General features: G+C 43.6%; 2 protein-coding genes across 16 annotated transcripts; both read left to right on the top strand.

Annotated features, from left to right (window-relative positions):
* The first annotated feature begins 14,327 nt into the window (after positions 1–14,327).
* Positions 14,328–139,931, top strand: pym1 (PYM homolog 1, exon junction complex associated factor). Of its 14 annotated transcripts, none has more exons than XR_010016506.1 (13): positions 14,403–14,442; positions 17,135–17,228; positions 65,381–65,482; positions 85,613–86,120; positions 86,602–87,100; positions 87,416–87,535; positions 87,677–87,852; positions 89,235–89,879; positions 90,319–90,966; positions 101,493–101,950; positions 117,644–119,546; positions 122,472–122,661; positions 125,926–139,931. XR_010016506.1 is itself a non-coding variant. In XM_063037329.1 (4 exons), the coding sequence occupies exons 3-4, from the start codon at positions 20,817–20,819 to the stop codon at positions 23,667–23,669; spliced, it is 513 nt and encodes a 170-aa protein (XP_062893399.1). In that variant the 5' UTR covers positions 14,380–14,442; positions 17,135–17,228; positions 20,684–20,816; the 3' UTR covers positions 23,670–28,431. The 14 variants fall into 14 exon arrangements, 2 of the variants coding, with proteins under 2 accessions (XP_062893398.1, XP_062893399.1); XR_010016512.1 differs by having other exon boundaries at positions 89,235–90,966; positions 117,644–117,698; positions 119,462–119,546; XR_010016510.1 differs by having other exon boundaries at positions 89,235–90,966; positions 117,644–117,698; positions 117,908–119,546.
* Positions 139,932–140,024: 93 nt separating this feature from the next.
* LOC134340238 (uncharacterized) lies at positions 140,025–202,630 on the top strand. 2 transcript variants are annotated; one of them, XM_063037238.1, is made up of 5 exons: positions 140,025–156,964; positions 168,695–168,880; positions 170,864–170,950; positions 180,713–183,606; positions 185,497–202,630. In XM_063037238.1, exon 5 carries the CDS (start codon positions 193,145–193,147, stop codon positions 194,423–194,425), a length of 1,281 nt encoding a protein of 426 aa, XP_062893308.1. In that variant the 5' UTR covers positions 140,025–156,964; positions 168,695–168,880; positions 170,864–170,950; positions 180,713–183,606; positions 185,497–193,144; the 3' UTR covers positions 194,426–202,630. Both variants share the same exon structure in this region, with proteins under 2 accessions (XP_062893308.1, XP_062893309.1).
* The last annotated feature ends 20,080 nt before the right edge of the window (positions 202,631–222,710 follow it).

The raw sequence follows: 222,710 nt of genomic DNA, 5'->3' as shown, positions 1-222,710 counted from the left end.
GAGAGAATATGCAAATCTGATTCAGCAGACCTTTGATGTTCTTCGCAGTTGGCTCTCGGGCGGACCCTTTTTTATGTCTTCTGTGGTCACTGACTGTGACCTCTCCGTTCCGGATATGACTGTTCTTCCACGGTGAACCCGGCACCCAGGCAAGGGCAGACACACACACCAGGTTCCCGCAGATCATACCCTTTCACCCTGTGCGTCTATGGTCGGTTTCCGCGACCAGACCTCCAAACTCCTACCAACTTGTGGGGGCACACCGCTCTTCCAGGGTCTCGTTATCTCGTGATCTCGTGGTGTGTCGTGCCTTAGCAAACCTCTTCTTTTTATCCCCCTGCTGGGGTATCGCCTGTCTATCAAACTTCAAACAGTTCAGGTTCAAAGCAACCAGTCTGTCAATATTCTGAAATGTGTCTTTCTCGTTAATCTCTCTCTTCTCTCTTATTAGCATTTTGAATGTTTCTCCATTGTCTCACTTATCTCTTTCATCAGCATCAATCTTCTGATAACTTGGTTTGTCGTCATAGGTGACAAAAACAGGAAAACAGATTATTATCTGAATGGTGGCCGATTAGGAAAAGGGGAGGTGCAATGAGACCTGGGTGTCATTACACGCCAATCATTGAAAGTGGGCATGCAGGGACAGCAGGCAGTGAAAAAGGGGAATGGTATGCTGGCATTTATAGCAAGAGGATTCGAGTGCAGGAGCAGGGAGGTACTACTGCAGTTGTACAAGGCCTTGGTGAGACCACACCTGGAGTATTGTGTGCAGTTTTGGTCCCCTAATCTGAGGAAAGACATCCTTGCCATAGAGGGAGTACAAAGAAGGTTCACCAGATTGATTCCTGGGATGGCAGGACTTTCATATGAGGAAAGACTGGATTGGCTAGGCTTATACTCTCTGGAATTTAGAAGATTGAGGAGGGATCTTATTGAAACGTATAAAATTCTAAAGGGATTGGATAGGCTAGATGCAGGAAGATTGTTCTCAATGTTGGGGAAGTCCAGAATGAGGGGTAAGGATAAGGAAGCCTATTAGGACCGAGATGAGGAAAAACTTCTTCACACAGAGAGTGGTGAATCTGTGGAATTCTCTGCCACAGGAAACAGTTGAGGCCAGTTCATTGGCTATATTTAAGAGCGAGTTAGATATGGCCCTTGTGGCTAAAGGGATCAGGGGGTATGGAGAGAAGGCAGGTACAGGGTTCTGAGTTGGATGTGAGGAGAGTGAACAAACTGAGCTGGAAATAACAACACAACTGGCAATGAATAAAATCTGAATAGTTGAAGGATTTGGCACATAGTACATTTTATTAATGCAAATCCACCTCCATAATGCGATGACCCAGCACAGAAAGAAAATGTCATGCCTGTAGCATCATCTAATCAGGCTAATCCTTCATACCACTGCTACACATACTCCCCACAGATATCTATGAAGGCAAATGAATAGCAAATATTTTGTGTCAAGACCTTGCATTTGCTCCAGATTCCAGCATTAATAGCCCCTTGTGTCATCTTTTCCTCCCAAATGTCCTTGAACATTGCTCTGGGTGTTTAAGCTCTCACCTAACGATCTGAATGACTACATCAGGGTTGTTACAGACTTTATTAAAACAGTTGTAGATGAATGTGACCCCACAAAATCGTTCAAGGTTTAACCCAATCAGAAGCCCTGGATGAACCATGAAATCCGTAATTTGCTGAGGGCCGGATCAGAGGCATTCAAGTCTGGAGATCAAGAATGCAACAAGATGTTCAGGTACGATCTCTGGAAAGCCATCTCATGGGCAAAGTGGAGATTCTGGACAAGAATGGAATCAACAAAGGATGCGGGGTTTGAATGCCATAACCCCCTACAAACTTAAGTCTAGCGACATGGGGGACAGCAGAGCTTAACTTCCAGATGAGCTCAATGCCTTCTGTGCTCATTTTGACCACCAGAACAGGGAGGAATCATCGCACACCCCCACGTCTCCCGATGATCCTTTGGTCTAAGTAACTGAAGATGATGTGCGGGCTGCCTTCAAAGAGTAAATCCAAGGAAAGCATCTGGTCCAGACAAGGTACCTGGCCGAGTACTGAAGACCTGTGCTGACCAACTGGCTGGTATGTTCACTGAGATTGTTAACTCCTCACCTTGGCAGTGTGCGGTACCCACCTGCTTCATGCAGGTTTCAATCATACTGGTGCCCAAGAAGAGCGTGGTAACTTGCCTGAATGACTATTGTCCAGTGGTAGTTACATCCACAGTGATGAAGTATTTTGAGTGGCTGGTGTTGAAATATATCAGCTCCTGTCTGATTGGTGGCTTGGATCTGCTCCAATTTGCCTACCAAAGCAACAGGTCCCAGCGGATGCCATCAAATTGGTTCTTCCCACAACCCTAGAACATCTGAGCAGCAAGGGTGCATACATCAGGATGCTCCTTATCGATTACAGCTCAGCATTTAAAACCATCATCCCCTCAAAACTAATTAGTGAACTCAAATACCTGGGCCTCAATACCCCCTTGTGCAATTGGATCCTGGATTTCCTCACTTGCAGACTCCAGTCAGTTCAGATTGGCAAAAACATCTCCCCCACAATCTCCATCAGCACAGGTACACCACAGGGATGTGTACTTAGCCCCCTGCTGTCCTTGCTTTACACCAAGACCGTGTGGCTGAGTACAGCTCCAACACCATGTACAAGTTTGCTGATGTCACCACTGTTGTGGGCCGTATCGGAGGTGGTGATGAACCAGTATACAGGAGAGAGATTGAAAATCTGGCTGAGTGGTGTCATAACAACTACCTCTCACTCAATGTCAGCAAGACCAAGGAACTGACTGTAGACTAGACTTCAGGAGAGGGAAACCAGAGACCCATGAGCCAGTACTCATCGGAGGATCAGAGGTGGAGAGGGTCAGTAACTTTAAATTCCTGAGTGTCACTATTTCAGAGGACCTGCCCTGGACACACCATATACTGTAAATGTAATTGCAAAGAAAGCACAACATCGCCTCTACTTCGTCAGGAGTCTGCAGAGATTTGGCATGTCATCAAAAACCTTGGCAAACTTCTATAGATGTGTGGTGGGAAGTGTGCTGACTGGCTGCATCACAGCCTGGTATGGGAACACCAATGCCCTTGAGTGGAAAACCCTATAAAGGGTAGTGGATTCAGCCCAGTACAACACGGGTAAAGCCCTTCCAATCATTAAGCATATCTACATGAAACGTTGCCAGAGAAAAGCAATGTCCAACATCAAAGATCCTCACCACCCAGGCCATGCTCTTTTCTCACTGCTGCCATCAGGTAGAAGGTACAACAGCCTCAGGACTTGCACCATCAGGTTCAAGAACAGTCGCTACCCCTCAACCACTGGGCTCTTGAACAAAAGGGGATAACTACACTCATCTGCCAATGATCTCACTTTAAGGACTCTTTATCTTGTTATTTCATGCTCTTGTTCATTTCTACTGTATTTATTTATATTTGCATTTGCACAGTTTGTTGTCTTCTCTGCTCTTGCTCTTTCATTGATCCTATTTACAGTTACTATTCTATAGATTTGCTGAGTATGTCTGCAGGAAAAATAATCTCAGGGTTGTACGTGATGAATATATGTACTCTGATAATAAGTTTTACTTTGAACTTTTATGGCAGCACTTCTTCCTCACATCTCCAGTAACCTGTGTTCAATCCTGACCTTAACTGAGGCTGTGCAAAGTTTGCATGTTCTCCCTGTGACTGTAAATGCTCTGGTTTCATCTCATCTGCCACCTCCCAGAGATATGCTGGTTGGTTAATTGACTGCTCATTGTAAATAAGTGGCAAAAGAATCATAACAGATGTGATGGTCATGTAAGAGCTGGCTACAGGGAAATAGGAAATTGGATCGATTGAATTGTTCTGCTGTTTGCTAGCATAGTCTGATGAGCTAATGTCTGCTTTCTGTATCAGAATAAGTAAATTGTCTTCCAAATCTGTCTCTATCCTGATTGAGAAGTTGCAGAGCTTGGGCCTCTGTACCTCCCTCTGCAATTGGATCCTCGAATTCATGACCGGAAGACCACAGTCTGTGCGGATTGGTGATAACATATCCTCCCCGCTGACGATCAACACTGACACACCTCAGGAGTGTTTGCTTAGCCCACTGCTCTACTCTCTATATATACATGACTGTGTGGCTCAAATACCATCTCTAAATTTGCTGATGATACAAGCATTGTTGGTAAAATCTCAGGTGGTGACGAGAGGGTGTACAGGAGTGAGATATGCCAACTAGTGGAATGGTGCCACAGCAACAACCTGGCACTCAACGTCAGTAAGACAAAAGAACTGATTGTGGAATTCAGGAAGGGTAAGACGAAGGAACACATACCAATCTTCATAGAGGGATCAGAAGTGGAGACAGTGAGCAGCTTCAAGTTCCTGGGTGTCAAGATCTCTGAGGATCTAACCTGGTCCCAACATATCGATGTAGTTATAAAGAAGGCAAAACAGCAGCTATACTTTATTAGGAGTTTGAAGAGATTTGGCATGTCAACAAATACACTCAAAAACTTCTATAGTTGTATGTGGAGAGCATTCTGACAGGCTGCATCACTGTCTGGTATGGAGGGGCTACTGCACAGGACCGAATGAAGCTGCAGAAGGTTGTAAATCTAGTCAGCTCCATCTTGGGTACTAACCTACAAAGTACCCAGGACACCTTCAGGGAGCGGTATCTCAGAAAGGCAGCATCCATTATTAAGGACCTCAAGCACCCAGGGCATGCCCTTTTCTCACTGTTACCATCAGGTAGGAGATACAGAAGCCTGAAGGCACACACTCAGCGATTCAGGAACAGCTTCTTCCCCTCTGCCATCCGATTCCTAAATGGACATTGAACTCTTGGACACTACCTCACTTTTTTTAATATACAGTATTTCTGTTTTTTGCATGTTTTTAAAATCTATTCAATATATGTATACTGTAATTGATTTACTTATTTATTTATTTTTCTCTTCGATATTAGGTATTGCATTAAACTACTGCTGCTAAGTTAACAAATTTCACGTCACATGCCGGTGATAATAAACGTGATTCTGATTCCTATCTTGCCAGAAACTTCATTTTTCCATCACAGCAGTTGCTTCCCTCTGCCTAGTCTGATGCCTGAATCCCTCAAATACTGAAATGCTCATATACACCAACTAAGAAGTATAATTACCTTTTTAAATTTGCCATACTGATAAGGATAGAAGTCAGCATTACATACAAACAAAACTAATCTCAAGTTCTGTTGGTCAGAGCACACAAGTTCTCCCTCGTGTCCAGGAGGCAATCTTAACCAAAATCTAAAACTCATATTGTTTCATCATTTATTATTTGCTGCATGTGGAAATTGGCTGCCCTCTTCTTTAGAATGGAACAGTCTATTATTTAAAAAAAGATTTACTTGGCAGGGTGTAGTTCAGGACACTGAGGTTGTGAAAGGCCTTGCAAGTTTATTCATTGATTTATATAAATACAAATTGATGTTGTTAATAGACAAATAGTACAGAGAAGGAAGTTAATGAGAGACAGCTCATATCTAACAGTGGACATGAATGGAGGAAGGATTGTTTGTTGTGTTCAATCACATGCAAATACACACAATCATGAGATAGTCTGCAGATGCTGGAAATCCAAGCAACACACACAAAATGTTGGAGGAACTCAGCAGGCCAGGCAGCGTCTATGGAAAAGAGGGTAGCCTCGGTTTGTACAAATAATTATAGATCTCCTTTTTTCCTCTTTTTCGTGGTACTAGGCAAGGTTGCCCTCTTAGTCCTTTACTATTTAATATTGCTCTTGAACCTTTAGCAATTGCTATTCGTGACTCGCCAAATATTGTTGGTATTACCCGTGGAAACAAAATACATGAATTATCATTATATGCAGATGATTTGTTGTTATACATCTCTAACCCGGAGAAGTCAATTCCTGCTATCCTAGATCTGTTAGCTCAATTTAGTAACTTCTCTGGTTACAAATTGAATCTTAGTAAGAGTGAATTATTCCCTTTAAATAAGCATGTACCTATTTATGGACGTTTACCATTTAAATTGGTTACTGATTCATTTATATATTTAGGGATAACAATTACGAAAAAGTATAAAGATTTATTTAAAGCTAATTTTTTACCTTTAATTGATCAGATTAAACTTTTATTTACCAAATGGTCCCCAATCTCTTTGTCTTTGATTGGTCGGATTAATGCTATTAAGATGATCATTTTGCCTAAATTTTTGTATATATTCCAATCGGTTCCAATTTTTATCCCAAAATCTTTTTTTGATAATGTAGATTCAAAAATTTCCTCTTATATTTGGCAGAATAAAAATCCTAGCTTAGGTAAAAGGTATCTACAGAAATCTAAAAAGGAGGGGGGGCTCGCCCTCCCGAATTTTAGATTCTATTATTGGGCAATTAATATTTGATATTTAAAATTTTGGTTACAAGATTTAGACGCATCTTTAAACCCTCATTGGGTAAATCTTGAATCTAATTCATTACAAGGGTTCTCCTTGGGTTCGATTTTAGGAACTTTACTTCCTTTTACTTCTTTTAAATCATATAAACAAATGAACAACCCAATAGTTAAGCATACTTACGTATATGGTTTCAATTCCGAAGATTTCTTGGGTTTAATCAATTTATTCTAGCAAGTCCTATTATATCAAATTTTCTGTTTCAACCTTCTACGATGGATCAAGCTTACTTTGATTGGAAAACCAAAGGTATAATATCTTTTCGCGATTTATTCTTGGATAACTGTTTTATGTCTTTTGATCAACTCTCTAATAAATATAACTTACCCAGATCTCACTTTTTTAGATATCTACAGATTAGAAACTTTTTAATTACTGACTCTCCTAATTTTCCACATCCATATCCAATGGACACTTTGGAAAAAATCTTAGATTTAAATCTCTCTCAGAAAAGTGTAGTAGCAATTATATATAATATAATTATGAATCTATGTCCTGATGCTTCTAATAAAATTAAAGCTGACTGGGAAAGAGAACTTGAGATTAATATACCGACTGAAAAATGGGAGAAAATTCTTCAGTTGGTGAATTCATCCTCTGTGTGTGCTAAGCATAGGTTGATACAGTTTAAAGTAGTGCACAGGCCTCATATGTCCAAAGATAAACTATCTCATTATTACTCTTATATTAATCCAATATGTGACAGATGTCATTCCGAGATAGCTTCTTTAACCCACATGTTTTGGTCATGTCCTCTGTTGGAGAAATATTGGAAAGATATTTTCGATATTATTTCAACGGTCCTAAACATAGACTTACAACCTCATCCAATTACTGCTGTCTTTGGACTACCAATGATAGATTTAAATAATTTAACCTCTTCATCACGAAGGATGATTGCATTTCTTACTTTAATAGCTAGAAGGTCCATTTTGTTGAATTGGAAAGAGATCAACCCTCCTACTGTATTTCATTGGTTTTCACAAACTATGGTGTGTTTGAATTTGGAGAAAATTAGAAGTGCAGTTTATGACCCTTCTATTAAGTTTGAAAAAACTTGGAGGCCATTCATTCAGCATTTTCATTTGATGTAATTTGATCATTTCCAAACTTGTTTTATCTCCCTGTACTGTTGTTGGAGGGGCTTGGAGTCGTCGACACTAAGGTTTTCTTCTTTTCCTTTTTTAAGTTGTTAGTTTTGCCCAAGTCTTTTAGGTTAGTTGATTAATTTTGTTTTTCTTTGGGGATGGGTTTTTTTTTGTTTTGTTTGTTTTTTCTTTTTCATTTTTTTTCCAGTTTTTTTTTATTTTGTATTATCCGTGGTTAGTTCTACATGTTTGGGAGCTTTGTTAATTTCCACTACTTGGTTTTGCAATTAATTTTTTTAAGTGTAACATTACATCTCCTTCTATTTGTATTATGGCGATGTTCTGTTTCTGTATTTTGAAATTAATAAAAAGATTGAAAAAGAAAGAAAGGAAAAGAGAACAGTCGGCGTTTCAGGCCCAGACCCTTCGGCAGGACTGGAGGAAAAGCGATGAGGAGTTAGAGTTAGAATGCAGGGGGAGGGGATAGGTAAACCAGGAGGAGAGGGGGCAGGAGTGAAGTAAAGAACTGGGAAGCTCATTGCTGAAGGAGATAAGAGCTGGAGAAGGGGGAATCTGAGAGGAGAGGACAGAAGACCATGGAAGAAAGGGAAGGGGGAGGAGCACCAGAGGGAGGTGATGGGCAGGTAAGGAGATGGGCTGAGAGAGGGAAATGGGAATGGGAATGGTGAAGGAGAAGTTGGGGGCAATTACTGGAAGTTCAAGAATATAAGGTGTTGCTCCTTCAGCCTGAGTGTGGTCTCATTGTCACAATAGAGGAGGCCATGGACTGACATGTCGGAATGGGAATGGGAAGTTGAAATGGGTGACCACCGGGAGATCCACTTTTTCTAGCGAATGGAACGTAGGTGCTCGGCGAAACAGTCTCCCAATCTACGCCGGGTCTCACCGATATACAGGAGACCACACTGGGAGCACCGGACACAGTATATGACCTCAACAGACTCACAGATGAGGTATCACCTCACCTGGAAGGACTGTCTGGGGCCCTGAATGGTAGTGAGGGAGGAGGTGTAGGGGCAGGTGCAGCACTTGTTCCACTTGCAAGGATAAGTGCCAGGAGAGAGATCAGTGGGGAGGGACGAATGGGCAAGGGAGTCGTGTAGGGAGCGAAAGCAGAAAGTGGTGGGGAGGGAAAGATGTGCTTGGCGGTGCGATCCCGTTGGAGATAGAGAGTTGATGTTTTGGGCCAAGACCTTTCTTCAGGACTGAGAAGGAAGGAGGAAGAAGCCAGAATAAAAAGGTGGGTGGAGGGGAAAGAGGCTAGCTGGAAGGTGATAGGTGAAGCCACGTGGTTGGGAAAGGTCAAGGGCTAGAGAAGAAGGAATCTGATAGGAGACGAGAGTGGACCATAGGAGAAAGGGAAGGAGGAGGGGACCCGGGGGGAAGTGATGGGCAGATGAGAAGAAGTAAAAGGTCAAAGTGGGGAATGGAGGAAGTGGGAGAGTGGGGGGGGGGTTGAATTTGTTTATCTGAAAGAGAAATCTATATTCACGTCATCAGGTTGGAGGGTACCCAGGCGGAAAAGAAGCTTTTGCTCCTCTGCCCTGATGGTGGCCTCATTGTGGCACAAGAGGAGCCCATAGATTGACACTTCGGAATAGGACTTAAATCGTTTGGCCACTGGGAAGTCCCACTTGCGACAGATGATGCGAAGGTGCTTGACCAAGTGGTCCCTCAATTTATGACATGTCTCACCAAAGTAGAGGAGGCCACATCAGGAGCACTGGACACAATAGATGACCCCAGCAGATTTGCAGGTGAAGTGTTGCCTCACCTGGAAGGAGTGTTTGGGGCCCTGAATGGAGGTGAGGGAGGAGGTGAATGGCCAGGTGTAGTACTTAGGCTGCTTGCAGGGATACGTGCCGGGAGGGAGATTTGAGGGGAGGGACAAATGGCCAAGGAAATCATGAAGGGGGTGATCCCTGCAAAAAGCAGAGGGAGGAGGGAAGGTAAAGATATGTTTAGTGGTAGGATTCCTTTGGAGAAGTGTAGATGGCGGGAGTTGCAGAGGATAATGTGTTGAATGCGGAGGCTGTTGGGGTGGTAGGTAAGGACAAGAGGGGACTCTATCAGTATTAAGGCGGTGGGAAGATGGGGTGAGCACAGATGTATGGAAAACGGAGGAGATGCAGGTGAAGGCAGCAACAATAGACACAATGCTCCTAAGAGTAGCCATCAGAAAAGTCAATAATATTACCCTAGGTTCTCTTGCATCACCAGGTAACCTTTGTTCACCTTCACAAGACCTTCTCATAAACATTCCCTTTGCTGACTGATAACAGCAGTGACAGATGCTATTGAGAAGAAAGCCCTAGAAATGGGTTCTTTCCCTCAATTCTCTCAGGCCATGTAGCTATGAATAACCGCCACTGTTCCACTTCCTGTCTCAAACTTTCTCCTTTCATCATGTGACCACAAAAGGAAGTCAACAGGCACAAATTACATATCCTGCACTCTCAGCAAAAGCTTATCTCTCCAGTAATCTCTCAGGGTAAAGAATAAGTTGCTTCTACTCTATTCTATAGATTTGATAGTGTCACACGAGGTGCAGTGGGTGCATCAGGGATGCTGTGAACTCCTGCTATTTGTGCATGATCTCTGCATACTCACGGCATTGACATTGAAGATTGTGCATTCACAGGTAAGGGTTTCCTATGAGTTATGGCAATTTTGAGAACATTTTGAAGTATTTTCTCTATCTGGAAGTCTCTCACCATAATGGAATTTGAAGTATGGTGCTTGTTTCAGGACTCCTCTGTTAGGCAGATGGATAATGTGGCCTATTGTAATTGGTTGAGTGTGATTGGCTAGGAATGTTCTGGGAGAGGATGGTGAACATTGGTTTGCAATTCCTACCGATGGATTTAGAGTACTTTGTACGGTATTGATGGTCCTCCTACACTGTTTTGAGATGCCTACTGTCAGCTGTCCATGTCTCAGATGCTTACAGGAAGACTGAAAACATGGAAAATCTACAGCACAATACAAGCCCTTCGGCCCACAAAGCTGTGCCGAACATGTCCTTACCTTGGAAATTACCTAGGCTTACCCATAGCCCTCTATTTTTCTAAGCTCCATGTACCTATCCAGGAGTCTCTTAAAAGACCCTATCATATCCACCTCCACCACTGCTGGCAGCCCACTCCACGCACTCACCTCTCTCTGCATAAAAAAAACTTACTCCTGACACCTCCTCTGTACCTACTTCCAAGCACCTTAAAACTGTGCCCTCTCGTGCTAGCCATTTCAGCCCTGGGAAAAAGCCTCTGACTATCCACACGATCAATGCCTCTCATCATCTTATACACTGCTGGATCACTGCTTCCTGGGAAACCATTAACTATGTGTCAGATAAACTGTATATAACCTACGGTACAAATACACAAACCTTTTAAATTATTTTTAATTGTGGTATTTCTTGTTTTGAGATTGTGTGTTTTTATTGTGATTGTTGTGTCTCTAATGCTATATTCCTGTGATGTTGCTGCAAGATTTTAATTGGACCTGTGCACACATGTACTTGAGCATATCACAATAAACTTGTCTTTGACTTTGACCAGGTCAAAGAAGAAACCAAAACTTGAATCATAGGAATGGTTCCTAACGCAATTTATTTATATATGTAGGCCACTTTGATTCATACAAAAAGGGAAAAATGCTTACTTATTCCAACACATATAATGTCAAGTCAGCCTCTGGCTGCAGGGAGCAATCCCATTACCCTTCTCTTTACTTACCTATAGTTCAGCAACTTATTCTGTCTCTCACATGCCCATCAACTCCTCTTTGTTTTTTTGGGCCACTTCTCTATCTTAAGGGACTATTTACAGCAGCCAATTTACCTGTCCATGGAACATGTGATGAAACCAGAATTACCTGGTGGGAATCCACTCAGTTACAGGAAGAATGTGCAGACTCTGCAGAAACAATGCCCGAGATCAGGATCAAACCCAAGCTGCTGGAGTTGTGAGGCAATGGTGCTACCTGCTATGCCACTGCGCAGTCCATTTAGATTATTCCTCCAAAAACAACACCTGTTAACGACAAGGGAAATATTTATAGACAATAGGTGAGAGGGAAAATATCATCTCTAGAGGGTGGGTCCACATTGCCTGTGGAGTGGTAATTGGACAGGTGGAAAGAGTAGCTTTGTCAACTGGGTAGCAGCTGACTCACAGTAAATGGACTTTTGAGTAAGTACCAAGCTGCTAGCAGAAGTGCATTGACCAGCTAGTATTAAGGTGACAGTTCAAGAGTATTCTCTCAGTTCCAAGCTGGTGGCAACATTTTCTGGTAGAACCTGCCAGGTTGCCATCCTCTCTTGCTTGTAGTTTGATGACATTAAGATTTTAGAGGCTCAGCTTCACATTAAAAGGTCAAGTGAGCCAACATTTAACAAAGTCTCCAAACAACATAATGCAGGTTGAAATTTTACAGCTTTATTATTGTAAATTGGACATATTGGAGGGCCTGCTTGATGTAATTAAGGCCTTTTGCCACACATGGGAAATGCAGGACGAAAGTCTTGTTCTATGGCTTTGTGAGTCCACTGACTTGGAAATTTATTTCAATTTCTTCAGTGCCAGTAGGTCAAAATCTTGGAATGCCTTCCCCAGCAGCACTGTGGGACTATCTTCACAGGAAGCACTGCAGTCATTCAATAAAGCAACTCATCTTCATTTTTTCAAGGGTAATTAGAGATGGGCAGTAAATACTGGTCTTGCCAGTGTTGCCCAAATCCTAATAAAATAAAATTATTCCAGTGTAACACACACAAAATTCTGGAGGAACTTAGCAGGTCAGGCAGCATCTATGCAGAGGAACAGAGCCGGTGTTTTGAGCCGAAGCCCTTCAGTACGACAGGAACGGGTGGGGGGGGGGTGAATCTAGAATAAGAAGGTGGGGGAGGCGAAGGAGTACAAGCTGGAAAGTGATAGGTGAATCTAGAAAAGGGAGAAGGAAGGTGAGTGGGGAGGGAGATAAGGTGAGAAACTGGGAGGTGATAGGTGGAAAAGGTAAAGGGCTGAAGAAGAAGGAATCTGATAGGAGAGAAGAGTGAACCATGGGAGAAAGGGAGGGAGAGGGGCACCAGTAGAAGGTGATGGGCAGGTGAGCAGAAGGGGTAAGAGAGGAGCCAGAATGGGGAATGAGACAGCAGAGAAGAGGAAAAGGGGATAAATGACCAGAAGTTGGAGAAATTGATGCTCATGCCATCACTTGGCTTCACCTATTACCCACCAGCATGTACTCCTTTCCCTCCTGCTACCTTCTTTTTCTGGCTTCTTCCCCTTTCCTTTCCAGTTCTGATTTAGTGTCTTGGCCTGGAACATTTCTGTTCCCCCTCCATGGTTACTGCCTGACCTGCTAAGTTGCTCCAGCATTTTGTGTGTGTTACTCTGGATTTTCAGCATTTGCAAAATCTCGTGTTTAAAATTATTCCAGTGCTCTCCTGAATAGACTCCCACCTTGCACTCTTCATTAATTTCAGGTCAATCAAAACTTTGCTGTCTGTAGCACAGTTCACACCAAGTTTCACGTACTCATCATTAACTCCAGGTCCTGCAATGGTTTACTTCTAAATTTCTTATGTTCTTATCTTTCTCTGATGATAGCATAACGGTCTTTATCAGATTTACCCAATATGGTATATACCATTGTTCATACTTACTATAAGCTTCCTCACAACCCTCTTCATCTATTGTCATACCTTTGTAACCTCACACAGCTCTGGAATCCTCTATCTTTACATTCTCCAACTGCCAAACATAGGCATTTAATGGTCAGTATAGGCATGGTGGTCTGAAGGGCCTGTTTTTGTGCTATATGACTCTATCACTCTCTGCTCAGAACCATACAGCACAGTACAGGCCCTTAGGCCCACAAATTTGTGCTGACCTTTTAATCTACCCCAAGATCAATCTAACCCTTCCCTCCCACATGACCCTCCATTTTTCTATCTAAGAAATCTTAAATGTCCCTAACGTATCAACTTCTACCACCACTGTGCAAAAATAAAACTTCAGTGAAGTTCAGTCACTGAAGGTTTAAGGAGACTGGCGAGATATGGTCTGGTTCAGACCTTTGAAACTACTCTCTTTGGCCGTTGTCCAAATAATTCCTTTATATGACTTATGGTTAAATTATGTGTCTACATTAGAAATGCAATATGGGGAAGCTGTATCACTTAATTTCTCAAGCTTGTTTTGCCACTGCTGAACTGTGACCTAGCTCCATACACTCATCCTTTCCTCAAATCCATCATACTGCTGTCTCTCGTCAGTCATAAAATTAACAAGGATCTGTTAAAATCAAATTTTAGAGTACAAAAGCAGGGAAGTTATGTTGAACCTGTATAAAACATAGGTTAGGCTAAAATTGGAATAATTTCTGCTAGAAAAAATGCAAAGGTGCGAAAGAGAGTGGAGGGAAAAATTACCATAATGGTTCAACAGTGAGGGTTAAAATGTAGATACAAATCTTTGAGTTTCTTCTCATTGGAGCACGCAGGATTAGGTGGAGTAACTGGAGATAATGACCCCACCAGCAGATAGTTTAAGAATTGGGCGGGGGCAATTTAAATATAGGGTTAAAGATATAGAAGGGATACAAGGTAATATATTTAAATATTAAAAAAAATAAAGGGACGCAATTAATAATTTCTAGTCATGTGACGCGCATTGAAACGGCGAAGTTTATGTTTGGGCACGCCTTTTGCCGTGTTGTGTTGTGTCGTGTCGTCCCCGAGCGCGGCCACACCTACTTTCGTGCTTCAATTCAAATCGTTACATCAGAAAATCGCCATGGAAGCTGTTCCCGTCGCTGATTCTGGTAGGGCTCGCTGTTTTGTCATTTTTACTCAAACAGGCGGCGACATTTTATTAAGGTTGAGAATTCCTTGTGTGTGAAGGTGTTCGAGCGAATGAGCGTAATGGAGGAAACAAGGTCACTTCTACCAAGTGAAAATTGAGGAAGGCTTGCGGGAGGGCGGCGGCAGCAGGGCCTTTAGCGCGAGCCCCCAACATGGCAGGAAATGGTGATTGGAGGGTGGGTGCAATGCGGTCTTGGGAGTGCGGCAGCCCTTTGTGGCTCACTCGGCACTGTAGTTCAATGCCCTTGACGAAACCCGAGACGGTTCGATCAGGGCTTTTGGTTCACTTTGAGTTTGTCGTCGTCATCGTTGCCCTCTCCGCCATGAGAGGTGAGTGGCGCAACTTCCGGCGCGTGCATCATGGCGGCTTTTTATATGACGGATGAGACGGGTGAGAGTGTGGGTTCTTTACCCCTTTTTGTCTACCCCATTGTCTCTCCGCTATCGTTGGTGGTGGAGGGGCCCTCTGGAAAGCAGCGTATTCTGGTCCTTGCTTTTCCTGCTCGCCATTGCGCTATGGATGTCGATCCCGGCTCTTAGGCCGCGTGAACTGTCCCCGCCTTGATGGCGGGCGGAAAGCTTTAAGAAAGTGCGTGGCGCCGATTGCGGCCTAATGCAAAAATTCTCCATCGGTACCTTGCCCAGTACCCGAACTTGAAATTGTGAATGTTTTCGAGGCACATTGCTTAGTGCAAACTTAGATGCAATTTTTTTTTTACTTGGGTTTGGGATATTTATAATATAAATATTAAATTCCGATGTTTTACGCTGATGCCGAGCTATTAATCCTAAAATACCTTTATCCACCATTTTTATCATTAAATATTTTGTTTAAAATTTAGATGTTATAAAATAACTTGGAAGTTTTACTGTGCCTGAGCTTGCACTCCAGAATGCAATTAATTGCGCAATTTCGTTATACGTTTTTAATGGTGATGTTTATAGTTTAATTTTAACACTTAGTCAATCCTTTTTAAGTGTGCAATTTTAACTATTTTAGTTTGATGTAATGAAGTGGGCAAACTTTGTTTTCGCTCTCGTTTGGATATCCTGATTTTTTTTCCCAATATGGGGAATCCTGAGTTAAAACCAAGTACTTATCGCGAAGGAAGGTGAAATTGGTGGTTCGTTATGCATCCTAGTAGAATGTTTCCTTAAAACGACTAAAATCTTCAAGCTATTGTAAATGGTGGCGAGGCCCTGGTAGAGACTTGTAAGCAAGCTTGTTCCTGTCTTCAATCGGAGGTGGTTGTGAATTTTAGGGTACAAAACAGGGAGATAATAGTAACTAATGAAAAAGAAATGTTCTTACTTTATGCCAATTTATAATATTTTTAAAAATTGACTGCATTCTATTGGGGTTTAAATTGTCATTTATTTGGTTAGTGCATGAGATACAGTTGTACCGGCACTTACGAGTTACTGTTACCTAGGGAATTGGAATCCTGTATTAACGTTTACTTGCCACCAGGAAGCCTTTGAAAACGTTGTTCAATGAAATTTGCTGCTTTTGTTTGAGTGCAAGTATTATAATGTAGATATCTGGTATTTTATCCACTTCTTTAACCCAGTCAGACTATTAGCTCTATCATGAAGCACAAATAGATCAAAGGCCATGTTGAATCTACCACACAATGGTTCAGCAGTACCTGGAGTTGTTAACCAATTTTGGCACTTCACCTGAAAGGGTGTAGAAAGGATGGTATATGGATGAGTAACCCTCATTCTCTGTCTCTCTGTCTCTCTGTCTCTCTGTCTCTCTGTCTCTCTGTCTCTCTGTCTCTCTGTCTCTCTGTCTCTCTGTCTCTCTGTCTCTCTGTCTCTCTGTCTCTCTGTCTCTCTGTCTCTCTGTCTCTCTGTCTCTCTGTCTCTCTGTCTCTCTGTCTCTCTGTCTCTCTGTCTCTCTGTCTCTCTGTCTCTCTGTCTCTCTGTCTCTCTGTCTCTCTGTCTCTCTGTCTCTCTGTCTCTCTGTCTCTCTGTCTCTCTGTCTCTCTGTCTCTCTGTCTCTCTTCCCCGCCCCCCCCCCCCAAACCAAGTTTAATCGCATCCTTCCAGTGTGTCAACTAGACTTTCCAGGTGCAGTCTCAGACCTGAGAGAAATTAGTGTAAATTCAAGTATAGAAAAGTGGAGCTGTTCTTCAGACCAGGGAAGAGGAGACTTGATAGAATGTTTGCAGTCATGATTACTAGCACAACATTGTTAATTGGAGAATGCAGATTTGAGGTGATTAGACAGCATGAGGAAAAAGCTCTTTCATGCAGTGAATGGTTGGGATTTAACATTCACTGTAAAAGTGTGCTGGAAGCAGATTCAATTGTGGCTTTCCAAAGGACATTGGAAAGTATTTGCAGTGGTAGAGACACTTTCAAGTATTGGACTAACTGGATTGTTCTTTAAAATTGTTCAAGTTCAATATGCTGTAACAATTCTGATTGTAACACCAGTGCCACCTTTTTTTAAAGTTGGCAGTATATAGGATGTTAATTTTTGAGCTTTACTTTTGTGCCAATTGCTGGAAGGTGAGGTGATTTTTTTTTGCCTGAAGTATTCCTTTTAAGTATGAATATTTTACTGTAAATGGAGTACCCTCTTAAATCACAGTGGACACCAAATGTATATATTCAAAACTTGTCTTTCCTCAACATTTGTAGGAAAATATATTCCAGCATCACAGCGTCCTGACGGGACTTGGCGAAAACCAAGGCGTGTGAGAGAAGGATATGTGCCTCAGGAGGAAGTGCCAGTGTAAGTAACATTTTGAGGAAACTGAATCTTTTGAAGTGAAATTGTTTCTCTTTTTTATAAAAAAAAAATTATGGTGAAGTGTGCACCTTTTCTCATTGTCTGTGTTCAGCCTTGGTTCACACCCAATGCCTCTGAACACCTGCCATCTTCAACAATGGCACCAATTGTCACACCAAATTAGTAACTTGTAGAATACCAAAGTGTTTCAGCTATCAAAAGTTTAGCTTTTTTATTTGACATGTTTATCTATAGTTCTGCAGTTAAATTTTAATAGTCAGTGAAATAGTACTTCGCTTTGGGGAGTGACTAGGTGCCCACAGAAATGACTGGCCTCAGTTGTCTACTGTTAACATCTGCAAGTACAACTGTTGCAGATTCATTTTGACTATTCCAACAAATCTTTGAAAAGTCTTGTATTTTTACAAGTAAAAATAGCTGAATTTCAGTATGATTCTCCAGCTTGTCCTCCTGTAGTGACATTTTCAATAAAAATACTTAATGATCATTTTAAGTACAGTGGTGCTAGAAAGTTTGTGAACTTTTAGAATTTTCACTTTTTCTGCGTAAATGTGAGCTAAAGTATGATCCGATCTTCATGCAAGTTCAAAAAAAATTTAACCCAATCAAATACAAACATTATACTTGTTCATTTATTTATTGGGGAAAAAAGATGCAATATGTATTTGTTGGAAAAAGTATGAACCTTCCTGCAACTGGTCTGCCCCCTGCCCCCACCATACAACAAAAACCCAAGTGTTTCCAGTGACCGTTGATCAGTCCTGAACATTGGCTTGGAGGAATTTTAGGCCATTCCTCCTTACAAAACTGCTTCAGCTCTGGGATGTTAGTGGGCTTTCTGCATGAACTACTTGCTTCAAGTCCTTCCACAACATTTCTGTAGGATTAAGGTCAGGACTTTGACTTGGCTATTCCAAAACACAAATTTCTTTTTAAGCCATTCTGTTGATTTACACTTGTGTTTTGGATCATTGTCTTGTTGCATTATACAACTTCTATTAAGCTTCAGGTGACTGACTGCTACGGTAACATTCTTCTGTAAAATGTCTTGATACAATTTTGAATTCATTGTTCCCTCAACGATTTCAAACTGTCCAGGTCCTGAGGCAGTAAAGCAGCCCCGATGCTCCTTCCACCATGCTTCACAGTTGGGATGAGGTTTGGTGTTGGTGTGCAGTGCTCTTTTTCCTCCAAACATAGCAATGTGCATTTCTGTGTGTATGTGTATATACATGTGTCTATATATAAATAAAACAAAACAATTTGGAGAACAGTGGTTTCCTCCATGGTATCCTTCCATGAATACGATTCTTGTTCAATGTCTTTCTTATAATAGTGGACACATGAACAGTGACTTTAGCGAGTTCTGGAGATTTCTGCAGGTTTTTTGCTGTTACCCTTGAGTTCTTTTTCACCTTCAGCATTGCACGTTGTGCTCTTGATATGATCTTTGCAGGATGACCACTCTTGAGAGTAGCAACAGTACTGAGTTTCCTCCATTTGTAGACAAATTTCTGTTACTGTGGACTGATCTCTAGAAACACTTGGGTCTTTAGAAATGTTTTTGTAGCCTTTTCCAGCTTTGTCCATCTGTATAATTATTCTAAGGTCCTCAAAGTTGTTTTGATCGAGGCATAGTGCACATAAACAGATCTTGAGAGCAGGCTCTGTTAGTAATCTGACTTTGTGTGTTTTTTTAGGCAGGGCACCTCTACAACCCACACCTCCAACCTCATCTCATTGATTGGAACACCTGACTCCAAATAGCTTTTGTAGAAGGCAATACCTCAGAGGTTCACATACTTTTTCCCCAATAAATGCATGTAATATTGGATTATTTTTCTCAAGCAAGTATAATGTTTTTATTAATTTGCTTCTCTTGATCTAGAGTTAGGAATTCGGTGACTCAGGAAGAAATATTTTCAATGCAGTTAATTTCCCACTGTTTTCATTTCAAAATGGTAATGTGTTGCATTTCAAACACATTTTATCTTTGGCTCATGAGCATCTAAAATAATTGGATTCCCAGCATCGCAGCAGTGTTTAGTTAAGGTCCAGGCCTCAGAATTTAGTACTTTTGAAAGGAATGGAAGGAAGTAAAATTGAGTTGTTCCCTGCAAGTGCCCAACACTTGTCTATTGCCCAAACCATCAAGTCAAAAACTGCTTTGCATATTGTTATGACTACTCTAGCCTTGTGAGTGAAGCCATTGTCCCATGTTTGCTTGAACATGCTGATTAATTTATCCGGATTTAATAACCACATCTGGGTTAAGTCCTAACCAATCTTAATGTTTGAAGCAATTTGGGTGCTGCAACTAATCTGTGTGCCAGAGTTTGGGAAGAGTAAGGCTGGCCAGCGTTCCTGGTATAAATCAATCCAGGTTGGGAAGAAAAAGAGATGGAGTTCCAGCAAGTTAATCAGAATAATGTTTATTATCGCTGATATACTTTGTCATGAAATTTGCTGTTTTGCGCAAGACAAATTGTTAAGACACAAAATTATATAAAACTAAAAATTACAATGTTAAAAATATACATTTAGAATTTTGAAGCATGAGGTAACTTATACTCTCCTGCCATGCTACCTGTTACGAGCCATGACACTTAGAGGATTTGAGGCCTGTTGATTTCCGAGAGGAAGTGAGCATTACCCTAGACATTCCCTTTGTCAGGCTCCAGATTAGTATTGAAAGATTGCAGGCAGGTTGCCAACTTTGTTTTACTGTGACAACTGAGCATAGTAAAGCTTCTCCTTTATCTCTCCCTTCTTCCTCCCCTTCATTTTCTGTTTCTCGAAAGAACTGACTTGAGGTTCCCTGCCCATGTACACTTTTTGTAGTTGCTGCTGGACAATGGTCTTTCTCCTCTTCCTGCCGTTGTCCCAATCAAGCCGAGAATGTGGTTTGTTATCTAATGCAGCAAATTGTTTATCTTAAACATCCAGAAGTTCAAAAGGATGTTTTATAAATGTTCCTGATTGGCCCTAAATGTGATTTTTTTTTCCTTTTTATAAACTACGGATAAAACTTACCGTGCAAAAGTGGGAAAATAGTTATTTTAAACTTGCTTAACTACTGCAGGCACAATTTTGAAATGTGCATTACATGCAAATGTTTGAGTTTTTAATGAAATTATATGAAATTATAATTTTAATGAAATTATAATTGGGGTATCATTCATTGTTTCTTGGTTAATAAGACACTTGGAAATATAGCATGTTTTCAATCCAGTTTATGACATATGCAATATTTATGCAAAATTGCTGTGTTAAAATTAAAATATTGCCTTTCTCAGGATGGATCTGCATTATAAAAGGAGTCGGACGTGAGTGTTTATATTTCTCATGAGAGCAAATGCACTCCCGATTCCATGCTTGTTCACTGCGCAAATTAGGTTTATTAACATTATGCTAAAAAATAAGGTTTGTTTTTATAGGAAAATTGCGTGATATTTCCATCCAGTGCAAGTCAACCTTTCCAAGTATTGCTGAATCAGTGCACCCACGCTCCCCTTCTGCTAGCATTTGGAGATCTTCATAAATGCACTTATTCTATGTGCACCTTTCGCAATGATGTGCAAAAGCCTTTTGTGCAAAGCTGTTATTAAAAGGTACTTCAAAAATAGAATTGGATTAATGTTTCTAATGAGATTTTGAATTCCAGTAAATCCACTTGGTACAGTGGATGTCAAAGCAAGCAAGAAATGCAAGAGTTCATTACAAAGCACAGCTTTCTTATAAATCTTCCCAAAATTTACATTCATAGTTAAAATGTTTTTGCACTTTTCTTTGGTAATACTTAAATTCTTTCACCTCTTATTGCATGTTGAGTAGGCAAGGAAAGGTAAAGGGACATGGTTAAGTAAAATAGGAAGGGAAAAAATAAAATGTTAGGAAGTTGGCATAAGGAAATAGTGTTCAATGGAATGGATCTCTGCCTCATTCCTCAATTCAATGTTGGTGTCGGCCTATCAATGAAGGAAAGTTTTAAACAGAGTGTGGGTGATTTTGTATATATAATTTTAAAAAAATTAAGTAATTGGATTTTGGTCTGCATTTGGGATGGATGCTTCTGTGCCATAAGAACATTGGAAATAGGGGCATGAATAGGTCATCTGGCCTGTTGAGCCTGCTCCACCATTCAATAAGATTATGGCTGATCTGGCCATGGACTCGTCTCCGCATACCTGCCTTTTTCCCTGTAACACTTAATTCCCCTACTGTGCCTAATGATGGTGGATGGTATAGTTGAAGATGGGAAAATTAAGCTGGATAAAACCTCAAAAGAGCTATGGGTAGGTTGATAGCCTGCAGGTGGGATGAAATGGGAAATGTAACTAAGGAAGAAATGGCTTTGAAAGAAAAGTGACATCATCTGGCAAAATTGGCAAGATTCTGCCATTTTCTGTCCTGTTAACTGTTCCCTGTTTAGTTTGCCGCATAAACTACATGTAATATGTTATAACTGGAGCAGCTTTGAAATCCTGACTTCATGTCATACTTGATTTGATTGCTTGAACTTGGTATTTGTTTCTTTTAACATTTGCTCAGCGCATTCTTTTACTGGTTTCTCAGCATAATTTGAATACCAGTGCTATAAATCCTCATAAAAGGATGAGATATTCAATTCATATGATTGAGCCTGATCAATCATCTTTGTTCTTCAAGCAATGGGCACTATCTTTTTTTCTCTAACAGCTCTTAATGTTCCTATTGCTCCCTACTCCTGTTCTTATTCCAGTTGCAAGATTGTTAAACTTAATTCGATTATTTAACTGGCCCTACCCCATGCACTTCAAGCTGTATTAACTTTCTATCACTACAAGCATTATCTAACTTGGTGTAGAATGTTTGCTTTTCAATTCAATGCTATGCAAGTTCAACCATCACGACCTTAGCCAATGGAAGTTATCCCAGTGAAAGCCAGCATTATGCAAAGTATACACCTAAAAGTTGGTGCAAAAACAGCTGCAATGATTTTCTGTAACTAAACTGGCAATTTCTCTAAGGGGCAGACATTAGCAGGTGTCTTGCTATTGTTGCTGTCATTGAGGAAGAAATTAATATGTTGTGAAAATAATTGCTTTAACCCTATTAACTATTTTGAAGGATTCTGTTTGTGAGGAGGAGTGAAGAGGAAGTGTCACTTGAATTCTAAAATTGACAAGTCTGTACCTCAATACCAACATTGACTGCAACAAGGCAGACTTTCATGAGGGAAACATCTTTCCAGGGCTAATTTGGTCAAAGTTTTAACTGCTCTTGTTAAAGGCCATCCCATTTCTGAATGATTTTACAGAAGGACTCTTGGGTTATTGATAGCAAATGTAGGTTTTTCTTTCTCTTTCGAACAGCTCATTTGTTGCAAAAAAAACCCTCAATTTTTCATTTCCCTGTTTTAGGATTAAATTCAGAAAGTCATCCACCCTTCTAGCATTTAACCCAAGTGGGCGCTTTTCCTGTCAATAATTGACGGCAAGCTATGTAGCTGAGGGGCATTGGAGCCAAACCTGGTCCTGTATTTATTCGAATGAGTTAGTACAACTGAAGGAAATGGGAGATGTTTTGTCAGGCATATTAAATAGCAAACCAGGAGCTTGTTTCGGGAAAACCTTTCAAATACATTGGCTTGCAGTCTTTGCTTCCAACACGTATTGAAAAGGTGGATCTTTCATTCCTTGGGGGACAACTTCTACTACAAAAGCTGGTCCTTGTAATCATGCAGCCCACAGGATCAGCTTTGGCTACAATTGTCCTCAGTTGGCTCATTTTCTAGGTCAGACAGAAAAGCATGGTCACTTAAATGAATTCAGTATATTGGTGCCAATGAGACTGTTGTCCAGCAAGAGGTGGGAGAGCAAGGGAGCAAGTAATGAGAAAAATTGTTATAACTCAATCTAATTGTATACTAGTTTGCATGGCCTGTTATTATCTATATTTATTGTGTGCAGGTACGAGAACAAGTTTGTGAAGTTTTTCAAAAGTAAACCAGAGCTGCCTCCAGGCCTTAACCCAGATGAATCCACCAAAAGCAAGCAGCAACAGTCAAAGCAGGACGGAGAGCTAGCTGGGTTATCCAAGTCAGCTAAACGCAACCTCAAGCGCAAAGAGAAGCGCAAACAGCAGCAAGAAAGTGACGGCACCACCGAGGCCGATGAGCTGAGTCAAACGTTGCAGAAAACCACCATTGTTGGTGGCAGTGGCAATCCAAACCTGCAGGCTGCTGCACTGCCAGGTGACCACGATGGAGCAGAGAAGGCCAGAAAGGTAAAAAATCTCAAAAAAAAACTGCGCCAAATCGATGAACTACAGCAAAAGCTAGACTCTGGCGAGATAAAGCAGGCGACAAAAGAGCAGCTGGAAAAGTTGAGCCGCCGAAAACAACTGATGGAGGAGTTGGAGGATTTGGAACTGGGTTTGTAGGGGAAAAACATGTATGCTTTCAAGGATACGGGGAGATTTATTATTCCATATCCATGCCAAGTAACTGTCAGACAATATTTGGGCACACATCCTAAAGAGACCAAGGGTCACACAATGGGACATCCTTGCCCATACTGGTCCTTGTAATCATGCAGCCCTCATTTTGGTTTTATCACAACTGATGGAACTATATTTTTTAAAATTACTTTCCAATGTGCGGGACTATATGGAATTAATGTGCTATTTAGTAGACTGAATCTTCGCTGTTACACTACGCGACTACAAATTGTGTTTCCATTGTTCCACTGCCTCTCATTGCGTGTTTAACCTGAACCAGGGGTTCGTCATGCTGAGAAGCCTGATCATCATCTCCAGTGCTTTCACATAATGGGGAAAATAAGAATCCACTGTTCAATTCACCAAAAATGGTTACGGCACTTGATTTTTGCCTTCCATCCAAGTCTCTCATCTTTCAGTTTTGTGTAATAAAGTTCAGATTGAGAAACAAATTTAATGATGAGGAATAAGATGTATTATCAACTGGGAACATTGACATTAAAATTACCCTCTTTGGGCTGCTGTTGCACTAAGTGATACCTGCCGATTATTTTGTTGAATTGTGCTTGCTCCCATTGTTGGGGGATTATTGAATTGATATTTGTATGTCTCCCATGTGGTGAACTCTTGTCTAAAGGTTTTAATAAAATAATTTTTCTGTGTGCCCTTAAAGTGCAGAGTGAGCATGCTCAAAATATTTATTTTGTATACAAGTGACAGCTGTGCTTCACTGGTATAAAGATACAGTGCATTAGTGATCTGAACTACTTGAATTCAGCATTATTGTGGGTCTGTTTTTATTTGCTCTGTTTCTTGTGTAATTGATTATCAATTTATAGTTGTACAATTTACCCCCCCAATGTGGACCACAAGCATCGCTAGCAGTTCTGAGTAATCAAAGCTGAAGCCTCTGCACTTTGAATGTATATGAAGTTCTTTGCAAAACTTCTCAGATAAGGCGCTAAGTTAGGCGCTAAGTTAATGCAAATCCCAAGCTGCCTATCTATTGAATGCAGAAATGAACGGAGTTAGGGTGGTACTGCCAAGTGGCACTTGTGGGAAAAGGAAATATTTCTCTAGCATGATTGATGCTATGTAAAACTGCTTTTTCTCACAAAAATACATATACAATATGTACTTGTGTTCATTGATGCTAAGGCTCCTGTGACAGTTCTTCAGGTAATGGAGGTGAGAGGAAGTGACATTACATTTTCTGGTTTCATTGCCATTCAACATATTGACTAAGGATTGGTACAGAAGTTTGTATTGGCTGCTTTGGTGCCAAAGGGCAACACTTTGAAATTGGCAAAAGAGACCTCTGAACTGCTGGAGTTGGTTCGTTCACTTTGGAGTGGATGTCTTCCCAATTATATGCAGGTAATGTATCTATCTGCGCACAATTTTATTAAGGTAATACAAGTAAACATTAAGGGTGGTTTTGCAGTGGTGAAATTCAATGAGAATGTCAGTTTAATGTATTGACTAATACTTGGAAAAAGGCAATGGCAAACCACTTCTGTAGAAATATTTGCCAAGAACAATCATGGTCATGCAAAGACCATGGTTGCCCATGTCATATGACGTGGCACATAATGAACAAACAATTACTTGAAAGCCATATTTTGTTAAATATGTCCATTCTAAAAGGAATACCAAAATCAATGTGCATTTTCTTTATTCATACAATTTATTTTGAGTTTTTTTTAAAAAAAACTAAAAACTTACAAAAACTGCCAATGCTGTTCAGGACTTGTCTATGACTTTTTAAATGTGTACTGTATTTTAGATGTAGAAGGAACTCATGGCTATGTGAAGGAAATAGTTAACATAGAACAATTAAGTGTGACTTAAAATGGCAGCTGATCTGTATATATATATATATATATATATATTATTTACAGATTTGTCTAACTTGAAATTTTTTTTTCTAACTGGATTCCTGTTTAAATGTAGTCCAGATTTTAATACACTTTTGAAAGTGGTCTGCTTGTACAACCAAGAAATTTTGAATGCAGGTTTGGAGTGAGCAGTGGGTTAGTTCATGTCATTTTGGGTAAGGGTTTCTGCAGAGGGTACAAGAAATAGTCATTCCAACTTGCTGTATTCAGTGTGGTTATTTTCTAGTTCCCGAGCAGTGGTGCTGCTGCTTGTTCTGGCTGTCGTTACTGACCCAACTGCAGAATAGTAATTTGTGGATTAAAGGAATCACTTAAATTGTTAGAAAATTCGTATAGCCTGTGGCTCTGCTCTGGTCACTATAAACTTAGGACTGAATAAGTCATAAAACTTACTGAAACAGTGTGCTGCTGCATTATGATGGGATGCAAGTTCATAATTTCTCATGTTGCTAGAGTGAATGGGAAATGTGTTCTCTTGAAGAAGGCTGGGTATATTAAATGTTGCAGTAAGTATGTGGTTTAGTTAGCTGCCTAACACCCAGACCTCCCACAACAGTTGGGAAATTTAAATTCAAGAAACTAAATCAGATTTAATAAAAGCTAACTTTAGCAAATGTAAACTTGAAAATAATGGATTCTTTTTAAAACTTTCACTGTACTTCAGGGAAAGAAATCTGCAGTTAATACCTCATCTAGACTGTATAACTACCAACCTATATAGGTTGACTTCAAACTGCAGCCTCTGTTCAGAGGCAATTAGGGGTGGATAAATCTTGGCATTGCCAGTGATATTTCACATCCTGCAAAAGAACAAAAATCAATCAGTATTCCAGCCTTTTTTTAAAAAAAAACACCTTGGTGTGCATAGAGTACCACTAGCAGAAGCTTTTATTTTCTATTTTAATGTTTTGAAGAACCTGATTACTAAGTTGCTAATTAATAGGAATCAGGAGCCTAAATACAAGCTAGTTTATCCCTATTGCAAACCCAGGAGCACTAGAGCCACTTAACTCAGCAACTGCCTGGATCAGTTATCTTGGGACAGGCTGCTGACTGCAGAGCAGTTCAACCCATTTGCGCAAATAAGTTGCACATCACTTGGTGAGTGGGTGACCTTTGGGATCAAGTTAAAATAGCTTGTTGCCAGCAACCCAGTCTTTAGCTAGAAAAATTGACAGTTGCATTGAGCTAGGAACCATCCTTTATATTATACCTCAGTAATTAAATTATGTATTAAAATTTCTTTACAGATTTAGTTTTTGGAAGGTTTGTACTGATCAGTGTTTAGATGTGAGTGGGGTCTGGTAAATGAGGTCAAAATGCCAATCTTTGGCAGTTTTAAAAATCAATTTGAGATGTGGAAGGGGATACTGTGGTGAAAACTTCTTAAATTTGTTCCTGAAAATGGTATCAGGATAGGGTAAGCAAATCTAAAATAGTTTTAGATCTTTCTCTTCTCAAGCCTTTGTTAGCTCTTCAGGTAGTTTGCCATTGTTTTAACCCCCTCTACCTCCCTCACCCCTACCCCATATGTTCTGATTCTCATTTGTGGTATGAATGGGAGAGGAGTCCAAAGCTACCTTTTTTTTTCCTAGTTGATAGTTGTGACTTCATTTGTAACAGCTCTACAGCTGACATGGGTGAGAGTAGCTAACTTGGCACATTCCAGAAATTGATTCTGATACTTTTTAGTGAGTACGGTTTAGCATTATACTACACTTGCAGTGCTGCATGGACAAAATCAGGTTTTCAATTCCAGCAGAGGAAGAACTGTTTGTATCTTTGTACCACCGATTGTATAATTAAACTTCTGACTTGCATTCAAGGGAGTTGTAAGTTATAGCAGTCACCTCCCAGTTCTTGGCACTGGAGTATTTGACTTTTAACCGGATTTTAACTTAAAAATGGAAATAAAATATTTTACTGTAAGTAACTATCAGAAATGTGTTGCTTGCTGTGTTATGTTGTGTGGTCTCAGTGACTGGTAAATACATTTCCAAAACTAGTGAATAAAAGTTGAAATGTCAATAAATGCTTGTGATTGCTTGCTTTTAATAAACTTTTTCCCCCCCCAAGAAAGTGTTTACATTTGTAATGGAACCCTAACTGTTTAAAAACTACAAGCCAAGTTTTGATCCATTATAAAATGGCTAGTCTAAAGAATCAAGGATGTAATAGAACTAATCTTGAACCACAAAGTACCTGGATTTCATGTCAAATTCAATTACCATACAAATATTATCAATAGGTAACACTAGGGTGTCAGTTTTGCTTCAGTGTTTTGAGAGTGTGGGTTTAAGCCCTATTTAGCGCGGAGTACAATCGAGTCTCCTGCCTTGCAGCATTGAGTTCTGTGCTTCAATAAATTGTACAATGGCACTATTTGAAAGAGTTGGGAGGTTCTTGGTATTGGGGAAAAATTATTTACCTCTAGATCAACATCTCATACATTTTTATCACTTTCATGGGAGGTTACCGCAAATTTTTATAGTGCAATAGCAAGAGTTTAACTATACTTTCTAAAGCATTCCAGTGTTTAGATGTGAAAGTTCTATGAAGCAGCATTACCTGGGGAAGATAGCTATTTGAGATGTATTTGCAGATTGAATGTCTAGTGATGAAGATCTTGTTCCATCTTTTATTCTGTATGAGTTGATCTCCGCAAGACAAGTAACATAGATACAATATACTTTGATACTTGTTTTTATATCAAAGTTGGGTAGCATTGAAAGGTAAAGGAATAAATGTTAAGCTTTTGAATCTAGCAAACAGAATACTACTATGTCCTATTGTAGAAGGGGGGAGGGGAGGAGAAAGCTCCCCTCAATGAAGGCAAGGGTCTTAAATAGCCTTAATGTTGAGTGACAGAAGGGTAGGATTCATAAGAAAGTGGGTGTGTGGGGAAAAATTACCAAATGGGAATGTGATAGTTTTTGTTTTAGTGAGATTAAGGGATAAATATTATCCAGTACACCAGTGTGAATTCTGCTGTTCAAAATAGTACATCTGAGAAACTAAATGAGGGCTTAGTTTGGCATTTTATCCAAAAAGCAGCATCTCTGACAACGTATAATTCCTTTGGTATTGCACTAGAATATTAGCCTGGGGCAATTTGTGCTCAAGGCTATAGAGTGGGCAATGAATTCACAGCCTTCTGCCTGGGGTAAGAGTGTTGCCTGTTGAGCACATTTACACAATTGATGGCATATCTTTCAAGCAGAACCCATTCTAAAGGATCCCTTGCTTTTTAACCAACTTGTAAGTGAATCTATAGCAAGTGTAATAGCTTGGTGTATTCTGTTCAATTCCTGCTTGAGCAGACTTGTATTTATTTTGGGAGGTCATGGCCTTTGTATGAGCTGCTTTTTGGGTGCAGCCATCTGCATCTTGGCCTATTGAGAAGGCAACATGGGTATGTAATGCCTGACTGCCATCTGGATCTTTTATAGTTAACTAGCAAGAGTCATGATGTGGTTTGTCTATATGCAAAAAAAGCCATAAATCTCAACACTTAGGAGCTGTAACAGTTATGTGTAAACCACAGGGATTTAAAATTTCTCTTTGGAAGCTTTGTCTCCTGCAGTGGTCCTATTATAAAGCAACTGGTAATTGAATCTCGGCCAGTTTCTCTCCATTTGCTGATGGTAGCCTTAGTTTGGTCACCTCCAATTAAACTATCCTTGCATCCCAGGCCAATGATGCTGTATAGATAGCTCTTTGGAATTGAGCTGCGCAAATCTGCATTATGCCATACTGCTGCATTCTTGATTATCAGTAGTCACCGGAAAGCAACTGGGAAAAAATAACCACACAGTGCTCGCATTTATCTAGCGCTCCTTAATTGCAAAGTTATAAATGATGGATTTGGATTTTTAAAAATATTTTGCTATTAGCGCAAAAATGTGAGTAACTTTTTTTTTCTTTTCATATAAATTTATGGTAAAGCTCTTTTACCAAAAATTGGCAGCCCAGGTTGGATGTAAAATTTTGGTCACGAGACAGTCATGCATTGGTTTGTATACCAGTTTTATATAAAACTAAAGTCTGGTTCTGAAGTAATCAGAAATTGTATCATGTTTCCTATTTGAGCACAATGCTGAAGTTATTAGAACACAGAATAGTACAGCACAGTACAGGCCCTTGTTGTGCCGACCCTCAAACCCTGGCTCCCATATAACCCCCCCACCTTAAATTCCTCCTCTAGTAGTCTATTAAATTTCACTAGTGTATCTGCCTCCACCACTGACTCAGGCAGGGTATTCCACACACAATACTGGAGTCTTTCACATTGAATGTCACAGCTGGATCCCACCTGCCTTTTCAGTTAGATGGAAATGATTGCAGAATTATTTTGTAGAGGAGCAGGAATGTTCTGCTTTATCCTTGCGTTCTCTACAAAACTCTTCTGTCTCTGTCAAGCTTGCTGCGCACAATTTGCTGCTGCATTTCCTACGTTATAAGAGAGACTAAACTTTAAGGGAGTATTTTGTTAAGTTTTGGGGCATGAAGGTGAAAGGTGTGAAAGATGCATCTCTGCCAAATGGTGTGATTCTGCTAATAGTTATGTGGATAGTTATGTGGAGACTTGAGGTGCAGTCAGTTTGAAGGTAGAATGATATAGGTTGAGCTTGAATAGCCAGGTGTTAAGTTCTGAGAATGAAATTCTAACAGTTGAGGGAATAAATTTAATATGCTGCGAATAAAGTAAAAGTATAGCAAAGGGAAGAAGAATTATTTTCCCATTCATTGCTCATGACATTGGATTCTGCTAGTTTTGCATCTGGTGGTCCTGAGATGTCAATATTTCTGAGGTGCATTTAGCCACGGTTGGATTTTTAAGAGAACTGAGCTCAGCAGACCATTAAGCTTGCAGATAGCATTTTCACCTTCATTATGCTGGCACGTAGTCCCAGCAGGAGAGGCACAGCGACTCTCTAGTTAACACCAATGTTACTGGGCTAGAAATAAGAATTGTGGTATAGTTCCTGTTCCTTATCCGATGATTCTTGCTAGGACATCGAGGGCAGGATTGGGTTCAGATGTAATTTTAATGTATAGTCTAGATTTTTAATATTTGCTGCCTAGGTTCCCCATGTCAACACTGCAATGTCAAAGTCAATGCCAACACTAGCAATTGGCTGTGGATGGTTACTGAAGACTGTAGTATTGACAGCCTTGCTACCAAATAGCAACACTTTGAGACCGGTTTTCCAAATGCTCATAAATTCTATTCCTAAGAATTCTCTCCACTAACTTCTCTACCACTGATGTGAGACTCACCAGTTTCCAAGATTATCCCTGGTTTCCTCCTTGAATAATGGAAAACTATCAGCTCCTCACCAGCCCTCTGAGACCTCACCTGTGGCTAGAGAGAACCTCGAGTATATCCCATCAAGCCCTGGGGACCTTAAGAGAACCAACCTCCTTTATCTTGAAGTGCCCTAGCGTATCAATATGCTCAGAAATAATTCCCTGTCATCCTTGGTAAATACTCAAGTAAAGTGCCCAGTAAGCACCTCATCCACATTCTTTGCATCCAAGCAAATGTTCCCCCTTTATCCTTAAGTGGTCCTACCTTCTCCCTAGTTATCTTCTTAATGTGTGTATAGAATGCCTTGGGATTCTCTTTAATCCTACTTACCAAGGACTTTTCATGGCCCTTCCTGGCTTTCCTAATTCCCTGGACTTCTGTCTTTATAATCCTCAAGGACTCTGTTTGATTCTAGCTTCCTAAGCTTTAAATACTTTCCTTTTTCTTGACTAAATTCATCATCTCCATGAGAGGTTCTCTTACCTTGCAGTCCTTGTCTTTCTTACTGGAACATGCCTGTCCTGTACTCTGCAGTTGGTCTTTAAACACCCTCTACATGGCAGATGTGGACTTGCCCAAGAATAGCTATTCCCAATAAACTCTCCCTAGTTCCTACCTAATACACTTGGAATTTTATATTCTCCCGCAAGATTTATACTTATCTATTCCTATCTTAAAAGTTAAGGAGTTGTGGTCACTGTTCCCTAACTCACCCACTGGAAGGGTCAGTTACCTCACTGGGCTCATTACCCAACACCAGGTCCAGTACAGCCTCTTGTTGGACTTTCTACATATTGAATTAAGAGCACCTCAATGCACCTAACAAATTCTGCCCCCCTAACCAAGTTTGACTAGTGGGAAGGATTTAAAAGAAGACGGCTTTTTCCTCAGCGATTTGATCGAGGCACGACTGTGCAAGCACGTAGACATCAGCCAGTTTGGTGGGAAATATTTAAAAGAAAGCTTCATAGAGCGGGTAACTGAGTAGAGGGAGATAGTGTAGGAGGGCTTTGGCGATAACGGGTTGAGGTGAGGTAAGGTACTTGTGAGGAATAGGAAGTATGTCTATATGTTCTGTACTGGGTGTCAGATATGGGATGTCTGGGAGACTCGGAGACTCCCAGCCTCCCAGACGGCCACATCTGCACCAGGTGCATCGAGCTGCAGCTCCTTGGGGACTGGGTTAGGGAACTGGAGATGCAGCTCTATCACCTTCGTCTGGTCAGGGAGAGTGAGGGGGTGATGGGAGCTATAGGCAAGTAGTCACACTGGGGCCTCGGGTAACAGGAGAGAGAAGGGAAAGAGTCAGATACTAGAGAGTACCCCTGTGGCTGTCCCCCTTAATAAGTACTCCTGTTCAAGTACTGTTGTGGGGGGGGGGGGGTGGACACCTACCTGGGGGAAGTAACAGTGGCCGGGCCTCTGGCCCTGTGGTTCAGAAGGGTAGGGAAAGGAAGAGGATGGCAGCAGTGATAAAGGACTATATCATTAGGGGGTCAGACAGGCGATTCTGTGGATGCAGGAAAGAAACACGGATGGTAATTTGCTTCCTAGGTGCCAGGGTCCAGGATGTTTCTGATTGTGTCCACGATATCCTGAAGTGGGAAGGTGAATGGCCAGAGGTCGTGGTACATATTGGTACAACGACGTGGGTAGGAAATGGGAGGAGGTTCTAATAATAGAAGGAAGTTGAGAAGCAGGACTTCAAAGGTAGTAATCTTGGGATTACTGCCTATGCTATGTGACAGTGGGTATAGGAGTAGAGTGAGGTATAATGCATAGCTGAGGGATTGGAGCAGGGGGTAGGAATTCAGATTTCTGGATCATTAGGACCTCTTTTGGGGCAGGCTTGACTTGTACAAAAAGGACGGGTTGCACTTGAATCCACAGGGGACCAATATCCTGGCAGGGAGGTTTGCTAAGGCTATTGGGGAGAGTTTAAACTAGAATTGCTGGGGGGTGGGGTGGGAACCGAACTGAAGAGATGGAGGAAAGAGTGGTTGGCTCACAAATAGAGAAAGTTTGTAGACAGTGTGAGAGGGAGGATAGGCAGGTGATAGAGAAGAGATGCGCTCAGACCGATGGTTTGAGATGTGTCTATTTTAATGCAAGGAGTATTATGAATAAAGTGGATGAGCTTAGAGAGTGGATCAGTGTCTTTTAAGAGATTCTTAGATAGGTACATGGAGCTTAGAAAAATAGAGGGCTATGGGTAACTCTAGGTAATTTCTAAAATAAGTACATGTTTGACACAGCATTGTGGGCTGAAGGTCCTGTATTTTGCTGTTGGTTTTCTATGTTTCTAAACCTTTTGCGCTAAGAAGGTCGCAGTTTATATCAGGGAAGTTGAAGTCCCCATGACAGCAGCCCTGTTGTTTTTACACCTCTTCTTAATCTTTCTGTATTTCTCTTCTTCAATGTCCCAGTGGCTCTCGGGATATCTGTAGTACGATCCCATCAGAGTGATTGCACCCTTCCTATTTTTGAGTTCTACCCATATAAACTCCATGGACGAGCCCTCCATTACGTCACCTCTGAGTGCAGCTGTGTATTGTCCCTGATTCATAGTACAACTCCTACCACCACCTTCCCCTCCCCCTCCCCCCATAATCTTCCTCTCTTTTCTAAAACACCAACATCCTGGGACTTTAGGCACCCATTCCTGTACCCCTCTTAACCAAATCTCTGTAATGACTAAAACATCATAGTTCCATGTATAGCTCCATTTATTGATCTATGCTTAAGTAGGTCCGTAATACTCCTAGCATTAAAACCTCCTAGCATTAAAACACACTTCAAGCTATCTGTCCCATTAGATCTGTTTGCTCAGGCCTGTTTTATTGGCCCTACCATAACTTTCCTCTCCATCCCTCCATTTCCTGACCTGGTACTCTGGCTCCCATTCCCCTGCCAAACTACTTTAACCTACACAAATGACACTAGCGAGGGTGCTGGTTCTCCTCCAGTTCTGGTGCAACTCTTCCCTCTTCTGTAGGTCATCCCTGCCCCAGAAGAGGTTCCAATTATCCAAGAACCTGAAACCCTGTCCCCTGCAGCAGTTCCTTTGCCATTCACTCACTCACTCACTCATGTGCTATCATCCTTTTCCTTCTGTTTACCACATGGCACTGTGAATAATCCAGTGCTCTTGACCCAAGACCATGATAATGCTTTGTTGAGATGTAATGGAAGGGCCTAGATTTTGATGCAATTGCTACATATTCATACCCCAGTGAAGTAATTGTAAAATGAAGAATGTTTTGCTCCAAGTGAGCTAGTAAAGTGTGAAATATTAGAAGTTGTTTTAAGATGCTCTGCGTGATTAATATTACCATGAATACTCCTCTAGTAGGAGGAATGTTCAGCAGTTAATTGCTTTGTCCTACATTACTAGCAGGAATTGCAAAAATGAGTCCATCACGTCCCTCCTCCTTCAAAGGAACATCTGACATCTAGAATTTTTCTTTGGAGCTCTCCAGTGACCCTTAGTAGTATGTGTAAGCCCCAATGTGTAAAGTCACATGTAAATTATGGCCACCTTGATAAAGTGCCAGAGTCTCTGCTTGGTTCGCAATAGCCTCCTCCCGCATATCCATCTTTAATTTTCAATTCATTATCTCTCTCAACTGCATGTAGTATTTCGTATTTATAATCACTTTTCTGTTGAGGATCCTTTGCCATGAGACTGCTAATTAGTGTTAGTTACAAAAGCTAGTCCAGCCTCTAGTACCCATTACATGTCTTTTCTTCCCAGAAAGCTAAACCAAATGCATTCTATAAACTTGTCTTCTAGCTGCTTGCATCATTTTGATTTGCTGGTCTTTGTGAAGATTAAGCAGTACCAATAATTATTGCATTACCTTTGGTGCAAGCTTTTGTTATTTCTTGGTTAACTATTTCCAGTTTTGCTGTTAATAGTCTGCAGTTTGAGACTCTAAATTGGAGAAAGGCAAATTTTGATGGTATATGAAAGGATCTGGCAAGTGCTGTTTTCTGGTAAAGTACTTGGTAAAAGTGAAATTTTGAGAGTACAAAGCTTGTATGTGCCTGTCAGAATAAAAGGTAAAGATTACAGGTTTGGGGAACCTTGTTTTGTCAAGAGATATTAAGGCCCTGTTTAAGAAAAGGGAGATATAACAGGTATAGACGGTAGTAACAAATGAGGTACAAAAAGCAAGAGAACACTTATGAAAGAAATCTAGAGGGCTAAAAGAAGGCACGAGTTTGCCCTAGCAGACAAGGTGAAGGAGAAATCTAAGATATGTTAAGAGGAGAAGTATTACTAGGGACAAAATTCTTCCTCTGGAAGATCAGAATGGTAATCTATGAACGGATCCAAAAGAGATAGGGAGATCTTAAATGGAATTTTTGCAGAGCTGGACACAGAGTCTATATAAATGAGGCGAAGCAGCATCAATTTCGTGGACCCTATACAGATTACAAAGGAGGAGGTGTTTGCCGTCTTGAGACAAATCAGAGTGAATAAATCCCCAGACCGCGACAATGTCTTCCCTCGAACCCTGTGGAAGACAAGTGCAGAAAATACAGGGGCCCTAGCAGAGATATTTAAGTCATCTTTAATGACTGGTGAGGTAATGGATGATTGGAGGACAGCTAATATTCTGCTGTTTAAGAAAGGTTCTAAAAATAAACTGGTGAGCCTGACATAAGTAGTGGGAAAGTTATTGGGGAGTATTCTAAGGGACCAGTTATGAGTAGTTGGATAGACATAGACTGATGGGGGATAGTCAGCATAGCTTCGTGCGTGGTAGGTTGTGTCTAACCAATTATAGAGTTTTTCACAGAAGTTACTAGGAAGGTTGATGGCAAGGCAGTGGATGTTGTTTACATGGACTTTAGCAAGGCATTTGACAAGGTCCCACATGGGAGGTTCGTCAAGAAAGTTCAGTTGCTCGGCATTCAAGACGAGGAAGTAAATTGGATTAGACATTGACTTTGTGGGAGAAGCTAGAAAGTGAAAGCTAGAAGCTAGATGGTTGCCTTTCTGAATAGAAGTCTGTGACTAGTGGAGTGCCATAGGGTTTGGTGCTGATGGCATTGTTGTTTGTCATCTATATTGATAATATGGTTCCCTGGATCAGCAAATTTGCGGATGACACCAAGGGTGGTGGTGTAGTGGACAGCTTGCAAGACTATCAGAGCTTGCAGTGGGATCTGGAACAGCTGGAAAAATAGGCTGAAAAATGGCAGATGGAATTTAATACAGACAAGTACAAGGTGTTGCACTTTGGTAGAACCAGTCAGGGTTGGTCATACACTGTGAACAATAGGGCACAGAGGAGTGAAGTAGAACAAAGAGATCTGGGTATGCTGGCCTATAATTCATTGTAAGTGACGGCACAAGTAAATAAGGTCGTAAGGAAAGCTTTTGGTGTATTGACCTTTATAAATCAGGAGATGAGATGTTATGTTGAAGTTGTATAATATGTTGGTGAGGCCTAATTTGGAGTATTTTGTGCAGTTTTAGTCACCCACCTACAGGAAAGATATAAATAAAGTTGAAAGAGTACAGAGAAAATTTAAAAGGATGTTGCTGGGACTAGAGGACCTGAGTTATAAGGAAAGATTGAGCAGTTTAGGACTTTATTCCTTGCAATGTAGAAGATGAGAGATGTACAAAATTATGAAGGGTATAAATAGGGTAAATACAAGCAGGCTTTTTCCACTAAGTTTAGGTGGGACTACAACTAGAGGTCATGGTTTAAGAAAAGTTTAAAGGGAACATAAGGGGAAGCTACTTCACTCAGAGGGTCATGAGAGCAAGGAATGAGCTGCCAGCACAAGTGGAGCATGCAAGTTTGATTTCAAAGTTTTAAGAGAAGTTTAAATAGGTACATGCGTGGTAGTGGTATGGAGGGCTGTGGTCTGGGTGAAGGTTGATGGGAGAGTAGGCTGTTTAATTGGTTTGGCATGGACTAGATGGGCCAAGGGGCCTGTTTCTGTGCTGTATTTTTCTATGACTCAATGACTACTTTTATTTCCCGTTAGTCACCTTACTCACAGCTTAGCAGTATGAACTTCTGGACCTACATTCAATCAATGTATATGTTATCTTGTGTATTTTTTATTTATTGTAATTTTTAAATTAGTATTATTGTGCTCTTTATCTTTTTTTTAGGTTTTTTTGTGCTGCATCAGATCCAGAGTAACAATTATTTCTTTCTCCTTACACTTGTGTAGAGGAAGAGACATTAAACAAGCTTAGATCTTGTGTAGGCTTTCCGGCTGCTTTAGCAGGCCTACTTGTTAAATAAGTAAGGCAGGGAGATTAGCGAGGGCTACTGAGGTGACTTTAAACTAGAATGGTTGGGGGGTGGGAATCAAATTAAAGAGGCTAGGCGTGAGGAGGTTAGTTCACAACAGGGGGATGGGAACCAGTGCAGAGAGACAGGGGGGTGTAAAGTGAGGGTAGAAGCAAAAAGTACTAAGGAGAAAAGTAAAAGTGGCAGGCCGACAAATCCAGGGCAAGCATTAAAAAGGGCCATTTTTCAACATAATTGTATAAGGGCTAAGAGAGTCGTAAAAGAGCGCCTGAAGGCTTTGTGTGTCAATGCAAGGAGCATTCATAATAAGGTGGATGAATTGAAAGTGCAGATTATTATTAATGATTATGATAGTTGGGATCACAGAGACATGGCTCCAGGGTGACCAAGGATGGGAGCTCAACGTTCAGGGATATTCAATATTCAGGAGGGATAGACATGAAGGAAGGGGAGGTGGGGTGGCGTTGCTGGTTAAAGAAGAGATTAACGCAATAGAAAGGAAGGACATAAGCCGGGAAGATGTGGAATCGATATGGGTAGAGCTGCGTAACACTAAGGGGCAGAAGACGCTGGTGGGAGTTGTGTACAGGCCACCTAACAGTAGTAGTGAGGTCGGAGATGGTATTAAACAGGAAATTAGAAATGTGTGCAATAAAGGAACAGCAGTTATAATGGGTGACTTCAATCTACATGTAGATTGGGTGAACCAAATTGGTAAAGGTGCTGAGGAAGAGGATTTCTTGGAATATATGAGGGATGGTTTTTTGAACCAACATGTCGAGGAACCAACTAGAGAGCAGGCTATTCTGGACTGGGTTTTGAGCAATGAGGAAGGGTTAATTAGCAATCTTGTTGTGAGAGGCCCCTTGGGTAAGAGTGACCATAATATGGTGGAATTCTTCATTAACATGGAGAGTGACATAGTTAATTCAGAAACAAAGGTTCTGAACTTAAGGAGGGGTAACTTTGAAGGTATGAGACGTGAATTAGCTAAGATAGACTGGCAAATGACACTTAAAGGATTGACGGTGGATATGAAATGGCAAGCATTTAAAGGTTGCATGGATGAACTACTACAATTGTTCATCCCAGTTTGGCAAAAGAATAAATCAAGGAAGGTAGTGCACCCGTGGCTGACAAGAGAAATTAGGGATAGTATCAATTCCAAAGAAGAAGCATACAAATTAGCCAGAGAAAGTGGCTCACCTGAGGACTGGGAGAAATTCAGAGTTCAGCAGAGGAGGACAAAGGGCTTAATTAGGAAGGGGAAAAAAGATTATGAGAGAAAACTGGCAGGGAACATAAAAACTGACTGTAAAAGCTTTTATAGATATGTAAAAAGGAAAAGACCGGTAAAGACAAATGTAGGTCCCCTACAGACAGAAACAGGTGAATTGATTATGGGGAGCAAGGACATGGCAGACCAATTGAATAATTACTTTAGTTCTGTCTTCACTAAGGAGGACATAAATAATCTTCCAGAAATAGTAGGGGACAGAGGGTCCAGTGAGATGGAGGAACTGAGCGAAATGCATGTTAGTAGGGAAGTGGTGTTAGGTAAATTGAAGGGATTGAAGGCAGATAAATCCCCAGGGCCAGATGGTCTGCATCCTAGAGTGCTTAAGGAAGTAGCCCAAGAAATAGTGGATGCATTAGTGATAATTTTTCAAAACTCGTTAGATTCTGGACTAGTTCCTGAGGATTGGAGGGTGGCTAATGTAACCCCACTTTTTCAAAAAGGAGGGAGAGAGAAACCAGGGAATTATAGACCGGTTAGCCTAACGTCGGTGGTGGGGAAACTGCTGGAGTCAGTTATCAAAGATGTGATAACAGCACATTTGGAAAGCGGTGAAATCATCGGACAAAGTCAGCATGGATTTGTGAAAGGAAAATCATGTCTGACGAATCTCATAGAATTTTTTGAGGATGTAACTAGTAGAGTGGATAGGGGAGAACCAGTGGATGTTGTATATTTGAATTTTCAAAAGGCTTTTGACAAGGTCCCACACAGGAGATTAGTGTGCAAACTTAAAGCACACGGTATTGGGGGTAAGGTATTGATATGGATGGAGAATTGGTTAGCAGACAGGAAGCAAAGAGTGGGAATAATCGGGACCTTTTCAGAATGGCAGGCGGTGACTAGTGGGGTACGTCAAGGCTCAGTGCTGGGACCCCAGTTGTTTACAATATATATTAATGACTTGGATGAGGGAATTAAATGCAGCATCTCCAAGTTTGCGGATGACACGAAGCTGGGTGGCAGTGTTAGCTGTGAGGAGGATGCTAAGAGGATGCAGAGTGACTTGGATAGGTTGGGTGAGTTAGCAAATTCATGGCAGATGCAATTTAATGTAGGTAAATGTGAAGTTATCCACTTTGGTGGCAAAAATAGGAAAACAGATTATTATCTGAATGGTGGCCGATTAGGAAAAGGGGAGGTGCAACGAGACCTGGGTGTCATTATACACCAGTCATCGAAAGTGGGCATGCAGGTACAGCAGGCGGTGAAAAAGGTGAATGGTATGCTGGCATTTATAGCGAGAGGATTCGAGTACAGGAGCAGGGAGGTACTACTGCAGTTGTACAAGGCCTTGGTGAGACCACACCTGGAGTATTGTGTGCAGTTTTGGTCCTCTAATCTGAGGAAAGACATCCTTGCCATAGAGGGAGTACAAAGAAGGTTCACCAGATTGATTCCTGGGATGGCAGGACTTTCATATGAAGAAAGACTGGATGAACTGGGCTTGTACTCGTTGGAATTTAGAAGATTGAGGGGGGATCTGATTGAAACGTATAAAATCCGAAAGGGACTGGACAGGCTAGATGCAGGAAGATTGTTCCCGATGTTGGGGAAGTCCAGAACAAGGGGTCACAGTTTGAGGATAAAGGGGAATCCTTTTAGTACTGAGATTAGGAAAAACTTCTTCACACAGAGAGTGGTGAATCTGTGGAATTCTCTGCCACAGGAAACAGTTGAGGCCAGTTCATTGGCTATATTTAAGAGGGAGTTAGATATGGCCCTTGTGGCTATGGGGATCAGGGGGTATGGAGGGAAGGCTGGGGCGGGGTTCTGAGTTGGATGGTCAGCCATGATCATAATAAATGGCGGTGCAGGCCCGAAGGGCCGAATGGCCTACTCCTGCACCTATTTTCTATTTCTATCTATTTTATTAAGCCTGATTTATACTTCTGTGTCAACGCGATGCTGTAAGTACTGCGTCGCCGCAAACCCTATGCAAAGCCGACGCGGATCCCTACGCGACAGCCTGCATTGCTGCGACGAGCACCGCTCCCAAAATGTAACCGTGCGTTGCGGCAACACAGACTGCAACAGCTGTGATTGGTCCGCTTGGTAGCATCACATTTCCTCCTACGCTACAATAGCTTCCCATTGGGCGACTGAAGGGCAGGGAAGGAACTCTGGCTGCAATGCTTTCCATAAAGCTTTACAGACCTCCGAAATTATGGAGGACACATTTCACTTTTACGAAAAAAGACGCTCGCTTGCTTCTTGTTTACCCCGAGAAAGACTACCATGACCATGAAGCCTTGCGTGGGCAGCTGTGTGCGCATGCGCGATGTGCCCGAATTGCAGAGCGACGCAGACACACCAACGCACAAGTATAAATGCTCACAACGTGCGTCGGTCACTTGCGTAGGTTATGGTGTGGAGTTAACGCACAAGTATAAATCAGGCTTTAGAATGCAGAAGTTCCTAGATTTATGAGTAAATTGATCTCAGCTAAATTAGTCCTCGGATTATTTGAGCTGTCTTTAGCAGCCCTGAGGTGAAGAGTGAAAACAATTAACTGGAGAATCCTGCTCCAGCAGTTCTTTCTTGGATTATCTGTGTATGCATACGTGGGGACAGTGGGCAATAAAAGTATTGGAATCCATTGTGAAAAGTAGTCTCTTGAGTGAGATCCAAGAGGTGCTGTGTATGAAACATTTTCCTGAAGGGAATCGACTCCAGTAGGAAAGTTGTGGCTGATACCTTCATGTTGGTTCACTCACTACCTGCATCAGACCCAGTCTGGCAACTCTATCTTTGCATTCATTCAGCTCAGACATTAGTAGTACCACCATGCTACATTTAGTGAAAGATATTAAAGACCTCCTTCATTACCAATTAACTGGACTTTGACAACTTGCATTTATTCCTCAGTCACACATTATTTACTTGTGCACATGGAAAACAGCTCTGCCCCTGTCATCAAACTGCTCTAAAGGTTGAACAAAGTAAAATACAATTTCAATTTTCATTCAGAAATTGTTCAGTTTGCAACAGATTTTAACCAACTGGTAATCTTGTTCTAATTCCTTATCTGCATTGGTCAGCAATCACACCACGACAATACAGGTATTAATACAATAGAATCCATGCTTTAAAGGACAATAATACTTCAGTATTAGTAAAATGACTATCCAATAGTAAATGTCACCCTAGAATCCTTTGTTTGCATCCTTACCTTGTCTCTGTATGACAAATGCCTCCAGTCCCCTGCTGCACAAAGGGAGCCATGCTCTTGGGTATTTTCCCCCCTCATCTCGATTGACTGCAGTAGCACAGTTGCAGATTGGCAGGTATGATAAAACCATAAGTCATAGGAGCAGAATTAGGCTATTTAGCCTATCGTGTCTGCTCAGCCATTTCATCATGGCTGATCCCAGATCCCACTCAACCCCGTACACCCGCCTTCTCGCCATATCCTTTGATGCCCCGACCGATCAGGAAACAAATCAATTTCTGCCTTAAATATACCTACGGACTTGGCCTCCACTGCACTCTGTGGCAGAGTATTCCAAAGATTTACTACTCTATGGCTAAAAAAAATTCCTCCTTACCCCTGTTTTAAAGGGTCACCCCTCAATTTTGAGGCCGTGCCCTCTAGTTCTGGATGCTCCCACCATAGGAAACATTCTGTCTACATCCACCCTATCTAGTCCTTTCAAGATTCAGTAGGTTTCAATGAGACCTCCCCAAGTATTCTTCCAAATTCCAGTGAGTGCAGGCCTGAAGCTGTAAAACGCTCCAAATATGTTAACCCCTTCATTCCTGGAACCATCCTCGTGAGCTTTCTCTGGACTCTCCAATGACAACACATCCTTTCTGAGATATGCGGGCCAAAGCTGTTGACAATACTCCAAGTGCGGTCTGATTAGTGTCTTATAAAGGCTCAGCATTATCTTATAGAAAGCCTACAGCACAATACAGGCCCTTTGGCCCAAGATGCTGTGCTGAACATGTACTTATTTTTGAAATTACCTAGGGTTACCCATAGCCCTCTATTCTAAGCTCCATGTAGCTATCCAGGAGTCTCTTAAAAGACCCTATCGTATCTGCCTCCACCACCGTCACCGGCAGCCCATTCCATGCACCAACCACCCTCTGCTTAAAAAACTTGCTCCTGACATCTCCTCTCTACCTACTTCCAAGCACCTTAAGATCATGCCCTCTCGTGTTAGCCATTTCAGCCCTGGGAAAAAACCTCTGACTAGCCACACGATCAATGGCTCTCATCATCTTATAAACCTCTATCAGGTCACTTCTCATCCTCCGTCACTCCAAGAAGAAAAGGCCAAGTTCATACAACCTATTCTCATAGGGCATGCTCCCCAATCCAGGCAACATCCTTGTAAATCTCCTCTGCAACCTTTCAATAGTTTCCACATCCTTCCTGTAGTGAGGTGAGCAGAACAGAGCACAGTACTCCAAGTGGGGTCTGACCAGGGTCCTATAAAGCTGTAATATTACCTCTTGGCTCTAAAACGCAATACCATGGTTGATGAAAGCCAATGCACCGTATGCCTTCTTAACAGGGATCCCAGAACAGATCTCTGAGGCACACCACTGGTCATCGACCTCCATGCAGAGTATGACCCATCTACAACCACACTTTGCCTTCTGTGGGCAAGCCAGTTCTGGATCCACAAAGCATGGTCCCCTTGGATCCCATGCCTCCTTACCTTCTCAATAAGCCTTGCATGGGGAACCTTATTAAATGCCTTGCTGAAGTCCATATACACTACATCTACTGCTCTACTTTCATCAATGTGTTTAGTCACTTCCTCAAAAAAATTCAATCAGTTCGTATGGCATGACCTGCCTTTGACAAAGCCATGCTGACTATTCCTAATCATGTTATGCCTCTCCAAATGCTCATAAATCCTGCCTCTCAGGATCTTCTCCATCAACTTACCAACCACTGAAGTAAGACTCACTGGTCTGTAATTTCCTGGGCTATCTCTACTCCCTTTCTTGAATAAGGGAACAACATCTGCAACCCTCCAATCCTCCAGAACCTCTCCTGTCCCCATTGATGATGCAAAGATCACATTGCCAGAGGCTCAGCAATCTTCTCCCTCGCCTTCCACAGTAGCCTGGGGTATATCTCGTCCGGTCCAGGGGACTTATCCAACTTGATGCTTTCCAAAAGCTCCAGCACATCCTCTTTCTTAATGTCTATAGGCTCAAGCTTTTCAGTCCACTGTAAGTCATCCCTACAATCACCAAGATCCTTTTCTGTAGTGAATATTGAAACAAAGTATTCATTAAGTATCTCTGCTACCTCTTTCGGTTCCATACACACTTTTCCACTGTCACACTTGATTGGTCCTTGCTTTTATATTCTATTCCCCTTGAAATAAATACCAACATTGCATTTGCCTTCTTTACCATAGACTCAACTTATAAATTAACTTTCTGGGAGTCTTGCACGAGGACTCCTAAGTCCCTCTGCACCTCTGATGTTTGAACCTTCTCCCCATTTAGATAATAGTCCGCACTATTGTTCCTTTTACCAAAATGTGTTATCATACATTTCCCAACACTATGTTCCATTTGCCACTTTTTTGCCAATTCTTCCAATTTGTCTAAGTCCTGCTACGATCGCCTACTTCTGCTCCTGCATCTTATGGTCTTAATAAAGGACTTGGGTTTGTCAAGCATTTTTTTGCCCTTCACAAATCCCTGCTAGCTGTTCTTCATTAACCTATGTTTCTCCAACTTGGAGGTAATTTTATCCTTGATAATGCTTGATAATGTTATCAATTAATTTTACTGAAATTGGTGGTGGTCTGTTGATATCCAGTTTTTCCCACTTCCCTAGGTTTTTGTAACATGGGATTAACACTTTCAGTTCTTTGTCTGCTGCTGCTACTACTATATCCAACATTAACTGAGAAAATAAGCAAAAAAATGATCTAGTGCTTTCCCAGCATATATGACAAATACAGGGGTATAAATACCATCGGGCTAGATGTGCTCAGGCATCATCCCTGAAGAAGATGGTAGAGTTTGTCATTGAAAAGTCGGTTATAATCAATACCTGTACTCGGCTTGAAGCCGGAGAAGAGTTTATTGATTAACTGATGGACTTTGAATCATCCTATCCGGACTGGTTGACTAGCTAAATTAGTGTGATGCTAGTCCATTTAGTGCTTTAAGTTAAATCACTGTTGCATTTGAAGGAATTGGACAGAAGGTCCCAGAAACAGCACCAATATAAATTTAAATTTAAATAATCATAGTAAGACATTACAAATTGGCATTGTATTGTATGAGAAGATATTAGGATAGATGACAAAAAGCTTGTCAAAGAAGTGGGCTTTAAAGTGTGTTTCAATAGGCAAAGGATAATTGAGGAAGGCATGGGTTTATTATTGTCACGTATACTGAAATACAGTGAAAAGCTTGTCTTGCATTCTGTCCTTACAGATCAATTTATTGCACAGTGCATTGAGATAGTATAAGGTAAAACAATAATAGCTGTCCTTGCTTACCACAAGGCTCAAGGACAGAGCATAGTAGTGTAGTGGTTAGCACAGTGTTTTACACTACCAGTGACCCAGGTTCAATTCCCACTGCTGCCTGTAGGAACTTTTACATTCTCCCTGTGACCACATGGGTTTTCTTCCACAGTCCAAAGACATGCTGGTTGGTAGATCAATTGGTCATTGTAAATTGTCCCATGATTAAAATTAGGGTTTGCTGGGAGGCATGGCTCAAAGAGCAGGAAGGGTCTATTTCATGCTGTATCTTAATAAAGTAATAAATAAATGCTTTCATGTTTTTATATCTTCTGCCAGATAGAAGGAGGCAGAAGAGAGAATGTCTGGGGTGGTTGGTGTCTTTGATTATGCTGACTGCTTTACTAAGGCAGTGAGAAGCATAGACAGAGTAATGGAGGGGAGGCTGGTTTCTGTGATGTGCTGAGCTGTGTCCACACTCTACAGTTTCTTGTGATCACATGCAGAGCAGTTGCTGCACCAAGCCATTATGCATCCAGATAGGATGTTTTCTATGGTGCATCAATAAATCATGGTAAGGATCGAAATTTCCAAAATGATGCCAAATTTCTTTAGCCTTCTGAGGAAGTAGACGCATTGGTGACCTTTCTTGGCCATGGTGTCTTTGTGGTTGGATCAGAACAGACTATCAGTGATGTTCACTCCAAGGAACTTGAAGCTCTCAACCTCAGCACCGCTGTGCACCCCTCCCCCTTCTGAAGTCAATGATTACGCTCTTTTGTTGACATTGAGGGAAGGGAAAGAATTCTAGAATTAAGGGCCTTGGCATCTGAAGGTAGGACCACCAGTGGTGAAGCAATGAAGACTGAGGATGGCTAAAAGACTAGAACTAGGTAATTACACGTTTGTGTGATATTGCAGAGAAAGGGAGGGGTGAAGTAATGGAGAGAATTTAAACAAAGAAGAGAAATTTAAGATTAAGGTGTGACTGGTGTTGAATGCTGATGTTTTTGATCCAGGGTTCTTCAGAAGTCAAGAATGAGACATAAAACTTGTTGCTCATGATCATTTATTAAGTGCTAGTACTAAGAAAACAGAGATTGGGAAAGGAGAGTTGCAAGAAAGAAGGTGATGGCAGGAAAAGAGAACAAAGAAAAGAGAGCTAGAGCCATCGTGCTCTGCTCTTATACCAGTTTGCTAAATCCTTTGAGTTTCCATTAAAAACAGACATTCCACTCAAATTTTGTAGATAGGAGTTATCAATAATGTGATACTCAAATAGTTTCCAGAATAATACAGAAGAACTGTAATTACTAGGTTGAGAGCTTCAAATTTTTATTTGCGATTAATTGGTAATTATATATAACATACAGTCAAGCATAAGAAAGTTAAACTGCAAAGGAAGTAGCAATTATACAATCTAATCCAACACTGGGCAAAGAACAGAAAGAATTGTGATGGAAAATGATCATGGGTGTGTATTAGGTTATGGGAATGCAGGGTTTTGGATGAGCTATAATTTATGAAGAATGAAAGATGGTTTTGCTTGAGAGATGCTTTTGGCCTAGTATGGAGACACCCAAGCCCAGGAATGGAAAAGTCTACAGAATGTGGTGGATACAGCCCAGTTCACAGACAAAGCCTTCTCCACCATTGAATACATTTACATGGAACACTTCCACAGGAGAGCAGCACCCATCAAAGACCTGCCACCATTCAAGTCATGCCCTCTTCTCGGCAGGAGACGCAGAAGTTTTAGGTCCCACACCACTAGGTTTAGGAATAGTTCTTACCCTACAACCATCAGGTTCCTGATCCAGTGTGGATAACTTCACTCACCACTACTATGACCTATAGACTCACTTTCAAGGATTCTTTACAATATATGTTCTCAATATTATGTTTATTTGCACAGTTTGTTTTCTTTTGCACCTTGTCTGTCAGTGTTCTCCCGTTTATATATAGTTTTGTAAAATTCTATTGGATTACTTCTTCCCTCTGAATGCTTGCTAGAAAATGAATCATAAAGTAATATATGATAACGTACGAGGGGTGATTGATAAGTTCGTGGCCTAAGGTAGATGGAGTCAAATTTAGAAAACCTAGCACATTCATTTTTCAACATAGTCCCCTCCTACATTTACACACTTAGCCCAGCGGTCGTGGAGCATATGGATCTTGGACCTCCAGAAAGTGTCCACAGCAGGGGTAATTGATAGGTTCATGGACTAAGGTAGAAGGAGATGAGTTATTAACTTCAAACTTTCTGCATAATCACTCAAAGAGTTGAACTGCATGTGCTTGTAACGAGAGCTGTATAACTTACCTCCCTCTACTGTAGGCCACAAACTTCTCAATCACCCCTTGTACAGTATATATACTTTGATAATAAATTTGCTTTCAGACAGAGCGAAATCGTAAGAGGTATCAAGGTGGCAGGGATTGAACAGAAAGTGGCGTTATTCGCAGATGATGTTTTAGTCTATCTGAGTGAACCAGAAAAATCATTTATAGGATTGTTTACACTGTTGGATGACTTTGGGAAAATATCAGGTTATAAAATAAATGTAAAGAAAATGCAGGTTATGTCCCTAAATTATACACCATCCAAAAAATTGCAGGATACATATGATCTTAAGTGGGAAGCTAAATCATTAAAATATTTAGGAATAACCCTGCCGAAGGATCTTTCAATGCTGTCACAGGTAAATTATGGGCCATTAATCCCAGCAATAAAAGCAGATATGCATAGATGGAATCTTATCCCCTTTTTAAGTTTAAATTCAAGGATAAATACTATAAAAATGAACATTCTTCCTCGGTTACTGTATCTTTTCCGTACTTTACCTGTGGAGGTGGATGATAATCAATTCAGGGAATGGGACAAATGGATTTCCCGCTTCATTTGGCAAGGAAAGAAACCTAGAATTCGATATAACACCTTACAGTTAGGGAAGGAAGGAGGAGGTATGGTTCTTCCTTGCCTGAGAAATTATTTTTATGCCTCACAGATAACCTCTCTGTTATATTGGTGTAATAGGGAATATAAGGCTAGATGGAAGGAAATAGAATTTGGATTGATTGACAGTTTTCCTCTTCAGGCCTCAATAGCTGACAAAGGATTGATGGCCCAATTGGAAAAATTTAAAAACAGTTGGATAAATCTTACATTAAAAGTATGGCAGAAGGTGGTTAATTCATGTGGAATTAATAACATGTTAAAACTCTTCAGATGGTGTGCATATGATACCGAATTCCTTCCCAACAGAGGAGATAAAAGATTTGAAGTATGGATAAAGAAAGGTCTTACAACCTACCTCTCATTTATAGATAAAAGAGTATTACAAAGTTTCCAAATCCTGCAGGACAAACATGGCCTAGAACACAATGACTTTTTTAGGTACCTTCAAGTATGAAATTATGTTAACCAGAGTTGTAGATATACAGACCTATCAACAGTAGAATTAGAATTTTTCAAGATTCTTAATTCGGCTTACGGTTCAATACCTAGTAAGTCAGTTTCTCAATTATATAATGCACTCTCCCGTGCTAAAAATGTAAACACATTGTATATTAAAGAGAAGTGGGAGAAAGAAGCGGGGTTGGTACTTTCAGAGGAGGCTTGGGGGAAAATATGCAGCTTTCAGTAGTCTTCGACTAATTCTTTGACTTGGAGAGAACATTGTTGGAAAAACATTATAAGATACTTCAAGACCCCATATCAGGAAAAATATAAAGATACAAATGTGATGTGTTGGAGAAGGTGCGGCTCCAAGGAGGCAAACCATTTCCATATTTTCTGGGATTGTCCTAAATTAAGTCTATATTGGGAAGGTATTCCTAGAACATTAGTTAAGGTACTTAGGACCCAGATATCTCTGAACTTTGAGACGCTCTATTTGGGGCATGTATTATTTCTTGAACAGAAGGAAGATATTATGTTGCTGCAGGCCCTTTTAGCGGCAAGTAAGAAATCAATCACTAGAAAATGGCTAAATCCAATACCACCTACATTAGAAGATTGGTACGAAATTATCTTGGAAATATTTGAAATGGAATAGTTGACTTACTCCCTGAGAATTCAAAAAGAAAAATTTTATCAAATCTGGAATAAATGGATTGAATATATAACCCCAATGCGAGCAGACTTTAGATGACTCTCCTAATGATTTATATTGCTCTTCTCATCAACACAGTAATATTGCTAACGTAAGCACCCCTAGTCTAAATGTTTACTGTTTTTGTTTTTTTTTGAAAATAGAGAATTAATACAAGTAAAGGAAAAGATTTGGGTAAGGGATAAAAAATGATAAAATTAAGTAAATAAGTACATAGGGATCGGATAATTATGTTTGGGGGCAGGAGCAAGCATGAACAAGTTAGGATATAAACACCTACAATGGTTGTTACATAGGCTTACATACAACATTTTGGACCAGAAGAAATGATCCAGAAGAGATATATGGAAACTATTACTAATCCACTATTATTACTATTTTTCTTAACAATTAATACCATTACTTAGCCTAATAGATTAGAATTTCCACTGTACATAATTATCTATTTAACTGTCTAATTTCTTTTTATATCATCTCAATGTGTACTTAAGAATGTATAAATAATTATAGTTTTATACATATAAAAAAATGGAAAAGGTTATACATGTGAAAAAAGTACATGATACTTGTGAATTCCTTATCCAAATAAAAATAAAATTTAAAAAAAAGAAAAAAAAAGATAATGAATTTGCTTTCAACTTTGATTAAGATTGGCCAGGATACAAGGAAGAACTCTCCTCTCGTGCAAAATAACGCCGTAGAGTTTTTAACCTGAAAGAACAATCTCACAGTTCCATTTCATTCCAAAGGATGCCATCTCTTACAGTGCAACTAAAGTATCAACTTAATTGGTGTTTGCAATAACCAGCTGCTGCTTTTACTCTTTCCTTCGCTAGCAGGGTGCCTCTCAAACACTCAACACTTTGACTCAAAGCTGTCGGTTTGGTTGCGATCATTGGATTTGTCCCTTCTGCACATTTGTTGCTGCTCATGAGGCAGGATAGGTAGGATATGCTGAAGAAGTAATAGTTTACTACACATCTCAGACCTAGCTAAAATTAAAAAAAATTCTGGTGATAAATAATACCATCTTGCACAAATGTATGATGAATAATGCAGAGGATTTTGAATTGTAATCACTTGAACTTGTGTCATGAAATATACAGTATTTTGACAGCTCTAAAGATAGGATACTTCCATTCCACAGTGGAGTTGGATTACAACTCAGAGAAAACCTAGTGGTGTTAATACTACCATGACTCTTCTGTATGTTATAACAACAGCACCAATTATATTTGTATAGAGCCTTTAATGAAGTAATGACAGTGCCATTACTAATTTAATTCATTAAAGAAAGTTTTAGGTAATTAAGAGGCTGAGTGGTGTCATTTTGTCAGTAATGGAAAGAAGGAACCAACATATGGATGACAGATCCCATGTTTAACATTGAAGAAAGTACCAAAGCATTTCACAGGAGTATGTGCAGACAAACTTAGACACCAACACAATCGTTAACCAGTCTACACTCAAGTGATGGAAAATGTTGCTAACAGTTATTAAAGGGCATGTTCTCTAACAACACTCTTCGCCAAGGCACACTTTGGGTCTCACCTAGGACCATGTCTCACCAGACCTCATCACAGCCTTGGTCCAAATGTGGAGCCAATGGGCCTCAAGAGAAAAATGCCTCATGCAAACAAAGATGTTTCTTGATATCCTGGAGCATTAAAGCTCAATGTAGCAATGTGATCATGGACTGACTTGACATCAGCATATGATATGGATTACTTAGGCTGTTACTAGTCCGTGTAGCTCAGTAACACACCATACACAGTGCTCATCTTTGGGATAGCCAGGTGTGGCCCTACTGAATGTCACTATGTATTAATGTCTTGAGCTATTATGCAAAGTAATAGTTTGATTGCTTGCTTCTGCTTCAACAAAATCTAAAATCTGCAGAGTTGGAGGGATTTACACCATTACTCTTCATTGTGACAAAGAAATGCTTTGCTGTGGGCATCAAGGTTAATACATAACACTGACAGACTGGATTAGAAGTTGATGTCCTGCAATTAAAAAAAACTGTTCTTTAATTTTCATACTCCTTCCAATTACAATGAACATTTGTCATTGACAATTTATTGACAGAAGAGTTTCCTGTAAAATGGCTACTGCAAAAATGTAAGTACAATAAGTATTTTGCCACTCATTCAGTCTAAGCCCTAAAGACCCTAAAACATCTGTTTCTAAAATTCATATAGTCATCAACAGAGAATAGTATTGTGGAAATTAACTGGGTTATAATGTATCCTGCCTTAATATGTCTGTCGGATTGTTCATTGTGCAGGCTGATGGAGTTTCTATTCATGTGGCAAGTCAAAGAGAAAATTTAACCCCAAATTTGTAATAGAAACAGGGGAAATGGGGAATTAAGATCAGCTGGGAGACTCATCAAGCAAGAACCTGAATCATTCTATCATAACAACCTCTTCTGAGCAGGCAGTAGGAATGCTTATATTCCTTGCCTGAAGACATGGGTCCCATGATAAGAACCACAGCCATGATTTTGCTTGGTAGCTGAAGTGAAAAGAAGCCCAAACATGTAGGCTTTTGAAACTACTTTCCCTCTGGTGGTGGTTAGAGGAGGAAGAGGGTGTGGATTGATGCTCACATTGGCTCTCTCAATCCCCTCCGTATGCCCCTACATGTGGGGTCCAATAACCTAGCTACCAGCAGCCCTCCCATACTTCACCTGAGAATCAACAATGCAAATTTTGGCAGTGGCTGTTAACAAGGGCATCAATTGCTCAGAACTGATCTGTTTGCATCCAATGTGTGAAATCCTCAGGCAGGATTCACCTTGAGAATGAGGATTGTGACCCATTCCTTCATCTGAGACACTAAGATCAATTTTATCATTGCACCACAGCCTTAATTGATGGCCTATGTGCCTCACATAGATATACATTGACAAAGTATAGTTATCTACTGAACTGATCTGGAGCTCCACACATAATTGTGTAGTAACCTGGATACCGGCAGTAACAGCAGTGAGACTCCATAGCTCGGGAAAAGATCTGTACTACTATAGAAAATGAGACCATACCTGGGTGTTCTCACATCTGGGTGTGAGAAGCCAAGTCAGACATGGTGTCACTGCTTGTTTGCCTAGTGAGTGTTTCTAAAAGAGAACTGAACCAAATGAGAAGCTTTTGAAGGTTTGCTGAACTGTGCCAAAACTTCCTTGCTCCTTTCCCCTTTCCCCTACACCACTTGCGATTTGTGCAAGTTCGCTCTACTTGATTGCTGCATTTTCCGTGCAAAGGGACATCCACTTGCAAAAGTTTCGTCACTTCAGTCACTGAGAATGATCACTTCCCAGAAAAGTCACAAATTTCATCTGAGACAGCAGGTAAGGACTGTCCTCTTGGTCTTTGGCATAGAAAAAGGCAAAATCAATCAGGACTCTTGCTGATGCCACAGAGTGCACGTGTGATTTAAGGACAAGAACAAGCTAAGCTCAAATGTCTCCCTCCCACCCCAGCCTCTACCCCTTCCCACAGTCAAATAGCTTACCAGCCCTCACTGGTCATTCTCATACATTAAAGAAGACCACAGAGGAAAATAAGAATGACAGCTGTAAAAGCATACTCCATTTGAGAAGAATTTGAGTTTGTTTTGATGCAGACTGTGATAATCAAACCATGAACTACCACTATGTCTTCTCAACGATGTTTCCATGAGATTACTGTGAAATTCCAAGTCTTGCTGAGCGGCAAGAGTACTGCAATGTATTGTGTTGATTATAATTTAATTTTCTTTAAATTGTGGGCTTAAACCTGACATCTTTAAAGTGTAACTGTGACGTGGTTCTCTGTCTAAATCGCGAATGCAATGTCAATTCTTAAACTGGTCCACTTTACAGAAAAGTGGAGAACACATCCCCAGTGACTCATGAACAGAATCAATCCTGAAGTTAAGTGGTCTACCAGCTCTGCCTCACTGCCACAGAACACATTCACCATTGCTCAGTTCAGCATATGCAAGTATTTCTTTGTGTACATAGATGCGCAAATATCTCTTAAGGAGCTTGAAAATTAGAGAACCATCCTTCTGAGAGTTTTTCAATGTATCAAGCTGAGGGTGTACTTGCATGGGAGTATATGGGCAGGGTTTATTAAGATGCTTTCTGCAACTGAATGGTTGCTGGCCATTCATAATTTGCCTCATGCATATAAAAAGGCCCATCAGAGGGCAGAAAAATGGATCCAATTAAGATGGAGGCGCAGACTCTAACTTTCAGAATCTCTGCTCTTATTTTCTTTGATTATCAGCTAGACCCTCTCATGTGAACCTGAGTGATAGGGCTGAGGATGGGGCAGATGGTATACAAATAGATGCAATGCGTAGTGAGACTGTGAGGAAACACAGGCAGATGATAGGGCAAAATGCAGCCAGTGGGATGAATTGAAATGTAACATGGGGGCAACATTGAAAAGGGTGATGAAAACAGGACTGAAGGTGTTATATTTGAATGCATACAGTACATAGAATATGGTAGATGATCTTGTAGCACAGTTAGAGATTGGCAGGTATGACATTGTGGGCATCACTGAGTCATGGCTGAGAAAAGATCCTAGTTGGGAACTTAACATCCAAGGATACATATTGTATCAAAAGAACAGGCAGGTAGGCAGAAGGGTTTGGTGGCTCTGTTGGTAAAAAATGGAATCAGGTCATTAGAAAGAGGTGACATAGGATTGTAAGATGTAGAATCTTCGCGGATAGAGTTAAGAAACTGTTAAGGTTAAAAAGACCCTGATAGGAATTATATAAAGGCCTCTGAACAGCAGCCAGGAATCGGGCTGCAAATTATAATGGGAGATGGAAAAAGCATGTTAAAAAGGGCAATGTTACAATAGTCATGGGGGATTTCAATATACAGGTAGATTGGGAAAATCAGGTTGGTTCTGTATCCCAGGAGAGGGAATTTGTAGAATGCCTGCCAGACAGCTTTTTAGAGCAGCTTGTGGTTGAGTGCACTAGGGGAAAGGCAATTCAGGATTCGGTGTTACAGGACATAGAACATAGAACATTACAGCACAATACAGGCCCTTCATCCCACAATGTTGTGCTGACCTTTTAACCTGCTCTAAGATCAATCTAAACCTCCTCTCCTGCATAGCCCTCTATTTTTCTACCACCTATATGCATATCTAACGTATCTGTCTCTACTACCACCTCTGGCAGTGCATTCCACGCACCCACCACTTTTTGTGTAGAAAATTTAATTATGACAACCACACTATACTTTCCTCCAATCAACTTAAAATTATGCCCTCTCATGTTAGCCATTTCTGCCCTGGGAAAAAGTTTATGCCTTTTACCATCTTGTACACCTCCATCAAGTCACCCCTCATCTTTCTTCACTCCAAAGTGAAAAGCTCTAGCTCACTCAACCTATCCTGATGCTATCCAATCCAGGCAGCATCCTGGTAAATCTCCTTTGCACCCTCTCTACAGCTTCTGCATCCTTCCAATAATGAAGCAACCAGAACTGGATATAAGTGTGATCTAACCAGGGTTTTATAGAGCTGCAACTTACTTCGTGGCTCTTGAACTCAATCCCCCAACTAATGAAGGCTAACACACCATGTGCCTTCTTAATAGCCCTATCAACTTGCACAGCAACTTTGATCTATGAACGTGGTCAAAATCCTGCCGTTGTACGTTCTCCCAATAGCCACGTGAGTTTTCTCCGGATGCTCCACTTCCCTCTCACAGTCCAAAGATGTACCGGTTGGTAGGTTAATAGGCCCTTCATGGAAAATTGCCCTGTGATTCCGCGAGGGTTAAATTGTGTTAGTTGGGTGGCACAGCTTGAAGGGCCTATTCCACTCTGTATCTCAATAAAATAAATAAATAAAATCCCTCTGTTCTTCCACACTGCTAAGAATCCCGTCATTAATTCTATAGTCTGTCTTCAAATTTGACTGTCCAAAGCGAATCACTTCACGCTTCTCCAGGCTGAACTCCATCTATCACTTCTCAGCCCAGCTCTGTATCCTATCAATTACCTTTGTAACTCTTAATGACCCTCTGCACTATCCACGACCCGCCTGCCTTTGTATCATTTGCAAACTTACTCATCTACCCTTCTACTTACTCATCCAAGTCATTAATAAAAATCACTAAGTGCTGACCATTTTGAAACACCTAAACCCTGGAATAGCCATCAGCCATCCCCACTCTTCTGACAGCTAAGCCTTGTAATGGCCACAACATCATAGTTCTGTGTATTAACCAATGCTCTGTTCATCGCCCTTGTTTCTGATACATTTTGCATTAAAATAGGCACACTTCAACCCATCTAGCTGCCTTTTTAAACAAAAGAAAATCTGCACATGCTGGAAATCCAAGCAACACACACAAATGCTGGAGGAATTCAGCAGGCCGGGCAGCACCCATGGAAAAGAACACAGACGACTTCCTGGGCCGAGACCCAAGGGTCTCAACAGATCCAAAGATCCTGGCCCAAAACGTCAACCACAGTCCTCTCCATAGACGCTGCCTGGCCCGCCGAGCTCCTGCAGCATTTGTGTGTGTAGCTGTTTGCAACTTTGACCTATTAACTGTCTATCTGTCCTCATAGTCTTTTTACGCACTACATCTACCTGTACAATAATTCCCCATCTTCTGACCTAGCAATCGGGTTACCATCCCCCTGCCAAACTAGTCCAAACCCTCCCCAACCCCTATAGTAAACCTGCCTGCAAGAATATTGGTCCACCTCAGGTTCGGGTGTAACCTGTCCTTTTTGAACAGGTCATACCTTCCCCAGAATAGATACCAATGATCCACAAATCTATAACCCTGCCCGCTACACTAATTCCTCAGCTACACATTCATCTGCCATATCAACCTATTCTTACCCTTACTGGCACGTGGCACCGGCAACAATTGAGAGATTACTAACCTTGAGGTCTTGCTTTTCAGTTTCCTATTTAGTTCCTTATGTTCTTCTTTTTTCTCTCCATGTCATTGGTTCCGATTTGTACCAGAACATTAGGCTGCTCACCCTCGCCCTTTAGAATGCTCTGAACCTAATCTGAGATGTCTGTGATCCTGGATCCTGAGAGGCAACATACCATCCGGGAGTCTCTCTCACATCCACACAATCTGCCATCTGTTACCCTAACTATTGATCACCCCTATCATCACCACTCTCCTCTTCTCCCACTTCCTTCAGTGCTGTATCTTTCCCCTGGTCTTGTTCCCCCATCCCCCCAACAGTATACCTGTTTTTGAGGGGAATGGCTACAGTAGTACTCCCTGCCTATTCCCTTCCCTCTCCTGACAGTCACCCCAGCTACCTGCCTCTTGCAGCTTCGGTATGACCACCTCCCTGTAGCTATCAATCACTTCCTCATTCTCCTGTATGGGAAGGTCATCCAACTGCCGCTCCAGTTCCCTAACATGGTCTATAAGGAGGTGTAGCTCTATGCACTTCACACAGATATAGCTATCAGGGTAACTAGAGGTCTCCCATTTCTCCCAGGTCTCCCATATCTGGCAAGAACACACTACCTACCTTGGAACCATTCCCACTTCTCTAGCTAATAATTCTGGAACAAATTATGTTTTAAAAGGAAGGGATATTAGTGACTTTAGTGGGATTAAAAGTGTGGCTAAATCCTTCGAGCTTCATGAGATGTATCCCATACTGTTGCGGAAGGTTGCTGGGGCCTTCATAGATGGTGTCAGTTAATGAAGGACAGCAAATCCTATACCTTTATTCAAGAAGCTCGGTAGGGTTTTGTGAAGGCAGTGAGTCTAACATCAATGGCAGGAATATAGCCTTCAGTAATCTGTGCACTGATTATAAGAGTAGGGAGATTGCAAATATACAATATATGAGTTAGCTCCTAGCTGGAGTAGTGAGTGTGGTCCTATAGGAAAAATATGATTTTACTGGAGAGAATACAGAGGAGGTTCACCAGGATGTTGACTACGATGGAGCAATTATGAGGAGAGACTAGATTTGTTTTTCTTGGGTACCTGACAGAGGCATACAAAATTATGACAGGCATTATTAGGGTAGATAGTGAGAAACTTTTCTACTTAACAGAGATATGAAATGATTAGAGGTTGTAGATTAAAATAAGTGGTCGGAGGGGAATTGACGATGAATTCTTTCATGTAGGCGGTGGTTGAAATCCAGGTGTTGGAGGTAGGTACTCTCATAACTTTTAATAACTATTTAAATGAACACTTGAGATGTTATGTCATAGTAAGCTATAGGCTGAACGCTGGAAATTGGAATTAGTACAGATGGGTACTTGATGGCCAACATAGACACAGTGGGCTGAAGGGCTTGCTTCTGCATTATTTTAACTCAATAATAAGGGTGACCCAATAATGACTGGAAATACTCAGCAGTTCAGGCAGCATCTAAGAAGAGATAAACAGGATTAATGCTTCAGATACATGTCCTTTCATCAGAACCGTGTACACTTAGAAATCAGGTTTGTTTTAAATTGCAGAGGGGTGGGGGGGTATTGAAGAGAACAAAAGGAGTGCCTTTGGAAGGCTGGAAGCCAAGAGAAAATGGATGACACAGATAGGTATCAGCTGAGGGAGTTTGAAAAGGGGCTTGGTAATGGCAGAAGGGAGAAGAAAGGAGAGGGAAACAAACACCAGAAAGGAAACACATTCCAACTGTGACAACATTGCAGCTACTGGAAGACAGGAAGACGCAGGGAAAGCTCAGTGGATCAGACGACACCTGTGGAGGGAGAAAAACATCAAGTTACATCACAACTAGTCAAGGATTGAAAAGTATAGTAAAGTGCAGGAGGTAATGGATGAGCTTGAACATACATTATTATTATCTGCCATCATCAGTTTGGTTGCAATAATTTAGAAACTAAAAGTTGATACATTTGCCTTTTTATTAAATAATTGAAAAGCCTAATTTTGCAAGATAACTGAGTAAACTGTGAAACACCAAAATAAAAAGCAAAGAATTCAAACCCTAGATATGATTGAGTGAATTTGTATCTATTATGAACCAGATGGCACATATTTAAGGTAATTGTAGAAGAACCAGTGGGAACTGGAAAAGAAAGAGTTGTAGGAGATGTGACAAGGGAGTTACTCTTTGAAAGAGCCATTTCAAACAAAATATCTGTATGACTTTCTTTTGTGCGCATTCTCTCCCAGTAAGATGCTGTGCCATGGGTGGTTTTATTGTGATTCTGTTATAGGGACAAGAGTTTAAAGAAATGGGGTTTTCTTTTTTTCTTTCATTTTGGGCCAATATCCTTCATCAGGACTCAATGTTCAATAGGTTTCAATGGGTTCCCCCCACCCCGGGTCTAAACTCCAGCAAGTACAGGTCCAGAGCCATCAAATGCTCATCATCACATTAACCCTTTTATCCCCAGATAATTCTTGTGATCCTCATCTGGAATTTTAAGGGATTTTACAGATATGTCAAGAGAAAAAGGATTGCAAGGAACAAAACTCAGTCCTCTGGAAGATCAGAATGGTAATCCATGCATGAAGCCAAAAGTGATGGGGAGATCTTTAATGAATTTTTTGCATCTGTATTTACTCAGGAGACAGACAGAGAGTCTGTAGAAGTGAGGCAGAGTAGCATCAACTTCATGGGCCCTATGCAGGTTATAGAGGAGGAGATGTTTGCTGTCTTGAGGCAAATTAGGGTGCATAAATCCCTAGGGCCTGACAAGGTGTTTCCTTGGACCCTGCAGAGGGCAAGTGCAGAAATTGCTGGGGCCCTAACAGAGATATTTAAACAAAACACATAAAATACTGGAAGAATTCAGCAGGCCAGGCAGCATCTATGGAAAAAAGTACAGTCAAAGTTTTGGGCCGAGACCTTTCGGCAGAGATACTTTAATCATCCCTAGCGATAAGAGAGGTACCAGAGAATTGGAGCATAGCCAATGTTGTCCCGCTGTTTAAAAAAAGGCTCTAAAAATGAACCAGGAATTTATAGGCCAGTGAGCCTGATATCAATAATGGGAGTTATTAGAAGGAACAGGTGTCCCCTGCTTTTCGAACGTTCGCTTTACGAAACCTCACTGTTACGAATGACCTACATTAGTTACCTGTTTTCGCTAACAGAAGATGTTTTCACTGTTACGAAGAAAGGCAGCGCACAAAAAAAGGCAGCGCGCCGCGCGCCCCGAGCAACCATTCCTCCCCTGGATTCGGAATGACATTCTCGCCGGCATTGCTTAAACACGTGCCTGTGAGCAGCCATTTGCAAGATGAGTTCTAAGGTATCGGAAAAGCCTGAAAGAGCTCGTAAGGGTGTTACACTTAGCATAAAACTAAACATAATTAAGCGTTTTGATCGTGGTGAACGAAGTAAGGACAAAGTGAGTTTGGCTTGTGGAAGTTGATGAAGGTGATGTTGAAGAGGTTTTGGCATCTCATGACCAAGAACTGATAGATGAAGAGCCGATGCAATTGGAAGAGGAAAGGATAACAATCAAAACCGAATGTAGTAGCGAATGGACTGAAAGTGAAGTCGTCCAAGAACTGAACGTGATGCAACTGCGTGAGATTTTCGCTGCAATGATAAAGTACAACTTTAATTTTGAAAGGGAATATCGGTTTAGGGCATATTTGCAAGATGGTTGAGTGTTTACAAAAAACTGTATGATAGAAAAATGCACGAAGCTCAGCAGTCAAGCAAGCCTTCCACATCAGCCACAGCAGACGACGAACCTCGACCTTCGACATTGAGGCAGGCAGACATCGGAGAACATGACCTGCCTGCCCTAATGGAAACAGACGACAATGAGATGACACCCCAGTGTCCCACCACCCCAACCCCCAGGCCACGGACAGATACCGATTCGCGGAGAATGCAGCGGTAGCTGGGAGGCACACAGCACATCTTTAAGAAAAAAGCCGAAATAAACAAGCTAATTAATTAGGTGCCGCCCAGCACGTAAATGTCGGCCCAGATCAGAGGTGATTGCTGATTGTGTCACCTCTGATCTGGGCCGACAATTACGTGCCGGGCGGCAGCTAATTAATTAGCACGTTTATTTCGGCTTTTTTCTTAAAGATGTGCTGTGTGCCTCCCGGCTACCGCTGCACCCCTGCATTCTTCGTGGATCAGTATTGGTCAGCAGCCCGAAGGATGGGGTCCACTGCACCACCCCAACCTGCGACGACTCAACCTAACACACCATCATCAGTGTGCTCGGCAAGCTGTCTTCCAGATTCCCGTAAATGATACTACACTGTACATACATTATTTCTACTTTATATAGGCTGTGTATTTTTACATGTTATTTGGTATGATTTGGCAGCTTCATAGCTTAAAGGTTACTGGAGAGAGTGTTTTTGCCACAGTGCTTGCGTGAGATTTTCTGCCGAGAGCGCTTGCGTGAGATTTTCGCTATGGAGAACAGTGCCGGCAATGATTGTAGAAAAGTATTTCTACTTTATATCGGCTGTGTATTTATCATATCATTCCTGCTTTTACTATATGTTACTGTTATTTTAGGTTTTATGTGTTATTTGGCATGATTTGGTAGGTTATTTTTGGGTCTGCGAACGCTCACAATTTTTTCCCATATCAATAAATAGTAATTGCTTCTTCGCTTTATGACATTCCGGCTTACGAACCATTTCATAGGAAGGCTCTACCTTCGGATGGCAGGGGAAACCTGTATTCTAAAGGACCAGATATATAAATATTTGGATAGACATTGACTGATTAAGGATAGTCAGCATTGGTGTGGTAGGTCATGTCTAATCAATCTTAGAGTTTTTTGAGGAAGTTACTAGTAAAGTTGATGAAACCAAGGCAGTGGATGTTGTGTACATGGACTTTGGCAAGGCATTTGACAAGATCCCATATGGGAGATTGGTCAAGAAGATCCAGTCACTTGGCATTCAAGATGAGGTAATAAATTGGATTAGATATTGGCTTTGTGGTAAAAGCCAGAGTGGTAGTAAGTGGTTGCCTCTCAGATTGGAAACCTGTGACTAGTGGAGGGATCAGTGCTGGGATTGTTTTTTGTCATTTATATCAATGATCTAGATGATAATATCGTTAACTGGATCAACAAATCTACAGATGACACCAAGATTGGGGTGTAACAGTGAGGAAGACGTCCATGACTTGCAGCGGAATCTGGGCCAGCTGGAAAAATGGCAGATGGAATTTAATGCAGACAAGTACAAGGTGTTGTACTTCTGTAGAACCAACCACGGTAGGTCTTATATAGTGAACAGTAGGACACTGAGGTGTGTGATAGAACAAAGGAATCTGGGATTACAGGTCCATATTTCATTGAAAGTAGTGACCAGATAGACAGGGTTGTAAAAAAAGCTTTTGGCACATTGGCCTTCATAAATCCAAGTATTGAGTACCGTAGATGGGATGCTACGTTCAAGTTGTATAAGGCATTGGTGAGGCGTAATTTGGAGTATTGTGTTCAGTTTTGGTCACTTATCTACAGGAAAGATGTAAATAAAGTTGAAAGAGTACAGAGAAAATTTACAAGGATGTTGCTGGGTCTGGAGGACCTGAGTTATGTGTTGTGTAATGAACCAGACTTAATGAGGGAGCTTAAGGTAAAGGAACCCTTAGAACAGGGGTCGGCAACCTTTTTGCCTCTGTGGGCCGGATCGTGATTTAATGAGCAGACGGTGGGCCAGATAAATGCCATAAAAAACTTGAAATATGGGAATTATCCATTTAAATACATCTAGTTAAGTTTTGCCTCAAATTAATGAATAATGCATGCTAGAAAATCATTTGTGCTTAACCAAGGATGCCAATTAGTAATTAAAGAACTCAGTGTAGTTGCAATTTATTTCAATCAAGGCATCTTTTGAATCTATTAAAAGGACACAAAGAATCTTTAAACATAAAACGTATGAACATGATGCATTGAATGGTGGTAAATTAAGTATAATAAAAAAGAAAATTTTGATGCAAACAGTTGATAAATCAATGTGAAACTTGACGCTGTTTGTTGCTTGAAAGCTTCTCAATATTGGGTGTCAGACTTGTTGATGCCAAGAGCAAGACATTATCCAGATGGGCATCAGTCAATCTTCTTCCCAATAGTTCTTGGTGTGCTTCATTTTTGAAAATAATTGCTCACACAGATTCGTGCTGCCAAACAATGATGCCATCTTTTTTGCATGGTCCACTAAGTCAGGATACTTCCCACTTGCATGAATATATTTTCTATAGAAGTCAAGCACTGACACATCTTCAGAATGAAAGTTCGATCTCAATATGTTGTCACACTGCATCTCAATCAATTCCATTTGAAAAATTTCTGGTGCAGTGTCCACGTCCACATCAAATGTAGTAGCAAACACGATCCCATCTGAAAACCTGCGCGTGCACGGAGAGTATCTAATACATATTAATAAGGTAGTCTGCCTTCCCGTCATTCGTATATACCAGTGTGTGGTTTGGAACAAAACGGAACCTGGGGCCAGTGTAACAAGATGCCATGCATGTCCATCAGTGTGGTCGTGTGAAACATTCAGAATAAGGAAAAATCACTTGCGGGCCGGATAAGCATAGTATCCCAATATTTGCTCGCGGGCCATAGGTCGCCTACCCCTGCCTTAGAAGATAGTGATTATAATATGATAGTGAAACCCTGCTGGTTTCCATGGCTGCATACGTCTAGGGAAGACACTCTCTGGTCCCGTCAAACCCATGAGATTGAGATGACTCTCCTACCCCAAATCCCGGTTTGTGTGGATACTGTGTAATTTGCTACCCTGTTACAACTCAGCGCAAAGAAACAACAGACAGCGCACTGCATACGACTAAAGGAATTATATTTATGAATCTTAACTTAACTTAAGGGTTAGTAAAGTAAAGAAAGAGGAAAAACAAAAGGGGCTCATTATAACTAAACAGTCAAATGTGCACAAGCTGGAGCTCAACCCTTCCCACAATTCATATTCACGGATCCTCAGTCAATCTCGCCGCCTGGCTCCAATGAATCACAGCCCCCCCACCAGGTCAAATCCTATGACCGGTTCTCTCCAGCGTCTTCTCTCTTCATCTCCCACCGAACAAAAAAACCTAAGACCAACCTTCCTAATTGGATAGCACATATTCCTCAGCATCCCTTATCTTCAACAATAACCCAAACAGGCTGAAAGCAGAACAGACTGCTCTTACAGAACTGCTAAAAATGTGAACCAGGGTGTTACAATAGAATTCATTCTGCAATTTAGAAGGGGAATCTAAAGTCAGATATATCAGTATTACAGTGGAGCAAACAGAATTACAGAGACAGGAGAGAGGAGCTGGCCAAAGTTGATTGGAAGGTGATACTAACAGAACAGCATTGCCTGGAGTTTCTGGGAGTAATTCAGAAGGCACAGGATAGATACATCCCTAAGATGAAGAAGTGTTCTAAAGAGTGAATGAGGCAACCATGACAAGGGAAATCAAAGACAGCATAAAAGCAAAAGAGAGAGCATTTAATATAGCAAAAATTAGTGGAAGGTTAGAGGATTCAGAAGCTTTTAAAAATCAGCAGATGGCAACCAAAAAGCCATAAGGAGAGAAAAGATGAAATATGAAGGTAAGCTAGCCAATAATATAAAAAAGAATACACCAAAAGTTTTTTTCAGATACATAAAGAGTAAAAAGGAGGGGAGAGTGGATATCGAAGCACTAGTAAATGATGCTAGAGAGGTAGTAATGTGGGACAGAGAAATAGCGGACAAACGTAATAAGTATTTTGCATCGGTCTTAACTGTTTTAGACATGAGCAGTATGCCAGAAATTCAAGCGTGTCAGGGAGCAGGTGTGAGTGTAGTTGCTATTACTAAGGAGAAGGTTGTTTGGAAACTGAAAGATCTGAAGGTAGATAAGTCACCTGGACTAGATGGTTCTGAAAGAGGTAGCAGAAGAAATTATGGAGGTATTTGTATTGATTTTTCAAGAATTACTAGATTTTGGAATGGTTCTGGGGGACTGGAAAATTGCAAATGACACTCCACTCTTTAATATAAGAGAGGCATAAGAAAGGAAATTATAGTCCATTTAGCCTGACTTCCGTGGTTCAAAAGATGTTGGATTCCATTATTAAGGATGAGGTTTTGGGATACTTGGAGGCACATGATAAAATAGGCTAAAGTCAGCATGGATTCCTTGAGGGAAAATCTTGCCTGACAAACCTGCTGGAATTCTTTTAGGAAATAACAGGCAGGAGAGACAAAGGAGAGTCAGTGGATGTTGTTTACTTGGATTTTTAGAAGGTCTTTGACAAGGTGCCACATATGAGGCTGCTTAACAAGATAAGAGCCCATGGTATTACAGGAAAGATACAGCATGAGTAGAAGTTTGGCTAACCGGCAGGAGGCAAAGAGCAGAAATAAAGGGGGCCTTTTCTGGTTGGCTTCCAATGATTAGTGGTGTTCCATAGAGGTTGGTATTGGCACCGCGTCTTTTTATGTTTTCTGTCAATAATTTGGGTGAAGGGATTGATGGCTTTGTGGCCAAGTTTGTGGATGATGTGAAGATAGGTGGAAGAGCAGGGAATGTTGAGGAAGCAGAGAGTCTGTGAAGGACTTAGATGGATTGGGAGAATGGGCAAAGAAATGGCAGATGGAATCTAGTGTAGGGAAACATATGGTCATGCACTTTGGTAGAAGGAATAAAGGTATAGACTAATTTCTTTTTTTTTAAATTTTATTTTTATTTGGATAAGGAATTCACAAATATCATGTACTTTTTTCACACATATAACCTTTTCCATTTTTTTATATGTATAAAACTATAATTATTTATACATTCTTAAGTACACATTGAGATGATATAAAAGGAAATTAGACTCTTAAATAGGTAATTATGTACTGTGGTAATTCTAATCTATTAAGCTAAGTAATGGTATTAGTTGTTAAGAAAAATGGTAATAATAGTTTCCATATAACACTTCTGGACCATTTCCACTGGTCCAAAATGTTGTATATAAACCTATGTATCAACCATTGTAGGTGTTTATAACCTAATTTGTTCATGCTTGCTCCTGCCCGCAGACATAATTATCCAATCCCTATGTACTTATTTACTTAATTTTTTCATTTTTTTATCCCTTTCCCAAATCTTTCCCTTTATTTGCGTTAATTCTCTGTTTTCCAAAAGAAAACAAAAAAAAAGACATTTAGACTAGGGGTGCTTACGTTAGCAATATTACTGTGTTGATGAGAAGAGCAGTATAAATCATTAGGATAGTCATCTAAAGTCTGCTCGCATTGGGGTTATATATTCAATCCATTTATTCCAAATTTGATAAAATTTTTCTTTTTGAATTCTCAGGGAGTGAGTCAACTTTTCCATTTTAAATATTTCCAAGGAGGGGACTTCCGGGTCATCAAGGGAATGGCGGCGTAAGGAAAAGGTCTCTCGACAAAAAAGAAGGTAAACTGCCCCAAAATCGAATTTAGACAAATACTTAATATTGCATAACTATATTAATAAAAGGGGCAAGGATGATGTCTAAGAACAAGAATAAAAAGTCCACTCCGAAGGCTGATAAACACAAAGGGACGCAGCAAGGCGAAGGGCCTAGCTCCCCCACGGCAAGCCAGGACGGAGATAATGAGGGGGAATCGGTGACTCTGTCTTTGATTCTCGGAGAGATTCACGAGTTCCAACAAGATAACAGCAAACAGCTGGAAGATATTAAAGGAGAAATAGTAAAAACTAACTCGCGGATAGATGAAGCCGAAGCGAGGATTGTTGGAATTGAAGAGAAGCTACAAAATGCCGAGGAAGTGATAGCAGAAATGCTGAAGCTACAAGACCAACTCCAGTGGAAACTAATAGATCAAGAAGGCCGCTCGAGAAGGGAAAATGTGAGGATCTACGGAGTTCCCGAAGGAACCGAAGGTAAACCCGGATTGATGATTCCCTTCGTGGAGAAGCTGCTTAGAGAGAACCTTGATATACCGGCCGCAAAAGACCTACAGATAGAAAGGGCTCACCGCGCGTTGGCACCACAGCCTCCGGCAGGCGCCCAGCCCAGATCGATTCTGATCAGATTTCTCAGTTACAGAACGAAGGAAGAGGTGCTTAAAAGAGCATGGCAAAAGAAAGGTTTCATGTGGAACAACTGTAAAATCAGTTTAGACCACGACTACGCACCGGGGATTCTTGCCAGACGGAAGGAATATACGGAAACACGGAGAGTCCTGAAGGAAAACAACATCAGATTCCAGACCCTGTATCCAGCTCGGCTGAGAGTCTTTTACGACGAAGGGACAAAAACTTACGCTACGGTGGAGGAGGCAACGTCGGACCTGGCGGACCGGGGACTACCTACTAAAGTTATCACCCAACCGGAGTCGCTACTGGAGAGGATTCGGCAGAAGTCGTGGCAGTTAGTGGGGCGAGGACGCTCCACTCGAAACAGAGTGTCAAACTACAAGGAAAAGCTGCAAAGATTCAGACGCAAATGTACAGAGAATACAGATTAATTAAGAGAAATGACTGAAAAGAGTAAATCGGACTTAAAAGTAAAATGAAAACTGGTAATTGAAAATAATCTAGGCGGAATAACTTGAATGATAGCAATATGGTCGAGACATAAATAGGAGAAAATTCTCTATGATTATTCAAACTGCTGAGGGCCCTCTAACACAGGGTGAAGATAGAGGTTATCCCTCTGAACTGAGGCGGGTCGGTGCTCAGGCCTCACTGTGGGAAGTCGGGGAAAATTTTCAAATGTTATACGTTCAGAAATGTCTAGGGTGTGGTTATATGTCTTGGTTTACTGTTGAGAAGGGATTGCTTACTGTTTGGTTAGAAAAGGAGAGTGCTTTTTTTCTACTAGAGAAAAATGCAAACTGAATTGGTAAAAATAATTTCCTATAATGTTAATGGGGTTTTGAATCCAATTAAAAGAAATAAGATTATGTCTAAATTGAAAAAAGAGAGGGCACAAATAGCTTTCCTCCAGGAAACACATATGAGCCAATCTGAACATGGAAAATTAAAAAGAATGGGCTTTAAGCATGTATTTTATTCATCATATAAATTGAGTCACAAAAGAGGGGTAGCTACTTTAATATCAAGTACTCTTAATTATGAACATATTTCAGAGACTAGAGACAAAGAAGGACGGTTTGTAAAAATCACAGGAAGAATAGAAGGTACAGAAATAACATTGTTGAATGTTTATGCTCCTCCAGGTAGTGAATGGTCATTTTATAGACACATTTTTGACCTAATGGTCAGTTCTCGAGGGGTAGTAATTTGTGGAGGGGATTTTAATATTAGATTAAATCCTATATTAGATTCTTCAAGAATAGTTACTCAGAATAAACCTCTGACTCGGAAAGTGAATTCATTGATGGAGGAGTTGGGAATTATAGATGTCTGGAGGGAATTACACCCTACTAGTAAAGATTATACATATTACTCTTTCCCTCATTCAGCCTATTCAAGGATAGACTATTTCTTTATCTTTAATACAGATAGACTCAGGATAAAAAACTGTAATATTGCAACAATTGATCTGTCAGATCATAGCCCAGTCTCTATGTCTCTAATCCTGGAAAGGAAAATGAGGAAAACACTATGGAGGCTAAACTCACATATACTCAATAACCCAAAAGTAATGGAGAGATTAAGGGGAGAAATCAAAGAATATCTAGACCTTAATGACACGGGAGAAACATCACCAGTGATTTTATGGGATACATTGAAAGCTGTACTGAGAGGGAAAATTATTTCCATTACTACTCACATGAAAAAAATCAATGCACAAAAATTAGCAGACCTTCAAGGAAAATTAAAACAACTTCAAGTTGGAGATAGCAACAAAAGTAATTCAAATCGAAAACAGGAAATTAGGAAATTGCAAAGTGAAATTGATGATATTTATACGTTGGAAACTCAAAGAAATTTTCTTTACCTGAGACAAAAGAATTATGAAGTAGGAGGTAAATCAGCTAGATTATTAGCATATAAATTACAAAAACAACAAGCAGACAATACAATTCATAAAATAAAGAATCCAAAGACAAAGCTTGTGGAGAGTACAATAGGGAAAATTCAAAAGAGTTTTGAAAGGTATTATCGAGAGCTGTACTCCCAACCCCGGGCCCCCAATGAGCCCTATATAGACAGTGTATTGAATTTTTTAGATCTACCTAAACTTACAGATTTACAAAATGAAAGTTTATTAGAACCAGTAACTGTCAAAGAACTGAACATGGCCATCTCTAGGTTAAAGGCTGGAAAGTCCCCGGGTTCTGATGGGTTTACCTCAGAGTGGTACAAGTCCCTGAAGACACAGTTAGCCCCATTACTACTTAACACCTTTAATTGGATCTTGCAGAGAGGAGAAACTCCACCTTCCTGGAGAGAAGCGATTATTTCAGTTATTCCTAAAGAGGGTAAAGATAAACTAGAATGTGGCAATTATCGGCCAATTAGTGTTCTTAATTTAGATTACAAACTATTTACATCTATATTAGCGCGCAGATTGGAAAAGCTTTTACCTGGCCTAATCCATTTAGACCAGACTGGATTTATTCAACAAAAACAAACACAGGACAACATAAGGAGAACTCTGCACATATTAGAACAGGTTAATAAGAATGAGACAGAGACAATGGTAGTAGGATTGGACGCTGAGAAAGCTTTTGATTCGGTTAGTTGGGCATTCCTATACAGAGTGTTAGGAAGATTCGGCTTTCAAGAAAGGTTTATTAAAGTAATTCAGACTCTGTATGACAGCCCAACAGCCCGAATTAAGATAAATGGGGACCTCTCTGACTCCTTCATTTTAGAGAGAGGCACTAGACAGGGATGCCCAATTTCTCCTCTCCTTTTTGCGCTATATATTGAACCACTTGCCCAACTAATAAGACAGAGCGAAATCGTAAAAGGTATCAAGGTGGCAGGGATTGAACAGAAAGTGGCGTTATTCGCAGATGATGTTTTGGTCTATCTGAGTGAACCAGAAAAATCATTTATAGGATTGTTTACACTGTTGGATGACTTTGGGAAAATATCAGGTTATAAAATAAATGTAAAGAAAATGCAGGTTATGTCCCTAAATTATACACCATCCAAAAAATTGCAGGATACATACGATCTTAAGTGGGAAGCTAAATCATTAAAATATTTAGGAATAACCCTGCCGAAGGATCTTTCAACACCGTCACAGGTAAATTATGGGCCATTAATCTCAGAGATAAAAGCAGATATGCATAGATGGAATCTTATCCCCTTTTTAAGTTTAAATTCAAGGATAAATACTATAAAAATGAATATTCTTCCTCAGTTATTATATCTTTTCCGTACTTTACCAGTGGAGGTGGATGATAATCAATTCAGGGAATGGGACAAATGGATTTCCCGCTTCATTTGGCAAGGAAGGAAACCTAGAATTCGATATAACACTTTACAGTTAGGGAAGGAAAGAGGAGGTATGGTTCTTCCTTGCCTGTGAAATTATTTTTATGCCTCACAGATAACCCCTCTGTTATATTGGTGTAATAGGAAATATAAGGCTAGATGGAAGGAAATAGAATTTGGATTGATTGACAGTTTTCCTCTTCAGGCCTCAATAGCTGACAAAGGATTGATGGCCCAGTTGGAAAAATTTAATAATGCTTGGATAAATCTTACATTAAAAGTATGGCAGAAGGTGGTTAATTCATGTGGAATTAATAACATGCTAAAACTCTTTAGATGGTGTGCATATGATACCGAATTCCTTCCCAACAGAGGAGATAAAAGATTTGAGCTATGGATAAAGAAAGGTCTTACAACCTACCTCTCATTTATAGATAAAAGAGTATTACAAAGTTTCCAAATCCTGCAGGACAAACATGGCCTAGAACATAATGACTTTTTTAGGTACCTTCAAATACGAAACTGTGTTAACCAGAGTTGTAGATATACAGACCTATCAACAGTAGAATTAGAATTTTTCAAGATTCTTAATTCGGCTTGCAGTTCAATACCTAGTAAATCAGTTTCTCGCCTATATAATGCACTCTCCCATGCTAAAAATGTAAATACACTGTATATTAAAGAGAAGTGGGAGAAAGAAGCGGGGTTGGTACTTTCAGAGGAGGCTTGGGGGAAAATCTGCAGCTTTCAGTGGTTCTCGACTAATTCTTTGACTTGGAGAGAACATTGTTGGAAAAACATTATAAGATACTTCAAGACCCCATATCAGGAAAAATATAAAGATACAAATGTGATGTGTTGGAGAAGGTGCGGCTCTAAGGAGGCAAATCATTTTCATATTTTCTGGGATTGCCCTAAATTAAGTCTTTTTTGGGAAGGTATTCATAGAACATTAGTTAAGGTACTTAGGTCCCAGATACCTCTGAACTTTGAGACGCTCTATTTGGGGCATGTATTGTTCCTTGAACAGAAGGAAGATATAAAGTTGCTGCAGGCCCTCTTAGCGGCAAGTAAGAAATCAATCACTAGAAAATGGCTAAATCCAATACCACCTACATTAGAAGATTGGTACGAAATTATCTTGGAAATATTTAAAATGGAAAAGTTGACCTACTCCCTGAGAACTCAAAAAGAAACATTTTATCGAATCTGGAATAAATCGATTGAATATATAACCCCAATGCGAGCAGACTTTAGATGACTCTCCTAATGATTTATATTGCTCTTCTCATCAACACAGTAATATTGCTAACGTAAGCACCCCTAGTCTAAATGTTTGTTGTTGTTTTTTTTGGAAAATAGAGAATTAACACAAGTAAAGGGAAAGATTTGGGAAAGGGATAAAAAAAATGAAAAAATTAAGTAAATAAGTACATAGGGATTGGATAATTATGTCTGCGGGCAGGAACAAGCACGAACAAATTGGGATATAAACACTTACAATGGTTGGTATATAGGCTTGTATGCAACATTTTGAACCAGTGGAAATGGTCCAGAAGGGTTGTATGGAAACTATTATTACCATTTTTCTTAACAACTAATTTCATTACTTAGCCTAATAGGTTAGATTTACCACAGTACATAATTATCTATTTAAATGTTTATTTTGCTTTTATATCATCTCAATGTGTACTTAAGAATGTATAAATAATTGTAGTTTTATACATATAAAAAAATGGAAAAGGTTATATGTGTGAAAAAAGTACATGATAATTGTGAACTCCTTATCCAAATAAAAATAAAATTTAAAAAAAAATAAATATTTCCAAGATAATTTCGTACCAATCGGCATAGACTAATTTCTAAATGGGTTGAAAATTCAAAAATCAGAGATGCAAAGAGACTTGGAAGTCCTCGTGCAGGATTCCCTAAATATTAAGTACATGTTGAGTCTATGGTAAGGAAGGCAAATACAATGTTAGCATTTATTTTAAGAGGACTAGAATATAAAAGCAAGGTTGTAATGCTGAGGTTTTATAAGGCACTGGTCACACTGTACTTAGAGTATTGTGAGCAGTTTTGGGTTCATTATCTAAGAAAAGTTTTGCTGGCATTGGAGAGGGTGCAGGGGACATTCATGAGAATGATTCCAGGCTCTGCGCCTTTACTCGCTGGAGTTTAGAAGAATGAAGGGGACCTCATTGAAACCTATTCAATATTGAAAGGCCTAGATAGAATGAATATAGAGAGAATGTTTCCTATTATTGGGAGTGTAGGACCAGAGGGCACAGCCTCACAATAGAGGGACATCCATTTGGGACAGAGATGAGGAGGATTATTTTTTTAGCCAGAGTGTAGTGAATCTGTGGAATTCATTGCCACAGATAGCTGTAGAGGCCAATTCACTGGGTATATTTAAAGCTTAGGTTGAGAGGTTCTTGATTACTCAGGACATCAAAGGTTACAGGAAGAAGGCAGGAGAATGCGATTTGGAGAGATAATGGATCAGCCATGATGAAATGGTGGAGCAGCCTTCACGGACTTATGTGTCAATTCTCTTACCTTGTTCCTCTGTTAGATTCTGCCTGCTCCTCTCCCAATAGCACAGTACCATTCTTTACTCCTCAGTCAATATTCCCTGTCATTTTAATGCTTTTCAGCAGTGCAATTCTCTGCTGGACTCTGGCCAGAAACACATTTAACATATAATATTTGCCAGATGTGATTCAAAGCCAAGCTGTAAATGCATTAAAGGTGGCATTCAAGTGCTGGCGCCATATCACTGCCATCACTGGTGGACAACCAGACATTGCAATCTATTTTTTTTTCAGGGAGTCTATGGAGGTAGTGTGCCATTAGCTGTGTTGGTGAAATGCAAGGACCCTGCAGTGAGCAGTCAGGAGTGAGACCTGTTTCATGGATAGTTTAGGCCGAAAGCTTTATGAAATTACTAAGTCCAATTATAGGCCGAAAACCAAAGGACCCAGTTAGGCTGGATTTGTGATTTTTGCTGAATGATTTCAGTTGAGCAAAGAATGAGTACCCAGAATGACAGATGTCAACAGTGCAGCGGTTGTGCACTGCGAACAAATGACATCCAAGTATATATTTGAAAGGCTAGGTTTAAAGTCCAGTGAGAGGCCATTTAAGATTTATGAAAACTTGCCTCAATTCACCCTTTCCAGCCCCAATTAGAGAAGAGATGGATGACAGAGCAAAAAAATTCTATACAGTGCAACAAAAAATCACTTATTAGAGGTGATGCAAACCATTATTTCCAAAGATCAAAGAGCAGAACCTGCTAAAAATGCAGTGCAGCCTCTGAAAGAGAATGACAGGTATCAGTTTTAAGATAAGCCGTGTTGTTCATTAAGAGAGGATGTAATTGAGAGTTACTGTAAGCATCTTGTAAAGCTGCACACAGTGATATATAGGTCAGATACACCTGGATGAGATTCATATTTCTCCGTTAATACCTCTCTTCTAAAATACTAGTACATTTACTTGAAATGCACTGCATTTGAGTTCTGACTATATCTCTCACTTTCTTGCATAGATCAGTAACTTTAGTAACTGGATTTCAGTAACTTCAGACGATGTACTGTATAAGAGCACCTCTGTGTACCATAACATCAGTTATACCTTTTTAATCACCTATCTGAAATAGTGCTATGGGATCATTAGCACACACCCAAGAGAGCAGGCAGTGCTTTGATTTTGTATCTATCTAAAAGACATAGTTGTTGGCAGAATCAAACGTGGTGATGAATCAGTATATAGGAGGGAGATGAAAATCTGGCTGAATGGTGCCACAACAGCAATGTCAGCAAGACCAAGGAGCTGATTATTGAGCTCAGGAGGAGGGATTCGGAGGTCCATGAACTGCTCCTCATTGGAGCATCAGAGGTAGAGAGGGTCAGCAACATTAAATTTTTCAGCATTATCATTTCAGAGGATCTGCCCTGAGTCCAGTTTGCAAGTGCCATTACAAAGAAAGCATGGCAGTGCCTCTATTTTCTTTAGAAGTGTGAGAAGATTTGGCATGATATCTAAAACTTTGATAAATGTCTATAGATGCACAGTGGAGAGTATACTGAATTGTTGTATCACAGTCTGGTATGGAAATATCAATGCCCCTGAATGGAAAAGCTTATAAAAAGTAGTGGATACAGCCCACAGTCCATCATGGGCAAAGGCCTCCCCACCAATGAGCACATCCACGATGTGTGCTGTCACAGGAAAGCAGCATCCATCACAAAGGACCCCCACCATCCAGGCCTTGCTCTCTTCTCTCTGCTGCCATCAGGAAGGAGGTACAGGAGCCTCAGGACCCACTCTACCTGATTCAGGAACAGTTACTACCCATAACAATCAAGCTCTTGAACCAGATAACCACTTAACTTCACTCACCCCAACACTAAACTGTTCCCACAACTAATGGACTTACTTTCAAGGACTCTTATCTCATGTGCTTTATTACTTATTTATTATTATTATTATTATTATTATTATTATTTTGTTTTTTTCCCTTTTTACATTTGCACAGTTTGTTATCTTTTGCACATTGGTCGTCTGTCTTGTGTGCGGCTTTTAATTGATTCTATTGTGTTTCTTTAAATTTACTGTGTATGCCCACAAGAAAATGAATCTCAGTATTGTATATGGTGACATATATGTACTTTCATAATAGATATACTTTGAACTTTGAACCTTGACATAGTTCAGTTTTCACTCCAGATTGCTCTGGAGTCTCAAACTATTTTTTTGTAGTCAAGTCTCAGGAATGGGGCTTGAACCACAACTTTCTAACTGAAACCCAGGAATGAGACCCACTGAAGCGCACCCAACACAGGTCCTTCACTTCCCATTTGATACTGACCCACACAATTACTCTTTTACTGTTATAGTGTAGCGATGTGCTACACACAGCGCTAGAATAACCACACGGAGTTGGTGAGTTAGAGTTGCGATGAAAGAGGTTTATTCAAACTTCGCGGCCTGCTTTAAAGCCTTCCCGTTTCCGCCCTCCCTGGGTGGGATTGCTGTGGGGAATGCATATTCCCAGACCCTTTCTGCGCACGGGATTTTCCCCCTGCTGGTGAAGATGGCCTGGTGCCCTTTTTGGGGCCGGCCCTCTGCCTGCGCGCGCTGTTGTGAGCCGGTTCTTGTGTGCTAGAAAGTGGATCGCCACAATAGCTCAGATGTTCAGCAGTGCAATGTAAATTGTGTCTCAGGGTTGGTGTACCTACATATAATTGACTTTCGGTGGTGCTGCTGAGTTTGGCTGGTGCAACAGCGCCACCAGTTGATATTCATCCTGTCTGTAATGTGCAGACTATTATAAACTGAGTTCAGTATTACTTTCAAAACTAACAATTTCGACAGATGCAAGAACAAACTACCAGCAGTATTCCACTTTTCATCAATCCTTGTTCCTTTTCTCTGAAAGGCAGCTGAACCATCCAGTATTCACCCCATGACAACTTCTTAGGCAGATCCTCAGGATGGAGGGTGACCTGCTTTCTTTCGAGTAATATAGGTTCTGAGTTCTGTGATGAGGTCAGTGTGGGACCATAGACTCTTGCCACAAATGGGGCAGAAGGTGGTTGATGGGGCAGGGAGGTGGATAGTCTCTGAGGTGGTGTACTACTTCTGCCCTTACACAGTGCTTCTGTGTGTTCTTGATCCATGAACTCAAGTTTCTCAATACCACTTTGAATGCTCCTCCATTTTGAACGGTTATAGGCCAGAGGTTGTTGAAGTCAGCATGGATGAACACCCAGAATGACGATATTGTAGCCATTAGTGAGATTTTGTTGCAGGAGGGGTAGAACTGACAACTCAATATTCCAGGGTTCCATTGTTTTAGACGCGACAGAGCAGGAGGGATTGAAGGGGGAGGGGTGGTGTTACTAGTCAGGGAAAATGTCATGGCAGTGCTCCATCAGGATAGACTGGAGAACTTGTTTGGTGAGGCATTATGGGTGGAACTGAGTAATAAGACGAGTATGACCACGTTAATAGGACATATTACGGACTACCCAACAGTCTGAGGGTGTTAGAGGAACAAATTTATAAAGAGATCGCAGACTGTTGCAAGAAACATACGGTTGTTACAGTAGGTGATTTTAACTTTCCACATATTGACTGGGAATTCCATACTGTAAGAAAACTCGGTGGGATAGAGTTTGTTAAATGTGTTCAGGGAAGTTTCCTTAATCAGTGCATAGAATTCCCAATGAGAGAGTGTGCGATACTTGATCTGCTATTACGGAATGAGACAGGGCGGGTGACAAGTTTGTGTAGGGAAACACTTTGCATCTAGTACCCACAATACCATTAGTTACAAAGCAAACATGCAAAAAGAAAGTTCTGGTCCGTGGGTTGAGATTCTAAATTGGAGAAAGGCTAATTTTGATGGAGTCAGAAATGATCTGGTAAGTGTGGATTGGGACAGGTTGGTTTCTGGCAAAGGTGTACATCAAAAGTGGGAAGTTTTCAAAAGTGAAGTTTTGAGAATACAAAGCTTGTATGTGCCTGTCAGAATAAAAGCTAAAGATAACGGCTTTAGGGAACCTTGGTTTACAAGAGATATTGAGACCTGGTTAAGAGCGAAAAGGAGGTGCATAGCGGGTATAGGCACACAGGAACAAATGAAATGCTTATGGAGTATAAGAAATACAAGAGAACACTTCAGAAAGAAATCAGGAGGGCTAAAAGAAGGCATGACGTTGCTCTAGCAGACAAGGTGAAGGAGAATCCTAAGGGATTTTACAGATATGTTAAGGGCAAAGGGATTGTAAGAGACAAAATTGGTCCAATGGAAGATCAGAGTGGTAATCCATGTGTGGAGCCAAAGGAGATGGGGGAGATCTTAAAACGGTTTTCTGCATCTGTATTTACTCAGGAGATGGGCAGAGAGTCTATAGAATTAAGGCAAAGAGGCATCAACTTCATGGACTCGATACAAATTACAGAGGATGAGGTGTTTGCTGTCTTGAGGCAAATTAGGGTAGATAAGGATATGATAATTAGGGTACACAAATTAGGGTTGGAAAGTGTATGGTCATGCACTTTGGTGGAAGAAATAAACAGGTAGACTATTATTTAGATGGGGAGAGAATTCAAAATGCAGAGATGCAAAGGGACTTGGGAGTTCTTGTGCAAGATACCCTAAAGGATAACCTCCAGGTTGAGTCGGTTGTGAAGAAGGCGAATGCAATGTTGGCATTCATTTCTAGAGGTATAGAATATAAGAGCAGGGATGTGATGTTGAGGCTCTATAAGGCACTCATGAGACCACACCTGGAGTATTGTGTGCAGTTTTGGATTCCTTATTTTAGAAAGGATATACTGACATTGGAGAGGGTTCAGAGAAGAGTCACGAGAATGATTCCAGGAATGAAAGGGTTACCGTATGAGGAATGTCTGGCAGCTCTTGGGCTGTGTTCCCTGGAGTTCAGGAGAATGAGGGTGGATCTCATAGAAACATTCCGAATGTTAAAAGGCCTGAACAGATTAGATATGGCAAAGTTATTTCCTATGGTAGGGGATTCTAGGATAAGAGGGCACGAATTCAGGATTGAAGGACGTCCCTTTAGAACTGAGGTGCGGAGAAATTACTTTAATCAGAGGGTGGTAAATCTGTAGAATTTGTTGCCACGAGCGGCTGTGGAAGCCAAGTCATTGGGGGCATTAAAGGCAGAGATAGATATGTGCTTGATTAGCCAGGGCATCAAAGGGTATGGGGTGAAGGCAGGGGAGTGGGGATGACTGGAAGAATTGGATCAGCCCATGATTGAATGGCGGAGCAGACTCAATGGGCTGATTGGCCTACTACTGCTCCTATATCTTATGGTCTTATACCTGACAAGGTGTTTGCTTGGACCCTGCGGGAGGCAAGTGCTTGAGTCCCTAGCGGAGATATTTAAATCATCCTTAGCGACAGGTGAGGTACTGAAGGATTGGAGGAGAGCTAATTTTGTTCCACTGTTTAAGAAAGGCTCTAAAAATAAACCAGGAAATTATAGGCCGGTGAGCCTGACATTAGTAGTGGGAAAGTTATTGAAAGGTATTCTAAGGGACCAGATAGGTGAGTATTTGGATAGACATGTATTGATTAAGGAGAGTTAGCATGGCTTCATGCCTGGTAGGTTGTGTTCAACCAATCTTATAGAGTTTTTTGAGGAAGTTACCAGGAAAGTTGATGAAGGCAAGGTAGTGGATGTTGTCTCCATGGACTTTAGTAAGGCTTTTGACAAGATCCTGCATGGGAGGTTGGCCAAGAAGGTTCACTAGCTTGGCATTCTAGATGAGGTAGTAAATTGGATTGGACATTGGCTTTGTGGGAGAAGCCAGAGAGTGATAGTAGGTGGTTGCCTCTCTGACTGGAGGCCTGTGAAAAGTGGAGAGCCACAAGGATTGGTGCGGCATCTATTGTTGTTTGTTATCTATATCAATGTGTTTATCTGGATGATAATCCAGTGGTGCACTACAGGAGCACCACCAACATGATATTTGTTCTCAGGCAGCTCCAAGAGAAATGTAGGGAACAGAACAAGGGATTGTACGTGACGTTTGTCGACTTTACTGAAGCGTTCGACACTGTAAGCAGGGAAGGTCTGTGGCAAATTATGGAACGACTGGGATGTCCCCCGAAGTTCCTCAGCATGGTCATCCAGTTACATGAGGATCAGCGTGGCCAAGTTAGACACAACAACGACCTCTCAGAACCCTTCCCAATAGGCAACGGAGTAAAGCAAGGCTGCGTCCTCGCGCCGACTCTTTTCACCATCTTCTTCAGCATGATGCTCGAAAGGGCCACAGAAGACCTTGATGACGAGGATGGTGTCTACATCCGATACCGCACCGATGGCAGTCTGTTCAACCTGAGGCAATTACAATCCCACACCAAGACATTGGAGTAACTCATCCGAGAGCTACTCTTCGCAGACGATAACACAAAATACTCTGGAGATGCTGGGGTCAAAGCAACACGCACAACACGCTGGAGGAACTCAGCAGGTCGAGCCTGACCTGCTGAATTCCTCCAGCGTGTTGTGCGTGTTGCTTCGCAGACAATGCTGCCCTTGTTGCCCACTGCAGCGTATAACATCCTGCTTCACAGAGGATACCGCGCTCTTCGGACTGGAAGTCAGCTTGAAGAAGACATAAGTTCTCCATCAGCCCGTACCTCAGGAAGATTACCACCTTCCCCGCATCACCATCGGTGAGGTAGAGCTGAAGGCAGTCCACCAGTTCAGCTACCTGGGGTGCACCATCTCGTCAGATGCCAAGATCGACAAAGAGACTGACAACAGACTGGCAAAGGCAAACAGCGCATTCGGCAGGCTGTACAAAAGAGTCTGGAACACCAAACATTTGAAGAAAGGCACAAAGATCAGCGTGTACAGAGCCGTTGTACTGACCACCCTCCTGTATGGCTCCAAGTTGTGGGTCACCTACCGTCACCACCAATGACTCCTTGAGCGTTTCCCCCAGCGCTGCCTCTGCACCATCCTCAACATCCACTGGAGTGACTTCGTCACCAACATCGAAGTCCTCGAACAGACAGAAGTCACCAGCATCGAGGCCATGCTGTTGAAGACGCAGCTGTGCTGGGCAGGGCACATCTCCAGAATGGAGGATCATCGCCTGCCCAAGATTGTGCTGTATGGTGAACTCTCCACTGGCCAACGTGACAGAGGGGCACCGAAGAAGAGGTGCAAGGACTCTCTGAAGAAATCCCTTGGTGCCTGTCACATTGACCATTGCTAGTGGTCTAATTTAGCCTCCGATCATGAGGTCTGGTGACACACCATTCACCAGTCTGTCTCCTCTTTCGAGAACGCACGCAGGGCTGGCAGTGAGGACAAAAGGAGAAGGAGAAAGAACCGTGACACAGCAGCACCAAACCCAGAACAGAATTTCCCTTGCAGCCGCTGTGGTCAGGCCTGCCTGTCCCATATTGGCCTCGTCAGCCACCAGCGAGCCTGCAGAAGACGTGGGCAGCCCCCTTCCTGAATCTTCGTTCGTGAAGCCAAGCCATAATGATGAATCTGGTTAACTGGATCAGCAGATTTGTGGCTGATACCACATTTGGGGGTGTAGTGGACAGCGAAGAACGCTATCATGGCTTGCAGCGGAATCTGGACCAGCTGGAAAAATGGGCTGAAAAATGGCAGATGGAATTTAATGCAGACAAGTGCAAGGTGTTGCACTTTGGTAGGGCTAGTCAGGGTAGGTCTTACACAGTGAGAAAAGTTTAAGGGGTACATGAGGGGAAACTTCTTCACTCAGAGGGTGCTAAGAGTGTGGGACGAGATACAGTGGAAGTGGTGTATTTGAGCTCACTTCCAACGTTTAAGATAAGTATGGATAGTTACATGGATGGTAGGAGTATGGAGGGCTATGGTCTGGGTGAAGGTCGATGGTAGTAGGCAGTTTAAATGGCTTGGCATGCATAGATGGGCTAAAAGGCCTGTTCCTATGCTATACTTCTCTATGACTCTATATAAACTAAGTGACACAGTTCTAAAAGGGGTGCAGTAACCCAGGGGTTTATATTCAGATATCTTTGTGGGTGGGAAAACAAGTTCATAAGACTATTTAAAAAAAACCTGACAGAGTTTTCTTAGAGACATGGAGGATCTCCATAAGTATGTAAAGGAAAAGTATGTAAAGCTTCGGAAGTCAGGATCAAATGAAGTTCATGAGGAATATAAAGGAGCGAGAAAAGAACTGAAGAAGGGAATTAGGAAGGCCAGGAGGGGCATGCAAAGTCCTTGGCAAGTAGGATTAAAGAGAATCCCAGGGCATTCTACTGTATATAGACATTGAGAGCGAGAGAATAACCAGGGGACATTCAAGGATAAAGAGGGGAACATTTACTTGGATGCAGAGAATGTGTGTGAGGTACTTAATGAGTACTTCGCTTCAGGTTTTACCAAGGAAAAGGATACGGAGGACCAGGAGATCAGTGTTGAGTGCAAGGAAGAGGAAACGTTGGGCCTCCTAATGAGTATTAAGGTGGACAAGTCCCCAGAGCCTGATGAGATTTACCCCAGATTATTGAAAGAGGCAAGAGACAAGGTTGCTGAGCCTTTGACCACAACCTTCGTGTCTTGTCTAGCCACAGGCAAGGTCCCAGAGGACTGGCAACTGGTTAATGTTGTACATCTATTTAAGAAGGGGAAAAGGGAAAGTTCTGGGAACTCCTGATCTGTGAATCTCATGTCAGTTGTAGGGAAATTGCTGGAGAAAATTTTTAGGGATAGGATATATGAGCATTTGGAATCCTGTGGCCTAATTAGGGAGAGCCAGCATGGCTTTGTGCATGGCAGGTCGTGCCTTACAAACTTGACTGAGTTTCTTGACAAGGTGACGAGAGAGATTGATGAGGATAGGGCAGTGGATACTGTCTACGTGGATTTTAGTAAGGCGTTTGACAAAGTCCCTCATGGGAAGCTAACCCAGAAGATTAAGATGCATGAGGTCCATGGCAAATTGGCTGTTTGGATTCAGAACTGGCTTTAGCATAGAAGGTAGAAGGTAGTGGTTGAAGGGACTTTTTCATCCTGGAGTCTGTAATTAGTGGAGTTCTGCTGGGATATGTGTTGGGACCTCTGCTGTTTGTGATGTATGTAAATAACCTGGGTGAAAATGTAAGTGGGTGGGTTAGTAAATTTGCAGATGATACCAAGATTGGTGGAGTTGTGGATAGTGTAGAAGACTGGCAAAGAATACAGCATGATATAGATCAGTTGTAGATATGGGCTCAGAAACAGCAGATGGAGTTCAACCCTAATAAATGTGAGGTGTTGCACCCCAGTAGGACAAATGCAAGGAGACAGTACACTGTCAAGATTCTTAAGTGTTGCTGAGCAGAGAGATCTTGGGATCCAAGTTCATAGCTCCTTGAAAGTTGCTGCACTGGTTGATAAGAAGGCTTATGGAATGCTTGCTTTTATTAGTGGAGCCATTGAGTTCAAAAAGTCAAGAGGTTATGTTGCAACTTTATAAAACTCTGGTTAGTCCACATCTGGAGTATTGCATACTTTCTGGTCACCCCACTATAGGAAGGATGTTGAGGCTTTGGAGATGGTTTACCAGGATACTGCCTGGTTTAGGGGGCATATGCTATCACAATAGGCTGGATAAACTTTTGTTGTTTTCTCTGGTACACTGGAGGATAAGGGGAGATCTGATGAGAGGAATAGATAGTGTGAACAGAGAGTATCTGTTTCCCTGGGTTGAAATGTCTAATACCAGAGGCATACATTGAAGGTGAGAGGGGGTAGGTTTGAGGGGAATGTGAGAAGTAAGTTTTTTACTCAAGAGAGTTGTGGATGCCTGGAATGTTGGTAAAGGCAAATATATTAGAGCCTTTTATGAGGCGCTTGGATAGGCTCATGGATGTAAGGAAGATGGAAGGATATGGTCATGGTGTAGGTAGTAAAGATTGGCGTTTGGGTGATTTTGATTTGCTTTCTAGCTTGTTAGGCACAACATTGTGGGCCAAATGGCCTGCTCCTGTGCTGTACTGTTCTATGTTTTATGTTCTAAGTGATGAAGTACTCATGCAGTTCTGGTCTCCTTACTTGAGGAAGGACATACTGGCTTTGGAGGTGGTGCAGAGGAGGTTTACGATGTTGATTTGGAGATGAAGGGGTCAATCTATGAGGAGAGATTGAGTCACCTGGGACTATACTCATTGGAATTCAGAAGGATGACAGGGGATCTGCCAGAAACATAAAATTATGAAAAGAATAGATTAAAAAAAAGAGGCAGGAAAGTTGTGTCCACTGGTGTGCGAGATGAGAACTAGGGAAGACAGGCTCAAGATTTGCGGGAATAGATTTAGGACGGAGATTTGCGGGAATAGATTTAGGACAGAGATGAAGAGAAACTGCTTTTCCCAGAGAGTAGTGAGTGGTGGAATTCCTTGTCCAAGATAGCATAGAGGATGTCTCATTGCATATATTTAATGTGTTCAATGAGGTCAGTGTGGGACCATAAACTTTGCCATAGATGGGGCAGGAGGTGGATGATGTGGTGGGCAGGTGTATAATTTATGAGGTAATGCACTTTTTTTTATAAATATATTTAATTTGGGGTTATCCAAGATGGTTCTAGTGAATCACAGCAACATGTTGTGGGATACTTCCAAAACTTCTAAATATACTTCTTCTGAGTTACTTCACTGCAATCTGCAGCCTGTATAAATTCCCTTCAAGCAATGTACTTTTGAACCATCTTAACGAACTAGGGATTTCACAACCTTCTGAAAGACTCAACGGACTTAACTCTCAAGCATGCAGGTACAACACTTTTAAGTGGATGAAGGTACATCGCCACGGCCGCAAGAGAGGGTGGGAGGGAAACTTCAAGCCAGGATGAAACACCGAAGAATAAGACTCCCACTACCCAGCACCTTGTTAGCAAATGTATACAGCCAATGGAGAGCAAGACTGAGGATCTAAGGGTAAGGTTGTGTACTGGGTGGAAATGAGGAATTGCTGTGTTTTGTATTTCACTAAGATATGGCTCACTCCAGGTATGCTGGATATGTTGGTATGATCCGAGACCTTTTCAATACACCGGATGGACTGGATTGCTGATTCAGAGAAGGCAAAAGTTTGGGTTTGTTTTTCATGATAAACTCATTGTAGTGCTCAGATGCAGAGGTCTTGTTCTCCCAACCTGGAACATCTGATGATTAAGTGCCGGCTGTTCTACTTAACAAGAGAGTTCTCTGTGATCCTGACAGGAGTTTACATACCACCAAAGGCAGATGTTAAACAAGCACTTGATGTATTGAATGCTGCGATTAGAAAACAAGAAATAGCCTACCCTGATGCCTTTCAAATCATTGTCAGGGACTTTAATCACGCTTGTTTGAAGAAACCAATGCCCATTTATCATCCACATATCACTTGCAGCACCATGGGTCCCAGCATAATTCACTGTTACACTATGATTAGGAATGCCTGCTATTCTATGCCTAGACCGCATTTTGGGAAATCTAATCACTTGACTGTCCTCCTCCTACCTGCATACAGGTAGAGGCTAAAGAGCAAGGCTCCAGAGATTAGGACAACAAAGAAGTGGTCAAAGGAGGCTGAGGCGCAGCTATGGGATTACTTTTAGTTGATAGATGGAGCTGTGTTCAAGGTTATCAGAGGATCTGAAAGAATACACCTCAGTTATCACAAACTTTATAGAAACAGTCGTAGATGAGTGTGTCCCCACAAAATCATTCAGAATCTTTCCTAACCAGAAGCCGTGGATGAACAATGAGATCCAGAATCTGCTGAGGGTCAGATCAGTGTCATTCAAGTCAAATACAAGAGGTCCAGGTACAATCTCCAGAAACCCATCTCACGTGCGAAGTGGCAATTAATGACCCCCATCGTCTAGGTTATGCCTTGTTCTCATTGCTCTCATCAGGTAGGAGATACAGATGCCTGAAGGCACACACTCAGCAATTCAGGAACAGCTTCTTCCCCTCTGCCATCCGATTCCTAAATGGACATTGAACCCATGAACACCACCTCACTACTTTTTAATTTAGAATTAGGCCATCTGGCCCATTGAGTCTGCTCCGCCATTCAACCATGGCTGAATGTACTGCTACCACAAGGACAACAAGTTTCACAACATATACCAGTGATTTTAGACCTGATTCTGATTCTGGACCAAACATGAATGATGCTCAACACTTGTGGCAGGGCTTGGATGCTATCACCTCTTACAAAGTGAAACCAAGTGACATTGGTGACAACAAAGCTTTGCTCCCAGATGAGCTCAATGCCTTTTATGCTCGCTTTGACTATCAAAACCTGGAGGCACCTCCACGAACTCCTACAGCTCCTGATGACCCTGTGATTTCAGTCTCTGAGGCCAATGTGAGAGCATCCTTCAGGAGGGTGAACCCATGGAAAGCATTTGGGCTAGACAGGGTACCTGGCCAAATACTGAAGATCTGTGCTGATCAAGTGACTGGAGTGTTCACCAATATCTTCAACCTCTCACTTCGGCAGTCTGAAGTGCTTCAAGTAGGTTTGACTATCCCCTTGAATGGAAAATCCTGCAAAAAGTAGTGAATTCTGCCCAGTCCATCATGGTGTCATGTGTAAAACCCCTCCCCACCTTTGTGCACATCTACACAGAGCACTGTTGCAGGGAAGCAGCTTCCATCATCAAGGACCCCCAACATCCAGGCCATCCTCTCTTCATGTTGCTGCCATCAGGAAAGAGGTACAGGAGTCTCAGGACTGCATCACCAGGTTCAGGAACAATTATTTACCCCTCAACCATCAGGCTCTTGAACCGAAGGGAATAACTTCACTCAACTTCATACACCCCAACACTGAACTGTTCCAACTGAAGTGGACTCACTTTCGGGGACCTTCATTTCATGTTCTTGATATTTATTGCTTATTTATTTTATTATTATTATTTCCTATTTTCTCTTTCTTTTTGGATTTGCAGTTTGTTGGGTTTTGTTTTGAAACATTGCCTGTTGTTCGCCCTGTTGGGTGTGATCTTTCATTGATTCCATTGTGTTACTTGTATTCGCTAAGATTGCCCACAAGAAAATGAATCTCAGGGTTGTATATGTTGACATATACGTACTTGGATAATTTGAACATTGATATGTTGAAAACAGAGCTAGCTACAGTAGATTTTTTTCAGGGGATTTATGGGTTATGGTAGGTGAAGCTGAGTCCACGGCCAGATCAGCCATGATTTTATTGAATGGTGGAGCAGATTTTATGTTCAATGATTAGACCTCAGCTGGAGGATTGTGTCTAGTTCTGGGCACCTAAAGCAGATGTCAAAGTCTTGAATTGCACCAGGACTATGTTTATTTAGAAACCGTTGTGAATCTAGATTTGTTCTTGGAATTGAGAAGATTAAGGATAGATTTAACTGAAATTTTAAAAATCATGTTAAGAGTAATTAAAAAGAAACAGCTTTCACTGATAAGAGGACAATAACTGGGGGCATGGGTTTAAGGTAATTGGTAAAAGAAAACCTGGGGAAATTTGGAGAATTTTAAAAATATACTCCAACCTGTTATGGTCCCACCTCATTACCTGAAATATTAGTGGAAGTAAAGTCAATCAAAATTTTTATATGCAAGTTATATGTTTAAAATGTGCATTTGTCTTATTTTAGGATCATGGCGACAGGGAGTGCAGCAACCTCAACAGTTTTTTGAAGAACATCAGGAACCTCTTTACCAAGCTCCAGCAAGCATCGATGTTGCAGTTAAGGAAAAGCATTTCGATTTGTGTGTTAAACGTTGATAAATTTTGACAAATGAACAAGGATTCTATTGGCAAAAAGAGAATCTCCAAAGATAAATCCTATGGTTTGGATTCAGTGATTGAAACAGGACAACATCTGCACATTGATTGATTATAATGTTGAATGTCTGTCAATCATCTGGGGGGAAATTAAATGAGTCTACTGATGAATGTCATTATTGGAACGGATACCTTCTGGAATATGTATACTGGATAGCTTTCTACCATAGAAAAGGAAACAGCTGAGTCTTTTCCAACACATTCAATCACTGAATGTCAGCATCTACCAGCAAGAATCAGACTTCATCACAGATTCGCAGGAAGAGGACCAATCAGCAGGCATCTGGAGTTATGTAGTCTTTTACAAAAGACAGCTGGTAAGTGCATGAAAGAATGATTTTGTGAGATTTTGTGCACAAATTGGCTGTCACCGTTGTCAACCTAACAACAGTAACTATACTACAAAAGAGCTTAGTTAACTGCAAAAGACTTTGGGACAACCTCAGAGTCTGGTGCAGTATCACAACAGTGGGAGTTCTTCAAATTTTTTTCAGGCATAATCTTTCCATTAGGTGGGGCAATGTTTGTGGGTTTCTATCCTAGGGTTTAACAACATTCACTATTCAGTCAAATGATGCCTTTATCATTCAACATATTATTTGTTGATAAATTCTGCTTTGTGCCTCTTAGCACTCTTCTGTCAGAGGTTTCTTCAGTAAATTTTCTACTGCTTGTAATATCATGAGTTTTGAATGTATTGGAACTGAGTCCAGTTAAAAGGATCTTGCCCGTGGCCTGATTGAAAGCAGCTCCCATGATATGTTGAAATGGTGAACTTACTTTTCTATCTTGCTGTAGGATGTGATATTACAGACAGTGGGATGAAAACAGCTGAAATAAATTCTCCAAAGAACATCAGGAACCTGTTCAATGGAGCTCCATAAAGTCCTTGATGCCACAGTTGCTTGAAGAAATGTCAACATATACCCGTTCATGGCCATTAAATGCTGGCATGTGAACTGAGTTAATTGAGAAACCAGATCTCCAGTAAGGAATCTGAAGTTTTGGATGCAATATTTGATACAGGGTGATATTGGTTGAGATGTTGAATACTTATGAATCGTCTGGGGGGAAAAGAGAAAGGGGCCACTGATGAATGCTTTTGGGAATATGTAACTTCGATGGTTATATAACATGGAGAACACCATATGGAAGGTTGCAGCACTGCTGATCTCTGAATCTTAACAGCCAACCACAGGATACAAATCTGATAATGAATTCCCATGCCAGTACTCGGGAGTAAAACAGGCTTTAGCGTCAATGGAGGAAAGGACTATTTCTTTGGGGGAAAAATCTGGTAAGTACTTTCAATGCAGGAGGTTCACACCCTGATGACGATCATTGTGAAGCAGCAAGGAGAACGATCTTGTATCCATGGAACTGCATTGCAGCAAAACTCAGGAAAATCTGACAGGGAGACAGGAGGTGAAGAAAATTTGGATGAGTAAAGGTTGAAGTGAGTGGTTCTCAGTGACAATTTCTTGCTCTATTTCCTGGCATTAAGGAGAATTACCTGCCTCAAATGTAAAAGTTTTGTACTGATTACCTTTCACAGCTGTTCATTGTGTTAGGAACAGAATTCTAATCTGCACAAGTCCCATTTGTTTTGCAGGATTCTAAGTATGGAGAATGACCAGACAAGTAGTTAATACATGGAGTGCTGGAGACAGAGGAACACGCAAGACCTGAGCTGAGTGACATCTCAGCACTGTGTTGGGCGTACATAAATGAGGTGATCTAACAGAAGTGTATGAAATTGTAAACAGTATGGAGAATGTAAATCTAGGGAAGTTAAACTAAACCGAGAGGAAGGGGGTAAGAAGGTCAAACAAATGGAAGTATAAGTCTAGTAACAATGTTTCTTTTTATGCAGCAAGCTATTGACACTTGGATGGAATTCCCAAATGGAATAGTGGCAGTGAGAACCCTGAAAGCAAGAAACATGGGATAACGAAGGGACTGCAACATCTTTCTGGATGGATGGACCGGGACAGAGCAATTGTCTTTCCTCAGCTATTCTACAAACTCAGCTTGCTTGTACGATTCCAGGTTTGAGGGACTTGAGTTACCTGTAGAGACCAGAATAGCTGGGGTTATTCTTGGAGCAGAGGAAGCTGCAAGGGGATCTGATATTTAAAATCGTGAAGGGTAGACAAAGTGAAACTGTTCTCATTGGCAGATGAGTCACGAATCAGGGTACATAAAGTGAAAAGGGTGGGTAAAAGAACCAAAGGTGACATGAGGAAAATCTTTACACAGCAAATGATTGGGATCTAAATGCACTCCTGGGGTATTAGTGCAAGGGGATTCAATCATAGCCTTTAAAAAGGAATTCGATAAGTATCTGAAAAGAAAGGGCTGTGGGCAGAGGAAGGGAAGTGAGATGAGGTGAAAAAGCCAAATGGCCTCCTTACATGCTATAGCTATTCTGTGATTTTCTAAGTGAGTGGCTCTTAAGTTAGCAGAACTTACTTGCTGCTAGGCCAGGGCTTTAGTTGTGCCCATCCCTATTTAGCCTGAAGAGCGTGTCCTGGAACTGATACAAGCCATTAAGCGATTAAATAGAGGTTCATAAATTAATTGATTTTAACTTTTACTTAACAATACAACTGTTTATGTCATACTTGAGCTCCACAATTTTTAGGTTGGTGTGCCTAAAATAGCCTGAAACAGTCAGTCAGTTTCAGCTGTCATAGTTGTGTGACACTCCTCCAGCCTCACTTCATACACGTCAATCTATCTGCACCAACCTACAACTCTTGGAGCCTCTCGGCAATCCAACATACAATCTGCCATGTATCTGTCCACCCATACTAGACGAAAGAAGCATGTTCATCCATTAGGCCAGACCTCATAATCATTCTGGAACAAAACTTGCCTTCACATAAGCAGAATATATTTTGCTTGAGCTTCAATTAATTACTTAGATGGCTTACCAATCCTTTCCAGCTCATAAATACCTCACAATTGATGTGGGAGAGTTTTGGTTTGTGAAGATAGAAAACAAATGATAATGATTTAAGAGTCCATCTGTGCTTAAATAAAAACTGAACTGAATTTCAGAGGCACAAACAGACGTGAAGAGCCAGTTGTTTCAAGTATTTTAGTCAAAAATAATGACATTGTTATGGAAATGAAACTGGAAAATTCATGATCTACAAAGGCATCCAGGTCCTTTAATTGAGAAAGAAGCATGTTTCTATCTTATGTGCTCTTCTGCTGTCACTGAGCTTACTAGAGCAGTTCCTTAAGTTCCAGCTGAGCTTGCTCTTGGCCTCACATGAAGTTCACACTTGAGTTTTATCCAGCAAAGTACAGTAAGCAATAAACTAGTGCATTTGGTTTATTATAGGGCTCCTGTCTCTGAAACAACTAAACAGCTCATATGACCTGATGAAATGATGAACTTGTATTTGTTTGTTTTGCTGTAGGGTGATGGCTATTGCTATTGGGGACAAAGCAGCTGAAGGATCTGCAGCACATCTCCAGAGAACACTGGGAACCTGTTCGCCAGAGCTCCATCAAACCTCAAGACTTCAGTTGCTGGGAGAAATTTATTTGTTCAATCATGATAAATGCTGATGTGTCAACGATGGATTAATCTCAGAAACCAGATCTCCAGATCCCTGGAGTTTGGATGCATTGTTTGATTGGTTGGCATATTGAATATCTGTCAGTCGTCTGGGGGGAAACAGAATGGGGCCACTGATGGATATCATTTATTGGAATGGATACCTTTCCAGGATACATATTGTTTCACACTACCATGAAGACCACAGTGGTTGTTGTTGCAATACATTTGATGGCTGAATCATAACAGCTAACAACTGGAGACAACGCATTCTCAGGATGGATTCAATTCCTGTACTGCAGAGGGAAGAGGCATTGATAACGATCAAGAAAAAGAGTTTGTTTCTCCACAGGAGCTATTTCCTTACTTATTATTTTCCTTATTTATTTTCTCCAGGTGGGATGTTCCTTCCATCAGTCGAGCCACTTGATCTTCTGCAAGAGCAGTAGCTGAAAGCTAAAATGAAGAGTGATTCGAGCTAACATTCTCTCCAGTTGCAGAGGAGGTCTCTTCACTTCTAGCTGTACCTATTCCTGACCGTACCTAAAATTTATTTATTCATAGATTCAGGCCCTTCCAGTCCTTCCGGTCCAACAAGCCACGCTGTCCAGTAACACAGCTATTTAACACTAGTACAATTTACATTGACTAATTAACCTATTACCTGGTACATTTTTGAAATGTGGGAGGAAACTGGAGCACCCGGAGGAAACCGACGCGGTCATGGGGAGAATGTACAACCTTCTTACAGGCAGCACCGGAATTGAACTCCGAATTCTGATGCCCCTACCTGTAATAGCGTTGTGCTGATCTCCACGCTACTGGGGCACCCTATATTAAGACAATGCAGAAAGACCACTTATAGGGCTGCTGCCTCTGGTATGGTTGAAGGCAGCTCATCTTACCTCTCAAGATATTGATCTTGTCTCTTTCTCTTGTTGCAGGTTGATGGCTCTTGAGAATGAGGACAAAGCAACTGCAACACTTCTCCAGAGAACACGAGAAATCTGTTCACCAGCGCTTCTTCCAACTTCACTACTGCAATTGCGTGGAGAGATGGTGAGATCTACTTTTGATAAAATGTTATCAAACTGAACATTAACTTTGTTTCCTATCTCCACAGATGCTACCTGGCCTGCTGTGTATTTCCAGCATCTTCTGTTTTACTACCCAAGATTTATTCGTTTGTGGATGACAACTACAGGCTCATCAACAGAGAGAAATCGTGTTGTTTGGATGCAATGTTTGAAACAAGATTATGTGTGCATGTTGATTTTGTTAAAGTGTTAGACTGTCAGTCGTCTGGGGGGATAATAGAAAGGGGCCATTGATGGATATCGTTATTGGGTTGGATACCCTTCTGGAAAATGTATTGTGGATAATTTTACACTGCGGAGAAGACCACAGCAGAGGTTGTCGCAACATGTTTGACCTTGGAAACTTAACAGCCAACAGCAGGAGACAACTGCATTTAGTGCCATTGCTTGAAGGCCAGAGGGATTCGTGAATAGGCTTCAGTGTTAATGGAGAAAAGCGTATTTTTTTCTCATCAGAACATGAAGTCATCTTTTTGTTAAAACGAAAAAAAGATGGTAAGTGTGAAAAGTGATGGTGCGAGAAACTTGAAACATGATATTACTGATCTAAATTTGGAACAGGCTTCATTCTAGACCTCAACCCCAACCATGTGTGCTGTGGAGAATGGAGGAGTCCAACTTTGGTTATGGCCTAGTACACTCACACTTGCTCACTTTACATTCTGAGTTATGAACACAGCGTTGAAGGGCAGTCCTAATCTAATCATTAGAATCTCCTTCTTTGTTACAGACCATTAATTGGTTGGTTTATTATTACTGTCACATGTACCAAGATACAGTGAAGAGATTTTGTTAGCATGCTATCCAATCATACATAACGTACATATCCTTCCATACATAACTATGAGAATAGGTTAAGTGACCTTGGCCTTTTCTCCTTCGAGCGACGGAGGATGAGAGATGACCTGATAGAGGTGTATAAGATGATGAGAGGCATTGATCGTGTGGATAGTCAGAGGCTTTTTCCCAGGGCTGAATTGGCTAACACGAGGGGGCACAGTTTTAAGGTGCTTGGAAGGAGGTAAGTTTTTCACACAGAGAGTGGTGGGTGTGTGGAATGCACTGTCAGCGACGGTGGTAGAGGTGGATACAATAGAGTCTTTTAAGAGCCTCTTAGATAGATACATGGAGCTTTGGAAAATAGAGGGCGATGCGGTAGGGAAATTCTAGGCAGTTTCTAGAGTAGGTTACATGGTCGGCACAACATTGTGGGCCGAAGCGCCTGTAATGTGCTGTAGATTTCTATGTTTCTATGTTATACTGAGGTAGTAAAATGAAAACAAAATGCAGAATATAGTATTAACAGTTACAGAGAAAGTACTATGCAGCTAGAAAAATGAAGTGCAAGGGTGACGACCAGGTTGATTGAGAGATTAGGAATTCATCTTTTAGCACATAACTATGGATGTTGCGTCCCAGCTGTCTATGTGATATGCAAGGCGTGGCAGTACAATATCTAGAGCAAGCTGTTGCCCATGCAGTAGGCTTCCCATCTCCACGCAGCTGATGACTCCAAATCAATGGCAGAGACCAATACAGTTTGGCACCAGTGGCATTCCAGGAGTTGCCAGTCAGCATTGAATTCAATGTAGGACTGCCTTCGGGACTCCAGGTCTGGAATTTTCCTTGGGGTTTACTCCAATAACTTCCCCATGAGTGGGTATAGCTGTCACAACCACGGATTCGGCAGCGCAGTAGATACGGCAATTGCGGTTGTGTATTTGCACTTGTCAGCTAATTATTATTTAATTGTGTTAGTATTTAACTCCATACTTGTCATCATAGTGCTTGTCAAGACTTGGAAAGAGCACAGCAACGGTTCGCTGCCTGTTTGTATTTGGCCTTCCCTGAGAAATTGGACTTTCGAGTCAACTGACTGTGTAGACTACTGGTATTCGTTTAATGTTTAGATGTTCTTTTCAGCAGCTGTGCAGGCTTCGTTTTCCATTTGAGAGTTTTAGTTAACGGCCCTGTTTGGCCTAGTGCTTATTGTTTTATTTTCCCTTTAACACTGTTCGCATTAAAGTCTGTGAACTATCGACCTGCTTCAGTGTCTCTCACTCCGCACTTGGACCATATCCGAACCTGGTAACGGCAAGTCTCGACCACCAGCAGAGAGAGAGCAGCTGATCTTGGCCGTGAGATTCATTGGTCGGGTAGGAGACAAGTTACAGGCAATAGAATCTGTTCTCAGTGAAGTTACGGAGGCAATGAAGCAGATAACTTCGTGCCGACACCCAGTCTCACTTGGAGGAACAGGTATCATCCTGAGCCGCAACTGTTCAAACAATCGGACTTAGGTATCTGCGATTTCTACACTCATGGCCTCCGTCCACGAACTTACTGTGAACAGCCAGCATCAATTGATAGCCATTAACGTTCTCACCAACTCAATTCTGCTGCCCTGATGATCTCTGCTACTAATGATCCCGCTCCCGTGCCAGGACCAGATCCGACTCCTATGACCGTACTGGAACCCAGTATTCCACCACCAGGCAGATATTCTGGTGATCCTGATGGTTGCAGGAATTTTATTACCCAATGCGAGCTGACATTCCAAGCCCAGCCCGGCTGTTTTGGTGATGATGCGCGATCAATCTTCTTGATGAACCTCCACTCAGCCTGTTCAACGCTTTACGGGAGCAAGGATACCCCGCAGCTCAGTCGTTCCAATATTTCGTGGCGGAATTAAGGAGGGTTTTTGATTTTCCAGTTCGGGGTCAGGAAGCTGCCCACCGACTCTTGGACCTGCGCCAAGGCAGAGGAATGATGAGGGCGTATTGCTGTTACCCGGTTCAGACATGGCCCAAGTGCAGAGTGAGAGACACTGAAGCGGGTCGATAGTTCACAGACTTTATTTCATTTTTAAATCTTTTTATTAATATATAATCTTCTACAGTTATCAAATACAGAAATTCAACAAATTAGTATATATATAATTAATAAAAACATATATATGCTAATGAAAAAAAATTTATAAAAGAAAAAGAAGGAAAAAAGAGAACCCCAGCTAACTAAAAAAACCCACTAACTATAAAACAAAAAAAAGAGAAAAAAAACCCATTAGGAACTAACTCCTGGGGCAATACATCTTACAATCATTTATATATATATATATATAAAAGAAGAAAAAGAAAACAACAACTGCCAAATCACATTTATATAACATAAAATTGGAAGGAAACCATGTAAATTGATTCAAATTAAATGATAATATTTAGTAAAAGAGCCCCACCTTCTCTCAAAATCAAATCGAGGATCAAAAGTTCTACTTCTGAATTTTTCCAAACTAAGACATAACATTACTTGGGAAAACCATTGAGTTAGCGTAGGAGCAGAGGTATCTTTCCACTTCAATAAAATAGCCCTTCTTGCCAACAATGTAACGAATGCAATTACATGTTGGTCTGAAGATGAAATACTCTGAATATGATGCAGAACTATTCCAAATAGAACAGTCAATGTATTAGGTTGTAAATTAATTTTCAAAGCTTTAGAAATTGTAGAAAATAAAGATTTCCAAAAAGATTTCAATGAGGGACATGACCAGAACATATGTGACAAAGTAGCTACTTCATTTTTGCACCTATCACAGTAATTATCTATATTAGGGAATATTTTGGATAGCCTCTCCTTTGTTAAATAATAGCGGTGAACAATTTTAAATTGAATTAAACAATGATTGGCACATATCGAAGAAGAATTAACCATTTTCAGAACTTGCGACCAGTCTTCATTAACAAAAGTCATATTAAGTTCTCTCTCCCAATCTTGTTTAATCTTTACTGAGAGGTTATCATTTTGTAGTAAAAATAAATTATAAATTCTACCAATGGAGCCTCTCACTAAGGGATTCATATTGAAAATAGTATCCAACAAATCAGATTCTTGCATATATGGAAACGTAGAAACATATTTTTGTAAAAATGTCTAACCTGTAAATATTGCAAGAAATGTGTGTGCGAGAGAATATTTATCATTAAAAGACATCAGTTGACCATCACTAAATAAATCTGCAAAAGAACAAATCCCCTTATTTCTCCATAAAAGAAAGATGGGATCAGTAATTGAAGGTTTAAATAGCAAATTTCGAAATACAGGACTAGACAATTTAAATTGTTTGAAATTAAAAGAGTTGTGAAACTGAAACCAAATCCGTAAGGACTGTTTAATAACAGGGTAGAAATTTAAATTAGAAATTTTAGCAAGTTGTTAAGGTAATGGAGCTCCTAACAGTGAAGTTAAATAAAATTGATTAATAGCTTTAAATTCTAAATCAATCCAAGCTGGTTTTTGGTTCTTATCGAGCCAATATAACCAAAGACATAATTGTTGAATATTAACAGCCCAATAATACAATCTTAAATTAGGTAGCGCGAGTCCACCTTCTTTATTAGATTTTTGTAAATGAAACTTATTAACTCCTGGTTTTTTATTATTCCAAATAAAGGACGAAAAAGTAGAATCAATTTGATCAAAAAATTTTTTGGTTAGAAAGATAGGTATATTTTGAAAAATATATAAAAATCTAGGTAAAATCATCATTTTCACGGCATGAATACAACCTATTAAAGAAAGTGTAAGAGGATTCCACCTAGAAAATAATTGTTTCATAGAATCCAATAAAGGAACTGCTTAGCTTTATAAAGATCTTTTTTTTTATAATGATAATACCCAAATATTTAAAAGATCTCACAATTCTAAATGGAATATCCTTATATATATAAAACAGGAACATTTAAAGGGAACAATTCACTTTCATTTAAATTAAGTTTATATCCTGAAAATTTTCCAAAATCATTTAATAATTCCAAAAGATTAGGAATAGATTCTTCAGGATTTGAGATATAAACCAAAAGATCATCTGCATAAAGAGAAATCTTATATATGGTCCCATTTATAGAAACACCATAAATATTTTTAGCTTCGCGAATTGTTATAGCCAAAGGCTCCAGTGCGAGATTAAATAATAAAGGACTTAATGGACACTTTTGTCAAGTACCTCATGAAAGTAAAAAAAGAGAGACCTAAGATTATTAGTAATGACGGTAGCAATAGGGTTCTTATAGATCATTTGAATCCACTTATTAAAATTATTACCAAAGCCAAATCTTTCTAATACATTAAACAAATAAGTTCATTCAACTCTATCAAATGCCTTTTCTGCATCCAGAGAAATAACACATTGGGGTGTTTTGGATAATGGGGACTATATAATATTCATAAATCTCCGAACATTAAAAAAAGAGTAACGGCCTCCAATAAAGCCTGTTTGATCCATAGAGATAACTTTAGATAAAATGTTTTCCAAACGGTTAGCCATTATCTTGGAAAGAATTTTAGCATCCACATTTAATAGCGAAATAGGTCTATAAGGTGAGCATTCAGTAGGATCTTTATCTTTCTTCAGGATTAAAGAAACAGAAGCTTCATAAAAAGAAGAGGGTAAATTACCTTTCTCAAAAGATACATGAAATATTTCCATAAGGTATGGAGAAAGTAATTTTTCAAATTTTTTGTAAAATCCTACCGAATAACCATCGAGTCCAGGAGCTTTACCTAATTGCACTGACCATACAGCTTTCTGAATTTCATGCTCAACAATTGGAGCATCAAGGGTCTGTTGACCTTCAGCAGTAATTTGAGGAAATTTAATTTTATATAAAAAAGCTTTCATTTTAGAGGGATCTGCTGGAAGCTGAGATTTATAAAGATCGGAATAAAAATCCTGAAAGATATTATTAATATCATCATAATTATTTACTATATCTCCATTATCTTTACGAATCTTTAAAATTTGTCTTTTAGCTTTAGCAGCCCTTAATTGGGAAGCTAATAGCCTATTATTTTTATCCCCAAAAATATAAAACTGATTTTTTAATTTAAGCAAATATCCTTCAATAGGATAAGTTAATAATAAATTATATTGTGATTGTAGTTCCACTCTTCTCTTAAACAATTCAACGTTTGGAAAGATTGCGTTGAAATTATCTAATTCTTTAATTTGTTTAGCAATTTTATCTAATTCTATTTTTGTCTGTTTCTTCAACTTAGCTAAATAAGAAATAATCTGACCACGTAAATAAGCTTTTAACGTATCCCAAATTACTAACTTTGAGATGTTTCCTGTATTATTAAAGAGAAAAAACTCTTTTATCTGAGTTTCAATAAACTCAACAAAATCTGAACTTTGTAACAAATATTCTGGAAAACGCCAAGGTGGTCTTGTAGAAACAACATCTTTCAAATCAAATATTAAATTTAAAGGAGCGTGATCAGAAATAACAATTGCATTATATTCACATTTCTGAACGTTAAGTAAAAGTCGAGGGTCGGCTATAAGATAGTCGATTCTCGAATATTTATTATGGACATGTGAAAAAAAGGAATATTCTCTATCAGTAGGATGCATATGTCTCCAGACTTTGAATAAACCATAATCAATTAAAAAGGAACGATTAGGGAGTTGATGTCTAAATGATGATTTATCTAACAAGGGATTTAAGAAAATATTAAAATCTCCACCCATTAATAACATATATTCATTTAAATCAGGTAATAGACCAAAAATATCTTAAAAAATGAAGGATCATCAGTATTTGGTCCATATATATTAACCAAATCCATTTTCTTATTGTAAATGATTCCTTTATCAATCAAAAATCTACTATTAATATCAGATATAATATCCTCCTGATTAAAGGGAATACTGGAATCAATAAAAATGGAAACAACCCTAATCTTACTTTGAGAGTTTGCGTGAATCTGAGGATCCTTCCAAAATTTAAAAAATCGATTGTTATCACATAACCTGACATGTGTCTCTTGTACAAAAGTTATATCAGGTTGGAATCGATTAATTAAATGTTTTCTTACGCTTAATAGGATCATTCCAACTTAAAACATTTAACTGTTTAACTAACATCATGAAACTTTATATCTAAAGAAAACAGTTAAACACGTCAGGATAAAGAAATTTTAAATGGCGGTGATAAACGACAATGATAATAATTTGTGTACGCTCCGGAATTCCATAATGGGAATAAAAAATAGAAATAAAAAAAAGGAAAAAACCCACCCAACCTACAAAACCCAGAAATAAGTCGATATTAATCGACGCAAGCCCCAAGAAATGCATAGAAGCAATTCTGAACTCCACCTGCCTAAGTAAAAGGTACAAATTTAAAAACAGTAATCTGTCTCCCTCTCCCGGGTAAACGACTCATTACAGTCAACATACAATCCATTACAATTAAATTAGAAAAAACTGTTAACAGAAATGGCCTTCAATTTAGAAAGTAACCTTTATAACATTAGATAAGAAAAAAAGCACTTCCAAAACAAATTCTTGAAATATTTGCACAGAGGAAAAAACATCACCATCTTTAAATTTTTACATCTAACTACAAAACGTAAAAAAAAACGAATAGTAGTTGAAAGTTCTTAACAAAACCATACAAAGCAAAAAGAAACAATTAAATCATATATATAGCAAACAGAAAGAAATTTTAAATGGTTTAAAATTTCTACAGTCTTCCAATAGATTCCATAAAATATCTTCTAAAGTTAAAACCGTCCAAACCAGTCTATTTCAGAGATAAAGGTACTTTTTAATACCAAGATTTTCGATTCTTCCGATCTCATCATTCCTTATATTGCAAAACAATCGAATAAATGTAAGTCTTTTAAACTTCAGGCTTTGGACTCATCTGGGAGAGAATTAATAAAACACAATACATCGACTGGATCCTCGAAGATATGAACCCGAGTCTTTAGCGAAAAGCCTTAATTTAGCTGGATAAAGAAGGAAGGGATACATCTGTTTTTGAAAGGCCATTTGCATTGCGGTCGCGAATCCAGAACGTTGCTGAACAACTTTGCGTGGAAAACCTTGAAAGAAACGAATCTCAGAACTTTGAAATTTAAACAGTCTTTGTTTTCTTGCCAGTTTAATAATACGGTCTTTGTCTCGAATACGGAGGAAATGCATAATAACATTCCTGTTTTTACCTCCCCTCGGAGCTCCAACTCTGTGGGCTACTTCGATGTCGGGCAATTGTGAAAATGCCTCAGGAAGTAGAGGTTGAAACATTCAGTATGTAAACATTCAGCGAAATAGTCCAGTATATCGGCAGATTCTGATTGCTCTTTCAATCCAACATTTCTAATGTTATAACGATGAGAACGAGTTTCCAAATCAACAATCCGACGTTGTGTTTTTCCCAAATGAGAAGAAATATCAGCCGCATTACGAGTTACTTCTTTAAGATCCAAGCTCAAAGAGTCAATTTTTTCCTCGAAAGGAAGAAGACTTTCTTTTAGTTGAGTTAATTCAGCGACAATAGAGCTCATTTGACTCTCTAATCTATTAACCCAGGCTGGCTCTTCAGAAGCTTCGTCAGTTTTTTTTAGATTTACCATCACCAGTATCAGGAATTTTTTTCGTGCTTCTCAAGGTAGCCATAGTTATAATTATCACTTTGAAAGATCCGACTGAATAAAGTTAAAATTTCAAAGTTTAAGTCGGGAAAGGGAGAATTTGAAAGCAGACAGAAAGACACTGTGTCTTACATGTCCACAGGCAGAAGGTGGAGTCCCGTTCACAGACTTTAATGCGAACAGTGTTAAAGGGAAAATAAAAAAATAAACTCTAGGCCAAACAGGGCCATTAACTAAAACTCTCGAACGGAAAACGAAGCCTACACTGCGGCTGAAAAGAACATCTAAACATTAAACGAATACCTTCAGAGTCAGTTGACTCGACAGTCCAATTTCACAGGCAAGGCCAATGCAAACAGGCAGCGAAACATTGCTGTGCTCTGTCCAAGTCTTGACAAGCATTACAACGACAAGTATGGAGTTAAATACTATCACAATTAAATGATAATTAGCTGATACGTGCAAATTCACAAGCGCAATTGCCATATCTATGGCGCTGCCGAATCTGGTTGTGACAATAGCTGCAAGGCAGCAAAGGTTTGAGATCAGAGTTTTCCTTCTTTTAGATGAGCTGCCAAGCACAGCTGACAAGTCCTATCTGCCCAAAACAATTGGTTTTAAGGAGCTGGTAAACCTGCCTTTGCCCCTTCTTCTTTCAGTAGAGACGGTTCTGCCGAGCTTAGTAGCTAAGCCACATTTGTAGGTCAGGAGCTGGACTTGGTTGTCAGAGGCCATTTGTGGTGTGCACCATTTAATAGGTTGTGGGAGCTAATCCCCATTACCACCCCCAGATATGACAACCTTAATTAGCCGTTAAAGAAGTGATTGAACAACAACAGCCACTCATCATCTTTAATGTGGAGCCAGGTGAAGATGGGTGATTCGCAGGGGTATTCCTGAGCATTTCCTCAGTTAGGCAGCATTACCTGACACTAGAGCACAGATGCTGGAAATTGGAACTAAAAACTGAGACTGATAGAAAACTCAGTAGGTTAGGCAGAGTTAATGTTTCAGGTCAATGATTCGTAATCAGAGCTGAAGAAAGTTCAAAGTACTTTTATTATCAAAGTATGTATTCTATATACAACTTTGAGATTCGTCTCCTTACAGGCAGCCACAAAACAAAGAAACCCAGTAGAACTCATGAAAAAAGACCATCAAACACCCAATGTATAGAAAAATAATCATACCAACAATAAAAGTAAGCAAATAACATTCAGAACTGAAGTTCATGAAAGTGAGTCCACAGCCATGAAGCCAGTCATCACTGCAGCCAATCCAGGAGCCCATTGGTTGCAGGTCACAGCCTCAGATCAGCGCAGAGATGAGTAAACCTGGCAGAGCAGTGAGCTGAGCATCAGCCTGGCAGTCGCTTCCAGCCCTGCCACCCTAGCCTTTTCAATCTGACCGGCACTTGAATCAGCCAAACAGCAGATCATTCCTCACTCTTGGACCTGGGCCCTGCGGCTTTGATACGCTCTTGGGCCTGAAACCCGCCATTTCAATCTGGCCTATACCCGATCTTTCCAATCAATCAAACATTGACTTGTTCTTTGTTCTCGGGCCCGAGGTCCGCCACTTCGAGTCTGCCTAGCCTCAGTTCTGCCGCTTTGAATTGTCTCTAAGTCTACTCCAGCGGCCAAATATTGGCTTGTCCCCCACTCTTGGGCCCAGCCCCACTGCCTCAATTCGGCTTGTACATGCCATGCCGCAACCGCCCTACATCTTCAAGACTTTATTTTGTAGCGCAAAACTGCCAGGTCATACAGGCAGTTCAAAAACTCAACTCCAAAAGGGAAGTTTCAAGTTGTTGATTGCAGTGATCGTTTTCGATAAAAAGTGTGAGTAATAAGGTAGTTAATATTTGTGTTTGCTGCCAGCAAGTCATCGCTGGGCTTCACCAGCATCATCTTAGACCAGAACTGTTAGAGATGGAACAGATTTTAGGAAAGTACAGAGGTAAGGGAAAAATGGGAGGAATAAATAAAAATGAAGGTCTGTGATGAATAGAAGGCAGAAAAGATTAAATGACAATAGGCACAGTGGCACAAGGAAAAAGGAACTTTAATGACAATGTCCTTATTTTCAAGTGCCATTACAATGTACACTGGACAATCTTAAGGTTGTTAAGTGTGTTATAATCATTGACAGTTGTACCACTTAGGATAGCTATTTGGTATCAATGTTTCTGAGTCAAATATCTTGTGTTCAAGCCCAAATCCATTTAAGTACGTATCAAAATGCTAAAAATATGAAGTGAAAACAGAAAACACTAGAAACGCTAATCATGTTAAGCAACATCAATGGAAAAAGAAACGGTAAACGTTTCTGGCCAAAGGTCCTCTCTTGGAATCATCTAATGAATGATCAATGACTTGAAACATTAGCTTTGTTCCTCTCTCCATAGTTGCTGCCTGACTTGCCGAGTGTTCTTAGTATTTTTGTTTCTTATTTGAAGTTTCTAGCGCCTGCAGTTTTCTTTCACTTTTTTGTTTGTAGAATCATGCTGTGAACATTTTTGCTAATCTGCTAACCCAGCTTAGAATAGGAAATGATGAATATCTTTTTTTCCCTTATTGTAGGTTGCCGTCCACCAAACAGCTGGAAGAACCCCAGTAGTTCTTCAAAGAACATCAGGATCCTGTTCCTGAGAGCTCTTGGAAACCTTGTGTTTGCATTCTACTAGAAAAATAGTGAGATTTACTTCTTCAGTGTGGTTAAAATGATGAATGTTTGTGAATCATCTGGGGGGCAAAATAAAGGGGCCACTGCTGGATCTATTTTTGTGATGGATACCTTTCTGGGATACATATATTGGAAAAATTTCTTCTGGCAACCGGAGTGAAGCAATCAATTCTTGAAAATTCAACGACCAGCATCAGGAAGCAGCTTGTATCACATGCTCTCAGGATGGATTTAGTGCCAGAATTCTTTCGGAAGAATTGCAGTCAACAAGCTTCAGTGCCAATGGAGAAAAGAAATCAGATTCTCTTGATCTGTAAAATGATCATTTTGTGGGAACGTATAAGAAAGATCACTGGTAAGTGAAGGAACGATGTGGGAAAAGATTCAAATGAGATGTATTGATTTGTAAATGGAAACAGCATTGAGCGCAGCACAGAATGGGAACAGAGTAGCACAGATCCATTGCTGAGAATCAACCGCTTCATTCTCAGCCAATGTAATGTTTTTTTTCCTGTGAAAGCAATAACAGAATGGACTCAGCTGCAAGCCAATTTTACATTGATCACCAACTAAAGTAACTGCTTAACGCTCACTTATTTTGAAAGTACACACAAGAACTGTGGAGAAAATATCAACCAACCACTGCATGAGAGAACAGTTTCCAAAAACCTTAGAATAAAGAAATAAAAAACCCATCACTCTTTCCCAGTGATAATGGCTCTTTATCTTCCACATAGAAGATAAGAGAGAAAACATTTCATCATTTGCTTCGAAAGAGTAAAAGCATTTTGACTTCTCCCTGAGAGAGAAAAGGAAAGAAAAGTATCTCCCAAGTTTCCAGAGAGGGAGACACAGATTTATCATTTTCAGAGACAAGTAGAGAGAGAGAGTAATCAGTTCACTGCTAGCACTTCTTATATGACGAAACCTGGGTGTGGCAGGAAGTTCAATAGTCTTACTGCCTGGGGGAGAAGCAGTTGCCCATCCTGACAGTTCTTGTCCTAATGCTACAGCACCTCCTGCCTGATGGAAGGGGATCAAAGAGATTGTGGGAGGGTGGGAGCGCGTGGAGCCTCACTCGCCTTAATCTCCTCACAAAGTAGAGACACTGTTGTGCTTTCTTGACCAAAGAGGTGGTGTTGAGGGACCGAGTGAGATCATCTGTTATGTGCAGTCCCTGAAACTTGGTGCTCCTGGCACTCTCCACGGAGGAGCCATGTATGTGCAATGAGGATTGGTCACCCTGCACCTTCCTAAAGTCCACAATCATCTTTTTGGTCTTGTCCATGTTGAGACTCAAGATATTGTGCTCTCACCATTCTAGCAAGCGCTCTACCTCCTCTCTGTACCATCTCATTGTTATTGTTGATGAGGCCAACCACTGTTGTGTCATTACCGAACTTCATGATTCTGTTTGAATTGGATCTAGCAGTACAGTCATGCGCCAGCAGCATGAGCAGCAGTGGGCTGAGCACACAGCCCTGGGATGTGTCAGTGCTCAGTATGATGGAGCGAGAGATGTTTCTGCCTACATGAACTGACTGTGGCCTTTCTGTCAAGAAGTCCAGGATCCAGTTACAGAGAGAGGCGTTAAGGCCCAACGAGGACAGATTACTCGCCAGCTTCTGAGGGATAATCGTTTTAAGTGTTGAGCTGAAGTCAGTAAAGTGCATCCAGGCATAATAGGCACCATTTTCCAAATGAGACAGGATGGAGTGCAGTGTAGAGACCATGGCATCATCAGTGGACCGAAAAGTGAACTGGAAAGGGTCCAATGTAGTAGTAAGGTGGGATTTAATGTGATCCGTAACCAGCCATTCATAGCACTTCAGTTTTGATGATGTCATTGCCACTGGACAGTAGTCATCCAGGTAACTGCTGTCGCCTTCTTGAGCAATGGGATGATGGTGGCGACCTTAAAGCCTGAAGGGACAGTGGACTGTTCCAGAGAGATGCTGAACATGTCTGTTAGAACCTGAGTTAACTGGGCTGCACGGTCCCTCAGCAACCGACCAGTTAAATTATCAGACCCTGCAGATTTACTTGGGTTGACCGTGGCTAGGGTCTTCCTCACATCAGCAGTGCTAGACAGAGTGCCTGCTCCTCAAGGGGAAGGGGTCTTAGTCACCAGCATATTGTTCTGTGCATGGAAATGAGTGTAAAATATATTAAGAATCCATTACTGAAATAATGAGGGTCCAACAAGACTCTTCAAATGAGGCCATATGGATACAGCTAAGAAATAAAAAAGGGGTAATCACTTTGTTTCGTATACAGTACAGTCCTCCCAACAACCATTGCGAGATAGAAGAGCAGATCTGTTGACAAACCTCAGATTTTAACCGGAATCACTTTAGTGGTAAAGGTGTAGCAGGGTGGAATTTTTTTAATGTATCCAGTACTTTTTGAGCCAGTATGTAAATGGTTCTGCTGGAGATGGGGCATTGCTGGACCTCATCTGAGGGAATGAATTTGGGAGCTGGACAAGTAGCTAAGGTCCCTGTGGGTGATAGCAACCATCACTCCAAGTCTCCAGGTAGTTTTGGAAAGAGATCAGGATGGTCTGAAAATTAAGGCTCTAGATTGGGAGAATGATTTCGATATACGACAGAACCTGGTAAAAGTAGACTGGGACATCTACTTGCTGGTAAACCTACCACCCACAAAAGTGAAATAGTTAGAGATCAGGGCCAACATGTAAGTGTGAATGGTACTGAGAGCAAGTCCAGAGAATCCTGGCTGACAACAGATAGTGAGAACTGAATAAAGTTTAAAAAAAGAAGCATTTGTCAGATATAGAGGGGTGAAAACAGGCAAAGCTCTTCGGGGGTCGGTAAAGTGTAGGAAGTTCTTAAAGAAAAAATTGGAGGGTAAAAGGGGGGGGGGGTTAAATATCTCTGTAGAGAAGATTCAAGAAAATCCTAGGGCATTTTATCAGTAAATTAAGAACTAAGGGGTAACCAGTGTTAGGGTATGGCCCCCATTCAGAACCAATGGGACAATCTGTGCATGGAATGGAGCCAATGGATGTGGGTGTGGTCTTAAATGAATATTTCTCATTTGTATTCACCAAGGAGAAAGGAATTGTAGTTACATATCTCAGGGAGGGGGTGAGTATTGTCTGGAGATTGTTAGCATTAAGACCAGAAGACATAGTAGTAAAATTAGGCCATTCTGTCCATCTCGTAACTATATGTGCTGTGTGGTGTGTGACTATATGTACTGCGTTTTGCACCTTGGTCTCAGAGGAATGCTGTTTCATTTAGTTGTATATACATGAATGATTCAATGACAATTAAACTTGAATTGAACTTGGTCTAGTTTGCTCCTTAAAATAAACATAGAACACAATCAGAATCAGAATCAGGTTTCTTTTCACCGGCATGTGATGTGAAATTTGTTAACTTAGCAGAGCAGTTCAATGCAATACATAATCAGGCAGAGACAGAAAAAAATAGTAATAATAAATAAAATAAAAAATAATAATAAATAAACAAGTAAATTACACATATTGAATAGATTATTAAAAATGTACAAAAACAGAAATAATGTATATTAAAAAAGTGAAGTAGTGTCCAAGAGTTCAATGTCCATTTAGGAATCGGATGGCAGAGGGGAAGAAGCTGTTCCTGAATCACTGAGTGTGTGCCTTCAGGCTTCTGTACCTCCTACCTGATGGTAACAGTGAGAAAAGGGCGTGCCCTGGGTGCTGGAGGTCCTTAATAATGGACGTTTCCTTTCTGAGACACTGCTCCCTGAAGATATCCTGGGTACTTTGTAGGCTAGTACCCAAGATGGAGCACAATATAGCACAATATAGGCCCTTTAACCCATGATGCTGTGCCAACATTTTAATCTACTCCAAGATCAATCTAATGCTTCCCTCTCACATAGCCTTCCATTTTTCCTTTCATCTATGTGTCTATATAGTGTCTCTTAAATGTCCCGAATGTACAGTATTTGCTTCTACCACCATCTCAGCAATATGTTCCATGCACCTAACTCTGGGTAAAAAACCTGCATCTGATATCCTCCCTACACTTTCCTCCAATCCCCTTAAATTTTAAAACTTTCACATCCTTCCTGTAATGAGGTGACCAGAATTTTAAAGAGCTACAGCATTACCTCATGGCTCTTGAACACAATCTTGACCTTTGAAGGCCAACACACCATAAGCCTTCTTAACCACCCTCCCCCCCCTCAACTTGCACAAAAGTTTGGAAGATCTATGGACATGGACACCAAGATCCCTCTGTTCCTCCATACTGTTAAGAATCTCCTCCCAATAACCCTGTATTCTGACTTCAAGTTCAACTTTCCAAAATGTATCACTTCACACTTTTCTGGATGGGACCGATTCTTTTTATGTTGTATATCAATGATTTAGATAATGGAATAGCTGGCTTTATGGCCATGTTGCAGGTGATATGAAGATTGGTGGAGGGGCAGGTCGTGTTGAGGAAACAGGTAGGCTGCAGAAGGACTTAGACAGATGAGAATGGGCAAGAGAGTGGCAAATGAAATATGATTTTGGAAAATGCATGGTTATGCATGTTGGTAGTAGAAATAAATGTGCAGACTATTTTCTAAACAGAGAGAAAATCCAAAAATCTGAGATGCAAAGAGACTTGGGAGTCCTTGTGCAGAACACCCTGAAGGTTAATTTGCAGGTGGAGTTGGTGATGAGGAAGACAAATATAATGTTAGTATTCATTTCAAGAGGTCAAGAATACAAGAGCAGGGATATGATGCTGAGGCTTTATAAGGCACTGGTGAGGCCTCACCTTGAGTATTGTGAACAGTTTTGGGATCGTCATCTAAGATAAATGCAACATGATGCATTTTGGGGCTCTTATCAGATGTGCCATGAATGATAGGATCCTGAAGAGTAATGAAGAACAGGGGAGCTTTATGTACAAAAAGTGGCAGCTCTGGTGGTGAAGAAAGCATATGGGCTGTTGGCCTTAATTAGCCAGGGCATCAATTATAGGAGCATGGAATTCATTGTACAACTTTATAAAACTTTGATTAGCTGGAGGATTGTGTGTACACATGGTTACCCCACTTACAGGAAGAACAAATTTACATTGGATGGGGTGCAGAGGAGACTAATGTGGATGTCATTAAACTGCAAAGAGAGCAAAAAAAGATCTATAAGGATGCTGTCTGGACTGGAGGGCTTGTGTTTTAAGGTGAGGCTTGATATTTTTCCTTGGACATAGGAAGCCAAGGGATGACCTTATAGGTTTATAAAATCATGAATAGCATAGATAAGATGAATGGTCCCAGTCTTTATCCCGAGGTAGGGGTTTCTAAAACAGAGGGCATAAGTTTAAAGTGAGAGAGGAAAGATTTAAAGGGGACCTGAGGGTCAACTTTTTCACAGAGTATGATGAGTATATAGAACAAGCTGCCAGAGGAAGTGATAGAATTATGACATATAAAATCCCTTGGACAGGTACATTGATAGGAAAGGCTTATAGGGGTACTGGCCAAACACAGGCAAGTGGGACTAGATCATGTAGGCAAGTTGGACTGAAAGGTCTGTTTGCGGTATACTCTTTGACTCTATGGAGATGTTGCTTAGGATGGAGCATTTTATTTATGTAGAGCGATCTAATAGGCTGGGTTTGTCATCCTTGGAGCAGAGGAGACAGAGGAAAAACCTGACAGAGGAAGACAAAATTATAAGGAATATAGGTAGGGTGGATACTAGATAGAAGGTTTTGAGGCAGAGATTCTCACAGCATTTAAAAAGCATGTGTACAAATATTTGAGTTGCTAAGGCATAGAATGCCACAGAGCAAGTGCATGAAAATAGGATTTGTATTGATAGGTATTTGATGGTATTCCCATAGAGAAAGAGAGAGGTGGGTAGGGAGATAGAGCAATGAGATAGATAGATAGAGAGAGAGAGAGCAATGAGAGAGAGAGAGAGAGAAGAAAGAAAATATTTTTGGCATTGTCCCTGCAAGAGAGAACGAGGGTCGTGAAAGATGTATATAAAGATGTAGAGAGAGAAAGACACCATTTTACATATTCCTAGAAAAAGAGCAACTATTTCATGTATTCCTGGGGGTAGAGAGACGGAGCGACTATTCACATACTCCTGGAAATGTGGGGGGGGGGGGTGAGAGATTAAGCATTTTAACATGTTTCCTGAGAGAGAGACCATTTTACTATTCCTGGATAGAGAGAGCACCATTTTATGTACTACTGAGAGAGAGGGAGCAACCATTCACATATTTTTGGTATGTGTGTGGGGGGGGGGGGGAGCTTAAGAGAGAGAATTTCCAAGGTCCTAGAAAGAGAGAGAAAATTTAAGCATTTTAACATGTTTCTTGAGAGAGAGAGAGAGAGAGAGAGAGAGACACACACAGAGGAGAGGGCAATGGGATGGGAGAGACACAGATTCACAGAAAAAGGAAGAGTGTAAAGATTTTCACATACTCCATGAGAGAAAGACCTTTTCACTACTCCTAGATAGAGAGGGAGCAACCATTTACATACTCCAAGGGGGGGGGGGGGAGGAGAGAGAGAAAAATGAAAGGCAGTATTTCACATACTCACAGAGAGAGAGAGAGAGAGAGAGAGAGAGAGAGAGAGAGAGAGAAAGCATTTCCGGAAAGAAACGGGGGGGTGGGGGGGTAGTGAAAGATGTGTGTATGTGTATATATATATAGAGAGAGAGAGAGAGAGAGAGAGAGAGATCATTTCTGTCCTGGAAAGAGAGAGAAAATTTTAATATGTTTCCTGAGAGAGGCAGAGAGAGAGAGAGAGAGACGGATATTTCTATGGAGTTGGGGGAAGGGACACACAGATCGTCAGAAGGAGAGTGCCACCATTTCAGTATACTCCTGCAGAGAGAGAGCGCCACCATTTTGTGAACAAGAGAAAGCAAGAGGAAGCAAACATTTTGACATGTTCCCTGAGAGAAGCTGGAGGGAGACAGAGAGAGAGGGAGAGAGAGAGAGAGAGAGAGAAAATAGAGTGAACAAGGCACTACTTCACATACTCTGAGAAAGAAAGAGATCTTTTCCATCATCTTGAAAGTGAGAGAAAAATTAACTATTTTATCATTCCTCGACAGAGAAAGAGATAGATAAAGGGAGTTAAAAGGGACACACCGATCGTAAGAAGCAGAGTGTACCATTTCCACATAATCCTGCAGAGACAGCACCACCATTTTGTGAACATGTGGAGAGAAGAAAAGAGAAAGCAATCATTTTGATATGTTTCCTGAGAGATAGGCTGGAGGGAGACAGAGACAGAGATAGGGAGAGAGAGAGAGAGAGATAAATAGACAGAGGGAGTTGGGGGAAGGGTCATAGATCCTGAGAATCAGTGCGATCATTTCCACATACTTCTGCAGAGGGAGCGCCACCATTTTGTGAATTTGTGGAGAGAAGGAAAGAGAAAGCAAACATTTTGACACGTTCCCTGAAAGAAGCTGCAGGGAGACAGAGGGTGTGAGAGGAAGAGAGAAAGAGAGAGAGAATTTCACATATTCCTAGGTAGACAGAGAGAAAGAGGCACTACCTCACATTCTCCTAGAGAGACAGAGACAGGGAAAGCCACAATTTCACATAATCCTAGCCGGGGGCGGGGGGTGGTACAGAGAGAGAGAGAGAGAGAGAGAGAGAGAGAGAGATTATTGCTATAGTCCTGGAAAGAGAGAAAAATCAAGCATTTTATCATGTTTCCCGAGAGAGATAGACAGAGAGACAGATAGACAGAGGGAGTTGGAGGAAGCAGTGTGACCATTTCCATATACTCCAGCAGAGAGAGTGAGAGAGCATCACCATTTTGTGCACTTGTGGAGAGAAGGAAAGAGAAAGCAAACATTTTGACACGTTCCCTGAAAGAAGCTGGAGGGAGACAGTGGGTGTGTGTGTGTGAGAGAGAGAATTTCACATATTCCTAGGTAGAGAGAGACAAAGATAGAGAGAATGAGGCACTACCTCACATTCTCCTAGAGAGACAGAGACAGGGAAAGGTACAATTTCAAATAATCCTGGAGGGGTACAGAGAGAGAGAGATTACTACTATAGTCCTGGAAAGAGAGAAAAGTCAAGCATTTTATCATGTTTCCCGAGAGAGAGAGAGACAGACAGATAGACAGAGGGAGTTGGAGGAAGCAGTGTGACTATTTCCATATACTCCTGCAGAGAGAGTGAGAGAGCGTCACCATTTTGTGAACTTGTGGAGAGAAGGAAAGAAAAAGCAAACATTTTGACACGTTCCCTTAAAGAAGCTGGAGGGATACAGAGGTTGAGAGAGGCTGAGAAAGAGAGAGAGAGAATTTCACATATTCCTAGGTAGAGAGAGACAGATTGAGAGAATGAGGCACTACCTCACATTCTCCTAGAGAGACAGAGGCAGGGAAAGGCACAATTTCACATAATCCTGGGGGGTGAGGTACAGAGAGAGAGAGAGAGAGAGAGAGAGAGATTATTACTATAGTCCTGGAAAGAGAGAAAAATCAAGCATTTTATCATGTTTCCCAAGAGAGACAGAGACAGATAGATAGAGGGAGTTGGAGGAAGCAGTGTGACCATTTCCACATACTCCTGCAGACAGAGATAAAGAAAGAGAGAGAGAGAGAGAGAGCCACCATTTTGTGAACTTGTGGAGAGAAGGAAAGAAAAAGCAAACATTTTGACACGTTCCCTTAAAGAAGCTGGGGTGAGACAGAGGTTGAGAGAGGGTGAGAAAGAGAGAGAGACTTTCACATATTCCTAGGTAGAGAGAGACAGAGAGAACGAGGCACTACCTCACATTCTCCTAGAGAGAGAGATAGTGAAAGGCACAATTTCTTGGGGGTGGGGTAGAGAGAGAGAGCGAGCGAGCCACCATTTTGTGAACTTGTGCAGAGGAGGAAAGAGAAAGCAAACATTTTGACATGTTCCCCGAAAGAAGCTGGAGGGATACAGAGGTTAAGAGAGGGTGAGAAAGAGAGAGAGAATTTCACATATTCCTAGGTAGAGAGAGACAGGTAGAGAAAACGAGGCACTACCTAGAGAGAGAGAGAGAGAGAGAGAGAGAGAGAGAGAGAGCGAGCGAGCCACCATTTTGTGAACTTGTGCAGAGGAGGAAAGAGAAAGCAAACATTTTGACACGTTCCCTGAAAGAAGCTGGAGGGATACAGTGGTTAAGAGAGGGTGAGAAAGAGAGAGAGAATTTCACATATTCCTAGGTAGAGAGAGACAGATAGAGAAAACGAGGCACTACCTAGAGAGAGAGAGAGCGAGCGAGCCACCATTTTGTGAACTTGTGCAGAGGAGGAAAGAGAAAGCAAACATTTTGACACGTTCCCTGAAAGAAGCTGGAGGGAGACAGAGGTTAAGAGAGGGTGAGAAAGAGAGAGAGAATTTCACATATTCCTAGGTAGAGAGAGACAGATAAAGAAAACGAGGCACTACCTAGAGAGAGAGAGAGAGCGAGCGAGCGAGCGAGCCACCATTTTGTGAACTTGTGCAGAGGAGGAAAGAGAAAGCAAACATTTTGACACGTTCCCTGAAAGAAGCTGGAGGGAGACAGAGGGTGGGTGTGTGTGTGAGAGAGAGAATTTCACATATTCCTAGGTAGAGAGAGACAGATAGAGAGAATGAGGCACTACCTCACATTCTCCTAGAGAGACAGAGACAGGGAAAGGCACAATTTCACATAATCCTGGGGGGGAGGGTACTGAGAGAGAGAGAGAGAGAGAGAGAGAGAGAGATTATTACTATAGTCCTGGAAAGAGAGAAAAATCAAGCATTTTATCATGTTTCACGAGAGAGAGAAACACAGATAGATAGACAGAGGGAGTTGGAGGAAACAGTGTGACCATTTCCACATACTCCTGCAGAGAGAGAGAGAGAGAGCGAGCCACCATTTTGTGAATTTGTGGAGAGAAGGATAGAGAAAGCAAACATTTTGACACGTTCCCTGAAAGAAGCTGGCGGGAGACAGAGGTTAAGAGAGGGTGAGAAAGAGAGAGAGAATTTCACATATTCCTAGGTAGAGAGAAACAGATAGAGAGAATGAGGCACTACCTAGAGAGAGAGAGAGAGAGAGTGCAAGTGAGCGAGCCACCATTTTGTGAACTTGTACAGAGGAGGAAAGAGAAAGCAAACATTTTGACACATTCCCTGAAAGAAGCTGGAGGGATACAGAGGTTAAGAGAGGGTGAGAAAGAGAGAGAGAATTTCACATATTCCTAGGTAGAGAGAGACAGATAGAGGGAACGAGGCACTACCTCACATTCTCCTAGAGAGACAGAGACCGGGAAAGGCACGATTTCTGGGGGGGGGGGGTCGGTACACAGAAAGAGAGAGAGAGAGAGAGAGAGAGAGATTATTACTATAGTCCTGGAAAGAGAGAAAAATCAAGCATTTTATCATGTTTCACGAGAGAGAGAAACACAGATAGATAGAGGGAGTTGGAGGAAGCAGTGTGACCATTTCCACATACTCCTGCAGAGAGAGAGAGAGAGAGAGCGAGCCACCATTTTGTGAACTTGTGGAGAGAAGGATAGAGAAAGCAAACATTTTGACACGTTCCCTTAAAGAAGCCAGAGGGAGACAGAGGGTGTGTGAGGGTGAGAAAGAGAGAGAGAATTTCACATATTCCTAGGTAGAGAGAAACAGATAGAGAGAATGAGGCACTACCTAGAGAGAGAGAGAGAGAGAGAGAGCGCAAGTGAGCGAGCCACCATTTTGTGAACTTGTACAGAGGAGGAAAGAGAAAGCAAACATTTTGACACGTTCCCTGAAAGAAGCTGGAGGGATACAGAGGTTAAGAGAGGGTGAGAAAGAGAGAGAGAATTTCACATATTCCTAGGTAGAGAGAGACAGATAGAGGGAACGAGGCACTACCTCACATTCTCCTAGAGAGACAGAGACCGGGAAAGGCACGATTTCTGGGGGGGGGGGGTCGGTACACAGAAAGAGAGAGAGAGAGAGAGAGAGAGAGAGATTATTACTATAGTCCTGGAAAGAGAGAAAAATCAAGCATTTTATCATGTTTCACGAGAGAGAGAAACACAGATAGATAGAGGGAGTTGAAGCAGTGTGACCATTTCCACATACTCCTGCAGAGAGAGAGAGAGAGAGAGAGCGAGCCACCATTTTGTGAACTTGTGGAGAGAAGGATAGAGAAAGCAAACATTTTGACACGTTCCCTTAAAGAAGCCAGAGGGAGACAGAGGGTGTGTGAGGGTGAGAAAGAGAGAGAGAATTTCACATATTCCTAGGTAGAGAGAGACAGATAGAGAGAACGAGGCACTACCTCACATTCTCCTAGAGAGACACAGTGAAAGGCACAATTTCTGGGGGGGTTGGTACAGAGAGTGAGAGAGCGAGCCACCATTTTGTGAACTTGTGGAGAGAAAGAAAGAGAAAGCAAACATTTTGACACGTTCCCTGAAAGAAGCTGGAGGGATACAGAGAGTGTGTGTGTGAGAGAGAGACAGATAGATAGAGGGAGTTGGAGGAAGCAGTGTGACCATTTCAATATACTCCTACAGAGAGAGAGAGAGTGAGAGAGCGCCACCATTTTGTGAACTTGTGGAGAGAAGGAAAGAGAAAGCAAACATTTTGACACATTCCCTGAAAGAAGCTGGAGGGATACAGAGAGTGTGTGTGTGAGAGAGAGACAGATAGATAGAGGGAGTTGGAGGAAGCAGTCTGACCATTTCCATATACTCCTGCAGAGAGAGAGAGAGTGAGAGAGCGCCACCATTTTGTGAACTTGTGGAGAGAAGGAAAGAGAAAGCAAACATTTTGACACGTTCCCTGAAAGAAGCTGGAGGGAGACAGAGGGTGTGTGAGAGAGAGAGAGAGTGAGAGAGAGAGAGAATTTCACATATTCCTAGGTAGAGAGAGACAGATAGAGAGAATGAGGCACTACCTCACATTCTCCTGGAGAGACAGAGGCAGGGAAAGGCACAATTTCACATAATCCTGGGGGGAGGGGTACAGAGAGAGAGAGAGAGAGATTATTACTATAGTCCTGGAAAGAGAGAAAAATCAAGCATTTTATCATGCTTCACGAGAGAGAGAGAGAGACAGATAGATAGAGGGAGTTGGAGGAAGCAGTGTGACCATTTCCACATACTCCTGCAGAGAGAGAGAAAAAGGGAGAGAGTGAGAGAGCGTCACCATTTTGTGCACTTGTGGAGAGAAGGAAAGACAAAGTAAACATTTTGACACATTCCCTTAAAGAAGCTGGAGGGAGACAGAGGGTGTGTGTGAGAGAGAGAGAGAGAGAGAATTTCACATATACCTAGGTAGAGAGAGAGAAGGAGGCACTACTTCACATTCTCCTAGAGAGACAGAGACAGGGAAAGCCACAATTTCACATAATCCTAGCCGGGGGGTGGGGGGGTACAGAGAGAGAGAGAGAGAGAGAGAGAGAGAGAGAGAGAGAGATTATTACTATAGTCCTGGAAAGAGAGAAAAATCAAGCATTTTATCATGTTTCCCGAGAGAGAGAGAGAGAGAGAGAGATAGACAGAGGGAGTTGGAGGAAGCAGTGTGACCATTTCCATATACTCCTGCAGAGAGAGTGAGAGAGCGTCACCATTTTGTGAACTTGTGGAGAGGAGGAAAGAGAAAGCAAACATTTTGACACGTTCCCTGAAAGAAGCTGGAGGGAGACAGAGGGTGTGTGAGAGGGAGAGAGAGAGAATTTCACATATTCCTAGGTAGAGAGAGAGAACGAGGCACTACTTCATATTCTCCTAGAGAGACAGAGACAGGGAAAGCCACAATTTCACATAATCCTAGCTGGGGGGGGGGGTATAGAGAGAGAGATTATTACTATAGTCCTGGAAAGAGAGAAAAATCAAGCATTTTATCATGTTTCCCGAGAGAGAGAGCAAGAGAGAGAGAGAGAGATAGACAGTGGGAGGAAGCAGTGTGACCATTTCCACGTACTCCTGCAGAGAGAGTGAGAGAGCGAGAGAGAGAGAGCGAGCCACCATTTTGTGAACTTGTGCAGAGGAGGAAAGAGAAAGCAAACATTTTGACACGTTCCCTGAAAGAAGCTGGAGGGAGACAGTGGGTGTGTGTGTGAGAGAGTGAGAATTTCACATATTCCTAGGTAGAGAGAGACAAAGATAGAGAAAATGAGGCACTACCTCACATTCTCCTAGAGAGACAGAGACAGGGAAAGGCACAATTTCACATAATCCTGGGGGGGGGGGGTCCAGAGAGAGAGAGAGAGAGAGAGAGAGAGAGAGATTATTACTATAGTCCTGGAAAGAGAGAAAAATCAAGCATTTTATCATGTTTCCCAAGAGAGACAGAGACAGATAGATAGAGGGAGTTGGAGGAAGCAGTGTGACCATTTCCACATACTCCTGCAGACAGAGAGAAAGAAAGAGAAAGAGAGAGAGCTACCATTTTGTGAACTTCTGGAGAGAAGGAAAGAAAAAGCAAACATTTTGACACGTTCCCTGAAAGAAGCTGGGGTGAGACAGAGGTTGAGAGAGGGTGAGAAAGAGAGAGAGACTTTCACATATTCCTAGGTAGAGAGAGACAGATAGAGAGAACGAGGCACTACCTAGAGAGAGAGATCGAGTGAGCGAGCCACCATTTTGTGAACTTGTGCAGAGGAGGAAAGAGAAAACAAACATTTTGACACGTTCCCTGAAAGAAGCTGGAGGGATACAGAGGGTGTGTGAGAGAGAGAGAGAGAGAGAGACAGATAGACAGAGGGAGTTGGAGGAAGCAGTGTGACCATTTCCATATACTCCTGCAGAAAGAGAGTGACAGCGAGCCACCATTTTGTGAACTTGTGGAGAGAAGGAAAGAAAAAGCAAACATTTTGACATGTTCCCTGAAAGAAGCTGGAGGGAAACAGAGGTTGAGAGAGGGTGAAAAAGAGAGAGAGAACTTCAAATATTCCTAGGTAGAGAGAGACAGATAGAGAGAACGAGGCACTACCTCACATTCTCCTAGAGAGACAGAGACAGGGAAAGGCACAATTTCACATAATCCTGCGGGGGGGGGGGGTGGTACTGAGAGAGAGAGATTATTACTATAGTCTTGGAAGGAGAGAAAAATCAAGCATTTTATTATGTTTCCCGAGAGAGAGAGAGAGAGAGAGAGAGAGAGAGACAGATAGATAGACAGAGGGAGATGGAGGAAGCAGTGTGACCATTTCCACATACTCCTGCAGAGAGAGTGAGACAGAGAGAGAGAGAGAGAGAGAGATCATTACTATAGTCCTGGAAAGAGAGAAAAATCAAGCATTTTATCATGTTTCCTGAGAGAGAGAGAGAGACGGATAGATACAGGGAATTGGGGTATGCAGTGTGACCATTTCCACATACTCCTGCAGAGAGAGTGAGACAGCGTCACCATTTTGTGAACTTGTGGAGAGAAGGAAAGAGAAAAGAAACATTTTGATATGTTCTCTGAGAGAGGTTGGAAGGAGACAGAGATAGAGATACAGAGACAGGGAGACGGAGATAGCGAGAGAGACAAAGAGGGGAACCATAGAGAGACCATCATACATCCCAGTGAGATACTTTGACAAGTGGTTGATTATTTTGTAATTCCTGGAGTGAGGTGGCAGAGAGAGATACAGATAAATGGAGAAAACAACCATTTCTACATGCTCATATTTCCTGGAGAGAGTGACACCATTTTCACAGATTTCCAGTTATTCCCATAGAGAGAGAGAGAGAGAGATAAGGTGACCAATAATTTTCACTATTTTCCAGAGAAAAGGTGAAAGTGAACAAAATATCTACAAATTACATGTGAAAGGAAGTCAGAGAGAAAAGATAGAGAGAAAAATGTAAGGGGGAACAAGTCTTTCCCATATTCCTGTGAATTTCCCATTTCATCCACTAAAAGAAAGAGTGAGTGGGAGAATGGTAGCCTTTTATCAGAGGGGAGAAAAAGAAAAACCTCCGCCTCTCCCAGAGAGACAGAGAAAAGTAGTAAATTCTATTTATTTCCAGAGGAAACAATCAAAACTTCTAACAGAAAGTGAGAGACAAAGTTAAGGAAAACAAGAGAGAGTGACACCTTTTCCACTATTCACAGAGAGGGAGACCATTCTGCTATATTCCTAAATAGAGAGAAGGCAGCTATTCTGACATGTTCCCAAAGAGAAAGAGAGGGGTAATGAGTGACATTCAGTTGTTAAACAAAGAGAGGTGAGGGTGTGGCGTGGTGTGTGAGCAATACAGATATACAAAGATGTAGCGAAAGAAAGCAACCATTTTGTTATGCTCCCCGAGGGAAGTGGGGAGGGGGTAATGAAAGATGCAAATACAGAGAAAGAGAGATTGAAAGGGAGAGAAAAAGCAGACGAGGAGGAGAGAGAGAGAAAGAAAGAGAGACCGATCATTTCAACAAAGCTCTGGAAGGAGATTGAGATGAGAGAGTGAGAGAGAAAACACAATTCCACAAGATAGAAAGCAAAAGATAGGGAGAGCCATTACACATTCTCCTTGGGAGGGGTTTTGAAAATAACTCCCGATTTACTCAGAAAGACTACAGTACATTAGTTATTTGCCAAAAGCAGAGGAAAATCCTTTTCCATTCACTCTCAGGACAGAAATCACTTCAGAGATAGCACAGTGTTGCAGCTAGTAGAGCCGCTGCCTCACAGCTCCAGCGATCCAGATTCAATCCTGACCTTCAATGCTGTCCATGTGGAGTTTGCATGTTCTCCTTCTGAGTTTCCTCTGGGTGTTTCTGTTTGCTCCCACATCCCAAAGCGGGCAGGTTGGTTGGTAATTGCCTGCTATAAGCTGCCTCTAGTGTGTAGGTGATTGGTGGAAACTGGGGGAAATTGATGGGGATATGGTATTAGTGTAGCATTGGTGTAAATGGGTGGTCGATGGTCAGCATGGATTTGGTGGGCCAAAGGCCCTGTAATGTAATGTACAACTATGACTTCCCAATACTCCCTGATGTACTGAATTGTATTGGAACATGGTTAAATATCTGTTTGCAAAAGCATGCTTTAAGCTAGTCTTTAACTGTAATTTTGGAAGAAACAAAGCTATATCTCAGGGAAGTTAATGCTTACTCCTGCTCTTCAGGGAACTCATCGCAATTATCAACTTCAAGTGGGACCATCGAATTGAGACAAGACAGGTACCTTTTCTTCAACTGGTGGGTGAGAAAACACTGATTTATTTTTACCTTGCAACTTCTGTTAGAATCTCCATTCCCTGCTCTATTTCCTGCCATTAAAGAGAATTACCTGCCTCAAATGTAAAAGTTTTGTACTGATTGCCTTTCACAGCTGTTCATTGTGTTAAGGAACAGAATTCTAATCTGTACAAGTCCCATTTGTTTTGCAGGATTCTGAATGTGCAGAATGACCAGACATGGAGTGCTGGAGAGAGAGGAGTACACAAGACCTGAGCTGAGTGACTTCTCAGCAATGTTTCTTTTTATTTTCATTTCTTTTCCTTTTTTTATTATTTGATAATTCTATATACAACATGATTTTAAGCCATCAAAACAAGTCTAGAATCTATACAGACTAGAATTATCTCGTCGACATTTCAGTCAAAATTTTCAAGTAGCTTATACATTTCACTTTTGCATGTCTCAAGTTTTCAAACCTTCATTCCAAATCCCTTGCCATCTCTGGCTCTGTCTACACTATGATGTAACATCTGTGTCTTCCAGCCTCAACAAATGCTTCTCCTGCTTTAGGTAATCTCAGATCAGTTCCTGCTTGGAGTTGCTCTGCAAGCTTTTTGCTTGTATTTATTTTTGGTGGACGAGACCTCTGAAGGAATATTCTGCCATCCCTTCCCCATTTTTGCCTCTGACCTAATCCTTCCTGTCCAATTCTTCCTCTAAATAGTTTTGACCAACTTTCTGGTTCATATGAACCCCACATCATTCTCCACAACTTTCCCCATCTTTCCCTCCCCCCCCCACCCTACTCTCCACTTTCTGCACAATCTCCATGACTCCTTTGTCCATTCGTCCCTCCCTACTGATCTCCCTCCTGGCACTTACCCCTGCAAGCAGGACAAGTGCTACACCTGCACCTTCACTTCCTCCCTCCACCTTCTCCCTCACCACCATTCAGGACCCAAACAGTCTTTCCAGGTGAGGCAACACTCAACTTGCAAGTCTATTGGGATCATCTACTGTATCCGGTGCACCTGCTGCCGCCTCCTCTACATTGGTGAGACCCATTGTAAATTGGGGAACTGCTTTGTTGAGTACCTTCGCTCTATCCATAACAGGTGGCATTTTCTTGTAGTCACCCATCTTAATTCTACATCTCATTCCCATTCTGACATGTCAGTCCATGGCCTCCTCTGCATCGTGATGTGGCCACTCTCAGGTTGGAGGAACAATACCTCATATTCCATTTGGGTAGCCTCCAACCTGATGGGATGAAAATTAATTTATCCTACTAATGGTAGTTTTTCCCCCACCCCCTTTCTCTTTATCCATTCCCCATTCTGGCTCCCCTCTTACCCCTTCTCTTTTCATCTGCCTATCACCTCCCTCTGATGACTGTCCTTCTTCCTTTTCTCCTGGAGCCCACGCCCTTCTCCTATCGGATTCCTTATTCTTCTACCTTCTCCATCTAGCACCTCCTAGCTTCTCACTTCATCCCCACCCCCCCAACTGGCTTCACCTATCATCTGCCAGCTTGTACTCATTCTCCTCCCCCTTCTTATTCTGGATTTTTCCCCTTCCTTTCTAGTCCTGATGAAGTGTCTCAGTCCAAAACATTGCCTTTCCATAGATACTACCTGACCTGCTGAGTTCCACACGTTTTTTCCTCTCCATAGGTACTACCTGACCTGCTGAGTTCCACACGTGTTTAGTATTTGTTACTCTGTATTTCAGCATCTGCAGAATCTCTTGTGTTTATTATCTAGATCAGGCCTCAAACAGATATTGTGTCGGGCTCTGGTGAACCACTTTGCGACCCCATTGACCAGAGCTGGGCCTGATTGGTTTAAGGTAAGCTAACAGAGGTGTGGTGAGACTGTAAATAATGTAGGAAAAATTAATTCCATTCAACTGAGAACATAAAGCAAGCTAGTTCATACTCTTAGAGTCACAGAGTCATAGAACACTACAGCACAAAAACAGGTGCTTTGGTCCATCTAGACTGTGCTGAACTATTAATCTTCCTACTCCCATTGAACTGCAGTCCTCTATACCTCCCCCCCACCCCCGCATCCACATACCTATCCAAACTTCTCTTAAGTGTTGAAATGGAACCTCACCACTTTCACTGGCAGCTCGTTCCACACTCTCACTGCCCTCTGAGTGAAGTTCCTTCTCATGTTCCCTTAAACATTTCACCTTTTGCCCTTAACCCATGACCTTTTTTCTACTATCATACAATCTTAGTGGAAAAATTTGCCTGCTTGCACTTACCCTACCTATACCCCTCATAAATTTCTATACCTCTATCAAATCTCCCCTCATTCTCCTACACTCCAGGGAATCAAGTCCTAACCTGTTCAATCTTCCCCTATAACTCAGGTCCTCGTCTGGACAACATCTGTGTAAATTCTCTCTGCATTCTTTCAACCTTCTTAATATCTTTCCAGTAAGAAGGTGACCTAAACTGCACACAATATTCCAAATTAGGCCTCCCATCAAAGTCTTATACAACTCTTAAGCAGAAAAAAGAAACTTTGCGATTGATATAAGATAGCATTTCTGTATACAGTGAGTAATCAACAATGGACACAAAATGCAAAATGGAGCAGTGGAACTGAGAACCCAGGATGTACTTAAGAAATAATTAGCTTGCGTAACAAAGGGATGTGACATTTTTTTAGATGGATGGACTGGTATGGAGGAACTAGCTTTCCTAATCTGTAAATTCCTCGGCAAATTTAGATTGTTTCTTTTCAGTACATGACAATGCTCTGAATGAATGGGTCGTGAGGTTAATGGGTCACCTTTAACCAGGAATTTAACTAAATTAGCCTGTAAATACTGTGACTAGGAGTTGGGTATACAACACCTCCTGACACCACGAAGCCATTCCACAATTACAAAAACATGTCAGGAGTGTAATGGGACAATCTCCATTAGCCTGAATGAGTGCAGCTCCAACAACTCTCAAGAAGCTTTACACCATCCACTTTCATTGCAGCCTTCTTGATTGATACCCCATCCACCACTCCAAACATTTACTCACTCTACCACTGGCTGTACTGTGGCTGTATTATGTACCATCTACAAAGCATACAGCAATAACTCACAAAGGCTTTTCCAGCAAGTAGGAACAGCAGCAGTCCCTTCAAGTCTGCCCTGCTTGGAAAATCATAGCTGATCCTACTTTCCTGCCCTTTCCCCATTACTCTTGATTTTTTTTACTAAAAATCTATCTCAGTTTTCAACATATTGACGGGTTCTGGGCAAGGTTATGGGCAAATCTTAAATGGACACCCCCTTATTTGGAGACCATGACCTCTCTGATGAAAAGAAACATTCTCTCAACATTTACCCTGTCAAGCATCCTAAGTATAATATGCCTCAATCAGATAACCTTTTATTCTTTTAAACCCCATTGAGTAGAGTACCAACTTGTTTAACCTTCCAACACACACAAAATGCAGGAGGAACTCAGCAGGCCAGGCAGCCTCTATGGAAAAAAGTACAGTTGATGTTTCGACCCGAAGCATCAGCTGTACTACTTTCCATAGATGCTGCCTGGCCTGCTGAGTTCCTCCAGCATTTTGTGTGTGTTGCTCAGATTTCCAGTATCTGCAGATTTTCTCTTGTTTGTGATGTTTAACCGTCCCTCTTTTTGTATGTGGGACCATCCTAGTGAACCTCTAACTGCTCCCAATAATAATATACCTATATGTCTCTTTAAGTAAGGCAACCAAAACTGTACACAGGACTCTAAACGCCCAATTCTCTTGTAGTAAGACTTCCCTCCTTTTATACTCCAAACCCCTCTATCCACTTTGCCTGCTATGTTCTTGAAGAGCTGTAATAAAAATTTCAGACTTGATTTCCCTTTTAGCCATGCTAACTCTGCTGGTTCAGATTATGACTTTCCAAATGTTCTGCAAATACCTCAATAATTGATTCTAATATCTTTTTTTTCAAAAGGATATGTTAGACCAACCAATCTACATTTACCTGCTTTTTGCCTCCAACTCCTTTTGAATAATAGTATCACATTGGCAGTTTTCCATTCCTTCAGTACTTCTCCAAAATCTAAGGAGTTTTGCAACATTACAACCAGTGCAACCACTAACTTTGTGGCCATTTCTTTAGGATCCTAGGATGCAAACTATCAGCTCAAGTGACTTGTCAGTCTTTAGCTTAATACCATTTCTCTAATGATGGTATTTAATTCCTTCTCTGTATGTTTAGTATTCTTCTTGGACAGTTCCTTGAATTAATAGAATGTTTGTAGATTTACTGCATAAAGATTGGTGCAAATATGTTGAACTTTTCTGAAATTTCCTTGGTTACCTAAAACTAATTCCCCTATCTCTTTCTCTAAGTGACCTCTCTATTCCCTTTTATATGTTTCAAGAAACTCATTGTCAGTTTTCATATTTCTCGCTAGTTTGTTCTCATAATTTATTTTATCCTTCTTGGTTAATTTTGAAATCCTCCTTTCCAGGATTCTGAATTTATCACAATCTTCAGCCCTACGACTAACTTTTATTACCTTATCTGGCTTATCCTACAATTTAACACCCTCATTAACATCCTTGGTGATTCAATCTCTCTGCCTCTACTTTTAAAATCTGTCCTTTTTTTGGGTTATATGAATCGCTGGGTGTCAGGAATTATTTCCTTAAATGTTTGGCATAGTTTCTTTGTTGTCATACTTGATAGTGCTTGTCCAATCTACATTAGCCAAATCTATTTTTGTAATTCCCCTTATCCCTTTAATTGTAGTTCTCTCAAATGTGACCTCCAGACATATGGAAACAGCACCACCTGCAGGTTACTCTGCAAACCACACTCCATGTGAACTTGGAAATGTTATCACCATTCTTCATCATCGTTTTGTGGAGATACTGGAACAGTCTGTTAGAAGGAACTTTCTCAAGCTTAAGAATTTGGCAATAAGTTTGGTAGTTCTCTGGTAAGTTGTGGGTAAATAAATTTAAACTGGAACTTGGTTTAATATTTAATATTTAACCAAAAATTAAAACAGTTAAAAGAAGTGCAAGTTCATTAACTGTCAATAGAAACTTTCTGTCCATGGCAATCAGCAGTGATTCTCTAAACTGGGAGCAATTATAATGAGTAAAAAAATGAATAATCACCTATATCTTGGGTATAGCTCAAAAGGATTTTTATACGAGTTTCTGTAGATACACAGTGTTTTTAAACACATTCACTCAGAAACTGTATTTAATTCTTTTTTGATAGGCAAACATTTTTTTGATAGAACCAAATCCCAATCAGATCCCCTACAAAAAAGACATGTCATTAACCAAAGACATATTTGAAGCCATGGTTCAATGGTTTATTATGCACTGAAAGAAAAGTAATGATTTTCCTACTTGCATTTCATTTTGTATTGCTTGACATGCTCTTGCTGCACGCCTTCCTGAGAAAAACATCAGCCCTTCAAGACACACACCAGAGCAGCCAGACACCAGCAACTCACACTATAGCTGCTGGAGAGGAGGCAGAGGTTGCAGGGGAGAAGGAAAGAACCTCTAGTTTGAGTTGCAAGAGATCAGACATTTTCATTAGTGAGGAAAATACAATGATGAGGTCCTGTGTTCTGGGAGGAGGGACAGGACATCCCACAACCCCTCAGAGCCATCACTGGAAGAACTTGGCAGGAGGTTGCTCAGCTGTCTCCTGCAGCTGTGAGAATCCTTGCTCATTTCAGCAATGCAGAAATAATTTTCATGCCCTTACCATTGAAAACAGTTGCGGTGGACCATTTCTGGTAAATGGATAAATGGATCAGAGATTCATTATGATCAATGCAGGTGATCTTGCAAGGGATAATGTGAGGGATTATTATGTGTCATCTGAGCTCTCTTGGCTAATTGCTGGTGTTCTGAGGTGAGTGACTGTCACAACATTAGTTCAATGATTTGGCAGTCTCCTTATTGAAAAGCATCTCTCTGTCAGCGAACACGAGGAAATCTGCAGATGCTGGAAATTCAAGCAACGCATACAAAAAGTGCTGGTGAACGCAGCAGACCAGGCAGCATCTATAGGAAAAGGTATAGTCGACGTTTCAGGCCGAGACTCTTCGTCAGGACTAACTGAAAGAAGAGATAGTAAGATCACCAGCATTTTTTGTGTGTGTCTCTGTCAGCGAGTTCCTCCTCTGCTCTGATGTGAGATGACGCTGGTGATGTTCTGCGAGCATTTCCCTCCTGCTCCTCTTGCACCTATTCTTCTTCAGTTTCCTCTCTGGTCTGTCAGGCTCTGCCCATCTGTAAACTGTTCTTAGACCATAAGATCATAAGACATAGGATCAGAATTAGGGCATTTGTCCCATCAAGTCTACATCACTATTCATCATGGCTGATTTTTCCTCTCAACCCCATTTTTCTGCCTTCTCCCTTTATCTTTGACACTTACTAATTAAAAACTGATTAAGTCTCCACTTTAAATATACCCAATGACTTGGCCTCCACAGACATCTGTGGCAATGAATTCCACATAGTCAGCTTCCTCTGGCTAAAGTAATTCCTCCTCATCCCTCTTGTAAAGGTACACCCTTGTATTCTGAGACTGTGCCCTCTGATCATGGACTGCCCTACTATAGGAAACATCCTCTCTATGTCCACTCTATCTAGGCCTTTCAATGAAGTTTCAGTGAGATTCCCCCTCATTCTTCTAAACGGCAACAAGTATAGGCCCAGAGCCATCCTTTCTTAGATAAGGAGCCCAAAACAGCTTCCAATACTCCAAGTTTCTCTTTTTACAGAGCGGGAGATCACGGACAGAGCTGGAGACTGTTCTTTGTGGACTTTATGTGCCATTTTAAAAAAAGCAAGTGGGGCCTATTGGGACTTTCCGCAGAGCGGAAGATTTTGTGGGTTATTAGTCACTTAGGAAGGGCCAATAAAGAAGGTTTAAGCAGAATGGCCATTAGGAGACCAACCATTCTTGAAGTGGGCCAGGTTAGTGGGGAAAGCTTTGGTTCAAAAGGCAGAGGCTAAGGCTGCTGAGTCATTTGGAATCATTTATTGATTGTAGAACTTAGGCCTGAGAAGTTAGAGCCAAAGTAATATCAAGCTCGGCGAGAAGAGGTGGAGTAAGTGACCTAGGTGAGTGTGAAACTCAAAGATTTCAGAGAGAAGATACAAGTAGGAACAGACAAGCTATTTTTTTGTTGTCTGTAAATCCTTAGTCCTTAACTCAGTGTAAACAGGATAGTAGCTAAGGCAGTGGAATGCTCCTCCTGTAAGATATGGGATCTCAGGGTACTTAACAGTCTCCATGATGACTACATCTGCAGGAAGTACACTTAACTGACAAGGTTAAGGAGCTGGAGCTGGATGTACTCAGGGCCATCTGGGAGGCTGAAAACCTCAGATGAAACTTCGACTGAGGTGGTCACACACAGAGTGCAGGCTTCAGGTAGTAGATGGGTGACCATCAGCAGAAGGAAGAGGAGTAAGCAATGAGTGCAAGGTTCCCCGGTGGCCATTCTCCTCAGCACCAAGTCAGAAATTTAATTGGTTTGGCACAATATTGTGGGCTGAAAGGTCTGTTGCTGTGCTGTCCTGTTCTATGATCTAAGTTCTATGTGCGTTCTGACCAATACCTAATAAAGCTTCAGCATACTTACTTGATTTTATATACTAGTCCTCTCAATATGAATGCTAACATTGATTTGACTTCCTTACCACAAACTCAGTCTGCAAGTTAGCTTTAAGGAATCTTGCACAAGGATTCCTAAGTCCCTTTGCACCTCTGATTTCTGAATTTTCTCCCCATTTAGAAAATAGTCTACACCTTTACTCCTTCTACCAATGTGCATGACCCTAGACTTCAAAACACGATATTCAGTGTGCCACTCCTTTGCCCTTTCTCCTAATCTGTCTAAGCTCTTCTGTGGACTCCCTTGTTCCTGATGACTACCCATCCTTCCACCTAGCAAACTTGGCCACAAAACCCTCAATCCCTTCATCCAAATCACTGACATATAAGGTGAAAAGAAGCAGTCCTAATACTGACACTTACGGAAAACCACATGTCACTGGCAGCCAACCAGGAAAGTCCCCACTTCTTGTTCTGGCACTACATACAGTCTGTCATTGGCTCAGTTGGGCAGCAGACAGCAACCAATGAGGCAGCCCTCACACCTGCTGGATGTCTACTGTAGGATGCTACTGGACTGACACTAGCTCTGGAATCACTTTTGCAGAAAACACCTGGCATCTTCCCCCGTGATTCTGATGTTTGGATGCGCCTCATTGCAACGATGCTCAGCCGTAGTGACGAATCTTCAGCAATGCAGAGAGTTATGTTTTCCCGTCAGAGTCCAGTCTTTTGGGTAATGTTTTCTTTGGAAATTGTCTGGCAGTTGGATCTCCATGAGATGAAGTCATCATTCTTCTTAGAAGTGTGCCATTGACCTTCAAGAAATTTTAATGGTGATGCACAGCCATCAGATCGTTCAGCAAGTGTAAACCTTTCCTGTTATTGAAAAGACCCAGGTAGTTAAAGAGAGCACCTGTTGGCCCATATATGCAGTTACTGCTGCTTTCACTTGTGGAAAAACCCATTGGCACCTGAAATGAAGATAGGTGATACTATCCATCCATATCTGCTGATGCTGCTGGTGGAAACAAACTGGGTGACGTGGCAGAGATCAGGTGCAGCCTTTGGGAAGATCTGGTGGTGAGTAAGTTGATCATCAATGCAACCTTGACTTTCATGGAGCAGCAAAGGCACGCGAGCATGGCAAGAGTTTTGCTGGTGATTCCACTGTGTTCAATTCCATATACAACTCTTCACAAATGAATGTATGCATGAGCTGATAAGCATGAGATTGCATGGAGCCATTGGAGAGTCAATTGTGGGAGTCAGCTGAGCCAGTTGTGACATACTGCATGCCTGAGATCACGAAGAGCTGGTGGTGAATCATTTCTGGGAGCAAGATTGGAAAACGATCGGGGCCAGTCGGGACATTCTGCATGCCGGAGATTGCTCAGAGCCATTGGCAAGTCAATTGTGGGAGCAGGATTGGAAAAATGACCGGGGCCAGTCGGGACATTCTGCATGCCGGAGAATGTCCCGACTTTAGCAAGTCAATTGTGGGAGGAAGATTGGAAAATGCGAATGGGGCTAGTTGGAACATTCTGCATGCCGGAGATTGTTCGGAGCCATTGGCAAGTCAATTGTAGGAGGAAGATTGGAAAAAGTGAGTGGGGCCAGTCGGGACATTCTGCATGCCAGAGATCATGGAGTGATTATGCACTTGACAAGGCCCAATAAAAGGAAGTCAGGTGTAAGTGAAGAGGTTTTTGTGGGAGCGACCATTGTGTGAATTCGCCAGTGTAGAGTGGAAGATTTGAGGCTTAGCTCAAAGAGGCGAAGGGTAGAGTAAGTTTCTGGTAAGTTTTTTTTCTTTCTTTGTTAATGCCCAGCTCGTGCAGTGAGAATGATGGGTCCAGGGTCAGCAATGGGTACTTCATGTTGGATGTGGGAATTCTGGGTGAGCTGCAGTCTCCCTGAAAAATACAATTAGGTGAAGTACATCCAGCTGCAGCTCCTTACAGACTGTGTTAGGGAAATATGGCTGCAGTTTGGTGACCTACAGCATCTGCAGATTTTCTCTTCTTTGAGATTTGACAGATGAATGCATGGCTGTAGAATTGGCATGGCGATCAGAGTTTCATATTTTTGGCTCATTTGTATCTCTTCTGGGGAGGATATGACCTATGAAAAAAGGACCAGTTACACCTGAACATGAGGGGCACAAAATATCCTTGCAGGCAGATTTGCTGGAGCTGTTGGTGAGGATTTAAACTACATTGATAGTGGACTGGGAACCAGAGTGATAGGCCAGACGATGGGGCAGTTGGTGTGCAGGTAGATGCAGTGTGTAGAGAGACTGAGAAAGGACAGGTATTCTATAGGGTAAAATTTCAATCAATGGGATTGGGTGAAGTGTGTCTATTTTAATGCTATCAGCAACAAGGGTAAAGAACTTAGAGCATGGATCAGTACATGGAACTATGATGTTTTGGCCATTACGGACATATGCCTGTCACGAGGGCAGGAGTGGCTGCTGAATGTTCCATCCCAATAGCAACAGAGACACTGAGGAACAGATCAGGAGCCAGGTTTAAGAAAGGTGCCAAAGTTAACAGGGTTGTTGTCATGGAGGACTTCAACTTCCCTCATATTGATTGGAACCTCCTTATCGTAAAAGGTTAAATGGGGTGAAATTTGTTAGGTGTGCCCAGGAAGCATTGGTGACAGGCTGAAGAGACGAGATGCCATACTATATCTGGTGCTAGGCAGAGCGTTGGATCTCTTGAAGAGTATTAAGGAGGTTAGTTTCCTGGGCTTGATGGTATATAGGCAGGTTATTGACAGAGGAAAGAAACGAGATGACTGGGGCTTTGACCAATATCTTCATGTCCTCTCTAGCTGCAGGCAAGGTCCTGGAGGACTGGCAAGTAGTTAATGTTGTTCCGTTATTCAAGAAGAGAACAAGGGATAATCCTGGAAACTATAGACCAGTGAGTCTCACGTCAGTGGTAGGGAAGTTATAAGGGAGAATACATTGGGATAGGATTTACATGCATTTGGAAAACCCTGGCCCAATTAGGGAAAGCCAGCATGGCTCTGTGCAGGGCAAATTGTGCCTTACAAGCCTGATTGAGTTTTTTGATGAGGTGATAAGGGTGATTGATCAAGGTAGAGCTGTGGATGTTATATACACAGATTTTAGTAAAGTGTTTGACAAGGTCCCTCATGGGAGGCAGAAGATTAAGATGCATGGGATTGATGGTATACCAGCAGTTTGGATTCAGAACGGTCTTACCCATAGAAAACAGAGGGTAGTGGTTGAAAGGACTTATCTAGAGGTCTGTGATTAGTGGTCTTCTGCGGGGATCAGTACTGGGACCTCTGCTGTTTGTGATGTACTGTATAGAAATGACAAGAATGAAAATGTAGATGGGTGGGTTAGTAAGTTTGAAATGTTTGATACTGGAAGGCATGCATTTAAAGTGAGAGGAATTGACTTCAAAGGAGCTGCGAAGGGTAAGGATTTTACCTAGAGATGGGGTGTGCCTGGGGTGGTGTTAGAGGCAGATACATGACTGATTTTTAAGTGATGTTTAAATAAGCACATGAAAGTGAGGGAAATGGAAGGATTGTGTAGGCAGAAGAGATTAGTTTAGTTGGTCATTTGATTACTAATTTAATTGGTTTGGCACAACATTGTGGGCTGAAAGGTCTGTTCCTCTGCTGTACCGTTCTATGATCTACGAACGTTCCATGTTCCAAGTGCAGTTTGACCAGTGCCTTTTAAAGCTTCAGCATTACCTCCTTGCTTTTATATTCCAGTCCTCTCAAAATGAATGCTAGCATTGAATTTGCCTTCCTTTCCACAGACTCAACATGCAAGTTCAACTTTTGGAATCCCAAGTCCCTTTGCACCTCTGATTTTTGAATTTGCTGCTGTTCAGAAAACTGTCTATGCCTTTACTCCTACCAGTGCATGACCCTATACTTCCGTACACTATATTCCATGTGCCACTTCTTTGTCTATTCTCCAAATTCTTCTGCAGACTCCCTTGTTCCTGAATGTTACTGGTCTTTCCACCTAGCTTTGTATTCCCTGCAAACTTGACCACAAAGCCATTAATTCCTTCATCAAAACCATTGATATATAACGTGAAAAGAAGCAATCGGACTCTGACCCCTGCGGAACACCACATGTCGCTGGCAGCCAAACAGAAAAGGCCCCGCTACTTCTTGTTTTGGCGCTGGATACAGTCTGTCATTGGCTCAGTTGGGCAGCAGACGGCAACCAATGAGGCAGACCTCACACCTGCTGAACATCTACTGCAGGATGCTACTGGAATGATGTGGTTGGGAATCACTTTTGCAGGTTTCCACCCTGATACGGATGTTCAGACTAATTGTAACGGTGCTTAGCTGTAGCAGTGAGGCATTCAGGAAAGCAGAGACTGGTGTTTTCCTCTTAGAATCCAGTCCTTTGGGTACTGTTAGCTTTGAAATTGTCTGGCAGTTGGATCTCCATGAGATGAAGTCATCATTCTTCCTAGAAATGTGGCATTGACCATCAAGAAATTTTAATGGTGATGCACAGCCGTCTGATCGTTCAGCAAGTGTAAACCTTTCCTGTTATTGAAAAGACCCAGGTAGTTAAAGAGAGCACCTGTTGGCCCATATATGCAGTTACTGCTGTCTTCACTTGTGGAAAAACCCATTGGCACCTGAAATGAAGATAGGTGAAACCGTCCATCCATATCTGCTGATGTCTCTGGTGGAAACAAATTGGGTGACGTGGCAGAGGTCAGATGCAGCCCTTTGGGAAGATCTGGTGGTAAGTAAGTTGATCGTCAATGCAAACTTGACCTTCATGGAGCAGCAAAGGCACGCGAGCATGGCAAGAGTTTTGCTGGTGATTGCAATGTGTTCAATTCCATATACAACTCTTCACAAATGTATGTATGCATGGGCTAATAAGCATGAGATTGCATGGAGCCATTGGCAAGTCAATTGTGTGAGCAAGACTGGTAAAACGATCGAGAACAAGTCGGGACATTCTGCATGCTGGAGATTGCTCAAAGCCATTGGCAAGTCAATTGTGGGAGCAGGATTGGAAAAATGATCGGGGCCAGTCGGGACATTCTGCATGCCGAAGATTGCTGGGAGTCATTAGCAAGTCAATTGTGGGAACAAGATTGGAAAAACGATCGGGGCCAGTCAGGACATTCTGCATGCCTGAGATTGCACAGAGCCATTGGCAAGTCAATTGTGGGAACAAGATTGGAAAAACGATCGGGGCCAGTCAGGACATTCTGCATGCCTGAGATTGCACAGAGCCATTGGCAAGTCAATTGTGGGAGCAGGATTGGAAAAATGATCGGGGCCAGTCGGGACATTCTGCATGCCGAAGATTGCTGGGAGTCATTAGCAAGTCAATTGTGGGAACAAGATTGGAAAAACAACTGGGGCCAGTCGAGACATTCTGCATGCTGGAGATTGCTGGGAGTCATTAGCAAGTCAATTGTGGAAGCAGGATTGGAAAAACGATCGAGGCCAGTCAGGACATTCTGCATGCCGGAGATTGTTCAAATCCATTGACAAGTCAATTGTGGGAGCAGGATTGGGAAAACGATCGGGGCCAGTCAGGACATTCTGCATGCCTGAGATTGCACAGAGCCATTGGCAAGTCAATTGTGGGAGCAGGATTGGAAAAATGATCGGGGCCAGTCGGGACATTCTGCATGCCGAAGATTGCTGGGAGTCATTAGCAAGTCAATTGTGGGAACAAGATTGGAAAAACAACCGGGGCCAGTCGAGACATTCTGCATGCTGGAGATTGCTGGGAGTCATTAGCAAGTCAATTGTGGGAGCAAGACTGGAAAAACAACCGGGGCCAGTTGAGACATTCTGCATGCTGGAGATTGCTAGGAGTCATTAGCAAGTCAATTGTGGGAGCAAGACTGGAAAAACAACCGGGGCCAGTCGAGACATTCTGCATGCTGGAGATTGTTCAAATCCATTGACAAGTCAATTGTGGGAGCAGGATTGGGAAAACAATCGGGGCCAGTCAGGACATTCTGCATGCCTGAGATTGCACAGAGCCATTGGCAAGTCAATTGTGGAAGCAGGATTGGAAAAACAACCGGGGCCAGTCAGGACATTCTGCATGCCGGAGGTTGTTCAAATCCATTGACAAGTCAATTGTGGAGGCAGGATTGGGAAAACAATCGGGGCCAGTCAGGACATTCTGCATGCCTGAGATTGCACAGAGCCATTGGCAAGTCAATTGTGGGAGCAGGATTGGAAAAATGATCGGGGCCAGTCGGGACATTCTGCATGCTGAAGATTGCTGGGAGTCATTGGCAAGTCAATTGTGGGAGCAGGATTGGAAAAACAACCGGGGCCAGTCAGGACATTCTGCATGCTGGAGATTGCTCAAAGCCATTGGCAAGTCAATTGTGGGAGCAGCATTGGAAAAACAACCGGGGCCAGTCAGGACATTCTGCATGCCGGAGATTGCTCAAAGCCATTGGCAAGTCAATTGTGGGAGCAGCATTGGAAAAACGATTGGGGCCAGTTGGGACATTGTGCATGCCTGAGATTGCTGGGAGACATTGGCAAGTCAATTGTGGGAGCAGGACTGGAAAAACGATCGGGGCCAATCAGGACATTCTGCATACCCGAGATTGCTCAAAGCCATTGGCAAGTCGATTGTGGGAGCAGGATTGGAAAAACGATCGGGGCCAGTGGAGACATTCTGCATGCCTGAGATTGCACAGAGCCATTGGTAAGTCAATTGTGGGAGCAGGATTGGAAAAACGATCGGGGCCAGTCAGGACATTCTGCATGCCAGAGATTGCTGGGAGTCATTAGCAAGTCAATTGTGGGAGCAAGATTGGAAAATGATCGGGGCCAGTCGAGACATTCTGCATGCTGGAGATTGCTGGGAGTCATTAGCAAGTCAATTGTGGGAGCAAGATTGGAAAAACAATCGGGGCCAGTTGGGACATTCTGCATGCCGGAGATTGCTGGGAGTCATTAGCAAGTCAATTGTGGGAGCAAGACTGGAAAAACAACCGGGGCCAGTCGAGACATTCTGCATGCCAGAGATTGCTGGGAGTCATTAGCAAGTCAATTGTGGGAGCAGGATTGGAAAAACAATCGGGGCCAGTTGGGACATTCTGCATGCCAGAGATTGCTGGGAGTCATTAGCAAGTCAATTGTGGGAGCAAGATTGGAAAAAGTGAGTGGGGCCAGTCAGGACTTTCATTTTTAAATCTTTTTTATTAATTATTATTGAAAATCAACAAAAATATACATTAAAGTAATCAAGTCAACATGTCAATATGTACAATAAGAATTAAATGATCAAATAACTGATTAACAAAGCTAAACAATATATCAATAATAATAAGAAAAAATAAATGTTAAAAGTATTTTTTTGGAAAAATGAAAGATGGACAAAAGAACCCCTGCTAACTAAAACAAAAAAAACCCCTACTAACAGAAAAAAAAAAAGAAAAATAAAACCCCATTGGGAACACAGCCCTGGAGCGGTATACACCATACAAGCTTCTATAAAAGAAAAACATCAATCCGCCAACTCAAATCCATTTAAACAAGAATCGGAAGGGGACCACCTTAATTAACTCAAATCAAATGATAGTAGCGGGCAAAAGATCCCCACCTTTTCTCAAAGTCAAATCAAGGATCAAAAGTTCAACTTCTGATTTTCTCCAAACAAAGACACAACATCACCTGAGAGAACCATTGTATCAAAAGTGGGACCAGAGGTACCTTTCCATTTCAATAAAATAGCCCTTCTGGTCAATAATGTAACAAACGCAATTACAAGTTGGTCTGATATAGAAATACCATGAATATATTGAGGAATTATACCGAACAAAACTGTCAATTTATTAGGTTGTAAATTAATTTTTAAAGCTTTAGAAATTGTAGAGAAAATGGATTTCCAAAACTGTTTCAGTACAGAACAGGACTAAAACATATGTGTCAATGTAGCTATCTCAGTTTTACATCTATCACACTGACTATCAACATGAGGAAATATTTTAGACAATCTCTCCTTTGTCAAATAGTAACAATGTGCAATTTTAAATTGAATTAGAGAGTGACTGGCACAAATTGAAGAAGAGTTAACCAACTTCAAAATTCGCAACCAATCCTCTGTTATCCAGGTCATGTTAAGCTCTCTTTCCCAATCTTGATTAATCTTAAGTAAAGGATAATTGTACTGTTGCAATAGTAAATTATAAATTTTCCCAATAAAACCTTTCACTAAAGGATACATTTTTAAAATTATGTCTAACAGGTTAGAATCTTGTATATATGGGAAATTACGTAAATATTCTTGTAAGAAATGTCTGACCTGAAGATATTGCAAGAAATGTGAGTACGAGAGAGAGTATTTAGTTACTAATTTCTCAAAAGACATCAATCAGCCTTCTTGGAACAGATCCATGAAGGAATAGACTCTTTTATTCCTCCAAAGAAAAAAGGTAGGATCACTAAGTGAAGGTATAAATAAATAATTTCGATAAATTAAACTAAGAAGGTTAAATTTTTTTGAGATTAAAAAAATTACGAAACTGGTACCAAAATTGTAATGCTCAGAGCCATTGGCAAGTCAATTGTGGGAGCAAGATTGGAAAACAATCGGGGCCAGTCGGGACATTTTGCATGCCGGAGATTGCTGGGAGACATTGGCAAGTCAATTGTGGGAGCAGGATTGGAAAAAGCGAGCGGGGCCATTCCGGACATTCTGCATGACTGAGATCGCTGGGTGATTATTCACTTAACAACAGCCAGTACCAAGAAGTCAGATGGAAGCGAAGTGATCATTGTGGGAATGGCCATGTGTGAGTGGACCTGTGTAAGAGTGGTGGATTTGAGACTTCAGTGAGACGAGAAGAAGGGTAGGGTAAGTTTCTGGTAAGCCACTTTCTTTCTTCGTCCATTAGTGACTAGCTAGTGTAGTGAGAAAGTGCGCAATGCCAGTGATGGGTTCTTTATGTCAGATCTTTGAATTCTGGGTGAACTGCTGTCTCCCTGAGAACTACAATTGCATGTTGTACATTCAGCTGCAGCTCCTTACAAACCTTGTTAGGGAAATGGAACTGCAGTTGAATGAGCTGCAGATCATATGGGAGAATGAGGAGGGGGTAGTTAAGATAAGCAGAGAGGTAGTTACTTCTTGTTGCAGGAGGCAGTTTGCTGGGTAACTGTCAGGAGAGGAAAAGGCAATAGGCAGACAGTGCAGAGTAACCCTGTGCTGTTCCCCTCAATAACAAGTATAGCACTTTGCATACTGTTGGGGGGGGGAAGGCAGATTGACCAAATGGGGGAAAACTGCACCGTCCAGGTCTCTGGAACTGAGTTTAGCTCTGTGGCTCTGAAGGGAAGCAGGTGAAGATAAATACGGTGTTCAGAGGGCATTCTTACAAGATTTATTGAGTTTTTTGATGAGGGGACGAGGGTAATTGATGAAACTAGAGCTGTGGATGTTATCTACATAGATTTTGGTGAAGTGTTTGATAATGTCCCTCATGGGAGGCTTATGCAGAAGTTTAAGGTGTACGGGATTGATGGTGAATTGGCTGTTTGGATTCAGAACTGTCTTGCCTATTGAAAACAGAGGGTAGTGGTTAAAAGGACCAATTCTAGCTGGAGGTCTGTGGTTAGTGGTGTTCTGCGGGGATCAGTACTGGGACCTCTGCTGTTTGTGATGTACTGTATATAAATGACAAGAATGAAAATGTAGATGGGTGGGTTATTAAATTTAAAATGCCTTATACCGGACGGCATGCTCTTAAGTAGAGAGGGGGTGAGTTCAAAGGAGATGTGAGGGGTAAGGTTTTTACACGGAGTGCAAGGTGTGCCTGGGGTGGTGGTAAAGGCAGATACACTACGTACTTTTTAAGAGATATTTAGATAAGCAGATAAATGTGGGAGACATGGAAGGATATGGACGTTGTGTTGGCAGAAGGGATTAGTGTAGTTGGATACTTGATTGCTAATTTAATTGGTCTGGTACAACATTTTGGGCCGAAAGGTCTGTTCCTGTGCTATACCATACTTCGTTTTATCTTCCATGTTCCATGTTCCAAGTGCCATGCGACTAATGCCTTATAGAGCTTCAGCATTACATCCTTCCTTTTATATTCTAGTCCTCTTGAAATGAATGCTAACATTGCATTTGCCTTCCTCACCACTAACTCAACCTGCAAGTTAACCTTTAGGAATCCTGCATGAGGACTCCTAAGTCCTTTTGCACTTCTGATTTCTGAATTTTCTCCCTGTTCAGAAAATAGTCTGCACCTTTACTCCTTCTACCAGACTGCATGACCCTATACTTCCCTACATTTAGTGCATGTGCCACTTCTTTGCCCATTCTCCTAATCCGTCTAAGTTCTTCTGCAGACTTCCTTGTTCCTGAACACTATCATATTCCTTCACTTAGCTTTGTATTGCCTGCAAACTTGGCCACAGAGCCATCAATTTCTTCATCCAAATCTTTGACATATGATGTGAAAAGAAGCAATCGAACTCTGACCCCTGCGGAACTCCACATGTCACCAGCACTGGATACAGTCTGTCGCTGGTGCAGTTGGGCAGCAGACAGCAATCAATGAGGCAGCCCTCACACCTACTGGATGTCTACTGTAGGATGCTACTGGACTGACACTGGCTCTGGAATCTCTTTCGTAGAAAACATTTGGCGGCTTCCGCCCTGATTCTGATGTTCGGATGTGCCTCATTGCAACAGTGCTCAGCTGTAGTGGTGAGGGTTTCAGGAGAGCAAAAAGTAGTAGTTTCTTCTCTGAATCCACTCCTTTGAGTAACATTTGCTTTGATAATTGTCCTGCAGTTGGATCTCCATGATGTGGCATTGACCATCAAGAAATTTTAATGTGATGCACAGCCATCTGATCGTTCAGCAAGTGTAAACCTTTCTTGTTATTGAAAAGACCCAGGTAATTAAAGTAGGCACCTGTTGGCCCATATATGCAGTTACTGCTGTCCTCACTTGTGGAAAAACCCATTGGCACCTGAAATGAAGATAGGTGAAACCGTCCATCCATACCTTCTGATGCCTCTGGTGGAAACAAATTAGGTGACGTGGCAGAGATCAGATGCAGCCCCTTGGGAAGATCTGGTGGTGGTAAGTTGATTGTCAATGCAACCTTGACCTTCATGGAGCAGCAAAGGCACGCGAGCATGGCAAGAGTTTTGCTGGTGATTCCACTGTGTTCAATTCCATATACAATTCTTCACAAATGAATGAATGCACGAGCTGATAAGCTGAGATCACAAGGAGCTGTTGACAAGTCAATTGTGGGAGCAAGATTGGAAAAAGCAAGAGGGGACAGTTGGCACAGATGCATGCCGGATATTGCGAGAAGCAATTATCAATTCCTTTACGAGAGCGACCAGTCAAGACATTTGGCATGCCAGAGATAGCTAGGATCCATTCTTGTGTCAATTATGGGAGAAAAGATTTGAAAAAGCGAGTGGCGCACGCCAAGAAATTCTGCATGACTGAGGCTGCGGGTGATAATGCACTTGACAAGGGCCAATAACAAGAAGTCAGATGTAAGCGAAGCGTCACTGCAGGAATGGCCATTGTGTTACTGGGACAGTGTTACAGTGGAAGATTTGTAGCTTGGCTCAAAAAGGCTTCAGCAAGAAGGGGCGAAGCATAAGGTAAGTTTCTGGTAAGCTCCTTTCTTTCTTTGTCTAGCTAGTGTAGAGAGAATGTGTCTAGTTTCAGTGGGTCCTCATGTCAGATGTGGATATTCTGGACAAACAGCAGTCTCTCTGAAATGCATCCAACTGCAGCTCCCTACAGACTGTGTTAGGGAACTAGAGCTGCATTTGGGTGACCTATAGCTTATATGGGAGAATGAGCAGGATATAGTTAAGGACTACAGAGAGGTAGTCACCCCTAAGTTGCAGGAGGCAGCTTGCTGGGTGATTGTCAGGAGAGGGAAAGGGAACAGGCAGACATTATATAGAGAACCCATGTGCTGTTCCCCTCTGATACTGTTGGTGCGGGAAGGGGGAGCTACCTAACGGGGGCATGTCACAGGGTCGAAGTCACTGAGTCAGAAGGGAAGTGGGGAGAAGAGGAGTGCCACATTCAGAGGGGATTCTATACTTAGACAAGCAGATAGGCAATTAAGTGGATGTGAAAGAGACACCCAGATGGAATTTTGTTTCCTAGGTGACAAGGTCAGTGATGTTTCAGATCAGTCCACAGCATTGTCTCGATGGGTGGACGGAGGTTGTGGCACATATTGGTACCCACAACATATAGGTAGGAAAATGGATGAGGTCCTGAAGAGAGAATGTTGGGAGCTAGAAAGTAAGCTGAAAAGCAGGACCTCAAGGGTAGTAATCTCTGAAGTGCTGCATGTGCTATGCACCAGTGAGGGTAAGAATAGGATGATTTGGCAGATCAATGCATGGCTGAGGAACTGGTGCAGGGGGTAGGGTTTAGGATTTTTGGCTCATTGGTATCTCTTCTGGGGAAGCCAGGGCTGTATAAAAACAATGGGTTACACCTGAAGTTGAGGGGCACAAAATATCCTTGCAGGGAGGTTTGCTAGAGCTTTTGGCGAGGATTTAAACTAATTCGGGAGAGGGATGGGAGCCAGAGTGATAGGCCAGACGATGGGGCAGTTGGTGTGCAGGTAGATGCAGTGTGTAGAGAGACTGAGAAAGGACAGGTATTCTATAGAGTAAAATTGCAATCACTGGGAGTGGGTGAACAGAGTCCATTTTAATGCTATCAGCAACAAGGGTAAAGAACTTGAGCATGGGTCAGTACATGGAACTATGATGTTGTGGCCATTACAGAGACAGGCCTGTCACAAGGGTAGGAATGGTTGGTGGATGTTTTGGCATTTATATGTTTCAATAGGGATAGGGAGGGAGGTGAAAGAGGTGTGGAAGTGTCATTGTTAATCAAGGGTAGCATCACAGCTGCAGAAAGGGAGAGCAACATGTAGGTACTGTCCACCTAGACAGTGTAGGTGGAAATCAGAAACTGGAAAGGAGCAATCACTCTATTAGAATATTCAGTTGAACTCACGACCCCCACCCCAATCCCCATTTGCAACAGAGACACTGAGGAACAGATCGAGATGCAATTTTGCAAAGGTGCGGAAATACTAGGGATATTTTCATGCAGCTCTTCAAATTTCCTAATATTCATTGGTACCTCCTTAGTTAAATGGTTCAGATGGGGTGGAATTTGTTAGGTGTGTCCAGGAAGCATTCCTGACACAATATGTAGACAGGTTGACGAGAGACAGACCACACTATATCTGGTGCTAGGCAGAGAGGTGGAGAAGGCCCCAGTGCCTTATAGGATATACACCAGGGTATAGAGAGAGATGACATTACTGGGGCCTTGACCAATATCTTCATGTCCTCTCTTGCCACAGTAGAGCTGGAGGTCTAGTGAGTAGGTAATTTTGTTAACTCTTTCAACAAGAGAACAATGGATAATCTTGGAAACTATAGTGTGACGAGTCTCACATCAGTGGTTGGGATGGTACTGGAAACTATTCATAGTGATAGGGTTGATGAGCATTTGGGAATCCATGGCTGAATTAGGAAAAGCCAGCATGGCTTTGTGCTGGGCAAATTGCACCGTACCAACTTGATAGAGTTTTTGGACGAGGTGAGAAGGGTAATTTATGAAGGTAGAGGTGAGGATGTTACTTACGTGGATTTTAGTAAGGTGTTTGACAGGGTCTCTCATGGGAGGCTCATGCAGACATTTAAGATGCATGGCTTTGATGGCAAATTGGATGTTTGGATTCAGCACTAGCTTGCCTATCTAAAATAGTGAGTAGTGGTCGAAGGACCTATTCTAGCTGGAGATGTGTAATTAGTGGTGTTCCACAGGGATCAGTATTCAGACTTCTGCTGTTTGTGATGTTCTGTATATAAATGGCAAGAATGAAAATGTAGATGGGTGGGTTATTAAGTTTGAAATGTCTAATACCGGAGGACATGCATTTAAGGTGAGAGGGAATGAATTCAAAGGATGTTGAAGGGTAAATTTTACATAGAGCCTGAGGTGTGCCAAGGGGTGGTAGAGGCAGATCGATTTCAGATTTTTAAGAGATGTTTAGATAAGCACATGAATGTGAGGGAAAAGGAAGGATGCAGATATTGTGTAGGCAGAATGGATTAGTTTAGTTGGCCATTTGATTACTAATTTAATTGGACCAGTACAACATTGTGGGCTGAAAGGTCTGACCAGTGCCTTATAAAGTTTTTGCCTTGCTTTTATATTCCAGTGTTCTCAAAATGAATGCTAATATTGAATTTGCTTTCCTTACCCAAGACTCACCTTGCAAGTTCATCTTTAGGAATCCTGCACATGGCATCCCAAACCCCATTACACCTCCGATTTCTGAATTTACTCCACGTTTAGAAAGCAGTCTGTGACTTTAAACCTTCTACCAAATACTTCCGTAACTGTAGTCCACCTGCCAGTTTTTTGTCCATTCTCTAAATCTGTCTAAGCTCTTCTGCAGGCTCCCTTGTTCATGACACTACCTGTTCCTCCACATGAGAAAATCTGCTGATGTTGGAAATTCAAACAACACACATAAAATGTTGCTGGAACGCAGCAGACCAAGCAGCATCTATAGGAAGAAGTACAATCGACGTTTCGGGCCGAGACCCTTCGTCCTGACTAACTGACGAAGGGTCTCAGCACAAAATGTCAATTGTACTTCTTCCTATAGATGCTGCCTGGCCTGCTGCGTTCCACCAGCATTTTGTGTGTGTTACCTGTTCCTCCACATAGCTTTGTGTTGCCTGCAAATTTGGCAACAAAGCCATCAATTCCTTGGTCCAAATCATTGACCAAAAACGTGAAAAGAACACGACTCCTGTAGAACACTACATATCACTGACAGCCAAATAGGAAAGCCTCCACTTCTTCCTCTGGTACTGGCGCAGTTGGGCAGCAGACAGCAACCAATGAGACAGCCCTCACACCTACTGGATGTCTACTGTAGGATGCTACTGGACTGACACTGGCTCTGGAATCACTTTTGCAGAGAACATCTGGCATCTTCCACCCTGATTCTGATATTCAGATACACCTCATTGCAACGATGCTCAGCTGTAGTGACGAGACTTCAGGAAAGCAGAGAGTTATGTTTTCCTCTTGGCATCCACTCCTTTGGGTAATGTTTTCTTTGGAAATTGTCTGGCAGTTTGATCTCCATGAGGTGAAGTCATTATTCTTCCTAGAAATCTAGCACTGACCATCAAGAAATTTTAATGGTGATGCACAGCCATCTGATCGTTCAGCAAGTGTAAACCTTTCTTGTTATTGAAAAGACCCAGGTAATTAAAGTAGGCACCTGTTGGCCCATATATGCAGTTACTGCTGTCCTCACTTGTGGAAAAACCCATTGGCACCTGAAATGAAGATAGGTGAAACCGTCCATCCATACCTTCTGATGCCTCTGGTGGAAACAAATTAGGTGACGTGGCAGAGATCAGATGCAGCCCCTTGGGAAGATCTGGTGGTGGTAAGTTGATTGTCAATGCAACCTTGACCTTCATGGAGCAGCAAAGGCACGCGAGCATGGCAAGAGTTTTGCTGGTGATTCCACTGCGTTCAATTCCATATACAATTCTTCACAAATGAATGAATGCACGAGCTGATAAGCTGAGATCACAAGGAGCTGTTGACAAGTCAATTGTGGGAGCAAGATTGGAAAAAGCAAGAGGGGACAGTTGGCACAGATGCATGCCGGATATTGCGAGAAGCAATTATCAATTCCTTTACGAGAGCGACCAGTCAAGACATTTGGCATGCCAGAGATAGCTAGGATCCATTCTTGTGTCAATTATGGGAGAAAAGATTTGAAAAAGCGAGTGGCGCACGCCAAGAAATTCTGCATGACTGAGGCTGCGGGTGATAATGCACTTGACAAGGGCCAATAACAAGAAGTCAGATGTAAGCGAAGCGTCACTGCAGGAATGGCCATTGTGTTACTGGGACAGTGTTACAGTGGAAGATTTGTAGCTTGGCTCAAAAAGGCTTCAGCAAGAAGGGGCGAAGCATAAGGTAAGTTTCTGGTAAGCTCCTTTCTTTCTTTGTCTAGCTAGTGTAGAGAGAATGTGTCTAGTTTCAGTGGGTCCTCATGTCAGATGTGGGTATTCTGGGCAAACAGCAGTCTCTCTGAAATGCATCCAACTGCAGCTCCCTACAGACTGTGTTAGGGAACTAGAGCTGCATTTGGGTGACCTATAGCTTATATGGGAGAATGAGCAGGATATAGTTAAGGACTACAGAGAGGTAGTCACCCCTAAGTTGCAGGAGGCAGCTTGCTGGGTGATTGTCAGGAGAGGGAAAGGGAACAGGCAGACATTATATAGAGAACCCATGTGCTGTTCCCCTCTGATACTGTTGGTGGGGGAAGGGGGAGCTACCTAACGGGGGCATGTCACAGGGTCGAAGTCACTGAGTCAGAAGGGAAGTGGGGAGAAGAGGAGTGCCACATTCAGAGGGGATTCTATACTTAGACAAGCAGATAGGCAATTAAGTGGATGTGAAAGAGACACCCAGATGGAATTTTGTTTCCCAGTTGACAAGGTCAGTGATGTTTCAGATCAGTCCACAGCATTGTCTCGATGGGTGGACGGAGGTTGTGGCACATATTGGTACCCACAACATATAGGTAGGAAAATGGATGAGGTCCTGAAGAGAGAATGTTGGGAGCTAGAAAGTAAGCTGAAAAGCAGGACCTCAAGGGTAGTAATCTCTGAAGTGCTGCATGTGCTATGCACCAGTGAGGGTAAGAATAGGATGATTTGGCAGATCAATGCATGGCTGAGGACCTGGTGCAGGGGGTAGGGTTTAGGATTTTTGGCTCATTGATATCTCTTCTGGGAAGGATATGACCTATGCAAAAGGGACAAGTTATACCTGAACATGAAAGGGACAAAATACCACTACAGGTAGATTTGCTAGAGCTGTTGGTGAGGATTTAAACTACATTGATAGTGGACTGGGAACCAGAGTGATAGGCTAGACGATGGGGCAGTTGGTGTGCAGGTAGATGCAGTGTGTAGAGAGACTGAGAAAGGACAGGTATTCTATAGGGTAAAATTTCAATCAATGGGATTGGGTGAAGTGTGTCCATTTTATTTTTTTTTTAATTTTATTTTTATTTGGATAAGGAGTTCACAATGAGCATGGGTCAGTACATGGAACTATGATGTTGTGGCCATTACGGACATATGCCTGTCACAACAGCAGGAGTGCCTTCTGGGTTCCAGTGTTTAGATGTTTCAAAGCGGACAGAGGGGGTGGTAAAAGAGGTGGGAAGTTGCACTGCTAATCTCAGTTGCAGAAAGGGAGGACATCGTAAAGGGACTGTCTACTGAGACAGTGAGTGTAAATCAGAATCAGGAAGGATCAATCACTATATTGGAATATTCAATAGACACTCCCAATAGTAACAGAAAAACTGAGGAACAGATCGGAAGGCAGATTTTGGAAAGGTGCAGAAATGTCAGGGTTGCTGTGATGGTGGACTTAAACTTCCCTCATATTGATTGGCACCTCTTTAGTCAAAATGCTTAGATGGGGTGGAATTTGTTAGGTGTGAGAGGGGTGGCCACACTCTACCTGATGCTGGGCAAAGTATTGCCTCGCTTGAAGAGCATTATGGTGGATAAGACCCTGTGCCTGATAGGATATACACCAGGTTATTGAGGGAGGAAAGAGATGACATTACTGGGGCCTTGACCAATATCCTCATGTCCTGTCTAGCCACTGGAGGTCTGCAAGTAGCTAATGTTGTTCCATTATTCAAGCTGGGAACCAGGGATGATCCTGGAAACTATAGACTGGTAAGTCTCACATTAGAGGGAGGGAAGTTACTGGAGAAAATTCATAGGGATGGATTTATGAGCATTTGGAAAACCATGGCCCGATTAGGGAGAGCCAGCATGGCTCTGTGCGGGGCACGTTGTGTCCTAGTAAATTAACAGAGTTTTTTGACGAGGTGATGAGGGTGATTGATGAAGGTAGAGGTGAGGAGGTTATCGACATGGATCTTATTGAGGTGTTTGACAACCTTCCTCATGGGAGGCTGATGCAGAAGTTCGAGATGCATGGGATTGATAGTGAATTGGCTGTTTGGATTCAGAACCGGCTTGCCTATTGAAAACAGAGGGTAGTGGTTGAAGGGACTTATTCGAGCTGGAGGTCTGTGATTAGTGGTGTTCTGTGGGGATCAGAACTGCAACCTCTACTTTTTGTGATGTACTGTAGATAAATGACAAGAATGAAAATGGAGATGGGAGGGATAGTAAGTTTGAAATGTCTAATACCCAAGGGCATGCATATAAGGTGGGTGGGGGTGAGTTCCAAGATGTGAGGGGTAAGTTTTTACACAGACTGTGAGGTGTGCGTGGTAGAAATAGATACATTATGAAAATTTAGATTAGCAGATGAAGGTGAGAAAAATGGAAGGTTATGGACATTGTGTAGGCAGAAGGGATAAGTTTAGTTTGCCATTTGATTATGACTATTTATTGGTTTGGTACAACTTTGTGGGCCGAAAGGTCTGCTTCTGTGCTGTCCTGTTCTACAATTTAATTGTGGTGTGACCAGTGTCTTATAAAGCTTCAGCATTATATTTTGCTTTTATATTGTAATCTTTTCCAACTAATTACTGAAAATTGAATTTACCTTCCTTACCAGACTCAACTTGCAAGTTCACCTTTATTAATCCTGCATGAAGACTCCCAAGTCCCTTTGCATCTTTGGTTTATGAATTTGCTCCCCGTTTAGAAAATAGTCTACATCTTTACTCATTCTACCAAACTGCATTACCCTGTACTGTAATTCCCTGTGCCATACTCCATGTGCCACTTTTTTGTTCATGCTCCTAATATGTCTAAGTCCTTCTGCTGACTCCCATCTCCTCAACACTACCTGCCCCTCCATCCAGCTTTTTATTGGCCGCAGAGCTGGCCACAAAGCCATCCATCCCTTCATCCAAATCACTGACATATAAGGTGAAAAGAAGCAGTCCTAATACTGACACCTACGGAAAACCACATGTCACTGGCAGCCAACCAGGAAAGTCCCCACTTCTTGTTCTGGCACTACATACAGTCTGTCATTGGCTCAGTTGGGCAGCAGACAGCAACCAATGAGGCAGCCCTCACACCTGCTGGATGTCTACTGTAGGATGCTACTGGACTGACACTGGCTCTGGAATCACTTTTGCAGAAAACACCTGGCATCTTCCACCCTGATTCTGATGTTCGGATGCGCCTCATTGCAACGATGCTCAGCTGTAGTGACGAGACTTCAGGAATGCAGAGAGTTATGTTTTCCTGTTAGAGTCCAGCCCTTTGGGTAATGTTTTCTTTGGAAATTGTCTGGCAGTTGGATCTCCATGAGATGAAGTCATCATTCTTCCTAGAAATGTGCCATTGACCTTCAAGGAAATTTAATGGTGATGCACAGCCATCTGATTGTTCAGCAAGTGTAAACCTTTCCGGTTGTTGAAAAGACACAGGTAATTAAAGTGAGCAGCTGTTGGCCCATATATGCAGTTACTGCTGTTTTCACTTGTGGAAAAAACCCAATTGTCAGTGTCGCCACCTGCAATCAAGATAAATGAAACAATCCTTCCGTATTTGTGTGATGCCTCTGGTGGAAACAAATTGGGTGACATGGCAGAGATCAGATGCAGCCTTTGGGAAGATCTGGTGGTGAGTAAGTTGATTGTCAATGCAACCTTGACCTTCATGGAGCGGCAAAGGCACGCGAGCATGGCAAGAGTTTTGCTGGTGATTCCACTGTGTTCAATTCCATATACAACTCTTCAGCAAATGAATGCATATATGTTCTGACAAGCCTGGGGTTGCATGGAGCCATTGGTGTGTCAATTGTGGGAATGAGATTTGAAAAAGAGAGCATGGCCAGTTGGGACCTTCTGCATACCAGGAATTGTGAGGAACCATTAGTAAATCAATTTTGGAAGAAAGATTTGAAAAAGTGAGCAGGATCAATTGAAACATTCTGCACGTCTGAGATTGCAAGGAGCCGTCAGCAATCAGTTGTGGAAATGAGATGTGAAAAAGCATGTGACACCGGTTTGGACATTCTGCACACCTGAGATCGCAGGGTGGTTGTGCACTTATCAAGGACCAATAAAAACAAGTCAGGTGTAAGCGAAGCAATCATTATGGGATTGGCCATTATGTGAGTGGGCCACTGTTAGAGTGGAGGATTTGAGGCTTGGCTCAAAGAGGCTTCGGCAAGAATAGGCGAAAGGTAAGGTAAGTTTCTGGTAAGTTTCTTTCTTTTTTTATATATTAGTGCCTAGCTGGTGTAGTGAGAAAGTGTCCAGTGTCAGTGATGGGTATCTCATGTTGGATGTGCAAATTATGGGTGAACTGCAGTTTCCCTGAGAACTATATTTGTAGGTACTTCTAGCTGCAGCTCTTTATAGACTGTGTTAGGGAACTGGAGCTGTTTTTGGGTGACCTACAGCTCATATGGGAGAATGAGGAAGAGATAGTTATGATCTACGGAGAGGTATCACCCCTAAGTTGCAGGAGGCAGGTAGCTGGGTTATTGTCAGGAGAGGGAAAGGGAACAGGCAGATTGTGCTGAATACTCCTGTGCTATTCTATTCAGTAACAAGTATACCGGTTTGGATATCCTTGTGAGGGATGGGGAGCCACCCAACGGGTGAAAGGTCTCTGGTACTGAGTCTAGCTCTATGGTTCAGAAGGGAAGTGGGGAGAAAAGGAGTGCAGTGTTGAGAGCGGATTTTATACTTAGGTGAGCAGACAGTCAACTCTATGGACATGAAAGAGACCCCTATATGTTATGTTCCTTCTCAGTTGCCAGGGTCAGTGATATCTCAGATTAGCCACAGCATTCTAAAAATGGAGAGTGAGTAGCCAGAAGTTGTGGCGCATATTGGTACCCACTACATATAGGTAGGAAAATGGATGAGGTCCTGAAGAGAGAATGTTGGGAGCTAGAAAGTAAGCTGAAAAGCAGAACCTCAAGGGTAGTAATCTCTGAAGTGCTGCATGTGCTATGCACCAGTGAGGGTAAGAATAGGATGATTTGGCAGATCAATGCATGGCTGAGGAACTGGTGCAGGGGGTAGGGTTTAGGATTTTTGGCTCATTGGTATCTCTTCTGGGGAAGCCAGGGCTGTATAAAAACAATGGGTTACACCTGAAGTTGAGGGGCACAAAATATCCTTGCAGGGAGGTTTGCTAGAGCTTTTGGCGAGGATTTAAACTAATTCGGGAGAGGGATGGGAGCCAGAGTGATAGGCCAGACGATGGGGCAGTTGGTGTGCAGGTAGATGCAGTGTGTAGAGAGACTGAGAAAGGACAGGTATTCTATAGAGTAAAATTGCAATCACTGGGAGTGGGTGAACAGAGTCCATTTTAATGCTATCAGCAACAAGGGTAAAGAACTTAAAGCATGGATCAGTATATGGAACTATGAATTTCTGGCCATTATAGAGACAGGCCTATCACAAGGGGAGGAGTGGCTGGTGGATGTACCAGGTTTTAGATGTGACAAAGTAGACAGGGAGGGAGGTAAAAGAAGTGGGGAAGTGGCATTGCTAATCAGGGATAGTATCACAGGTGCATAAAGGAAGGGTGGTGTGAGGGGATTGTCTACTGAGACAGTGTGTGTGCAAGTCTGAAACAGTAAAAGGAGCAGTAAAAGGACTTTTTAAAAAAATATTCAGTAGACACTCCTAACAGCAACAAAGATACTGAGGAATAGATCAGGAGTCAGATTTTGGAAAGGTGCAGAAAAGAACAGGGCTGTTGTTATGGGGAACTTAAATTTTTCTGATATTGATTGGCAACTCCTTAGTCAAAAGGTTTAGATGGTGCAGAATTTGTTAGGTGTGTTCAGGAAGCACTCCTGACACAATATGTAGACAGGCCAACGAGACTAGAGGCCACACTATATCTGGTGCTAGGCAGAGTTTTGGTTCTCTTAAAGATCATTAAGGTGGAGATGCCCCAGTGCCTGATAGGATATACAGCAGGTTATTGAGAGAGGCAGGAGATGAGATTACTGGGGCCTTGATTTAAACATTTGTGTCCTCTCTACCTGCAGGCAAGGTTCCAGAGGACTTTTGAGTAGCTAATGTTGTTACCTTAGTCAATAAGTGAACCAGGGAAATTCCTGAACACCATATTCCGGCGAGTTGCATGTCAGAGATAGAGAAGTTACTGAGGAGAATTTATAGGAATAGGAATTAAGAGCATTTTGCAAACCATGGCTGAATTAGGGAGAACCAGTATGGCTTTGTGCAGGACAAGTTGTGTCTTGCTAACTTAATTGAGCTTTTTGAGGAGATGATAAAGGTGATTGATAAAGGTAGATCTGTGGATGTTGTCGACATGGATTTTATTAAGGTGCCTGACGACATCCCTAATGGGAGGCTGATGCAGAAGTTTAAAATGCATGGGATTAATGGTGAATTGGTTGTTTGGATTCAGAACTGCCTTGCCTATTAAAAACAGTGGGATAGTGGTTGAAAGGAGCAATTCTATGTAGAGGTCTGTGATTAGTGGTGTTCCACCGGGATCAGTACTGGGACCTCTACTGTTAGTAATGTTCTGTATATAAATGACAAGAATGATAATGAGATGGGTAGGTTAGTAAGTTTGAAGATTCTGATACTGGTGTGCATGCTTTCAAGGTGAGAGGGGGTGAGTTTAAAGGAGATGTGAGGGGTAAATTTTTACACAGAGAGTGAGGTGTGCCTGGGGTGGTGATAGAAGCAGGTACATTATGGATTTTTACGGACTTATGGAAGTGGAAGAATACGGGCATTATGTAGGCAGAAGAGATTAGTTTAGTTGGCTATTTGGTTACTAATTTAATTGGTCTGGCACAATATTGTGGGCCGAACGGTCTGTTCCTGAGGTATACTGTTCTATGTTCTAAGTGTGATGTGACCAGTTCCTAATAAAGTTTCAGCATTACTTCCTTGCTTTTATATTCTAGTTGTCTCAATATGAATGCTAACATTGAATTGCCTTCCTTATCACAGACTCAACCTGCAACTTCACCTTGAGAAATCCTGCACGAGGACTCCCAAGTCCCTTTGCACTTCTGATTGCTGAATTTGCACACCGTTTAAAAAATAGTCTACATCTTTAATTCTTCTACCAACATGCGTGACCCTAGACTTAAAAAACACGTCATTCCATGTGTCACTCCTTTGCCTGTTCTCCTAATCTGTCTAAATCCTTCTACAGACTTCCTTCTTCCTCAGCATTACCTGCCCCTCCATCCAGCTTTTTATTGGCCGCAGAGCTGGCCACAAAGCCATCAATCCCTTCATCGAAATCACTGACATATAAGGTGAAAAGAAGCAGTCCTAATACTGACACCTACGGAAAACCACATGTCACTGGCAGCCAACCAGGAAAGTCCCCACTTCTTGTTCTGGCACTACATACTGTCTGTCATTGGCTCAGTTAGGCAGCAGACAGCAACCAATGAGGCAGCCCTCACACCTGCTGGATGTCTACTGTAGGATGCTACTGGACTGACACTGGCTCTGGAGTCACTTTTGCAGAAAACACCTGGCATCTTCCACCCTGATTCTGATGTTTGGATGCGCCTCATTGCAACGATGCTCAGCTGTAGTGACGAGACTTCAGGAATGCAGAGAGTTATGTTTTCCTGTTAGAGTCCAGCCCTTTGGGTAATGTTTTCTTTGGAAATTGTCTGGCAGTTGGATCTCCATGAGATGAAGTCATCATTCTTCCTAGAAATGTGCCATTGACCTTCAAGGAAATTTAATGGTGATGCACAGCCATCTGATTGTTCAGCAAGTGTAAACCTTTCCGGTTGTTGAAAAGACACAGGTAATTAAAGTGAGCAGCTGTTGGCCCATATATGCAGTTACTGCTGTTTTCACTTGTGGAAAAAACCCAATTGTCAGTGTCGCCACCTGCAATCAAGATAAATGAAACAATCCTTCCGTATTTGTGTGATGCCTCTGGTGGAAACAAATTGGGTGACATGGCAGAGATCAGATGCAGCCTTTGGGAAGATCTGGTGGTGAGTAAGTTGATTGTCAATGCAACCTTGACCTTCATGGAGCGGCAAAGGCACGCGAGCATGGCAAGAGTTTTGCTGGTGATTCCACTGTGTTCAATTCCATATACAACTCTTCAGCAAATGAATGCATATATGTTCTGACAAGCCTGGGGTTGCATGGAGCCATTGGTGTGTCAATTGTGGGAATGAGATTTGAAAAAGAGAGCATGGCCAGTTGGGACCTTCTGCATACCAGGAATTGTGAGGAACCATTAGCAAATCAATTTTGGAAGAAAGATATATGCAGTTACAGCTGCCTTCACTTGTGGAAAAACCCATTGGCACCTGAAATGAAGATAGGTGACACTATCCATCCATATCTGCTGATGTCTCTGGTGGAAACAAACTGGGTGACGTGGCAGAGATCAGATGCAGCCCTTTGGGAAGATCTGGTGGTGAGTAAGTTGATTGTCAATGCAACTTTGACCTTCATGGAGCAGCACATGAGCATGGCAAGAGTTATGCTGGAATCTGCAATGTGTTCAATTCCATATACAATTCTTCACAAATGAATGTATGCACAAGCTGATAAGCAAGAGATCATGTGGAGCCATTATAGAGTCAATTGTGGGAGTGAAATTTGAAAAACTGAATGGAGCCAGTTGGGACAGAACGCATGTCTGACATCACGTGGAGCCATAGGTGAATCATTTCTGGAAGCAAGAATGGAAAAAGCAAGAGAGTCCATTTGGGACATTCTGAATGTCCTGAGATTGCTCGGAGCCATAAGCAAGTTAATTGTGGGTGAAATATTTGAAAAAGCAAGCTGGCCAATTGGAGCATTGTGTACAGCAGAGATTGCAAGCAGCAATTGACAAGAAGTCATGGAAACAAGATTAGATAAAACGAATGGGGCCAGTTGGGACATTCTGCATGGGATGATCATGCACTTGACAAGAGGCAATAAAATGAAGCCAGGTGTAAGCAAAGTGGTCTTTGTGGGAGTGGTCATCATGTGAGTGGGCCAGTGTTAGAGTGGAGGATTTGAGGCTTGTCTCAAAGGGGCTTTGGCAGAGAGGCAAAGGATAAGGTAAGTTACTGGTAAGTTTCTGTATTACTTTGTCTATTAATACCTAGCTAGTGGAGTTAGAGTGTGTCCGGTGTCAGTGATGGGTTCTTCACGTTGCATGCAGGAATTCTGGGTAAACTGCAGTCTCCCTGAGAACTCCATTTGCATGATATGCACGAGCTGCAGCTCCTTACAGACCATATTAAGGAATTGGAGCTGCAGTTGAATGAGCTACAGCTCAAATGGAAGAATGAGGAGGAGGTAGTAAGGTCTACAAAGAGGTATTCACCCCTAATTTGTAGGAGGCAGGTAACTGAGTGATTGTCACAAGAGGGAAGAGGAATAGGCAGACAGTGCAGAGTGCCCTTGTGGCTATTCCTTTCAGTATCAAATATAGCACTGTTTAAACTGCTGGGCAGGGTGTGGGAGGGACCTAATGGGGGAAAGCAGCGGCGTCCAGGTCTCCGAGATTGAGTCTGATTCTATGCCTTAGAAGGGAAGTAGGGAGAATGGCTGGTGGATGTTCTGGAGTTTAGATCTTTCAGAGGGGGCAGAGGGTTGCAAAAGAGGTGGGGAAGTGGCACTTGTTTAATCATGGATAATATCACAGCTGCAGAAAGGGAAGATGTCATTCAGGGATTGTCTACTGGGTCAGTCTGTGTGGAAATCAGTAACAGGAAAGTAGCAATCAATCTTTTGGAATATTGCATAGACCCTCACAGTATCAACAGACACTGAAGAACAGATGGGGAGGCAGGGATTGGAAACATGCAGATATAACAGGGCTATTGTCATGGGGGACTTCAATTTCCCAAATATTGATTGGTACCTCCTTAGTTCAGGATTTCCTTTTTGCTCGTAATTAAGCTGCTGTCATTTGCCTAGATGCATCCACTTGCTGAGCAAGGTAATTTCCCCATTAGTTCTTTAATCTTACTGTGCATCAACTTTGTTCCAGGGTTATGGGTTTGTAGTATTTCTGTCTCTGAGCATTTCTCATTTAGCCATCTGTCTTTAGCTTCTCTGCATTTTCGTTTTATTGTCTTATCAAGTTTTGGTTTGATGGTCTGCTTTTGTTGTATCAATTGTATTATCTCTTCAGTTATCCATTTCTTCTTACTTTTCCATTCTTTTTGTGGGATCTTTGCAGCTTCAACCATGGATTCCTTCATTATGTCCCAGGAAGATTTGCCTCCTTCATCCTGCAGCAATTGAAAATGGTTTTTCACCTTGTTTGCGTTTTCAGATGAGGGTTGTTTTGTAGTTGTTGATAATCCAGTGGTTCTGATCTTTTTGGTTTCTTTAATTTTCTCATCTTTATTTTCACTTTGCAAATTACTGGTATGTGGTCGCTTCCACATGCTCCAGGGTAGCTTTTCGATTGATTTATCGAGTTTTTGAGTCTTTTATTGATTATTAAGTAGTCAATTTGATTTTTGTTGTTCCCATCTGGGCTTCTCCATGTCTATTTCCTTCTTGGATGTTGTTTAAACCAAGTGTTGGTGATTATCTGATTGTTTGTTTTACACCATGATATAAGCTTTTCTCCTCTTTCATTTCTTTCTCCCAATCCTTGGTCTCCAACAATATGGTCTTCTCTTCCCTCACCAACTTTTGCATTAAAGTTGCCCATGACTATGATGGCTTCTTGTGATTTGCATTCTTCTAGTGCTTTGTCTAGGGAGTGGTAGAAGGCATCAATTTCTTCCTCTGAACTTGCCATTGTGGGTGCATATACTTGGATGATAGAGATGTTATTTTGTTGTCCTTTTAGTTTGATTAGCATCATTCTGTCTGAGATATGCGAGCATCCTAGCAGGCTCTTGGATGTTTCTTTGCCTAAGATGTTTGCAACACCCTTTTCATGTTTATCTCCACCAGAGTATATCATCTTGTAGTCGCCTGATTGGAATACTCCAGTGCCTTTCCATCTTATTTCACTTAAGAAAGGAACATAAAGAAGAATCTTGAAGGATCTAGCATTCTAAAATCAGAAATTCGAGCAGCCATAAATAAAACAAAACATAACAGAGCAACTAGTCCAGACAACAATGCCGTTGAAATGATACTGGCCTTAGAAGATTTTGGAATAGAGAAAATAACAGGAAATAGCAAATGAAATCTATGATCATGGGGAGATACCTGATGATTTAAGTAAATCAGTGTTCATCACACTTCCAAAGAAAGAGGGAGCAGCAGAATGTGAGTTACATCGTACAATAAGCTTGATTAGCTACGTGGCAAAAACTATTAACAGAGTAATCATGATGAGAGCAAGACGCTGTATAAAACCAGAAATCAGTAAAGAACAATGCAGCTTTGTGGAAAACACTGGAACCAGAAATGCAACTTTCATGCTACCGATGATCTGTGAACGAGCCAGCCAGGTACACAAATACATCTACCTATGTTTCATCAACTATACAAAAGCTTTTGACACCATCAGACACCAAGATCTTCTGGAAATGCTTCAAGATCTTGACATAGATGGGAAAGATATGGGTTTCTTAAGAAACTTATACTGGGACCAGACAGCATCCATCAGAATAGAAGGAGAAGTGAGTGAGTACGTGAATATCATGAGAGGAGTCAGGCAAGATTGTGTCTTTTCGCCAGACTTATTCTACCTGTATAGACATAGACATAGAAAATAGGTGCAGGAGTAGGCCATTCGGCCCTTCGAGCCTGCACCGCCATTTATTATGATCATGGCTGATCATCCAACTCAGAACCCTGCACCAGCCTTCCCTCCATACCCTCTGATCCCCCTAGCCACAAGGGCCATATCTAACTTCCGCTTAAATATAGCCAATGAACTGGCCTCAACTGTTTCCTGTGGCAGAGAATTCCACAGATTCACCACTCTCTGTGTGAAGAAGTTTTTCCTACTCTCAGTCCTAAAAGGCTTCGCCTTTCTTCTCAAACCGTGACCCCTCGTTCTGGACTTCCCCAACCTCGGGAACAATCTTCCTGCATCTAGCCTGTCCAATCCCTTTAGGATTTTATACGTTTCAATCAGATCCCCCCTCAATCTTCTAAATTCCAACGAGTACAAGCCTAGTTCATCCAGTCTTTCTTCATATGAAAGTCCTGCCATCTCAGGAATCAATCTGGTGAACCTTCTTTGTACTCCCTCTATGGCAAGGATGTCTTTCCTCAGATTAGGGGACCAAAACTGCACACAATACTCCAGGTGTGGTCTCACCAAGGCCTTGTACAACTGCAGTAGTACCTCCCTGCTCCTGTACTCGAATCCTCTTGCTATAAATGCCAGCATACCATTCGCCTTTTTCACCGCCTGCTGTACCTGCATGCCCACTTTCAATGACTGGAGTATAATGACACCCAGGTCTCGTTGCACCTCCCCTTTTCCTAATAGTGTAAATATCTTGAGAAGTAGTAAAGACATCAAAGGATTCACAGTTGGAGGCCATAATATAAGTAACATCAGATATGCTGATGATATTGTACTAAAAGCTGACTCAGAAACAAAACTTCAAGAACTACTCACTATAGTGGCAGCAGAAAGTAATTGCAGAGGCCTCTCAATCAACACCAAGAAGACAGAAAGCATGGTCATCTCCAGAAAGACAAACATCCCACAATGTGTGACCAAGATCGGAAATACAAACATCAAACAAGTCAACAAATTCAGATATCTTGGCAGCCTAATAACAAGTGATGGCAGGTGCGACACAGAAATCAAATAGAGAATAGTAATGGCGAAAGAAGCTTTCCAGAAAATGAAGACCATATTAACAGACAGAAAGATGAGCATGTACACTAAAAACAGAATATTGCAGTGCTACATTTATTCTATCCTGACTTATGGAAGTGAATGCTGGACCATTTCCCCAGCAATGGAAAAGAGACTAGAAGCAGCTGAATTTTGGTTCTACAGAAGAATGTTAAAAATATCATGGACCACACACACATCAAGTGAAGAAGTTCTCAGAAGAGCCCAAGCAGTTCGATCACTCATACCAACAATAAGAGAAAGACAACTCAGATTCATAGGACACATCATGTGGAAAGATGAACTAGAAAAACTCATACTCTCTGGAAAGATCAAGGGGAGCCAACTCAGAGGAAGACCTTGCCTTATGTACATCAAAAGCCTAGTCAGGGGCTACACATCGAGGAAATGGAAGTCATCCAAAGAACGAGGAATAGATCTATATGGAAAACCATGGTCACCAACTTCTGCATCGGATATAGTACCTAGACAGACAGGCAGACCTCCTTAGTGCAAAGGTTTAGATGACGTGGAATTGTTGAGTGTGTCCAGGAAGCATTCCTGACACAATATGTAGACAAGCCGATAAGATTAGATATCATACTATATCAGGTGCTAGGCAGAGTGTTGGTTCTCTTGAAGAGCATTAAGGTGGGGATGGCCCCAGTGCCTGATGGGATATACAGCAGGTTTTTGAGAGAGGCAGGAGATGAGATTACCGGGGCTTTGACCCAAACTTTTGTGTCCTCTCTACCTGCAGGCACGATCCCAGAGGACCTTTGAGCAGCTAATGTTGTTACCTTAATAAGTGAACCAGGGATAATCCTGAACACCAGAGCTAGTGAATCGCACATCAGAGATAGGGAAGTTAGTGGAGAAAATTTGTAGGAATATGATTCACATGCATTTGGGAAACCACGGTCAAATTAAGTAGAGCCAATATGGCTTCGTGAGGGGAATGTTGTGTCCTACTAACTTAACAGAGTTTTTGATGAGGTGATGAGGGTGATTGATGATGGTAGAGGTGAGGATGTTATCGACATGGATTTTATTAAGGTGTTTGACAACGTTCTTCATGGGAGGCTGATGCTGAAGTTTAAGGTGCATGTATTTGATGGCGAATTTGCTGTTTGGATTCAGAACTGACTTGCCTAATGAAAACAGAGGGTAGCGGTCAAAGAGACTTAAATCAAGCTGGAGGTCTTTGATTAGAGGTGTTCCACAAAGGTCTATACTGGAATTCTACTATTTGTGATGTACTGTATAGGAATAACAAGAATGAAAATGTAGATGGGATGGTTAGTAAGTTTGAAATGTCTCATACTGGTGAATATGCGTCTCACGTAAGGGGGGTGAGTTCAAAGGAGATGTGAGGAGTAAGGTTTTTACAGAGAGTGGTGTGTGCTTGGGGTAGTGATAGAGGTAGATACATTACAGACTTCTAAGAGACATTTTGACAAGCACATGAATGTGAGAGAAATGGGAGGATACAGACATTGTGTGAGCAGAAGGGATTAGTTTTGTTGGCCATTAGATTACTAATTTTATTGGTTCCACACAACATTGTGGCCCGAAGTGTCTGTTCCTGTGCTGTGCTTTTCAATGTTGTATTTTCTGAGTTCTAACTGCAACCCTATCAATGCTTTATAAACCCTCAACATTACATCCTTGCTCATATATTCTAGATCCCTCAAAACAAATGCTAACATTGAAAAACACATTCAATCTTCCAGTTAACCTTTAGGAAACCCTGCATGAGGACTTCCAAGACCCTTTGCACCTAACCCTAACCCTCCAGATCCAAACATGGTGCCCAACCACTGGAGAACTGCAAATGTCACACTTCTCTTGAGGAAAAAAGGTTTAGAGATAAAGCTAGTAAATAGAAAATAGTCCATGCCTTTATTTCTCCATTTAACCATACACTTCCCTATACAATATTCTATCTGACACTTCTTTACCCATTCTCCTAATCTGTCAAATTCCTTCTGCAGCATCCTCACTTCCTCAACATTATCTTTCCCTCCACCTATCTTTGTATCACCTGCAAACTTGACTACATACCATTGACACATAACATGAAAAGAAACAATCAGCTCTGACCCCTGCGGAACACCACATGTCACTGGCAGCCAACCAGGAAAGTCCCCACTTCTTCTGGCACTGGTTACAGTCTGTCATTGGCTCAGTTCAGCAGCAGACAGCAACCAATAAGGCAGCCCGTACACCCGTTGGATGTCTACTGTAGGATGCTACTGGAATGACACGATCGCAAATCACTTTTGCAGGAAACACTTCGGCAACTTCCACCCTGATTCTGATGTTCAGATGTGCCTAATTACAACGGTGCTCAGCTGTAGTGGTGAGACTTTCAGGGAAGCAGAGAGTAGTGTTTTCCTGTCAGTGTCCAGTCCTTTGGGTAATGTTTGCTTTGGAAATTGTCTGGCAGTTGGATCTCCATGAGATGAAGTCATCATTCTTCCTAGAAATGTGGCATTGACCATCAAGAAATTTTAATGGCGATGCACAGCCGTCTGATCGTTCAGCAAGTGTAAACCTTTCCTGTTATTGAAAAGACACAGGTAATTAAAGTGAGCACCTGTTGGCCCATATATGCAGTTACTGCTGCCTTCACTTGTGGAAAAACCCAATTGTCAGTGTCGCCACCTGCTATCAAGATAAATGAAACAATCCTTCCACATCTGTGTGACGCCTCTGGTGGAAACAAATTGGATGACGTGGCAGACGATGCAGCCCTACAGGAAGATCTGGTGGTGAGTAACTTGATTATCAATGCAACCTTGATCTTTATGTAGCGGCCCATGCATGTAAGCATGGCAAGAGTTTTGCTGGTGATTGCAATGTGTTCAATTTCATTTGCAACTCTACAGCAAGGTAAGACATGCATGGCTAATGAGCATGTAATCACCTAGAGCCATTGGAGTGTCAATTGAGAGTGAGATTTGAGAAGGAAGTGATATTCTACATGCCTGAGATTGTGAGGAGCTGTTAGCAAGTCAATTGTGGGAGCAGGATTTGAAAAAGCGAGTTGGGTAAATTTTGAGTGTCTTAAGAGTGGAGGATTTGAAGTTTTATTGAAAGAGGCTCTAATGTGAGGAAGCAAAGGGTAAAGTAAGTTTCTGTTAAGTTCCTTTCTTTTTTTGTCTATTAGTACTCACCCCTAAGTTGCAGGAGGCAGGTAGCTGGGTGATTGTCAGGAGAGGGAAAGGGAATAGGCAGACAGTGCAGAGTACCCCTGTGCTGTTCTCCTTGGTAATAAAAATACCAGCTTGGATACAACTGGGGAGGAGGAGGAGCAGCCACTCCAGGGGAAAGCCACTTCATCCAGGTCTCTGGTGCTGACTTTGGCTCTGTGGCTCAGAAGGAAATGAGGTTGTGGGGGAGGAAGAAAAGGAGTGCAGCGTTGAGAGGGGATTCTATACTTAGGCGAGCAGACAGGCGATTAAGTGGATGTGAAAGAGACACCCAGATGGAATTTTGTTTCCCAGTTGACAAGGTCAGTGATGTTTCAGATCAGTCCACAGCATTGTTTAGATGGGTGGACGGAGGTTGTGGTGCATATTGGTACCCACAACATATAGGTAGGAAAATGGATGAGGTCCTGAAGAGAGAATGTTGGGAGCTAGAAAGTAAGCTGAAAAGCAGGACCTCAAGGGTAGTAATCTCTGAAGTGCTGCATGTGCTATGCACCAGTGAGGGTAAGAATAGGATGATTTGGCAGATCAATGCATGGCTGAGGACCTGGTGCAGGGGGTAGGGTTTAGGATTTTTGGCTCATTGATATCTCTTCTGGGAAGGATATGACCTATGCAAAAGGGACAAGTTATACCTGAACATGAAAGGGACAAAATACCACTACAGGTAGATTTGCTAGAGCTGTTGGTGAGGATTTAAACTACATTGATAGTGGACTGGGAACCAGAGTGATAGGCTAGACGATGGGGCAGTTGGTGTGCAGGTAGATGCAGTGTGTAGAGAGACTGAGAAAGGACAGGTATTCTATAGGGTAAAATTTCAATCAATGGGATTGGGTGAAGTGTGTCCATTTTATTTTTTTTTTAATTTTATTTTTATTTGGATAAGGAGTTCACAATGAGCATGGGTCAGTACATGGAACTATGATGTTGTGGCCATTACGGACATATGCCTGTCACAACAGCAGGAGTGCCTTCTGGGTTCCAGTGTTTAGATGTTTCAAAGCGGACAGAGGGGGTGGTAAAAGAGGTGGGAAGTTGCACTGCTAATCTCAGTTGCAGAAAGGGAGGACATCGTAAAGGGACTGTCTACTGAGACAGTGAGTGTAAATCAGAATCAGGAAGGATCAATCACTATATTGGAATATTCAATAGACACTCCCAATAGTAACAGAAAAACTGAGGAACAGATCGGAAGGCAGATTTTGGAAAGGTGCAGAAATGTCAGGGTTGCTGTGATGGTGGACTTAAACTTCCCTCATATTGATTGGCACCTCTTTAGTCAAAATGCTTAGATGGGGTGGAATTTGTTAGGTGTGAGAGGGGTGGCCACACTCTACCTGATGCTGGGCAAAGTATTGCCTCGCTTGAAGAGCATTATGGTGGATAAGACCCTGTGCCTGATAGGATATACACCAGGTTATTGAGGGAGGAAAGAGATGACATTACTGGGGCCTTGACCAATATCCTCATGTCCTGTCTAGCCACTGGAGGTCTGCAAGTAGCTAATGTTGTTCCATTATTCAAGCTGGGAACCAGGGATGATCCTGGAAACTATAGACTGGTAAGTCTCACATTAGAGGGAGGGAAGTTACTGGAGAAAATTCATAGGGATGGATTTATGAGCATTTGGAAAACCATGGCCCGATTAGGGAGAGCCAGCATGGCTCTGTGCGGGGCACGTTGTGTCCTAGTAAATTAACAGAGTTTTTTGACGAGGTGATGAGGGTGATTGATGAAGGTAGAGGTGAGGAGGTTATCGACATGGATCTTATTGAGGTGTTTGACAACCTTCCTCATGGGAGGCTGATGCAGAAGTTCGAGATGCATGGGATTGATAGTGAATTGGCTGTTTGGATTCAGAACCGGCTTGCCTATTGAAAACAGAGGGTAGTGGTTGAAGGGACTTATTCGAGCTGGAGGTCTGTGATTAGTGGTGTTCTGTGGGGATCAGAACTGCAACCTCTACTTTTTGTGATGTACTGTAGATAAATGACAAGAATGAAAATGGAGATGGGAGGGATAGTAAGTTTGAAATGTCTAATACCCAAGGGCATGCATATAAGGTGGGTGGGGGTGAGTTCCAAGATGTGAGGGGTAAGTTTTTACACAGACTGTGAGGTGTGCGTGGTAGAAATAGATACATTATGAAAATTTAGATTAGCAGATGAAGGTGAGAAAAATGGAAGGTTATGGACATTGTGTAGGCAGAAGGGATAAGTTTAGTTTGCCATTTGATTATGACTATTTATTGGTTTGGTACAACTTTGTGGGCCGAAAGGTCTGCTTCTGTGCTGTCCTGTTCTACAATTTAATTGTGGTGTGACCAGTGTCTTATAAAGCTTCAGCATTACATTTTGCTTTTATATTGTAATCCTTTCCAATTAATTACTGAAAATTGAATTTACCTTCCTTACCAGACTCAACTTGCAAGTTCACCTTTATTAATCCTGCATGAAGACTCCCAAGTCCCTTTGCATCTTTGGTTTATGAATTTGCTCCCTGTTTAGAAAATAGTCTACATCTTTAGTAGAAGGGCTGAAGTGTGTGTACCTCAATGCAAGAAGCATCAGGAACAAAGGTGTTGTACTGAGAGCTTGGATACATACATGGAATTATGATGTAGTGGCCATTATAGAGACTTGGCTGGCACCAGGGCAGGAATGGATTCTCAATATTCCTGGATTTCAGTGCTTTAAAAGGGATAGAGAGGGTGGAAAAGGGGGAGGAGGGGTGGCATTACTGGTCAAGGTTACTATTACAGCTACAGAAAGGGTGGGTAATGTAGCAGGATCCTCTTTTGAGTCAGTATGGGGTGAAGTCAGGAACAGGAAGGGAGCAGTTACTCTATTGGGGGTATTCTATAGGCCCCCTAGTAGCAGCCTGGAGGCTGTGGAAGTGAGCGAGGTCCTCAATGAATACTTCTCTTCATTATTCACCAATGAGGGGGAACTTGATGATGGTGAGGACAATATGAGTGAGGTTGATGTTCTGGAGCATGTTGATATTAAGGGAGCGGAGGTGTTGGAGTTGTTAAAATACATTGGGACAGATAAGTCCCCGGGGCCTGATGGAATATTCCCCAGGCTGCTCCACGAGGTGAGGGAAGAGATTGCTGAGCCTCTGGCTAGGATCTTGATGTCCTGGTTGTCCACGGGAATGGTACCGGAGGATTGGAGGGAGGCGAATGTTGTCCCCTTGTTCAGAAAAGGTAGTGGGGATAGTCCAGGTAATTATAGACCAGTGAGCCTTACATCTGTGGTGAGAAAGCTGTTGGAAAAGATTCTTAGAGATAGGATCTATGGGTATTTAGAGAATCATGGTCTGATCAGGGACAGTCAGCATGGCTTTGTGAAGGGCAGGTCATGTCTAACAAGCCTGATAGAGTTCTTTGAGGAGGTGACCAGGCATATAGATGAGGGTAGTGCAGTGGATGTGATCTATATGGATTTTAGTAAGGCATTTGACAAGGTTCCACACGGTAGGCTTATTCAGAAAGTCAGAAGGCATGGGATCCAGGGAAGTTTGGCCAGGTGGATTCAGAATTGGCTTGCCTGCAGAAGGCAGAGGGTCGTGGTGGAGGGAGTACATTCAGACTGGAGGATTGTGACTAGTGGTGTCCCACAAGGATCTGTTCTGGGACCTCTACTTTTCGTGATTTTTAACGACCTGGATATGGGGGTAGAAGGGTGGGTTGGCAAGTTTGCAGATGACACAAAGGTTGGTGGTGTTGTAGATAGTGTAAAGGATTGTCAAAGATTGCAGAGAGACATTGATAGGATGCAGAAGTGGGCTGAGAAGTGGCAGATGGAGTTCAACCCAGAGAAGTGTGAGGTGGTACGCTTTGGAAGGACAAACTCCAAGGCAGAGTACAAAGTAAATGGCAGGATACTTGGTAGTGTGGAGGAGCAGAGGGATCTCGGGGTACATGTCCACAGATCCTTGAAAGTTGCCTCACAGGTGGATAGGGTAGTTAAGAAAGCTTATGGGGTGTTCGCTCTCATAAGTCGAGGGATAGAGTTTAAGAGTCGCGATGTAATGATGCAGCTCTATAAAACTCTGGTTAGGCCACACTTGGAGTACTGTGTCCAGTTCTGGTCGCCTCACTATAGGAAGGATGTGGAAGCATTGGAAAGGGTACAGAGGAGATTTACCAGGATGCTGCCTGGTTTAGAGAGTATGGATTATGATCAGAGATTAAGGGAGCTAGGGTTTTACTCTTTGGAGAGAAGGAGGATGAGAGGAGACATGATAGAGGTGTACAAGATAATAAGAGGAATAGATAGAGTGGTTAGCCAACACCTCTTCCCCAGGGCACCACTACTCAATACAAGAGGCCAAGGCTTTAAGGTAAGAGGTGGGAAGTTCAAGGGGGATATTAGAGGAAGGGTTTTTACTCAGCGAGTGGTTGGTGCGTGGAATGCACTGCCTGAGTCAGTGGTGGAGGCAGGTACACTAGTGAAGTTTAAGAGACTACTAGACAGGTATATGGAGGAATTTAAGGTGGGGGGGGTTGTATGGGAGGCAGGGTTTGAAGGTCGGCACAACACTGTGGGCACTATTCTATGTTCTATGTAAACTCATTCTACCAAACTGCATTACTCTATACTGTAATTCCCTGTGCCATACTCCATGTGCCACTTCTTTGTCCATGCTCCTAATATGTCTAAGTCCTTCTGCTGATTCCCATCTCCTCAACAGTACCTGCCCCTCCATCCAGCTTTTTATTGCCCGCAGAGCTGGCCACAAAGCCATCAATCCCTTCACCCAAATCATTTCCACCTTGCTCAAACTTTCACTAGTCAAGAAAATAGACACAATTTTTTTTCTTCCAGGAATTAAGAGTCTCAAAGGCTGTGTTATCTGTGCGGTACCTGGGTTTGTGATATCTCATCTGACCTGTAGAAGAATTTAGACTGGGAAGGGAAAAATCCAGTTGTTGTGGTCCATGTAGGTACCAATGATGTAGGATGACAAGGAAAGAGGTTCTACTGTAGGAATTTCAGCATGTAGGAACTAAATTAAAATGCAGAACGAAAAAGGTACTCACCTCTGGATTGTGACCTGAGCCACAACAAAAAAGTCAAAGAGAGGACATACGATAGAGCAAAAATTCATGGGAAGTTAGGGGGACTGGGAAGCTTTTAAAAACCAATAGAAGGCAACTAAAAAAATTCATAAAGGAGGAAGAGATGGAATATGAAGGGAAGCTAGCCACTAATATTAAAGGGGATACCAAATGTTTCTTCAGATACATAAAGTGTAAAAGAGAGGCAAGACTAGATATCAGTCTGCCTGAAAACAATACTGGAGAGGCAGTAATGGGAGACAAGGAAATGGCGGATGAGCTGTGTAAGTATTTTGCATCAGTCTTCACTGTGGAAGACACTAGCTGTATGCTGGAAGTTCGAGAGTGCCGGGGGCAGAAGCGTGTGAAGTTGCCATTACTAGGGAGAAGGTGCTTGGGAAACTGAATGGTCTGAAGGTAGCAAGGGGTTTAGATGGGGTGGAGTTTGTTAGGTGTGTTCAAGAAGGTTTCTTGACACAATATGTAGATTACCCTACAAGAGGAGAGGCTGTACTTGATCTGGTATTGGGAAATGAACCTGGTCAGGTGTCAGGTCTCTCAGTGGGAGAGCATTTTGGAGATAGTGATCACAATTCTATCTCCTTTGCCCTAGCATTGGAGAGGGATAGGAACAGACAAGTTAGGAAAGTGTTTAATTGGAGTAAGGGGAAATATGAGACTATCAGGCAGGAACTTGCAAGCACAAATTGGGAGCTGATGTTCTCAGGGAAATGTATGGAAGAAATGTGGCAAATGTTCAGGGGATATTTGCATGGAGTTCTGCGTAGGTACGTTCCAATGAGACAGGGAAAGGATGGTAGGGTACAGGAACTGTGGTGTACTAAGGCTGTTGTAAATCTAGAAATTAAGAGAGCCAGAAGGGGCCATGAGAAGGCCTTGGTGGACAGGATTATGGAAAACCCCAAAGCATTCTACAAGTATGTGAAGAGCAAGAGGATAAGACGTGAGAGAATAGGACCAATGAAGTGTAACAGTGGAAAAGTGTGTATGGAACTGGAGGAGATAGCAGAGGTACTTAATGCGTAATTTGCTTCAGTATTCACTATGGAAAAGGATCTTGGTAATTGTAGGGATGACTTACAGCGGACTGAAAAGCTTGAGCATGTAGATATTAAGAAAGAGAATGTGCAGGAGCTTTTGGAAAGCATGAAGTCGGATAAGTCACCGGGACCGGATTAGATGTACCCCAGGCTACTGTGGGAGGCTAGAAAGGAGATTGCTGAGCCTCTGGCGATGATCTTTGCATCATCAATGGGGACGGGAGAGGTTCCGGAGGATTAGAGGGTTGCGGATGTTGTTCCATTATTCAAGAAAGGGAGTAGAGATAGCCCAGGAAATTATAGACCAGTGAGTCTTAGTTCAGTGGTCGGTAAGTTGATGGAGAAGATCCTATGAGGCAGGATTTATGAATATTTCAAGAGGCATAATATGATTATGAATAGTCAGCATGGCTTTGTCAAGGCAGGTCGTGTCCTACAAGCCTGATTGAATTTTTTAAGGATGTTTTTTGAGGATTGATAAAGGTAAAGCAGTAGATGTAGTGTATATGGATTTCGGCAAGGCATTTGACAAGGTACCCCATGCAAGGCTTACTGAAAATGGAAGGAGGCATGGGATCCAAGGGGACATTGCATTGTGGGTCCAGAACCAGCTTGCCCACAGAAGGCAAAAAGTGGTTGTAGATGGGTCATATTCTGCATGGAGGCCGGTGACCTGTGGTGTGCCTCAGGGATCTGTTCTGAGACCCCTACTCTTTGTGATTTTTATAAATGACCTGGATGAGGAAGTGGAGGGATGGGTTTGTAAATTTGCTGATGACACAAAGGCTGGGGGTGTTGTGGATAGTGTGGAGGGCTGTCAGAAGTTATAATGGGATATTGATATCAGTAAACAATGATCAGCAAGGTTCTAGTGCGTGCAACATAGGCAAGAAGGAGTTAAGAATGGACTTAAGAGAGGTAGAAAGGGGCATGAGAAGGCCTTGGCAAATAGAATTAAGGAAAACCCCTAAGCATTCTACATGCATGTGAAGAATTGAATTGGTTGAGTTGAATTGACTTTATTTCTTACATCCTTCACATACGTGAGGAGTAAAAATCTTTACATTACGTCTCCATCATAATGTGCAATGTACAATCATAGTAATTTATAATAATTTATAATAAATAGAACAGTCAATGTAAGATAGAGTACACTCAAATCAGTGTGAGTTAGTTAGTCTGATGGCCTGGCGTAAGAAGCTGTCCCGGAGCCTGTCGGTCCTGGCTTTTATGCTGCGGTACCGTTTCCCAGATGGTAGCAGCTGCAACAGTTTGTAGTTGGGGTGACTCAGGACCCCAATGGTCCTTCGGGCCCTTTTTACACACCTGTCTTTGTAAATGTCCTGAATCATGGGAAGTTCACAACTACAGATGCGCTGGGCTGTCTGCACCACTCTCTGCAGAATCCTGCAATTAAGGGAGTACAGTTCCCTCACCAGGCAGTGATGTAGCTAGTCAGGATGCTCTCAATTGTGCCCCTGTAGAAAGTTCTTAGGATTTGGGGGCCCACGTCAAACTTCTTCAACCGTCTGAGGGGAAAGAGGCGCTGTTGTGCCTTTTTCACCACACAGCTGGTGTGTACAGACCACGTGAAGTCCTCAGTGATGTGGATGCTGAGGAACTCAAAGCTGTTTACCCTCTCAACCCCAGATCCATTGATGTCAATAGGGGTTAGCCCGTCTCCATTCCTCTGTCAATAGGGGTTAGCCTGTCTCCATTCCTCCAAGAACAGGACGATGACTAGAGTGAGGGTAGGACTGATCATTGATGGAAGAGGAAACATATGCCTGGAGTCAGAGGAGGTAGAGCCCGTCCTTAATGAGTGCTTTGCTTCAGTATTCATCAGTGAGAGGGACCTTGATGTTTGTGAGGACAGTGTAAAACAGGCTAATATGTTTGAACATGTTGATACTAAGAAACAGCATGTGAAACATGGAAACATAGAAAACCTAGAGCACAATACAGGTCCTCCGGCCCACAAAGCTGTGCCAAACATGTCCCTACCTTAGAACTACCAAGGCTTTACCCATAGCCCTCTATTTTTCTAAGCGCCATGTAGCTATCCAGGAGTCTCTTAAAAGACCCTATCGTTTCCGCCTCCACCACCGTCACTGGCAGCCCATTCCAAGCACTCACTACTCTCTGCGTAAAAAACTTACCCCTGACATCTCCTCTGTACCTACTTCCAAGCATCTTAAAATTATGCCTTCTATGCTAGCCAATTCAGCCCTGGGAAAAAGCCTCTGACTATCCACACAATCAATGCCTCTCATCATCTTATACACCTCTATCAGGTCATCTCTCATCCTCCATCGCTCCAAGGAGAAAAGGCCGAATTCGCTCAACTTATTCTCGTAAGGCATGCTCCCCAATCCAGGCAACATCCTTGTAAATCTCCTCTGCACCCTTTCTACAGTTTCCACATCCTTCCTGTAGTGAGGTGACCAGAATTGAGCACAGTACTCCAAGTGGGGTCTGACCAGGGTCCTATACAGCTGTAACATTACCTCCCGGCTCTTGAACTCAATCCCACTGTTGATGAAGGCCAATGCACCGTATGCCTTCTTAACCACATAGTCAACCCTTGCAGCACCTTTGAGTGTCCTATGGACTCGGACCCCAAGATCCCTCTGATCCTCCACACTGCCAAAAGTCTTACTTTTATATATTCTGTATATACTTTCTATATTCTGCCATCATATGTGCTGGAACTTTTGAAAAACATTCAGATAGATAAGTACCTGAATGGAATATACCCCAGGTTACTAAATGGGAAGCAAGGGACAAGATTACTTTACCTTGTGTGATGAACTTTGCGTCCTCACTGGCCACATGAGTAGTACTAGATGACTGGAGGGTGACAAATGTTATTCCTTTGTTCAAGAAAGGGACTGGGGATAACCCTCAAAATTATACACCAGTGAGTCTTACTTCAGTGGTAAGCAATTATTGGAGAAGGTTCTTAGAGATAGGATTTATGACCATTTAGAAAAGCATAATGTGATCAGGGATAGTTAGCATGGCTTTGTGAGGGTCAGGTCATGCCTCACGCCTCACAAGCCTAATTGAATTTTTTGAAGATGTGACCAACCATATTGATGAAGGTAGAGCAGTGGATGTGATGTATATGGATTTTAGTAAGGCGTTTGATAAAGTTCCCCATGGTAGGCACATTTAGAAGGTCAGGAGGCATGAGATCCAGGGAAATGGCTGTGAGGATACAGAATTGCCATAGAGGGCAGAGGGTAGCTGTAGATGGAGCATATTCTGCCTGGAGGCCAGCAGTGTTTCACAAGGATCTGTGCTGGGACTCCTGCTGTTTGAGATTTTTATAAATAATTTGGATAAGGATATGGAAGGGTGGATTGGAAAGTTTGCAAATGACTCAAAAGGTTGGTGGTATTGTGGACAGTGTGGTGGTTGTAGTTTGCAGCGGGATGTTGACAGGATGAAGAACTGGGCTGAGAAATAGCAGATGGAGTTCAATCCAGAAAAGTGTGAAGTGGTTAACTTTGGAAGGTTGAATTTGAAGGCAGCATACAGAGTTAATGGTAGGATGCCTGGCAATGTGGGGTAACAGAAGGATCTTGGTGTCCACGAAAAGAGATCCCTCAAAGTTCGTGAATCATTTGATAGGGTCATGAAGAAGGCTTATGGTGTGTTGGCCTTCATTAATTGGAGGACTGAGTTCAAGAGCTGGAAGGTAATGTCTAACTCTGGTTAGACAACATTTGGAATATTGTGTTCAGTTCTGGTCACCTCATTATAGGAAGGATGTGGATACTATAGAGAGAGAGTGCAGAGGAGATTTACAAGGATGTTGCCTGGATTAGAGAACATGTCTTGTGAAGAAAACTTGAGCAAAGAAGGATGAGAGGAGACTTGATAGAAGTGATAAGATGATAAGATGCATTGATAGAGCGGCTCACCAGAGACTTTTTATAGGGTGCAACCAGGGAAGTGGTATTGAGGCTAGTATCAAATCAGTTAAAACCTCATTTAAGTGACAGAGGAACTTTATGTGGCCCACCCCTGCAGCTATTTCTTCTATAGACACAAAACATCGAAACAAAATTAGGCCATTTGGCCTATTGAGTCTGCTTCACCATTCCATCATGGCTGATCTCAACCCCATTCTTCCACCTTCTCCCTGTAACATTTGATGCCTGACTAATCAAGAATGTATCAACCTCCACGTTAAGTACACCCAATGATTCGGCCTCCACGGCTGCCTATGACAATGAATTCCACAGATTCACTACCCTTTGGCTAAGGAAATTCCTCCTTACCTCTGTTCTACATGGATGCCCCTCTATTCTGCGGCTATTCCTTGTGGTCCTTGACTCCCCCAATATAGGAAAATTCCTCTCCAATCCACTCTATCTAGGTCTTTCATTTAGGTCTATATATAAAGTTAATGTTTCAAGTTAATGATTTTTCTTCAAACTAGGACTTTAGAAAACAGCCTAAACTTACAGAGAAGGAGGAGGATGGAGGGATCAAAGGGAATGGTTGTGATGGTGTGGAGACCAGGAGAAGACAGATGACACAAGTGGGTGCTGGTTGAGAGAGAGTGGCTTGTTAATGTCAACTGATCTGTCTGGATGAGGTGTAAATGGGGGGGTGGGGGAGAGAGAAAAAAACAAACAAAACTGAAAATGAAATACAGAACATAATATTTGCTGGAAATCCAAAATGAAGGAGAATGCAGGGAAAGCTCAGCAGATCAGTTTAAACTGAATGACATCAGAAAATCACCAGGGATTGGAAAGCAAAACAACTGCAGATGCTGGAAATTTGAAAAAGAAAGAAAATGCTGAACTCAGCAGGCCAGGTAGCATCCATAGAGTGAGACACTGGAGTCAATGTGAAGTCATCCAGTTAAAATGCAAAACTACCTCCAGCAATTGGACAGGCATGCAGAAAAGAACAAGTGGCTTTAATGCAGCATTTAAATTTCTTTCTAGATTGAGATAAGCTTATAATCTGATAGGTAGTGAATTTTTAATGTGTTCTGCAGAATGACAGCCCAAAATTAACAAGTGGGAAGCCCTAGTGTGTTTGGTGATAAATTGTAAGCTAACTTTAGTTTGCAGCCCAATGTATGTGACACTTTTTTCACTAACAAATACAATATCGTTCTGTTTATTGCTATGTTAGAAAAGAAGAGATGCAGCTCAGTTGCCAGCAGCACGCAGTCTATTGGAGGAACTCAACAGGTCGAGAAGCATCTGTGCAGGGGAAGGATTGTCAACATTTCGGGTTGAAACCCTGTATCAGGATTCTAAGCTGCTAGATTTACTTGATGCTGACTTCCATGCAATTCAGGCTTAACCACATAAGGAGGTAGGTGATGCCATAAAGCTAATTAAAAAGCATGGGAAGGCAAACTAGACAGAGTAATAAGAGTTACAAGAAGAATACATGAAAAAAATTGCACAGTATTTCTGATTAAAAATTATATTTGGAAACAATGATGGTCAGGAGAAACAAAGCCCCCTCAAAAGTGGATAATGGCAACACTAAATGAAAATAAGGACATATCAGATACATTATGTTGAAACATTTTCTTTACATCAGTTTTACAACAAACACAAGAGCCCTTCAGACATCCCAAGAAAGCTGACGTTTAATCAGATATAGGGATATCAAAATTAACATAATGAATAGAATAACATCACTAAAGATTGCCAAAAATCCAGGAGGAGATTATTTGCACATCAGGGCTTTCATTATGCAGCTATTCTACCAGTAAATTTACCAGTACAAAACCTTGAGTCCAAGAGTTAAAATTACAGAGAAAAGCCATGTAAATTAGGGTTATATTCCCCTGAATTGAGAATGTTAAGTGTCATTTGATTGAAGTGCACAACATGTAAGACTAAAACCATTTCCCAATGTGATACCAGCTGATTTCAGACCTTCTAACCGAGAAAGGGGAAACTGTTTCTGTTGGTTCTACAGAACCAAATATTTAAGAGTCTTGCTTTTCAGGAATGCAGTCAGAAAACAATTCTACATACAAAGTGGGGCAGATATTTAGAAACACACACAAAATGCTCGAGGAACTCAGCAGGTCAGAAAGCATCTATGGAAAAGAGTACAGTTGAGATCCTTCATCAGATAATTAGAACTTGCCTTCTGCAAACAGAAGTTCATGCCAAGCCAAGTGTTAATTTTAAATTTGAGATTGATAGAGTTTGTTAACCAATTAAAAGAATTTTGGAAGAAGGCAGGTATGTATATGTAGTCAAATCACAGATAAAACTAGATCTGATGAATAGTGAAGCCAAATGGCCTATTCCAGTTCCAGTGATAGCACTTTCCCAACATGTGTTACGGCAGTCTAAGGAAGTAATCTACACCTTCTGATCAGTTTGGCCTACAGTGAGCAGTAAATGCCTATGTTGACCTTGCCAACAATATCAGAATCAGGTTTATTATCACTGGCATGTGACGTGAAATTTGTTAACTTAGCAGTAGCAGTTCAATGCAATACATAATCTAGCAGAGAGAGAAAAAGTAATAATAATAAAATAAAACATAATGATAAATAAACAAGTAAATCAATTATGTATATTAAATAGATTTTTTAAATGTGAAAAAACAGAAATACTGTATATTAATAGAAAGTGAGGTAGTGTCCAAGGATTCAATGTCCATTTAAGAATCAGATGGCAGAGGGGAAGAAGCTGTTCCTGAATCTCTTGAGTGTGTGCCTTCAGGCTTCTGTACCTCCTACCTGATGGTAACAGTGAGAAGAGGGCATGTCCTGGGTGCTGGAGGTCCTTAATAATGGATGCTGCCTTTCTGAGACACTGCTCCTTAAAGATGTCCTGGGTACTTTGCAGACTAGTGCCCAAGATGGAGCTGACTAAATTTACAACCTTCTGCAGCTTCTTTCGGTCCTGTGCAGTAGCCCCTCCATACCAGACAGTGATGCAGCCTGTCAGAAGGCTCTCCACTGTACAACTATAGAAGTATTTTAGTGTATTTGTTGATATGCCAAATCGCTTCAAATCCCTAATAAAGTATAGCCGCTGTCTTGCCTTCTTTATAACTGCATCGATATGTTGGGACCAGGTTAGATCCTCAGAGATCTTGACACCCAGGAACTTGAAGCTGCTCACTCTCTCCACTTCTGATCCCTCTATAAGGATTGGTATCTGTTCCTTCGTCTTACCCTTCCTGAAGTCCACAATCAGCTCTTTCGTCTTACTGATATTGAGTGCCAGGTTGTTGTCTAATATGAATTAGAAATTCATTATCTCTTTCAAGGGCTACCAACATTTCAGGAGCTCCTTCACCCTTCCCTTCCTCTTTCTACAGATAATTTGAACTGCAGGGCATGGCCGCCGGACCCTGAGTAAACTTCACCTCACAGTGGAGTGAGGAGTCAGGTCATACTATTGCAAGGTGAGTGTCCACACACAGGAAGTCACCACGTCTGCAAGCACGGAGGATTGTCATAGAAACATAGAAAATAGGTGCAGGAGTAGGCCATTCGGCCCTTCGAGCCTGCACCGCCATTTATTATGATCATGGCTGATCATCCAACTCAGAACCCCGTCCCAGCCTTCCCTCCATACCCCCTGATCCCCGTAGCCACAAGGGCCATATCTAACTCCCTCTTAAATATAGCCAATGAACTGGCCTCAACTGTTTCCTGTGGCAGAGAATTCCACAGATTCACCACTCTCTGTGTGAAGAAGTTTTTCCTAATCTCGGTCCTAAAAGGCTTCCCCTTTATCCTCAAACTGTGACCCCTTGTTCTGGACTTCCCCAACATCAGGAACAATTTTCCTGCATCTAGCCTGTCCAATCCCTTTAGGATTTTATACGTTGCAATCAGATCCCCCCTCAATCTTCTAAATTCCAATGAGTACAAGCCCAGTTCATCCAGTCTTTCTTCATATGAAAGTCCTGCCATCTCAGGAATCAATCTGGTGAACCTTCTTTGTACTCCCTCTATGGCAAGGATCTCTTTCCTCAGATTAGGGGACCAAAACTGCACACAATACTCCAGGTGTGGTCTCACCAAGGCCTTGTACAACTGCAGTAGTACCTCCCTGCTCCTGTACTCGAATCCTCTCGCTATAAATGCCAGCATACCATTCGCCTTTTTCACCGCCTGCTGTGCCTGCATGCCCACTTTCAATGACTGGTGTATAATGACACCCAGGTCTCGTTGCACCTCCCCTTTTCCTAATCGGCCACCATTCAGATAATAATCTGTTTTCCTATTTTTGCCACCAAAGTGGATAACTTCACATTTATCCACATTAAATTGCATCTGCCATGAATTTGCCCACTCACCCAACCTATCCAAGTCACTCTGCATCCTCTTAGCATCCTCCTCACAGCTAACACTGCCACCCAGCTTCGTGTCATCCGCAAACTTGGAGATGCTGCATTTAATTCCCTCATCCAAGTCATTAATATATATTGTAAACAACTGGGGTCCCAGCACTGAGCCTTGACGTACCCCACTAGTCACCGCCTGCCATTCTGAAAAGGTCCCGTTTATTCCCACTCTTTGCTTCCTGTCTGCTAACCAATTCTCCATCCACATCAATACCTTACCCCCAATACCGTGTGCTTTAAGTTTGCACACTAATCTCCTGTGTGGGACCTTGTCAAAAGCCTTTTGAAAATCCAAATATACCACATCCACTGGTTCTCCCCTATCCACTCTACTAGTTACATCCTCAAAAAATTCTATGAGATTCGTCAGACATGATTTTCCTTTCACAAATCCATGCTGACTTTGTCAGATGATTTCACCGCTTTCCAAATGTGCTGTTATCACATCTTTGATAACTGACTCCAGCAGTTTCCCCACCACCGACGTTAGGCTAACCGGTCTATAATTCCCCGGTTTCTCTCTCCCTCCTTTTTTAAAAAGTGGGGTTACATTAGTCACCCTCCAATCCTCAGGAACTAGTCCAGAATCTAACGAGTTTTGAAAAATTATCACTAATGAATCCGCTATTTCTTGGGCTACTTCCTTAAGCACTCTAGGATGCAGACCATCTGGCCCTGGGGATTTATCTGCCTTCAATCCCTTCAATTTACCTAACACCACTTCCCTACTAACAAGTATTTCGCTCAGTTCCTCCATCTCCCTGGACCCTCTGTCCCCTACTATTTCTGGAAGATTATTTATGTCCTCCTTAGTGAAGACAGAACCAAAGTAATTATTCAATTGGTCCGCCATGTCCTTGCTCCCCATAATCAATTCACCTGTTTCTGTCTGTAGGGGACCTACATTTGTCTTTACCAGTCTTTTCCTTTTTACATATCTATAAAAGCTTTTACAGTCAGTTTTTATGTTCCCTGCCAGTTTTCTCTCATAATCTTTTTTCCCCTTCCTAATTAAGCCCTTTGTCCTCCTCTGCTGAACTCTGAATTTCCCCCAGTCCTCAGGTGAGCCACTTTCTCTGGCTAATTTGTATGCTTCTTCTTTGGAAGTGATACTATCCCTAATTTCTCTTGTCAGCCATGGGTGCACTACCTTCCTTGATTTATTCTTTTGCCAAACTGGGATGAACAATTGTAGTAGTTCATCCATGCAACCTTTAAATGCTTGCCATTTCATATCCACCGTCAATCCTTTAAGTGTCATTTGCCAGTCTATCTTAGCTAATTCACGTCTCATACCTTCAAAGTTACCCCTCTTTAAGTTCAGAACCTTTGCTTCTGAATTAACTATGTCACTCTCCATCTTAATGAAGAATTCCACCATATTATGGTCACTCTTACCCAAGGGGCCTCTCACAACAAGATTGCTAATTAACCCTTCCTCATTGCTCAAAACCCAGTCCAGAATAGCCTGCTCTCTAGTTGGTTCCTTGACATGTTGGTTCAAAAAACCATCCCGCATACATTCCAAGAAATCCTCTTCCTCAGCACCTTTACCAATTTGGTTCACCCAATCTACATGTAGATTGAAGTCACCCATTATAACTGCTGTTCCTTTATTGCACACATTTCTAATTTCCTGTTTAATACCATCTCCGACCTCACTACTACTGTTAGGTGGCCTGTACACAACTCCCACTAGCGTCTTCTGCCCCTTAGTGTTATGCAGCTCTACCCATATCGATTCCACATCTTCCCGGCTTATGTCCTTCCTTTCTATTGCGTTAATCTCTTCTTTAACCAGCAACGCCACCCCACCTCCCCTTCCTTCATGTCTATCCCTCCTGAATATTGAATATCCCTGAACGTTGAGCTCCCATCCTTGGTCACCCTGGAGCCATGTCTCTGTGATCCCAACTATATCATAATCATTAATAACAATCTGCACTTTCAATTCATCCACCTTATTACGAATGCTCCTTGCATTGACACACAAAGCCTTCAGGCGCTCTTTTACAACTCTCTTAGCCCTTATACAATTATGTTGAAAAGTGGCCCTTTTTAATGCTTGCCCTGGATTTGTCGGCCTGCCACTTTTACTCTTCTCCTTAGTACTTTTTGCTTCTACCCTCACTTTACACCCCTCTGTCTCTCTGCACTGGTTCCCATCCCCGTTGTGAACTAACCTCCTCACGCCTAGCCTCTTTAATTTGATTCCCACCCCCCAACCATTCTAGTTTAAAGTCACCTCAGTAGCCCTCGCTAATCTCCCTGCCAGGATATTGGTCCCCCTAGGATTCAAGTGTAACCCGTCCTTTTTGTACAGGTCACGCCTGTGCCAAAAGAGGTCCCAATGATCTAAAAACTTGAATCCCTGCCCCCTGCTCCAATCCCTCAGCCACGCATTTATCCTCCACCTCATCGCATTCCTACTCTCACTGTCACGTGGCACAGGCAGTAATCCCGAAATTACTACCTTTGCGGTCCTTTTTCTCAACTCCCTTCCTAGCTCCCTATATTCTCCTTTCAGGACCTCATCCCTTTTCCTACCTATGTCATTGGTACCTATATGTACCACGACCTCTGGCTCCTCACCCTTCCACTTCAGGATATCTTGGACACGATCAGAAATATCCCGGCCCCTGGCACCAGGGAGGCAAACTACCATCCGGGTCTCTGGACTGCGTCCACAGAATCGCCTATCTGACCCCCTTACTATCGAGTCCCCTATCACAACTGCCCTCCTCTTCCTTTCCCTACCCTTCTGAGCTACAGGGCCAGACTCTGTGCCGGAGGCAGGGCCACTGTCGCTTCCCCCGGGTAAGCTGTCCCCCCCAACAGTACTCAAACAGGAGTACCCATTGTTAAGGGGCACAGCCACCAGGGTACTCCCTATTACCTGACTCTTCTCCTTCCCCCTGCTAACCGTGACCCACTTGTCTGCCTCCCGTGGCCCCGGCGTGACCACCTGCCTGCAACTCCTCTCTATCAACTCCTCACTCTCCCTGACCAGACGAAGGTCATCGAGCTGCAGCTCCAGTTCCTTAACGCGGTCCCTTAGGAGCTGCATCTCGATGCACTTGGCGCAGATGTAGACGTCCGGGAGGCTTGGAGACTCCAGGGCCTCCCACATCCGACACCGAGAACAGCAAACTGCCCTCACACTCATACTGCTCCTCTCCTCAAATAACAACAGAAAATGAATGTCAAACCTTCTTCGCCTCGCCCGTTTCCGCCTAAGCCCGTTGAGCCGAAGCCCTTAAGCCTTCACTCTGCTCCCGGCTCACTCCGCAGCCCGCAAACTACGCTGCCCGCTCTATGAGGCTCTGTTCCTTTTAAATCTGCCGCGCTGCACTGCCCGACGTCACACGCCTGCGCAGTCCCACCTCTCAGAACGCCGTTGGAGAAAAAAAAATAACAAAAATTTCAAAAATATCGTTCTCGGCACTCCCTCTCAGACTCCTTCTTCGAATCAAACCCAAAGCAGGATTTCTGCCCTTTTAAATCTGCCGTGCTGCACTGCCCGACGTCACACGCCTGCGCAGTCCCGCCTCTCAGAACGCCGTTGGAGAAAAAAAAATAACGAAAATTTCAAAAATACATTCGCCGCACAGGGGATTAGGAAGCCTGGACACAGACAGGAGAGCGTCACATGATGATGCACACAGGAGATTGTCCCGTTCATGCACAGGAAGTCACTCACACCATTTGCCTACACAGGGATTGCCACATCCACACACACACACACACACACACACACACACACACACATCACCACGTTAGCACACACACACATGTGATTGTTGAATCTGTGCACGCACACACACACAAGATTGCCATGTCCACAAACTCACAAATGGCTATATCCACACACACAGATCACTGTGTCCACACACTGATCATTGTGTCTGTACACACACAGTATTGACGCATCTGCACACACACATCACCACGTCCACACACACACCATGTTTACACTCAGAGGAGATCACCATGTCTGCACTCACAGGAGATTGCCATGTCAATCCACACAGGAGAATGCCACATCCACACACACACTGGAGATTGCTGTGTCTATACTGATGGGAGATCAGGTGCACAGGTACAAATTAGAGTGCCATATCCACATATGCAGGAGATCGCTGTGTCAGCACACAGACAAGATATCACCGCATCTGCACACTTACAATATTACTACATCTTCACAAATGCATCAGTGCATCCATGCATACACAGGTGATCCCCATCTTCACTCACACAAAAGAGGCTGCTGCTTCTGCACAGAACCACAAAAGATCATTGCATCCACACACACTCATGGGAGCACTGTGCGTGGAAATGCAAGAGTTTACCCTGTCTACACACAGGAAGTCACACCGTCCACACACATAGAGTACGTTGTATACATACACACACACACGAGCTCGGTTGTGCATCCACACACAGATCTCCCATCTACAGACACAGATCACTATGTCCACACACAGAGTGGAGAGCACCATGTCCATGCACACATTCGACATCACTGTGTCCGTACTCACAGGAGATCATCATGTACAATGGTACAATGTAGAGCACCATCTCTACAAAATGAAATCATGACATCCGCAGAAACATGTAACTGACACATCTGCACTTACACACAGGTCACCACATCTGTGCGTGTGCACGCACACACACACACACACACACACTCACTCACAGACAAAATTGTCGGATCTGCACACATACATCACTGGGTCTGCACACACATAGTATTTCTCCATGGTCGCAGTCAGAGGATATCTCTGCATTCACAGGAGATTGCTATGTCCGCACGGACAAGAGGTTTCTGTGTCAGCACACACAGGAGTTTGCCGCATCCACACACACACACACAGAGGAGATTGCTGTGTACACCATATCTGTGTGCATGTACTATTTCTACTGATTCTGTGCACACAGTGGAGAGTGCTGTGTAGAAACATGAAGGGAATTGTCCCAGGCGCACACACACACAGGACATCACGGTGTCAACACACACACAAGAGATCGGTGTATTCACACTCAGTGGAGATCACTTTGTCCACACAGACAGAGATTACCATGTCCACGCACACAGAACTTCATCATGTGAACACACATGAGGTCTCTGGAGATGGCCACATCCATACATCCGGGAGATCACAATATCCACAGACACAGAGGAGATTCCCGGATCACTCACACACAGACGATTGCTGCATCTGTACATACCCGGAGGATCGCTAGTTCTGCGCACGCACAAGCTGACACGATGGCACACACACATCACCATTCCCACTCACATACAGGAGTTCACCATGTTCGCATTCAGAGAAGATAGCCATGTCTGCACATACAAGAGGTTGTTCCGTCCACCGACACAGGAGGTCACGAAGTACACGCACACAATTGAGACCACCGTGTATCACCTTGTCAACACAAATAGGGGGAGACACTGTTTCAACACACACAGGTGCTTGGTGCACATCCACACACAGAAAATCAGCATGCCCGCATACTGGAGATCACTCTGTGTCACACACAGGACAGTACCCTGTCCACACACACCCAGGAGATTGCGCCTTCCTCCCACACACAGGACAGCACCGTGTCCATGGGAGGACACAGTGTACACAGGTACAAAGTAGAGTGTCCTGTCTGTAATACACATATCACCATGTCCACACACACAGGTGATTACTACATCAGCACACTCACAAGGGATCATCATGTCTGCGTGTAAAGGAGATCACTATGTCTGCTCACACACACATGAGATCGTGGGTTCCAACACACACAGGAGGTCATCATATAGATACAAAGGAGGTCTCTGTGTCCACACACACACACACACACACACACACACATAAGATTGCCATATCAGCACATGTATAAGAAACCGCACAAATACAGGTGTCATGCGAGGAAATGCAGAGAAATTCGACACATCCACACACAGTGGCGATCACCCAATCCTCACACATAGGTAGTAAACATGAGCACATACACACACATGAGATCGACATGTCAAAACACACAGGAGGTTCCCGCATCCGCACACAGATCACAACTTTCACCCACACTGGATCGCCGGGTACACAGGCACCAAGTAGAGAACTGTGTTTACACACACACAGAAACAGTAGATTGCCGTGTCAGCGCGCACACAGTGGATCATCAAGTCCATGTAAAAACACACAAGATTGCCGCATTTGCAGACACACATCGTGTCCAGACATATAGGAGCTCACTATTCACGCTGAGGAGATTGTTGTGTCTGCACACACACAGCATAGGGCCTCATCTAAGCACACATCATGTTGCCGTGTCAACACACACATAAAGGAGATCAACGTGTTCTGACACAGAAGAGATCAGCCTGCCTAATACAGTGGACATCACCATGTCCATACTCAAGAAGATTGCTATGTCTACATACACACAGGAGTTCACAGTGTCTACACACAAACAGTTGACCATGTCAGCCCTCACAGGAGATCACAGCTCACCACACATGCAACAGAGATTTATACACACAGACTATCGCTCCGTCCTCATGGACACAGGAGATTGCCAGGTCAACACACACAGGAGAGCACCGGGAGCTCAAACACACAGGGATCCCTCCATCCAGACACACTAAGGAGGTCATTCAGTCCATGCACACACAAAATGTCGCTGTGTCCAGAAACACAAAACACAGAAGGTTGCCATGTCCACAGACACACAAAAGACTGTCACCTCCAAATCACACACAGGAGATCGCCATGTTTGAAATTGCACAGGAGATCACTAGGTACACAAACACGCAGGAGGTCACAGTATCCCCCCCCACACATACAGCACAGGAGTTCTAATGATTCACACGCACAGATGGTGCCGCCATGTTAGCACAGACCCTTAGAGATCAACCCGTCCTCAAATAGGAGGTCATTGTCGCCACACAAGCAAGATCACCACACCATACACAGGATACCACTGTGTTCACATACAGAGGAAATCAACGTGTTCATTCACACACACACACACACACACAACAGATAGTATCATGTCCACACACACAGGTGATCCCTGGGAATGCACACACAGGAGAACACCATGTCCACACACACAGGAAGTCACGGGAAATGCACACACACTCACAGAAGAGTACCATGTTCACACACGCAAGAGATCACTGTGCCTGCACACAGAGGAGATCACTGTGTTCTCACATATGGATTATGTGCCCTATATGCACATACACAGGGGATCTACAAGTCACACACCAAAACACAAGATTGACATACCTGCACAAATATACACAGACATATATCATCACATCCACACACACAGTACTGTGTCAGTGTGTTCACACACAGAAGAGATAGTTTTATCTCCACACATACCAAACTGCCATGTTTGTAAACCCACAGGACATCGCCATGTCGACACACACATAGCATCACGGAGTTAACACACACAAAGAGGACATTGCCATGTCAACGCGCACTTAGAGGAGAAATACGTGTCCTCACACACAAGAGTTTGCCATGTACACAGGTTCACTGTAGAGCACCCTGTCCGCATACGCAAGATCACCACTTCCACACACACACACACACACACACACACACACACACACCACACAGGTCACCGTGTCCACACACAAATGCACACAGGAGATCGCCAGGTCCACCCACAGACAGGAGGTCACAGTGTCCATGCACACACAGAGAGAAGACTGCCATGTCATGGCTCACAGGGCACTAACACTCTCCACACATACAGCGGAGATCATCTCAGCACACATCCTCATAGCATAACGCCCTGTCAGTTCACATGCAGGAGATTCTCATGTTTGTATGCACAGAATATCGCTGAGTCTGCACATAGGAGATCCCTCTATCCAGGTGCACTGATGAGGTCGTCCGGTCCACACACACAGGAAGTCATTGTGTTTACATGCACAGGAGATCGTCAAGTCCATAAAAATCGGTGATCACTGTGTGCACACACAGAAGGGATTGCTGTGTCGACATGTTCTACACTTGTACACAGGAACAAAGTACAGCGTTGTGTTTGCATATAGAGATGACCGCCTCCAACCTCCACACAGGAGATTACCACAACTGCATACATGGAAATTGCTCCATTTGTATATACACAGTGGATTGCAAGGTCTCGACACAAACACACAAGATTGCCATGTCTGCATGCACATCACTGCATCGGCACACACATTACCGAGTCCACACCCACCCCAAAGTTCACTATGTTCACACTCAGAGAAGATTGTAGTGTTTTTACGCACACAGGAGAACGTCATGTGCGGAAACACTCTGGATGTCACTATGTTCACACACAGGAGGTCACAACATTCATGCACACACCAGGTGCCATCGTGTCATTACACGCACTTAGGGGAGATCCATGTGTCCTCACATACAGGAGATCACCATGACCACAGATTCACAGGAGATTGCCGTGTGCAAACTGGAAATCACCACGTCTGCACAAATCAAGTCTCACCGCTCACATGCACAGATGGTGTTGCCATGTCAGTACAGACACTTTGAGGATATAAACATGTCCTCACACAGGAGGTCACTCTGCAGTCACACAGGAGATAGCCGCATTCACATACACAAGCGATCGAGTGCTACATCTGCACATATACAGGGCATCGGTAAATGTGCACACCAATGTATAAGATTGACATGACTGCGCACACATACACATACCGCCGCATCTGCACACACATTACCATGTCTACAACAGAGGGGTTCATGATTTTTACTCTCAGTGGATATTGTTGTGTCTTCACACACACAGGATAGCGCCTCGTATGGAAACACACAGGAGCTAACAGTGTCCACGCACACAGCGGATGTCAGAGCGTTCAAACGCAGGGGAGATCAGCGTTCCAGACACAGTGGACATCACCGTATCGTCACACACGCGGGAAATTTGTTGTGTCTACACAATTTGGGAGAGCGCCATGTCTACAAGAATGAGAAATCTGCACGTCAACAGACAGTGGAATCCACACCGACGCAGAAGATTGCCGTGTGCAAAGCAGAGCGACGTGTCCACATGCACAGACACAGGAGGTCGCATGGCCGCACACGCAAGAGATCACCGAATCTGCACACACAGGGGAAATCACCATATCCCCAGACACAAAGGAAATTGCCATGTTCATATATGCATAAAAGATCACCGCATCCGCACACTCTCACAAGATCGATGCGACCGCACAAACAGACCATCGCTGCATCCACACGCATACAGGTGTCGCTGTGTCCGTGCACCTCTAAGTGATTTGCCACATTGGTAGACACACACTAGTGCTCGCTGAGTCCGCACAGTCACATGCGATCGCTATGTCTGCACAAACAGGAGATTGCTACGCCGCACGCACAGGTGATCACCAAGACTGTATACACATACACACACACGACAGTGGCGTGCGAGGAAACACAGATGAGTCCGGCACATCCAGACGCTGATAAGATAAGCATATCCTCACACATAGGAGATTTCTGTGTCTACAGTCACGAGAGAGCACCGTTTCCACGCTCAAGGAGATCGCCAGGCCCACGTACATACAGGAGGTCATAGTATCCACACACACACACGCAGGAGACTACGAAGTCACTGCTCCCCACACATACAACGGAGAACGGCACGTCGGCACACGCACACAGACAGAATATCGCTCTTTCTGCATACACAGAAGAGATTATCACGTCCTCACGCACTGTTGCTCGCCGAGTCTGCACACACACAGGAGAGCGCCGGGAGTGCAAACACGCAAGAGATCACTCCATCCAGACGCACTGAAGAGGTCACCCGGTCAACACACACACATACATACACACACACACAGAAGGTCGCTGTATTCATACACACACATAACGGACCGTCGCCTCCAGGGCACACACGGGAGATCGTCGTGTCCACAAACACAAGAGGATCACTGCGTCTTCACACACACAGGATATTGCCGTGTCCAAACGCAAACACATACAGGTGACAGCCGCGTCAGCGCTCACAGGTCATCACTGCTCTCCACATATGCAACGGAGATTGCCACATTGGCACACACACACAATATCACCCTGTACGGACGGACACAGGAGATCGTTACATCGCACACATAGGTGTCGTTACATCGCACACATAGGTGATGACCAAGACTACACACACGCATATGCCAGCAGCGCGTGAGGAAACACGGAGTTCGCACGTCCAAATACAGAAGAAATCAGCGTGTCCACATACAGTTGATCACCGAGTCTGCACACAGGTGAGTGCTGGGAGCGCAAACACACATGAAATCCCTCCGTCTAGATCACCGTGTCTACACACACAGGAGAACACCGTGTCCACACAAACAGCAGATCGAGTGCTGCATCTGCACATGCACAGAGGATCGGTAAGTCGGCACACCAACGTACAAAATTGACACGACTGCATACACAAACACATGACTGCATACGCACATATATTACCATGTCCAGACACAGGAGCTCAAGATATTCACACTCAGTGGAGATTATTGTTTCTTCACACACACACACAGGAGAGCGCCTCTTGCGGAAACACACAGGAGGTGACAGTGTCCATGCACACACACACAGGTGATCAGTGCGTTCAAAAGCAGGGGAGGTCAGTGTGCCCAACACAGTCGACATCACCGTGTCGTCACATACGGATCGCCGTGTCCACACGAATGAGAAATCACGTCGACACACAGTGGAATCCACGCAGACGCAGGAGATTATCGTGTACACAGGTACATAGTAGAGCGACGTGTCGAGATACCCAGATCACTGCCTGCAGAGACACAGGAGGTCGCATGGCCGCACACGCAAGAGATCCCCAAGTTTGTACACACAGAGGAAATCACCATATCCCCAGACACAAAGGAAATCGCGGTGTCCACACATGCGCAAAAGATAACCGTATCCATACTGCCACACGTCTATGAGTCCGCACACACACGCACAGGATCGCTGCGTCCACACACATACAGGTGTCGCTGTGTCCGCGCATCTATAAGACCACCACATCCGCATACACACACTAGTGATCGCCGAAGCTGCATAGTCACACAAGATCATCATGTCTATACAACAGGAGATTGCTACGTCGCATGCACAGGCGATCACCAAGACTGCATACATATACACACACGACAGCAGCGCACGAGGAAACAGAAGAGTTCGGCACGTCCACACAGTGGAGATCTCCACGTCTACACTCACGGGAGAACAAGTGCACAGGAAATCACTGCATCCACACACACACACAAAGAATATCACCTTGTGCGCACCGATTACCACGTCTGCATGCACAGTTGATCTCCGAGTTTGCACACACGCCAGAGAGCGCCGGGAATGCAAACACACAGGAGATCCCACCCCCCCCACCCGCCGTCTAGTTGCAGTGAGGGGGTCATCCGGTCCACACACACACACAACGGACCGTCGCCTCCAAGGCACGAACAGGAGATCGCCGTGTCCAGGAACGCACAGGGGATCGCTGCGTCTTCACACACACAGGTGACAGCCACGCCAACGCTCACAGGACATCATCGTTCTCCACACATGCAGCGGAGATCGCTATGTCGGCACATACACACAGAATGTCGCCCTATCCGGATGGACACAGGAGATTGCTACGTCCGCACGCAGAGTTGATCACCGAGTCTGAACACACAGGTAAGCGCCGGGAGCACAAACACAGAAGTGATCGATCTGTCACGACGCACTGATGAGATCGCCCGGCCCAGACATACAGACACAAAATTGGCGTGTGTACAAACACACATACACACACACGCACACACACAGAAGATCACCGAGTCAACACATGCAGGGTCTCTTCACATCCATACAGACAGGAGATGCCTTGTGCATACACATACACGAGTTTGCTGTATCGACATACTAATGAGTCCACACTCATGCAGAAGTTCACTATGTTCACAGAGGAGATTGTTGTGTCTTCATACAGACAGGAGGATGCCACTAGTGGAAACACACTGGACATTACCATGTCCACACACAAGAGGCCACGGCGTGCGCGCAGACAGCAGACGTCGCTGTATCAATACGCACACCTAGAGCAGATTAATTTGTCCTCACACACAGATCACTGTGTCCACACATACAGGAGATCACCGCGTCTGCACACACACAGGAGATCACCATGTCCGCGCATGCACAGGTGATCGCCGTGTCCGCACACACAAGAAATTGCTGTCTGCACACCCACAAGAGTTCGCTGTGTCCATACACACAGAGGAGATCGCCGTGTCCGCACACACAAGAGATTGCCGTCTCAAGGCACACAGGAGATCACCGTGTCCACACACAAAAGATTGCTGTCCCCCCACACACAGGAGAGCACTGTGTCCACGCACACAGAGGAGATCACCGTGTCTGCGCACACACAGGTGACCACCGTGTCCACACACACAAAGGAAATCACCGCGCCCACACCTACACAGCGTCCACAGTCATATCACCGTGTTCACCAATTGACGTTTCTATAATGACAGGCCATTTCCGCATTCATATGAGATTAGTGTGTCCCCACACACAAGAGTTTGCTGCATTCACTGGTGCAAGTTAGAGCACCGCGGTTGCTAACACCGATCACTGCCTCTACCTGCACACATAGGATATCGGCGAGTCCGCACGGATACGCCATTTCTGTCGAGGCTGCACACAAAAAGGAGAGCACTGCGTGTGGAAGCACACAGCGGATCGCTACATCTAAGAACACACGAGATCGGTGTGACCACACACAATGGAAATCATCGTGATAATCGTGTGCACACACGCAGAGGAGATTGCCGTGTCGACACTGACAGGAATTTGCCGTGTAGACAGGTACAAAGTACACCGCTGTCTCTGCCTACAGAGTTCAGCGTGTCCAGGAACACACATCTGCGATGGTCGTGTTCACACCCATGTCCACAGATTTACCGGAGATCACCGTGTCCATACACATAGAGTAGTTCGCCACATTAGCAGACGCACTGGAGATGAACGCATATGCACACTCACAAGTGATCGTTGTCTCTCCAAACACGAGATTACCGCGTCAGCACACACACAGGTGATTGAGTGTTGCATCTGCAGGTAGACAGGTGTTCGTCAAGTCCGCACACATACACACCAAATTGGCATGTCTGCACGCACATAGAAGGACACATCACTGTGCTAGCACACACATGCAGAAATTCACTTATGTTCAAACTCATAGGAGATAGTTGATTCTTCACACACGCAGCAGAGCGCCGCGCGAGGAAACACACTGGACATCACCACGTCCACGCACAGGAGGTTTCACCGTCCACACACACAAGAGATCGCCATGTTCGCTCACACAGCAGGCAGCCACATTCACACACACTGGTGATTGCCATGTCCACGCACAGGAGATCGAGTGCTGCATCGGTAAATCCGCACACCAACACACAAGATTGACGCGAATGCACACACACACACATCACCGCATCCGCGCACATAATACCGTGTCCACATACATACAGGATTTCACTATGATCACCTACACACAGATCACTGTCTCTACACACACAGGAGATCTCCGTGTCTACACCATGGGAGAGCGCCGTGTCCACACGAATGAGAAATTTCAACGTCGACACACAGTGGAATCGACACAGACGCAGGAAGTTGCCGTGTACACAGGTACAAAGCAGAGCAACGTGTCCGCATACACAGATCACCGCCTGCACACACACGGGAGATCACCAAGTGGGAGTGGGAGCATTAGTGGTAGAGATGATCGGGGCAGCGGGAAAGGAGCGCCTGCGAGATACTGGGGGAAAGACTGACACGGGTAGCGGTTGCTGCATTGCGATGGCGACAAGGTTAATGGCTGTCAGCTGACGCTGGCTATCCACGGTGAGTTTATGGACGGCAGCCGCGAGAGCGAAAATCGCGGACACCTGACTTCGATTTTCTAGGGTAAGCTGTTGAGCAGTTGTGGCAAGGATGATACCTGTTCCTCCAGATGAGCATGGGCTTGTCGGCACGAGATTACCTGCTTCATTGCTTCAGTAACTTCACCCAGAGCAGATTCAATTGCCTGTAGCTTGTCCCCTACCTGACCAATGAGCCTATTCACGAGTGCAATAGCCGAATCTGCTGCGTTGCAGAGTCCGTGGCTGTGACTGAAGGAAATCGCTGTATTCACATACACAGGAGAGACCGTGCCCACACACACGCATGAAATCGCCATATCCACACCCAAGGAAATTCGCACGTCCACAAATGCAAAGGTAGGTGGTCAATGTGTCCATGCGCACACAAGCGATTACCATGTTCATGCACTCATGCAGGAGGTCGCCGTGTCCACACACACATTAGGTCACTATGCAGACACATACAGGAAATCACGGTGTACACACACACGTCGGCGATCTCCAATTTTTGCTTCCTTAATTGTGCATGATATCACACACACAGAAGATTGTCACGTTGGCACGCACAGAAGATCGCGGATTCCCCGCACACAGTAGATCGCTGTGTCCACACACACAGCACATCACTGCGTCCACACACGCATATGAGATCGCCTTGTCCACACACAAGGAGATCCGCACGTCCACAAATGCGCAGGTGATCACCGTGTCCACACACAGAAATCGTCACGTCCCCACGCACAGCAGATCCGCGAATCCACACAGCAACCTTCTGTGTGTGTGTGTGTGTGTGGACATGGCGAAACCACTTTGAAGAGAGCTATCCTTTCAATCAGGTCCGCACTCAAGTTTAAAAAAGAGAGAACTTAAAGTCAGTTTTTCGGAATTGGACTTCAGCCAGTCATTGAGCAGGGTTCATTAGAAAGGGCAAGTAAAATAACACAAGTTCGAGAGGAACGGCCATTGTAAGTGGGTCACTGTTTGGAGTGGCTTTGGCTAGATTAGGGTTGGGCGAGGTAAAGTATCTGGCAAGTTTCGCTCTTTGTTCTTAATTCTTCATTTCTCGTTTGTTAGGGCAGAATAGTGCAGTGAGAATGGCTCCAGGGGTGGTGTTTTGTACTCTGTATGAAATGTGGGAATTCTGGGAGACCTCCATTCCACCGGTTAAACACATCTGCACTGGGTGCACCGAGCTGCAGCTCGATGACCTTCGGGTCATACGAAGGAGCGGACAGTAGGAGCTACAGGGAGGTAGTCACCCCTAGACTGCAGGAGACCGGTAACTGGGTGACTGTCAGGAAGAGGAAGGGAAATGAACAGCCAGTGCAGAGTACCCCTGTGGCCGTTTCCAAAGGTATATACTTACAAACAGGTATATAGGTATATCAGTTTAGATACTGTTGAGGGGGACGACCTACCAGGGGACAGCCGCGGTGACCGGGTCTCCGGCACTTAGTCTGGTGCTGTTGCTCAGAAGAGAAGAGAGGTGAAAAGGACTGTAGTGGTGATAAGCGATTCCACAGTCAGAGGAACAGAGACGCGATTCTGTGGGCTTGATAGACACCTCGATGGTAGGTTGTCTCCCAGATGACAGCATCAGGTATGTGTCGGATCGGGTCCATGGGATTCTAAAGGGGAGAGTGAGCAGCCAGAAGTCTTGGTACACACCAGTGACAGAGGTAGAAAAGGTGAGGACATCCTGAAGGGGGATTTTAAGGAGTTAGGTAGAAAGTTCAAATACAGAACCTCCAGAGAACAGATCTTTGGATTGCTGCCTGTGCCACGCGGCATTGAGGGTAAGAATAGGATGGTTTGGCAAATGAATGCATGGTTGAGGAACTGGGGAAGGGAGCAGGGTTCAGATTTATGGATCATTTGGACCCCTTCTGCGGAAGGTCCAACCTATACAAAAGGGACACGTTACACCTGAACCCGAGGGGGACCAATATCATTGTGGGCAAGTCTGCTACAGTTATTCAGGAGGATTTAAACTGATTTGGCAGGGGCATGGGAACCGGAGTGATAGTTGTGAGGATGAGGTAGTTGGCTTACAAACAGGGGCAGTGTGCAGTGAGACTCCGAGCAAGGAGAGGCTGATGATAGGGCAAAATTGCAGTCAACAGGATGAGTTGCAATGTAAAAGGTGGACAAAATTGAAAAGGGAGAATGCAGGACTGAAAGTGTTATATCTGAATGTGCACAGTATACGGAATAAGGTAGATGATCTTGTAGCGCAGATACAGGTTGGTATGTATGATATTGTGTACATCACTGAATCATGGCTGAAAGAAGATTATGGCTGGGAGCTTAACGTCCAAGTATACACATTGTGTCGAAAGGACATGCCGGGGGCGGGGGTGGCTCTGTTGATAAAATATGAAATTCAGTCATTGGAAAGAGGTGACCTAGGGTCAGAAGGAGTTGAATTGTCGTGAGTATGTGTGTAAAGCTAAGGAACTGCAAGGGTAAAAAGACCTTGATGTTGTATACAGATCCCAAACATTTGCAACAATGTGCTCTACAAATTACAACGGGAGATAGAAAATGCATGCCAAAAGGGCAATGTTACAACAGTCATAGTTGATTTCAATATGCAGGTGGATCGGGAAAATCAGGTTGGTGCTGGATCCCAAGAGGGGGAATCTGTAGCATGCCTATGAGATAGCTTTTAGGAGCAGCTCATAGTTGAGCCCACTAGTGGATCAGCTATTCTGGATTGGCTGTTGTGCAATGAACTGGAATTGATGAGAGAGCTTAAGGTAAAGGACCCTTTGGGGAAAAGTGATCATGATACAATTCATCCTGTGATTTGAGAAAGGAAGCTAATCTCAGATATTTCAGTATTACAGTGGAGTAAAGGGAATAACAGAGGCATGAGAGCAGAGCTGGTCAAAATTGATTGGAAAAGAACACCGGCAGGGATGATGGCAGAGTAGTAAAGTCTGGAATTTCAGGAAGCAATTTGGAAGGAGCAGGATATATATATCCCAAAGATGAAGAAATATTCTAAAGACAGCATGACACAACTGTGGCTGACAAGAGAAGTCAACCCGAACATAAAAGCCTAAGAAAGGGCATATAATATAGTAAACATTAGTGGGAATTTAGAAATCAATAGAAGGCAGCTGACAAAGTCACTAAAAAGAAAAAGATGGAGTACCAAGGTTGGCTAACCAGTAGTATTAAAGAAGACACCAAACATTTCTTCAGATGCATAATGTGTAAAAGAGAGGAGAGAGTGGATATCGGACCGCTGGAAAACAATGTTGGAGAGAGAGTAATGGAGTGCAAGGGAATGTCGGATGAACTGAATAAGTATGTTGCATCAGTCCTCACTCTGGAAGACACTAATAGTATGCCGAAAGTGCGAGAGTATTGGGGGCTGAAGTATATGAAGGTGCCATACTAGGGAGAAGATTCTTGGGAAACTGAAAGGTCTATAGATAGGTACGTCACCTGGACCAGATGGTATGCACCCCAGGGTTCTGAAAGAGGAGGCTGAAGAGATTGTGGAAGGATTAGAAATGATCTTTCAAGGATCAATTGATTTTTGGCATGGTTCTGGGGGAATACAAAATTGCAAATGCCGCTCCAGTGTTCCAGAAGGGAGAGAGGCAGGAGAAAGTACATTATAGGTCAGTTAGTCTGACCTCAGTGGTTGTGAAGATGTTGGCATTGATTGGTAAGGATGTGGTTTCGGGGTACTTGGAGGAACATGATAAAATGTTCCACTCAAGAGAAAATCTTGCCTAACAAACTTGTTGGATTTCTTTGCAGAAATAATAAGCAGGATATAAAAATGGGAATTGGTTGATGTTGTGTGCTTGGATTTTCAAACGCCACACAAGAGTCTGCAAAACAAGTTAAGAGCTCATGGTATTACGAAAGATGCCAGCATGGGTAAAGCAGTAGCTGATTTAGGCAAAGAGTTGGAATAAAGGGAGCCTTCTATGATTGGCTGCTGTGGACGAGTCATGTTTAACACGGTTCTCTGTTGGGACCGATTCATTTTACGTTACATGTCAATTATTTGGATGACCGAATTGGTAGATTTGTGGTCACATTTGCTGATGACGTGAAGATAGGTGAAGGGGCGTGTATTTGTTGGGAAGTAGAGAAGCTACAAAAGGATTTAGACAGATTAGGAGAATGGTCAAAGAAGTGGCAGATGGAATACAGTGTCGGGAAGTGTATAGTCATGCACTTTATAGTCAGAAAAATAACATGGTAGAGTACTTATGTAAATAGAGAGAAAATTCAAAAATCTGAGGTACAAAGGCACGTGGGCGTCCTTGTGCAGAATTCCATAAAGGTTAATTTTCAGGTTGAATTGATGGTGAGGAAGGCAAATGAGATGTTAGCATTCATTTCAAGAGGACTTGAATATAAAATCAATGATGTAATGTTCAGATCTTATAAAACACTGGTGAATCCTCTCTTGTAGTATTGTGAGCAGTGTTGAGCCGCTTATCTGGGAAAGGGTGTGCTGACTTTGGAGAGGGTTCAAAGGAGGTTCACCAAAATGATTCCAAGATTGAACAGCTTGTCATATGAAGAGTGTTTCATGGCTCTGGTCCTATATTCTTTGGTATTCAAAACAATGATGGGTAACCTCATTGAAAACCACTGAATGGTGAAAGGCCTCGATAGATTGGATGTGGAGAGGATACTTCCTGTGGTAGGAGAGTCTAAGGCCAAAGGACACAGACTCAGAATGGAGGGGCGTCCTTTTAGAATGGAGATCTAAAGTTGTGAATCTGAGGAATTCCTTGCAACAGGCGGCTGTGGAGGCGAAGTAATAAGGCATATTGAAGACAGAATTTGGTAGATTTTTGATTAGTCAGGGCATGAAGCAATACGGCAGGGGGTGGGGGGGGGGAGGCAGGAGATTGGGGCTGAGAGGGAAAATGGATCAGCCATGATGAAATGGCGGAGCACCTCGATGGGCCAAATGGCCTAAATCTGCTCCGATATCTTATGGTCTCGTCTGCCGCGCCTGCGCACACACAGTGAGAGGCGGCGTCTGCGTACACACATAGGAGATTACTGGGTCGGTATACACACAGCAGATTACCGTATTTACAAACACACAGGAGATCCACGTGGACAAACCAACACACAAACACACACACACAGAAGATCGCCTTCTCCACACACAGATCGCCTGTCCATGCGCAATGAGATTGTGGCGCCCACAAACGCACAGGTGGTCACCGTGTCAACACACAGCAGATCATTGCTTCCACACGGACATACCTCCTTGTCTGCCACGCCCATGCATATACATTAGATAACCACTTCTGTGCATCCGCACAAAAAGAGGAGATCCCCTTGTCCACACTCACAGAGGAGATCGTCGCGTCCAAACACACAGTACATCTCTATGCCCACACACACACACACAAGATCGTCGTGTCCATACTCAAAGAGATTTGCTGCGTCCACAAGTGCACAAGAGATCACTGTGTCCACACACACAGAAGATTGCTATGTCCATGCACACAGGAGGTCACCGTGTCCACACGCACACTCAAGAAATTGCAGTGCCCCCCCCCCCACACACACGCTGGAGATCACCATGTCCACAGCACACAGGAGATCGCCGTGTCCACACTCAAGGAGAATGCTGCGTCCACAGAGGCACATTATATAGCTGTGTCCAGACACACAGAACAGGTGATCGCCGAGTCCATGGGCATATAGGACTTTGCCACGTTTGCACGTGCAAAAGATCGCCCATTCTGAAAAGATCGTCACATCTGCTTGCATGCGCACGCACACACGTCATTTCATTGATCGTCAAGTCTGCACACACACAGCAGAGCGCCGCTTGCGCAAACACGGAGGCTATCGCCCCGTCCACATACACACAGGAGATCGGCGTGTCCATATACACACAGGGGATTACCGTGGCAACACTGACAGCAGGTCTCTGCGTCCACATACACACAGGAGATCGTCGTGTCCACGCACACAGGACATTGCCGTATACACCCGTACAAGGGAGAACGACGTGTCCACACTCACAGTGCACCGAGTCCACACACAAAGAGATCGAAGAGTACGCACGCACGAAATCGCCGCGTGTGCAGACACACAGGATCACGCCCCATCCATGTACACAGAAGATCACCATGTCAACTGACACACAGATCGCCGTGTTCCCCCCCCCCCACACACAGATCAATAATTCCATATACAAACAGAAGATTACCCTACCAACACCCACAGGGGGTTCGCCGTGTCTGCGTACACAGGAGATCGCCGTGTTCCCACACACATATGAGACCACTGTGTCCACGCACAATGAGACTGCGCATCCACAGATGCACAAGAAGTTATCATGTCCAATCACACAGGAGATCGTTGCGTCAACAAATATACAGGAGATTTGTGGCCACACAAACACGGGAGATTCCCAGGTCCGAATGCACAGGAGATCACTGTGCCCATGCACACAGAAGTTCGCTCTATCTCCACATACGTGGGAGGTCGTCATGCCCACGCTCACACGCATACAGTAGGTTACCATGTCCACACGCACACACACATACTGTTCACGTGTACAGGAGATCGCTGTGTCCACTCTCACAGGAGATAAACCGCGTTCAGATATACAGGAGAGAGCTGTGATCATATACACACACAGGAGGTCATGCAATCTATGCACACAGAAGAGGTGGCCGTATCCACACAAAGTCGTCGTGTCCACACACATATGCACACATGAAAAATAGGCGTGTCCACGGACATACAAGAGATCGCCATCTCCACACTCAAGTAGATCACCGCATCCAGCAATGCACAGGAGATCGCTGCATCCGCACACACATAGATACATAGGAAAACGGCGTGTGCGCACATGTAGGAGATTGCTGTGGTCACACACACACAATATCGTCGTGTCCACACTCCAGGAGATAGCGGAATCCATACTCACAGTAGATCACCATCTCCGCATACACAGAGGGGATTTGTGTTCACAGAAACACAGAAGATCGCTAAGTCCATACCCACACATACAGAAGGTTACCGTGTCCCCACACACACACGGAAGATTAGGGCATGTTCACACTCAAGGAAATCGCGGCGTCCACACACACAGTAGATCACCATGTTCACATACTTAGAGGAGATTGAAATGTCCACACACAGATCACCGTGTCTACACACACATGCATACAGAAGGCTGCCGCGACCACACACACGCACGCAGGAGATAGTTGTGTCCACAATAAAGAAGACCGTTGCGTCCACAAACGAACGAGACCGCTGTGTCCACAGTCACACAAGATATCACCATGTCCACAGAAACACAGGAGATCACCATGTCCACAGAAACACAGGAGATCACCATGTCCACAGGAACACTGGAGATCTTGGAGTCCACGCACACACACAAAAGATCGCCGTGGGCACAGTCAAGGAGAGCGTGGCGCCCACACACACACACACACACAGTAGATCACCATGTTCACATGCACAGCACAGATCTACGTGTCCACACACGCACAGGAGATCAACGGGTCCGTACACAGACAACAGAACAGCGTATTCTACAGACACTGTTGGTCTCCTGGTCCACACACAGAGGAGTTCACGATCTCCAGGTCGCATACACACAGGATATCGCTGCGTCCGCAGAGATAGAGCACGGGAGCTTGCCCTATCCACACGCACACAGGGACGCGCCCTGTCCACACACACACACACACACAGCAGATCATAAAGTTCACACGCAGATGTCTGTCATAAACAGGATCCCCTTGTCCACAAACACAGAGGAAATTGCCACATTCAAGGAGATCGCTGCGTCACAAGCGCACGGGGGATCTCTATGTCCGCAAACACAGAGACATGGGAGACGGTCCTCTCTACGTGCCCACAAGTGGATGCCACGTTCGCGCACGCACATGAGATCTTTGCGTCTGCCTACACAGAGGAGAACATCGCATGCGCATTCACACGGGAGTTCGCTCCGTCCGGACACACAGCCGATTGCCCCGACCACACACCCAGAGGAGGTCATCCTCTCGACACACAGACATACAGTAGGCTGCCCTGTCCTCATATGCACACACGCACAAACACTGGAGATCACCACCTGCACATACACAGGGATCACGACATGCACACGCTCACAGGAGATTGCGGCAAACCACACATATAGCTCAACCTGTTCACATACAGAGAACAGATGGACATCTCCATACACAGGGGATCGCCGTGTCCACGCACAGACAAATAGAAAGTTGCCTTGGATAGCCCGGACACACACACACGCGGAGGAGATAGTCGTGTCCAAACGCAAGGAGATCGCCGTGTTCCCACACATGTACATGCCCAGAATAGATCGACGTATCAGCACACAAACTGCAGATCGCCATCTCCACACTCATGGAGATGCTGTGTCACAAACGCACGGGAGATCGCTTTGTCCGAACATGCAGAGACACATGAGATTCTCTTATCCGCATACATACAGGAGAACTCCCAAACGAAACGCGCACAGATCTTACTATCGGCACGCACAAAGGAGATCCTCGTATCCGCACGGGCACAGGAGATCCTCCTTTCCATAAACACACAGGAGATCCTCCTATCGGCACGGACACAGAAGATTTTCAAATCCGTAAGCTCACAGGAGATCCCCCTATCAGCACGCACACCGGAGATAATCCTATCGACACGAACACCGGAGATCCTCCTATTGGTACGCACACAGGAGATACTGCTATCCGCACACGCACAGGAGATCCTCCTATCTGTAAGCACACAGGACATCATCCTATCGGCACGCACAAAAGAGATCCTCCTATCTGCACACACAAAGGTAATCATCCCATTCTAAAGTGCATAGCAGATCTTCCCATCCGTACACACACAGGAGGTCCTCCTTTCCGCACACATACTGGAGATAATCCCTTCCACACGCACACAGGAGATCCTCCTATCGGCAAACACTCAGGAGATCCTCCCGTAGGTAAGCACACAGAAGTTCCTCCCATCAGCTCACACACAGGAGATCCTCCTATCGGCACGAACACAGGGGATCCTCTCATCCTAAAGCACAGAGGAGATCCTGCTACCCACACGCACACAGGAAATCCTCCTATCCGCACACACACAGAAGATCCTCCTATCGGAAAGCACACAGGAGATCCTCCTATCCGCCCACACGCAGGACATCCCCCTACCCGCAGGACATCCCCCTACCCGCACGCACACTGGAGAACCTTCCATCGGCAAGCATACATGGGATCCCCCTATCGGTACGCACACAGGAGATCCTCCTATCAACACACACACAGGAAATCTCCTATCAGCACACTCACATGAGATCCTCCCAGACGTAAGCACACAGGAGATCCTCCTATCCGAAAGCAGACAGGATATCCTCCTATTCACACGCACACAAGGAGATTCTCCAAGACACACAGGCACTGGATATCCTCCCATTCTAAAGCACACAGAAGTTCCTCCCATCAGCTCACACACAGGAGATCCTCCGATCCACACGAACACAGGAGATCCCCCTATCCACACAGAGAGGAGATCCTCCTATCCAAACACACACTGGAGATCCCCCGTCCACACATACAGGAGATCCCCCTATCCATACACACAGGAAGGGACCCCTATCCAAACAGACAGTAGATCCTCATACCCACACGAACGCAGGAGATCCTCCAATTGACACGAAACAGAAGATCATCCAATCCACACGCAGACAGAAGATCCTCCTATTCCTACGCACAGGAGATTCTCCTATCCACACACACAGGAGATCTTCCTATCCTTACACACAGAAGAGATCCTTCTGTCCGCACACACACACAGAAGATCCTCCTATCCACAACCCCACAGGAGATCGTCCTATCAATAAGCACACAGGAGATTCTCCTATCCGTACGCAGACAGGAGATCTTCATTCCTAAAGCACACAGGGGATTTACCTATCCACATGCACACAGGCAATCCTCCTATCCATAAGCAAATAGGAGATTGTCCTAACCATACGCTAACAGGAAATCCTTCCATCCTATCAGCACGCACACTGGATATCTTCCTATCAACACACGGACAGGAGATCCTCCCATCCTAAAGCAAAAGGGAGATCCCCCTATCCGCAAACACACAGGAGAACCTCCACTAGCACAGGCAGATCCTCCTATCCACATGAACACAGGAGATCCTCATATCCGCACGCACAGAGGAGATCCTCCTATCCGCATGCATACAGGAGATCCTCCCATCCTAATGCACACAGACGATTCTCCTATACATAAGCAAATAGGAGATCGCCCTAACCACACGCAAACAGGAAATCCTTCCATCCTTATGCACAGCAGATCCTCCTATCGGAATGCACACAGGACTTTCCTCCCATCCACCCACAGACGATACTCCTATCCACACGCACTGAGGATATCCTCCCATCCGCACACAGGAGATCCCCCTATCCACACAGACAGGAGATCCCCCTAACCACACAGACCGGAGATCCCCCTATCCACACGAACTCAGGAGATCCCCCTATCCACACAGACAGCAGATCCCCCTATCCATACAAACACAGTAGATCCTGCTATCAGCACACACAGGAGATCCTCCTATCCGAAAGCACACAGGAGATCCCCCTATCCACACAGACAGGAGATCCCCCTATCCACATGAATACAGGATATCCCCCTATCCACACAGACAGGAGATCCCCCTATCCACACGAACTCAGGAGATCCTCCAATCCACACGAGCGCAGGAGATCATCCTATCCACACGTAGACAGGAGATCCTCCTATCCAGAAGCACAGAATATATCCCCCAAATAGCACGCACACAGTAGATACGCCTATCCTAAAGCACCCAGGAGATCCTCCTATCCGCACGCACACAGGAGATCCTCCCATCCTGAAGCACACACGGGATTTTCCTATCCGCATGCACACAGGTGATCCTCCTATCTATAAGCAAATAGGAGATCGCCCTAACCACATGCAAACAGGAAATCCTTCCATCCTTATGAACAGGAGATCCTCCTATCGGAATGCACAGAGGACTTTCATCCCATCCACACACAGACGATACTCCTATCCACACGCACTGAAGATATCCTCCCATCTGCACACAGGAGATCCCTCTACCACACAGACAGGAGATCACCCTATCCACACGAACACAGGAGATCACCCTATCCACACAGACAGGAGATCCCCCTATCCACACAGACAGGAGATCCCCCTATCCACACACACAGGAGATCCACCATACACACAGAGAGGAGATCCTCCTAACCACACACACTGGAGATCCCTCATGCACACATACAGGAGATCCCCCTATCCACGCAGACAGCAGATCCCCCTATCCACATGAACACAGGAGATCTTCCTATCCTTACACACGGAGGAGATCCTTCTGTCCGCACACACACAGAAGATCCTCCTATCCACAACCCCACAGGAGATCCTCCTATCAATAAGCACACAGGAGATTCTCCTATCCGCACGCAGACAGAAGATCCTCATTCCTAAAGCACACAGGGGATTTACCTATCCACATGCACACAGGCGATCCTCCTATCCATAAGCAAATAGGAGATCGTCCTAACCATACGCTAACAGGAAATCCTTCCATCCTATCAGCACGCACACTGGATATCTTCCTATCCACACACGGACAGGAGATCCTCCCATCCTAAAGCAAAAGGGAGATCCCCCTATCTGCAAACACACAGGAGAACCTCCACTAGTACAGGCAGATCCTCCTATCCGCATGCATACAGGAGATCCTCCCATCCTAATGCACACAGACGATTCTCCTATACATAAGCAAATAGGAGATCGTCCTAACCACACGCAAACAGAAAATCCTTCCATCCTTATGCACAGGAGAACCTCCTATCAGAATGCACACAGGACTTTCCTCCCATCCACACACAGACGATACTCCTATCCACACGCACTGAGGAGAACCTCCCATCCGCACACAGGAGATCCCTCTATCCACACAGACAGGAGATCCCCCTATCCACACAGACAGGAGATTACCCTATCCACACACACAGGAGATCCTCCTATCCACACACACAGGAGATCCCCCAATCCACACAGACAGGAGATCCCCCTATCCTTACACACAGAGAAGATCCTTCTGTCCGCACACACACAGAAGCTCCTCCTATCCACAACCCCACAGGAAATCCTCCTATCAATAATCACACAGGAGATCCTCCTATCCACACACAGACAGGAGATCCTCCCATCCTAAAGCAAAAGGGAGATCCTCCTATCCGCAAGCACACAGGAGATCCTCCACTGGCACAGAGCAGATCCTCCTATCCACACGAACACAGGAGATCCTCATATCCGCACGCACACAAGAGGTCCTCCTATCCGCATGCATACAGGAGATCCTCCCAACCGTAAGCACACAGGAGATCCTCCCATCCTAAAGCACACAGGGGATTTTCCTATCCCCATGCACACAGGCGATACTCCAATCCAAAAGCAAATAGGAGATCCTCCGATCCATGCGCATACAGGAGATCCCCTTATCCGCACGCACACGAGATCCTCCTATCCGCATGCATACAGGAGATCCTCCTACCCACAGGCACACAGGAGATCATCCCATTCTAAAGCACACAGGAGATTTTCCTATCCACATGCACACAGGCGATCCTCCTATCTATAAGCAAATAGGAGATCATCCTAACCACACGCAAACAGGAAATCCTTCCATCCTTATGCACCTTAGATCCTCCTATTGGAATACACACAGGATCTTCCTCCCATCCCCATACAGACGATACTCCTATCGACACACACTGAGGATATCCTCCCATCCGCACTCAGGAGATCCCCCTATCCACACAGAGAGGAGATCCCCCTATCGACACAGACAGGAGATCCCCCTATCCTCACAGACAGTAGCTCTCCTATCCACACAAACTCAGGAGATCCTCCAATCCAGACGAACTCAGGAGATCATCCTATCCACACGCAGACAGGAGATCCTCCTATCCGTATGCACACAATATATCCCCCAAATAGCACGCACACAGTAGATACGCCTATCCTAAAGCACACAGGAGATCCTCCTATCCGCACGCACAGGAGGTCCTCCTATCCACACACACACAGGAGATCCTTCTGTCCACACACACACAGAAGATCCTCCTATCCACAACTCCACAGGAGATCCTCCTATTAATAGGCACACAGATCCTACTATCCGCATGCAGACAGGAGATCCTCCCATCCTAAAGCACACAGGGGATTTTCCTATCCGCATGCACACAGGCGATCCACCTATCTATAAGCAAATAGCAGATCGTCCTAACCACACGCAAACAGGAATCCCTTCAATCCTTATGCACAGTAGATCATCCTATCGGAATGCACACAGGACTTTCCTCCCATCCACACACAGACGATACTCCTATCCACATGCACTGAGGATATCCTCCCATCCGCACACAGGAGATCCCCCTATCCACACAGACAGGAGATCCCCCTAACCACACAGACAGGAGATCCTCCTATCCACACACAGACTGGAGATCCCCCATGCACACATATAGGAGATCCCCCTATCCACACGGACACAGTAGATCCTGCTATCCACACAGACAGGAGATATCCCTATCCACACAGACAGGAGATCCCCCTATCCAACAGACAGCAGATCCTCCTATCTGCACGAACTCAGCAGATCCGCCAATCCACAAGAGCGCAGGAGACATCCTATCCACATGTAGACAGGAGATGCTCCAATCCTGAAGCACACAGGGGATTTTCCTATCCGCATGCACATAGGCGATCCTCCTATCCATAAGCAAATAGGAGATCGTCCTAACCACACGCAAACAGGAAATCCTTCCATCCTTATGCACAAGAGATCCTCCAATTGGAATGCACACAGGACTTTCCTCCCACCTACACACAGACGATACTCCTATCCACACGCACTGAGGAAATCCTGCCATCTGCACACAGGAGATCCAACTATCCACACAGACAGGCGATCACTCTATCCAAACAGACAGGAGGTCTCCCTATCCACACAGACAGGAGGTCCCCCTATCCACACAGACAGGAGGTCCCCCTATCCACACAGACAGGAGATCCTCCTATCCACACAGACAGGAGATCCTCCTATCCACACGAACACAGGAGATCCCCCTATCCACACGAACACAGGAGATCCCCCTATCCACACAGAGAGGAGATCCTCCTATCCACACACACACTGGAGATCCCCCATGCACGCATACAGGTTATCCCCCTATCCACGCACACAGGAGATCCCCCTATCCATGCAGACAGGAGATCCCCCTATCCACACAAACACAGGAGATCCCTCTATCCACACAGACAGCAGATCCCACTATCCACATGAACACAGTAGATCCTGCTATCCACACACACAGGAGATCCCCCTATCCACACGGACAGTAGCTCTCCTATCCACATGAACTCAGGAGATCATCCTATCCACAGAGACAGTAGATCCCTCTATCCACACAGACAGCAGATCCCCCTATCCACACGGACACAGTAGATCCTGCTATCCACACACACAGGAGATCCCCCTATCCACGCAGACAGCAGATCCCCCTATCCACATGAACACAGGAGATCCCCCTATCGACACAGACAGTAGCTCTCCTATCTACATGAACGCAGGAGATCCTCCAATTGACACGAAACAGAAGATCATCCAATCCACACGCAGACAGAAGATCCTCCTATTCCTACGCACAGGAGATCCTCCTATCCACACACACAGATCTTCCTATCCTTACACACAGAGGAGATCCTTCTGTCCGCACACACACAGAAGATCCTCCTATCCACAACCCCACAGGAGATCCTCCTATCAATAAGCACACAGGAGATTCTCCTATCCGCACGCAGACAGAAGATCCTCATTCCTAAAGCACACAGGGGATTTACCTATCCACATGCACACAGGCGATCCTCCTATCCATAAGCAAATAGGAGATCGTCCTAACCATACGCTAACAGGAAATCCTTCCATCCTATCAGCACGCACACTGGATATCTTCCTATCCACACACGGACAGGAGATCCTCCCATCCTAAAGCAAAAGGGAGATCCCCCTATCCGCAAACACACAGGAGAACCTCCACTAGCACAGGCAGATCCTCCTATCCACATGAACACAGGAGATCCTCATATCCGCACGCACAGAGGAGATCCTCCTATCCGCATGCATACAGGAGATCCTCCCATCCTAATGCACACAGACGATTCTCCTATACATAAGCAAATAGGAGATCGCCCTAACCACACGCAAACAGGAAATCCTTCCATCCTTATGCACAGCAGATCCTCCTATCGGAATGCACACAGGACTTTCCTCCCATCCACCCACAGACGATACTCCTATCCACACGCACTGAGGATATCCTCCCATCCGCACACAAGAGATACCCCTATCCACACAGACCGGAGATCCCCCTATCCACACGAACACAGAAGATTCTCCTATCCACACGAACTCAGGAGATCCCCCTATCCACAGAGACAGCAGATCCCCCTATCCATACGAACACAGTAGATCCTGCTATCAACACACACAGGAGATCCTCCTATACACACAGCCAGGAGATCCTCCTATCCGAAAGCACACAGGAGATCCCCCTATCCACACAGACAGGAGATCCCCCTATCCACACAAACTCAGGAGATCCTCCAATCCACACGAGCGCAGGAGATCATCCTATCCACACGTAGACAGGCGATCCCCCTATCCACACGGACAGTAGATCCTCCTATCCACACGAACTCAGGAGATTCTCCAATCCACACGAACCCAGGAGATCATCCTATGCACATGCAGACAGGAGATCCTCCTATCCACGCAGACAGGAGATCCTCCTATCCACGCAGACAGGAGATCCCCCTATCCACACGAACTCAGGAGATTCTCCAATCCACACGAACTCAGGAGATCATCCTATCCACACGCAGACAGGAGATCCTCCCATCCTGAAGCACACAGGGGATTTTCCTATCCACAAGCACACAGGAGATCCTCCACTGGCACAGGCAGATCCTCCTATCAACACAAACACAGGAGATCCTCATATCCGCATGCATACAGGAGATCCTCCTATCCACACAGACAGGAGATCCCCCTATCCACACGAACACATGAGATCCCCCTATCCACACACACATGAGATCCCTATATCCACACAGACAAGAGATCCTCCTATCCGAAAGCACACAGAGATCCTCCTATCCACACGAACACAGGAGATCTTCCTATCCACACACAAACAGGAGATCCTCCCATCCTAAAGCAAAAAGGAGATCCTCCTATCCGCAAACACACAGGAGATCTTCCACTGGCACAGAGCAGATCCTCCTATCCACACGAACACAGAAGATCCTCATATCCGCAAACACACAGAAGATCCTCGTATCAATAACACGCAGCAGATCCACCTATCCGCGCGCAGACAGGAGATCCTCCCATCCTGAAGCACACAGGGGATTTTCCTATCCGCATGCACACAGGCGATCCTCCTATCCATAAGCAAATAGGAGATCGTCCTAACCACACGCAAACAGGAAATCCTTCCATCCTTATGAACAGGAGATCCTCCTATCGGAATGCACACAGGACTTTCCTCCCATCCACACACAGACGATACTCCTATCCACACGCACTGAGGATATCCTCCCATCCGCACACAGGAGATCCCCCTATCCACACAGAAAGGAGATCCCCCTATCCACACACACAGGAGATCCCCCTATCCACACAGACAGTAGATCCTCCTATCCACACAAACTCAGGAGATCCTCCAATCCACACGAACTCAGGAGATCATCCTATCCACACACAGACAGGAGATCCTCCTATCCATATGCACACAATATATCCCCCAAATATCACGCACACAGTAGATACGCCTATCCTAAAGCACACAGGAGATCCTCCTATCCGCACGCACAGGAGATCCTCCTATCCACACAGACAGGAGATCCGCCTATCCACACACACAGAAGATCCTACTACCCACAACCCCACAGGAGATCCTCCTATTAATAGGCACACAGATCCTCCTATCCGCATGCAGACAGGAGATCCTCCCATCCTAAAGCACACAGGGGATTTTCCTATCCGCATGCACACAGGCGATCCACCTATCTATAAGCAAATAGCAGATCGTCCTAACCACACGCAAACAGGAATCCCTCCAATCCTTATGCACAGTAGATCATCCTATCGGAATGCACACAGGACTTTCCTCCCATCCACACACAGACGATACTCCTATCCACATGCACTGAGGATATCCTCCCATCCGCACACAGGAGATCCCCCTATCCACACAGACAGGAGATCCCCCTAACCACACAGACAGGAGATCCTCCTATCCACACACAGACTGGAGATCCCCCATGCACACATATAGGAGATCCCCCTATCCACACAGACAGGAGATCACCCAATCCACACGAACACAGGAGATCCCCTTATCCACAGACAGGAGATCCTCCTATCCACACAAACAGGAGATCCCCCTATCCACACAGACAGGAGATCACTCAATCCACATGAACACAGGAGATCCCCCTATCCACAGACAGGAGATCCTCCTATCCACACAAACAGGAGATCCCCCTATCCACACACACAGGAGATCCTCTTATTCACACATACAGGAGATCTTCCTATCCGTACACACAGAGCAGATCCTTCTGTCTGCACACACACAGATCTTCCTATCCACAACCCCACAGGAGATCCTCCTATCCGAACGCAGACAGGAGATCCTCCCATCCTAAAGCACACAGGGGATCTTCCTATCCGCATGCACACAGGCGATCCTCCTATCAATAAGCAAATAGGAGATCGCCCTAACCACACGAAAACACAAAATCCTTCCATCCTTATGCACAGGAGAACCTCCTATCAGAATGCACACAGGACTTTCTTCCCATCGACACACAGACGATACTCCTATCCACACGCACTGAGGATATCCTCCCATCCACACACAGGAGATCCCCCTAACCAGACAGACAGGAGATCACCCTATCCACATGAACACAGGAGATTCCTCTATCCAAACAGACAGCATATCCCCCTATCCACACGAACACAGTAGATCCTGCTATCCACACGCACATGAGATCCTCCTATCCACACAGACAGGAGATCCTCCTATCCACACAGACAGGAGATCCTCCTATCCACACAGACAGGAGATCCCTCTATCCACACCAACTCAGGAGATCCTCCAATCCACACGACTCAGGAGATCATTCTATCCACACACAGACAGGAGATCCCCCTATCCACACAGACAGGAGATCCCCCTATCCACACAGACAGTAGATCCTCCTATCCACACCAACTCAGGAGATCCTCCAATCCACACGAACTCAGGAGATCATCCTATCCACAAGCAGACAGGAGATCCTTCTATCCGTTTGCACAAAATATATCCCCCAAATAGCACACACACAGTAGATACACCTATCCTAAAGCACCCAGGAGATCCTCCTATCCGCACGCACAGGAGATCCTCCTATCCACACACACAGGAGATCCTCCTATCCAGAAGCACACAGGAGATCCTCCTATCCACACACACACAGGGGATCCTCCCATACTAAAGCTCATGGGAGATTTTCCTATCCGCATGCACATAGGCGAACCTCCAATTCAAAAGCAAATACGAGATCGTCCTAACCACACGCAAACAGGAAATCCTTCCATCCTTATGAACAGGAGATCTTACTATCGGAATGCACACTGGACTTTCCTCCCATCCACACACAAACGATACTCCTATCCACACGCACTGAGGATATCCTCCCATCCGCACACAGGAGATCCCCCTATCCACACAGACAGGAGATCCCCCTAACCACACAGACAGGAGATCCTCCTATCCACACACAGACTGGAGATCCCCCATGCACACATATAGGAGATCCCCCTATCCACACAGACAGGAGATCACCCAATCCACACGAACACAGGAGATCCCCCTATCCACACAGACAGGAGATCACTCAATCCACACGAACACAGGAGATCCCCTTATCCACAGACAGGAGATCCTCCTATCCACACAAACAGGAGATCCCCCTATCCACACAGACAGGAGATCACTCAATCCACACGAACACAGGAGATCCCCCTATCCACAGACAGGAGATCCTCCTATCCACACAAACAGGAGATCCCCCTATCCACACACACAGGAGATCCTCTTATTCACACATACAGGAGATCTTCCTATCCGTACACACAGAGCAGATCCTTCTGTCTGCACACACACAGATCTTCCTATCCACAACCCCACAGGAGATCCTCCTATCCGAACGCAGACAGGAGATCCTCCCATCCTAAAGCACACAGGGGATCTTCCTATCCGCATGCACACAGGCGATCCTCCTATCAATAAGCAAATAGGAGATCGCCCTAACCACACGAAAACACAAAATCCTTCCATCCTTATGCACAGGAGAACCTCCTATCAGAATGCACACAGGACTTTCTTCCCATCGACACACACAGGAGATCCTCCTATCCACACGCACTGAGGATATCCTCCCATCCACACACAGGAGATCCCCCTAACCAGACAGACAGGAGATCACCCTATCCACATGAACACAGGAGATTCCTCTATCCAAACAGACAGCATATCCCCCTATCCACACGAACACAGTAGATCCTGCTATCCACACGCACATGAGATCCTCCTATCCACACAGACAGGAGATCCTCCTATCCACACAGACAGGAGATCCTCCTATCCACACAGACAGGAGATCCCTCTATCCACACCAACTCAGGAGATCCTCCAATCCACACGACTCAGGAGATCATTCTATCCACACACAGACAGGAGATCCCCCTATCCACACAGACAGGAGATCCCCCTATCCACACAGACAGTAGATCCTCCTATCCACACCAACTCAGGAGATCCTCCAATCCACACGAACTCAGGAGATCATCCTATCCACAAGCAGACAGGAGATCCTTCTATCCGTTTGCACAAAATATATCCCCCAAATAGCACACACACAGTAGATACACCTATCCTAAAGCACCCAGGAGATCCTCCTATCCGCACGCACAGGAGATCCTCCTATCCACACACACAGGAGATCCTTCTGTCTGCACACACACAGAAGATCCTACTACCCACAACCCCACAGGAGATCCTCCTATTAATAGGCACACAGATCCTCCTATCCGCATGCAGACAGGAGATCCTCCCATCCTAAAGCACACAGGGGATTTTCCTATCCGCATGCACACAGGCGATCCACCTATCTATAAGCAAATAGCAGATCGTCCTAACCACACGCAAACAGGAATCCCTCCAATCCTTATGCACAGTAGATCATCCTATCGGAATGCACACAGGACTTTCCTCCCATCCACACACAGACGATACTCCTATCCACATGCACTGAGGATATCCTCCCATCCGCACACAGGAGATCCCCCTATCCACACAGACAGGAGATCCCCCTAACCACACAGACAGGAGATCCTCCTATCCACACACAGACTGGAGATCCCCCATGCACACATATAGGAGATCCCCCTATCCACACAGACAGGAGATCACCCAATCCACACGAACACAGGAGATCCCCTTATCCACAGACAGGAGATCCTCCTATCCACACAAACAGGAGATCCCCCTATCCACACAGACAGGAGATCACTCAATCCACATGAACACAGGAGATCCCCCTATCCACAGACAGGAGATCCTCCTATCCACACAAACAGGAGATCCCCCTATCCACACACACAGGAGATCCTCTTATTCACACATACAGGAGATCTTCCTATCCGTACACACAGAGCAGATCCTTCTGTCTGCACACACACAGATCTTCCTATCCACAACCCCACAGGAGATCCTCCTATCCGAACGCAGACAGGAGATCCTCCCATCCTAAAGCACACAGGGGATTTTCCTATCCGCATGCACACAGGCGATCCTCCTATCTATAAGCAAATAGGAGATCGCCCTAACCACACGCAAACAGGAAATCCTTCCATCCTTATGCACAGGAGAACCTCCTATCAGAATGCACACAGGACTTTCTTCCCATCGACACACAGACGATACTCCTATCCACACGCACTGAGGATATCCTCCCATCCACACACAGGAGATCCCCCTAACCAGACAGACAGGAGATCACCCTATCCACATGAACACAGGAGATTCCTCTATCCAAACAGACAGCATATCCCCCTATCCACACGAACACAGTAGATCCTGCTATCCACACGCACATGAGATCCTCCTATCCACACAGACAGGAGATCCTCCTATCCACACAGACAGGAGATCCTCCTATCCACACAGACAGGAGATCCCTCTATCCACACCAACTCAGGAGATCCTCCAATCCACACGACTCAGGAGATCATTCTATCCACACACAGACAGGAGATCCCCCTATCCACACAGACAGGAGATCCCCCTATCCACACAGACAGTAGATCCTCCTATCCACACCAACTCAGGAGATCCTCCAATCCACACGAACTCAGGAGATCATCCTATCCACAAGCAGACAGGAGATCCTTCTATCCGTTTGCACAAAATATATCCCCCAAATAGCACACACACAGTAGATACACCTATCCTAAAGCACCCAGGAGATCCTCCTATCCACACGCACAGGAGATCCTCCTATCCACACACACAGGAGATCCTCCTATCCAGAAGCACACAGGAGATCCTCCTATCCACACACACACAGGGGATCCTCCCATACTAAAGCTCATGGGAGATTTTCCTATCCGCATGCACATAGGCGAACCTCCAATTCAAAAGCAAATACGAGATCGTCCTAACCACACGCAAACAGGAAATCCTTCCATCCTTATGAACAGGAGATCCTCCTATCGGAATGCACACAGGACTTTCCTCCCATCCACACACAGACGATACTCCTATCCACACGCACTGAGGATATCCTCCCATCCGCACACAGGAGATCCTCCTATCCACACACACAGGAGATCCCCCTATCCACACACAAAGGAGATCCTCCTATCCACACACAGACTGGAGATCCCCCATCCACACAGACAGGAGATCCCCCTATCCACACAGACAGGAGATCCCCCTATCCACACGAACACAGGAGATACTCCTATCCACGCAGACAGGAGATCCCTCTATCCACACGAACACAGGAGATCCCCTTATCCACACAGACAAGAGATCCCTCTATCCACACACAATGAGATCCCCCTATCCACACAGACAGGAGATCCCCCTATCCACACGAACACAGGAGATCCCCCTATCCACACAGACAGGAGATCCTCCTATCCACACAGACAGGAGATCCCCCTATCCACACACACAGGAGATCCTCCTATCCACACAGACAGGAGATCCCCCTATCCACACACACTGGAGATCCTCCTATCCACACACACAGAAGATCCTACTACCCACAAGCACACAGGAGACCCACCTATATGCACACAGACAGGAGATCCTCCCATCCTAAAGCACACAGGGGATTTTCCTATCCGCATGCACACAGGCGATCCTCCTATGTATAAGCAAATAGGAGATCGCCCTAACCACACGCAAACACAAAATCCTTCCATCCTTATGCACAGGAGAACCTCCTATCAGAATGCACACAGGACTTTCTTCCCATCGACACACAGACGATACTCCTATCCACACGCACTGAGGATATCCTCCCATCCACACACAGGAGATCCCCCTAACCAGACAGACAGGAGATCACCCTATCCACATGAACACAGGAGATTCCTCTATCCAAACAGACAGCATATCCCCCTATCCACACGAACACAGTAGATCCTGCTATCCACACGCACATGAGATCCTCCTATCCACACAGACAGGAGATCCTCCTATCCACACAGACAGGAGATCCTCCTATCCACACAGACAGGAGATCCCTCTATCCACACCAACTCAGGAGATCCTCCAATCCACACGACTCAGGAGATCATTCTATCCACACACAGACAGGAGATCCCCCTATCCACACAGACAGGAGATCCCCCTATCCACACAGACAGTAGATCCTCCTATCCACACCAACTCAGGAGATCCTCCAATCCACACGAACTCAGGAGATCATCCTATCCACAAGCAGACAGGAGATCCTTCTATCCGTTTGCACAAAATATATCCCCCAAATAGCACACACACAGTAGATACACCTATCCTAAAGCACCCAGGAGATCCTCCTATCCGCACGCACAGGAGATCCTCCTATCCACACACACAGGAGATCCTCCTATCCAGAAGCACACAGGAGATCCTCCTATCCACACACACACAGGGGATCCTCCCATACTAAAGCTCATGGGGGATTTTCCTATCCGCATGCACATAGGCGAACCTCCAATTCAAAAGCAAATACGAGATCGTCCTAACCACACGCAAACAGGAAATCCTTCCATCCTTATGAACAGGAGATCTTACTATCGGAATGCACACTGGACTTTCCTCCCATCCACACACAAACGATACTCCTATCCACACGCACTGAGGAAATCCTCCCATCCGCACACAGGAGATCCCCCTATCCACACAGACAGGAGATCCTCCTATCCACACACACACACAGGAGATCCCCCTATCCACACACACAGGAGATCCCCCTATCCCACGAACACAGGAGATCCCCCTATCCACACAGACAGGAGATCCCCTATCCACACGGACAGTAGATCCTCCTATCCACACGAACTCAGGAGATTCTCCAATCCACATGAACTCAGGAGATCATCCTATGCACATGCAGACAGGAGATCCCCCTATCCACACAGACAGGAGATCCGCCTATCCACACACACAGGAGATCCTCCTATCCACACAGACAGGAGATATCCCTATCCACACAGACAGGAGATCCCCCTATCCAACAGACAGCAGATCCTCCTATCTGCACGAACTCAGCAGATCCGCCAATCCACAAGAGCGCAGGAGACATCCTATCCACATGTAGACAGGAGATGCTCCAATCCTGAAGCACACAGGGGATTTTCCTATCCGCATGCACATAGGCGATCCTCCTATCCATAAGCAAATAGGAGATCGTCCTAACCACACGCAAACAGGAAATCCTTCCATCCTTATGCACAAGAGATCCTCCAATTGGAATGCACACAGGACTTTCCTCCCACCTACACACAGACGATACTCCTATCCACACAGACAGGAGATCCTCCTATCCACAAGCACACAGGAGATCCCCCTATCCACACAGACAGGAGATCCCTCTATCCACACAGACAGGAGATCCCCCTATCCACACAGACAGGAGATCCCCCTATCCACACAGACAGGAGATCCCCCTATCCACACAGACAGGAGATCCCCCTATCCACACAGACAGGAGATCCTCCTATCCACACAGACAGGAGATCCTCCTATCCACACGAACACAGGAGATCCCCCTATCCACACGAACACAGGAGATCCCCCTATCCACACAGAGAGGAGATCCTCCTATCCACACACACACTGGAGATCCCCCATGCACGCATACAGGTTATCCCCCTATCCACGCACACAGGAGATCCCCCTATCCATGCAGACAGGAGATCCCCCTATCCACACAAACACAGGAGATCCCTCTATCCACACAGACAGCAGATCCCACTATCCACACACACAGGAGATCCTCCTATCCACACACACAGGAGATCCTCCTATCCACACAGACAGGAGATCCCCCTATCCACACGAATACAGGAGATCCCCCTATTCACACAGACAGGAGATCCCCCTGTCCACACAGACAGTAGATCCTCCTATCCACACGAACTCAGGAGATTGTCCAATCCACACGAGCGCAAGAGATCATCCTATCCACACGTAGACAGGAGATCCTCCTATCCAGAAGCACACAATATATCCCCCAAATAGCACGCACACAGTAGATACGCCTATCCTAAAGCATCCAGGAGATCCTCCTATCCGCACATACAGGAGATCCTCCTATCCACACACACAGGAGATCCTCCTAGCTGCACGTAGAGCAGATCCTCCTATCCACACACACAGGAGATCTTCCTATCCTTCCGCACAGAGGAGATCCTTCTGTCTGCACACACACAGAAGATCCTCCTATCAATAACACACAGGAGATCCACCTATCCGCACGCAGACAGGAGATCCCCCCATCCTGAAGCACACAGGGGATTTTCCTATCCGCATGCACGCAGGCGATCCTCCTATCTATAAGCAAATAGGAGATTGTCCTAACCACACGCAAACAGGAAATCCTTCCATCCTTATGCACAGGAGATCCCCCTATCCACACAGACAGGAGATCCCCCTATCCACACACACAGGAGATCCCCCTATCCACACAGACAGGAGATCCCCCTATCCACACACACTGGAGATCCTCCTATCCACACACACAGGAGATCCTCCTATCCACACAGACAGGAGATCCCCCTATCCACATGAATACAGGATATCTCCCTATCCACACAGACAGGAGATCCCCCTATCAACACGAACTCAGGAGATCCTCCAATCCACACGAGCGCAGGAGATCATCCTATCCACACACACAGGAGATCGTCCTGTCCTCACGCAGAGCAGATCCCCCTATCCACACACACAGGAGATCTTCCTATCCTTCCGCAGAGAGGAGATCCTTCTGTCCACACACACACAGAAGATCCTCCTATCCACAACTCCACAGGAGATCCTCCTATTAATAGGCACACAGATCCTACTATCCGCATGCAGACAGGAGATCCTCCCATCCTAAAGCACACAGGGGATTTTCCTATCCGCATGCACACAGGCGATCCACCTATCTATAAGCAAATAGCAGATCGTCCTAACCACACGCAAACAGGAATCCCTTCAATCCTTATGCACAGTAGATCATCCTATCGGAATGCACACAGGACTTTCCTCCCATCCACACACAGACGATACTCCTATCCACATGCACTGAGGAGATCCTCCTATCCACACTCACAGGACATCCCCCTATCCACACAGACAGTAGATCCTCCTATCCACACAAACTCAGGAGATCCTCCTATCCACACACAGACTGGAGATCCCCCATGCACACATATAGGAGATCCCCCTATCCACACGGACACAGTAGATCCTGCTATCCACACAGACAGGAGATATCCCTATCCACACAGACAGGAGATCCCCCTATCCAACAGACAGCAGATCCTCCTATCTGCACGAACTCAGCAGATCCGCCAATCCACAAGAGCGCAGGAGACATCCTATCCACATGTAGACAGGAGATGCTCCAATCCTGAAGCACACAGGGGATTTTCCTATCCGCATGCACATAGGCGATCCTCCTATCCATAAGCAAATAGGAGATCGTCCTAACCACACGCAAACAGGAAATCCTTCCATCCTTATGCACAAGAGATCCTCCAATTGGAATGCACACAGGACTTTCCTCCCACCTACACACAGACGATACTCCTATCCACACGCACTGAGGAAATCCTGCCATCTGCACACAGGAGATCCAACTATCCACACAGACAGGCGATCACTCTATCCAAACAGACAGGAGGTCTCCCTATCCACACAGACAGGAGGTCCCCCTATCCACACAGACAGGAGATCCCCCTATCCACACAGACAGGAGGTCCCCCTATCCACACAGACAGGAGATCCTCCTATCCACACAGACAGGAGATCCTCCTATCCACACGAACACAGGAGATCCCCCTATCCACACGAACACAGGAGATCCCCCTATCCACACAGAGAGGAGATCCTCCTATCCACACACACACTGGAGATCCCCCTATCCACGCAGACAGGAGATCCCCCTATCCACGCACACAGGAGATCCCCCTATCCATGCAGACAGGAGATCCCCCTATCCACACAAACACAGGAGATCCCTCTATCCACACAGACAGCAGATCCCACTATCCACACGAACACAGTAGATCCTGCTATCCACACACACAGGAGATCCTCCTATCCACACAGACAGGAGATCCCCCTATCCACACGAATACAGGAGATCCCCCTATTCACACAGACAGGAGATCCCCCTGTCCACACAGACAGTAGATCCTCCTATCCACACGAACTCAGGAGATTGTCCAATCCACACGAGCGCAAGAGATCATCCTATCCACACGTAGACAGGAGATCCTCCTATCCAGAAGCACACAATATATCCCCCAAATAGCACGCACACAGTAGATACGCCTATCCTAAAGCATCCAGGAGATCCTCCTATCCGCACATACAGGAGATCCTCCTATCCACACACACAGGAGATCCTCCTAGCTGCACGTAGAGCAGATCCTCCTATCCACACACACAGGAGATCTTCCTATCCTTCCGCACAGAGGAGATCCTTCTGTCTGCACACACACAGAAGATCCTCCTATCAATAACACACAGGAGATCCACCTATCCGCACGCAGACAGGAGATCCCCCCATCCTGAAGCACACAGGGGATTTTCCTATCCGCATGCACGCAGGCGATCCTCCTATCTATAAGCAAATAGGAGATTGTCCTAACCACACGCAAACAGGAAATCCTTCCATCCTTATGCACAGGAGATCCCCCTATCCACACAGACAGGAGATCCCCCTATCCACACACACAGGAGATCCCCCTATCCACACAGACAGGAGATCCCCCTATCCACACACATATGAGATCCCCCTATCCACACACACACGAGATCCCCCTATCCACACAGACAGGAGATCCCCTATCCACATGAATACAGGATATCTCCCTATCCACACAGACAGGAGATCCCCCTATCAACACGAACTCAGGAGATCCTCCAATCCACACGAGCGCAGGAGATCATCCTATCCACACACACAGGAGATCGTCCTGTCCTCACGCAGAGCAGATCCCCCTATCCACACACACAGGAGATCTTCCTATCCTTCCGCAGAGAGGAGATCCTTCTGTCCACACACACACAGAAGATCCTCCTATCCACAACTCCACAGGAGATCCTCCTATTAATAGGCACACAGATCCTACTATCCGCATGCAGACAGGAGATCCTCCCATCCTAAAGCACACAGGGGATTTTCCTATCCGCATGCACACAGGCGATCCACCTATCTATAAGCAAATAGCAGATCGTCCTAACCACACGCAAACAGGAATCCCTTCAATCCTTATGCACAGTAGATCATCCTATCGGAATGCACACAGGACTTTCCTCCCATCCACACACAGACGATACTCCTATCCACATGCACACAGGAGATCCCCCTATCCACACACACACAGGAGATCCCCCTATCCACACAGACAGGAGATCCCCCTATCCACACACACAGGAGATCCCCTATCCACACGGACAGGAGATCCCCCATCCACACGGACAGGAGATCCCCCATCCACACGGACAGGAGATCCCCCATCCACACAGACAGGAGATCCCCTATCCACACAGACAGGAGATCCCCCTATCCACACAGACAGGAGATCCTCCTATCCACACGAACTCAGCAGATCCGCCAATCCACAAGAGCGCAGGAGACATCCTATCCACATGTAGACAGGAGATGCTCCAATCCTGAAGCACACAGGGGATTTTCCTATCCGCATGCACATAGGCGATCCTCCTATCCATAAGCAAATAGGAGATCGTCCTAACCACACGCAAACAGGAAATCCTTCCATCCTTATGCACAAGAGATCCTCCAATTGGAATGCACACAGGACTTTCCTCCCACCTACACACAGACGATACTCCTATCCACACGCACTGAGGAAATCCTGCCATCTGCACACAGGAGATCCAACTATCCACACAGACAGGCGATCCTCCTATCCACACAGACAGGAGATCCTCCTATCCACACAGACAGGAGATCCCCCTATCCACACAGACAGGAGATCCTCCTATCCACACAGACAGGAGATCCCCCTATCCACACAGACAGGAGATCCTCCTATCCACACAGACAGGAGATCCTCCTATCCACACGAACACAGGAGATCCCCCTATCCACACGAACACAGGAGATCCCCCTATCCACACAGAGAGGAGATCCTCCTATCCACACACACACTGGAGATCCCCCATGCACGCATACAGGTTATCCCCCTATCCACGCACACAGGAGATCCCCCTATCCATGCAGACAGGAGATCCCCCTATCCACACAAACACAGGAGATCCCTCTATCCACACAGACAGCAGATCCCACTATCCACACGAACACAGTAGATCCTGCTATCCACACACACAGGAGATCCTCCTATCCACACAGACAGGAGATCCCCCTATCCACACGAATACAGGAGATCCCCCTATCCACACAGACAGGAGATCCCCCTATCCACACAGACAGGAGATCCTCCTATCCACACGAACTCAGGAGATTCTCCAATCCACATGAACTCAGGAGATCATCCTATCCACACGTAGACAGGAGATCCTCCTATCCAGAAGCACACAATATATCCCCCAAATAGCACGCACACAGTAGATACGCCTATCCTAAAGCATCCAGGAGATCCTCCTATCCGCACATACAGGAGATCCTCCTATCCACACACACAGGAGATCCTCCTAGCTGCACGTAGAGCAGATCCTCCTATCCACACACACAGGAGATCTTCCTATCCTTCCGCACAGAGGAGATCCTTCTGTCTGCACACACACAGAAGATCCTCCTATCAATAACACACAGGAGATCCACCTATCCGCACGCAGACAGGAGATCCCCCCATCCTGAAGCACACAGGGGATTTTCCTATCCGCATGCACGCAGGCGATCCTCCTATCTATAAGCAAATAGGAGATTGTCCTAACCACACGCAAACAGGAAATCCTTCCATCCTTATGCACAGGAGATCCCCCTATCCACACAGACAGGAGATCACCGTATCCACACACACAGAAGATCCCCCTATCCACACAGACAGCAGATCCCCCTATCCACACGAACATAGGAGATCCTCCTATCCACACACACAGGAGATCCCCCTATCCACACAGACAGGATATCCCCCTATCCACATGAATACAGGATATCTCCCTATCCACACAGACAGGAGATCCCCCTATCAACACGAACTCAGGAGATCCTCCAATCCACACGAGCGCAGGAGATCATCCTATCCACACACACAGGAGATCGTCCTGTCCTCACGCAGAGCAGATCCCCCTATCCACACACACAGGAGATCTTCCTATCCTTCCGCAGAGAGGAGATCCTTCTGTCCACACACACACAGAAGATCCTCCTATCAATAATACGCAGGAGATCCACCTATCCGCACGCAGACAGGAGATCCTCCCATCCTGAAGCACATAGGGGATTTTCCTATCCGCATGCACGCAGGCGATCCTCCTATCTATAAGCAAATAGGAGATTGTCCTAACCACACGCAAACAGGAAATCCTTCAATCCTTATGCACAGGAGATCCTCCTATCCACACAGACAGGAGATCCCACTATCCACACACACAGGAGATCCTCCTAGCAGAACGCACACTGGATATCTTCCTATCCATACACAGACAGGAGATCCTCCCATCCGAAAGCAAAAGGGAGATCCTCCTATCCGCAAACACACAGGAGATCTTCCACTGGCACAGAGCAGATCCTCCTATCCACACGAACACAGGAGATCCTCATATCCGCACACACACAAGAGATCCTCCTATCCGCATGCATACAGGAGGTCATCCCAACCATAAGCACACAGGAGATCCTCCCATCCTAAAGCACACAGGGGATTTTCCTATCCACATGCAAACAGGCGATACTCCAATCCATAAGCAAATAGGAGATCCTCCGATCCACGCGCAAACAGGAGATCCCCTTATCCGCATGTACACGAGCTCCTCCTATCCACAAGCCTACAGGAGATCCTCCTATCAATAAACACACAGGAGATCCTCCTATCCGCACGCAGACAGGAGATCCTCCCATCCTAAAGCACACGGGGATTTTCCTATCCGCATGCACACAGGCGATCCTCCTATCTATAAACAAATAGGAGATCGTCCTAACCACACGCAAACAGGAAATCCTTCCATCCTTATGCACAAGAGAACCTCCTATCAGAATGCACACAGGACTTTCCTCCCATCCACACACAGACGATACTCCTATCCACAGACACAGGAGATCCCCCTATCCACACAGACAGGAGATCCCCCTATCCACACAGACAGGAGATCCCCCTATCCACACACACAGGAGATCCTCCTATCCACACAGACAGGAGATCCCTCTATCCACACAGACAGTAGATCCTCCTATCCACATGAACTCAGGAGATCATCCTATCCACACGAACACAGGAGATCTTCCTATCCGCTCGCAGACAGGAGATCCTCCCATCCTAAAGCACCACAGGGGATCTTCCTATCCGCATGCATACAGGCGATACTCCTATCTGTATGCAAATAGGTGATCGTCCTAACCACACGCAAACAGGAAATCCTTCCATCCTTATGAACAGGAGATCCTCCTATCGGAATGCACACAGGACTTTCCTCCCATCCACACACAGACGATACTCCTATCCACACACACAGGAGATCCCCCTATCCGCACACAGACAGGGGATCCTCCCATCCTAAAGCTCATGGGAGATTTTCCTACCCGCATGCACACAGGCGATCCTCCAATCCAAAAGCAAATAGGAGATCATCCTAACCACACGCAAACAGGAAATCCTTCTATCCTTATGAACAGGAGATTCTTCTATCGGAACGCACACAGGACTTTCCTCCCATCCACACACAGACGATACTTCTATCCACACGCACTGAGGGTATCCTCCCATCCGCACACAGGAGATCCCTCTATCCACACAGACAGGAGATCCCCCTATCCACACACACAGGAGATCCTCCTATCCACACGAACACAGGAGATCTTCCTATCCACACGAACACAGGAGATTTCTCTATCCACACAGACAGCAGATCCCCCTATCCACCCGAACACAGTAGATCCTGCTTTCCACACACACAGGAGATCTTCGTATCCACACAGGCAGTAGATTCTCCTATCCATACAGACAGGAGATCCTCCTATCCACACACACAGGAGATCCCCCTATCGACACAGACAGGAGATCCCCCTATCCACACAGACAGTAGCTCTCCTATCCACACGAACGCAGTAGATCCTCCAATCCGCACGAACTCAGGAGATCATCCTATCTACACACAGACAGGAGATCTTCCTATCCGTACGCACACAATATATATCCCCCAAATAGCACGCACACAGTAGATACGCCTATCCTAAAGCACACAGGATATCCTCCTATCCGCACGCACAGGAGATCCTCCTATCCACACACAGAGATCTTCCTATTCACAAACCCACAGGAGATCCACCTATCAATAAGCACACAGATCCTCCTATCCGCACGCAGACAGGAGATCCTCCCATCCTAAAGTGCACAGGGGATTTTCCTATCCGCATGCACATAGGCGATCCTCCCATCTATAAGCAAATAGGAGGTCGTCCTAACCACAAAAAACAGGAAACCCTTCCATCCTTATGCACAGTAGATCCTCCTATCGGAATGCACACAGGACTTTCCTCCCATCCACACACACAGACAATACTCCTATCCACATGCACCGAGGATATCCTCCCATCCGCACAAAGGAGATTCCCTTATCCACACAGACAGGAGATCACCCTATCCACACCAACACAGGAGATCTTCTTATCCACACACACACAGGAGATCCTCCTATCCACACAGACAGGAGATCCCCCTATCCGCACACAGACAGGAGATCCTCCCATCCTAAAGCACACAGGGGATCTTCCTATCTGCATGCACACAGGCGATACGCCTATCTATAAGCAAATAGGAGATCATCCTAACCACATGCAAACAGGAAATCCTTCCATCCTTATGAACAGTAGATCCTCCTATCGGAATGCACACAGGACTTTCCTCCCATCCACACACACAGACAATACTCCTATCCACATGCACCGAGGATATCCTCCCATCCGCACAAAGGAGATTCCCTTATCCACACAGACAGGAGATCCTCCTAACCACACAGACAGGAGATCACCCTATCCACACACACAGGAGATCCTCCTATCCACACACACAGGAGATCCTCCTATCCACGCAGACAGGAGATCCCCCTATCCACACAGACAGGAGATCCCCCTATCCACACAGACAGGAGATCCCCCTATCCGCACACAGACAGGGGATCCTCCCATCCTAAAGCTCATGGGAGATTTTCCTATCCGCATGCACACAGGCGATCCTCCAATCCATAAGCAAATAGGAGATCATCCTAACCACACGCAAACAGGAAATCCTTCTATCCTTATGAACAGGAGATCCTTCTATCCACGCACACAGGAGATCCTCCTATCCACACTGCAGACGATCCCCCTATCCACACGCACTGAGGAAATCCTCCCATCCGCACACAGGACATCCCCCTAACCACACAGAGAGGAGATCCCCCTATCCACACAGACACAGTAGATCCTGCTATCCACACGCACAGGAGATCCTCCTATCCACATGAACTCAGGAGATCCTCCTATCTAGAAACACACAGAAGATCCTCCTATCCACACAAACACAGGGGATCCTCTCATCCTAAAGCTCATGGGAGATTTTCCTATCCGCATGCACACAGGCGATCCTCCAATCCATAAGCAAATAGGAGATCATCCTAACCACACGTAAACAGGTAATCCTTCCATCCTTATGCACAGGAGATCCTCCTATCGGAATGCACGCAGGACTTTCCTTCCATCCACACACAGACGATACTCCTATCCAAACGCACTGAGGAAATCCTCCCATCCGCACACAGGATATCCCCCAATCCACACATTCAGGAGATCCCCCTATCCACACACACAGGAGATCCTCCTATCCACACAGACAGGAGATCCTCCTATCCACACAGACAGGAGATCCCCCTATCCACGCAGACAGGAGATCCCCCTATCCACACGAACACAGGAGATCCCCCTATCCACACAGACAGGAGATCCCTCTATCCCCACAGACAGGAGATCCCTCTATCCCCACAGACAGGAGATCCTCCTATCTGAAAGCACACAGGAGATCCTCCTATCCACACAGACAGGAGATCCCCCTATCCACACACACTGGAGATCCTCCTATCCACACACACAGGAGATCCTCCTATCCACACAGACAGGAGATCCTCCTATCCACACAGACAGGAGATCCCCCTATCCACACGAACACAGGAGATCCCCCTATCCACACAGACAGGAGATCCCCCTATCCACACAGACAGGAGATCCCCTATCCACACAGACAGTAGATCCTCCTATCCACACGAACTCAGGAGATCATCCTATCCACACGCAGACAGGAGATCCTCCTATCCAGAGCACACAGGGGATTTTCCTATCCGCATGCACACAGGCGATCCTCCTATCTATAAGCAAATAGGAGATTGCCCTAACCACACACAAACAGGAAATCCTTCCATCCTTATGCACAGGAGATCCTCCTATCGGAATGCACACAGGACTTTCTTCCCATCTACACACAGACGATACTCCTATCCACACGCACTGAGGAAATACTCCCATCCGCACACAGGAGATCCCTCTATCCACACACAGACAGGAGATCCTACTATAAGCACGCACACTGGATATCTTCCTATCCACACACAAACAGGAGATCCTCCCATCATAAAGCAAAAGGGAGATCCTCCTATCCACAAACACACAGGAGATCCTCCACTGCTCCTATCCACACGAACACAGGAGATCCTCCACTGCTCCTATCCACACGAACACAGGAGATCCTCATATCCGCACGCACACAAGAGATCCTCCTATCCGCATACATACAGGAGATCATCCCAACCGTAAGCACACAGGAGATCCTCCGATCCACGCGCATACAGGAGATCCCCTTATCCACATGCACACAGCAGATCCTCCTATCCGCAAGCCTACAGGAGATCCTCTATCAATAAGCACACAGGAGATCCTCCTATCCACACGTAGACAGGAGCTCCTCCCATCCTAAAGCACACAGGGGAATTTCCTATCTGCATGCACATAGACGATCCTCCTATTTATAAGCAAATAGGTGATCGCCCTAACCACACGCAAACAGGAAATCCTTCCATCCTTATGAACAGGTGATCCTGCTATCGGAATGCACACAGGACTTTCCTCCCATACAAACACAGATGATATTCCTATCCATGCGCACTGAGGATATCCTCCCATCCGCACACAGGAGATCCCTATATCCACACAGACAGGAGATCCCCCTATTCACACAGAGAGGAGATCCCCCTATCCACACACACACAGGAGATCCCCCTATCCACACAGACAGTAGATCATCCTATCCACATGCAGACAGGAGATCCTCCTATCCACACGAACCCAGGAGATCCTCCAATCCACACGAACTCAGGAGATCATCCTATCCACACGCAGACAGGAGATCCTCCTATCCACACACACACACACACACGGGATCCTACCATCCTAAAGCTCATGGGAGATTTTCCTATCCGCATGCACACAGGTGATCTTCCTATCTATAAGCAAATAGGAGATCATCCTAACCACACGCAAACAGGAAATCCTTCCATTCTTATGAACAGGAGATCCTCCTATCGGAATGCACACAGGACTTTCCTCCTATCCACACACAGACGATACTCCTATCCACATGCACTGAGGAAATCCTCCCACCCGCACACAGGAGATCCTCCTATCCACACACACAGGAGATCCTCCTATCCACACACACAGGAGATCCTCCTATCCACACGAGAACAGGAGATCCTCCTAGCAGAACACACATTGGATATCTTCCGATCCACACACAGACAGGAGATTCTCCCATCCTAAAGCAAAAGGGAGATCCTCCTATCCGCAAACACACAGGAGATCATCCACTGGCACAGGCAGATCCTCCAATCCACACGAGCACAGGAGATCCTCATATCCACATGGTCACAAGAGATCCTCCTATCCGCATGCATACAGGAGATCAGCCCGACCGTAAGCACATAGGAGATCCTCCGATCCACACGCACACAGGAGATCCTCCTATCCACAAGCACACAGGAGATCCTCCTATCCAAAAGCAAAAAGGAGATCCTCCTATCCACACACACAGGAGATCCTCCACTGGCACAAGCAGATCCTCCTATCCACACGAACACAGGAGATCCTCATATCCGCACGCACACAAGAGGTCCTCCTATCCGCATGCATACAGGAGATCCTCCCATCCTAAAGTACACAGGGGATTATCCTATCCGCATGCACACAGGCGATACTCCAATCCATAAGCAAATAGGAGATCCTCCGATCCATGCGCATACAGTAGATCCCCTTATCCGCACGCACACATGGGATCCTCCTATCCGCAAGCCTGCAGGAGATCCTCCTATCAATAAGCACACAAGATATCCTCCTATCCACACGCAGATAGGAGATCCTTCTGTCCACACTGACAGGAGGTCCTCCTATCCACACAGACAGTAGATCCTCCTATCCACACGAACTCAGGAGATCATCCTATCCACACGCAGACAGGAGATCCCCCTATCCACACAGACAGGAGATCCCCCTATCCACACAGACAGGAGATCCCCCTATCCACACACACAGGGGATTCCCCTATCCACACACACTGGAGATCCTCCTATCCACACACACAGGGTATCCTCCTATCTACGCAGACAGGAGATCCTCCTATCCACACAGAGAGGAGATCCCTCTATCCACACAGACAGGAGATCCTTCTATCCGAAAGCACACAGGAGATCCTCCTATCCAC

The sequence above is a fragment of the Mobula hypostoma genome, chromosome X1 (assembly GCF_963921235.1).
Source record: "Mobula hypostoma chromosome X1, sMobHyp1.1, whole genome shotgun sequence".
In the NCBI taxonomy this organism is placed as follows: domain Eukaryota; kingdom Metazoa; phylum Chordata; class Chondrichthyes; order Myliobatiformes; family Myliobatidae; genus Mobula; species Mobula hypostoma.
Note: the sequence above shows the minus strand (reverse complement) of the source record. Positions and strands in the feature narration are given on the sequence as shown.

Bases quoted from the DNA above. Each gene is read 5' to 3' on its own strand.
- LOC134340238 (XM_063037238.1), top strand. From the start codon at position 193,145: ATGTCCACAGAAACACAGGAGATCACCATGTCCACAGAAACACAGGAG.
- pym1 (XM_063037328.1), top strand. From the start codon at position 14,415: ATGGAAGCTGTTCCCGTCGCTGATTCTG. The intron at 14,443-17,134 runs GTAGGGCTCGCT...CAACATTTGTAG, and splicing joins TGTTCCCGTCGCTGATTCTG to GAAAATATATTCCAGCATCA. The intron at 17,229-23,197 runs GTAAGTAACATT...TATTGTGTGCAG, and splicing joins CCTCAGGAGGAAGTGCCAGT to GTACGAGAACAAGTTTGTGA.